General features: G+C 37.5%; 14 protein-coding genes, 1 long non-coding RNA gene and 1 other non-coding gene across 17 annotated transcripts in view; 7 read left to right on the top strand and 9 right to left on the bottom strand.

Moving 5' to 3' along the window:
* Positions 1–297, top strand: part of LOC135074994 (uncharacterized) — an 8,404-nt gene extending 8,107 nt beyond the window's left edge. Inside the window, exon 7 of the mRNA XM_063969366.1 lies at positions 208–297. Coding sequence (XP_063825436.1) covers positions 208–256 — 49 coding nt within the window. The 3' untranslated portion in view covers positions 257–297. The remainder of the gene's footprint in view (positions 1–207) is intronic.
* A 44,640-nt stretch (positions 298–44,937) lies between these two features.
* On the top strand, positions 44,938–109,029 carry LOC135074613 (sodium-independent sulfate anion transporter-like). The gene is made up of 13 exons (XM_063968970.1): positions 44,938–45,419; positions 77,404–77,614; positions 78,083–78,278; positions 82,148–82,287; positions 82,958–83,038; positions 83,233–83,396; positions 84,080–84,234; positions 84,496–84,657; positions 95,272–95,384; positions 96,940–97,113; positions 98,460–98,610; positions 98,752–98,925; positions 106,538–109,029. Exons 2-13 carry the CDS (start codon positions 77,414–77,416, stop codon positions 106,723–106,725), a joined length of 1,899 nt encoding a protein of 632 aa, XP_063825040.1. The 5' UTR covers positions 44,938–45,419; positions 77,404–77,413; the 3' UTR covers positions 106,726–109,029.
* Positions 60,776–285,594, bottom strand: LOC135074614 (uncharacterized). Of its 2 annotated transcripts, none has more exons than XR_010257864.1 (4): positions 285,435–285,594; positions 62,451–63,042; positions 62,046–62,273; positions 60,776–61,286 (listed from the first exon to the last, which is right to left on the bottom strand). It is a non-coding gene; the product is annotated as an uncharacterized LOC135074614 (long non-coding RNA). The 2 variants fall into 2 exon arrangements; XR_010257865.1 differs by lacking the exon at positions 285,435–285,594 and adding an exon at positions 63,223–63,456 and having other exon boundaries at positions 62,451–62,665.
* On the bottom strand, positions 109,149–117,372 carry LOC135074608 (nucleolin). The gene is made up of 8 exons (XM_063968958.1): positions 117,252–117,372; positions 116,930–117,140; positions 115,725–115,832; positions 115,255–115,641; positions 111,937–112,141; positions 111,039–111,489; positions 110,175–110,309; positions 109,149–109,779 (listed from the first exon to the last, which is right to left on the bottom strand). Exons 2-8 carry the CDS (start codon positions 117,132–117,134, stop codon positions 109,648–109,650), a joined length of 1,623 nt encoding a protein of 540 aa, XP_063825028.1. The 5' UTR covers positions 117,135–117,140; positions 117,252–117,372; the 3' UTR covers positions 109,149–109,647.
* On the top strand, positions 150,749–223,545 carry LOC135074612 (heme peroxidase 2). The gene is made up of 24 exons (XM_063968969.1): positions 150,749–150,931; positions 186,774–186,935; positions 187,298–187,455; positions 193,155–193,321; positions 202,125–202,194; positions 203,702–203,831; positions 205,572–205,764; positions 206,261–206,398; positions 206,936–207,165; positions 208,268–208,393; positions 208,679–208,831; positions 209,315–209,490; positions 210,642–210,780; positions 211,099–211,367; positions 211,910–212,083; positions 212,907–213,083; positions 213,448–213,651; positions 215,066–215,308; positions 218,124–218,308; positions 218,790–219,058; positions 219,440–219,589; positions 220,066–220,212; positions 221,017–221,173; positions 221,751–223,545. The coding sequence occupies exons 1-24, from the start codon at positions 150,915–150,917 to the stop codon at positions 221,940–221,942; spliced, it is 4,026 nt and encodes a 1,341-aa protein (XP_063825039.1). The 5' UTR covers positions 150,749–150,914; the 3' UTR covers positions 221,943–223,545.
* Positions 216,885–216,957, top strand: Trnar-ucg (transfer RNA arginine (anticodon UCG)). Its single transcript has one exon. It is a non-coding gene; the product is annotated as a tRNA-Arg (tRNA).
* Positions 223,655–231,897, bottom strand: LOC135074610 (serine-threonine kinase receptor-associated protein). The gene is made up of 8 exons (XM_063968967.1): positions 231,657–231,897; positions 230,611–230,745; positions 230,156–230,314; positions 229,079–229,200; positions 228,169–228,250; positions 227,280–227,447; positions 225,528–225,742; positions 223,655–223,961 (listed from the first exon to the last, which is right to left on the bottom strand). The coding sequence occupies exons 1-7, from the start codon at positions 231,769–231,771 to the stop codon at positions 225,549–225,551; spliced, it is 975 nt and encodes a 324-aa protein (XP_063825037.1). The 5' UTR covers positions 231,772–231,897; the 3' UTR covers positions 223,655–223,961; positions 225,528–225,548.
* Positions 233,129–233,567, top strand: LOC135074598 (signal peptidase complex subunit 1). The gene has a single exon (XM_063968942.1). It carries the CDS (start codon positions 233,214–233,216, stop codon positions 233,493–233,495), a length of 282 nt encoding a protein of 93 aa, XP_063825012.1. The 5' UTR covers positions 233,129–233,213; the 3' UTR covers positions 233,496–233,567.
* On the bottom strand, positions 233,660–241,648 carry LOC135074595 (GPI inositol-deacylase). Its single transcript, XM_063968939.1, has 17 exons — positions 241,132–241,648; positions 240,960–241,051; positions 240,688–240,821; positions 240,397–240,554; positions 240,015–240,293; positions 239,649–239,819; positions 239,405–239,526; positions 238,493–238,627; positions 238,239–238,395; positions 237,826–238,097; positions 237,617–237,742; positions 237,099–237,320; positions 236,383–236,571; positions 235,784–235,937; positions 235,157–235,602; positions 234,974–235,075; positions 233,660–234,899 (listed from the first exon to the last, which is right to left on the bottom strand). The coding sequence occupies exons 1-17, from the start codon at positions 241,282–241,284 to the stop codon at positions 234,488–234,490; spliced, it is 3,324 nt and encodes a 1,107-aa protein (XP_063825009.1). The 5' UTR covers positions 241,285–241,648; the 3' UTR covers positions 233,660–234,487.
* On the top strand, positions 244,699–245,694 carry LOC135074596 (UDP-N-acetylglucosamine transferase subunit ALG14 homolog). Its single transcript, XM_063968940.1, has 2 exons — positions 244,699–244,888; positions 245,019–245,694. Exon 2 carries the CDS (start codon positions 245,032–245,034, stop codon positions 245,668–245,670), a length of 639 nt encoding a protein of 212 aa, XP_063825010.1. The 5' UTR covers positions 244,699–244,888; positions 245,019–245,031; the 3' UTR covers positions 245,671–245,694.
* LOC135074597 (uncharacterized) lies at positions 245,684–248,695 on the bottom strand. The gene is made up of 2 exons (XM_063968941.1): positions 248,165–248,695; positions 245,684–248,011 (listed from the first exon to the last, which is right to left on the bottom strand). The coding sequence occupies exons 1-2, from the start codon at positions 248,501–248,503 to the stop codon at positions 247,739–247,741; spliced, it is 612 nt and encodes a 203-aa protein (XP_063825011.1). The 5' UTR covers positions 248,504–248,695; the 3' UTR covers positions 245,684–247,738.
* Positions 250,490–257,565, top strand: LOC135074594 (uncharacterized). The gene is made up of 7 exons (XM_063968938.1): positions 250,490–250,767; positions 250,853–251,001; positions 251,455–251,608; positions 251,866–252,462; positions 252,896–253,186; positions 253,509–253,614; positions 253,857–257,565. The coding sequence occupies exons 1-7, from the start codon at positions 250,716–250,718 to the stop codon at positions 254,014–254,016; spliced, it is 1,509 nt and encodes a 502-aa protein (XP_063825008.1). The 5' UTR covers positions 250,490–250,715; the 3' UTR covers positions 254,017–257,565.
* On the bottom strand, positions 266,525–267,830 carry LOC135074593 (cathepsin B). Its single transcript, XM_063968937.1, has one exon. The coding sequence runs from the start codon at positions 267,716–267,718 to the stop codon at positions 266,705–266,707; it is 1,014 nt and encodes a 337-aa protein (XP_063825007.1). The 5' UTR covers positions 267,719–267,830; the 3' UTR covers positions 266,525–266,704.
* LOC135074993 (cathepsin B-like) lies at positions 269,551–271,688 on the bottom strand. The gene has a single exon (XM_063969365.1). The coding sequence runs from the start codon at positions 271,602–271,604 to the stop codon at positions 270,609–270,611; it is 996 nt and encodes a 331-aa protein (XP_063825435.1). The 5' UTR covers positions 271,605–271,688; the 3' UTR covers positions 269,551–270,608.
* LOC135074992 (cathepsin B-like) lies at positions 273,036–274,596 on the bottom strand. The gene has a single exon (XM_063969364.1). It carries the CDS (start codon positions 274,554–274,556, stop codon positions 273,540–273,542), a length of 1,017 nt encoding a protein of 338 aa, XP_063825434.1. The 5' UTR covers positions 274,557–274,596; the 3' UTR covers positions 273,036–273,539.
* On the bottom strand, positions 275,508–276,623 carry LOC135074991 (cathepsin B-like). Its single transcript, XM_063969363.1, has one exon. It carries the CDS (start codon positions 276,583–276,585, stop codon positions 275,569–275,571), a length of 1,017 nt encoding a protein of 338 aa, XP_063825433.1. The 5' UTR covers positions 276,586–276,623; the 3' UTR covers positions 275,508–275,568.
* Positions 285,595–288,358: the final 2,764 nt, after the last annotated feature.

The raw sequence follows: 288,358 nt of genomic DNA, 5'->3' as shown, positions 1-288,358 counted from the left end.
ATGTCGGAAGAAAAAGTTAATCGGACTTCGACTCGATGGTTTGTCGAGACGAAAAGGGACCACACTTATCGTTGCGGAATCGTGGCATCTAGTCTAAACGATTTTGTTTTCGCCCTTATTGCATGGACTTAAAGACTTAAAGCGAGGATCGATGGAGTCCACATCGATAAGTGTGGTCACTCCCTAACTGCGCTTTCTTTGTTGCAGGGAACGGTTATTAAAAAATCCGGCGCCGGAGAGCAACGGGTCTGTTTGAGTAGGTTTTATGAATTTATCGACTTTTCAACTTAGTCAAACAACATCACTATTTTTCATTGTCTAGTAGAGCCAAAGGTTTCTTTTATTAGACACGTACATTATATGAGAGAATATGAGCCGTCAATAGCATCTGAAGTATATTTAATAGTGCCCACGCTATACTAGAAACAAAACTGTTAAGTATTTAGTAGAAGTCTAATCATTCATTTTCTTTTCATTAAGCAGAACTTAAGTTACTATTGCCGAATTTTCTTAAAAACTTTTAAGTTTGTCATCATTAGTTTTAATACCGTACCGCATAACAAGCAGAATAAAGAAATCCATTCCTAATAATAAGTATGTTTAATTAATACCCTGTTTTTTGCATCACCACGTTTCATTTAGTATCTTATCAATTATAATAATAAACTCATAAAATTACATCAGCCTGAAAACTTTGCATCAAGACACAATAACTTAATATAGGTATTATATCAATGTTGCTAAGAAGATTACGATGTAGATTATAGTCGTTATGGTAATGGAAGCAGCACCCATTAAGGTGGTCACCCACCGGTAGCACCCACTTGTAACAAAACAACGCAAGTTTCGAATTTGAGCTTTACGTCAAAGCATTACGCTCTTGAGCGGGCTATGCTCGGAGTTTCCCTGCGTGATCGAATCAGAAATGAGGAGATCCGCAGGAGAACCAAAGTGACCGACATAGCTCGCAGAATTGCTAAAATCAAGTGGCGTGGGCCCCACATAGCTTGTACAGACGATGGCCGTTGGGGCAGAAAATTTCTCGAGTGGCGACCACGGGCTGGAAGACGTAGTGTGGGCAGGCCTCCTACTAGGTGGACCGACGATCTGGTAAAGGACGCGGAAGAGCCTGGATGCGGGCAGCGCAGGACCGTTCACTGTGGAAAAACTTGGGGGAGGTCTTTGTCCAGCAGTGGACGTCATTTGGCTGAAACGAACGAACGATTATGCTCTTACGTAGTTCCATTACATGCAAATGCTGCCAGTGAGTGACAGCCTTTATAAACTCCTTCACTAATGGATCGCCCAAATGCAATAGGCAAAAGCGATCTCAAGCACACGCCTTAATTTGTGTTACTAAACATTAAACTCAATCAAAATCGGGGTAAATTCTATTGGATTAGTATCTAAACTAAACTAAATTATATGGTAACATCGTATAACTTGGTATAATATTGATTGAATATGTATCAAGAATATAGTAAGAAGGTACTAGCTAAAGCCGAGTTGCCAAAAATATTTATTTGTCAGTGCTGAAAAATGTCAGAGCTATTTATTTTTACATACAATGTCAACTAGAAACTATTATATCGTCCGTATTCACACGCATTACTATGAGGTTTCACAGTCAAGTGCGCGTGGACAAACAGGGTCACACACGAACCAATCACAGAGCTCTATTCAACACTGTGCATTAGATTTGCTGCTTCACTTAAGTAAGTATCGTTTGTGACTACGGGTGGTAGAGCTTGAAGCAAACTAAAGTTGGCAGTAGTTACAATTACAGGGTATTCTTTAAATTAAATTCATAAGGAATCCCATTATTATACTGTAAACAAAGTGCCTACAAACCAAAAATACGTCAAATAATTGTTTAAACAGTTGGCTATTCATAAAGCAACCTTATTAAAAAGTTAATTTTAATCAAAAGTTTCACACGGGTTGGTCATCTGAACCCGTAGTTACCCTTTAGTTCGGTGCCATAAGTGCATAAACATGTTTGTCGAAACTAACCACTTGGTTGATAGACATACGGACACCTTCGTCCTTGTTTATAAACAAGTGAGTACAGTCCGTTGGGTTAAACGTGAAAGTTGCTAACTTTATTATACATGCTTTATAATGCCGAATTTAGGACCGGCCATCCACGCAAACCTTGCTTTGAATCTGGATGCATCTTTAGTAGCTTTACATAGCATAAGACTTAGTTTAACCCGCAACTTTTTAGTATAAGCTAGGTTTGGATGTAAAATACTTTAACTTTGACAAACGTCAAAAATCTGTCAAACTCCATACTAAATACACCGGTTATCGTTATAATTACTGTCAAAGTTAGGTGGTGCAACTAAGCCTTAGTAAGTCAGTGAGAAATCACAATTTCAAACTTGTACAAATAAATAAATAAAGACATTTTAAGAATACATAGGTTGAAAAAAATATTTTTCTTTCCTTTATAAATAGATTCAAGAAGCTTTTTCATTATTTCAAATCCATATAACTTCGTAGTCCGTAGCATACTACGAATAACGTACGCCTCTTCGTAGCTGACTGTAAAAACTATAACTGTCACCTTTTTCATGCAAAATTAATACGGGACCCATGTCTGGGCAAGTCCACCGGAATCCGGCAGTGATTTGTGAGGCTTGTTCAAACAAGCCGCAAGTTGGTGTTATTTTAGGACTAATGACCCTCAGAGTTTTCGTCGCGATACCCAACAACTGATACGGCTTATTAAGGTAAAGCCCTTGATTATGTAATATCATGGACACCACCTTTTCGTATTGTTTTTAAAATAAGCATCCTGCGTCTCTGTTTAAAATGGTTAAACATTATAGGTAAATGGTCGCCACTCGTTGCGAGAAATGGAAAAGTTGATGCTTGGGATCTCATAAAATGATTAAATCCAGGGCGAAGTCATTCTGCAAAAGACCAAACTAATGGGCACAGTCCAAAACTGTAGCAAAGTTAAAATGGAAGAAGGTCATGGACGTGTTCTCGAGTGGAAAGCACGTCTCGGTAAAGTTGAGTCACTGAAATTAGCTCGATAAAAATAGTGAGGAATCGTGCTATGTTGAGTTCTGCACTGGTCTGTCACTGGCTGAAATGATAATTATGACATTAAGATTTATAAAAATATCATTATTAGTTCTTGCAACTCACGAAGGCGAGTGAGCTTTACTTGTGTGTCTAAGTAAGGTACAGTCGCGGAATGAAAAGGTTCGTCACCTTAGTGTCGGTTTTCGCTTGCACTAATAGATACTGTGAGAGTCAAACCTGCCAACATAACAGTGCAAGAAACAGTGCTGCTAACATTTAAATAAATATGACGTTTGCTAACGAATAAGGTTTTGCTTGTTTATTTTTCTATCCCATCAGTGCAATGCAATGATGACATTGACCAATTGACAATAGTTTTTTTTTATTTAAAAGAAATAATAATGGCAGTTTGAACCAACCAGAAGGTTTTAGTTTATCAATCATAATAATCTTCTTGACAAGATAAATCGTCAAACAACTTTGATCTGAATAATTTTGAACTTTACTGACGAACAGTTAAAGATTATTTTCTCTAACTCGAGATTATTCTGTAACATAGTTTCAAAAGGTAATAATGTGCTCGCGATTCGTTGAAGGAATCAATTTGAAAACTGACGAACCTTTTCATTCCGTGACTGTACATTCACATAACTATAGTGTTAATGTCTATCAAAACTTTTGAAAATCGAACAGTAGCGAACCACCACACATGTAAAGCTCACTCGCCTTCGTGAATTGCAACAACTATACTACATTCTACATTCATTGGACATTTTTCCATCTTTCCCTATGTTTTGGCTCTTACTGTTAGTAAATTCTAATATATTTTCAAACTATCACTATCACTTCGCTCCAAAATATGGCCTCTGCTAATCCTAGGCATACTTGTCTAAATGGTCACGCTACGCAATATTTCATGGGTAGCCTTAATTGATTATTATGAATTATGGTAAGTAGTGAGTCTGAGCATAAGCCACGCAGTAAACAATGTTGACGTAACTCTTTCAATACCAAACTTACACCTACCTTATTTACGTAACCCATAAATGATGTTAAAATAAAAGTTTTCTATCAAATAATGTTTGTTTTCCATCAAAATAAAAAAAAAACGTTAAGATATTAATAATATTGGTGTTTGTTCAAAAAAATAGTCTCTTAGGAAAATATTCCCTCAAAAGTTAGTTCCGATTTTTTAGAACTATTCAAATTTAAAGATTCTCAAGTACTCGTATATTATAATATTTTATGTATTATATTAGTATAAGTTTTTTTGTATTTGTACTATTTTGCACCGCCTACTTAAATTCTCTGTTTTGTCTAATTTTCTGGTTAGCTGGAAGAGAATGCCACATGGCATTAAGCTCGCCTGTTGTACCACTGTTTTTATGTGTGCAATAAAGATTTTAAATAAATAAATAAATAATAAGGGTTACTTCGCTACAAAAAATATAATGTGATATGCTTATTATAACAAAATGGTGATGTGTTCACTAAAATAAAAACATCGACAATTCTCGATGGTAACCCAACACAATACAATTTCGATGCCAACATCGTTTATGGCGACCCAACATTTGGCAAACCCTGGTCCAAATCAAATACTCCTTACAAACCCTTGTTTGAACTCTGACCGGCGATCGGCACCGAATCGTGGTATCATCGGATTGTGTCAATACCCAGTATTTGCGGACTAATAACCTGTGATTGAGAGCAGCTGAAACGACCAACTTGATTATGCCAATTCGATTTAGTTGAACCCTGTAATATGCCCGCAACGATGACGTACGGATGGTATACCTAAAGTTAAACACTGGCATCTTATCTAGTGGTCATAGGGGATATTTTGCAATAAAAAGTACAAGATGTATAATCAATTGAGTAATGATATGTGTTACTCTTTAAGGTTTGGTGTAGCGGTGTTCCCTAAGCCCAGTTTAACTCGGTTCGATTCATAATTACGCATGACTTTCCCCAATGAGTAACATAGCAAACTGCTTAAAGTAGTTTTTGATGTATGCCTGTATGTCACGACCTGTCTTTCGGTTTTTCAATGCTAAATTCCATAAAACAAGCAATCTATTGACTGCGTTTATACGTTTATACAGTGACTTTATCTTAGACAGAGAGGCTAAAACTTAAAAATCAAAAGTTACAATTAAAAATTTTTTGACATTATAATTAAAAGTAAGTCTTTGCCGAACTACAAAGGTAACAAGCAAACTTGTCAAAGGTTTTAATTTAAAGCTTTTTGACTTTGTGTAAAGTTGCGAAACTAGTTTATCAGACTTTAGATTTGAAAAATAATTAGAAAACTCCAATTTTCATCCATCACGAGAGAGATGAGAGCATGTCTCACTAGCTTACGAGTATATTAGCATTAAAATTGTATGCTTAACTATCTATGATTAACTTTTCTTTGAAATCAAAAGTATTAAACTAGGTATCAAATGTTTGAAGATGTTCGGAACAACTAAATGTTTTAATCAGAACCCTGCCTTGGACTGGTATAGGTGACAACTCTTAAGTAGAGCATTATGAAGCTATAAGTAGGCATCTGACGGGACTCTATGAAATCCTCGTTCGCATTTGAGTACAATACAATGAATCTCTTAAATGAGACATACTCGTACCTACATATTCTGGGTACTTAGATATACTTAAGATAGTTTCGAAGTTTCAATACTCAACTCAATAGGTAGGTGCGCTACACAGTAACTTTGTTTGAGTGTCTGACTCAGTAACTTAAAACACTGAACCAATTTAGAAGATATTTAAATATTGAGTCCTAGGCAAAAACTATCATAGTCAATATCTTGATTTTCGAAAGCGGTTCTGACGTTCTGTGACAGACGAAAATAATTTATGTGGACGGAACCGCAAATTAAAGCAAATAATGTATTTTTAAAGAATATTAGTGATTTGTTATTTGCACAAATTACTAATAGTCTCGTTAGTCCCTCGTTCTAAGCTAAATATTCTTGTGTCACGAGTGGGCTCACCACAATAGTCGAGCGTCAGCGCGGTTCGACAGCGGTATTTGAAAATTGCTAACATAATAATCAATAATCGCAACCAACTTGGGATACAAATGCTGTCATGGTTCAAACTTACTTATTGATCTTAACGTGTCTTTTGAAACCCATACATTTCTTATGGAACTTGAAGTAAAAAAATCTAGTAGGTACTAATCAAAGCACTTGTAGCCCTTTTCCGCAGCAATCCAGTTTGACAAAACCCTACATTACTGGATACCGCAAAATTGGACTTGTGCTCCCACGGCAGCATCCCGTTTTTACAGGTTACAGTTTGTTGCTGATGCTGTACAAAATAATTATGCAGGAAGCTGCTTGTGATTAAACTGGATTCTGTTTTTACTGGTCCAGTTTATTGCGGGACACTGCAAACGGGATATTCATGTGCATGTTTATTAAAACCCATATAGAAACAAACGGGGCCCTAAAAAAGCAGGTGCAAAAAAACATGATGTCCTAGTGGAAAAGAACCCTAAGTGGGCAAAGAACAAGAAAAACCATACTCAACCCAAAAATTGCAGCGATAAAATTAGACTATTACATTGATGGAAGGACCACCCTCTGCTCGCCATCGTTCCGACATCTTTAATGTGTGCCATTAATCTTTATCGTCTCGTTTTGATTATCACCCACATTCGGATTCCGTCCGCCCATTAGTAAATTCCTTTTAGCAAACCACGCAAATTACATGCAATTTGCGGGACTGCCGAACCAGGGATGTTGATGTTCGTATCCGAAGAAATATCCGCAATAGATAAATATCCGAATAAAGTCAAAGGGTTAAATGAAAATTCGCAATGTAAAAGGGGTTTTTTACTTAATAATACCATAATGCAATTGTATCCTACTCTAAATATTTACGAAGAAATAAAATAAAAACTAAACACCTTCACATAAAAGACACAAAAAAATCAGCCCGATAAATAGAATTGAATCGAATGAAAGAATATTGGTTGCCTCTGTTCACTTTATCCGTAGTACGGTACGAATTGAAAACCATATTGTGTGACAAAAGACATGAAGAGTAATAAGTAATTCTCAGCACATAAGTATTACCCAGTTTCAAGGCTTTGATTGACTTTTATATAACTTAAAAAATCAAATTGTTTATGGTGGAAATCAATCCTACAACCTTTTGCTTGCCGGGCGACTGCTCTCAACATCAGAGTTCCTTTGATTTACATATAAATACAACTCACCCAATGATCAAGAAGGAATGTTGATGATATTATTATGACAAGTCGTGCTTCAAATCAAATCCGCAATCAAATCCGCAATCAAATCTACAGCCCTAAAGTAAACCCTGCCGAAAGTTTCGTACATTTGATATTTCTGTACCTCGCATTTAATGTGCGCTCTAACGCCACGGCAAAGTTTAGCCCAGTAATTTAAATTGTAGTAAAATGTCGTTCATTACTCACAGAACTGTTGCCTAAACGAACTTTGAGAAATGCGACCGCTAAATTCACTGAGAATCTTATAATTGATGATAGCAGTCATCCTGGTCTTAGCGATGCTGTCTACGGATAAACACTTTTGGAATTTATGGACCCCTTCGGACTCCATGGGAATGTCGCTGAATGATTCGCCAAAAGACAATGTAAACTCGACTCAAGGACATGGTACTTTTATGTAAGGGGTTTAATGTTGATCAACTGTAATTCTCCTAAAATTAAAGCAACATTGTTAAACATTCTTAATAAATTAAAGGACTTTGGCTTGTCTACAGAAAATAAGTAAGATTACCTCTCTCATATCAAAGGTAGTCAAATCTGCATGCAACTAGGGACAATCTATAGAACTTTATCCATAACATGCTATTTAGGACGTGGTTATTAGAACATAGAAAATAAGCACTAGAATGTTGGTTGAACTAATTGTTTTAGTTAAGTTCATGAAAACTTTTATTGGTTACTAACTCGGCTGAACCATTTAAGAACCTAGTAAGGGACACTTTTTCAGATTTTCGTTTTTTGTCATAAATCACCTTAGAATTAAGGTCCCCACAGGATGTGAAGACAGAAATCGCTCTATTACACTTAACACCGGAGAAACGCGTTGCTAAAAACCTAGTAAGTCCAATTCAAATCTGCAAAAACCATTATCAAAACCTAGCAAGTTACAATGACCATTTAAAACCTAGTAAGTGCATGGACTTACTAGGTTTCAAAATGGTCAATGTGACTTACTAGAGGTAAAATGCTACTGTAATTTAAATATTATTTCGAGTTCTGTTGGCTGACACTCGATAACCATATCAAAATCTGGGGACTACATGAGTACTGATTCATATTCGATTTTGATTTTGATTTTTACGAGGCACTTTTGTCAAAAAAATAATTTTTAGTGTTAGTAAAGAGCATAAAACTTGCAATTTTGAACTAAATATATTCTTTTATTCCATAAAGTATACTTTAGTAACTAATCTTTAATATAAACATCGGAAGTTATCCAAATCTTTAAGCATCTTAGCAGGGCAAATGAAAATGCGTTTTTTCGCTCTCCTGTAAAATTTGCTCCGCTGCACTTACTAGGTTCTTAAATGGTTCAGCCGAACTAGTTTCTGCTACTTTGGAAATTTCCAGTTATAAATTGCCAAAAAAGAAACAAGAACTCAGAAACTGTTCAAGCTACAAACCACATTTGTTTTAACAACAAAAAAACTCAAACATGCTTGAATCTGAAGCGGAACAGAAATCCAATTAATATTTAGGGTGTAATTACACTTAGCTGCTTACTTTACTAGTTGTAAAATTAGGAAACTGGTGCAGCTGAGTTTGTAACGAACTTGCCATAGTAGAAGAGCGTACTTGCTTGTACATACTGTTAGGTTTTCTTTTAATTAAATGCGTTAGACATATACCTATTTGATAGTGTTCGACTCGAATCAAAGTCGAATAAAAATGTATTTTATTGGAAAATAGTATCCATTAATATTGCAAAAGATGCCACAGTCCTTAGTTAGATGTGCCGTCAAAAAACTATTAAAGTAATACATTAGAAGTGATTGTGACAAAAACCATCAGGCGCTTGGTCCTTCATATTGAAATGTAAAAAAACTTAAGAAATTGTAGGTTCTTAGTTTATTTTTTCAATTCAACGATAAATTAAGACCTACGTGACAGATCATGATCCAGATTTTTCAGACTGAAACTGTGAACAGTAAACCTTCCCATCGCAAACAATGTCGAGTTGAACGATTCGCGCCATGGATAAGAACAACCAATCCATTATTCGCCATATCGAAGATAGCCCCAATACTATTAAAGCCCCTTCCATTAGATACTGATTTTACTGTTCTTTTGTTTTATGATCGTATTTTTCCGATAATGTATTGAAAGTGGATGAATAAGAGTCGCTTTCGATCCATAGTGGTTTGTAAGCTTGTTTTCGATGCAAAACAGCGTTGATGGGAAACGTTGCACGGAGGTTTTGGTAGATTTCACGCTCGCGTCAATTGTTTATTACTTACTTATCCATAATGCCCCTTTTAATTATCTATTAGGATATTACCAGTGAAACTTACAAATGGTTAGTTGGTCAGTTAAAAAGGGGTGCTAAACTATAGTAGGAAAAACAACTATAAAATTGTTTTTATAGTTGTGAAGAGACAAAAAGAAATTCTTTGATCAATTAAAGAGCTAAGGTTCATGCATTTTTACATCTGTCCTACCTCCTACCGTGCTCCTACTATGTAAAGTTAGTTTTAAATAATTTATTCAATATTCTTCACTTTATTTCATCGTCCTCTCATTGGCTTATCTTGAACAGTCGGCGATTGTTTCGAGCCCAACAAGAATCCAAAGTTTAACTGGGTTTTGTTTACGGGAAAACACTTCGCTCCAAAGTGCCAATACCCACCGCACCCTCAGGGTATTGGGCTAAAACGACAAGTGTGATAACGGAGAGCCTGATTGGTGTCCGGGGGATACGATTAACGAATTTCGCACATGCCACCAGTTCGGCCTCCGGTCGGGAGCAAATATTTTTCCATTGCGAAAATTGAAAATCGATCGCCGCAATTTGTTGTGGATACTCTTTGCTGGCTGCGTTTTTGTGTTGGGTGTTGGCGTGCATCTGCGAGGCATTTTGAGAAGCAGTATCTATAGGTACCTAGGCTATTTTAACTATGATTAAATTACGAACCTTTGCCACAATGTGCGAATTAGATTCATACATTTCATAATCAAAAAGAACAAAATGTTTTTGTAGCGCTCTTTATGTTTGGGTATTTGATTTAAAAGTAGAGAGGACTTATATAGACTTGTGAAATCCACAAAATCTTATTTTTTTACAGAATCGATACTTTTATTTCGGCCAACATTAATTCGATAACAATTGCGTATAACTCGTACCGTACTAGACGTCATTCAAGGTAGATTGATCTGCTGTGTAATACATATTACAAAGCTAAAAAATATTGTTATTTCGTTTGCCCAGCTGTCTAATATACCTACATATAATGAAATAAAGCAGCATATTAATGCCTCAGGGCTTTAGATTCAATGTAAATAATTCGCACAAATAGGCCTTATGCATTTAAATGTTAACAGATCCTAGTCAACCGGTACTCGCTTCGCAGTCCAGCACACTTCTTTGTTTTCCGTAACAAACTGGCATCATTCAAAGTCTATCTGAATCCTGAAACTGGCTATTCAAAGGCAATTTATGTGCATATCCTACGAATAAAAATTGTTTGACGTTCGTCCATTTCTGTGAAGTTCAAAAACCCTAGTTCTATTAAAAAGTACTAGTATACATAATTACATATTATAAATCATACATCGTTCGTTCGTTTCAGCCGAAAGACGTCCACTGCTGGACAAAGGCCTCCCCCAAGGATTTCCACAAAGACCAGTCCTGCGCCGCTCGCATCCAGGCACCTCCCGCGACCTTCACCAGATCGTCGGTCCACCTAGTGGGAGGCCTGCCCACGCTACGTCTACGCCACTAGGAAATCATACATAAGTAGGTATCGTTATTTTTATGTAATTAATTTTATAAATTTTTTTGCTATGCGAGTGTTGGTTTTCATGTAGGAGGAGTACAAAACATGCTCGCATTTACGTAGCCTAGTAGAATGAACATTAAAAATGTAGGTTTAGCTTTTTGGTATTGATTATTTTCTACACATTTCATTCACACAATCTTTCGCTTACAAATATTCGACTTTTTGTAATGCTAGTTTCGTTTATATCGAGTAAAACTTCACATGACCCTTAAAGTAAAGTACATATCGTGCAAAATGAAATACAAAAGACTATCGGGAAAATACTAAAGCAAATGCTTTAACACAAAACAAAGGCATTAGCAGGTCTTCGATTGGAATCCTGAATGATTAACTGATCCACCATGAAGCGAGGAGAGACGGATCTTCGCGGTTGCAGACAATAGATTCACGAGGAGAATTATCTTAAAGTTTCTTTAATTCTGTATCGACATCGAGAGCTCATTCGATTAGAAAGAAAATGCTGTTTATTTTTGGTTGTCTTTTCTGTAATTGACAACCCCACAACCGGTAATTGTGCTGAAGATTATAAAGCTGGTACAATTTCTTTCTCAACCAAAAGACGTCAACTGCTGGACAAAGACCTCGCCTGAGGATTTCCACAACGATCGGACTTGCACTGCCCGCATCCAGGTTCTTTCCACGTCTTTCCCAGATAGTCGGTGCAATGAGTGTAGGGAGAGTGTAGGGCACAACGTCATCACTTAAGAACTTTTGAGTGTGAGTGACTATAGGCATGTATTATTATGAGTTGTTGGCTAATTTTTTTAAAGTTCACATAATATAATTCATCAATGTGTAGATAAGTTCGTAGAAACTGAAAAAAATAACAAATCAAATCGTAATCCCGACTGATAAATCTTTTCGTAAAGTGAAATTGAATTTGATTAAAACCATTATTTTCATCTAAATAAAACAATCTGTATAGACATAAGTGCACTTTAAAGATAAATGACGATCGGTAATTTGATGGATTTATTCATTTATTTCTAGACTTTACCTAATTGAAAACCTGACTTATAGAAAGCACTAAAGTTAATCTTTAACCAAGACATTAGCGGGACTTCGATTGGAGCCCAAATGATTAACAGAGGACGTGGAGTCAATAGACGAGGAGAATTATCTTAAAGTTTCTTCGATTCTATATCGACATCGCAAGCTTATTCGATTAGAATGAAAATTTAGTTTCGTTCATTTTAGTAGAAAGCACTAAAGTTAATGTTTTACGCAAACCCCAGACATTAGGACTTCGATTGGAGCCCAAATGATTAACGGAGGACGTGAGGCGAGGAGTGACGGATCCTCTGCGGCCGCGACGATAGATTTACGACGAGGATAATCTTACGATTGCTTTATTTCTGTATCGACACTTTGTTTCATCGATAAGTCGAAGATTATTTGAATCGAATAGTTTATCGTTATCACTGACTAAAACGACCAATAAAAATATGTGATAAGCTAGCTAGAGCATCAAAGTAGTAAGTTTCACTATTTTGCCTTTTTAATTTTAATTACACAATAAAAACTTGACGGATCAGTTTTGCTTTAGTCGATAATTGATGTAGTTGCATTTTACCTACTCATCTTTTGAAAAAATATAATAGAGACAGACAATTTTGATCATCTGGCAGTGTGGAAAGTCACTCTTCATTCAGTAAATCATCTCACAAGTACCGACCTTAAATTTCCTCTCAAGGTCGTACTCATAATCGAATCGAACCAACAGACTCATTCTACATTGATGTCTTCTGTAAGCCCTGAGGATACTCAATTAGATCGTATTTCAGTGTAATGGTATTGAGAAGTCGTTGGGCTTCGCTAACTGCAATTTTATAGTACTTCCCGACCACCCATCGTTCTGTGGCCGAACTTTACCAATTACAGATACCCATTGAATTACTGGAAATTTTATAAAATGACCGACGTTAAGTTCGGTGGGTCTCGTTAATACGTATTAATTAGTTAAATGAAAAATTTTGGCGGGGAAAATAGTGATGGATACCGTACCGATATGCTGTGTAATCATAATTAATCTTAATACTATTTGAAAGAACTATAATTTGAAGAAAATTAGAAAGATCTAAAGTTTTAAACAGGACTTGGTAGGAAATTGTTGGTATAAATAAAAGGGGAAGTACTTAGCGGGTAAATAAATCACATACAAAGGTCAAGGAATAAGGATTTCATGGGATGCATAAAGCTTTTTTAATAAAAGGACTTTTCAAAAAAGTGGCAAATTTTAATCAATTTTTAATTTAGTAGTTAAATATGTGAATATTTTTTAAAGAACAGTGTTGCATTATCGTTATTATACCTAATGATGAATAATGATGCAACACTTTATGTAAACACATCACAGCTATGAATATCTTACTGTATTTTATTTCTCGTCTGCACAAAGTAAATGGACTCTGAAAATTTAACCGACATAAAAATGAAAAACGTGGACGGACAGACGCAATAAAACTGCATCGATTCGCCCAAAGTGCTCTAAAAGTGTAATTCCCATCTGACGTAAGATGAAAATAACGGGAAACATTGTTTCGCTGGTTTTACTGCAAGAAAATGTTATCTTTATTTCGTAGATTAAAGAAAATATCAAGTTTTGAGTTGATATTTTGCTCGATCCCTTGCGAGCGAAGCGAAATCGTGGTGGGGCGGGCGACGTCGCCCCACCCTTTTTATGGGTCGGATGAATTATGACATAAAATATTTATCTCCTTTTGGGGATATGTAACGCGTCTGCTCCTTTTTAGATGATAATACAGTAAATCCCCATTTTATAACACTACAAAATAAATTGACAACTCCCGCGGCAATACGGGAAACAATGGAGTGATTCGGAGATTTTCCGATACTTTTCCCGTTTTTTGGGGGAATGTAAACAATGAAGAGAGATTCAGGGGATATGTCGCGGCTTATACGTTTCTGTGAAGTATGATGAAAGGGTGACAAAGCAGGTGACTTAAGGATTTCGCATTATCCTTCATACTTACTTTGACGTGAGATAATGTTTTTCAACGTACAACTTAAGTAGCTTTCTGGCGTTTCACGGTAGATTCCTAAGCAAATTGATGTTATGTAAAAAGCATACTCACATAGCTCGAAGAGCTGATGGCCGCTGGGACAGGAAAGTTCTTGAGTGGCGACCACGAGCCGGAAGACGTAGCGTGGGCAGGCCTCCCACTAGGTGGACCGACGATCTGGTGAAGGTTGCGGGAGGTGCCTGGATGCAAGCGGCGCAGGACCGGTCTTTGTGGACGTCTTTCGGCTGAAACGAACGAACGAACGAACGAAAAAACATACTTATACTTAAACAGTAACCATAATAGGTATACAATAGCTGTGGGCTGCAGGATCGGTCTTTGAACAATTCCTTGAGAGAGGCATTTATTGTCCAGCAGTGAAAGTATTTTGGCTGTAACGAACAATCAAACTCAATATTTATGACTACTCTATCACAAAATAGAATCTATTTTGTGCTTCTGTTGTGACTTCAGTACAATTTGTTCCACAAATTAATTACTTAAAAAATCTTCATTCACTTACACGTTTTCAGTACACTATGTTTAAGTTTTGTCATGTTCCTAACACCCTACACCCTATGCCAGTAATTATCGCCCATCCACTCAAAACCGCAGCGCTAGTTGCTTGACTTCGATAATCACCAATTCAGTGCCGAGTGCCGAAGCGCTGCCGCAACTAAGTTACGAGCACCTCAATACATTATAGATAAGGGTGCCAAGGATATTCTAATACTATTTGGTTCAGTAATATTAATTTAAAATAAATAAAAAATAGTTTTATCGTGTAATCTTAACGGCAGATTTCATAAAATAAGTTTTTATTTTCATTTTGCTGATACCGTTTGATAGCAATATCTAATAATTTTAATATTCTCATAGCAATATTTTATTAGTTATCTAATCATATGGAAATCCATAGGGCAGGCCTCTGTCTAGCAGTGGAAGATTTTTGGTTGAAACTAATTTAATTTTGTAGATGAAACATGGACTATTCGTTTCAGCCGAATGACGTCCACTGCTGTACAAAGGCCGCCCCCAAGGATTTCCACTATAATTAAAAGTATTAGTTGACCAGAAAATAGTGTAGTGATGGTAATTAGGCGCTCTGAAAATCGATTTCTCACAGGTTACAAGGCCAGGACCACCGCTATTTTAATTACTCTACTAAGACTAATTTTCATCAAATTGCCATAACATTTTTAGTAAAAAATTCCGCCTTACATTATTATGTCGTCACCTACACTCAATGTATCATTTGCGATATTATGTTGGGTTCCGGCATTAACTAGATTTAGCTGAGAGCCGAATAAATGGCGGGTCATCTACAGAGGCATTTGTCTCGGCTCAGTAATTTGTGGAATGCGTGGTTTTCTTCATATTCGCGCGGTAATCCCAAAGTGCAATTTGTCAAAATTTCAACATAACGCCAAGTCACAAGCTTCCTCCACCTTCCTAAGCCCGGTTGATAAACTCTATGCATTATTTTGTGTCACAGCGCAAAGGGGATGTTTTGCTACCATCCCACTTACAGGGGCCTTGTTACTCTCAAATTGTAAGCCTTTTTAGGGCTAATTCTGATGGAAATCAAGTACCGTGTTCGCGAAGTTTTCGGGTGTGTCGGGTTTTTTGGAGTCATTTGTCAAAGGCACTATAGTGTTTGGGCTGAAATGTTCGCGGGACCGTAACAATATTTTAGAGTTGTCGTATTTGAGCCCTATTAGGATTATTAATTTAAATTAGCGTGTCGTTTTCACGTGTACTATTGTATGTTTTATATCATAACATTAATTATAAAGAGCTGTGGTCTTCTGAATAAAGAAAAATGAAATAATATCATTAAAAAGAATTATAATTAGCATAGCGTATTCAAGTGTGATTTGATTTATATCATTAGAAAGAATTATGTCATAATTAATATGTTAGACAGAAAATGCGCGCTCATTTTTAAGACCTGAATGGTAATTAGTTTTATTCATTCCTCCATTCTTAGAATCCATAATCGGGACCTAAATACTAACATGTTTGTATTAAAAAATAAAAATACGCTTTTGTAAGGCGAAAACTCAATCGCACCCTTAATCCACAACCAAAATACCGTCAATCATCCCAACTTCTACGAAGGTCACAAATTGCTGACGCAGCGATATCGAGAAGTGTAACACCCAATGGTTTGTGAAAATCGTTAGCCCATTATCATAACAATGAAATTTATTCTCCCAAAATTCGGGGAAGTTATGAATGTTTAGTCCGCCATTTTTCGGCCCCATTAAAACCGCAGGCCGTAACGGAGTTTTTTATTCAATATTAGTTCGGATCACTGGACCAATCGAATTTCAATGTCAGAAATGTAGATTGATTTCGCTGTTAAACCACTTTTTTATCTGTTTAGCGTAAATATGATATACTTATAAAACAGTGAGTGACACATCAACTACATTCATCATAATTCGTATTATTCTACAACAGTATCTCAATTTAGAGACTGAATTAGCAGTGTAGGTAATAAAGAAGGGCAATTAATATCATAATAATAAAAGCAATTAGGTACTAATATCAAATGTATTATTCAAAATAAGTACAAACAAAATTGTATACCAGAATAATTGCAAGCTACACTGTGGTACTTATTTTTTGCATTCATAATTTTCCCAGTAGAATTCCACATATTTTAGCATTTCTGACAGTTGTTTCGGGACAGCGCTATCAAGCACCTTTTAAATTAAATAGTGCCTTCACCGCCTGAAATTAAAATGCATTCTAGCTTGTTATTTTTCAGTAACAAGCGGCATTATTTAATTAATTTCGTCTGTGTGAACGCTGCTTTATACTGCACAGGGTATTGCATGTTAATTTGATAGAGTATCCTCTAAACTCGAGACGAGTGAATGCAGTTCGCTTAAGTTCTTCAAACTATTTAGGTTCAATTTCGTAGATTACTGCTTTTATTAAAATGAAAAGACTCTCGACTTTCCTCCAACTGGGTGGAAAATATAATTGAGTAAGTTAATGGAAAAACTGTTTTTAAACTTTAAGGTTTTTTATTAGATATACGAATGTTGCATTTGGTTGGTCATGGTTTTAAAGCCAACCAAGTTGTGCAAGTTTTCAATTTAAAACAACTTTTCTAAAAAAAACTACCCATAATATTTCTTGCAAATTCAGAGCTTCCAAAAATACTGTCTTTCCCGAGCACTATAATCTTCGTCAAGGCGAGAGTGAATAGGCACTTACAGGGTAAAAAACGGGACTATTCCCACCTCTCGTTCCCACCACTGTAACTCCTGTGTAGCCAGGATCTACAGCTTGACCGCCACAAAAACCCAACCAATGAAGGTCAAGTTTGTCCCGGGTTTGAAGGTCAAGTTTGTTGTTAACTTACAGGGTAGGTAACATACCATCCAAGGCTGCATCTCACTTAACATTAGATATGATTGCAATTACTTGCTTTGTGCTGCATAAAAAAAAAGTAAAACTAATAGCGCCTAATCAAACCAACAGAAACAAAATACTCGAAGACTAAATACTATAAACTTCTAAAGTTACTTTGATTCACTTCACCATTCGCTATACGAAAGTGCAACAAGACATGTCAATTGGTATCGTGAATTTGGTATAACCCTTACAATAATTCCACAATATGAACCTGTATAAGACCAAATAAACGCTTACGTGCCCTACGTGACGAACTTTGTTTAGCATAAATTGTACATTATCTTTAATGAAAACATTGGGGGAATTTATCCAGCAATAAAAATAACAGATAACATAACCGCTTCACATAATATTATTATGGCATATAAACAGAAGTACCTGTGTTTAGAAATAAAATATTAAGCGAATATTCAACTGAACGACTAAGTTTTAATTATTAAATTATATTATTTACCGCGGTGATAAAAACAACACAACGATGAGTCATCAAACTAATGAAGAGAAAATAGAGTGGAAGAACATAAAATTACTTTTTGCACCAATAAGATGTAGTACACTATCTACTTACAAAAATAAAGGCTACTCAATCGAATAGGACACCTATTATTAATTTCACAAACAAAAAAAGCTAAGTATTAATTAATGAGCAACTAATATTGTTACGACTTTAGTATTGCGTGTGTAATAACCTAGTTCGTAATAATGATAATGTTATAATTAGTAGTAGGTATACATTTATCTAATTACGACAAAGTGATAATTATCGCGAAATTAATCAGGTTAACTAGCTATTACAGCCAAACCCTAGTAATAATTACAGCTTATGATAATTTGACTCACACATTATGAAAATTGCTACTAAAAATTCCTACGTGTAAAGTTCAACTAACACGAAATTAAAATTCAGACCATGTTTTCCTTTTTAATTAATACAAGCTTTTGCATTTCATTAGAGGAAAATTAAAAAACCGAGTCTGCCCAGAGAGGCATCCCAAGGTACCTCTTGAAATACAATTTTGCTTGCTTAATGACGTCAAATGCAGCGAAAAGTATGGGGAGAGGAACAAAAGTACACGTCATAATTAATACACGCTTTTAAATGGACCATTACCTGCAAAATAGCCTCAAAGGAGGCAACCGGCGCGCAAACTCGACTACATTACACGACAAAAATGTCATTTAAATCTCACTCTTACATCACTGACAATAAGAACTCATCGAGAAATGAAAAGTAGATGTGAAAATGTTATCATATCAGCAAAGTTTGCTCGCGCATCCCCCCAGGCATTCGCAAGTTGAATACAGTTGGATGTCATTTTGACACAGTTCTATTTTCTCGCGAACTGCTAGTAGATACTTAAAACGAGAGAACTTTTTTAAACTAACGACTACATTAAACAATATTGATGTAGCTCTCAGGGGTCTTAAATCAGACAAGCTTTAACTTTATTATCAGGCATCAAGTCAAAGTAAGCAAGACGTCTTTCATTAAACTTTTAACGATACATGTTTTCGTCTTCATAAATTCCACATCCAATAAAAAATAAACGAAGGATTTCGTTCCTCAGTTCACTTTTTATGATGAACCCGGCGTGAAACATATCCCGGCTTAATAAAGTACGTGTTTATATCCCCACCAAAGCCCGCCCTGATTATATACAAAATTTAGTTCAACAAAAACGTACTGACGCGAAATTGACCGACAAATCCTTTACAAAACCCGGATTCCTGACAAGAATACGTTTCTAGGGACACTCAGATCCCTTACCCCTTTTCTTTGTTATGTAAATATCCGTGTCTGGTGAAAGTTTGCCAACAAATATTCCCCCAGTGCCGATCCATTAGAAAATGAAAGAACGTTTGCACGGAGTGGAATAAGAGCCTTGCGCGACGCCCCTGATTGTATTAGTGGTGCGCCTCAACTCGTTCAAACAACACAGGTTAATATTAGCTTAGGCCTAATGATTCATTCCTTATCAAATTACTCCACTTAATAGACCACCTCGTTAACGAAATCGACTGTGAAAAGTCACATATTAAATTTTCCAGACTGATTGAATCCATGACGAAATCAATTTCAACCAAATAATTTCAAACAAAGATCCACTTCAATTGAAGATCGTCCACAAACACGACGATACATTTCACTATCCAAAATGAAACCTTTATTACGTTTCCGTACCCAGTATCAATTACATAAACTCCACTCACAGAAGGATTGATGTAATTGATAATAATGTTTATTGTTCGACGACTGCTTTTAATTAAACAAGATCTGTACGTATGTAAAGCGTGTTTCTCTAAATGCAAACAAGGACACCACGGGGGAGTAGACACAAGACACCCATTGTTTATGAGGCTGCCTTAAGAGGACGACGTCAGAGCTCAATCCACTACTCAAACAAACGTGTAGGTACAACGTCGTACTCGTATCTACAGCTCTAACGCGGTACACTCCTAATATGTTAATTTCAAATCCCGGATAATCAACGTTGGGACTGTACGCCTTCGGGAATTCAAGACGACGACGTTTGTAAACTTATCTCGTCTTGTAGTTAGCGGATAGGAGAGCCTCCTGAATACGTAAACGTGCCATTCATGATTAAGCAACCGCTCACGCGACGTGACTGTTGACAAAAACACTGTACAAAGACAATCCCGTTTTCGGCTGAAGGCAAAAATACACCAGATTAGACGCTCCGCCATCAAATATTTAGAGTATTAACGGGGAAGATTAACATTTACCCGGTCTCTACGCCGTGGAAAATGAATGGCTATATCAAGCAATTTGTAGGGATAACGCATGTGCCCTATATGTGTATAGTGGCCTCACGAGAAGTTTGAGAAGCGTATCATTGGCATCCCGGAGCGTGGTAAACGATCCCGAAAATTGCGAGCAATTTATTCGGTTCAAGGATGACCCGGAATAAAGAGGAACGAAACGTTTGTCACTCAGTATATTATTTACTCACGGACAGTGTGGGGCGAACCGCAAAAAATAGTCGTATCGTACGTTACACAGGGGTTTCCGAAACGAAGGCATTGGCTATTTTATTTGAGCAAAGGGCCATAACACGATTTCCAATAAGCGTTTGTGAAATAGTGTTCCTAAACAATCAGTCCTATTGAAAATCTGGACCATTTTTATATGCAAATAAAATATTTTTCTAGTGAATTTTGAAACTTGAAAGCTTTGTCTTTCATGTTTAATTTTCGGATGTTTTTTTAAAATTCCTACAGCAGTAATATAAATACCATATATCAGCGTATAACTACTACAAATGAGTGAACTGTACAGAATACAAGCTACAATGTAGCGACCACCCCAACCATCCGATTAGGTTAATATCGACTAAAGTTTTAACATTACATTGTCTCAGAAAATAAAATGAGTATCATTTTCATACAATGGCCGAACTACGAGTAGTACCGCTTACACATACACAAGTAACATCGCATGTCAACAAAAAATAACATTTTGACATAGTAAGTGGAATAGTTTACCCGTACATCGTTACTCGAAAAGAAAATAAGTTTTCTGACCTCCCCAAGTACCCGCATGGACCTTTATCCGTGTTATTTAGGGGTCCTCATGAACGTTGAAAATGAACCCGGCAATTTCTTTAGGAGGTTTCTGTTGTTGCTATTATCAGACTTCTAAAGTTCGGCACACAATTTTCGTCTTTTATTTAATAAGGTTACTCAAAGATTATGGGGTAAGACGTTTTGCAGTAATTCGGTCCTGACGGTTCTATTTTATAACGCTCCTCATCGGCAGTAAAATTTGAACGTAATTTTATCGCTTTATTTTCAAGCAGTGAAAATTTGGGTATTACGGTTGGTAACAGTTCCTATTGATCTGCGTTAACTCTTCATTTATCGTCAGCACATCCCAACTAATCCCAACTAATATTATAAATGCGAAAGTAACTCTGTCTGTCTGTCTGTCTGTCTGTCTGTCTGTCTGTTACGCTTTCCCGCTTAAACCTCGCAACCGATTTTGATGAAATTTGGCATAGAGATAGTTTGAGTCCCGGGAAAGAACATAGGATAGTTTTTATCCCGGTTTTTGAAACAGGGACGCGCGCGATAAAGTTTTTCTGTGACAGACAAAATTCCACGCGGGCGAAGCCGCGGGCGGAAAGCTAGTAAGTTAATAAGACGAAGCTAACACGGTCCTTTTAACGCTGACTTAACTGTACATTCCCGCCTATCACTATTATAACTGCAACTTATGTATAGCCAGGACTGTCCCTTCAGTAAAACCCAACAGTGGGGATTGATTTAGCCACGGATGAAAGTTAATCTGTTCGGACCCGCATCAAAATTAATGAGAAGAAAATGAAAACGCTGACTTTGCGGCCCTTTGTCTGGCTGTTGAACCTACATGTGTGTGCTATTCACGTCCTTTAAGACAATGAGCATCAACAATAAGATTACATCTAATTCAATTAAAAGCAGCTTATTGTCAACCAACGAGTCTTTTGTTTTTCATAAATAAACTGCATTGCATTAGATTAGAGAATTAATAGCCTTTGTCATAGTGCACACTCGTCTATCACAAAAATAAATTTTCAATTTTAAATTCAATTATTTATTGCATGTCAAATGGGTAAGGGTTGGTAGAACATAATATTCTTATTGTACATGTGACGCCCAGTGAAGGCGTTGCAAAATCTTAAAAACAATATCCAGCGCATGTCCTTTAAAAAACGGAAAGTTTATGGAAAGAAAGTAAAATAATGCTTTATTTCCCGGGCGGGGACTTCAACTTTCTCTCTAAATCTCCTATAGATTTATAACAATTTTATTAAAGGGACAGCAGACTTCCGAGACGCAAAGCTTGCGGCATAGCTGCACATATTTTTATTTTTGTGACGTAACAGTTTTTATCACTACACGGAACCCTGCAGCTTGATTGGCAGTTTTCTATCGCCGGATTATTTCTGCGGCCGAAGCGACGTGCTCGCTCTACTTGCAGTTCGTTTATTCTGTGAGCCCTCCACAGAGCACCCGATATGTAGAGCGTTGATCGTTTTTGCAGCTGCAAACCGCATTTTTTTGGGATCTTGGTACTAGGAGGACCTAGAATTGTACTATGTAAAATAAGTATTTTTGATTAAAAGATACCTAATCACTTTATTCGACATCATAGGTGGTACAAACTTGACATTTCAAAAGTATACATTAGCCAAAAATATTCCATGATGCGCATCGGATGGTATTCAAAATTATTTGATTGTTGATAAAATTATTATTTCTATTGACATTTGATGACCTTGTGTGTGAAGATCAACACACTCATTATCATCATAATACTTTTAATATTATTAGACAAACGCTGTAAAAACATGCATCAATAAATACTTATGACGACATCACTAAGTTGGCTTCCAAAGGTCAGAGCTTGTTTTTGCAATGTTTATTTGTGGGTGTGGTGAATAAATAAAAATATCGTCCTTAATATGATGATGATCGACTTAGTTGATGGAAAAATGTTCCTATACAGAGCTGTTTGTTTGAAGTGAGTAAACACTTATTTTCTTTATGAGTGGAAAAACTACATTTTCGAAGTCGTAATTTCTTACTCCTTCAAGGCATACAAAGAAACTATTTTACTACAACAACTTTGTACTTATTTGTATTTCAATATCGGAAATATAACATTCCCCAAGCCCTCCTAATGTGTTTCGTCAGAACTCAGGATCTGATAACTCTGACGCTAGCACAGAGAACTTAGCACTCTAGAATAGGTAATTAGGTACATGAGAAAACAATACAGGGTGTTAGGTAAATGGGTATATGAGCCGACACTAGCCCATGTTAACATGGCCATATAAATGGAATGGTGAAGTCAGAAATTTGATATCTTCATTTTAATTATTTTAATTTTCATACAAATCGGATTTTATATTATTTATTTTGTATGAAAATTTAAAAAATTTAAATTATGATATCAAATTTCTGACTTCACCATACCATTTATATGCCCATGTTAACATGGGCTAGAGTCGGCTCATATACCCATTTACCTAACACCCTGTATAGACGCCACAAAGAATACTCCAAATTTATGAGCTAATTGACATTGGCATATTTAATTTAAACGTAAACAATGTATCCGAATGTATAGACAAATTAGTTAATAGTCACCACAAGAACACCTCTGTTTTAGTTCAACTTTATACAGAGTCTACGATCTATGCAAGATCGTAAGTGTAAGCGTAAGCTGGGTTAAAGGATAAGCATGAAACCAGATAGTTGGCATATTATTCTAATATTCGTAAATAGATAAATAGGTAATCACAATGCCCTAAAATCTGATAATTCGAGTAGAGGTTTAAGGCACAAACGGCTTCTTAGTAATTATACTATGGCTGGATTCGACCAAACAAAAGTGAATATTAATCTCAGAATAAACTTGTCATTTTGACATATTTCCCTGAAACTGTCAATGTACCAGTTATACCAGGAGTTATTCTCGAATCGGGCCTAAGTTTATGCTAATCTTATACATTAGAACACTATATAACACGGCATCTATTGCACCACATGGTCTGTCCAAACAAGCCATTTATATGGCAGTGAACAAAGTTTTGCTTGACGCCGTAAAAGATATCGACCTACCTTTTAAGCCAATCTCAGGAGAGGCTAAACAATCGGACCAAGTTAAATGGTTTCACCGAGTACTATGTTCGTGATTGTGTTAGTGTGATGAAGTTGGACAAACCTCTTCGCTAGTTATTTATTAAGAGCCATTTTGGAATATCTGGGCTACTTATGTGCATAATTTTTAGTAATGCTTTGGACTTGAATTTTATGTTCTAACTTACACCATATCAAAAACCATTTTGATTATAAAAATTAACAACATAATTATTTTAAGTCCAAACATGCAAATCTCAAAAAAAATCTACTTTGCCACTTACTTGGTTAATTAGAAGCTTCCGAATCTTCTATGTCGGACGCATATAAAATTCGTTGTGTTTGAACAAACAACAAGCTGTAGTGTCGTGAAATTGTGAACTCCGTCAGTTTATAACATAACACGTGAGATTGTAAACTATCAGTGGGTTAGGTTACCTACTCCATAGTATTAGCAATTATTCTTAGTTATACAGTTCTTATTTAAGCTTATTGTACCTACATTTTTAACGGAAGTAAGTAATTAAAAAGTTACATTTTGTTTACTGCGTAACTAAAAAAATAAATAGGCACCCTTTCATAAAAGTTGGACTTATTTCTGTTGTTCCCCTACTTAATAAGTAACTGCGTAAAGTTTGCGACGAAAATACAAATTCAGAATTTAAACGATTGTGAAACCATAACAGAATGGAGCCTTACCTAACAGATAAAGGCTAACATAATTTTTACTTTGCGGCCGATGGGGCAGCAAGGTTCTGGAATGGAGGCCGCGTACCGGAAGGCGCAGCGTGGGACGTCCACCTACAAGGTGGACCGACGACATCGTAAAGGTAGCAGGGAAGCGCTGGATGCAGGCCGCTACCAATCGATCAACGTGGAAAGCATTAGGGGAGGCCTATGTTCAGCAGTGGACGTCTATGGCTGACATGATGATGATGATGAATTTTTACTTTAAATAAATTATACTAAACGCTAAAATCAAGTGGCCAGTGAGCGGAGCACATAGCTTGTAGAGCTGATGGCCGGTGGGGCAGAAAATTTCTCAAGTAGCGAGCGACCATGGGCCGGAAGACGTAGTGTGGGCAGGCTCTCAACTGGGTGGACCGACGATCTGGTAAAGTTTGTGGGAAGAACCTGGATGCGGGTATCGCAGAACCAGTCGTTATGGTATGGACGTTCTTGGGAGGCCTTTGTCAAGCAGAGGACGACATTTTGGCTCAAACGAACGAAAATTATTACTAGCAGTTCGTGCCGGCCGCGGCAGTAGGTAAACATTTTTAGATTTTAAAAGTATTTTCATCAATATTATGTATCACAAATTATTTTATTTTATCCTGAGAATATACATACTGGTAGAACCAGATCTTCAAGTTACTTTTATAAATAGAAACGCGGTTGCGTCCGCGCAAAGGTCGAGTAATTAAATAAAGATGATTTGAAGATAATTATTTCGAATATAAATGTAGGTACAGTCAACGGTAGTGTAATTATATCAATATTTCACATGCATTTTTGTAGCAAGAACGCACCTCTCAAAAATAAAAATGACGTGTTTATCTTGATACTATGCCATAGTCTTATGTATTATAAAAAAAAACAGTAGGTATCCTCAGTCACTAGTTTTTGACTTTGTTCACCCTGAAACAAGGTAATCCTTATTCTGCTCAATTGTCTCAAGCTACAAGGGCAAGTCTCTAATTTATTAGTCAACTTGAACAATACGGACGAACGCGCCACGCGATTACATAAAACTTTCACAACGTCAAGGGTCACGTTTGAATGTCTAAACATTTGAGCTTTAAGCCTCTAGAGGTCCCGATGGTTCTATCCTTTCGGTTGTTTTCATGACGGCTAAATACTTCTTGTGACCTAGAGATAGTACTGCATTGTGCCGCACAATGACCAGTTGATGCTAGAAAGAAACATTAATTTATTGCGATGAACATTACTTACAAAAGTTCAAAAAAGTTGCCATCCTGTCGTAACAGATGCCCATCGCAATCAGCATATGCCGAGGCCCACGGTGAGGAAGGCCACGACGCTAGTTTTCAGTGTGCCCCATGCCGAGTCGGAATCACGGACACTAACCGAAACTGCATTTAAAATATACATACACAAATATAATTACTACTGATGAGTTATAGCACGTCAATATACGAGTTTGGTGCCATCACTGCCATCCGGGTTTGTGCATATGTGATAGTCCTTCAACCGCTTCAGGGCTCACCACTGTATTAACCAGGGGCAACTGGCAGGACCATACTCTTCGTCTTCCTACCACTTCAGCGCTCACCAGTTGGCGGCACTGTCTTATCCATTAGGTTGTGACCTTACTCTACAGTAGCGCCAACTATGCATATACGGTAACTCTCAGTCACTCAACTCAGTTCACTGGACAAGGTGTGTTGACTCGCCAACAAATGGTAGAGTTCCTGAAAGAAGATCACGTGTCTGCAAACATAGCGTAAGATTTATCTGCTTGATGTACCCACGACCTCAAGAAGACGTGAAGATAGCAGGAATTGGTTGGATAAAAACTACTTCATATTCGTGTTAAACACACGGTGCTGCTCGCCACTCTCGCCAGTTCTGTTCTTTGAACTTGGCTGGACACGCTACCTCGTGTCTAGTCTAGATAGGTGAACTATAAAAAATTTAAATCTCATCTCTCTCATTTCCGGTACTTACCATTAGATACTCATTATATGCCAACGACTGCAGTCACAAGGAATAAATCATCATCAACAATTGTAAATGTACTCGTATAATACTCGTACTTCACACACAATCCCATCTTGTACGCATTTTTAAGTTAGATTGCGGTCTTGATAGCCTCAAAAAGTTATTACTTTCGTTGTATTATAAACTTTACGTTTTCGTATTTTACAACTTCATTCAAGATTGTGAGAATGAAAATGGAATAAACTGCTATGTTGCCAAGTAATTAGCTTCTATTGTCGGTACTTTACATGTAGTTATTTAATTTTTAGCGTTAAAAGTCGCATCTCAAACTAATAACTAACTTTACATGTAAATCCGACGTCATGAATTGGGAGTAGGTACAGGATAAATTATCTTAGCAACTTATTTATAATTTACTCTGCAAAATGCAAATGTTAAAACATGAATGCACTTACGTACAGGTAGATACGAAACATGAGTAGAAGCCTTATCTCGTTGTTTACAATCCTTAGGACCTACCTAAGCTACTTCGACATCGATTCTTGACTGTGACTGTCTTTTTTGCTCAACCTAAGATGGTAGTAAGAGTAAACGAGACAAGTAGAGTCAACGTAACGTTTTATTTTTCAGAGTAGACCCCTTGCTTTTTGTTTGGTGCAGGCTCTGTCCTACGCTAAGTCCGGTTCAAAGATAACTGAAGCGCGTATTTATAGTCGATCTTAGAATTAGGATTTATTTTTATGGACGCTTGAACAAAAAATGTGCTTAGATAGCAAGCAAAAAACGTTCAATATACCTACATAATGTGGTACTTTTCCTGAATTATTGTTTATTTGGCACGATAATAAGAAGAGCAACATAATTATATGAGCTAAAAAGACCCCCACTTAACTTGCTTCGTGATAGATTGCTTGCTAGATCAAATTAATTAGAAATAGTTTAGTTGCGTCTAGGGCACGTTAAACCGTCTGCCACTTAAAGCCATTTTAATCCAGATGTCTTCGTTTGTTTCACTCCTCACGATTGAAGAAAATGCCAGTATGATGAAACTAGCGTAAATTCTGGACCATTTTGTTAATACGTCCATGTAGCTAAGTTAGGTTTAACCTTCTTAACCTCAAGCGAACGTTTTCTTAGCCGTATCGTAAGCTTCCTCGGTTTATGTCCGCAAAATGTTTGGTCTAATACTGTGATATAGAGAAAAGAGCCAACGTATAAACGCGTCTAGTACCTACATATGGGATGGACCAAGCTATGGTATCTTTGTTTGCATTACTACTCAGGACCTAGTACCTATACGAATTTTTTAAGTGCATTATGAATAATTTACGTAGGTTCGTTTATCTTTTAACGGATTTACAAGCTCTGACTGACACGGGAATAAGTTGTATCAATATTCATCAGCATCATCAGATCATTTAATCTCCACAGGAGGACAGGAGCACGACTCTTTATAATTTACCAAATTGAGGATTTAGCCTACACTCCCAAGCTGGCTAGAGAGATTGAATCAATGTTAGTAGAAAGTAATACCTTTCCAATAAAACTTTGAACCCAAAATGCAAGAGTCAGTAAAACCTCGTTCTTCGATGAGTTGGCTATTTAATACTTTTATATATAGTTTACTTCAGATTCTACACACAAATACTTACTTAAGGCAAAAGCTCTCTTGGTGGACCGGCATTTTATCGCCACAGACCATAAATTATACCAGCAGGAGTTGTGGTACCGCTAGAAATAAATTTCAGCCTCGAGTTTATGACATCACTAGATCTGAGAAGCCAAGTCACGCCTCAGCAGATTAATTCGGAAGCTGCCTACAGCACCTTGTTGTAAGATAAATTGGAAAAACAATATTTTTCGTATTTCCAGCTGCTTTTACTGCAGCGTTTTGTTTCCGCTCCCATGTTTTATGTAAAACTGCAAAATTTTACAGCTACAGTCCACGCCGATAAACTACGATGTAAACTTTGTTAAATGTTACTTAATTTTCTAAGTAGCAGTAGTAACATTAATATGCTACTTAATCTCCGAAGGGATCCCGATCACATCCCCAAGCAGGCTCTGGATTGGAACCCCCAAGGAAAACGCAATCATGGTCGCCCCAAGGGGCAGACGAGGCGAAGAAAGGACGCCCTCTGCCCCATCTAGGGGACATAGAACCTTATGTCAAGTCAAGTCACTTAATTTTCGGACTAAATCGACTCAAACAGAGATTGAAGTTATTTTTTTTTTGTCTAATTTTGCTTGAAAACCTTAATTTCAGAAAAATACTCTTTACATACCTACCTATTAGCTTGTACGGAACCCTCGGTGAGCGAGTCGAGTCGAGTTTTCTCTCATCATAATTGCATCTTACCCAAAATTGATTAACACAAAATGGAAATTAGGTATTTTATATTTACCTTGTACAGAACCGGTATAACTGGTCATCTCAGTTTTATTTTATTCGTCAAAAATAGTTTGACTGATGATCCTAGGTAGGTATAAAGGTTGTAGGAAGACCTCCTTTACAAGCTGCTTCCTAATTTAGATTTTTTTTACTAAGCTGACTTCATCGGCAATAGTGTTAACTATCCATTGCCTGTCATGTCGTCTCGTTCTATCGCAAAGAATCACCATTTGATGAGAGCGAGAGCAAAAACGGAAATGGATAGTTAACAGTGTGGCCGTGTGTACCTATAGTACAGTACAATGATTAGGTACATTACAAATCTTATGACAAGCGAAACTAAAAGCAGGTGTTGTTAGTGAAATCATTAAAAGTTAGGGGCTTTGAGGTGGCTCAATATAAAACATTCTTCTCTTTAGTAGAGGAAGTTAAAAAACTTTGCTTAGTTATAAAGTGCTCACGAGTCACGACCATTCATGGCTATTTATTTAAATCTACTTAAAGTTGGATTTGAAGTAAGCTGACGTTAATTTAAATCGGATCTACGTTACCACAATTATCTTTCTTTCAAAAATGTCTGCGATAATGTTCAGCAAAGTTCATTTTAAATTTTAAATTTGCTATTATTATTGTTGCACCAGCCAACCAAGCGTTTGGTTACGATAAGAACGCGCCAAGTAGAGCGACCAAAGCTTACCATTGTCCTACTACAGTATTTATTCTGTGCTTTTGTGTGAAGTGGTAACCCATGTCGGCTTATCACTAGAATCGTAAAGCCTTACAGTGATAACGTGGCGCAAAAGCAAGAGCAAGAGGCACGGGACTATTCCCACCTCTCGTTCCCACCGCTGCAACTCCTGTAACCATCTACAGCTTGACCGCCAATAAAAACCTAACCAGTAGATCAAGTTTGTCCCGGGGGAAAGTTAAACTGTCATTGTACCCGTAACGAAATTAATCAGGAGAGTCAGGAGGAGTTCAAAGTCAAGGTTCGACTTCCCTAGCAAGAGGCAGCGCCAAAATATTTTTTCTCATCTATCACACTAATTAGGTGCATATCGAACAGAATAAAAAGGGAATGGAAGTGGTCCAAGAACCAATAGCGAAACTGTTGTGGTATTATTGTGGTATTTCGCGCTTTACTAAGTAACTTTACAAAAAAATACTAAGTAATTAATCTATGATAAATAGAGTCAAATTCAGCTGGATGTAATTTTTTAAGCTCTGTTAATTATTTGTCCTTATTTATTTAAAACTATCTATTGTGCAGAGGATTTGAATAATCATCTTTAGCCGAACATTTCTGAATAATAATAGATATTTTGACTTTGATACCTGCAAGGTCAAAATGTATAAGGTCATTCGCTTTATTTTCATCTCAAAAACGTGCATCAATAATAATTATATAATTTGTTATTAAATTATCTTGATTTTCAACAGTCTGGCATAATAAAAGATGTCAGAAAAATATTAGTAAAAACATGGTGAACTCACATCCTGATCATCATTTTGTTTTTTGCAGAATCTTGTTTTTTTACAAGCTAGTATTCGACGGCACATCAAAGTAGGTACTCATACATTTTTGTTCGTTCTTATTACCACTGTATAAAGCGCACGGTATTAACTTTTTTTGTAAAACCCTAAAAAAAATTACTTAATCATTTTGTATGGAGTTTGACAGATTTTTGACGTTTGTCGAAGTTAAAATAAAATGGTGCAACTCAGCCGTTAGGTACGTAATACTTGATTAGGTATAATTTACAATTCAACAGTACTTATTAATTATTATATTATTCTGTGGTTCAACGAACGATTCAACCAGAAGTGAGCATACAGAAATAATCCCACGGGTACTTACTTACGAATTTTTATTTAGGTGTTTTTTATGCATATTAACTTACGAAAAAAATACATAATAATGGATCACAGAACTTCCTTCTATACTATCGTTTTTACTATACATTAATGACCTGCCTAAGGTAACAAAACATACATGTTTCATGTTTGCAGACGATACCACTGTGTTGATAAAATGTAATGACCTAAACAAATTTAATGACGATATTAATGAAACCTTAAAGAGTCTGATAGAGTGGCTCCATTTAAACAACCTTAAAATAAACATTGAGAAGACAAATTTTGTTCAATTTTCTTCCTACAAGGCAAAACCATTAGATTTGTTGGTCCAATATGGTGGTGAAACTGTTGACATGAAAAACGATGTGAATTTTCTTGGCTTTACTATAGACAAAAATTGTAACTGGAAAGTACATATAGAAAAATTATGTAAAAAAATTAATAAATTTGTATACGCTTTACGACGTCTCAGTAATATTTCGTCTACCGAAACTGCTATTTCTGCGTATCATGGTTATGTGTCGTCCCTACTCAACTACGGTACTTTGTTATGGGGTAACTCAGTTGATATAAACAAAGTTTTCATAGCACAAAAAAAATGTATAAGGGCAATTTGCAGAGCACATTTTTTGGAGTCTTGTAAACCCTTATTCTTACAACTTAAAATTTTACCATTACCATGCTTGTACATAAAACAAATGTGTATATTTGTAAAACAAAACCCTCAATATTTTGTTACAAGAGGCCAATATAAAAATAAGCAAACGAGACACCAAAATAGAATAATGTTTCCTAGCATAAGACTGCAATTATTTAAACGAAGCCCCTATTGTATGGCTATTAAAATATATAATAAGTTGCCTGAATTTTTTAAACTGTTGCCACTAGAGTTGTTTAAAAAAAAGGTCCATATCTGGCTTTTGAATAAATGCTATTACTCAGTACAAGAATACTTTGACGACAAATTATTATGACTAACAGACTATTTAATTTTCTCGACTAGAATTATTTATTGTAAAGCATGTTAATATAATCCATTGTAATAATAATCCTGACATTCAAACGCTGTAATTTATTATTGTTATTTTGTACTTACATTTTTTTTCTCAATATTTGCATGACTAATTAAGTCAACATGTGGACATGCCAATTGTAATAATAATATCTTGTAAAACCATGTAAAAGCAAATAAATATTTCTGATTTCTGATTTCTGATTTCTTTTTCGAAGACAGAATCACAATATTTAATCAATTCAATTTGATATCAATTACTATTCAAATTAAGTCCTATTATGTAGTTAAATTCATAAATAATTATACCATAGATCCCCAAACTTTTTTGACTCGTATGTACCCCACTTGTTATATTTTTGGTTTTCAATGGAACCTGGGTTAATTTATTTAGGTGCTTCTAGGGTTAACTTATACAAGTCTAAAACTTTCTATCAATGTCTCAATGTATGATTTCATTTTCAGAAAACAACAATCGAAATCATCGTGGTCCTTCGATCCCATTTTCCCCTTAACCACTTTGTTTATCATTTGCTTAATTTATTTTAGCAATCGCAATAGCAATAGACCTTAAGAAATCGATAGACAACTTTGAGTATCACCTATTAGACCTTTTTTAAAAATTTAAATATAATAATTTGGATTCATTTATAGCGCTTCACCTTTAAAAACAACTTAATAAAAACGCCGTTTAAATCATATTTAACTACAAAAAAAACGTTATTTTGATTATAAACGAACACTCAAACAAGTTTATCCACGTTCCTTGTTTTGAAATAGACAACGTATGAATAATTACTTTTGATCAATTTATAGTAATAATTAACCAATCACATCAATTACCCAGTCCCAAAAAAGGCAAGCAGGTTCGACTATAGCGATAACAGATAGGTATAAAAAAGCATATTTTTAAAAATTAGGCTTTCAAAGGAACCAACATAACCCGCATAATTGCTAAACTCAAGTGGAAGTGGGTGGGGCACATAGCTCGTAGAGATGATGACCGTTTGAGCAGACAATTTTCTCGAGCGGCGACTACGGGCCAGAAGATGTAGTGTGGGCAGGCTTCCTACTAGGTGGACCGACGATCTGGTGAACGTTGCAGGAAGTACCTGAATCCGCATCCCGTACTTCCATAAAGACTGGTCCTGCGACCAAGTAGAAGCTGCTGCTAGTAAGAAGCCAGCTTCGAAATGAAATTTTTTTCCCAGATGGTCCAAAGGGGTCCTACGCTGCGCTGCCGATCATTGTGTGATTCCGGAGGACGCCTTTGTCCAGCAGTGGACTTTATTTGGCAAAAACGAGACTTTTAAAAATGAGCTTTCACATACTCGTAGGGTATGAACCTCACCAATGTTTTTAATTTATTTATTCGCCTAAATATGAATGATCTACACATTAATGCAAGGTCGTAAACGTCGTACGTGTCGATGGCGCCCTAAAAACTAAACTACTTTTCAACTTCCACAAGAAAATATTTTTCTTGTTCGCGAGCAAGTAAAAATTTGTGTACACAGACCACGCGCCAATGGAAACGGTTATGCTCGTCATTTACGCCATCGTAGACATTATTGCCTTTGCATAGAGACGGTAATGGCGTGCATATTCTGACATTTATGTTGTTCCTTGGCGCCGCATCAAAGCACCTTATGCATTAGAAATAAAGGTTACATTAGAGTGAGCAGCTACATCTGCTGTTCCCCCATAAAGTTCTCGTTGCTAACAACGTATGTCTCGATCATGCCGTATCGGTAGACGATCGAACGAGTAAAATTTCCTTCGGTACGTATGAATTCAAGCACATTCTTCGATAATGGAAGTGTCTGTTAAATTGTGAGCCTATTAGTCGACATTAAGATGCTTTTGACAGGACTACATGCGGAAATACATTTACGAGTGTTACACATGAGGGAGCTTTTCTATTGCGAAAAAGCTTAACATTCGTAGTTCTTTCTCTCTTTATACCAAATATTCCTCGATCTAAATATGTACTTAATAAAATTGTATTATTTCCAATTCAACAAAATATAAGAATTTTGTCACAAATTGATACTCGAGATTGGTCTTGCTTCAATAAACTCATCATGATGTTTAGGAAGTAATGAACAATAATGCGAAGGGCATTTGTCCTTGGAAAACTTTTTTCCTTATAAATAAATCGGATCAATACAGAAACAAATAGAATTACCAAATTTTTGTTTCAAAACTTTAGTGAGGCTGAAAGCCCTCAGAATGATTAGTCTGTTCATATCTTTCTATGTATAATAATTAACTCATTCTTAAGACTGGATTTTTAACTTACCTACAGTAGAAATTAGAAATTACTTATTAGGGAAAATCTGTACACTTAAAAATCTAACATGCTAAGAAGAAACATCAACTTTTACTATTGCTACGACAAATTCGCTAGAACGCTATAGTGCTCTTCAAGCGCACTCTATGAATTCTCCACATTGTGAAACGTTCGCTTAAGCTAGTTTCTGCTCCTTGGTAAAAGTCTTTACTTGTAAAACGAGGATCTAAGCGCCCACTCGGGCGATATTCCAAAGGTCTGCCAATGTTCTCATTCGGTTCACATGACAAGTCACAGTTCCTCGGATATTCGCTTATTTGTACCCCACGAAAAAACCAATTCTTTTGCGATGTAAGTAATTAAATGAAAATGAAAAAAATGAAAATGAAATATTTTATTCAGCGACACAAAACAGCATCAAAAATATTTAACAAAAGTAAAGTGAGTAGGTAATGTGCATGTCACCGAAACGGTATCCACTCAGCATCATGTCGAGGTGTCGTAAGGGACACCACGACGCTGGTCTTCCGTGGATACTCGGAGGGCAAGAGGCACTGCTATAACACAGCAATACTACTCCGGTTGCAGTCAAGTAAATGGTCAAATGATCATAGCCATGATCATAGTTAATGATTGATTGATTCCGTTGACCCATACGAAATGTAATTTTAGGATTTGCCACACACTGGATGCGTGTGATCTGCGGTCAGGTCAAAGTGAACGAAGCCAGCAACACGTATGAACAGCATGTAGAAAAACATTGGTAAAGTTTTCCTAAAGGTTTACGAAGTTTTCACCATTACAAATTGTAACTTAGTAAGCAATAAAGATTTTGAATTTGAATTTGAGATTATTTTTTAAAAACTTCCGTGGAAAACACTAACGATTTCTTGGTTTATCTATTATGTCTCTCTTTAATATATTTTTTTAATTTGTAGTTTTTTTATTAAATTCAGAGAGCAATGTTTAATTGATCAGATTAATCCCAATTGGAATTCGAAGCACGGGAAAATGGTGCCATTGCTACAAGTCCTCAAATACTGAAATTGTTCCACGGCGTTTAACTGGAGGTCTGGGGCATTAATAATCCCGGTTAAAGAATTTTGCATAGGGATATTTCGCCTCCACGGGGAAGGGTCGACACAAGCAGGCATAATGAATTAAATTAGGTCCCACTGATAACCTCTCGGCACAATCTCGGGCCGAGGCAAGGGACTTGACGCGGATCTAGCTTTACTAGATGATACGAACCTATAGACCCATCATAACTTGTCCTAGAGGATACACAATATTTTAGTGAACCATTTATTTGTGATTAAATATTAGTCAAACAATTTGGATAGATAGATAAACAGTCACACTAAATAAAAAGTATCCTTGGACATTATTACGGAAGGACTACATACTTAAGTGTTTTCTTTTTGTAATAATCAATATTAAACGTAGAAACACCCAGACCAATACCATATTATTTTTTTCTTTCTTTCTTTCTTCAATTGTTTTTTACTGTGCGGAAATGTAACCAGCAACCTCTAGCAAGGTTCGCGAAACTCTACACCAGGAGTGGCCAACCGGTCGATAGTGATCGACCGGTCGATCGCGACTATTAGTACAGTCGATCGTGGCAAGGCAAAAAATACTACATGATTGTGTACTAAACTATGCTGTTTCATTTATGATTTCAAGAAGTATGTAAGTGGTAGATCACCCAGGGTTTCGTTAGTAAACAGTAGATCTTATGTCTAATCAAATTGGCCACCCCTGCTCTACACCGACTGGTTGTCAATAATACAGAAACATCATCAGTTATGTAAAATGCACTAATGCAGACACCACAAATTAAAATTTTTTTGCTGACCTTTGAGATGCTATACAGGTTGTATATAGCTGAATGCTTTGTACCTATACCGTCGTTGGTATTGAATTTGTATTGCAAAAATTACTACGGTTTTAAGAGTTCATGGCAATAGTCCTTGACAAGGCGACGTTTATCGACTGTCCGACTAATTTGCATCTCTTTAACTTTAGCCTTAACTATTTATTTAACCGGTCTTTTATATGGGATTTGACAGACTTTTGACCTTTGTTATTTTAAAGCAAGTTGGTGAAATCAATGGTAATCTAATATTTTCTGATTTCAGACATGAAAATCCATACAGACTACAAAAATAGGAAAATATGTGGAGGTATTTCTGATGTCGAATCATGTTTTTTCTAGTTAACCTATATCCATGTATGGGGACAAGACCTTGCTAATGTCAAGTGGTCCGAAGCCCAAGAGTTATGTGCATAACGCCTGCTCTGTGATTTATCTCGTTGAGATCCTACCCACATACATATGTATGGTCACATACATTTTAACACACTTTTTGACCGCTATGGGGAGGGCCCGGTTCATTTCGGAAATTTATGTTCCACAGAAGCTAGCACATCAGACTGTAACTTTTTGTTGCAAAATCGCACTTATACAACGGAATTAAACAACAGAGTGTATGGCTTAATGTGCTAGCTAAGTACTTTTTGTATCGGTCCAAAGCTGTATGAGAAGGGCTCGGCATCAGTTGCGCTACGAACGACACGACACTTCTTGTGCTGCTTCTTCTCAGCACCATAGTCCAGCAGTGGACTTTATAGTATTGTTGATGATGGTGATGTGTATTTTTCTTATATTTAAATAAGCAAACTTGCTTGTCATAACTGCGCCAGAATATCAACGGTGTTAGGTAATCTCTGACACAAATTATCATATTTGTCTCATTTATTTTTATTTTCTAATATTAACAAAGATGTTGAACATCGACTTTAATTCACACTTTATTCTCAATTCCGGACGTCCTGTATCAGCAAAATTTTTTACGTCTGCCCAGACAACAGTGATGATGTAAGCCAAAGCTTCGAAGGCTGCTCACGGCTCAATCGTAAATTCGTTCGTGCAAAATGAAGACGTATGTAGTGATATTTTTAATTTTAACATTTACAAGTTTTATGTGTTCAGTGATTTGTGAAACTTTCCCGCAAGAAGAAAATGTTCAACCTCACGATGACAAGCCAAAACCAGTACAGATATATGATTTGAATAAAGCTCCAGAACTGTTTGATAAATTCATAAAAGATTATGACAAACATTATAAAGACGAAGAAGAACATACAAAACGCTACTATATTTTTGTGGACAATTTGCAACATATTAATGAAGTAAACTCAAAGAATCCTTCATACACTAATGACATCAACTCTAATGCTGATAGAACAGTTCAGGAAATACTGGGGAGTGGAGTTCTTTCGGCGTAAGTACTTAATCAGAATAAGAATAACACATTTATTTATAATAATACTAGCTTTCCACCCGAGGCTTCGCCCGCGTGGAATTTTGTCTGTTACAGAAAATTTTTATCGCGCCCGTCCCTGTTTCAAAAACCGGGATAAAAACTATCCTATGTTCTTTCCCGGGACTCAAAATATCTCTATGCGAAATTTCATCAAAATCGGTTTAGTGGTTTAGGTGTGAAAGCAAGACAGACAGACAGACAGAGTTACACCTATATTGACATGAATCTATGCTAAGTATAATATAATTAGTTCATGTCAATAAGGTTCTTTGTTATTAATTGCAGAATCGATAATAAATAAATACAAATCATGTCCAACAATAAATTCTTAATTCAGATTTTTTAATGCACATAGATACTTAGAAATTTGTATGTGTGGAATTTATTTATTTTTAATTAGTAGCGGCCGCCCGCGACTTCGTACGCGTGGATCCCGTTTTACCCCCTTCATCTATCTTACGCGGTTTAGATTTTTTCATACAAATGTTTTTTTCCCGGTAACTCCCGTTCCCGTGGGAATTTTGCAATATCCTGTTGTAACTAAGCTTAAAGTTTACTAAGGTACCTGCATGCCAAATAACGAGCGTCTAACTTAAGCGGTTTAGATTTTTCATACAAGAGGATTTTCCCGCTAATTCCCGTTCCCGTGGGTATTTCGGGAATTCTTTGTTGTAACTAAGCTTTAAGTTTACTAAGGTATCTACATGCCAAATTTCAAGCGTCTAACTTAAGCGGTTTAGATTTTTCATCCAAAAGATTTTCCCGCTAATTCCTGTTCCCGTGGGAATTCCTAAGTAAATTATAACCTGCCCAGGAGTATTAAGAATAATTGTACCAAGTTTCGTTAAAATCCGTCGAGTAGTTTTTTTTTCTATAAGGAACATACGGACGGATAGACAGACAGACAAAAATTTTACTGATTGCATTTTTGGCATCTGTATAGATCACTCCCTGATAGTTATTTTGAAAATATATTTCATGTACAGAATTGACCTCTCTACAGATTTGTTATAAGTATTCATGTACAGAATTGACCTCTACAGATTTATTATAAGTATAGATAAAACTTTTAGGAAATGCTTGAGGAATAGGAAGATGAGCACGAGATTTAGGCCCGTTTTCACCATCAATCCCTAATTTTTAAGTGATTCCTCTGATAACAGTTAACAGGCATTTTGGTTACCTACTTAAAAATTAGGGATTGATGGTGAAAGCGGGCAAAAAAATCTAGAATGCTCTCTAAACTCATTTGTTTTACGAATATTCATCGAAAACAAGGGAATGTAGAAAAAAAATTAGACGCTCTGTTTTTGTTGATTATTTCATAAATTGTGAAAAGTAGAGTCCCACTGGGGGACAAGTTTTGTCCCTAAAATAATAACGTAAATTCGTCACTAAACTCAGTTTTTAATTATTTTTATGAATATTTTTGTTTTTATGAGTAATAGTTAAGCCAAACTTTTGTTACTACATACCTACTTACTTAATTAAAAAATATTGTTGTAACTACATACTTAGTTACAGAAAAAAAAAATTTAAGCATGAGTCTTCAATATTTTATAGAAAATCCTTTACTTTTTTAAACCACTACACTGAATAAAAAACATAACCCTCCTTCTGGCGCAGTCGGTCAAAAATAAGTAATGTCTGGGGGCCTTGGAACTTAACCTATTCATTATTATTATGCTTCATGCATGCTGCCAACCTAGCGGAATTAAACATAATAATATTTTAATCGAGTGTGTGCCCTTCGACCTCACTAAACTGTAGTGGCCCTTGTCCTTTAGTGCCTCGAGCACGAATAACTCTCGTAATAGGGATGATGACTGGGTAATTAAATCGAAATTCTATTTAGTCCGTCAGACAGATAATTATAAAATATTAGACTCGTATATTTTATTATTTTCCATAATCCAATAATTACAGTATTATACTGAGTTGAAATGTCGCGTGACGTCACTTTTGAGTAAAAATTCTACTCAAGCATGACGTATCGCGCCATTTCAACTCGATGTAGCACTGTTATTATTTAATTATGAAAGAAAATAAATAATATGAGTCTAATATTTTCTAATTATCTGACGGACAAATAATTGAAATTTTGTCATCTAGCCTATCGTATAGTAATCGTGTTCCCTAAACCATAGTTTCCACCCTGTTAAAGTGTTCTTTGATTTTCGTAAAAAATAATACAATACGATTACCATACCTTAACAAGACGACATTTATTCATACCTACTCGGGGTACAGTAGTAGGTAATTAATAACCTTATTGTTTCAACGTACTTACCTACTTAATTGTTTTGTTTCAGGCTTATAGGAGGAGGAGGATTTGACTGAATCAACTTAGCTATAAGTATACGCAATATCTCCGCCGATTATGAACCAATTTTTTTTGGTCTCAGTGTACTGCCTACCTTCAGTGGTAACATCAAGGTAATAATTAGTTAACTAAAAAGCAAGAAATAAGTAAAATTTTATAAAAAAAAATAAAACCGACTCCAAAAAACCTACACTAAAACGTAGAAAAATAATTACTAATTACCTACTTATTTATTAGGACGAATTATTAATATTTATGTAGGTATACCATGATTGATACTTCTGGAGTCGGTGCCAAGATTATGAAACATGTAAAGTTTGCCTGCACCGACTCCAAAAGTATCAATCATGGTATACCTACATAAATATTAATAATTCGTCCTAATAAATAAGTAGGTAATTAGTAATTATTTTTCTACGTTTTAGTGTAGGTTTTTTGGAGTCGGTTTTATTTTTTTTTATAAAATTTTACTTATTTCTTGCTTTTTAGTTAACTAATTATTACCTTGATGTTACCACTGAAGGTAGGCAGTACACTGAGACCAAAAAAAATTGGTTCATAATCGGCGGAGATATTGCGTATAAAAAAGTTCATCCCCAATTTTCCACCCTTGGGGGTGAAATATTTTCTTCAAATTCGCATGAAACCACCCTTTTGATAATACCTATTCAACAAAAAAATAATCGTTCAAATTGGTTTATAATCGGCGGAGATATTGCGTATAAAAAAGTTCATCCCCAATTTTCCACCCTTGGGGGTTGTTTTTTTTATTATTAAATTTAAATGGGACCACCCTTGAGGTATTACCTATACGCCGAAAAAAGATTTGTTCAAATCGGTTCATAATTGGCGGAGTTATCGCGTAACAAACATAGAAAAAAAAAAAAAAAAAAAAAAACATACGGGTCGAATTGAGAACCTCCTCCTTTTTTGAAGTCGGTTGAAAAGTAGACTTTTATTTAAGTATAACGTTTATGTTCTTTATGATTATTTCTTTAAAACATTCGGATTGCCCCGCTGTAGAACCAACCTGGGTAAGGGCGCCCACTTGTATCGATGTATGGGTACATTTATCCTCTCAAGCGATCTTCGGCGGGAGCCGACGTACGTCACGAAGCTCTAAAGTGATCTGCGGCGGCTCCCGCCGCAAATCACTTGTCCAAGTTCGGGACCCTGTCATTTAAAAAATATAGTTCTGTTTCTTTCGCAACGCGACGTCAACGACCATGGCATCGCCATCTTCCTGGATTCAGACCGTTCATTCAAGAAAAATGCATGAGCTACCTGAAGTTGTGTGATAGCTAATGGCTAAATAAGGAACTGTAGCCAAATTTTATTTTTAATTAGTTATTATTTGACTATGTATTTGGATTGTTTTGTTAAAAATTGTTTTTTTCTTCTATGTGTAACTACCTAGATTAATTGGTTAAAATTTGTTCTTTTTTTTCTGTCGGCAAGCTTATTTTCTTTGAATGCTGTATTTACCTGTAAAGGCATATCTTTTAGATTCTAGATTTCTAATAATGTAACGATGCATGTAAATTGATATGTTGTTGGTAAATCTTTAACAATAAATAAAGAATTATCTAAAATTTTATTACGAAACATTTCATATTGATTACAATTTACTCTCGTTCTTTAATGGTTGTCCAAAAGACCAAAAGTTGGTATAGTTATACAGTATTTATGTACAATACCAGATAAGCAGCCGGCAATGTGTGTAATAAACGATAGAAAAGGGAGACGTGCAGCAAGGCTGTAGGTACGTTTGGGTTACCTATAGTCTGGTCCGTGAGCACGTAGAATTTTGTCCAATGACCCCAAGCTACCCATCCTTATCGCTCGCGCGTGATTATGTTGCTATCGCGCTCGCACACTCACTGCGGGCGCCCGTCGCACAGTCGCGACAGCAATATAATTACGCGCGAGCGATAAGGATGGGTAGCTAGGGGTCATTGGACAAAATTCTACGTGCTCACGGACCGGTCTTTAGAAGAATGTTCGTATATCTAATTTAATTGTGATTTTACTTATAAATAGGTACATTTATCTATGTATATTATGTGTATTAAATAATATCAATTCCTTAACAGGATTTTTTTCGTGATACAAAGCTTTGCTAACAATCTGTCCTACTATAGGTACTTACCTATGTAGGCAAAATGTAACATGAAGAGTGAGTATGTCATACATTACCTCAATGATTCAGGTATTTTAGACATTGCCTAGGTATTGGATAGAATGCCGAAATTATACGATGGATTTAGCGACGATAGCCGATAAACGTGTCGGACTGGCCTCACTCGTACCTACTTAGTCCACGGAACGCGGGTTCGATTCCCGCCGCGGCTTGATTAATGTGGCAGGCGCGGATCCACCGTTGTGGGCACTGTGGGCATGCCCACAACCCAAATTTGCTTGTTTTAATTATGATCTATTGATAGGCATGTATGTATGTCCGGGCATGTACCTAGTGATCCAACTCTCACTTTGCTAATTTTTGGTGGCTGTGCCCACAACCTTTTTTGAGGGCTGGATCCGCTCCTGTAATGTGGTAACCCACACGTAACATAAGCATATTTAGTTTACCGTGAAGGGTTAACGGGATTATTAGCAATATTCTTTAAAAACCAGATTGCCGGTAACATCATACACCTATACTTACGAGTTGGTATATTAAGTATATCGAATAAGATATAATATTTATGGCAAATGTAGTCACACTGGGCGGGGCACAATATCTCGTTGCTGATGGCCGCTGGGGCAGAAAAGTTCGAGTGGCGACCACGGGCCGGAAGACGTAGTGTGCCCACTAGCTAGGTGGACCGACGACCTGGTGAAGGTCGCGGGAAGTACTTGGATGGATGCGGGCTGATAGGGTTGCCAGGCGTCCGACTTTAGCCGGACATGTTTGGCTTTTTAGGGGCTTGTCCGGCCAAATATTGTCTTGTCCGGCCTGTCCGGCTTTTGTTAGGCTTTTTATGTGGCTGCCGCGCCAGTCGAAACTCGAGCCACAGAATAATGTTCATTCAAAGATGATAGTACCCACTCATGAGCTATGACGCTTATTGCACCTATGGCTACACAAGAGTTGCAGTGGTGGAAACGAGAGGTGTTTTTTTTTAATTATTAATATTATGTACAAATACTAAGCTGTCATGGTACTAGCGTTCATGGTAAGTACATAATTATACATACAAGTTGGGTCTCTATTACTTTATGACGTAAACACGCCTGATTTAAGTTTGCTTCATTCAATTTTACTATTAGGTACATACCTATTATTAATATTCAAGCGATAATAACCCAAAGGTGAATGACTTGTATTGGCCGACTCGAGATCCGAGGAACTTAGCCAATGGGCTAAGTAGGTATTGGGTGAACCCACTCATAACCAAGTAATAAAGCTTAGCACGATAATTTGTGCAACATCTACTATTTTTTTTAAATTCAAATTCAATTATCTCAGCACCTACTTATCTAAATTACTAGCCTCAGGACTGGAATGAAGGCCAAAACCTACTATTTGCCACTGGTTTTAAAGTTGAGACTAAAATTATGACCATGATGATGTTGATGATGTATTTCTAGTTGTAAGTAAGTACCTACCTAAGTACCATGGTGTTATTAGTACTTAGTAACTAGTAGCATCCCCGTACTTAGTTAACACATAAAGAGTAAGACTCCAGTGGTTCTAGGTTCGATTCCCAGGACGTGTACCTACCTATACTACATCACATTGTGTACACCTCTTACGAGTAGGTACTCCTAGTTTGAAACTTTGAATCAAGATTGTCCGAAAACATAAAGTACTTATTACGTCCCAAGCGACGGAGGGCACGTTAAGCCGTTGAACTGATTGAAGCATGTCAGTCGCCAATGGCGTAGGTAAGTAAGTAGGCCTTTTCCATTGAAAGCTTGCGCAGACGACAGACTCAATTTTTTCCGCGGTGGACATTTGGTCCGTCATTAGAATAGATCCCATAGAAACTGTACCTATCGATTAAATAACGCACACAGAGCGGTAAAAATACTCCCCTATTCGCGGACAAAATTCCGTCGTCTGTCTCCGCAGACCCTAAGACTGACACCAGAGGATTTTAAAAAAATATTATGACATTAAGTAGTTGTTACAATCCACACGATAATAGAAAAATAATATTCGAAGCAAGGCATAAATAACCGTTTATTTGGAAATGCATCATCACATCATCATTAAAACAGCCCTTTACAGTAATGAGCCTCCTCCACTATAGTGGAGTGTTTTTCCATAATCCCCAGGCTTGGCAGGCGGGTTGGAGATCGCAGTTTAAAATATTGATGTTTTTCAGAGGGCGCTGCTGCTGCCCGTTCTCTGTTTAATGTGTAGTCCCTAAGTCGCCTCTTACGACACCCGTGGGAAGAGTAGAGTGCCGTTACCACACGGCTTTCATTCACATTTGGAAATAATTAGATTTCATTAAAAATCCATCCATCCAATAAACAACTAAAAAGACAGGCATACTTAACGCCTTAAGGAATTTAAATAACACCAAACTTCATAATCGGTAAGTTACTTCGACAGATAGGTACATAAGGCACCCCTGATTCCTGATGAAAATAAGATTGGTATACCTAGGTAGGTACTGTAAGCTACTATCTACATGAGAATAAACGAGTACTTATGAAGGAGTCCTAGCTGACTGATGCTGGACGTGTGGGACGCCTTCGTAAGTTTTAGAAGGTCGCTGGCAGATGCTGCAGCAGTGGCATGCTGGAGCACAAGGTTTTTATACAAGCAAACATAGTCTCACTCACAGAAATCTGTGGTCTCATCAGGTCTCACTAATCAAATCACACTGTCAGTGCTAAGGGTATCTCATCTATGCCGTGTCCTTCTTCATAGTCATTTGCTCCAAGACAAGGCAAGAATTGGGGGCGTTTTGCCAAAAATAGAATTATTAGCGCTAATAAGAAAAATGGCGTTCGTTAAGCGGTAAGTGCTATCACTGCTAAAATTGTATGGAAAAACGTCATTAATGAAGTTAGCAAACATCTCCTCACCAAAAACATGTTAGTTTCCGGAGGTTGCTATGGCGATCGCCATTTTGCTTACAATTTGCAATAAATTTTATTTTCTGCCAAACGCGCCCAATGACAGCTGTCAATTAGTGTCAAACTTCTATCTGTCAAAGTTGTCAAATTCATCAACAACAAATAAAAAAAAAAGATTGCGTGTGGTAGTGGACGTGTTAGTGTTTAAAATTATTAAAATAGCAGATTTCTCTTATAAAATCACATAAAGTGAAGGGAAATATGCTTCGTAAATAAAAGTTTAAGTGCTAGGCGATTGTGTACGTTATTAAATTAACGGTAAGTGTGTGTTTACTCTTACGATCCATTTCGTAAATAAAACAAGTGTACCAAATTATTAGTTCGATTACGTACTACTACGCTAATTTTAACCAGTTGAGTACTAGTTTTTTTAACCTCGAGATCTTCATCGGTAATAAATATAACTAATATCGTAGTTAAACTGATTTCTTCTTGTTATAATAAAAGGTTTGACACACAAAATATGTCTGTAATAATGCACACTCCTTGCATCTTTCTAAGACAAAATTAAGAGGTTTTGCTAGATATATTGTTTAATTTAATAGGCTGAACATTACTGATGTGTAGGAAGGATTTTTTATATTTTTTTAAATCAAGGACATAACAATATTCTAAAGTGTAGAAACACTTTATTACAGTCAGTTAAACTTTGTGCCTAGATCTTTTTTGATGCATGAAAATTATTGAATCATATTTCCTATTATGCATGCTGTGGTTACATTGTTGTTTGGTGCAGTTAGCTTAATGCCCTTTAGTTCCTTTTCTGCATACCTACATGAAATAAATAAATAAGATTGCAATAATCAGTGACTAATTATTGTTTAAGCATTTTACAGACATACTGTGTTAATAAATTAATAACAATGTAATATGTTGTTGCATATCTTGTCTCTTTATCATGATTACTTTCAAAAATTTTAGTGCACCATGCTCACTGTGTTAGTAAAATAATTGCCATTTAAAAAATGCACCAAAGCATTGATGTCAACATAAAATATGTCACAAATGGTTGCGAGCAATTACTTATCTCAGTAGTGAGGAAACAAGATTGAAAAGTAACTAATTGTAGGTAAAAAATAATTCAATGGCTACTGTTAAAAGCTCAGATGCAAAAAGGTTCACTGCCAAATGATTTTTTCTGTTAATAGCCCAAAGGTTAACTGGCAGAGAATGCATTGGGCATACTTAAGTTCGCCAAGTGCCAACTTAGTGAAATTAAAGTATTTATAAAATAAAAACTACCTTACGCCAAATCCACTTAGATCATTGCTAAGTCCTGAGCTAAAAAAGTTAAAGCTCAACTGTACATTGGCTGTTGTACCAGTTGTACTAAGAATGGTTATGTAAATTAGGAATAGAAATGTTTTAACTAGAGATGAAACGGATAGTTGTTTGTAGTGATACCGGATATCCGGCCAGGTGCTAGGCCGGATAGCCGGATATCCGGCGGCCGGATAGTTGGCCCATTGTCTCGTTGCATGTCGTGACGAGTTTAGCGCCGCAAAGGTGCTTCAAACACGATCAGTGGGTCTATTTGTAGACTCGACTAGTCACACTTTTCGAAAATCGAATCCATCCGAATAGAATGTCAGATTTTGCCACTTGTCTAGGGGGTAGATCAATTCGGGCGATTTCGGTTGCTATCGTGAGTGTGTGATTGAATAGCGAAAATTAAATTAGTTTAATTTACTTGCTGCGTAATCTGACTAAACTGCATGCATCATATTGTCATCAGACCATCAGCGAAATAAAGATCGCCTTTTTATTTGGCAATATTTCGACATTAACAGATATTTACTATTTATGTATTCGTCATTAGAGTGAATAGCCCCGAATAAGAAATAAGTTTTTTGAAAGGCCTTAATATGGCTTTTTTGTAACTTTTTGGACTTTAAATAAAAGCCGTCATTATTATAAGCCATTTTATTGATATTTACCTCAAAGATTAATGTATTTCATTTTATTAATAGGAAATTGTCGTAGTTTTTTAATATCCGGTATCCGGCCGGATAGTGAGTTACTATCCGGTATCCGGCCGGATAGTAAATTTAGGACGGATATCCGGCCTACCGGATAGTTACCGGATATCCGTTTCATCTCTAGTTTTAACTATCTCCAACAATATTCAGTTATCATTATTGTAGTGTCATTCACTTACAATTGGTAGATAAAATTGGGAACAAGAAAATTTTATTTGATTGTTTGTATTGAATATGCTCCAAACTACTAGACCTTAAATCATTAGAATTCTACATTATCCCTGATTAACATAGGCTTTACTTGTAGATAGAATATGGATGAATAAAGACATTCTGTGGCAGACCGAAAATAACGCTGGCAAAAACTAGTTCACAATGTTTTTTATATCATAATTTTTTCAGGCTATAATTTTCTAGGATTGTTTGCAAGTCTGTTGTTTGCATAATGAATTGAATACAATATTGGTACAGTTGCTAGTGAAGAAAATGGTTAGTAAAAATAACTATTAGTATTTTAAAAAATTGCACTTGCAACATGATATTTATTAAAACTGACATAACAGTAATTTATGCTCTAATAACCCCCACAAATCTGCTAAACTGAAAACGCAAATCAATTGTTGCCCAGCTCGTGATGCAATGAGTTAAGAGTAGGCTAACAATAGAAGTTGAACATTATTTTAATTTCATCTTTATTGCCTGAAGTATAAGGAACAGTATTAGCTCACTGTGCTGCTAACTGTAAGTCGATCAGATGTTCATTACCGACCGCGTAGAACGAACTAACGATACGATACGCTGTGGATACGCATACGTTGTTCATTCGGGCCGGCTACGGTAGCGCTCATAAGGCGCAGTGCGCGTGCGTGCGTTTTAAAATATTGTTTTTATCGTATCGTAATAAAAAAAAACTTTAATTAGCAAATTGCTTTTAGTGACTTTTATTTTTTGGTAAGTTGTTTCAAATAATCTTATCATTAAATGAGTAGCATAATTATAATTGGATTGTGTTTTACATGTTCTGCGTGTTATAATATATTTTAACCTTGGCTCATTGAATAGTTGATCGCTTTGGATATTGGGTACCTATTTCTGTGTAAATATTATTTTAGAACTAAACCAACTTTTAAAGAAATTCACTGCTATTTAGTCCTGCTGCTTTAAATAATTGTTAGAACATAACTATTAGTTATGTTATTGAGTATAGAATAGGGAAAGTAAATGCTAAAATTAGATTTAAATGGAATGGAAATGGAACAAATGTAATGACTGTATAAAATAATCTATGACTAATTTTAAATCATCCAATCTTATAAAGTAGCTCTAGCTTCAGTAAACTAATTAACTTTTTAAAAAAATAAAACCGACTTCAAATGCGTGAACACAAAAAAACAATAAAAATTGAAAATATTGCGTATAAAAAAGTTCATCCCCAATTTTCCACCCTTGGGGGTGAAATATTTTCTTCAAATTCGCATGAAACCACCCTTTTGATAATACCTATTCAAAAAAATAATAATCGTTCAAATTGATTTATAATCGGCGGAGATATTGCGTATAAAAAAGTTCATCCCCAATTTTCCACCCGTGGGGGTTGTTTTTTCTATTATTAAATTTAAATGGGACCACCCTTGAGGTATTACCTATACGCAGAAAAAAGATTTGTTCAAATCGGTTCATAATTGGCGGAGTTATCGCGTAACAAACATAGAAAAGAAAAAAAAACATACGGGTCGAATTGAGAACCTCCTCCTTTTTTTGAAGTCGGTTGAAAAGTATTAACATACATAATGTTTTATTAGAAATTACAAATAGCATTTAGAAGAATAGAATAGAATATTGTTTATTTTCATTCTAGACTTAACTTTGCTTTCCTAAGCCTAGGTGCAGATTACCAACTTTTTGTCGGCCGATAGTATATTCGGGCAGTTAATCAGTATGGGCATGTATGGATTTGATTTTCATACAAATTAAAATCGTTCCCAACTATCGGCCGACTAAAAATCGGTAGTCTGCGCTTAGGCTTAATCATATTTTGATCAATGAGGATCAGTACTGTTGTAGAAAATTCAATAAAACTAGTATCTACGTTAATCTTTAAGACATAAGAAAGATATATCTTTTTGAATTATCCAAATCGGACCATTACTTACGAAGATATTAAGTAATAAACATAGGCCGTTTTTGCCGCTAAAAGTCAACGTACGCAGGGCCGCGTGACGTCATTATATCCGAATCGAGCGCAGCCGGCGTACTATTGGGATGGAAAATATTTTTTTCCAGCTAAACTATCAGTTTTAGAAAAAAACTTTTTATAACATTTATTCATCAAAATAAAGTAACCTATCGACCAGTAATTTTTAAAAATAAAAATTGTGAAAAATAAGTATCGCTATGTCCAAAAACCACATTTTCATAGGATTCGATGCAATGCGGAGACGCGGTTGGGGTGAGAGTGTAACTTAATGATTGTTTGTATTGAACATAATAATACATAATATGATGCTAATACCCAGTTTCTGGCCTGGGGGGGGGTCAAGTCATACCCAGTTTCTGGCCTGGGGGGGGGGGGGGGTATGTAATACCCAGCTTCTGGCCGAGGGGGAGTCATACCCAGCTTATGCTTATGGGCTGGGGGGAGGGGCTAGCCTTACCCAGCTTCTGGCCTGGGGGGAGGGGGGGGGGGGGTGGCATACCCAGCTTCTGGCCGAAGGGGAGTCATATCCAGCTTATGGCCAGGCCATAAGGCCTGGGGGGAGGAGGAGGGGTCAAGTCATACCCAGTTTCGGGCCTGGGGGGAGGGGGGGGGTAAATCATACCCAACTTCTGGCCGAGGGGGAAGGCATGATGCCCAGCTTATGACCTGGGGAGAGGAGGGGGGCGGGGGAGTCATACCCAGCATCTAGGCTAAGATTAAATAGATTTCCAGGAGGGAGCAGCTGTCCTTTTCTGCAGCAGCTGGCCCGCCCATGGGAACGGCGAATAGATAGGTAGGTACGTAGGTTTAACTCAGAAAAACTAAATAACAGGTAGGTATTGCGTGTACATCGAAATGATCTTCATAGCAATGTCTTGTAGCCTAGGGAGAGTGAATCTGCCTCAGCTATACCTTATTGTTAGAAGTAAATAAATTAATACTTATACATTTTTATATTTTACTTGGAAGAAGATATGACTCTAACAACACTTATGAACACTTTATTTGAATAAATCGCCAAATATACCACCGCGGAGACCCCAATCGCGTCTCTGCGTTCCATTGAATCGTATGAGCGTATGAATTTTTTGCGTTATTTTTCACAATTTCTATTTTTAAAAATTACCTATCGATAGCTTACTTTATTCTGATGAATAAATGTCATTACAAGTTTTTCTCTAAAACTGATAGTTTGGCTAGAAAAAAATATTTTCTATCCACGCAGTACGCCGGCAGCGTTCGGATCGGATATAATGACGTCATCGTCCCCGCGCCGGGCGGTCAGTGAACTTTTTTAGTAATTTGGCCATAACTTCGTCAATTTTTGTCGTAGAACAAAAATTTTTGGACTGTGTATTAAGGATTTCTTAGCCCTATAAATCTGCATTCACAGCTAAAAATCGAAATGATCCTCATTGCCCCCCGATTGAATTCAAACTGGCAGCCGCTCCGGCGTTGTAACTTGTATTACTTGTAACCGGCTAACAATCCGGCGAGCCACTAGGCCAGACGGCTGAAGTTATAAGTAGTTGTATAAATAGTAGGACTAATGCTGAAATTAAACACAAATTAACTCAAGTTCAAAATGTTCAAAGTCACAGGGCAAACTATAGATACAAAATAATTTATCTTTAGCCGACGTTTTATCTATCGGCTATATTATACTATAACTTTTAGGCACTAAGGTAGGGTATGTATGTATACTATAAAAAAGGGAGCCCCTTATTCTTCAGATTTTAGGGTACATTATGAGTATAAATGGATTAAAAAAATGCTTTTATAAACCTTCGTTGTTATTAATTTTTCACTCTATCACTTACAAAGTGGGTGGTTCCTTTAATAATCAAAAGTAATTATTATTACAGCTATACTTGTGTCAATCCACCCCTTATCAGTAATTGAAAACGGTTACACACTTATAAAGTTCTTTATAAATGGTATTTTTTATAGAGATCCCGTTATATCTATTAAAAATTAACTAGGTATTTATATACTTTCATGCATGCCAATGTAAATTATGTATCACGCGGGTATACCATGCTAAGTTCGTCGCACCCGTATAGCAAAAAACCTGTTTGTGGAATGTATTTTTGATTAGGGCACTTACAACCGTTATTTGCTCCAGTAATAAAAGGGAAACTGACAATTTTTTCATACAAATCTTAAAATGTTCAAAGTGATCGTGAAAACCGTATCAAAATCCATTGCGTGTTTTTTAGGGTTAGCAGATAGAAAGAGAATGTTTTTTTTTACTATGTAGAGAAGAAATTCACACTAAAGTGCGTTTGCAAATATTACAAGTCAGGCACAGATTGAGGTTTTTGATTTGGTTTATTACACTATGTTCCTCTGGGTGCCTTGGAACCATATCACAAGGTGTATAATAAGAACCTACTTGTCTGTCCAATACTTATTTTTAAAAAAAACTCGTTGGAGTCTGATATTTGTGGCAAATCATGGGCGACCCCATGCATAAGTAAATAAAGTTAACGAAACCATTTTGAAAAACAAAAAAGGTCAAAGGGTCTAAGTTTTGCCCTAGCACGGTCACGTCTTGAATGTCCGCTTCTCAAGAATATTCCGCCGTTCCCTTCGCTTGCCACGTGATACGTGGCTTCAATATCGCCTTACTATTCGGTTCCACCTCCAATAACTTTCATTGTCTCGCCCGAAAAGGACTCGTAACTTCATGCCATACAGACTAATGTTCCACAATCGTATTTCAAATAGCAATCTCAAGTATTCGGGCCCTCGGACTCTTTCTATTACTGTATATAGTCTAAGATCCCGCTATACAACGACCTTCACCGAGATGCTTATTTGATGAAACATATTTTATATTCAATTTAACATATCAATAATTATATTGCTTAAGGGTTGCCTAATAAATTTCAGTCCAGGATATGATTAATTAATCATTAAAAATAGATATTTTTTTTAATATTTCATCGGTTTGACTATTAAACAAACTCCATACCAATCGAAAGTATGAAGCCCATAGAATATGCAAACGTTAGGTTGCCTATTCTTTTCCAGTCATAACTCTCGGGTTGCCAGGTATAAACAGGTAAATTGATAGAGCATTTTGCACCGGTCTGATAATTTAATCAAATTTAAATGAAAATAAAGATTATTTCATTATGAACACGGTGGTATAGGGTTGCCTGCGAAAAATCAGTCCTGAATGACGGTTGTCGAATTTTGTAAAGTGAAATTAAAACTGAAAGGTGACATTTTTCGAGTAGTTGGCAACATTTGGGAAAGACGAGTTGTATGAGGCGTTTGTGTGTCTTGTCAAGAGGTATCGCTTGGGTTAAGAAATTTCTCCAGTGTTGCCATGCTTTGGGAGATTTGGTCCAAAAATGTCGAAAGTGGAAATAACGACTTCCGGTCAAAAATTTGGATGACGCCTCCTGCAAAAGGGTCGTGCAAATGATATTTGACCATTTTCATCTCGATCACCTGGCAACATTGGCAGCTACGGGGAAAAGTATTTTTTTCGACATGGGTGTCTTTAAAGTTAAGGACGGACAGAAGGAGATATGGCAGAAAAAATCCAAAAATGGGGTTTGGTCGGTTATACGACCCAAATTATGGGAAAAATCCGAAAATTCAGAAAATCTAGATAGCGACTGAGTGAGCGGCCATTTTGTAAAAAGTTTCAGATTTCTGATTTTTCAAATGCATTTTTTTGGCAGTTGGCAACATTTGGGAAAGTCGAGTTGTACAGAGCGATTACGTAGTTTGCTGAGGAGTATCGTTTTGAAAAACAACATTTTCCAGTGTTGCCATACTTTGAAAGATTTGGTCAAAACATGTAAAAAATGGAAATAACGACTTTTGGTCCAAAATTTGGATGACGCCTCCTGCAAATAGGTCAAACTAATGACATTTGACTATTTTTATCTCGATTACCTGGCAACACTGGCAGTTACGGGGCCACAAAATTTTGGGACTTGGGTGGTTTTAAGGAATTGTTTCACGGGATTGGTTTAAGTTAGAAAAAAAGTAAAAATGGGTTTCGGCGCGAAAATGGTCTAGATTAAGCGAAAAATGCAATAAGTATGGCAACACTGGAAAATGTTGTTTTTCCAAACGATACTCCTCAGCAAACTACGTAATCGCTCTGTACAACTCGACTTTCCCAAATGTTGCCAACTGCCAAAAAAATGCATTTGAAAAATCAGAAATCTGAAACTTTTTACAAAATGGCCGCTCACTCGGTCGCTATCTAGATTTTCTGAATTTTCGGATTTTTCCCATAATTTGGGTCGTATAACCGACCAAACCCCATTTTTGGATTTTTTCTGCCATATCTCCTTCTGTCCGTCCTTAACTTTAAAGACACCCATGTCGAAAAAAAATACTTTTCCCCGTAGCTGCCAATGTTGCCAGGTGATCGAGATGAAAATGGTCAAATATCATTTTCACGACCCTTTTGCAGGAGGCGTCATCCAAATTTTTGACCGGAAGTCGTTATTTCCACTTTCGACATTTTTGGACCAAATTTCCCAAAGCATGGCAACACTGGAGAAATTTCTTCACCCAAGCGATACCTCTTGACAAGACACACAAACGCCTCATACAACTCGTCTTTCCCAAATGTTGCCAACTACTCGAAAAATGTCACCTTTCAGTTTTAATTTCACTTTACAAAATTCGACAACCGTCACTCAGGACTGATTTTTCGCAGGCAACCCTATACCACCGTGTTCATAATTAAATATTTTTTATTTTCATTTAAATTTGATTAAATTATCAGACCGGTGCAAAATGCTCTATCAATTTACCTGTTTATACCTGGCAACCCGAGAGTTATGACTGGAAAAGAATAGGCAACCTAACGTTTGCATATTCTATGGGCTTCATACTTTCGATTGGTATGGAGTTTGTTTAATAGTCAAACCGATGAAATATTAAAAAAAATATCTATTTTTAATTATTAATTAATCATATCCTGGACTGAAATTTATTAGGCAACCCTTAAGCAATATAATTATTGACATGTTAAATTGAATATAAAATATGTTTCATCAAATAAGCATCTCGGTGAAGGTCGTTGTATAGCGGGATCTTATACTAATAGGATAGCTCTTGAACTGCATGCTTCGATGGCTTACACAATATTCCAATTTCGCTTGGATATTATTTGATGTTTACGTATTCAAACATTTCAGATAGGAGTATTAGGTAATGTGTTGTATCTGAAGTAACAGAGTTTAAGATCTCGACCTGATGTGTGTACCTACTCGTATACGTGCATTATTTAGTTCAGTATACCTGCTACAACCGCATGAGATGGCCTCAACTAGCAGTCAGTTGTTCAGTTTACGGCTTCCAACTAAAGTTATTTCGTAAAAATACACACAAACAGATCTAACAATCCAAATACGCCAGGGAGTGTTTGATGCAAGCACTGCGAGTTCACGAGAAACTATTCTAGATTTATAACCTCCTTCGCATCGTATAGCTTTTCGATTGCCTTATTTATTGTCTGTTTTAGCCCCATCACGGAACTTGAGTCTATTTCAAGTTTGGCTCTACATTTTTAATGGTCTATAAATACCAATATAAAACCTCATCAATTTTAAATTGAAATCTGTTTTATAAAGTTGTATTTGATTATTTCCTCATTTTTTCGACTAGCAAAAAGCTTGCTTATTGTTGTCGTTGAAAAAATGGGTCCGTTTAATCACCATTCGGAGACCGTTTGGTCCTAAGGTGGAATTAATTTTGTTGTTCGAAGGGCACTCCTGTTCTGCAGGTCCGATAGCATTGACGGATCGCGTTTCAGCGGGCTCAAATAGATGGGAGGAGTACGTGCTGTACCGTCAGCGCCGGGTGATGAATCGGCGACTTGTAATCGCTGAACTAACATGGATCCCGTAATTTGTTACGAGGAAGTTCGTGAGGTCCTCGCGGACCCTCGCAGATGTGCACTGTCATCGTTTGATAAAACTAATCCATTTCAACGCACCCTTTCGCCGAGGACTCTAATGCATGGTAAAATGTCACCGGCATGACGAGAATAGTTATTTGCCTCGTCACAGCTGGAAGTGGGGAAGTGGAGGCGCGTTGATTTTGTCTTGTCTTGGAAATCACCTCAATTTAAAGGATTCCCAATATTTTTAGTTGCATTATTAAGAAAGCATACTTATCTATTTCACTAAAATAAATAAATTCAAATCATTTAACACAGCCATAAAATGATTTCTTAACTTTCATGAAATATGTAAATGTAATACTTAATTCTAAACAAACACGAATGTTTTATTACCAAAAGTAGCACAAGTTGGGAAACGCATTCTAAGATAAGATGTCTTTTTCCGTTTCGTTTTCAATGGAATTACAGTCAGTGTTAAAATTAACGTTTGAATGAAAGAAAAGTCTTAAGACTTTTCTGAAAATAGAGATACAATTAGAGATCCAATAAATATTTTCTCTCTTACTTTAATTTACACTCTTTTACTTTCAATTGTGAATGTTGTTCACTCATAGCATTCTGTTGTAAAAACAATGTATACACAGTAGCCCCAAACGGTATTCCAGGAAACAGAACCGTGTTTTGTAGAAACGTCAAGGAGGGACTCCTTGTATCACTCCTCTATGTATCAAATAAATCTATGCCTCAAGTAAGTATGGGGAAACGCCTTACAAAAAGTTTTAACTATGCCTTATTTCTCTTCTCGTGTCAGATAAATTATGTGCTTCCGTTGCTGAAAATTAGAAATAAAATAATTAATTATTAGGTAAAATATAAAATTTACAATGATATAAAAAGGACTAAACTTTATAGTAAGCGGAAACAGTCTCAGTAAAGTTACAACGAGAAAGCTCTTTTAGTTATTTCCTGCAGTCAAAAAGCTTTTATAAAATTCAAAAGATATGATAAATCTGTGACATATCAAGTTAAAATTGTATTTCAAGGAAATGTAGCGATTGCCGTATGGTTTCCGGAAAGTGTAGGGAAGTGAAGTGACAAATTAATTGAAAAGTGTTGGTACATTGGCGCTGACCTGATTGAAACTGGTTTGATTTTATTGAACAATAAAAAAAGGTTTATTTATAACCATTGCCTAATCGAGTAGGTGTTTAAGAGACCTAATTTGGGATCAAGTGTAAATTATACGCACGAGGTTTTATTTATTTATACAATTTATAAATAGCCACCATTCACAAGCAACCAAGTCCTATGTAAGTCGAACTCTTTCTGACCCTAAACCACGGCAATATTATAAACTGTAATCACACTCTTACATTTATTAAACAGCTATCTATAACTACAATATTAGCTATTGTCATCTATAAAATTAATTGAATTTTATTTTACAGTCCTGTAGCGCAGGTTACTAATAAGTTAAAGTGTAAGACGGGACTAACTTTATGAGTATAGAGACAATATTAATTTTTGTAAATTTTACGTACTTTGTATAGAAAATGTAATAGTTGTAACACAATAAAGTAAAATGAAAGTACACCTTACAAATGCAACGTAATAGAAACTAGAAAACAATGTAATAATCATGTGAGTTCGCACACTTTTCGTAGCACTCGCCTTTCAATTTACGAGTCTTATACCCGTTTTCACCATCAATCCCTAATTTTTAAAGGGACCTCTATGAAAACAAAACTCCTGTTATGTGTTACTATAGGGGTCACTTAAAAATTAGGGATTGATGGTGAAAACGGGCATTAGAATGCGAGTAGCGATTCGAATTCTTCAAAAATACATACACACTGACCTATGTTAATGTTTCCTGAAAAAGTAGAGCGTGTGACGATATAGAATGTGTTATTCTTATTTAGTTTACTACACACGTCTCAACCGGGATTTCCAATATGTGGTCGTTTCCGCAGAACTAGCCTACTCAGGAGCTGCAGCGAATAAATAAATATAAGATTACCTACTTCCCCGCAATCGTTGAAAATATTTACCATGCAGAGAGAAATAGGTACACTCGTAAGACTATAATATGGAGATTATGCATGAAGACAATGTTAGATTTAATTGCTTGCTATCAAACGATTAGCATTTATAACAGAGAGAGTATATTAATTACATGGCTTATTTATACAGCTTGGGATTACCTAGAATCTAGATGATTAACATAAACAATTCCTTTAAAGCTACCGTATTAGCCATTTTGTGGCTTATTTGTAAAAGCGATGTGTCCCGTTCATGACCACGCCAAAGTCAGCGGTAGTAAAAAAGCCAAGTTGTGTATTAACTTAGGTCTTATTTTACAGCTTGGGATTAGATGATAAACATAAACACTGATAACAGTTCCTTAAACCTACCGCATCGAAAACAGACATATGTTCATGACCACGCCAAAGTCCGCTGTAGTGAAACAGCCAAGCTGTGTATTAAGACTTAGGTCTTATTTCTACAGCTTAAGATTAGAATTATGATAAACACAAACACTAAATTTCTACAGCTTAAGATTAGATGATAAACACAAACACTAATAAACAGTTTCTTAAACCTACCGCATCGAAAACAGACATATTTTCTGGCTTATTTGTAAAAGCGTCGTGTCTCGTTCATGTCCACACTCCACGCCAAAGTCCGCTGTAGTGAAACAGCCAAGTTGTGAATTAATACTTAGGTCTTATTTCCACAGCTTAAGATTAGATGATAAACACAAACACTAGTAAACAGTTCCTTAAACCTACCGCATCGAAAACAGACATATTTTCCGGCTTATTTGTAAAAGCGGCGTGTCCCGTTCATGACCACGCCAAAGTCCGCTGTAGTAAAACAGCCAAGTTGTGTATTAATGACGAGTTCGTGCCGCGCCTACGACGATCGCGACAAATCGTTCCCGCGTAATCGACGCGCCTGCTTCCAGGGCAATTTGTTCCTATAAAAATAACGCTGTTTGTACAAGCCCTCGTTTGTTGTCTGTCGCTTGATCTCGTAATCTATAACGTGGGACTTGCGCTTTTTCATGTTATGGAAAAAGATAACTTTACATTTTCTGCGTCGGTTAGTTGGGAGAAAATAGTTTTTTTAGATTCATTTTATTATGGTCGTCCTTTTTGCCGTGTGTTTGCAGATTGTGCAACATCACAACAAGTATAATTTAGACCTTGCACAATTTCACTTCGACATGAAAGTATTGACTGAAACACTTTGGAAAAAAAGTGATTGTATTTTTTATTAAACTTGGCCTAAGTTTTCTCGAACTTTTTATATGATTAATATTATAAACATCAGGAATATATTTTCATTCATATTCATTACGAGATATAATTATAATATACATACCGCTATTTTTCTTTCTTTTCCGCATTCAAGGAAACTTAACGTAGCATCATGTATGTGCCACGTGCCAAAATTACGATATTAATTACATATTATATTTTTAGGATCCAGTGGGCTAATTCAAATGCATTTGTCGAGAGTAGAAATCGTCTGTCAAATAATTTTCTAGTAATCAATTTTGAACTGATTGTCAAGGTAATACAGTTGAAAATTGAATATCAAAGCCAGACTACGCCTAATGTCAGATCAGCCGATGGTAGATGCCAAATTTCCAATATCGCGTACGAAGACGGAGAACTTTGTCAATATAGTGGTACATAAGGGTCATAATTAGTGGATGCCGACGATTTTCGCGCTGTCATCTCAACGACTGCCCACCCTTGTCGTTAGAGCAGTCGACTGGATAGAAAGCATGGAATTAACATGGTGATTGATAAACTAGGTGCAAATAAGCATAGGTATTTAATAACTACAGAATGCTTTTTGCTTAAATTTGAAAATAAAGGATATTGTTCTGCGTCCATACATCGTTCGCCCCAAGACCCCCAAGCAATGAAATAATGATTTTTATATGTGAAATTACTTAACGATTGTCACCTTATACTCCACTAGCTTTTCGCTCGCGGCTTCGCGCGCGTGGCCTACATTAGGTACCTACATATTTTACGGAACCCTATTATTTTCCAAAATAAAATTTAGCCTGTTACTCGTGGATAATGTAGCTTTCGAATGGTGAAAGAATTTAATAAAAACGGTCCAATAGTTTTTGAGTCTATTCATTACAACCAAACAAACAAAGTTTTCCTCTTTATAATATTAGTGTAGATACTTAAAGCACGGATAAGCGGGAGATTCGTTACAATAGGAAAAATGCTTCAGATTTTGAGGTTATTAGCATAACAGAAGTACATTTCCATTTTCTATCTTCTATAGGTACTTATAATAAATCTGTAGAGAGGTCAACTCTGTACATGAAATATATTTTCAAAATAACTATCAGGGGGCGATACTGATGCCAAAAATGCAATCAGTAAAATTTTTGTCTGTCTGTCTGTCTGTATGTTCCTTATAGAAACAAAAACTACTCGACGGATTTTAACGAAACTTGGTACAATTATTCTTCATACTCCTGGGCAGGTTATAGTATACTTAGAAATTCCCACGGGAACAGGAATTAGCGGGAAAATCCTTTTGTATGAAAAATCTAAACCGCTTAAGTTAGACGCTTTAAATTTCGCACGTAGGTACTTTAGTAAACTAATTCCCACGGGAACTGGAATTCGTGGGAAAATCCCTTTGTATGAAAAATCTAAACCGCTTTAGTTAGACGCTTGAAATTTGACATGTAGGTATCTTAATAAACTTAAAGCTTAGTTACAACAGGATATTGCAAAATTCCCACGTGAACGGGAAAAAACATTTGAACGAAAAAATCTAAACCGCGTAAGATAGATGAAGGGGGTAAAACGGGATCCACGCGTACGAAGTCGCGGGCGGCCGCTAGTTGCTAATAAAACTATTTATTGTCAAGAATTATATGTATAATAATGCGAATTCCCGTTCCCGTGGGAATTAGTTTACTAAAGTACCTACGTGCGAAATTTAAAGCGTCTAACTTAAGCGGTTTAGATTTTTCATACAAAAGGATTTTCCCGCTAATTCCTGTTCCCGTGAGAATTCCTAAGTATACTATAACCTGCCCAGGAGTATGAAGAATAATTGTACCAAGTTTCGTTAAAATCCGTCGAGTAGTTTTTGTTTCTATAAGGAACATACAGACGGACAGACAGACAGACAAAAATTTTACTGATTGCATTTTTGGCATCAGTATCACCCCCTGATAGTTATTTTGAAAATTATATTTCATGTACAGAATTGACCTCTCTACAGATTTATTATAAGTAGGTATAGATATGTAGGAGAGACGTCTTAATTACACTTTAAATCGTAGATCGATAAAGAACCCCTTTGTCAAACCGTATGAATAGCAGCAAATAGAACTTTGCGTATTGGAAAAATAGGAATGCCTACGGAAAAGCCAAACATTTTTTAAAAAGAAGTTAATATATTTTACTTACATTTAAATCCAAAAATATCTTTATTCCGACCCAAGGGTAAGTAGGCAGTTATGTAGGTATAAATGAAAATACGTATGTAGGTACTTATTATTTATTAATGGTCATGTTCTACATTTTCTATTAAATATGGGCCCAATACATCAATGATGTCGCCATCACAACAAAGTACCATAAATGGTTTAACGAGATTCCGATATTTGTATAGGGAATAAGTTTTTTTTTTGGTATGCATAATTGCTACTTTTTTGCACATAAATGTATGTATGTACCATCCATGATGACAATAGCCTTTCTTTGTGGTAAATCGTTTCCTGGCTTCCCGAAAAGAGACTGGAACATAAAGGTTTCTTTGGGCTACTTCCTCTCTACTAATATGTTGTAACCCTATCAAAAAACCGGGCCTTAATGTGCTGGTACGAAATGTTCCTCCATCATACTGCGTGCTTTCATTACATATTTTGTAAGAGTACTCCTTGAAATGCCAAGTAATGTAGCTATTCTGTCATCTGAATCACCGGTCCTCAGCTTCATTAAATAAGCACCAACTGTAGTAATTCGTGCTCTCTGATAGTATCTATGGCAAAGAAGATCTGAAGGACGAATCTGAAAATAAAATAAAACATCAGATTCACAGTTCAACAATAAGAAGAGCAATATTTATATAGGATTAACGACTTTTGTGTGTAACGGAATAGTAAGATGAGTGATGAAAGATAATTTATGATTTGAACGCTGAATGATGAGGAATGATTGGTCTATGGAGGAAACGAAAGGGATGAATGAGGAACGAGGATTGAGAGTGAGAATAGTGGTAGTTTAAAAGAGTAGTCTGTTGTTATGCAGGAAGTATAAATAAAACTTTACTGAGTTTATTTGGCTCAGGGAATTTTTAACTGGCTTTATAATAGTAAAAATTATGTTTAATATTATGTAAGTAATAATATTGCAATATTTTAATAATATAAGTCTATTTGTATTATACAGGGTGGAAACGATAAGTGATCTATAACACTTTTAATATTGTGTGGCTGGCATACATTTACTATGGAGGCTGAAAACATTGAATTTTCGGATAGATCCAGTTAATTCTGTAACTATTTACTGATACCGTTAGAAAGAGCTCGTGAAGCACTTTCAGGATGAGTAACCAGTTTTTCGATATCTTGTGTAGTTTAGAAATAATCGAGTGAGATCACTTATCGTTTCCACCCTGTATAACCTGTATGGATGAGAGTAGTGGCAGATTGAAAGCAATGGAAGGAGTTGAAGGATGGGAAGGCTGATTCGGAAAAAACCTTTTTTATTATTATAATAAACCGGCATAATTATTTTTATGTATTATAAAACTGGCAGGGCTCTTACCTCTCTGGGTTGAATCCAATTTCGAACAATGTTTAATATATCTTGATTATTCTCTGTATCCAAACAATGACTTCAAGTTCGCAATAATGAACAACCACATCCAACACAAACTTGTTGGTGACCTACCGGGGCACCGGTTGGCATATCTGGAGAGTCTTGTGAAGTAGGTGTGGTATCTCTTTGCAATAATGAGTGACAAGCCCCACAGATATAGTCATTTGCAGTAACCTGTTTAAAAATAATAATAATTAGAAATAAGTTTAAAAAAATTATCAGTTTTTTAATGTCCCGCACTTAAATTATTTTATTTTAGTATTAATTTACAGAAACCAATAACTTTACAAGAATTAGACTGATTGTATAGCCAATAACATTTTATTAAATAAGGACTTTAGCGTGCATTACCTCTAATGGAGTTAGTCGTTCCACAATTATGTTCCTGATGTTAATATGATGTTGAGTGTTAGTTCTCAGGGACATGAGCTGATGTGAACGTGTTCTAGGCTCTAGTGTTCTACTGCAAAGCACACATTTTCTGCTAAGATTTGAAGTAGATGCATTTGTGTTGTATTTTGGGCTTGGGTCCAACATGTTGTGCATATAAGATCATGAGCTGTAACCTGTAAAAATAAATAGATTCATTGCATGCCATGCCACACATACTCCTGTGCGTTGAATAAATTGAGCCGCAAACCATAAAAAAAATGATAATTCAATATTATGTGCTGTTAGTAGAATTTTGGGTCAGAGGGTAGGGTTAAACAGCTTTAGTAAATAAGCATTGTTGTTATAATAATTAATTATGACGTGTTACAAACTTAGTTACAAAAAATAATAATCTAGTAGTCTTAGTTCCAAAAAACAAAACAAAACAAGCTTTCATTGAGAGCAGGGAGATAGTGTCAAAGTAAATAATTCCTTAGATTTACACCAAAACCAGCTGGATTGTCAACTTAATTGTTGTTTCGCTCATGCCTCCATTGCGCTGTACCATCGACTAGTTTCTTACAATCGAATCGGGCCTGGCTGTCCACAGTAGTCCACACTGTCCAGGGTTGAACCACAGATAATAGCGGAACATTCATTTCAAGACAACCCGCCATGAGAATGGCAATTCAGAAGTTTGGCAAGGCTAGTACTTATTCATAAGATTGCAGAGCAAAATGTAGGTACTTACCGATCGAGGTGCTGCCCATTGTTGTGTATAATTAAGTTGCTCATTTTCTAACACCATAGAACCACCAGCCGAGCCTTGGCCGAGCCACACAAAAACAGTAAATCCCAGGCTGAGTATGTCGTTATTGCAATCAATCAGAGTCCGTTTGAATAGCCAAGTTTGTAGTTAATAAAGTTCCGAAAATAAAAGCTAAAACACAAACGAATCACAAAGAAGGATCAAGCAAGACAGCAACACAGCAAGAGTGAGTGAGAGAGAAAAGGTGATGCGAGTGAATGACAATTTGACTAACAAATAGGGATGTCCATTTAGAATAGACATAATCGATTAAATTGATCGTTTTTGAAAAATTTTATTTTTAAACATTGTGTTGCTATAAATATTTATTTTATTTATTTAATAGGACAACCAACAAGACATACACTGGAAGACAATCAATATTTACAACGTATTTAACTTAATCTAAGTGCTGCCTTAATTATAGGTTGCCACGGCATGCAATAGTGGACTTATACATAAACAGTGTCTACACTTAAAGAAAAGAGTAAATATGTAAATGTAGGTAAATAAATGTGATTAAATATACATAAAAAAATGCAATAATCCACTGAAGCGCTGCGGGCGCGGCGGATCTGCGCCCGTCTAAAGGTCTAATGATTAGACTCTAGTCTAATCGATCATACCATTATTTACTTAAATCGAATTAAAAAAGCGCATCTCTGTCTCTGCTCTGTCAATATGTCGGTGACTTTGATTTCGTTTAAATACTTTTAAAATATTTTTTCGAACTGCAACTTGTCCGATAGGTTTGGACACTTGCAAGTAAATAAATAAAATATACATAAAATTATGGTACATACTAAGTCTTTGAAAATCTTAGGGCGATTTTTATCAATGTCCTTTGTCTGCTCGATTGCATTGATGGTAAGGAGCAATGGTATTATCTATAATATCATTGGTAAGGAGGGACTGTTCTAAATACATATTATGATAGTTGAGATGGTTGAGAATATTTCCGGGTCGATCGCTTCCACCTTCTCGGCCTAGATAGTACCTACCTACCATAAAGTTAATAACTTTATGCTACCTACCTACTTATACGCCAAACTATCTTATGATTGTTATGCATTGTTAAGAGGGTTATAAATAATACCTAATTATGATTGTTATGCATTGTAAGTAGGGTTATAAATAATTATAATTTACATAAGCAGCAGGTCGGTTATTTTTATTTAGGCAAATGTAATATTTTAAAAGACAATACGTACGATCAGATATTAAGATCAAAGATAAAGATTTCTGCTGTGAAAAAAAATATAAAACAGCTAACTTCTATATCAAGTTCCAACGTCGCTATACGTACCTACCTACTTAATGCTACTGGATTATACGTTCATAGCTCAGAAGTTTAGTCCTTTTTCAGCAGTGTTTAGTAAGAATATTATTACAAATGGGCTTTTAGGGATTTTGTTCACATGGAATAAACGACAAAGTTCTTAGTTACTTATCCAATAGGTAGTAGTAACATATATGTAGAAAACAGGAACTTAGATGCCAACGAAAGAAAATAGGCTATCAAATGTTGTTTTGGGGACTTACCTTTATAAAAATATCACATTTAAAAATTCATACCATTTGTTGTTATTTAAAAAACAATGTCAATTTTGACGATTAACTGAAAGTCTATTATCTATGAATATAGTAGCGATATATGGTATCCAGCGGCAATGGCAGTGCAAAATTTTGACAATGACTGTAGTTATCATACTTCGAGTTTGTCCATGGAGACGGCAAAAGTCCTTTAGTTGGCCATAAAGTAAACTTAACGGAAAATGTTACTTAATTGATACCGAGGCGCAACCTGGAAGCATTGCTAAGTGTGCTCCTCGTTACTGGTTCATCGTTCGTCATCGTCATTGTTCGTAAAAACCGGGTCGCGGCAGGCAAATAATAAAATTAGTCTTATGTCTTCTCCCTTATTAACTTCGATGGATAAATAGCTAAACCTCCTTGCGCGTAACTGACGTTTGTTGGAAAACCGATTTTTTCAGGCCATCGGATTTTAATTTCAAAAGTCATTGACCAATCCCAGTTCATATAATAACTATTATGACGTTTTCTATTGGCCAAAAGATTTAACTCTCTAAAAATCCGCGTGCAACCATATCCTGCTTAAATATTGTGCACTTTATTCAGCACAGATTAAACAAGCTAAATGACAAATAGAATAGATTGAAATGACAGATTGCACTTGAATTACCCTACAGAAGCGGGTAGCATTAAAAAAAACAACAAATAACAAACTAAAATAACATTTACTCAAAATAATGATTTTACAAAGAAATTGGAATCAAATCAAACAGCCACTAATTTACACAAAAATAATCACCACCAAAAATAATGAAAAGATACGACTTACTGCAAATCGGGCCGATCACCAATCCAACAACCTCACCGCTCGGAGTCGCTCGGGCAAATGAGTGTCCCATGCGCCGAGTGCCTCTTTTATAGGCGTTGGCGGTGATACCACTCGATTTGAAATAAATCGTAACGGACTATCCTAATACGGCCTCTCCTGAACGTGCGCCGTCCCCGGCCGCATCTTCAAGAAGAGTTCCTCGAAGAGCTGGTGAAAGTCGGTGACACAGCCTCAGCCGGGTCATCGTCATCACTCAGCGCGAGATCCGCCCGAAGTATGTCCTCAGGCGTGTCTTGCGTGGAGTCTCCTGAAGAGCCGGTGAAAGTTGGTGACACGGCTGCAGCCGGGTCATCGTCATCACTCAGCGCGAGATCTGCCCGAAGTATCTCCTCAGGCGTATCTTGTGTACCCTCGGAGTCAGCATGGGATGCCGAAGGGCCAGCCTCAACATCGTCATCATCACCCTCATAGCCTGTAGATGTAAAATAAATTATGACTTACAAAGCAGTCTCACAACATGTGCCTATTCATTCATTCCTCACACATACAAGGCCCTCTTTCAGTAATACACACAAGCTTAGCTATTTCGTCAACTGCACTAACGCTTCATACTTCCAAAGAATTCCATACACACGTGTCACTCATTCTCATACTCCTATCTGTACGTACAGACCCCATAATAACCACAAAGACTGCAAGGCAGTCTACGTACTGAAAAGTACGTCTGCAAGGCCGAAGCCCCTACGCACTGAAAAGTACGTCTGCAAGGCCGAAGCCCCTACGCACTAAAAAGTACGTCTGCAAGGCCGAAGCCCCTACGCACTAAAAAGTACGTCTGCAAGGCCGAAGCCCCTACGCACTGAAAAGTACGTCTGCAAGGCCGAAGCCCCTACGCACTAAAAAGTACGTCTGCAAGGCCGAAGCCCCAACGCACTAAAAAGTACGTCTGCAAGGCAGCATCTCTGATGCATGCCCCATGGCACTGGCTGATGAACCCTCTCAGCCCGGTGCGCAAAGCGTGATCATTCGGCTCACACACGCTCACACTCGGCCATACAAAGCAAGCTGAAACATAGGAGTGTTAGACAGTCTCACAACTTACTTTCGAAAAGGCAGCGCAACTCTCAGGGCACCACTCTCCTTTCCAAGGCACCATATATTGGGCCGCTGCTTGGGTGGTCTTGCCACGCGCGCCGCTTTAAAGCTTTAACTCGTATCGCCCGCTTGGTAAGACCTTGACCACGCGGTAAGGGCCTCGCATGCCCGAGTCAAGCTTTCCAACTGATTGGGAGTATTTAATTACAAAGACCTGATCGTCCAGTCTGAATACTCTTGGAGGGTTCCGATGACGATTAACACGAGAGTCCTGCTGATCTTTGTTTTTCTTAAGCAGGTCCTTGGCTCGGCTCCTACTGATCTCCCTCATTGCCTGAAGATTGGGGCTGTTGTTTTCAACAGCAACATCACGGATCAGCGCACGAATGACAGGAGTGGTAGTATCAGTTCCGATTAACAAAAACAATGCTGAAACTTGAGTGGTTTTCTGTTTAGTTATGTTAAGAACTAACTGAATTTTTCGCAAAGCCTCGGACCAGGCTGAGTCTTTGTTATAACTTTCAACACGAATCAGGTTGAGGACGGTCCGTACATAACGCTCAGCTTGACCATTTGCATGGTGCATCTCTGGCGTTATGTAGTGGATGTCACATCCTAATTCGGATATCCAGTTAGTAAAGCTAGACGCTTCAAACATACGCCCTCGGTCACAAACTAACAATTTCGGTGTACCAAACAATGAGATTGCATCATTTAGGACGCGTTTCAGTTCATTTGTATCTTGTCGATACATTGGGAAAAGCATACAAAACTTTGTGAATGCGTCAACTAGTATTAGGACAAACTTGTAGCCATTCGATTCCGGCAACGGCCCTAGCGCATCAACATGAACAGTATTGAAGGGGACATCTGACTTTTCCCACGAAGTAATGGGTTGATGAGGAGCTCGTGGGACTCGTTTCTTTGAAATGCAGATAAGACAATGTGAGGTATACTTTTGAACAAAGGGCCTAAGGCCCGGAAACCAAGTGTTTCAGTATGAGATCCAAAGTCTTGTCGGCTCCAATATGTTCATGTTCATCATGAAAAATGCGTAACAAGCTCAGGCGATGTCCTTTAGGGACGAAACATAATAAGCGCGACTCCTCACCTACAGGTGAATAACGGTAGTACAAAAGATCGTTTTGACACACATATCGGCGTGAGTCAAGGAGCCCATCTCTAAGCTTTTGAATTAAATCCTGGGTCTCATTGTCGGCGTTTTGGGCCATTTGTGCCCAATTTAAAGGTCGATCAATATGATTGACTTGCATCGCTGGTGGATTTCTGCTCAAATAATCTGCATGGCCCATCATGGAGCCTTTTCTATATTCAATGGTGAAGTTAAAATCTTGCAGATAAATCCACCAGCGAGCAACCCGCGGAAGCAGATCCTTCTTACGCTCGGTGGCTTTCAGGGCATTGCAGTCGGTTACGATTTTGAAAGTTACGCCTATCAGATAATGCCGAAAATGCTGCAATGCTCTGACAACCGCCAACGTCTCGAGCTCGTACGAGTGGTATCTGCTTTCTGCGCCTTGGGTAACTTTGCTAAAATAAGCTACCACGCGTTTGTTACCATCAGAGTGTACCTGCATTAGTACAGCCCCATATCCAGCACTACTTGCGTCTGTGTGCAGCTCGACCGGTAAGTTAGGATCAAAAATTGCAAGTATTGGCTCACTCGTCAACTGCGTTATAAGATATTGGCGGACTTCCTCCTGCTCAGGTCCCCAAGTGAATTTGACGTCTTTTTTCGTAAGACGTGAGATACTTGCAGTTTTTGTCGCATAGTCTTTGATGTAGCGCCGAAAATACCCAGCCAGACCCAAAAATTGACGCACTTGTTTAACATTCGTCGGAGTAGGTGCATTTACTAGCGCTTCAATTTTTCGGGGGCTCGGCCTAACCTGACCATGGCTAATGACGCGACCTAGGTACTCTACTTCGCTACTCAGAAAGGAACACTTTTGAAGATTGATCGAAAATCCAGCATCGGTAAGGGTAGTTAACACTTCCCGCAACAAAGCTATGCCGTCACTAACTGTCATGCTTGGAATGAGTACATCATCAATGTATACTAAGACGTGCCCTGATTCGATCAACTTTCGAAGCGTGTTGTTGATAATTCGTTGGTAAACTGTTGGTGAATTACATAGTCCGAATGGCATTTTGACGTACTCATAATGTGACTCCGGAGTAACAAACCCAGTCTTGTGTATTGAGTCTTCATCTATTGGTATCTGATGAAAACCTGACGCCATGTCCAGGCTGGTGAAGAATTTCGAGCATCCAAGGCGGTCAATGTGATCCTCGATCAATGGAAGTGGATATCTGTCCTTTATAGTAATGCGATTGAGTGCTCGAAAGTCCACACACATCCTGTCCGTGCCATCCCTCCCTTTAACCAGAATGATTGGGCTTGCATACTCGGAGTCAGATTCCCTGATCATGTTCCTATCCAATAAATCCCTCACAATATCGCGAACCTTAAGTTTCTCCTGATATGACAAACGGTAGGGGTGACAGGCTACTGGAACCTCACTCGTTAAGTCCATTTTCATTTTGCCTGCCTTTACCGTAGTAGTAGCCGTGCCAGTTACCAAAAACGAAGAGAAATCGTTTATTACGGTCATCAAAGTATCCAGTTCCTCGCCTTGAAGAGGCGTGCCGACCCTATTAGGCTCTTTGATATTAACAGAGTTAACGTTTAAGATCGTATTGGATGAATGCGTCAAGCACCGCTGATCTTTCGTCCTCACAAAAGTTACACCATCCCTATTTAGGACGTCGGTTCCGATAATGATTGGCGTATTCATGCAAGAGGCAGGCACCACCACAAAATCTATATCCAGAGCGATATTGCTGAACTCAACTGTGAGTGTGACATATTCGTGAGCAATAATCTCATTATCACTTATTCCCTTAAGAACGCAGTGAATTTGTTTCTTTGAACAAGAAAAGTGTTTAAGAACCGCCGAAGATATTAACGAAACGTTCAAAGCCCCGCTATCTATCAAAACGTCTACCGGTATACACTGTATCACTGCTGTACATACGTCATTATTTTTAGTTGACTTAGAAAGTTCTTTGCATAAGTTGACTTTGCGTTGATTATTATTTTGGCCTTCAGATCGAGCTTTGGCGAAACAATCACTCTCCCTATGTCCTAGCTTCTTGCAGAAACTACACGTTATTTTTGGCTGAGTTTCAGGAATCTTACGCTTTTTAGGGCAGTTTGAGTTTATATGTCCAGTCTGGCCGCAGTTAAAACATTTATTTTCACTACGGTTGGTATTTCGTTTTCTAAAAACATTATGAGAAGGTCGATTGTCTTTGCTACAGCCAGGCTTGACATAAATAGCTAAAAACGAGACTAAGTTTTCTGTCGTGAGGTTGGCGTTCGCAGCCGCAGCCCTCACTTGCGCATCGTTAATACCGCGTATCACTATTTGAACCATAAGTTCCTCACTAATACCTTTAACTATGCGCAGGCGCAATAGTGATCGTCGTGCGTATTCAGCGTAAGTAGAAAACTTGTCAGAAGAAGTATTCATGACATCGAAAAGTGTTTGAGCGTAGTCTATTTTGGGAGGACAAAGCGACTTAAATTCTTTCACAAAATTAGACCAAGAGCGATCACTATTAGCCCATTCGTTTAGCCATAATTTGGCATCCCCTTTTAAACAATTAGCAACGCGCGACAGACACTCTGAATCTTCCCAGTGGTTAGCTAACCTAGCTCGCTCCACCTTATCGCACCACACCTCAAAATCATTAACGGCAGGATCAAAATTTGACACATAGTAATTTTGTGATTTTACTCGATTTATTGCAATAAGTGCGTCTGCCAGGGCTTGTGTGGCACTGGCTGACGAAGTGTCGTTATTATGTTGAGGTGTGCTGGCATGAGCAATTGGAAACTGGGTTTGAGACATGCTCGCGTTACTCTCCTCGATCTCATTCAATCGCGCAATTATCGAACCTAACGCCAGTTTCACCGAGTTATCGGGGGTACGCGATCGAGATCTAACATGACGGGACGCAGGACGACGCGACCGCGAGCGGTGTTTATGTCTATGGCCTCGGCGCGATTTGCTACGAGTGCGCCTGGCCTTACGACGCGACGTTTCACTGGAGTCCGATCTCTCACGCGAACGGGATGATCGTGGCATTATAACAAAAACAAATTAGTGGCTGTTCAAATTCCGCATAATTGACAAAGAAATCAAATGTACTTGTGGGCACAGGCCTATCCCACTTCTGATTTTAGGATCCAGAAGCGGGTAGCATTAAAAAAACAACAAATAACAAACTAAAATAACATTTACTCAAAATAATGATTTTACAAAGAAATTGGAATCAAATCAAACAGCCACTAATTTACACAAAAATAATCACCACCAAAAATAATGAAAAGATACGACTTACTGCAAATCGGGCCGATCACCAATCCAACAACCTCACCGCTCGGAGTCGCTCGGGCAAATGAGTGTCCCATGCGCCGAGTGCCTCTTTTATAGGCGTTGGCTGTGATACCACTCGATTTGAAATAAATCGTAACGGACTATCCTAATAATATCTATTACGCTGTCCGCCTGTCTCAATGGGAAAGGAAAAATATCCACGGGCGAAGATAATTCATTTATTATTTGGAACAAATCCGTAAAGTGGGAAGTTGGGATAAATCCGTAAGAGTTTTATTAATTCAGCGGGATTACCTCATTGGAAGAATATAAGCGGGAAAGAAAAATATTATTTTGGTATTCAACTATTAATTATGATTTCACCTCGAAAATATTTTTTTCATTATTTTTGGCAGTGATTTGAGCCCTTATAAGTCAGTGGGAATATAGTTCCCACCATATTTTATACCTTATTCGGTTGTCTTAAAGTCCAGAAACAATGAAAAATATGATTATTTTATGACTGGTAAAGTTCTAATCTAAATTCTGTTATATGAAGTATATTTTTATATCTTCTCTTCCACCTTCGGCCTGATCATCACTTACCATCAGGTGAGATACAGGCCAAGAGCTTCCTAGTTGTGGATAAAAAAAATACAGGTAGCTTTTTTTATTGAATCCTACACGTGACGTCACAAACTTTTCGAGGTTCTTCCACAATACCACATCATTGTCCAACTATCAAGGCTGGGAGACAGCTACTTATAAACAACAGATGGATTACTCGGCTAACATAGTTACGGAAAAAGGGACATTATTTTCTTTGTTCTTAGATCTCCTTAGTGACAATGTTCGAAAAAGTTCTACTTTCCCTATGGTTTCAATTTCTCTTTGGTCTATAGTTGCTCCAGTGGTGTGTTACACAATCTTGATTGTTTGCTTGCATAATTCACTCGATTCTTGTTAGAATTAATAACAAAAGCTGCCAAATCGATGAACGTATTGAGTCGTTACAAACGTTTGAGTTCCATCCGCATCAGCGTCCGACGTTGACGGATCGCGAGACGGATTGATAGACGAATTACTTGGCTAACATGATTTATAGCCGTCGCTGGAAGGTAGTGATGTCAGTTGAATCTATAGATAAACTTGATCCGTCGATAGTTTATCGATACTACTGGATAACTCCCCTAAAAGAGTAGGAAGAGCGGATTTTCTTACAGTACAGTACATACTGAGCACAAGGCATCAGAAGTGAATAATACAGACCAATTTTCTTTTAGATTCTTATATTCGTGCTTATTATTTACACTTACGTCACCGAAGAAAAAAAGATTAGTTGCTAGTTTATTTATTCGACTGTTCATAATAATTAAGTACCTACTACTGTAATATAAAAAAAGCTAAAAACGTTGAAAAAATAACACCTTTGCCATAATAAAGTGTGTAGAATTATAAATCTTGTTAAATTAATAAGTAATAAATACTGATTAAAAACGAATATCACTGTTCAGTTGCCGATTACAGCAGCATTTAGTTCCAGTTCTAGACAATACAAATAAAAACTAAACAAAGTATGCGAGCCGAACAAAAAATTGCATGAATGTGCTAAACTACAATCTCATGTTTGCCTTGAGGCGTTATTTTCTGAACAACGCAGCTTTATTGATTTTATCATTATCATTTTTTTTATGATTTTGACTTTTCATATGCCTGCCTATGAATGCGATAAAAACATAATATTTAGAATTATTTTAAATATTATGATAAAAATATACTAAACTCTGTCCTCTGTAATCTCAATATTATGATTTCCTATAATAATGTAGGTACCTAGGTAATTTCAATACAAAATTTTCGACGCATTTTTAAGAAATTTCAATCGATATCCTTTACTACATCGATATTTTCAATCGATAGATGGACATCACTGAAAAAGGGGCTGGTGGACACGAGCTACCCACTAAGGCTCAGCAGATAGTTGAATCTGATGACGTGTCTCCCCGGGGAATGCTCAAGTGGAGGTCGGAAAAGATATTTCCATGCATTTGCAAATAATCTTGTGGAGCATATGACTTTTATTGGTTTCGACAATATTTCTACAAGTAAGCACAAAAATGGTTGAACTTTTTGAACATCATAGTTACATACTCGCACCTACTTAGTGTGGAGGACCCTTTGAGGCTTGAACTTTGATAAAATCGGCAAGATTGTTTTTCTTTTGTTTTGATCGTAACGAAGGGTACCTATTGTTAAAGACAGGCAACTAAGACCTGATGGCGGATTTACTTGGCTAATTTCAGCGCAGTGTAAAAGCTCCTTGATGTTTTAAAAATTCGAATTTCTATAAACGGTACTTATACCTATGTTAAAGTTCGACCTCAGTTCGACCGACCATAAATACTTTAGTAGCAAATAATTTAATCTAATTTGCACTACTTGTTCAACATGATCTGATCTGGATACTGATTCGAAAGCGGTTGAACGGGTCGCGCATTTGGCATAATTGCAAATTACATAACTGTCAACACCATAAACATAGCGTAACTTTTAACGCGGCGTGTTCCCACGGTTATCTATCTCGGTCTCCGATAAAAGTAAGTAAGAGCTAGATTTATTAGAAAGCTAAACGGTTGTCATTGGGTATTTTACCCTTGAAGTATCTGCTAAAATGTTTCAAAAACTCTTACATATTGTTTTTTTATTGTAATTATTTCAATCCTTAACCAGTGCCAAAGATGTAATGATAATTACTTTATTGTTTTAACATTGAATTCCAAATTTTGACATAGGTCGAACATGCGAATAGAAATTAGCTGTGTTGAAGACGCATCACATAACATTGACACCAATTTTTATATCCTTTGTGAGGTTAGCCGTTAACTTGGAAATATAAATAATCTATTTGGATGCAAAAAATATTATTTTTTTGAAACCCGACTCATATCTATGTCTGTTTCAGTATAGACGCAATCTCAGTCTGACTATATCATAATATTTTAAACTATTATGTGCAACCGAGCCGAAACGTCGGGAGGGTAAATATTTTATTTACCGTTAAAATAGATATTGTTGCAATAAATCCCGTGAAGTGATAATTTGACTATATCATATCATTAGCGTGGCTAAATCAAATATCAAGAATAATTCCAACCTCATCTTATAGCAGACCGTAATTAGAAGAGCCTAAGTTCGATTCCAGCATTATGACGCTTAGTTAAAACCACATTGTGTATTTATCCCCCCCGTTTGCTTATAATACACTACAGGCTTGAGTCAACCTGATTGCATGAAAAGAACTACGATTCCATACTGGGCACATTAAGCCCTTGGTCTGATTAAGTCGTAAATCTGACAGGAGGGTTGAACCCTTACGGAAGAAGTAGGCATAGGAAATATCCACATAAGATGGTCCACAGAGAAATCTGTATACTGCGTTGTAATCGTATAAGTGCCCCATCAGGAAATGGCATTTCAAGGCAAACTTCAGATATTAAGTCGTCTAGCACGTGTCATTTTCTTGAAAAACTAGCTTATTTGTATTGAGTAAAACTGCGATCATACGAGTATCATTCGGCTTGGTTAAGATTTCTTTAATTAAACCCCGGTCTTGTAGATAAAGTAATTAGTAAAGGTTACTCATTCACTCTCTGAACACGCAATCTCGAAAATACGAGTAACTTAACCTATTGAGCCGAAATTTGAATATGAAGCTTTATGCGACAGGGCCGTAACAAATGTATTTATGTATGAAATATTCAAAAGGCTATCGTATGAAGTATGAACTGCAATATTCGCATACAAAAAACGGTCTACCTCAAACGTCAATACAGGGTGTAAGGCTGGTTTTACAGTCACGGTAATCGTGGACCAAAGTCAATATTTTAGGAATGGAACTGCTTTAAAGTGTGTTTTAAGCTTAACACTGTGTCATATTATAATGTGTTTTAATAGATGCTATTTTCCAATATAAACGTACCTATAGCAGTCTGAGGTGCTGAACTATCGACTGCACTTCTTCACCGTGCTAGAGTGAAGTGTTTGTTATTATGTTTCATCGAAGATTCGTCGTGCTTTTTTTAAGATACATTTGATTATCTTATTCATTTCCGTAAATATTGCATACATTGAAATGCAACGACTCTTTTAAAATTACTGGTTGAGTAGGATTTGGAACACAGAGGTTATATCATATAATTTCTGCTTTGTTACATCCAAAAAATATTTTCCTATTGTAACATAGTAAATAAAAATCCGCTATGTGACATGCATGCATTTAAAACCATACAATTTGACCGTTACCTATGGTTTACGCTAAAGCAACTGTTAGGTAATTTGAAAACTTGTGGACTTAACTATCTAGCGGAATAAATTGTCTGAAGGCCAATCATGGATGAAGATGATATAGCAAATGACAAATTGCCAGTGGAAGCAGTTGTCACGCACGACTAGAAATACACACAAATGTAGAAACCTTAGTGTGAAACACAGGTGGTGTTTCAACAAAACACTGAAAGATCCCAAGGTTAGAAAATTAACAATTCGAAACAATTTATAGATTACCAATATTGTTAATTATATCGATGCAAACGATACAACTAACAGCATCCAAGCTGTACAAACACAAACAAGAGGATAATGGAAATCCTCAACCCAATTTTGGCAAATAATTGGTTAGACCCACCTGATTTAGGCAACAAAGCCCTCCCCCCGACATTGTTCACCAAGGTTTTATTAGACCGATGTAACATCTCATCGCAAATTAACACAACCGACCACAATATTATCTGGAACATGACCAACACCCCTGTCCCAGTCTCCCCACACCCTAATGGGTAATTTTCCCCCCCAATAGTTATCTTGTAAGAGGTGAATTGACAGTAATTGATTTGTTCCCCCCATCCCTAAGCCGAAACACTGACCGCGCAATTGTGTTACCACCAAATTTTCATTTTCACGCACGTTCTCATAAATCTAATAATATCTTCGACGGCACATCAAGCTAAAAACATGTAACTCGTGTAGTTATAGTAAATGCTTTTTTCAACAAAAAATATCCTTTTTTGAGACTTACCGGCCATTTTTGAGACTTATTAATGTTGAACTTTGGTCTTTGGTTTGGAACTGAACAGAGATTGTTCTTTGTGTCCTTGATCAGTATTGAATAAAGACATGCCAATTTAAGCCGGTCCAGTGTGGTAGACAACGATCTAAAATTACATCGGCAGCGGAGTATTTTCATTTATTTACACAAAAGCTTATAGAGGACTTTAATATTTGTAATTTGGAACAATAAAACAAAGAGACATCGATTATTGTGACCCTTTCCTCTGCGCTCCGCCTCGGCCTTTGTTTTTCGCCGGTCGTATTTAGCACTGGGCGTTTATTAGGAAATTGGAAGTACGCGACACAAAGGGTCTTAAATTAAATCTGCTGTCTAAATGTTCTCCTGAAATTACTTGGTTAGTGGATTTGGTGATTAACTTTTTTATCTATCTAGTTTATAGTTTTTCTTAGTTTAAGAGTACTGATTTGTTTACCAAACCTATAAGTATTAGTATGTATAAGTAAGTAATGTATTCGTGTTGTTAAGTGTTGACAAACAAAGAAAGAAACGTAACAACACATCTTTATGTGACTATGTTAAGCAGTTAGTATTTTCATAAGAATATTGTTTAGTAATCCAATTTGGTATAATAATAGGTAGGCTAGACAGTTATGAAAATTAACTAAGAAACTTGATTCAAACCGGCTACCTATTTCATTTCTTTCAGAACAAAAGTTCGCTTACAAGTCTCATAACACAGAAAATAGGAAATGAACAATGTTAAGAAGTTTTGTCCCGCAATTTATTATTATATCATGCCCGTACAACTTGTGTGTTGTTTCTTTTTGTCTACTTTTGTATTGTTTATCGGGAACAAGGAATTTCAAAGGTTTCCTGTGACGTGTACTGTTAATATCTTTATTTTTGTCAAGAGCAATCCCATTCAGAACTAGAACAATGTATATCGGGGACAATGAGTTCGCAGTGGAACTATCGATATGATAGTTTCAATTTTGTAAAATCAAAGTGTTTCTTTGCAGATATTTGTTTTTCTCTTTGTATTGATACTCGTACAGTTTTGTTTACTCTTGGAAAAGTTCCTTAGTATTTACGGCTGAGTTGCAACATCTTCATCAACTTTATCTTTAACAAACGTCAACAATCTGTCAATCCTGCAGTTCAGCCTGATTAATGGTATTTTCTTTTGTCTGCAGGTCCAACATAATGTCTTCCCCGTCGAAGCAACGTCTGAAAAGGCAGACATGGTGCAAAAGACTGATGTACAAACGAGTCCCGATAGCGAGCTGGCTTCCACTGTACAACTCCGAGAAGGGAGTGGCGGATTTCATAGCTGGAGTCACAGTCGGTCTGACAGTCATTCCACAAGCGTTAGCTTATGCAACACTGGCTGGCTTGGACCCTCAGGTAATAACTATAGCTGGAAACATTGAATTTTCAGATAGATCCAGTTTATCCTGTAACCTATTATTGGTATGTACCGTTTGAAAGAGCTCGTAAAGCACTTTCAAGATCAGTAACCAGTTTTTCGATATCATGTATAGCTTAGGAATAATCGAGTGAGATCACTTTTCGTTTCCACCCTGTATAGTGGTTTGTAAACGTAACAACTATCATAGTATCGGACTACTTACGGAATAGGGGCTAACCCATATCTAAACAGGGGTCAACGAAACCTTCGTGAAATCGTATTATTTTCAGACAATTAGGGAGTCATACCAGGTATATATATTTGGTATTTAGAAGCACACGAGTCGATCTATTATAATGAAACTACACAAACTACTAGTACTTAAGCGTCGATAGCTACTTGCCTACGGACCGTACAAAGCAGGCATGCAGCTGAAAACCTTAATTTTATCTTTTTTTTTCTAGGATGGCCTGTACTCTTCCTTCATGGGATGCTTCATCTACACAATATTCGGGTCATGCAAGGACATCACTCTAGGCCCCACAGCCCTGATGGCGCTTATGACGTACCAACAGATCCAGAATAGAAACGCAGACTATGCTGTACTCCTGTGTTTCTTGACTGGCGTAGTGCAGTTTATTATGGGCATATTACATTTAGGTATGTTTCACTCCATTTTAATTAACTTAAAAAAAAATTACACTAGTTTATTACAACCCGATCAAGCTAACTGCGCACCTCGCTGGAATGCGACTCTCCCTCCCACTTAACCGCACTGCTCCCCGCGTTCGCCCCGTCCCTACCAGAGCGTCGATGTGACGTCACGGCCGTCAGGTGCGCAGTTAACCCGACCGGGTTGTAGCTCATGGGAGTTTTAGTCTGTCACGTAAAGACTGTAGGTACCTATCGCTTTGTTCAAAATCCCGGTTATATGTTTTTCCCTGGGTTTCAAACTTTCCTAGATACATTTTAATCTAAATCGATTTAGAAGTGTGAGCGAGAAAATGTCACAGTAGAACAGACAGGTTTACGCTACGTATTTATAATTAATATGGATATTGAATAAGTATGGATTTTGTACTAGAGTTAACAAAGAACCTTTAGTTTCGCGAAATCTCTACCTTCGTTTCACTTGACAATAGGGTTTCTGCTCGAGCTTTCTCGAACTCGAGAAAACTCGAGAAATTTGGCTTCATTCGAGACGAGAAAAAAATTACCGGAGCTCGAGAATTCTCGAGTTTCGATTTTGAAGCTTTAATATTCTTGAAAGCCTATTTTCTTAGACAAAAGTAAGTTTTTAATTATTTAATAGGTTAACGTTGCGTTTAGACTGGCCTAGTCTTTCCTTTTTTTAACTAATTTGATTTGCAAGTAATGATCTTAACCGAAACTAATAATGTTCACCTACGAGTATGCTATATTTCATTATGTTTGTATAACTGACTGATTTAAAGACTGATTTTTTTTTGTTAACTATCTGTTAGTTTAGGTACTCGTAAATACGTTTATTCAAGTCGTTATCATTAAGTTTAAAAATTTATTTAAAAGTTTTTTTGTTTGTAAATGTAGGTTTATTATCGTAATTTTTCAATTAATTTGGACTTGTGTTCTTTGGAAAACAAGTGATTCAATTGGAGCTCCAGATATTTATGGTTATTAATCCTTAAAGTACACGCGACTTTATGACTTTTGTTCCTTTAGTTAATTACTAAGTTATAATTATCCTACTAATATTATAAATGCGAAAGTTTGTGTGGATGTCTGGATGTTTGTTACTCTTTCACGCAAAAACTACTGAACGAATTTTGTTGAAACTTTACAGTACTATTGATTATAACCCAGACACATTATAACATTAATAAAAACCCGTGTTTTTATTACATTTCAACCGATTTCAACAGTTTTAACTAAAAGACTCGAGACCCGAGAAAACTCGAGACTTTGGCCTCGAGAATTCCCGAAACTCGAGAAAAAAAATAAGTCGAGAAATCAGAAACCCTACTTGACAAGCTGTATTACGATAGAGTCACCCAAAACAGCCGCCCTATCGGTACTTATTTTTGATAATTTCCAAGTTTGCTTTGTTGGTCCGCACAGTCCTTGTGAGTTTATGAACGTGACCTAGTCATACCATTATCTTTCACTCCTAAAATAACTCAATAATAAAAAAACAGCTTAGCAGAGTTACTCTCGTGTTGCGAGGGCTCCGTACATTTTTGATCTTATCACGTATAATACATGCATTCCTGTTTATAACTTGGTAAAAATAAGTTAATACAAAACCAAACTACCGCTACCCCTCTACTTGTCGAACAATTCCTGTAGGCCTAAAATGCGCGCCGTGATAACTTTTATCGACGTCAAAATGTATGGGCAAAATCGATAAAATGGCGTGATAACCGCTTTTCGCGGCGCGCATCTTAGGCCTACTGAAAAGGCAATCTTTGGCATTATAGTCAGGTGCGGTTTTTTGAACGTGTACGGAACCTAAAACCATTGCGATATCGATACTCGTTTTAACTGCTTTTAAAGCTACTAATCGTACGAATATAACACGTTCACGCAAACTGATAGTGACAATATTGCGGTATCGGTAACCATTCCGCGAAACACGTGATATTTTTATCAACCTTCGTTTTTGGGACTGTTAGTCCATATTTCAAAAAAGAGTTAATCTTTCTTTTAGCTTAAAATATGGAATGTATCATCATTATCAATTCATCTGGTCATTTAGTCCACTGCAGGAGCAGAACCCTCTAATTTACCTACACTGACCAGACGGGTTGAAGTTAGGGAAGGCCTAATGTTCCTCTAACGCCTTCAAGCCGTGTGTCGTTTTTATTTAAATCACACGATAATTTTGACCATTTTATTTTTATAAAAGTGAATACATATTTAATTCAATGTGACTGACTGATGATTAGAAATAGGTTTATTTAGACTTTCAAATGAGCTAATTTACACTTTTTAATAACTATTAGCAAACAAAAAAGATAAAATAAAAATCAGAAAAAAACCTTATTTTAAATTAGGCATTTTGTAGGCTTAAAATAGCCGCCTGATTTATAAATAACTATTTTATATCATTAATAGTGGTAACATTTACGGTTACTAACAAAGCAAAGCATTCCCAATGTGTTTTTATTTATGCAGACCAAGGCAGGTATTTGACCGCAGTCGCACCTACCTGATGTTAAGTGAGATGCAATCTAGGATGGTACATATCTGCCCTGTAAGTGCTTATTCACTCTCTTTCTACTTAGTCAAACCTCTTTTACACATACGGAGATTGAGGTCATGGGGATGTATAATAAGTACTGAACTTAAATTATGTCTTAGCATTATCTTTTTCCTAATTGAATCACGGGCAGATAAGGGATGAAGAGATGTGATAACCTTTATAGCAGGCAAACTTTGCACTGACGATAGCACATCAAGCTCCACACATAGGCATCTTATGTAGTTGTAATAGGGGTGATATTGTAACAAAAATGTACGGTTTTATGTGCTGTCGTTGTATCGATGTCGTGAGAGAATTCACGCTAGTTAATCTTCTTATCTTTACTACGCTGCGGTAATTTAACCTTGACCATTTTTGTATTGTTAATTGATAAGTATGGGAGAATTTTGTCGTCATAGCTTAACATAAAGCTGCGTTTTCACCAGAGATGTGCTAGGATTCGTACCGAGGGATATGTTTATAAAGAACCAATAAAATCGCTTCACTTACTTCGCCACAGCTTTGGTGGAAACGCAGCCTTATGGTGTACATTGTGAAACTTTTTTTCACATGTGATAAAAATGCAGTACTTACTGAAGCAAATCCGCTCATGAATAGGGAAAAGTTTTGTTTACATGAATTTAAAGCTGGTTGCTCTACACATTCATTTCTATGGAAAGCCGATTTTAGGGAATTCAAGAGTAATTTTTGTTTACATGGAAAAAGTTGCACATATTAGAATCAAAAATAATATATTCCTATGGTATGATATTTTCAATTTTAGTTCCACTCCAGAATTACCATAACTTGATTTTCTATCTTACGAAAGATTAGGTACTTTAGTATTGCAAAACATACAGTTAAAGTCAGTTGTTCTTAGTCATTTAGTATAATACCGGAAGACGCTAAACGGATTGATTGTTACTAACAGTGGAGGAAACCTATAATTGGACTGGGTTTCTTATTATGAATTGTACTCTTCGCGAAGAATCCATAGTTCCATACTAATAATTATAAATGCGCAAGTAACTGCCTGTCCTCTGTTCTCTTTTCACTCTTAAACCACGATTAATTTAGACGATAGCGTAGAGTTTGAAACCCAGGGCAAACATAGGATAGTTGTTATTCCCGTTCAAAATAAGGGGTCAAGCACCCGATAAAGTCTATCTGTGCTGTGACAGACCAAAATTCACGCGGTCAAAAGCTTGTAAAAAATAAATGCCGTGCCGCTTTTTTGCTCGACTCGGGGGGTACAGCACTGCACTAATAATAAACCAAAAGTTGACTAACATTATATTTTTCCATCCAGGCGTACTGATAGACTTTATATCGGTGCCGGTCACCGTGGGCTTCACATCGGCCACCTCTGTCATCATAGCTGTGTCACAGATCAAAAGCCTTCTAGGCTTGCAGTTTAAGTCGGGAGGATTTTTGGACACTGTAAAGCAGGTGAGTTGAATTGCTTTAACCGAGGAACGCGGGTTCGAACCCCGCTGCCGCTCGATTATCGTGGTGAACCTACTTGTAAAACAAGCATAGGTATTTAGCTTACCACGAGGGGATAAAAGGATTATTAGTAATTTGTTAAATACAAATTAAGTTTTGACCTTCTTTAATTCGCGTCACAAAATAGCGGATCTATTCACCAATGAAGCTTCACACTTTTCGAGTCTTTCCAACACCAAAATCAACTCTCATACCAAGATGATAGCTGACTACAGCAACAGATAGCCCTAATTGGAAATCGCTTTAGAAAACATGACAATATAAATAAAGGTGTTCGTTCGTTCGTTTCAGCCAAATGACGGCCACTGCTGGACAAAGGCCTCCCCAGGAATTTCCATAACGACCGGTCCTCTGCTGTTCGTATCCAGGCTTTTCCTGCGACCTTCAATAGATCGTCGGTCCACCTAGTGGACGAGCTATGTGCCCCGCCCGCTGCCACTTGATTTTAGCAATTCTGTGCGCTATATTGGTCACTTTGGTTTTCCTGCGGATCTCTTCATTTCTGATTCTATCACGCAGAGAAACTCCCAGCAAAGCCCATAATATTTTATGTATTTATTTCTAATAAAAAGAGTGACATACCTGCATTTTAACATTCAGCACCCGATTTCAGGTGGTAATAAATCTACCAAACGCGCGGTTGGCTGACAGTGCACTAGGAATATCGTGCATTGTAATTCTTTTATTAATGCGTGTAAGTATTATTTCGTAACTTTTTTTGTTTAAATCACGATTACTAGCGCAAATGATATAGTTAGACCCGGTATCCTCAAATGTCGATAATGAAATATGATTGGTTTATTCAAACAGAAATCTCTTCTCTCCGCTTTGGTGGAAACCGGGCCTTACTTACTATGTAACCTCAACTTAAAAGTTATTTTGTTCCAGAAATTGAAAGATCTAAACCTTCCCTCCGGCCGCAAAGGGTTAAAAAAGACCCTTTGGTTGCTTTCAACGTCAAGAAACGCCATAGTAGTGGTCCTATGCTCAGTGGCAGCCTTTGTGATGGAACAGAATTCTGGGTCTTCGTTCAAACTAACTGGAACTGTAAGGTAAATTGAACCATATCATAATAACTTTAAAGTTTAGTTTAATTCCGTTTATTTTTACGTGACATACTGTAAGTTAGCCTATTGCAACGCTAGATAAACTATCGTGTACAATGCCATTATAACAGTGACCTTGAATATAATTAATGGAGTTTTTGCTGTGATATTACTTTGCATTCTCGACGGTGCGTATAAATGTATAGGTGACAGACTTGTAACATCACAAAAAACTGTTCATTACTTTCATATCTATACTTGCAAGAGATTGATCTTTTATTTGTTTGTAGATAATAATGCATAAAAATGTAATTAATGAGATAGATATTTTTAAATTTCATATTTGCGTTGCAAAATATTAGTCGACGAAGAAAGTATAAAGATTCGTTATCTCTAAATGAAAACAAATTCAAAATTGGAAATTTTTAATTACCTACACACTGGCACATTTTAACGGAACAGAAAAAAGTATGAATATTAACATAATCATAGATTAGATAGAACTGGCTGGTTAAAAGTTAGCCAAGCGGCATTTCTTTATTCATTTGTTTTAGTTTCCCCGCCAATAGTTTTGTTGACTGAATGAAGCTGTTGTATTTTTTTTTTCTTTAATGTAAAACTTGACATGCCATCATCCTTTCATGTGAGCAAATAAACAAAATCAAATGACCTTATTCCCTTTGTCATAGGGAAGGTCTTCCGTCATGGTCGGTCCCGCCTTTCGAGACGTCATTTGGAGGCAGGAACGTCACGTTCATAGAGATGTGCTCAGACCTCGGCTCCTCGATAGTTTTGGTCCCTGTCATCGGTGTGCTGGGAAATGTAGCTATTGCTAAAGCTTTTGGTAAGTTATTAGTTATTTTAATTAGTATTTGTGTAAAATCTATGGCTCTACGTTCTACATCTTTAACCGCTAAAAGACGTCGTAAGACTCCACACTTACGCTGCTAGCGTCTTTAGATTGTCGGTCATTCGAAATTTTGAACTGCCCTTCTACGTTTGGCAGATCTTATTTTCATAAAGCTTATCTGGGATGAAATGTAATGTTCTAATGAGAGTAGGTATTATAATGATAAAAGTGAGCAATATCTCTTTTCTCTTTCAGCAAGTGGATCAACAGTGGACGCGACGCAAGAGTTGCTAACGCTGTCTCTCTCCAACGTCCTCGGCTCGTTTGTTGGCGCGATGCCCATCACTGGATCTTTCTCCAGAAGTGCTGTGAACCACGCCAGTGGTGTGGCTACGCAAATGGGCAGTGTCTACACAGGTAAGTTTTAATGTAGATTAGGCGTTTTTGTTGCAAAATAGGAATCTTCCAGTGAATTGGTACTCCCAACACAAGTATCTTACGATTACTTTCTGGGAGACACCGGTAACTTTATTGTAAATGATTCACAGAAATAAATAATTTTTATTTTATTATTATTTTAATTGGCCCACTTTTAGCTTGGTGCACGGGCCAAGTCGGTGGTTTGAATTTTTAAAGTCAAAGTCAAAATTTCTTTATTTGTTTAGACTAATAAATAGTTCTTACAAATCGTCATTTTGCTCTTAAGGAGCCTCTACATGTCTCATAATCTTTTTACCCTACCAGCGCTTCGAGACCAACATTTGGCAAGTGCTGAGAAGAAGCGCCGCAACAAACTCAGTCACCACTGTCTGCCGGTTAATATAAATAAATATAAATAGTAGTAGTAGGTACATTCGATTCAGGAGCAGTTCACTGAATTTACCATGCATTCTTGTATGGTGTTATCTTATAAGAATGGGTATACAAGATTGCGTGGTATATTAAACAAGGTAGTGACGTGCTAATATCTAGACTTACATATTAAGATACTAGTAGAAATGACTCGCATACATAAATTTGAATAACTTGGATTGACCAGTCCCCGAAAGCAGCGCCTGTTCACAGACATGACGAGTGAACCAGCCATCGCTTCACTCGACCATATTAGAGGGAATGTAACGACCCGCCTCACTACGCCACCACCCCAGAGACATTTTAGTGAGAATGACAATTCCAAGTTATCTCTTTAAAAAAAAAATTAATAATAAAGCTAAGTAACAGTCCAGATTGAGAAGCATGACACTATAACATTTGAGAAATTATTATTATTAGTTATATTTATACATTACTTTCCATTTTAATTATTTTTAGTGCGAACATGAGAGGACCATAATCCTACTCCCAGGATGACTTATCATTAAGAAAATCTCGAGTTGTATAATAGGCTTTTTTAAGCATGTGATCTTTAACTATACCTTTAAATTTATTATACGGTAGCTCTTTATATTTATCAGGGACTTTGTTATAAAAATGGATACCTTGTCCCATAAAAGTGGCAAACACTTTATTAAGTCTAAAAGCGGGTATAGCCAATTTATTTTTATTTCTAGTGTTAATTTGGTGAATATCACTTTTCTTTTTGAATTCATTAATATTTTGTTGAATAAATAGAATACAGTTTAAGATGTATTGTGAAGCGGCCGTGAGAATGCCAATTTCTTTAAACAATTCTCTAAGGGACGCTCTTGCTTTCATTTTATACAAGTATCTTATCGCACGTTTTTACAAAATAAATATTGTTTCAAAATCTGCAGCTTTGCCCCATAGCATGATTCCATATGACATTAAGCTATGAAAGTAGCTAAAGTAAACTAAGCGAGCTGTTGAAACATCGGTTAATGACCGTATCCTTTTTATTGCAAAAGCCGCTGAGCTGAGCTTTCCCGCCAGAGTTTCTATATGGGGGCCCCACTGGAGTTTTGAATCCAGGGTAATTCCCAGAAAAACAGTAGAGTCTACCAGATCGATGGCATTATTATAAAGTTATATTTGGGTACTAACTGTTTTTACGTTAGGCAAAGAGAATTTTATACATTTTGTTTTCTTTGCATTAAGTTGTAAATTATTTGTAGTGAACCAACTTAAAACTCTTGTTAGTGCATTATTTACATCGTCAAAGTTATTTTTACTTCTATCAATATTAAAAATCAAAGATGTGTCATCAGCAAATAACACGATTTCGCAAGAGTCCTTAACAAAATATGGTAGATCATTAATGTATATAAGAAACAAGAATGGACCCAGAATTGACCCCTGCGGAACTCACATTTTCACAGGTGACCCAGAAGACAAAACACCATTTATGTCAACTTTTTGAACTCTAAAGTTTAAATAGGATTGTATTAAATCCAAAGCCGAGTCCTTCACCCCATAAAAGTGCAGTTTGCGAATTAGCGTTTGATGTTCTACGCAGTCAAAAGCTTTTGAGAGATCACAGAAGACCCCTAGTGCATTTTGAGAATTCTCCCAAGCCTCGAAGATAATATGTTTAAGTAATTTTTATTGATCCAGTAACTGGGCCCACCTTCAATGTTTTATTAATAAATTAAACACCACATCAACAAAAACTGCTCTAGAATCTTAGAGGTGTTAATTAAAACATTGAAAGTGGGCCCAGTCACTGGAAGAAAAACTATTAAAAAATTCAAACCAGTGACTTGGCCCGTGGACCAAGCTAAAAGTGAACCAAGTCACTGAAAGACTAAAATAGTACCTATGTTTTTTTATTAGAACTAATATAATATGCGACAGTAGAAACGTAGCGTCTTTAGCAGTGGCCGCGACGCAAGAGTTGTTATGGACTATGTATGTATGTATTTAAAATGTTAAATGAGTAACATCAAAAATCGACTTACTCAGTTCCCGCTAAACGAATTCCTATTAAGATATGTTACGCAAGTGCAACTGTACCTTATAATGCTAGTGCGCATGTGTTTTGATGACTAGTTTGATCCCTTCATCTCTTTAATCTTATTTGTTGAAACTTCATTACTTAATATTACCTGATATGTTATGCAATATGTATAGTACCAAGTCAACAACTTTATTACTATACGACTACACATATACCCCCTATATGCGGTCTCGTTTATAGTGGATTACTATTATCTTTATTTCGATTATATTATTTACAGATTGTGTATCTTATCGCCAATTTATGATTATTACCAAAATATCGCGTCATTCATACGTCACTTCCGTATTACAAAATGACTGTTTTAACAATAACTATGACCAATTGAGCGGCAAATTAATTTTCGCACAAACAAGTATTTTCAAAGGAAAGCTTGTTAAACATGTATTGTTTATAGATTACGCTTCAATTAATATTAACACCGTAAATAATTATTTTTTTATTTGTTGGATATGGTCTTTTTTGGCATGTCATGCTGGCTCGAATGTTAGGTTAGGTTTAGCACTTCATTACAATAAATTATACAGTGTGAGTCACGTTTGAAAGGGATCTTGCTGGAATGAGACTCCTTGTAGTTTCACACACTTTATTACACTTTTACAGAGTTCTTTACACTTTGACTTCTCGTCGCACACTGACGAACGCTCGTGCTACCCGGCCCTTTTATCATGTCCGTTAGAGTGGGGCGAGTGGAGTGGGTGTTCCCCACCAATCGCATAGTCGGAAGCACGTGCGTTAGTCAGTATAATTACTTATAATTTAAAAACAAATTAGAAAAAATATTAAGAAATAGTAATAATTGAAATAAATTCATGTGAATTAATCATACATTTACTGATTTTCTAACAGTCGGCCTTTCCTGACATATTTCCCGTCTCGGGAAATTATACGTACATACATTGTACAGTATTAAATAATCTTCATCGTATAACTACACTTATAAATAAATTTGTTGAAATCTCTACACAATATAAACAGTATGAAATCATCTAGGTACATAATATTATTTTAATATTATTGATTTTATTGTTGAGGCCTCTACATATCCACAACAAAATATATACAATTTTAAATCATCTGCGTCATAATAATATTATAGATTAATTATTGTTGAGGTCTCTACATATCCACAACAAAATATAAACAATATTAAATCATCTGCATCATAGTAATATTATAGCTTAATTATTGTTGAGGCCTCTACATATCCACAACAATAAGATAATTACAATTTGCTATTAACTATTCTTTATTGAAGCCCCTTCATGTCTTCAATACTATTTAACTGAGACCCCTTCATGTTCTCAGTCAAACAACACATAATCATAGGTTTACTGAAACCCCTTCATGTTTTCAGTCAAACCCTCATCACTTTTATGATAAAGATAAAAATCACTTATTAGAATACTTATATAAGAATATCATCATTCGTGTATTGTATGTAGATATTCAATATGATAATTATATAAAACAAAATAATGTATCTAAGCTTTAATCATTTTCATAGAGTCGTAAATAATAGATCACTATTAATAATATGCTAAAATATTTGTTACATGTTTTGCAGCAGATCAAACGGTGAGACTTATTCACTGTCATCATTATTAGACGATTCAGATTGTGAATCTGCCCTATTAAATACCATCCATGGATGAATTTTGTCAACAGAGAATATGCCACTAAATTTTCTATTTCCTTTACGGGACAATGGTGTGTCTTCTACGACATACCTGTCGTTGTCTAAAATTTTAGTGATACGATACGGCCCTCTGATTTTTGGAAGTAGCTTCCTACTTTTTCCTACCGATGGGACTTCTCTCTCTACCCTAACGAGTTCTCCTAATTTGAAAGTAACGTTTTTCCTGGACTTATCGAATCGTTCCTTTTGTTTTTCTTGATTAACTATTATTGTATCTGTTATTTCTTTTCTAGTTTCTTCTAAGGGTGGTGTAAAATTGACAGATTCATCTACGACATTAAGTTGAAGCAGTGAATCTGGAGTGCCAACCAAATTTATGCCAAAAAGAGCCTGAGCTGGACTCTTCCCTGTCCCTTTGTTTAATGTATTATTAAGACCCCATTGGATTTCAGAGACACACTCATCCCAAGTGTTATCGGGCTTACTGTGGTTCATTGCCGTTAATGCGGATAAAACGGTTCTATTATAGCGCTCCACTTGGCCATTGGCACGTGGAGTAGCCACCGCATTCATAATGTGTTTGATGCCAAGGGAGCTAACATAATTTTGAAAAGTTTTAGACGTGAAAGAGGTTCCTCTATCGGAAATCAGGCGCTTGGGTACACTAAATGTATGAAAATAGTGTTTTATGGCTTTAATGGAATGACTGGACTTGGTACTCTTAACTGGGACAAGAACAATGAATTTGGTGAATGCATCGATAATTAATAAAAGATACGAATTATTCTTTTTGCTGCGGACAAATGGCCCTAAGTGGTCTATATGTAAGGTGTGAAATGGTTGGTCGACCTTTTCAATTGGGTGTAATAATCCTGCCTTTTTACCAGCCGGAATCTTAGCATGTGCGCATTCCAAACACGATTGAACATATTTTTTTATAAAACGTCTCATTTTAGGAAACCAATAATTACTCTTTATCTTTTCATATGTCTTGTCAAACCCAAAATGCCCTATTTCATCATGATTAGATTTCATTACTTGCCACCTTACTCCTTTTGGTACAACCCAGCGATCTCCATTTTCAGTTTTTCGGTATAATAATCCCCTTTTAACGATAAACCCATTTTTAATTTCAGTTATGTTGTCGCTTTCTTTATCATTTAAAATATGAACTATTCTTTGCAGTTCGGGATCGCTTTGTTGTACTGTAGCTACCCAATCTGTATCAATTTGTCGAACTTGGAATTCATCAATCGTGTTTGAAATTGGATTCCGGCTGAGTGCATCTACGTGGGTCATAGATGTCCCCGGCTTATAAACGATATTTATATCAAACTCCTGTATTATGTTCCACCACCTCGCGACCCTAGGCAATGTATCTCTTTTTTCAAAGGTGGATCGTAATGAGTTACAGTCAGTAACCACGGTGAAGGGAATACCTAATAAGTATACCCTAAATCTTTTCAGGGAGTCTACAACAGCTAAGGTCTCTAAATCGTAAGATGTAAATTTAGCCTCCTCAGGAGATGTTTGACGACTATAGTATGCTACCGCATTAAAAGGTGAATCTTTATCACGTCTCTGCATTAAAATTCCAGCTATACCTACTTTCGAAGCATCAGTATGTAATTGCGTCTCATAATCTGGATTGTAAAACGATAATATAGGGCGTTCAACAAGCTTACTCTTTAGAGTATTAAAAGCATTTTCCTCCACTTTGTCCCATTTCCATTTTGTGTCCTTCTTTAGAAGCTGTGTTAAGGGCCTTGCAATGATGGAAAAGTCTTTTATAAAACGACGGAAGAAACTAGCTAAGCCAATAAATTGACGGACCTTATGTTGGTCTGTAGGTCTAGGAAAATTATCTACCGCTTCTATCTTCTTTTTCCCGGGCTTTATCCCATTTTCATTAACCTCAAACCCCAGATAATCAATGGATTGTTTAAGGAAATTGCATTTGGATAAATTTAAAGTTAAACCAGAGGTTCGAAATAGGTCCAAGATGTTTTTAAGAATTTGGAGACCCTCTTCCACGGTTTTTGACGGTATGATGACGTCATCCATATACGCAAACGCATCCTTGAATCTTGCGTTTCCCAGTATATTATTGATGGTTTTTTGAAAAACAGACGGCGCATTAACGAGTCCAAACGGCATCCGATTGAACTCGTAATGACCGTCCGGAGTTATGAAAGCTGTTAAATGCTTAGATGCATTTTCCATGGGGATCTGATAATAACCAGACGCAAGATCCAAGGATGTGTAGTATCTATGACCAGATAGATTGTCTAGTTGATCGTCTATTCGTGGAAGGGGGTAATGTTCCTTAATAGTTTTTTTATTCAATGCTCTAAAATCCACGCAAAGCCGATAGTCACCAGTTTTCTTACGAATAAGAATAATTGGTGACGCATAGTTCGATGAAGATTGTTGTATAATACCGGAATCTTCCATCTCTTGGACCATATTTCGCACCACTTCGCGTTCGGTATTAGATAAACGATAGGGCCTATAGACAACGGGAGAGGTGTCGTTGAGATTGATTTCCATTTCAGCACCACTGACGCATCCTAATTCCCTAACCGAACATGCAAAACAGTCTCTGTATTCATTAAGCATATTTATAAGTTGTTCCTTGTACTCTGGCTCAATACTATCATCAATATGCATCATAGTAGAATCAATACGCGAAATCTCAGGTTTATTTTGAATATTATGTTCGACTCTGTTTACATCTAATATCTCTAGCTCATTTAAAGGCAATGCTCGAACTATCAAAGTATCTTTAACTAATTCAAACTCTGAAGGTGCAAGGCCTTTAATTATGATTTTGCCTTGTCCTTTGTTCAGTCTTATTACACTTTGAATTGATTGATATTGCCTTTGATGATGTTGACATAAGCCAGGTTCAATAAATAAATCTCCAGTGTATTCAGGTTTAGAGTAAACATCAACTTCTGTATATTTATTAATATAAACAGGATTTGATACGTACAGTTCAATCGTTTTTAATGAATCTGACGTAATTTTAAGTTTGTTTTTAGTTTTGTAAACAACTACATGATCTTGCTCTGTAAACGTTTGTCCGAGAAGAATTGGTACGCGCAGCAACTTATCGGGTACGATAAGTGCTTCCACTGTGGCTTTAGCTGAATCAACTTCAATCTCAACCTCACATCTCCCCAAACAATTTACAACACTATCACCAAACCCTCTTAAAATGGGCAAATCAGATACTGACCAAGAATCAACTAAGGTTTTAGCAATGGACTCCTGTATCATGGTACATTGACTTCCAAAATCTATAAAAGAGTTTAGATTCTGACCATTTACCGAGGCTAATTTAAAATATTTAGAATCATTATCTTGCTCTTTAGATATGCGTAAAACCGTGTTACTTTTTTGTGTTCCACTTTTATTTGGGCAGTCGTTAGTTAAATGACCAACTTTGTGACATGTGTCACACCGCTTGATTGGCTGCTCACATCTATAGTAAGGGTGTCCTTCTACACCACAATTATAGCATTTGGTAGGCTTAGAGTTACTAACATTTTTAACAAATTTCTGACGTTTTGGTTCAGAGTTGCTTGGTTGTAAAGGTGTGATTGACTTATCTGTTCTTTTAAGTACTCTAACATTTCTAAGATAAACAAGTAATTTATCTGGTTCCGTGAATTGAGCTGCTTCAGCGCTAGTTCTCACGGATCTGTCATCTATACCGAACAGTATACAATCAGTTGCATTCTTTCCAGAGATTTTACAGCGATTTAATAGAACCATCTTTTCATAAAAATATTCTTCTAATGATTCGCCAAACCTGGCTTTACAAGCAAGCATCTCTGTCAACAATTGAGCATAATTCTCGTCACTTGGAAAGGCCAATTTTAATTTATTTTGCCATTCAGACCAGGAAAACAATAAACTAGGCAAGCCTTGATACCATTTCTGCGCTAAACCAGTTAATTTAGGTAACGCGTAATGAATGGTTTGTCTTTCTGTCCAATTATAAATTTGGGCACATTCGTTAACCTTACTGATCCACATATCAACTGTTTGGTTTCGTTTTGAAGGATCGAATTCTGGAATTACATTTAGTGATGGATATCTTTCACTACCGCTATCTGTTTTCATAGTTTGTATCAGGTCTTTGAATGCATTAACTAAAACGTTAGAATCAGAAGTACTAGGACAAGGTGCACTCACTGTGGTAGGCTGTGGAGCAGCTGCGCCTGGTTCTTGTTCGCGGTTGTCCTTCGGCTCCGGGGCGCCCGGCTGGTCCACCTCGCTGGTGCTGTCGCGGCGACTTCTCCGTGAAGAACCTTTCGAGCGATGTCTGCGTCGGTGTCGTTTTCTATGATGACGCCCTCTGGAGTCATCACGCCGATGGACGCGACGTGATTTGCGCACAGGAGACTCGAACTCGCTATCAGGCGAGTCATTGCTGCTTACTGGGCTGCGGTGACGCTGCTGTGACCGTGAATCCCGTACAGAAGATTCAGGTTCATTCGTCAAAGGGCTGCCCGATTTTCTTTTGCGTCTTCGTTTGTCCATGATTCCCTTTTTGGGCGTTATGTTCTTACATTGAGTGTGATAATAACACGATCTCAATGTTATCCCACTTCTGAACTGAAAGGGATCTTGCTGGAATGAGACTCCTTGTAGTTTCACACACTTTATTACACTTTTACAGAGTTCTTTACACTTTGACTTCTCGTCGCACACTGACGAACGCTCGTGCTACCCGGCCCTTTTATCATGTCCGTTAGAGTGGGGCGAGTGGAGTGGGTGTTCCCCACCAATCGCATAGTCGGAAGCACGTGCGTTAGTCAGTATAATTACTTATAATTTAAAAACAAATTAGAAAAAATATTAAGAAATAGTAATAATTGAAATAAATTCATGTGAATTAATCATACATTTACTGATTTTCTAACACGTTAAAGTGTACATATGAAAATAGATGAAACTAGACCTATTTTTATCGACAAAAAAGAGGTCAAACATTTTTTGAGATTTTTTTAAAAATTTTTACACAATTTTTTTTCTTCCAATTACTTATTGTAAAGAAAACGTAATAACTTTTAAACTAAGCTGTATATTCTGATAAAATAAAAACAGTAATAATGCTAATTAACAGGCAATACTAAAAAAATACATAAAATACACAAAAAATGCTAACAAATAATAAAAAATGATACTTTTTGAAAAAAATCTGCTTTTAAATTCGTGTTTTTTTTTGGTTATTTGATAAATTTCTCTAAAAAATGCCCCTATAACAGGTGGTTTTTATTACTTTGTATTATTCTCAATCGTATTATCTTTGTAAAACCAAAAATCGCATGTCTCTATCCCTATCACAACATTTGCTATGACCGTTTGAACTAAGCCTCTCCGGGCGCGCCATTCAACGCTTCGTTAACAACGAAAGTGAAAATGGCTCTACATTTGTAATTTTGATAAAAACAAGTTAGATTTCAAATAAAACAAAAGATTTCGAAGTAAAATAAGCATTTTAGTTAAAATTAAAATTGTCTCTACCTGTAGCGGAGAATAATGTTGTGGCAGGCCTTTGTTCAAACGATCATAGCAAATGTTGTGATAGGGATAGAGACATGCGATTTTTGGTTTTACAAAGATAATACGATAGAGAATAATACAAAGTAATAAAAACCACCTGTTATAGGGGCATTTTTTGGAGAAATTTATCAAATAACCAAAAAAACACGAATTTAAAAGCAATTTTTTTTCAAAAAGTATCATTTTTTATTATTTGTTGGCATTTTTTGTGTATTTTATGTATTTTTTTAGTATCGCATGTTATTTAGCATTATTACTGTTTTTATTTTATCAGGATATACCGCTTAGTTTAAAAGTTATTACGTTTTCTTTACAATAAGTAATTGGAAGAAAAAAAATTCTATAAAAAATTTAAAAAAAAATCTCAAAAAATTTTTGACCTCTTTTATGTCGATAAAAATAGGTCTAGTTTCATCTATTTTCATATGTACACTTTAACGTGACTCACACTGTATAATGAAATGAAGGTAAAAAACACCAACTATTATCATATAAATAGTATGCGACCCAGCAACAATATTTTCATGAACAACACATGCTCCGTAAACGTCACCTGCGGTTCGGTGTATGGATTAGCAGTAGCGTGCCACACAGTTGAACATCTTCTATAATATAAAAATGAATCTCAAAATGTGTTGGTAAGCACATAGCTCAACAACGCCTGGACTAATTTTACCAAATATTTTTTTTAAATGTTCGTTGCATTTCCGGGAAAACCAAGCCCTTTTTTCACGCGGGCGGGAAGCTAGTTTTTAATAAAATCATGATACTATTTAATTTCCCAAGCATTTTATTACAAAAAGAAATGATTGACAATGACCCTAAATTGAACCCTAGCCTAGTTCTGGGACTATAAGTACTAAAACCTAAAGCTTTTAGCATAAAACCACTTTTGTTTCAGGGGTGCTAGTGCTTCTGGCCCTGAGTCTACTCACTCCATACTTTTATTACATTCCGAAGGCGTCGCTTGCCGCCGTCGTAATATGCGCTGTGATATTTATGATAGAATACGAGGTAAGTCTATGTAGATGATGTTTTTTTATACTTATGATAAATGTAGACAATCAAACCGGTCGTAGAATAGAGCTAGCTAAGCGGTGGTTAAGAGTTTTCGACTAAAGGCGCGCGCGCACGGCTCACTTGTCACAGTGACAGATGTCTCTCCATATTTGAGATTATACACCACGATATCTCTACGTTTCTCTTTATAAAAATGTAAAAGAGAAAGATATTATGTCACAGTGACAAAAAGTCATCCGTGAGGGCATAGCCCTAAGCCGCCAGACTATAAACTGCAATGTAACAGTATTGTTAAGTTGTTTTTAACAGTATTAATGATTCCTATGGATTCGCGTAAAACGACTGTCTGAGGCAGCACTTTACCATATTTTCTAATTTGGCGTAGATTGCCATCACGGTTTAGACACACAGACTACAGACTAAGTCGGCCGATAGTTTGGTAGCTTCAATTTGTATAAGGAAACCATCGATACCAAATCGGTGTAATGTGCGCACTTCCATACGTGTTCCTACTGATTAACAGCCCGACTAAACTATCGGCCGACTAAAAGTTTAAAGACTGCGGTGTGTCTTACGAATACCTACTTTCGCAATATTAAAGAACAAAACACTATCTAAAATGAGAACTACAAAATAGATTGAATTATCAAGATCCTCTTTTGTTTCAATGTGATAAATTCTAACGCGATATTTTCTTCTTGCAAACTACACGCTTGGATGTTTTCATTATTTTAAAATAATAAATGAACAATATGAACATGTAACACAGCTAATAATATCCGCTGCGAACAGTTGAATAAATTTAACACTGCAGCCATACGCTACATTCTTTCACTTGTCATAATGACATGAAACATTATTGATAGCATAGTTTCAGTTCATTGTACTCTCATTATGAATTTATCCTCATGTATTATGACTTAATATTAAAAATTTAGTTTGCCTGAGTCATTTTTAATAATTAACATAATGAGAAAAATAATAAACAAGATAAAATTATACCTAAGCGGATACATATATTGCTAAGAGCAAAAAAATAATTTACCTAACCATAAAGTGATAACGTTGCACACACAAAACACAAATTAAGTAGCACCAGTGATATCAGAATGTCTTTGGCTCATCTATATACTTGACAATTTTGACCGTGGTCTTAGAACTTAAGCGACGGTTATTTTACCCTGTCGTCGTTCGTCGGTTCAGCCAAAATGACGTCCACTGCTGGACAAAGGCCTTCCCCAAGGTTGCCCGCATCCAGGTTCTTCCCGCGACCTTTACCAGATCGTCGGTCCACCTAGTAGGATGCCTACCCACGCTACGTCTTCCAGCCCGTGGTCGCCACTCAAAAACTTTTCTGCCCCAACGGCCATCGTCTCTGCGAGCTATGTGCCTCGCCCACTGCCACTTGATGTTAGTAATACTGCGAGCTATGTCGGTCACTTTGAATCTCCTGCGGATCTCCTCATATCTGATTCGATCACGATCACGCTCCATTTTACGATATATTTTCTGTATATTTGATACTAATAAATACATTAATTATTTTCAGGTAGTGAAACCTATGTGGCGGTCTAGGCGGGCTGACCTCGTACCGGCGTTCGCTACGTTCGCCATTTGCCTGGCGGTGGGAGTAGAGTTGGGTATACTGGCTGGGGTAGCTGTCAACGTCATACTGCTGTTGTACCCCAGTGCAAGGCCGCAGCTTGACGCGGAGATTGTCACGGTAATTATATTTAAGTTCCTGATAAAGTCCCTGATAAGACTATCAGATAGACATCAAGAACCTATCTATCAGATAAAAGACAACTTTGGTTTTCTAGCTACCTACCGATGGATAAGGTACAATTATTAACCTATGTTCTAATTCGAAAGCAAATAAACACAATTTCTTAGGAGGCTTGTGTAGGCACAGCTTGTGCCTTACAATAAAGAAACTACTGTTGACAATATTTCCAATGTAAGCATCGTTGCCGCTACTTAGCATACTTAAATTGAAAATTTTAATAGTACACGACCGAGTGCGATAACTGGATATTTTATAGTGGTTCTTATCAGTAACCACAAAAACACGTTGTGTCCTTGAGTGTGGTATATTGGCCATAGTTTTGAGTCCAGTTAGAAGTTAACCATGTTTGTATGATAGGCAAGAGCATTGCCACTTAAAAATAACTACTACGGCAGGTTTAGCGCTTGATTCAGTCAGTGCCTGAGGTATGGAAACGGCACGGGTGTTTTTGAGACGTCATAATATGTCAGGGAAACTTCAGATATGCTTTTCAGATTTGTATGCTCTGTCACCTTATAATATGGCAATGTCACCCCTCCTGTGCCGCTTCCATACCTTAAGGCGGGTCCAGACATGTATCATTTGCTGATCCAATCACCATATCCGTATCGTCGACGCGTATAATAATCGCATATGTGGACGGGTAATGATATACGTATCGTGATAAGGGATATCGATACGCCGTTATGATACGGCCCGTCCCATGTCGTGTCGGTTTTTGTCCGATCATCATTAAGGTGATACAGATAATAGAAGATAAGAGAATATACGGTTACGGAGCAAATCGGAGGCGTCCACAACTTGAGACGGGGCTTGATACAATACGCAGATTCGGATACGGTGATCGGATACGGTGATAGGATCGGTCAAATGATCATTTCTGGACCCGGCTTTAGTCACTGACTGAATTAAGCACAAGTGACATTGGCGAAATCATGGTTCTCTAAACCAAGTTGTTGCCAAAATAAAAGAAGAATAAGAAGAGTTAAGCACTAGATCTAAAGATATTATACAACTAAGGGTACATTCGACCAAACAAGAGTAATATTAATCGCAGAATAAATCGTCAGTTTTGGCATATTTCCCATACTGAAACTGACAATGTGCCTGTTATACCAGGAGTTATTCTCGGATAAAAGTTTGGTTGAATAGGACCTAAATAGCTAAAGTTGTTGACTGTGTTTTTGTACAAACAATATTAGTGTCAGTCTGTGCCTAAAACTTTTAAACAAAACTCTTCTGTTAACAAATAAATCTTAATTTCTGCCTTTAATTGTCCACAGAATTCGTCAGGGTTCAGTTACGTGTTGGTGACTGTAGGCAACAGTTTATACTTCCCCGGCGTGGAGTATATTCGGCAGTACGTAGAGCGAGCCGCTAAGAAGCAGGGCGGTTGCAGCATGCCGATCGTCATTGACTGCAGATATGTGCTAGGTAAATAATGTAAATATTAGCTAAACATGACGTCATGTAACTTTGACGTATTAGGTGACGTCACTAGGATTACAATAACAGACTTTCAAGCATCAATGAAGCATCAGCATCATCCAAGTAACCCCATTCTCCACTTTCTAGGCGCCGACTTCACCGCCGCCAAGGGAATCTGCGCCTTATCCAGTTCTTTATCAGCGCGCGGGCAGCCGCTGGTGCTGCTGTCGCCGCGCGCCAGCGTGGCCGCGGTGCTCAGCGGCGCGGGCTCCGACGCGCTCGTCGTGCTCACCGCGGCCGAGCTGGACGCCGCGCTGCAAGGTAGGGAGGAGATAGACCACGCCCACTCTTCATTACATTAACCTGACAACGACCTGAGTACATCCTAAGAGAGCTATAAACACACTACATAACATCACAGCACTTTACTCACACATTACACGCACAACACACACACACACACACACACACACACACACACATTACACACACTACCTCAGTTAGTTAGTTAGTTAGTTTGTTTAGTTTTGTTTAGTCTAAGTAAAAAATATTCTAATTATCTTAAGAGTTTAATAACTGTTAATAATAATTGCCATGTACCGTGTGTCCTCACTATATTTTATCAAAATTGTTAACCTGTGTTACTTAAGGCTGCCGCGACACAAGCACAGCTTAGTGTAGCAGCCGCTAGATAAACAGACTGTAAATTTTTTGCTGGCAAATAAAATACTTTACTTTACTTTACTATAAGCCAGTCAAGTGCTACTCTCATACGTTGCCAAGGGAGTCTGCGCCTTATCCAGCTCACTATTAGCGCGCCCACGCGGCCACGTAGATTAGACCACGCCCAGTTTAGGGGGAGTCGTCCTGCAGTGGAGACCGAATGACCTGATGATGACGTAGGTAAGAGGGTTCAATAACCAGTCATGTGCGAGTCTCATACATTGCCAAGGGAATCTGCGCCCTATCCAGTTCTTTATCAGCGCGCGGGCAGCCGCTGGTGCTGCTGTCGCCGCGCGCCAGCGTGGCCGCGGTGCTCAGCGGCGCGGGCTCCGACGCGCTCGTCGTGCTCACCGCGGCCGAGCTGGACGCCGCGCTGCAAGGTAGGGAGGAGATAGACCACGCCCACTTTTCATTACATTAATCTTACAACGACCTGAGTACATCCTAAGAGAGCTATAAGCCAGTCAAGTGCTACTCTCATACGCTGCCAAGGGAATCTGCGCCTTATCCAGTTCACTATCAGCGCGCCCACGCGGCCACGTAGATTAGACCACGCCCACTTTAGGGGGAGTCGTCCTGCAGTGGAGACTGAAAGACCTGATGATGACGTAGGTAAGAGGGTTCAATAACCAGCCAAGTGCTACTCTCATACGTTGCCAAGGAAATCTGCGCGCTATCCAGTTCTTTATCAGCGCGCGGGCAGCCGCTGGTGCTGCTGTCGCCGCGCGCCAGCGTGGCCGCGGTGCTCAGCGGCGCGGGCTCCGACGCGCTCGTCGTGCTCACCGCGGCCGAGCTGGACGCCGCGCTGCAAGGTAGGGAGGAGATAGACCACGCCCACTCTTTACTACATTGACCTGAATACATCCTAAGAGAGTTCAATAGCCAGTCAAGTGCGACTCTTATACATTGCCAAAGGAATCTGTGCCTTATCCAGCTCGCTATTAACGCGCGGGCAGCCGCCGTTGAGATGGACGCCGCGCTGCAGGGTTAAGGGTAGATAGACCACGCCCACTTTTCACTATAGTGACCTGACAACGACTTCACTAAATCCTAAGAGGGTTTAGAAGCCAGCCAAGTGCGATTCTCATACCTTGCCATAGGAATCTGCGTCTTATTTAGCGCGCGGACAGCCGCCACCGAGCTGGATGCCACGCTGCAATGTAAGAAGTAAATTAGACCACGCCCAGTTTAGGGGGAGTCGTCCTCCTACAGTGGAGACTGGATGACCTGATGATGACGTAAATAAGAGGGTTCAATAACCAGCCATGCGCGACTCTCATGCGCTGCTAAGGGAATCTGCGCCTTATCTAGCTAACTATCGGCGCGCGAACAGCCGAAAGGTAAGGGAAAGATTAGACCACGCCCACTTTTCTCTACGTCGACCTCACAATGACCTGACTACATTCTAAGAGGGCTGTTAGCCAGTCAAGTGCGACTCTCATACGCTGCCAAGAGAATCTGCGCCCTATCCAGTTCTTTATCAGTGCGCGGGCAGCCGCTGGTGCTGCTGTCGCCGCGCGCCAGCGTGGCCGCGGTGCTCAGCGGCGCGGGCTCCGACGCGCTCGTCGTGCTCACCGCGGCCGAGCTGGACGCCGCGCTGCAAGGTAAGGAGGAGATAGACCACGCCCACTCTTCACTATAGTGACTTGACAATAATCTGACTACATTCTAAGAAGGCTATTAGCCAGCCAAGAGCGACTCTCATACGTTGCCAAGGGTGTCTGTGCCTTATCCAGCTCGCGGACAGCCGCCGCTGTGCTGGATGCCACTCTGCAAGGTAAGAAGTAGATTAGACCCCGCCCACTTTTCTTAGCCACACTCATTCTTCACTACATTGACCTGATAACAATCTTAGAATGTAGTCAACATTCTAAGAGGGTTTAATAGTCAGCCAAGTGCGAGTCATACGCTGTCAGCTTTGCAAGCAGCCACTGATGCTGCGCTATCCAGTGTGCTCGTGATTCTGAACGCCAACAAGCTACATGCAACATTGAACCACCAGTCAGCTAGATGCGAAGGTAAGGAGCTACATAGCCACCTAAGAGCGAGTCGAACTATAAACACAAAGGATTCTATACGTCGGTGCCAAAGGAATCTGCGCCTTATCCAGTTCTTTATCAGCGCGCGGGCAGCCGCTGGTGCTGCTGTCGCCGCGCGCCAGCGTGGTCGCGGTGCTCAGCGGCGCGGGCTCCGACGCGCTCGTTGTGCTCACCGCCGCCGAGCTGGACGCCGCGCTGCAAGGTAAGGGGTAGATAGACCACGCCCACTTTACCTGGGACGTCGTAAAAGGCGAACCTCGCTGGAATGCGACTCCTTCGTCCTCACCAGCACACCTCCCCGCGTTCGCCTTAGAGCGTCGATGTGACGTCACGGCAGCCGGGTTCGCAGTTAACTCGACTGGGTTGTAACAGAGAAATATGCGAATATGAGGCCACGCACACTCTGCCCGTGAAGGTTATATGAAGCGACCAAGAGCAAATGCGAACATTCGGCCTCCGCAAACCAACATGAGGAATGTCAGGTTTTTGCCCCTGGTAAATTAGAAGTAGTCGTCCTCCTACAGTTGTGCCTAAATGACCTGATGGAAATAAAGGTAAGAGGATTCAATGACCGGCAAAGTACGAATCGGACTCTCACACTGGGGGTTCTTTACTTCACTGCCAAGGGAATCTGCGCCCTATCCAGCTCTTTATCAGCGCGCGGGCAGCCGCTGGTGCTGCTGTCGCCGCGCGCCAGCGTGGCCGCGGTGCTCAGCGGCGCGGGCTCCGACGCGCTCGTCGTGCTCACCGCGGCCGAGCTGGACGCCGCGCTGCAAGGTAGGGAGGAGATAGACCACGCCCTCTCTTCACTATAGTGACTTAACAACCACCTGGCTACATTCTAAGAGGGCTATTAGCGAGTCAAGTGCGACTCTCTTACGTTGCCAAAAGAATCCAGCGCGCGGACAGCCGCCGCCGAGCTGGACGCCCGCCGGGCTGCAAGGTAAGAAGGATATAGACCACGCCCGCTTTAACCTCGTAAAAGGCGACTAACGTTAGACGTCCACTGCTGAACAGCCTTCAAGATGCATCCAGGCGCATTGCGGTACAAAAGACCACGCCCACTCTTCTTAGCCACACACATTCTGCATTACGTTGACCTGACAAAGACACGACTACATTCTAAGAGGGTTCAGTAGCCAGCCAAGTGCGACTCTCATACCTTGCCAAAAGAATCTGCGCCTTATTTAGCGCGCGGACAGCCGCTGCCGAGCTGGATGCCACGCTGCAAGGTAAGAAGTAGATTAGACCACGCCCAGTTTAGGGGGAGTCGTCCTCTTGCAGTGGAGACTGAATGATCTGATGATGACGTAGGGAGCGACTCTCATGCGCTGCCAAGGGAATCTGCGCCTTATCTAGCTAACTATCAGCGCGCGAACAGCCGAAAGGTAAGGGGAAGATTAGACCACGCCCACTTTTCTCTATGTCGACCTCACAATGACCTGACTACATTCTAAGAGGGCTGTTAGCCAGTCAAGTGCGACTCTCATACGCTGCCAAGGGAATCTGCGCCCTATCCAGTTCTTTATCAGCGCGCGGGCAGCCGCTGGTGCTGCTGTCGCCGCGCGCCAGCGTGGCCGCGGTGCTCAGCGGCGCGGGCTCCGACGCGCTCGTCGTGCTCACCGCGGCCGAGCTGGACGCCGCGCTGCAAGGTAGGGAGGAGATAGACCACGCTCATTCTTCACTATAGTGACCTGACTACATTCTAAGAGGGTTTAACACCCAGCCAAATGTGACTCCCATACGTTGCCAAAGGAATCTGCGCCTTATCCAGCTCGCTATCAGCGCGCGGGCAGCCGCCGCCGAGTTGGATGTCACTCTGCAAGGTCAAAAGTAGATGAGACCACGCCCAATTTAGGGGGAGTCGTCCTCCTGCAGTGGAGACTGAATGATCTGATGATGACGTAGGGAGCGACTCTCATGCGCTGCCAAGGGAATCTGCGCCTTATCTAGCTAACTATCAGCGCGCGAACAGCCGAAAGGTAAGGGGAAGATTAGACCACACCCACTTTTCTCTACGTCGACCTCACAATGACCTGACTACATTCTAAGAGGGCTTTAGCCAGTCAAGTGCTACTCTCATACGTTGCCAAGGGAATCTGCGCGCTATCCAGTTCTTTATCAGCGCGCGGGCAGCCGCTGGTGCTGCTGTCGCCGCGCGCCAGCGTGGCCGCGGTGCTCAGCGGCGCGGGCTCCGACGCGCTCGTCGTGCTCACCGCGGCCGAGCTGGACGCCGCGCTGCAAGGTAGGGGTGGATAGACCGCGCTCACTCTTTACTATAGAGACCTGACAACGACCTGAGTACACCCTAAGAGGATTTAATTACCAGCCAAGTGCGATTCTCATACGTTGCCAAAAGAATCCAGCGCGCGGACAGCCACCGCCGAGCTGGACGCTCGCCGGGCTGCAAGGTAAGAAGGATATAGACCACGCCCGCTTTACCCTCGTAAAAGGCGACTAACGTTAGACGTCCACTGCTGAACAGCCTTCAAGACGCATCCAGACGCATTGCGGAACAAAAGACCACGCCCACTCTTCTTAGCCACACGCACTCTTCACTACGTTGACCTGACAAAGACATGACTATATTCTAAGAGGGTTTATTAGCCAGTCAAGTGTGACTCTTATACATTGCCAAAAGAATCTGTGCCTTATCCAGCTCGCTATCAGCGCGCGGGCAGCCGCCGTCGAGCTGGTCGCCGCGCTGCAAGGTAAAGGGTAGATAGACCACGCCCATTTTTCACTATAGTGACTTGACAACCACCTTACTACATTCTAAGAAGGCTATTAGCTATTGCTCACCGCGGCCGAGCTGGACGCCGCGCTGCAAGGTAGGGAGGAGATAGACCACGCCCACTCTTCATTACATTAACCTGACAACGACCTGAGTACATCCTAAGAGAGCTATAAACACACTACATAACATCACAGCACTTTACTCACACATTACACGCACAACACACACACACACACACACACACACACACACACACACACACACACACACACACACACACACACACACACACACACACACACACACACACACACACACACACACATTACACACACTACCTCAGTTAGTTAGTTAGTTAGTTTGTTTAGTTTTGTTTAGTCTAAGTAAAAAATATTCTAATTATCTTAAGAGTTTAATAACTGTTAATAATAATTGCCATGTACCGTGTGTCCTCACTATATTTTATCAAAATTGTTAACCTGTGTTACTTAAGGCTGCCGCGACACAAGCACAGCTTAGTGTAGCAGCCGCTAGATAAACAGACTGTAAATTTTTTGCTGGCAAATAAAATACTTTACTTTACTTTACTATAAGCCAGTCAAGTGCTACTCTCATACGTTGCCAAGGGAGTCTGCGCCTTATCCAGCTCACTATTAGCGCGCCCACGCGGCCACGTAGATTAGACCACGCCCAGTTTAGGGGGAGTCGTCCTGCAGTGGAGACCGAATGACCTGATGATGACGTAGGTAAGAGGGTTCAATAACCAGTCATGTGCGAGTCTCATACATTGCCAAGGGAATCTGCGCCCTATCCAGTTCTTTATCAGCGCGCGGGCAGCCGCTGGTGCTGCTGTCGCCGCGCGCCAGCGTGGCCGCGGTGCTCAGCGGCGCGGGCTCCGACGCGCTCGTCGTGCTCACCGCGGCCGAGCTGGACGCCGCGCTGCAAGGTAGGGAGGAGATACACCACGCCCACTTTTCACTATAGTAACCTGACAACCACTTCACTAAATCCTAAGAGGGTTTAGAAGCCAGCCAAGTGCGACTCTCATACCTTGCCATAGGAATCTGCGTCTTATTTAGCGCGCGGACAGCCGCCGCCGAGCTGGATGCCACGCTGCAATGTAAGAAGTAAATTAGACCACGCCCAGTTTAGAGGGAGTCGTCCTCCTGCAGTGGAGACTGAATGACTTGATGATGACGTAGGTAAGAGGATTCAATAACCAGCCATGTGCGACTCTTATGGGCTGCCAAGGAAATCTGCGCCTTATCTAGCTACCGAACAGCCGAAAGGTAAGGGAAAGATTAGACCACGCCCACTTTTCTCTACGTCGACCTCACAATGATCTGACTACATTCTAAGAGGGCTTTTGCCAGTCAAGTGCGACTCTCATGCGTTGGCAAGGGAATCTGCGCCCTATCCAGTTCTTTATCAGCGCGCGGGCAGCCGCTGGTGCTGCTGTCGCCGCGCGCCAGCGTGGCCGCGGTGCTCAGCGGCGCGGGCTCCGACGCGCTCGTCGTGCTCACCGCGGCCGAGCTGGACGCCGCGCTGCAAGGTAGGGAGGAGATAGACCATGCCCACTCATCACTATAGTGACCTGACAACGACCTGAGTACACCCTAAGAGGATTTAATTACCAGCCAAGTGCGACTCTCATACGTTGCCAAAAGAATCCAGCGCGCGGACAGCCACCGCCGAGCTGGACGCTCGCCGGGCTGCAAGGTAAGAAGGATATAGACCACGCCCGCTTTACCCTCGTAAAAGGCGACGAACGTTAGACGTCCACTGCTGAACAGCCTTCAAGACGCATCCAGACGCATTGCGGAACAAAAGACCACGCCCACTCTTCTTAGCCACACGCACTCTTCACTACGTTGACCTGACAAAGACATGACTATATTCTAAGAGGGTTTATTAGCCAGTCAAGTGTGACTCTCATACGTTGCCAAGGGAATCTGTGCCTTATCCAGCTCGCTATCAGCGCGCGGGTAGCCGCCGAGCTGGACGCCGCGCTGCAAGGTGAGGAGTAGATAGACCACGCCCACTTTACCTGTGGACGTCGTAAAAGGTGACTAGCGTTAGACGTACACTGCTGAACAGCCTTCAAGACGCATCAAGGCGCATTGCGGTACAAACGACCACGCCCACTCTTCTTAGCCACACCCACTTTTCACTACGTTGACCTGACAAGGATCTGACTACAGTCTAAGAAGGCTCAATAGCCAGCCAAGTGCGACTCATACGCTGTCAGTTCGCAGGCTGATGCTGCGTTATACAATGTGCTCGTGATTCTGAACGCCAACGAGCCATTAGAGGCAGTCGTCCTCGTGCAGTGCAGACTAAATGACCTGATGAATATGATGATAGAGTCTAAGTCACGGGAGCTGTTGTAATTATAAGGTAACTTTAATATTAAACAAACTATTTTTGTTTTCAGACCTAACCGGCAACATTGCATTGCCGCTGATAAAAGAAACGCGAAACACCACCCCACCACCAAACTACGATTCGATCCGGCAGCCAGATGATGACGTCACAGAAGTAGTTATCGCCGAATCCAGAAACACTACGCCCTTATTGAACGGCAATCGCGATGCCCACGCGCACAAAATCAATGGCACGTGACCGGAGACTGAAGTTGGATCGAATAGATTCAACGAATCGAATAGGAAAAGCCTAGCCTGGACGGGACAGTGGAGTTCTTCTGTATAAGTGATGCCTAAATATTAAAATGCATTCGAATTATTCATCAATGAATTTATACAAGCGATGTCGTCGTTTTTGACGTCATTCAGTGTGCTATAATTAAATTTATTAATAATTCCAGCTATAATGACCAACTATCCTGTTTCTGTCGAGTCTACCATTATTTTATCGTAAGAGTGATCTACGCGCGTTTATTTAATTTAACGCCATGTTTTACGAAACAACACTTCTATTAATCAAGTATTCACAAAATGGTAAAATCTATGCTCTGAAACCAAAATCTCAATAATTTTTTAATTGAATAATGCACACAATGCAAGCACACTTATAAAACCTTAATATTTTCTTTTTCATATTGTTTTCGTGTGGAAAGTTAAAATAAATAATCGCCCAATTTTCCGATCACTTCATAAGTATAAGTAAATACAATTTTGTAAGTAGTTAGATACTTAATTAATCTATTAGAAAATATCACATTATTGTGATTCTTTTTTACTTTTAGTATCGAATCTATACAAGACTTTAGTGGTGAGTGACAAAATATAGTTTTAAGATAAAGTACTAATGGCAATTGGAATGTTAGTTACCAAAGATGCGTGTTCAGCCAAGATACAGTCAAGTTTTATGTACGAATATGACCCCTTTGTCCTAGCAGTATCCTCAAGAATAACATTGTTTTGGCAAAATAATATGTCCCTTACAATCTTTTTCATAAGACACATTTATTCCATGAGGATAAGTAAGAATAGGGGTAAACTATCCAATACTTATTATTTATTTTCTTATAGAAATAACTACAAGATACCTTATATCATTCACGCCATTTTTTCTAATGCAGGCTAATGTAAAACAAAATAAATATTTGTATATTTAGTGAGCGATTTCCTATTTTATTGTGTTCATTTTACAACCGTGTCTTTGAATGTGTATTCGTATGGCCAGTGCAGAGTGCAGACTTAAGTTAGTACTTACTTTGGTTATGTTAACTATTATTGAAGTAAATCATTATGTAATTTATGCAAGCAAGCCTTATTCATTTTATGTGATATTTTTAACAGTCCCGTGCAATGTAAACACACCAATGCAGTAAAAAGCAATGCACTTGAATACATTAAAATGATTCTTCTTTGTTAAACCAGTGTTCAATATATTTTAGTAGCCATTGTGAGGCGTTACTTTCATGCAGTAGTGTGAGCATAGGCGCTCAACTATACTCGTATGTAAAATAAATATTTATTACGTTAATTACAACTCAACAAAACATTTTTTTAATATTTTTACTTTACCACCATAAGTGTGACATTATAATCATCGTTGCCGGTAAAAACCAACCTTTGTCTCATAGTAGATGGGGCTATACACCAGATAATTTTTAATTTTAATCGTTATCTATCCCAGAGACCGGTAAGCTTATAAGATAGACCGCTTACCAGTTACATTTTATTGATTTTTAATCTTCCCTTTTTTGTCAGATGTTGTTTTGTTTTTTCGATTTTCAATTGTTTTAGCATGATTTATTACTAAAGTACGGCCAACTAGCAGCGATACGAAAGGTCGATTCGACTGTCGAGTGGACAATCTATTCTGTCTCTTCCCATCTTATGTATTTGTCGTAATGTCTCGTTCTCCCGCCAAAATATGTCAAAGTCAGACGGGTTCGTCAACAGTCAGACATAAATTTTAGAATACATAGTTGTTGTAATTCACGAGGGCGAATCTGTTACTTGTCGGTTCTTATTTTATTATTCCGATATATTCATGTCTCTAAAAAAAGGGGTAGGCCTGTTGTCATACACCGGGCACATTGTGAGGCAGAAATGTTATTATTATTCTCGTTATTTAATTTAAATCTACATTGTACAATAATTCAAATTATAACAAAAACAAAATTCAATAAAACATCTATTTTTATGGTTTGCCAGATATTTTTTAAAACTATATTGCCTACAAAAATATGTAATCTGACTATTAAAAAGTTATGCACCTCTGCTATTCCTAATGACCATGACATTGGGTTTGTTTACATTTGGTATCGCTTCTCGTTGGCCGTACTTTACATGATATCTCTCAACTAATGGTTACACTTGTGGTGAATATGCAGATTATTTTATAATTTTTCAGTGCAATAAATAGGATGCTAACATTCTTGTACTTATTATATCTTATTGTTAAATATTTTTTACTTACTTCGATAAGAAATAAATTCGTATGATTTCATTCAAATTTTAGTGTATTTTATTACATATCCACTTTGTCACGTTTAGTATATCTTATTTAGTAGGTACAAAGGTAATATACGTAGCAATTTAAAATATCGCCAACATTTTTTTAAAACAAAACACTTAAAAGTTTTAAAATTTTTATTTTGTAAAAAATACTCGTATGTTACAATACAAATTATTTATTATCTATGTATAAATATTAAATAATTGTTCACTGGGACCTAAGTCTTAGCACCATTAGTTACGAAATAATAAATGCATTTCTGACTATTAATAATGAGTATCATAACACCTATGCAGTATAAAATTCAACTTAAACCTAAGCTAAAATTATTTAAATGCAATATTCTGTTCCACCATTTCACCTTCTGTTAGCGACTTATCTTCAATCAGTCAATTTGTTTTCAAAATTAATTTCATTCAATTTAAAGTTCACTACCAAAGCCTTCAAAATCCAAAACTCAACCAAAATTTAATCTAGACCTGATTGTAATAAGAACTAAAATCATTCCACCAATTTCCTACCACCTCAAAACATGTTCAGTCGTACATCTAAAGTATACATTTGTTCCTACTGTCATGTATTGTAAAATAGTCTTTAAGGTTTACAGGCTAAAGTCTACTGATGGACGACGGTTTGGAACATAGGTCTGGAGGCAGCGAAGAGTTTTTCGGAGACCACGTGAGCGATCCTCGCGCTTCGCTTCCATACGAGCTCGCGGGTCCTTTCATGGTTGCTGTCTACGCGGACCTGAGGAGTTAAAGTTTACGGATTAGTATGTTTAAATGTAATGAACTATAGAATTATTGCTCTCTAGGATTTCGATTTTTTTTCAACTGGCAACTTTGTGTGAAGAACATTTGGGAGATTTAACCTTAACGTAAAGATTTTTTTTTAAATTTCATTTAGTCAAAGAGTTCTTATCTTGTGAATATTTATCTAACATCCTCAAAACTCCTTTTTACTACTCTATTTATTAATCTCTCTTACAAATTGCAGGAATACAAAATGATGAAGAGAAGGATGGGCAAATTTTTGGAAGTCAACAAATACAGTATGAAGTAACCAACTTTCGGAAAACATTGGGTAAGTCACAGTCAAAACTTTAAATGGTAACTCACATCAGTAAAAAATGTTTTTCTCACCTGTTTTGGCTGAAGAACCTTGATAGAGTGCAGGGTAGCGACGCCCTGGTTATTAACCATCAGGCTAATTTTGCCAGTCATCTCCGCTGTAGTGGCAGTCGCGGACTTCAGCTCTTTCTTAGCGCCGCGGCCAACCTACAAACAAAAGTAAAAACAAACGTTTATAAAAAAAAAGTATTCAAGACCAGCATAGAGCAGCACTGCTAGCTACAAAAAGCAATTTGACGACATTTCTCATGTTCTCTATAGTCTGTGTATGGGTTAAATTAACGACCTTTCTCACGGCATCACTTTAAGTCTATGACAATTGGTTACTGATTTCCTTTCTTGTACTATTAACTAATTATGAAAGATTCTTGAATGAATTATTCTGAACGTACGGTTCGAAATGGATACAGTAATTTACTTAGACTAAGATTGCTATCGAGATTATATTCAGAGTAATTATAGATAAGATGGTGTTGTAGCTTTTCATGCTATGCTTAGCGTGAAATCGGCTTAATGTCACTTGCAGCATTTACTTACATATTTATTATTATCACGATATTTTACTGTAGATAAATCTATTGAATTATTATTTTTTTGCATAAATATGAACTTTCGTCCCCTATTTTGGTGGTAGGGCAAGCTATACATATTTGGGACGTGTATAAGTGCCCTGGAAAGGGCCTATCTGAATGAACTATTTGAATTTGAATCAACCTCTTGACGTATTTCTATTAGATACCAAAATTCATCTAAATTAGTTCAGCGATTTATGACTGAAAACTTAACAAACGAACTTTCGTATTACTCGTAGTACCGACGTAGCATTTTAGATGTAGGAAGATTAGAAAAGAATATAAGAACTTTTCTGTTTCTTACCTCCTTCTCGACTCTCAGAATGAGTGGTCCCACGGCGAACTTGCTCTTCACCATGGTCCTGTTCGACATGATGTTCACAGCAACGTCTCCAACTCTTCTTAGCGACGACAGACCGTACAAAGTTCCTTTGGCACGAGGCTTGTTCTTGCTTTCGTTCGTCTTAATCTTATTACTGTTCACTGGCTTCTTGTTCTTCGTCGGGGGTTTTGGTTTCGGCTTAGTAGCCTTAGTCGGTTTCGTTCGAATAGTCGTTGGCTTAGCTTTAGTGCTTTCAGCCTTTTCTTTCTTGGCTCTTGATTCGGATGCGTTTTCGATCAGTTTCTCGGTAACGTTGTTCTCTTCGATTTTAGGTTTCTCTTCGAATTTTTCTTTTTCGGCTTGTGCGATTTCGGGTGCTTTATCTTTTTTGCTGTCTCCGGTGCGAGGGGTGTTCTTCTTCTTGTGAGATTTCCTACAGAAAAATATTTTGAATCAAACATACAAATAGATAATAACACTTATCGTTATTTGAAACTCGTCACAATGAAAATATAGCTAGGATTTACCGTTACTATACTTTTGTATAAACATGACGAGCAGGCAGGAAATAAATATATCTTATGGCAACTCTTTCTGTATTCCTGAGTAACGGTGGCGATATATGATTCGCGACCCATATTTTACTTCTCCAAGTTTAACTAAGTAGAAACAAAGCTACTTATGACTTGTGGTCATAAGTAACTTACTGACTAGACTTGTAATGTACTTTCATAAGAATTCGTCCAAACTTTGGAAGAATTAGGATAGTTAATTAGTCATGTTTGTCTATTATTTTGCTAATTCGGTTAATCAAAATTATGGTCGATTTATTCGAATCGAAACGAAATGATGTTCCCACTAATGAGTTATATTAACTTACTTTTTGTTGTTCTTAGTGCTGCTTTTCTTGGGCTTGGTGCTCTTCTTGCTAGCATCGATCGGCTGCAACTTCACACTGACGGGATCATACGACTTCCTCAGGATTTCGTTCATCTTCTCTAGAATGTTGTCCACGAAGCGGTTGTACTTCACTATGTAGATGGCTGGCACAGGCGGCTTCTTAGTGGTCGCCTCGCTCAACGCGCCTGTTTTGAGTTGTTTTTGTGTCAGTATTGGGTACCCTTATCTATTGACTTTAAAATTATTATTTACTGATCGTAGCTGAACAAGTCGGACTCATTTTGGATTTTCGTGAATAAATCCTTTTGTATCTGAATGTAAAAGAATAGAAAAAGCTCTGAAGCTTACCTAGGTACCATCTAAATTCTAAATGTTTGCAAATCTTAGTCGCACATAACACAAATTAATTTCGAGAGTACCTATAAAGTTCCGTCAATAGCAGTGGCCAGTTTTTGAAAGGATTTCCAGTTCTAAATTATTTTTAATCGAAGCAACTAAAGAAAGTATTCATAAGACGATTTCTTTGAGACTTTTTGACCTATCCTCTCATTTTTTTAGTGTCTGATCGACATTACTTGTACTAGTCCCCTAAAATCATGATACTTGCTAAAACTATTGTTCGCACACAATGTTCGTGTCATTTTTGCTGACTGTATGAGTTACCTTCATCAGAAACTGGTCATTATTTAGTAATGTTACGATTTTACACCACTGAATGCACCTGCATAATTAGCATATTAGATGTTAATGTAGACCCATCATACCAAAATTTCAACCTCACGACATTTTAAATAGAAATTGATAATTTTAGACATGTACTACGTTAGTTCGTTCACCATAAAGACCTACTCTTGCTGTTAAACGATAGAAAATTCTCAGTGCATCCTTCCAATGTTGATATGTACAATTACCTAGTGAACGATAAGTGTGCCGTTATATTAATGTAATACTTTAACCATTTAATTAACATCCAGCTTATTTACGTCATGCTCTGATAAGTATGACGGAGCAAATAGCCACAGAATGCTAATAAAATAATGCTCTAAATAGTAATGTGTTCGAACAATTAAGTGTACATTTACCTATCGCTAATTATTAGGTATCACTTATATTTTTAAAGTTCACCTACTTTTCTGTATCTTGTTATCATATCGTTTTGTGTAACGTGAGAACTTTCACTCATACATAAACAATTTTAAATTACAATGATGTTTTGGCGTCTAAGATAGCCTTGTTTGCTGCAAGGAAGTTCGTTTTGATGCAAATTCTTCGTAAGTGTGCCTGTGACACTATTCCGCAGTAATATGTGGACTAGTAAACCAACTTGAAAGTAGAGCGACGCTTCATTTTAGACAAGCCTACATGCCTGCCTCCATTAAAAACTGGACACACTCGATTCCCGGCCTTACAAAGTAGACTTCATAACAGCTTTTGAAACCGTCCGGCAGGCCTCATTAAGGACAAGTTTCTCTTTCAAAGACCATAAATTATTGTCACCTAATTCGTCAATTACGGCGTTCATGATATTATCATGCAAGAGTCCATAACGTACAGAACCAATTATTCAGCTGAATGTCTACCTAATTCAAATCACGTTGCCGAGGCACGCGAACTAACTGTATCGGTCTCTGAGAGCTCCACTTGAATTCTAATACACGGCTACAATTAATACGTCCAGTCAACGGTGAATTTTCTATTTTCCACACGTAAAAGAAACCGCGTGCCTAGCCGCGAACATTCGAAGAAATCTATGACGATACACGTACTGTGTGATACTTTGTTTTCAAAAGCTAACATCATTACCCTCAGTCAAAGTGAGCTATGTCGTTAAATTAAATAATAACCTTTACATTATGCAATGGCTCTTAAATCATCATGGTCCATCATGTAAGAGATGTTTACGCATCCCTATTCGTGTATCGTTAGTTTTCTTCAAATACCTCGGCCTGTGAAAGGAAGCACCGCCCTGAGTGGCAGGTGCGGCGCACATACGCGTGGCTACCGGAAACAAACGAGTTCTATTTAGGTCGAATATGACTCCTCACGACTCTCCCAACATTTCTCGACGGCAAACATTTAAAATTTCTCTTTTCGCATCTCATTATCTCGTTTTCACTGAGCCGGACGTACGACACGCAAATTTCGCAGTAAATTCGTCATTAAGTGAGAGTAAACATTTGGTGCGATTTACTTTCTATCGGGTTGTGTCGAAATGTTTGTGAGATTCGTCAAGGTCGGCCCTGGGCGCGGCCGGAGCAAGGTCAGAGAAAGTGTCAAGGCTGTAGAAGAAATCGGGCGGGTTCATCGCTCGGGCCGGCCGGGAAAGTGGGCAGACGGCGACCCCTTGACACACATAGCCGACCTGTTCTCGGTTCCTGTTCCTGCGCCTGGCCACCACTCGGGCTTCCAGATCGCTATCGAACCCGCCCGCTTCTTCCAATCACTTAATCGAATCTCAGTCGTGACTTCGTACCTCGTTCGGACAGGATGATAGGAAAGGAAAAGATTGGTTGTGCGTTAGATTACATAAATATATCGGTCAAAAGGCTAGTTATTATAACTACTTTAATTTCTACATATACAATACTGTTATATCTTACTATGGAAATAGGGAATTTAGTATAGATATATGCATAATAATATTTTATCATATATCCAAGAATATACGTAATACTTATGGGTACGGGTAAGAGGAATATTTATAAAAGCTGACTAGTATACATTTTATTGTTACAATCAAAATTAAATTAATAATACTAGATAATGTCACTCGATTAACTAACAAAGTGCATTCTAAATGAGGCAACTAGAATTCTGACCGATGCATTTGTTGTGTATTGAATTGCTCAGAAACGTAACTCTACACGCACAAGTCATCTTCAAGGTTAGACAAAAAATTTCACACAGTAATTTAGAACAACAGATTTATTTCTCAAATATATTGCCACGAGACCAGTGTGACATGATCTAGACATTAATTTAACTTTAACTCTCTCGGTTCCATACTTACACTTTCACACATCAAGCACACGCACTTAATAAATAAAATAAATTAAATGGAATAAATAAATAGTCAATAAATAGCTAAGCTAAAGGAGGGGACCGTGAGGGTCACTCAGGTGGATTAGGTGGCGCGTCTGCCAGGCTCCGCCTACTCACTATCTGAACTTTTTGTGTTCTGGGGCCGACGCCGCGGCGGATGTCGCTTTGGTTTTCTTTACTTTGCCGATGTAGTTCGCTTTTTTCCCCGTCTTTTTCGCATGCGCCGCGACGATCGCCTTCAACTTTTTGGACTCACGTGCGTGCTTGTGGGAGTTGTTCCTGCCGAGCACGTCGGTCACGTCGTCTTCGTCGTCGTCGTCCTCCTCCTCCTCGTCCTCCTCGTCGTCGTCCTCGTCGAGCGCGTCGGTGATGTCCTCGTCGTCGTCGTCGTCGTCGTCGGCCTCGTTGTCGGCGGCTGCCACATCGGCGGCGGCGGCGGCGGCCTCGGTCTCGGCGCTCACGGGCTCCTTTTGTACGGGCTCGGCTTCTTCGCCTTCTGCGGCAGCCTCGGGTTCAGCGGCTTCGGCTTCTTCTCCTGCGGCGGCGACTTCTTCGACCGCGGGCGCAGCAGCAACAGTATCAGCTGGCGCGACGACCGGCTGGACGGCAGCGGGCTCATCGTCATCGTCATCATCGTCTTCCCCTGCAGAAAAAACAAACACGTTAGTGACCTATTTAAGTATTTTTCACTTATATCGATTTCCATTTGATCAAACATATTCTTACCTCCTAAGATGTCATCAAAGAACCTCTCCAAGTAGTCCTCGTCATCATCATCATCAGACTCCTCTTCGTCTTCATCGTCGTCGTCGTCGTCGTCGTCGTCGTCATCTGCTGCAATAGAAAACAATGTTGAGCTAACGTAATTTTTAACAGAACCATATAAGGTGTTAAACACGTATTGTGAAGTGACTGTTATGTTCTCAGCGCGAGCGCGTCCTCATTGCGAGCTGCGAGCGCATTTTATTAGCACCATTAGCAACACCTGAAGCAAATGAACTGTTAAACAAACAGTTAATCAGCGTACGCGCAGCGGCCGCGCGTCTCGGTGCGTGACGTCCAGGCGAGGCTTTCGTCTAGAAAGCAGGGGAGCGTCAATTTCTCTGATTGAGTCTTTCTGTTTGAATTAATTAGCTATTGAGAGCGGCCATCGCGCCGCACATTCCGCGGTGCCCCGCCGCGTCCTGGTTCTTCGGAATTTTTATCGAGCAAACGTAACACTTTTTAAAGCTGATAGACTTTTAATTGCCTCAACTACAGACCTGATTTCCGGCCACGAAAGTGTTCAATTAAAATTGCAAATTTAATTTCCCGTTATCATTAAGTTAACATTTCATGTGTAAAATTGCAACGTTATTGCTTTTTATTTACATCGTAAAAGTACATGAATGTAGAAATTGTGGGTATAATTCTCACTTTAAATGATATTACATTTATAGCATTTATTGCTTCGTTTTGAAAATATATGTGTATGGATGAATGCACTATGTAATTGAGTTATAAATCATACAAGACTCGAACCCATAAATAACTATAGACGCGAAACCATTAATCTTACTATCAGCTATTGTGATCTAAGGTTGATAATATCTATAAACGTTCTAATATTCAAAGTGAGGTACTAGCAAGAAAATATGCAGCTCTACAAGATGTTTATATTCGTATACCGTTAGGAGTCACTTAGTATGAACAGTAATAACAACCGGTAACACTGGTCACTCTAGCTCAAGTCTAGGTATACTTAATTACTAATACATAGTACATAGACACCGCTACTTTCAAATTAACTCCAACTTAAGCGAGTTCAAATTAAAATATAACTAAAGCTAATAAAGTTTCAAGATTGATGTTCCAAAAAGTTTTGTTAACTGTCTTAAAATTTGTTTCAAAATAATATTGATGAAGATCGTTAAGCTCAAAATTCCACGTACCTGATAAAGCGTCTTCGATGTCTACGTCATCATCCTCGTCATCATCGTCGTCGTCGTCGTCATCATCCGCGGAGGCAGCAGGCGCGGCGGGCGCTGCTGCCTGCCTGCCCACCTCCTTATTATCCTCCTCCTGTCGGACGATAGGGCTCGCGTACGCCGACAAAACTAAGCAGCACAGAGCCGCTAACAAGAATAACGACCTCATCTCGATCTGAAACAATAATCACCTTTAATTCACTCGCTCGAGATCGCGACAGCAGTCCTGTCACTTCAGTTATCAGTTCATCACACACTGTCACAAGCACGTGCACTGTCACTTCACCTTGTGTTTTACTGTCACTAGGTCCGGCGGAAGAGGGTCCGCCCGCGTCCTTCAGAGCGGTGTACGGGACGCTATGGCCGGGGTAGGCGAACGGAAACGTTATAGCGGCGGCGTCTTCACCGCGCACTCTTTTATAGAGTTACGTCACACACGTAGGGAAGGAAAGTAGTGATGGCAGCGCGGCCACAGAGCAGCGACGCCGCAGACGCGCGGACTTTCTTCGGAAAGCTCGGGCTGGCCGCTTAGTTGGATCACATCCTTTCTTACTAATGTTGTTTCAGGAAAAACCCTATTCTGCATGCCTGTTTTTCTCTTTTCAATGTCACAGTTTGGTGCCGTAATTGGAAAAATTTTAGAGCCTTAATTAGTCCTTACACCTTCGTCATATTTTATTATCGAGGATGTCACATATTTCATCATCATTTTTTTTTTCAGGAATGTATTTTAGACACAGTTAATCATTGATTTAATTTCTAAAACGAATAATTTATAAAACTAATGCCCGTTTTCACCATCAATCTCTTATTTTTAAAGGAACCCTATGAAAACAAAATTCATATTATGTGTTACCATAGGGGTCACTTAAAAATTAGGGATTGTGGTGAAAACGGGCATAATTCTATTTTATTACGTAAAATCGTCTTTTACTTTAATATTTTAATATAATAAGTAAAGAAATAATAATAATATATGAGTATTATGGAATACCTCTCAAAAATCATTATCAAAAAATACACAACTGAAATCTGGTTCAATGATTTTAAAGCTTCATACTTAGTAGAATTACTTTTATTTTTAGGCAAACCATCATTTGTTTATCTCTTCACATCTTAAGAGATGCTAATCTGAAATTCTTACATTCAATTTCAAAAACTTCATCATTTGAAATCATTCATTCTTGCATCATAAAAAAAATATCATAGATTGTTTCGGTGTAAAATTCAAAATGATGGCTCTACATTTCGCAGTCATCGTTACTCTATGACCGAAGAGGGGTTGGTTGGGTTCGATGCATTAATTTATTCAGCTTATTTACTGAGTCGACATGTCTCGCTGGAGAAAAGTGTGGCCACCTCGAGTGTGGAGTCAGAATCTTAACACATTTCGAGCATTAGTATGGGGACCGGTCCCATACTTTCACTTGAGGTTATGTGTGTAAACGCGCCTCAAGTAATTGATAACGTGACGTAAAGGATCAACGAGTGGGGACAATTGCTTAACTTAGAAACTGCCAGTTACGCTTTTGCGGAATGTAAAAAGCTATTTATGATATAGACGAAATTCGTGACTGAGAAAACATTAACAACTAAGTGGGCACTTTCTTTAACAGTAAATTAACGATTGACATTCATTTGATACTTACATGTTAATTACAATAAAATAAGTTGTTATTGTGGCGGAATAAATGATAGAATATCACCTGCCAATTTATTCGCGTACTTACCTATTATATTTATTGATGTTAAACACTTAATTAGTTCATACATTTGAACAGTTTACAATAATGATTTCTTTCTTTATATAAATCTATACAAAATGTGATTTATTTCTAATATGTTCAGATTTTTTTAACTTTAAATATGAGTATTTGAATTTATGAATATGATTCTTTTAACTGTGACACAATAACATGATGGACTAGTTTTATTCGAATTTATAATGTGATTAATGTATGTTTGGTGTGAAAACAATTCACATAACGATGACTTATTCATAGCCCAAGTCGAACGCTTCGTTTTATTTAGCGTAGTTTATTGAATAGCCAAGTTCAATGTCATCTATGAAACGCTACACGGACTAATAAGAACTGTTATAATGACACGTTAACTTTCGCGTTGCATGATTATTACATTTAAAACGAGAATCAACACGATCATGCCGAGAACTTTTAAAATTCACGTACAGAGACACGTTGCGAATATCCAGTTTCATGTATAAAGATTATTGAGATTAATTTTTGATATAAAATAATTACAAAGACGTACGTATGTACTTGTATCTTCTATTCAAACTTACTTAAAACCTAGTCTTAGACAAAATTAAATTTAGGTTTCAGTCAGCCACCAAAAAACGTCTTGAATATACGAAAGAGCAGGCCACAACAAAAACCTATCTTAACTAACATTAAATGCAAATCACCAGTTGCAATTAAAGCTTGTCAATTGAACATCAAACGTCAAACTCAGCTCTTAAGGTGACTGCTCTTAAAATATCTTGATCCTATAAATAACCACGGGGTAAATAAAACCTCACTAGAGTGTGCAAAAACGCCTCTATTATGGTTAATTGCAAACCCACGAACCGATAAACGATCTTTAAAAATATCTCCACCATCTAGATATTTTTATCACACATTTGTTTTTGTTCTCTATCGCAAGATCTGCCGTTCCGTTGGTTGAGTACAAACCGGCTGATATTTTTGTTTTACAGAATTGACTAGATAACCGATCTACTAGTATAGATCTAGCGATTAAATGAGTCAGAGCCTGAGGTAGGTTATGGGAGACCATATGAGGGGTCAGGGGTGACATTGACATATTATGACGTGACGAGCATATAAATCTGAAAGAGATCTGAAGTTTCACTGACATTGGACGTTACAAAAACACCCTCCCAGGCCGCTTCCACACCTCAATGAAATTGAGGCTTTTTATTATGTACATTGGTTTTTAATGGATGAGCGCTTTAGAATAATGGTTGTAAAACCAGGTGCAAATCACACAATCGGTATCATCTTGTATTCCTGCTGCTTGGCCATTATAAGGTTGCTAGAAGGGGACATCCTATTTAAGCTGAAATGATAAGTACCTATAACTGCTGAAAACAATTGGGATAGTTTCAGAAGATTGCTTAATACTCTATCTCTTATATCGTTGTAATAAAATGAGATGTTGCAACATAAATGTAGAGTCTGATGTGCTATCAACTGTTAATTAACGTTAAACGTTTCAATTCCTCCACTTGACATAATTTAGCTGGGTATTTAATTAAATTTTATTAAACTAGCTGAAAAGTGTTTCAACTGTCACTAGGCTCAACTTCCTAGACCGTGAGGAGTACCTACACTCCGGCATCAAACTAAATTAACCGTACTAGTCGGCACATTAAAGAGCCGCTTTACTTTAAAACTTACGTAAAACTCGATGAGTCAGGTGACGAAAGGCTTGCGTGCCCGTAATTTCACTGGCATCCTCATTCTTCAAATTAGAATGCAATAAATGCTTCATACGAAAATGTGATAACGCGATACTTTGCACACCAATTCGAATAACTGTACGTTATTTAACTAATTGTATTAATAATAATGGCTGAATTTTTTTACTTGATAAGTTACTTAGTAGTTGTAGTTTATCTATGGTGACCATGAATTGTGAAATTCATAAGAAAATAAGTAATCGTTGAAAACATTCAGTTTTCCTCGTAAAATCGTCATAATTTACGTTTTCTTTTATAAAAGGAGGAAAAAATTGATAGTGATAAAGCTGACATCCAATATATTATTATGTATAATTCTTGCCCTTACACGATCCATAAGCTTTTTTATTAATATACCGATATCTTTAGTGTATAAATCGATAAATAACTGTTATAAAATATACGAGTATAAATGAAGTATTCTGAATGAACTTTGGTGTAATCTCCGCTTAATCGCGCCCTTAACTTAATAACTGTCAAAACTGTATGTAAACAAATAATTCAGACAATCTTAAAAATGTCCATATCGCGACAAAACCGAACTTAGAAATGTGTAAGTAAACCCGTTTTCGGTATTGTAGGCGTTTAAATATTTGTATGCGTCTTGTGAATGGGGCGGTGGACTTTCTCTCGCTCAACCGAGTCTCTAATGCACGCGCGGCGTGGACACACATTGTGTGTGTTGCAGTCAAATATGAAATTGGTGGGTTGGTGAAAAGGCCTAAATAAGTAGGTACATTTACAATTGGTTCAAAAATGTAAAATCTAATGTAGAGCGTATAAATCGTGAGGAACATATTATTACAAAAACTGTTTTTAGATATTTATAACATTATTGTTTAAGTTCTCCAAAATCTTATTTGACCTAGCTAATACAATAGTTAAAGATACGTATAAATGGCAATCGGAGTAATTAAACTTTATAATTTGTAATAAATCTAAATATTATTTTTGTAGTATATCATTACAAATAGTAAACTTTTAATGCGATAAAATTTTATGACATCGTAAATTACGATTAGAGGCGTCTACTTCCTTCTCTTTAGCTATTTTAAGGCTCAATCAAGCTGATATTTTAATGAAAGTGAAATTTTTGTTCGCTTTTTGTAAACCGATTATAATCAATTGATTCATTAGCGACTTTCTTTACTCAATGATCAAGGTTAGAGGTTCCGTTACTTAACGTAATTATGAAAAGTATTACACGATTTCACTAAACTTTGTGGACTGTGAATGGACGCGATCATGGCCGATTAGTTCAAACTCTAAAAAGGTCACAAATGTCACGACTATTGTCACGTTGATACCATTTATAATCGTATCAGTTCTGTAATTTTCTTTAAAAAAAACCTTCCAGACGGTTGCAAACCTTTGGTATAGCTGCTGGCATAAAATAATTTAGTTTAGCGTTTGCCCTAAAACGTTGTGTAATTTTCAATAATTATTAAATTCTTTTTACTACAGGTTAAAACATAAGTAAATATTTCAAAGTAATTATTATTTTTATAAGATGTACCTAATTTGTGTTTTCGTACAACAATGTGGGTTAATTGTTGCATACAACAAATTGCACTTATATGTATAAAAAATACACTGATCACTATTAATGACTTAACATCTACTATAGTATAACACATTTATCTTTTTAATTGACCAATCTATCTGGCCAGAATATAAAGTGTGGGCTAAATTGTCAAATTACCTCTGACAAGCCAGAACGTACTCCTGCAATAGAGATTAAATGACTTGCTTTACTCAATTAATTTCAGACATTTACTGTCAAAGTCTAACTTTTCTCTCCACCAGCAACATCGCTACGCTAACAATGGACAAACCATACAACCAGCCGAATCACTGGGGTGAGGTCAACGTATTCGCACGCGACACAGTTACGCCAAATATTCGTGTTACGACCTACGACGTTACACCTGTGTATGGCTAATGCTTAGTGCTCTTTAGTTCGGGTTTGACATGGCTGACGAAAGCAGGTTACACGTTGTATGTAAATGCATTTAACGTCTGTGACGGTTAATAAAGCTTGCTCGCCATATAACTCGCTGCATTAATTACAATACTTCTCTTCTTTTGAAATAGTGATTACAATATTACCAACTGTTAAACTTTCGGTTTATACGAGAATTTCTTCAGTGATATGAAGATTTTACTGCTCTATATTTAATGTAACAAAGTAACAAGTCTGAAGGCACTTAAGGTTTTAGCACCTTGGTGTACCTAATTCAATAATGATTGAAAAACACAGTAAGTATTGTGAAATAAAGTACTAGTAAAATTAATTTACATTCTTCGGTACTTTTGATGCTAACTATACCGTCTTGCCAACATTTCTGAAACTATTAATTACTTGCTACATTATACTTTTTCAATTACTACACTCGTATGATCGGTAATTGATTTTGCAACATTAGGCCACATCCTTCGAGTTCCTGATAAATAGAAGCAAGTGGTGCAAGCTCCGGTCACGAATCCTTCAGCGAACGAAGCGTTGCGACACAGTACTCGACTGCAGCTGTCATCCATCATGCCCATTATAACCTACAATGCTTGAAACTAAAGTTAAGACTATTCAAAAGACATTATGGACAGTCTGGTCACAGTTGAACTTGATGCAGTAGCTCACGCTATGGATTTGACAGTTATTTTTTAACTTGCCTCTTGTGATGGTCTTTCGTAGCGTTAAGGCTAATCTTCGTAGCGTAAGACATGAAAATCGTTCCTGAAAATAACATTCGCAGATACTTTACAATTTATAAGTATAATTTTTGATAAAATAAATGCTCATTTTAAAATGTAAGTAAATCGCAAAACAAAAAATGTCTTGGAAAAAAAATTGAATACCTAAGGGACGAACAAATTTTTTAAATTTTTTGTGAACCATTCAAACCTACTGTAATTTTATCTTTTGTGGCATACTCATCGAATACCTAATTTGTGGCCTTGTTGACGGCTCGTTGCAGTGCCGTATAACAATGCATAGTAAACAAGCACAAGTTTCATAACTCTGCATATTTTACGTCTTACCATCCTTTTTAAACTCTACCATCACTGTTATTTTGTAACTGCTTCTGAACCTTCTCATCTCACATAGTTCGATGCCCTCGTTGAAGTAAAGAACTAACAATAAGTTCGACGCCATTTCCCAGCACATTAGCGGTACAGGTAGCGTGAGGAACTGCGGTAAGTCATAAAATCTTCTTAATGGACACACTACAACACTAATTGCAACTTGTGAACTACGTTCCTGTCTGATAGCATCTGTGAAAGATTTGAGACTGAACTCAACTATGTATGTTGTAATGGTAGTCTGAATTATTTTGCATAATTGATGTAATTCGGTTCAATTCAAATTCTTTGTTAGTAGGCGATCCGTCTGCACGTTTGCCTCCTGTCACATAAAAATGGTAGGTCCTTTTTAAGGCTCTTATACACACATCCCACTAATATAGCTTGTACCACCATTTCGGGACAACATATAGACTGGTGCTGAAAGTGGGGGAAGAAAATTCAGTAGCTTTGTAAATTAAAACAGGCCTTCTAGATGTTATCTTAAATGAAATGAACACCTAGTTTATACTCTATAACAACTTTTTCCTCTGACTAATGGACGTCGATAGACCTGTTTGTAGAAAATCAGAAGAAAATCATAGCGAATCTAATAGCAGAGATATTGGATGGCATGGTTGAAACGGATGTTATTTCCGCACACATGGATTGCAGCGTTTTGTAGTCTTATTGCAATATCAATACAAGGTAAAGCCTACTTTTTTAAAGGTAAATAACCTAATGCAAAAAAAACACATTTGTAGGCAGGTACACTGTACTACTTATAACTAACAATAAAAAGCGCGACTCTTTTTTCGAATTCACTCAGAGAACAATTAAAAGGGTCTACTACTTCTGATATTTCATTAAAACGTCTACATATCTAGATCAAGTACCTAGTAATTTTGCAGATTCCAAAAAATTAAGCATAATACCTACTGTAAAAATTATAGGGTCACTCATGAGTTTGTTAAGTTTATAGGGAGGTAGCGTCCCTTGAATGAGATGTTGAAAATCAGACTAAAAGTGAAATGGAACCCTAATAATGTTTTCCTGTATGCAAATGAGTGTAGATTAGAGATGAAACGGATAGTTGTTTGGCCGGATACCGGATACCGGATATCCGGCCAGCTGCTAGGCCGGATAGCCGGATATCCGGCGGCCGGATAGTTGGCCCATTGTCTCGTTGCATGTCGTGATGAGTTTAGCGCCGCACAGGTGCTTTAAACGCGAAACGCGTCACACTTTTCGAAAATCGAATCAGTCCGAATAGAATGTCAGATTTTGCCACTTGTCTAGGGGGCAGATCAATTCGGGCGATTTCGGTTGCCATCGTGAGTGTGTGATTGAATAACGAAAGTTAGATTAGTTTACTTGCTGCGTAATCTGACTGAACTGCATCATGACATCAGACCATCAGTAAAAAAAGATCGCCTATTTTATTTCTCAATATTTCGATATATTTACTATTTATGTATTCGTCATTAGAGTGAATAGCCCAGAAAAAGAAAATAGTTTTTTAAAGGCCTTAATATGGCTTTTAGTAACTTTTTGGATTTTAAATAAAAGCCGTCATTATTATTAGCCATTTTATTTATGTTTACCTCAAAGATTAATGTATTTCATTTTATTAATAGGAAATTGTCGTAGATTTTTAATATCCGGTATCCGGCCGGATAGTGAGTTACTATCCGGTATCCGGCCGAATAGTAAATTTAGGCCGGATATCCGGCCAACCGGATAGTTACCGGATATCCGTTTCATCTCTAGTGTAGATTTACCAATTTCACTTTCGTAGCGCCCACGCCTTTTCTCGGGCCAAAAGTTTGCGTCAATTTTTTATAATGTTAGGTAACGCTTTAGGATACAGACATTTAAACGCTTTCAAAGAACGTAAATACTACATCCCATTGCAGCTTACATAAGCTAGGTAACTTGGAACAAAGAATGCTGGATAATGGATAACTTAACCACTAGAGCTTTCTCTCGTTTGTGGTCTTCAGTTACATAAAAGTCCCGTCATCAGGAATCGTAAAAAGAATGAATCGGACGAAACTTGAGAATGAGATCACGGATATAGTAAAAAGGAATGTAAGAGGCAGCTTTACAACACAAATATGAAATTACTTAACGTTCGAATGGAAAGTTTTGAAACCTGATTGTTATTATCTCCATAAGAATCATCATAAATAAGATGTAGGACACGCTATTACAATTGAGTTAAATAAGTTATTAATTCACTTATTCCAGATAATAGTATTTTATTTTAAAATGTAAGTTTTCTTATCACTTGTCAATTATTGAAATTAATTGAATCATACAAAATTTCATTACAAATGTAAAGCCAAACAAAATTCCGATTTTATCAATTTTAATATTATTTTTAAACTAATTAACTTTTAACTGGATCAAAGAAAGGACTTAAGAGTAATTGACCCTATCTAGAGCATGTTCTTATTTAAACCTATTGCTTAGTGAAGACACAATAATTCTTAACTTACAACATACCTACATTACTTAGGTTGAGTTTCACCATCTTACTTTAACTTTAACAAACGTCAAAAATCTGTCAAACTACATACAAAAAGCACCGGTTGCTATTGTTACGGTTAAAATAAGGTGGTGCAACTCAGCCTTATCTACACTAATATTATAAAAAGGAAAACTTTGTTTGTTTGTTTGGTTGTAATGAATAGGCTCAAAAAGTGCTGGACCGTTTTTAAAAATTCTTTCACCATTCGAAAGCTACATTATCCACGAGTAACATAGGCTAAATTTTATTTTGGAAAAAAATAGGGTTCCGTAAAATATGTAGATAATGTAGTCCGGAAAACGCAGCGTGGGACGTCCACCTACAAGGTGGACCGACGACATCGTAAAGGTAGCAGGGGAGCGCTGGATGCAGGCCGCTACCAATCGATCAATGTGGAAAGCATTAGGGGAGGCCTATGTTCAGCAGTGGACGTCCTATGGCTGAAACGATGATGATGATGATGTAGTCCACGCGCGCGAAGCCGCGGGCGGAAAGCTAGTTCTTTATAAAGAAGCAAAGTACATGATAATGATGGTTATTCCAAGGAGTTTCCTTCGATCAGGCGGCGGAGCGGCGCGGGCTGGCCCACAAACCCGACCGGTTGCCAAGTACTTTCTTCTCGCCTTCTCACTTCCGCCTGGTCTAGGGCTGCCACAAATATAACCAAAGCCAATTTCTCAAAAAATCTAAAACAAAAACGTTTTAATTTGTTATTTGTGTGGGTTAATTAAATTAGTAGTCACAAATCGCCAAATTTTGCTCTTAAGGAGCCTATACGTGTCTTAAGTTTTTTAAATCTGATCAGAACTCAAATGCTCAGTTTCAAATATTATGGAACGAGAAAGTTTAAAATCATATAGGTAAGTCTTACTGTAAATTACTACGCTTCAACGACCGCAATGTCGGCGGCTGCAAATGATTTATTGTCTTTTGTTTGTCTGTGTTTGTTAATTATTAGGTATAATATAGGTCAGTATTGCTGTTAGTAATACAGGATATAATATTACAAATATTTTGATTAGGATATTGCATCGTAATTTATATGGTATTCAATGTAATGATTAAGCAAAATCTGAATAAAGAAATATAACAACAATGACCCAACTATTGCTAAAGGTACCAATAAAGTCTATATTTTATTTTACCCTAAATAAATTATGGTGTAATGTAACTCTAAACAACACAAACCTATCGGTTTATTTATTTATTTATAGGTACAACAACAGAATACAATCTCAAACATTTTTATAGAATAACATTAGTTTTTTTTTGCATTCAAATTGAATTCCTATAAATGTTGCAATAGGTTTGTTTATACACAACAGTATTGTTGATGCTTTAATAAAATTAAACTTGATAAAAATACATTGTTTTAAATTTAATCAAAATACTTTTTACTTATTCACCTTCTTTATGATTTTTAATATTTCTCAGGCGTCACCATTGCTTGAACTCACGTAGTCAACAACAGTTTGTTAACCTTTAATGTTAAAAAATACGCCTCTGTGAAATTCGTGTGGTTTCGTGACTTTTATGCTAAGTGACGTGAATCTTAAGTACTGTTTATTTATCTGAAATTTTAGAAAAAAAAATAATTGGTAAAATTTTAACTAATACAGTGTGAGTCACGTTAAAGTGTACATATGAAAATAGATGAAACTAGACCTATTTTTATCGATAAAAAAGAGGTAAAAAAATTTTTGAGATTTTTTTTAATTTTTTATAGAATTTTTTTTCTTCCAATTACTTGTTGTAAAGAAAACGTAATAACTTTTAAACTAAGCGGTATAAAAAAATACATAAAATATACAAAAAAGGCCAACAAATAATAAAAAATGATACTTTTTGAAAAAAATCTGCTTTAAAATTCGTGTTTTTTTGGTTATTTGATAAATTTCTCCAAAAAATGCCCCTATAACCGGTAGTTTTTATTACTTTGTATTATTTTCTATCGTATTACCTTCGTAAAACCAAAAATCGCATGTCTCTATCCCTATATTAACGTTTGCAATGATCGTTTGAACTAAGCCTCTCCGGGCGCGCCATTCAACGCTTCGTTAACAACAAAACTGAAAATGGCTCTAGATTTGTAATTTTGATAAAGACAAGTTAGATTTCAAATAAAAACAAAAGATTTCGAAGTAAAATAAGCATTTTAGTTAAAATTAAAATTGTCTCTACCTGTAGCGGAGAATAATGTTGTGGCAGGCCTTTGTTCAAACGATCATAGCAAATGTTGTGATAGGGATAGAGACATGCGATTTTTGGTTTTAAATTTATCAAATAACCAAAAAAACACGAAGTTTAATGCAGTTTTTTTTTTTCAAAAAGTATCATTTTTTATTATTTGTTGGCCTTTTTTGTATATTTTATGTATTTTTTTAGTATCGCCTGTTATTTAGCATTATTACTGTTTTTATTTTATCAGGATATACCGCTTAGTTTAAAAGTTATTACGTTTTCTTTACAACAAGTAATTGGAAGAAAAAAAATTCTATAAAAAATTAAAAAAAATCTCAAAAATTTTTTGACCTCTTTTTTGTCGATAAAAATAGGTCTAGTTTCATCTATTTTCATATGTACACTTTAACGTGACTCACACTGTACAATAAGACACAAAAGTTTTGCCGGGCTCATCATAATTAGTTAATGTAACATTGCCAAATATTTCAATAATTAAAACTTAAATTAATTAAAACAATAAAAATACTTACGATTCTTTTGTGGTAACCCTAAATGCGCGCGCCTCCACGCAACCGGCACAAGGACAAGGCTCGTACGGTACTAAGGATGTGTCGGCCCCAACTAGAAATGTTGGCTAAATGCGATCAGCTGGAATTCGAAGCCTACGCAAATGAATCGCTTGGAACTCATTAGAAAGATGTCGTCTAACATGAGTGTTAAAGAGCGTGAGTGATAAAGCCTTCGAGGCTTTATAAATACTTTTATGGTATTTATGCCAATGGAGTAAGGTCTACTTACTACAGCACCTTTGGAAATTATATTAGGCTTTTATTGCAAACTAGCGGCCGCCCGCGACTTCGTACGCATGGATCTCGTTTTACCACCTTAGGGGTGGAGTTTCGTAAAATCCTTTCTTAGCGGATGCATACGTCATAACATCTACCTGAATGCCAAATTTCAGCCCGATCCGTCCAGTGGTTTGGGCTGTGCGTTGATAGATCACTATGTCAGTCAGTCACCTTTGATTTATTATATTTAGAAGATTTTATGGTATTTATGCCAATGGAGTAAGATCTACTTACTAGAGCACTGCTTTGGAAATTACCTTAGGCATTTATTGCAAATAAACACTTCAATATCTAAGTTGTATTTTAATAGATTAACAAATCCTGATTCATATGAGCAATACTCAAAACTAAACCATAAAAATAAAACACAAACTACTCAAACAATTGTTGCGGGGTCTCCACTCCAGGGTCTTTCTGGCCCAGCGATCCTGGTTCATCCGTGCAATGTGTCCTGCCCATCTCCATTTACGGCTCGCTATCTCTTCCACCACGTCGCTGATCCTCGTCTTTTCTCTGATCCACTCGTTCGTTCCCCACAGGGGAAGACCGCCTAAACGATGGACAGACGATATCCGGCAGCAGGCTGGAGTGAACTGGATGCGTGTGGCCAGGGACAGAAAACGGTGGAGGGTTGAAGAGGAGGCCTACGTTCGAAGGCGAACCCAAAGGCTGACATAGATAGATAGATAGACTCAAAGAATTAATCAAAGTTACAGACAACAACAAAAGGTGAATGAACTTTGAATCAGAGTTCAGGCTTATATCAGTTCAAAGATCTGAACAACGATCATCAATTGCTCAGCGATAGCACGGTTCCTTTACTTTTATTTTGCTCAGTCATTTAGCTCGACCGATTTCTAATTGGTAAAAGTTTGGTAAAACGGTTAAATTGATTCCTATTTAATTAACAGAGACTCAAAAAGTCTCTGTCTTTTTAAAGAATACCTACACAGTGCCTACGGGCTCATAGTCTACTGACAATGTAGCGTTGATAAATTTTTCATGCGCTGCCTCAATCAGATTTTTAGTAAAGTTTAGTATTCGAAGAAGCGATCACAAACTCGAAATCCTACATACGTGGGATTTCTTAGAATTTGAAGTAGATACTGATTAATAATTCGAATTATACGAAAGCTCTACATATGAATAAAAAAATATCAACATACTATCTGTCACATAAAATACTAAATAAAAGAAACGCGTAAATCCTCATTTCACTTATATTTTTGTATTTAATGTAGAGCTACGGTTTCGTAGTCACTCTACATTTTTAGCCCAAAGCAAAAGACATCAACGCGTCGATAACAAGACAATCCTACATTTAGTAATATTTTATGGATGTTTGTTACTGTTTCATGCAAAAAGTACTGAACAGATATTGATGAATCTCTACAATATTATTGTTTATACATCAGACAAAATATATAGACCATAATTTATAATGATAGTATTCAAATCCATGCGTACGAAGCTACGAGAAAAAGCTTTAATAAGAAAAATATTGTGTGCAATGGCAATTTTATAATTTTTTCATGCTTCGTTTATTTTTTTTTATTATGATTATTATTGTTATAATAAAAACAAATAAATCTTCATAATAATAATGCCGACATCTGGTGTCGCTCTGTGGAACTCGAATCATAAGCGAGTCTCCGTTTGCCGATCGAGGCTACGAGCAAATCGGTAGGAAATGGTTTGTTGTGCCGTGAAGGATACAGATGGCGCTTACAGTCACAATAGTTGAAAGCTTTAAAAACAAGTAGGCATTGTTATTATTTGTGTGTACTAGTAGCAGATCGTAATACTTCGTATCATAATATAATTATAGTTAAAAAAAAATATTCACTTAACTGAAATAAAATAATATACAAACAGTTCTTATTGATAAGCTTTTAATGTATTATTTACATTTTGTTATTATTATTTTCTAGCTTGGATTTGAATGGATCGCTAAAAAGCTTAAATAATTTTTCATTCTGATCGTCTCGCTAACTGTCACTGTTCAAAAGCACACTATGCACTAAAAGTTTGTATTCCTGATGGCCCTACTCTTACAGGAGTGCTAAATTTACCTTCAGAATATTGTGCTTTTATGAGGTCAAAAGTTTCATTTAGATTTTCCTCCATGGTTCAGAAAGCTAAGGCTGATTAAGTCAAGTCACACCCCTATGGAAGCTCAATGTCTAGCACTGGTCAGACTCCTCCAGGATCCTGGAGACTGTGGTCTGACATGCCGCTGACATAAAAGAACATATTAAAAATCGATTTGCTATTCTGATTATGCTCAAATCTAGCTATACAGGGTGGAATTTTGTAATGCCACCTGGAGGGAAACTGCATTCATAGATTTTCGAATTTTTTTCGAAAATAATATCACACAAATTTCTGTTAGTACATAATTAAAATAATTTAAGATTTTATGGATTTACTTTCATTTGATTTATCAAGTTTGTTAGAGAGATTTCATCCTTATACTTGACCCTAACGATCAATGCAATAAAAATACAGGGTGTAATTTTTAACAGATTTTAGTTGGTTCGTATCCCGGGTGTGGCAAGAAAATTTTTGGAAATCTTTGAATGCAGTTCTATTTCTTTTCAAAAATAAAGGAATGTTTCTTTGAGAATTTTTTTCATCTACAATATTAAGAGTACTTTCCCTATAAGTGGCATTACAAAATTCTACCCTGTATATTCCATCTATGTAAACATATCCAAAATAGAACGAGGATGCGGCCTGCCTGTGAACAGGCGCTGGAATGCGGTGGCCCAAACAACAGCGTCATGTGACCCGCGTCATATGACGGCCAGGGCAGCCTTGACATTTTGTGAGAGGACGCAACGGCCGCGGAGACGACTCCGTTGTACTGCGATAACAATAAATGCTGGAAAACCTTTGACATACAATGCAAAATTAAATAAAGTTGATCACTTGCAACTTGCAGTTTGTTAGGTCACAATTTAGCCCAAATGCCCTATGATAAGCAAATTGGAAAATCATAATTGTAATCTTTCAATCTTTTGCATCTCGAAAATATAAAATATGGGTGGTTTTGTGATCATAAGGAACGCAGGCAACCCCAATTGAATGAAAAGTTTTTCTTTCAGGGTTTCTTAAACGCTTAGGGGGCGTCCATAAATTACGTGAGACAATTTTGACTATTTTTTTTTCATCTTCTACACCATCGTGTAGGATATCGTTGGATGACTTGGGGGTTTCAAAGACTATTTTTCGATTTAGGGATCCGTTTGCAAAATATTAAAGTTTAAAGTGCCAATTTTTGTTCGAGCAGGGCGACCGGGGGGGACGCCAGCAGTCTAAAAACTAGACTGTTAACGACGGACAACTACGGAACCCTACACTGCGCGTGGCACGACACGCACTTGGCCAATTTTTTTACTTAAGATTTAAACCCAGTTTTCTGGCAAACTCTATTTCTCTATTTCTTGCGGAAAAAATTACGTGATATTTCCTGACACCCCCCCTCTCCCCCACGTGAGATTTAGTGAGGTTTTTGTTGACCCCCTCCTCCCCCTAAAAGTCTCACGTAATTTATGGACGCCCCCTTACGTAAAGGGAGACCCACAGCGAGTACCTATAAATGGATTCTTCTTATTGGAAGTAAGGTGAAGAAGAATATAGGAATCATTATTTAAGTATTTTTCAAACAATTGATGAATGAATGCATAAAATATCCATGATGCAACATTTGCACATTGTTGCAGAAGTTACCATAATATATATTTTGATCTACTTTAATAGCCCCATATAAAACACTCCTTGAATTCTTAGCCCTTTACCGGTTACATAATTAATTCAATAAGACGACTATCTGCATAATGTTCTAATTTTGTTAGTACCAAAGTACTAAGTTACTTCAACCGCATACTAAGTAAGATTGTGTCTCAACCTAGTAATGGCTGCTTGGCTTTAGCACGTGACATGAAAGGACGACGGCAAATCCGTATAATAAAGCGACTAAAGATGTTTATTTAATAATAATCTGGTATGTAAATTATGGGTAAGTACCCACTGATGGGTATCGACACAATTTCAAACGTATTTCGGATAAAATAGCTGACAGTACCTACTGTTCAAGATACCTGTAACTTTTATTTTTAGATTTCAATTGATATTTTGGTTAAAATTCAAACATGCGAAAGTCAACGAAACTAGACATGCTTGCGAGTTGACCAATTTTTGGAACTTTTAAAGCTTTAAAGAAACATAAGTATGCGTGCCATAATTAGCAATCCACATAATTTTATTTTTAATAATATATTAATATAATTAGATAAGAGACTATTAACCCGTTACCCCTGTACTATGCAGGGTGTTAGGTAAATGGGTATATGAGCCGACACTAGCCCATGTTAACATAGGCATATAAATGGTATGGTGAAGTCATAAAATTGATATCTTCATTTTAGGTATTTTAATTTTCATGCAAATCGGATTTTATAAAATTTATTTTGTATGAAAATTAAAAAAAATAAAATGATGATATTAAATTTCTGACTTCACCATACCATTTATATGCCCATGTTAACATGGGCTAGTGTCGGCTCATATACCCATTTACCTAACACCCTGTAGAGGAAAGAAATACATCACTGTACTAAAGGCACAGATTTTGCAATGCATGCTAATGGAACTACCAATAAATGCAAACGCAACAGTGCTACCACTCGTAATATTTTATGCCCCATCGAAATGTATCATTTGAGAGAGATATGCGTGTTTTTGCAATCCCTTGCGTTGCTTTATCATTACTGGTACTAAAGCATTATTTTTTACGACTTCTCCGACTCAGTTCTTATCATCTATGTGAAATATGATTTAATTGATAATAAAATTCTTATTCAATACTAGTGGTATCAATTGTAATTTCCGCTATTTCTGTAAGTTTTTAGAATATCAGTCACTAACTGCTGAGATATACCATAGAGTCGTCGAAGATTGTAATTTTAAGCCATGTCCAAATTTTGCAAAATAATCAAGATACAAGATAATAAAGCTGTTATACACAGGAGTTGCAGCGGTTTGAACGAGAGGTGGGAATAGTCCCGTATACAAGATAAGCAGAAGAAAAAATTATACATTTGAAAAATTCATATTTTTTTTTATCTATCGAGGTGTTACACGCTCGTGCATCGTGACCACCACATCCTCAGGGTTCCGGCTCCAAATGTTCACAAATTGCCCACGAGCGGACGCCTCGTAATCGTCGTGCCTCATCATCGTACATCCTCCTCACAACAATCGTGTACTGGCAGCAAACAATGCAACGAATTTTATTTAAAGGTCTATTACAATGCTCTAATAGAGTAAAGTCTCCTTGTGAATACGAGTACTTACTTACATACGATTGAAAAAATACGATGAAATAATAAGCTTAATACATAACACGTGATAGATAATTTTTCAAGATTGCTAATTTCTAAGAACTATAAAATACTCTACCAGTATGACCATTTATCATTAAAAAAATAAAAATATTTTGTACATCTAAAAAAATTACAAATCTTATTAACAAAGATCTTATACCACTCATTTATTTTTCGACTTTGATCTAATAAGTGAGTATTACCACAGATAATTATAATATGTATTACAAATATATTTTTTCTAGGCATAAGGTCACAGGAGCTACATCCGTTTAGTGTAATCCACAGGTGTGCATTGAAAAAACAGATAAATGCAACTTATTTTTTGTGATAACAGGTTTTATTTTTATTAGTAGAAGCTCAGATTACATAAGTTATGGTAGAAGTTTGTACATGGATATAAAATTATAAAGAAATTTTGCAGTCAACGGTACCGCATTCGTTGGTTTTTATACATTTTAATGTGCGATTTGAGAATGTAATTGGTTCCAAATAACTTTACATCTTTTTTATGCATCACGTGATTTTCCTCATGACACGTCATCCATTGATGACTCAAGCGCATAGAGATCAAATTTCATAATTAGTTGTAAGCTTACGGTTTGCTGTGTGACAAACACCAATAATCCTAAGGTGAGGGTCAAAGCTCAAAAAACACTTCAATGTTACCAAACACTAAAAATGTTTGTGGCCCACTTTTAAAGTTTACAAGACCATCTCTACTAGCGTGCAAAAAAATCTATTTCATGGGGAGAAAAACGTATTAAGAAGCACGCGAATTTAACGTCCACTGCTGGACAAAGGCCTCCCCCAAAGATTTCCACAAAGACCGATCCTGCGCCGGCCTCATCCAGCAGTGGACGTCATTCGACTGAAACGATCGAACCCTTAACACACAGCTCTCCTCTTTTTGAATTCCTCAACACAGCTTTAACAATACCTACCATTTGTTAGTGCACCTGTCACTCGTGTTAACGACTGAAGCTAAACAACGTCTTCCGTAATTGCAATAGGTGCTATTTTGCAAATAATATAGCTTAGTATGCTGTCGACTGTACCTCTAAATGTCTAGTAGGCATAAAGTATTCTGTGGTAACATCTTCGCTGTGATTTACCACCATTTACCCAGCCAACAATAAGGCGGTCAAGTTTGCATCTGTCACGCTCACGCATCCAATTAATGTGTCGATATATTGGAGAACTACAATAATAGGCACTGAACGATGTGGGAAAACCATTATGTAATACCAAAGCTTTTAAATAAGAAGTTAATTTAATTAGTTGATGATCGTGAGAAATTACCATTGACCTAATTTTGAGATGCACAATTAAGGCTTGGAATTAATATAATAAATGTTTTACCCACGACTCAAAACGTACCGTTTGTTGTCATGTAAACTCAGCACATCCCTAGTGAGCAAGGCTTGCTGTGCATATAGGCATTTAGGAAGTGCCTTCCAGAGAAACGATATTTCATGAATGAAAACAAATTGTTTAAACAATTGGAACGACAGCTCATCAAGCTTCTTCTTCTTATCGTGTCAACAACAAACCTACACAGCTGCACAGCCCAAAACTCCGCTAACAAGAGTGGCATGTAATCTGTATGTCGTTATAGAGGGTGGTATTTTGCAACAAAAATAATAAGTCTAATTTGCTATCGACTGCATCGAAACAAAACTAATGCTCAGTGCTCACCTTACAAAGTAACACACCATTCAGGCGATAACCACGAACTAACTATCAATGAACACAATCAAATTACCTAATATCTTCAGATTAATAATACAAACTAATCTTTTGTTTTGCAAGTCCAAAACTGCCAGTATCACGTGAATTTAATTGAAGTTACGCAGACGAAACTGATGCTCTATGTCAATAAGAACACATGTTATTACGAAACTCTACGTAACGACTCTACCGTAGCCCAGTTTACGTGATTTTCGCAACGCATTGTGAATTCCGCTGAGGAATGTTGGACTACTAGCTCGGTATATTAATAAGGCTTAGATTTAGTTGTGTTAGTATAAACAACACTAGTCTAGCTATATTTAATTAGCAATATCCCCCTTTTCTAGCCAGAGAGTGATAGCATATCATTGGAAGAGCTTAATTAATAGTAAGTATGATGAGCCTCATTTCAAGGGTTAGTTTTTTTTGTCGCTCATAACACTACATAATCTTGAACTACCCTTTATATAAAAAAAATGATCTTATGTGGATAACAATTGGGATAGGTATTTTATTTTGGTAAGAAATCAAGTGACCCCAAATTTTGCAAAGGCAAAGCTGCTACTGTAGGTACCTATACAATTTTAGATTTTAATTTCTTTTTATATGTAGGTACTACCGATATATGCGATACTTATAATAAATTAATGTTGATAAATTCCTTTGTTGAATATGATATTACATAATAATCAAAATTGTATGCAAATTCATTCTTTACGTTGGTAAATAATTTATCAAGTTTTTAAGGAAGCTAAATCTTGATTTTTGTGTGATATATTAGCATGAAATTATAGATGAGACTTTAATTGTGTCGTTTAAGTTTTATCAATCCTATTTATTTTTGAACATAAAAATGTTAATTTAAAACGCATACTTATTTTGTCAAAGTATTGAAATATCTCAAATACCAGCTTGCCACGCCTATATTTTAATACTTAATCATAGTGTAATTTTAATAATTTTCTTCTTACTTTTCTCATGACCAAAAACTTAATCTAAAAATAAGTTTTTGTAGAAATATTCGTATGAAGCTTTCGAGTTCTCTGTCAATTCGTAAAGTATTTAATTAAAATTTAAATAAAGTTGAGCGTATTTTTTTTTGTAATCCGAAATTACTATAACTTATTGTAACTTTCAGAATAGATTTGATATAATATCAATTAGCATACAAAGGACCACCGTTTATCTGTCCACCTACACCTACACAACATCCTTGCAGCTTACGCAATGATACTAAACTGAGTATAAAGGATACAATCCTTAACGATTATATATATTATATTTATTTATACTCGTACAAATTACAATAATTGAGATGACATAAGGCCAAAGGTATCTAACTGCCAGGATTGCTCCTTTGTTCCCTGAGTCATCATCATCATCATTTCAGCCTCGGGACGTCCACTGCTGAACATAGGCCTCCCCCAATGACTTCCACATCGCACGGTTGGTAGCGGCCTGCATCAAGCGCCTTCCTGCTACCTTTACCTTACCGACGACCTGCGTCGGTCCACCTTGTGGGTGGACGTCCCACGCTGCGTTTTCCGATACATGGCCTCCATTCCAGAACCTTGCTGCCCCATCGGCCGTCAGTTCTGCGTACTATGTGCCCTGCCTGCCCACTGCCACTTCAGCTTGCTGATCCGTCGGGCTATGTCAGCGACTTTAGTTCGTTTACGGATCTCCTCATATGTTCCCTGAGTGATGTGGTGAAAATATTTGAAGAAAAATCAGGCATAATTTGGTTTGATACTGAAATAAAGGAGAATGAGACAAAGAAACAACTTAAGAGCCATTTCACAAAAATATTCCGCGCGAATTTAGGTAAAAGCTGTCAACGCAACGTCAAAAGAGTAAAAAGAACGCTGAAATGGACAAAAAAATCTTGAGCCGTGACCGTATTAAGATTTGATTTAAGTTATTAATTTTAAGGTAGAATGAGGTATTCAAACTTGATAAATTAATTTAACTTTTTAATAGAGTTTATTAAGTCTTTTATATTTCGATTCATAATGAAACACGAATAGGCACAAGCCCAAACTCCATAGGGTTCTATTGTTTTGTTACGGAGGTGGCCATTGCATCTCCTCCAGATCCATTATCAGATAGAGCTAAGAAATAAATAAATAAATATTATTATAAGTAAACAAATAACTAAAATAATTCATCTTACTATCTTACTTCTTACTAGTCTTACTAATATTATAAATACGAAAGTTTGTGTGGATGTCTGGATGTTTGTTACACTTTCACGCAAAAACTACTGAACAGATTTTGATGAAACTTTACAGTAAAGTACAGCAGTACTAGGCAGTCTGTGTTCAACTATCACTCGGGTCGGACGTTCCTATCGCAAGAACTTTGGTTCACTCAGTTCCGATACGACTCTAGTGCTGTGTGTGATTTTCGTGAATACAATGAGTTTATTAATTTCTACGAGTGGATTTCATTTTGCCTGAGACCTACGCCATGAACCCTAAACCAGAAGACCCTGTCGCCAACTACAGCGACGCTCATCCATCCCTGGCGTCGACCAGAATAACAATGATAGGCTATAATTTATGACGATCTGTGACAAACTAAATTTCAAGCGGGTGAAGCCGCGGGCAATACTACATATTTCATACTAGCTTTTTGCCCGCGACTTCTTCTGCGATGAAGTGGAAAATGGTTCTAATAGAATTAAAATATTCTAAGAAAATTAATTTTGTTAAATGATTATAATAATATTTTTTGATATAAAATCTACAAACTATTATGTTTAAATATTTGAATACTTACAAAATTATGAATCTTTCTAAAACAAAATTAAAACACTACACCTGCCGCAGATTTCTTTTTTGTTTTTCTTTCAGATGCTAAAATCACCAGGCTATTGTGTGCGCATACTTTGGAGTATTCCACATACAACTGGTCGTCGGAGAAGCATAGATTTCCATTAAGTCTACTCCCGCTACCTTATGGCACTCCGCTAAAACTCGTGAGGGCGCCAACACTTGCTTTTGTATCGAAAATTAGTATGAGCAGCTGTGCACGCGGTTGCCCGTTGCAGGCTCTATGCAACCACACTATTTTAAACCGTGGTCCCTAAGCATGAGATGTGAAACTGCACTCTCTTGAATTCTCTTGAATTTGATGGTGTTAGGGGAATCCTAGGAATGAATACATACTTTCCAATGGAATCTCCTCATCAATATTGCGAAATTGCGAGTTGCAATGCAATGTTACGTTTTCACTTGTTATTTTATTGTAATCTGACCTTGATTTTTCAAACACGTGTCAAAATAAAAAAAAAATTTAAATCAAAAGTACTAAGGAATATTTCATTGATATCAACTTAGAAACAAGCACAGATCACAGAAACTAAAGGGAAATGTGACAAGGGACAAATTGGAACATATTGCTTGTGAAAGCAATGATGACAGTAGCGACGTCATTATGTAAACAGTTTATATTGCTTGAATAGTACTAAAGATTATTCGGACGTTGAATACTGATACTGCAGTGGATAATGAGCACATAATTTGATTTCTTTGTGTGTGTGAATTTCTAATACGACACTGAGTTTCGAACTCAGCGCATTCTTAGCATCTCTCTATATTTCTATGGAACCAAGTTATCTCCCAAATAACATTCCACACCTTTTTAACCTAGTCAGGTAATAATAATTTTAATAAAATACGAAGCACGTCATCTGTCAATAGGATATTATGTATATTTTAGAAGTTAATAAATTATGCATAAAATATAAACACTTTAGAAGTTTAGTTAAATCGTAGAATTTCTGAAAAACAAGTACTAAAACCGTACTGAAAAAAAAAAGTATTAATAATATGTTATCTAATTTATTTATTAAACGTCGAATTTTATCAAAGATTTTGGACTAAAGTTTTTGAAAATATTTTATAGCCTACATAGAAAAAAATTAGGATTCTAAATCGTGAAAGAATTTTTTTTCGGAGCCTATTGCCTCCAAACAAACAATTAAATCTTTCCTCTTTTATTAGTATAGATTTAACAACAAAGCTTCCCTCTCGAAACAAAACGCTTCTTTTTCTTCTTCACGAAACAAAACTCAAAGCGGATAAATAAATAAACAAATCTTTGGACAATTTCACAGCGCCATCTAGTCCAAAAGTAGGCAACCAATAATATGCTTGTGTTAAGGGTGCTAGCATAATGGATATACTTTTTTATAATTTATTTATTAAATTAAATACATGGTACCTACATATTATACATAGTTACACCCAGATCCGTCAAAGAAATTAAAATTCATCATTTCAATTTCTGCTCGACCGGCCGACTCGAAACAGCCTCTCGGCATAGTATCAAATGTATTTGGTCGCCGTACAAATCACCGCTTCACGACACGAACGCACGTAAACGTCACGGCGGGAAAAATGACACAGGTCCTGCCTTGACGGGCGCTCGCGCCATACTAATCGATGTCGGCTTGCGCATTGTAATTTATACTGATATTCACATCAATATTTTGACAAAGTGGTTACTAATATTTAAACAATAACTGTAGAAATCAATTCTACAATGAATATTCTTTATTTTGGGATACTTTTATTGCAGTTATTGCTGTGTTTTTAAACCAAAAACCACGATCAAAATGTGACGTTAATCTTCAAATTTGCCAAATTATTTTTAGATTTTACTCAATAATGGTAATGAAATTCAAGAATCTATTTCATTAATGGACTACAAGAATATATGTCCGATGATTACTATATATTTTTAAGCTTATTATACGAGCATAAATAATAGATACAGGACTTTGAAAATGAGTCTGCGGCAATTTTTCCGTAAAATGGTTGTGGGAGATGGGGCACTGTGAATTAAGCAAAAGAGTTTTAGTAAATCCGTTTCATTAATGGTCAACGCCAAGGATTGACCTATCTTTCGCAGTTATTAAATAATCTCTGGGTGTTGCTTAAGATAGTAATTCATGCTTCCAAAATCTTATAAATTCGCACGAAAATGTAAAATGGCTCTTAAAAGTTGGATGGTTGCAAAAATATCTTGCGGGGAATCCCTGCTATCTTATTCTGAACTATAAACGGCAACTATTTATGGAATGCTAAAGAAAATAAAGCTCCCACCGGTTTTTCATAACATATTCATAAGATGTATAAGTGAATATAGGTCAATAACCTAGTTCAGGCACAGAGCTAAATAATAATAATAATTTAATTTACTTCTTTATGTTTAATGTAAACTCCTAAACTAATTTAATAATAGAGATCTCTGACAGATATAGTCACAGATAACCTAAAGAAAAATCTGAAAAAATCGCAACTGACGTTTTTGCTTTTCTTTGACGCGTTTATCACGAGTTCTCTGTATTTGCCAACCTATTTTTCACACCCTGTATACTCCTTTTACTATTTTACAGCCGTAGCCAATGGAGTACCGCACTATATCACCCACACACCGTGTTTACGTGACCGCACGTGTGTGCGCAGTCATATGACTCGAGTCGCACGGCGGTTGCAGTGCGGAAGAATGCGGACTTTCTCCAACTTTAGCGGCGTTGCAACAGGGATGCTTAGGGCTCGATCCATTCACTTAGGTTTGAACGGCTTTTAACGATATCGATGAGTGAGAAGTGAGTATAAGACTGCAGAAGTGAAGTTTGCAGGTTAGCAACTCGTTTTAAATAATATTAGCATTGCAATATCCACATCCTTTTTAATTCATAAAATGACTGCAAAAACGGCTAACAATATTTTTTGTTAATAATATTTTACCATTTAAAATAGGTATTACTCAACTTTGGCCTTCAGCTATAACCAAAGAATGAACTAGACTGCTGCAAAATATAGAAAAAAAATACATTAATGAAACTTTCAGGAAAATGACCTACTTAGGAAAAAAGGTCTCTAGAGTCAAACATAGTTACCCCTCAATCTATCGCGGTTGTTTACAAAATAGCAGGCTTATAAAGAGAAGCTTTATTTGTTTTTTTTTTTAATTTGTTCTTGCTGTTTAAACCTTTTCCTAAAACTATCACATCCATTAGGACAGTGTAGTTTACTGCCTCTTTCTGAAAGGTAAACAAGAAACCATTTTCAAAAATTTCTTATTTCTTCGTTGCTTAGAAACAAAATTTTAATTAACGTATGCAATGAAAAGAAAACATCTAGCAGACGCCAATCCAATGAATAATTCAGCGAATTTTATTGATCCCAGTTATTTGGCGAAACACTGCAGATTGGTCTAAAAGCAGTTGTTGGTCCATTACGTAAGGCAAAGACATTTTTATCGGTGTCGCAAACCGGTTGGCTCGCTTTACGTGTCATAATGCGAATCACATGACCCGCAGAAGCTGCCCAAGTCACAGCACAAATAGAAAAGCCAATCGAATCCACAACTCTACGAAGCTAAGACGAAATACAGAATTGACTCTTTAATTAAGCGTTAACAAATTTAGCTTTAAGCTTAAAGCTTTGTTCTTTAACATAATAATAAGATACACATGGATACATATGAATGACCCCAATATTTAATCTAAGCGGCCGGCGTAAAATCCATTCTTAGTGAGCACCTACGTTCTAAAAGGAACCCCTTCTGAGATTTCGTTATGCACTCATAACGAAATCAGTGAGTCAGTCAGTCAGTCAATCAGTGACCTTTTATAGATATAGATGGAGACAAATAAACAATTTTCAAGTGTCATTTTATCAGTTTTTCCCGTCACATAAGAGGCTGCTCCCTCTTATTTCAATCAGTCTAACTCCCTTTATGCTCTCCCAAAGTCAAGTTAACTTAAACACATTTTATGACACAGTCCAACCTAAGTGCAGGCTACACGGTAATTACTTTTAGACAATTATTTTGAGCTATGTCAGCCCACAGAACCTTTGATTAAGAGGAGACTTTACAGATAATTACTAGACAATAGCCGTTGAAATTAACCAATTACTTAGGCTCCTATTGATTTGTCGAGGTAAAAAATATTTCCTAACGGCAAATCGTGGTGACAGACGCAGTACAGAAAAATACATAGGACTGTGTTTGCGTGTTATATCAGTATGACAGTATTTTTGCATGTCTTTATTCACATTTGCATCTGCCTACCTAAGCTTTTAATTAATAAAAAGTTATTATGTATATTGATTAATTAAAGTCATTTATTATACTATATGGGGTGCAACAAGTCCTAAGGTTTGCACTTTACTGCCTTTACTGATAATCTTTGACGATATCTTGACTTTGATGTTTTATCTCCATTCGTTTTAAGAGTATTCGAACAAGAAATGCCTAGTTACCAACTAGTAACTTTTTGAGTCTTTCCGCCTAGAAAAACGTGCCAAAACCCTTCAGTGACCTTGAATGCAAACTTTTTGCAATCACGGGATCTTCAGTAATGTATTCTTATTTTTAATTAATTTTTAATAGCACTCGATCAGCCGACGTATAAACTTTGTTTTTTACTCCACTAGACTTGAGATGGTCTTGTGATGTGAGGGTCAAAACACTTTAGAATCCGGTTTAATGAACCCGGACGGCGAAAAAAAATATAACTTTATTAATCTCGCTCATCTCCAGATTCTCTTGAAAAGTATGACAAATATGAAAATTCCGCGCATCCTCATGGATTTTTAACGAGTCACATGCTTTTGCAAAAGCCATGAGGATATTACTACTAATAACAATATTCTGAGAGAATTGATTAAGGTATTTTAAGAATTAATTGAATAGGTAAGTTTATCGGGTGTTGTGATTATAATACCTAAAACCCAATTCACCGAAATAATAATTGATATTGGATCATTCGTCGATTTCGAATCTCATATGAGCACAAATCTGGCGAACTGGATATTTTTTTATATTCGTTAAAGTTTTATGAATAAGCTTTAATCAAGACAAAAATAAAATCGGGTAATTAATCGAATGCACAAAGAAGTCTTGCACAGAAGCTTTTACCATACAAATAGCTCCTTTTCACGTCTAATAAATTAATAGTCAAAATTAGATTCAAGTCGGAGGAATTCAGTAATTTAACTAATTTATGTAAATAGATTTAAGAGTTTCAAAATACAGCGAGCCTTAAGTGTTGAAGATGGCCTTAGGCCATAAGGCCCTTAAGAAAATCTTCGAAAAACATTTTCATACATTAATCCCATTCTATTTCAGATTTGTAATTTAAAAAAAAATTGTTTAATTTAATTGCGTTACAGCGGTGAAGTACTTAACTTTAACGTAAACTCGGTGGTTACTCCACTAGTGTTGTACTTGTGCTAGTATTGGAAATAAATGACTCCCAACGCGATAAGTTGCATTACCGCAGCGGAGCGATTTACTTAGATTACCCAACGGTTAGCTACCACAACTATCCACGTATTGAATACTAGTATTTTCAAGTGGCTTTACTTGTAGAGACACTGTGATCTACATCGACATTGTATGTATATGTGGTGGTGTTGTTTTTCTAACGAAGGCTCTAAGATAAAAAACCCTATTTTCAGACTTCATCAGTGAAATAAAATTCATATTCATCTTTTGCCCTGAAAAGGACCTACAAATACAGTGGGCCCTTTCAGGGCACTTATACAAGTCCCAGACTGTAAGAGATATGTAGATAGATTGCGGGAGATCCTACGGAGTGTTGTATGCACTTCTTCGTGCACACCTCAAAATAACTACAACCGCTCTGCCAAGATCGAAACGGCGGAGAGGGATAAGATAATTAGATTGTTTTTTTTTTCAAGCAACAGGCTGATAAAAGTGACTAATGCCCGTACCATCAATCCCTAATTTTTAAGTGACCCCTGTGGTAACAAATAACAAGAATTTTGTTGTCATAGGGGTCACTTAAAAATTAGGGATTGATGTTGAAAACGGGCATAAGTTTCTTCCGCCACTTCTCAGCACCACCTGATAAGTTTTCCCGAAGTGGTAGTAGGGCAAGCCATTGGGACGTTTAATCTAATAAAGAATTGGAATTTGAACAGACACAACCCCCAACTCGTCATATATCGGCGAGCCTCTAACAATACCCGCGCGAGTCACGAGCGCCGCGCACGCGCATCCTTGGCGATGTCCCTTCTCCGCGGGTCACCGACCCTGACTACAATCAGATGGATCCTAAACAAATCTTGTTTAATTTAATAATATTCGCAATTGTTTCCGCATTGGCCAAATTATTTTGATGCACGATTTTGTTAAAGCGATTACCTGGAATCGATGTTGATAGACCTTCAGCAGAAAATTACGTCTGTTGGAAAACAACACAAATTCACAAAATATTGAAATTTTAATTAAAAGTTCATATTTACACAATGTAACATTACGAGACTTACAATTATTTTAAAATACTTATTAGTAAGTAGGTGGTCGTAAAATAATCACAGCATATCACACTAAATTTTGCAGTTAAACTTTTAATTATGTTATAAAACATATTAATTAAGGATAGTTATGAACTTTGTGTACGTATCTATAATATTGTATTTAGGTCAGTGACGCTGACGGCTCTAAATGCACTAATATATGCTAAAAACTAGCCAAACTTGTAAACAAACATCATAAATGCAATACCTGTCACGTAAAAAATACAAAATAATGAAGGTTTATTTGGTTAACGTGATATTGTATTCATGATTACTTAATACGACTCATACCTACAGCAAAAGGAGCTTATGGAAATACTAGCGGCCGCCCGCGACTTCGTACGCGTGGATCCCGTTTTACCCCCTTAGGGGTGGAGTTTCATAAAATCCTTTCTTAGTGGATGCCTACGTCATAACATCTACCTGCATGCCAAATTTCAGCCCGATCCGTCCAGTGGTTTGGGCTGTGCGTTGAAAGATCACTATGTCAGTCAGTCAGTCAGTCACCTTTGAGTTATTTAAATTGGAATTTGTACACTACAAATTACTAATACTCATTAAAAAAGATCCAGAAACATACTCTTAGGCGACCCTTAAACCAACTTAAACTAATATGCAGCATTGAAATCACGTCTTTAAAAATAAACTAACGCTGGCTTTCCAATATGACTTTAATATTTAAAACACACGGATGCAAACCTCATCCTCAAACATGCCCACAAAGGCCGAAAGTGACCCTCTTTGTCCTGCGGAAAGCTTGACGAATGCGTACGCGCAGCTGTCACGTGGTCAAGTGAAAATCGACAATATTGCTTTAACATAACGAATGTTTTCGTAATTACATAATTAGGTACGTCATTATTTTTACGTATAAAGAAATACACAATTTATGTTAAACTCGAAATGGTAGTAAAATAATTATTTTTAAAAGGTACTCGTATGTAAAATGCATGGCCCTTGTACACAAAATAACTTTGCATATTGAAGTTGGTTTGATATTTTATATTGTAATATTTATTAGTCTGTAACTAGCTAGCAGTTAAGACCAAATGATGAAAATGGATAGCAATGCAAATCTTTAAGTCAGTACTTGATACTTGTGTATTTTTGAGTTAATGTTTTTGGTTAATTTGAAAAACGGATGTAACAAGTAAACAGTGTGAATATACATAAATCTGTTTAACCTTTCCAATGTCAAAACTTAACTACATGACGACACAAATAGGTAAATTTCAGGTACAAAAAGCGTATTATTTTGAGAAAAAAATGACCAGATGTCCTGTGCATCAGTATTTAGTATCAAGTCACGTAATTTGAGTTAAATTGATTTTTAATTCGACTTCAAAATGCACCTACTTCCAATATTTTTGTTTTAGCCTGTTGTAAGGATTCTGTAGGTATACACACACAGTACACACCCACTTGTGAGATGATGTCATAGTAAGATCAACTTCGGCTGCTCTTTAGCCGCTTTCTCTTAATAATGTCAGATTGACACTATAGTTACGGTGTGTTAACATTGGTCATGTTTGTGAAGCGAAATCGAGTGCATTGTTTGTAAACAACTGACTAATGTGCCATCATGTCAGTCTAAAATAGAATCACGTTTTTTATTTCATAACAGATCATAACCCCATAATTCATAAGGGTTAATGAGGGGATAGGTAATGATATCGCTCGTTCGTTCGTTCCAGCCAAATGACGTCCAGTGCTGGACAAGCGCCTCCCCCAAAGTATGATAGAAATTATGTAATTAATTAAAGAGCATTGAGCTTTGGTTTTTGACATTCTATGAAGTCTTTTTGTCGTTGCTCATTATTATTAGTAGTAGTAAAACTTTACCTACGTAAATTATTATTAAAGCCAACTATCATACTTCTACATTATTTAAGAGCACTTCAAGCTGCTTTGAATAAAAGCTGCATACTTTAAAAATTAGGTCACTTCACATGTCTTATCTTATCTCAAGTAACGCTACAATTCTTGCAACTTTGCATTCGGCCAATTAGACCTGCCTCGACGAATTTAAAATAAAATAATTGATCTTAAACAAAACAGTCAAAGAATTAATCTCCTTGACCTTCTGCGTTTAAAACAATCGGCAATTTTGAACAATCTCAGTTATAATCTAGCTCTTGTTCTTTAGCAATCGGCCCAAATAGACGGAAAATTCACACAGCCCCTCTATCGCATCACATGACTTTTCTTACGGCCGCAAAAGTGAAAGTATGGGCCGCACACAATCGAATAAATATTAAGCTGGGGTTATGCAATAACGATCTATAGGTTCTGAGGTCGCTCGATAATTTTCTTAAAGACGCTCGGGCATTTTTAATTATTATGTGTTAAGCGTTATGACCCTATATCGCTTGCAGCATGTTACTGGATACATTTAACTTTTGAATATGCATAGGGATATAAGTTTTGCTTTGAAACTTCATATTTTACTCTCAAAGCTTTATTTCTACATACAGCATATATTTTAACTTTTTTGCAAATTCATCATCGCTATTCACAATTTACTTTACACTACTGTCATTACTTAGTACTCTACTTAAATGGATATGGTAGAGCGATTTAGAGCATCTCAAAAGAAAGAAAACAAAGAGGTTGTGCATTACGTTGACGAGTGAGTAGGTATGTAAGCTTGAAATTAAATTCTTAAATTATATTGGCTAGCCACCACCAAACGTTATCCATCATATTTAGAAGTTTGTTGTGTCAAGGCACATAACAACAGGCGACGACATCATAAAGGTAGCAGGAAGGCGCTGGACGCAGGCCGCCACCAACCGGGTAGCTTGGAAAGCATTGGGGGAGGCCTATGTTCAGCAGTGGACGTCCTATGGCTGAGATAATGATGATGACATAACAACAGGGCCAAATGTATTGATTTCTTAAATGAATAAACCATTCTTAGTAAAAAATAAATAACTTATTTATAACTTACTAATAATGTGAACTAATACGATATTAGCAACAATCTAAGGTATTTTATTCCAGCTATAAAATGCTATTGCATGCAGCAACATTTTTTCTTTAAGCCCGTAATAACAATAAATCTTGCAATGTTTGTTATGATTATTGAGCATCGATTTGTGCTTGCGTGAAGCCGACCAAACAAAAGCCGTTCTAAACAATAATCGTTACAACAACCTCTACAATACAAGTTGCACGCAAAACGCACAGATCCGGCTGTCAAACCTAGTTTATAATTTATGTACAGTCATCGCAAAGATATTTTAGTAATCTAAGACTACCTACTTACTTAAACTATTTTAGTAAGTAAGTAGACAGGCAAATATAGCACTAAACTTAGGGAAAACAACAACATTTCGTTATAGTCTACTTCAATTAAAGTTATGCGTCAGAGGACAAAGGTTTAAAACTTGAATTACCTTGAATTACTCAGGGATGTCAACAGTATTTCACTTTGCAGTCGACGATAGGTTCGTTCACATGAAAATTGAAGTTATGTAACTAGTCAAAGGTCATCTTTTTAGACATATAGGACAACTGAATCGATTTAAACCATAATACCAAAATAACCTTTACCATAGAACTTTGGAACTGATGAGCTGTCAAGTCTAAAGTAAACTAGTGCCAATAGTTTCCAAGCAAAACCTCGGACAGACAGACAGACAGACATATCGAAACTATAAGGGTTCCTTGTCAGGACCTCGGAACCCTAAAAACTGCGTATTGAACTATACGCCGAAAAAAGATTTGTTCAAATCGGTTCATAATTGGCGGAGTTATCGCGTAACAAACATAGAAAAAAAAAAACATACGGGTCGAATTGAGAACCTCCTCCTTTTTTGAAGTCGGTTGAAAACATAAAGTAGGACGTCCTTAAGCAAAATAAAGCGACACTATTAACAAAATTATAGTCAGATCATATGAAAACTGATTGCTCTAAGGGGCTGACAAACTCTAGACAGCTGCTTCTTGCAAGATAGAGCTTATTATTAGCAAAATAATGGTTGCGGTCTTGTAAAAATACTTAGCTGGAAATTAGGTTAAAAGCGGTATGATGATGATGTGATGATAATATAAAAATGTTATTGATATTAATGTCAATCCTTATTTTTTTTGCAACATTGTCAGTCAACAGCATGCACCGTGAACACTAACGCGATATCTTATGAAAATCAAAAATAATAACTGTCGGCAAGAATAAAGAATAATTAGCAGCGTAATAACTAAGCAACGGTCATACATTCATCTTTTAATAATGGGTAGTTGATGTTATGAAGCGACTTACTCTTAACAATAGGTACTGGCAGCGGATATAACACAAAAATAGAATACTAATGCCCGTTTTTACCATCAATCCCTAATTTTTTAGTAACGCCTATGGTATTGGTAAGTAATACACATAACAGTACTTAAAAATGAGGGATTAATGGTGAAAGTGGGCATAAGTGCATTTATTCGGAATTCGGATCCTTATTCAATAAATTCATTCTTAGAACTAGAGTTCACAAATTAATAATGCATATAATCGTAATACATAAAAATATACGACGTAAGAAATGAAATAAACGGAACAAAATATATAGAGCACTCAATTTTGCTAAATTGAATGAAATATTCAATAAATTACAGGTTTTAATAAGTCTTGCATTACCTAGCAACAGTGTTAAATCAAGTGGGTTGTGAAAAACGTTTCATCGAATTCTAAATGTGTACTGTATCTTTATTTGAACCCTGAAAATAGTTTAACAATGGTATTTTGATATTTATACCGTGGTTTGACCTTTTTCAGGGTGCAGGAAACTTTCAGCTATATTCCCTTGCCCTTATCGATATTTAATGATTATAATGATGTCAACTTCTTAAAAAGATTATTGGTATAATATTTTAGTATTGTTAAAGTATAAAAAAATGTACCAAGAAAAATATATAGGACTTCTCAAACCACTCGCGACAATCTTAATAGCCGGTAAGAGTAATTAAAATACATTAGCATAATCCGGCGGACCTGAAACGCGTAATCGACACCAGATACAAAGCTATCCTCCGGCTAGTCAACAAAACAACTTTCGGTCTGAAAAGTAGGCCTGCGCAAACTGGCGACCGTGTCAGTAGCGCACAACCGACGAAAATTAAATTTTGTCATCGAATACGCAATACCGCGAGGAAGCGTCATCGCAGAACGTAACCGCGAGTTTGATAATCTGCAACTTTCTCTCTCGGCGGGAAGCCGCGGCGCGCGGCAGCCTCACTCAGACGCTTGAGATCACTCGCGGCGAACGGCGCGCGCGCAATTCGGCAACGCACCCGAACGCGTCCCGAAATCGGCCGATATACTAGTCGTGTTACGTTGTTTATGAAATAAATGTTATTCTAAGTGATTATCCTTGCCACATTGTGCCATCATGGGAACCTTTGGAATGTGAGTTTGTGTTTTTTAATTAACTGTAAGATCTGAATTTCTCACAGCTATAGCCACTTAAAAAGTTTTTGTGCTGAAGTTAAGTTTAAGTAGACTTTTTTCTGGATACTGGCCATTGAAAATGTTATTGTGCTCTTTAAGTAAACTATTAAAGGTTCTAAACTTTGTCCTCGTGTCAGTACAGTGTTAAATTCCTCTCGTCTACCAAATGTAGGACAATGCCAGCCGAGGTTGCAAGTTCAGCCAAGACTTGCAGCCTCCGCCTGCACATGCCTAATGAAATCACACGGGCCAAGTTTTAACAAGTACCGAGTAGGTACTCGTGTGTAGTTGTGTAAGAGAACGTAACTATTTTACATTTTCACTTAAGTTACACACATTACATACCTCGTGAATATTTAGAAACTCCTCAATTGGTAAATGGAAGGAATGGAATGGCTTTACAAGAAATTATCTTAACATTTATTAAACAATCTGAAGTAAGTGCATTTTTTTCCAAAAAAAACAATGGCAATTCCATCTCTCCCAGCTTTTATTATGTTAGTGCGGTACAAATTAATCGCTTATGCATATAAATAAAATTAAATCATTGTGGAATCATATTACACTTTTGAATTAATCCAAACGATGTTGTATCAACAAGCTCTAAACTTTAAACTATCGCTTAAATTAAAAGGCCATAGTGTCAAAAGGTTACATAAGATAAGAAACCACGCTTGCCTTTCCTAAAACATCTTCAACATCGCACAATCATTAGCATAATATTGTAGAGTCAGTCGTATGAAGTGATTTTTCTATACTTGTTTTTTATTTTTGACTTAATAATATTCCTTTTACCAATGCTTATTTTATTACCGTTTTTATAACATAGAGATCAGATCATCATCAACACTAAGGCAAGGTTGTACCATCTTACTTAAACTTTAAAAAATGTCAAAAATCTGTCAAATTCCATAGAAAAACGCCTGTCATCGTTATAGTCACGGTCAAAGTTAGGTGGCGCAACCCAGCCTAAGTTTTACAAACTTACAAGCTCCTAGCCTAGCCTAGGTGGTTCGTGCACCGGAACCAAACGTCAAAAGATAGTGGGTTCGCATCCCAAAGGGAGCAAACCTAGTGTGATAGATAAGCATGAACATATCCAAAGTCATGGTCCACTGTATTATACATAATTTATCTATTTATATCCGTTATCTAGTAGCTATTTTAAGCTCTACTTAGGTGGAGACTCGCCTAACCTTTCTGGGATTGTCTTTATTTATTTATTTAAATGTCAGCACCGTGTAGTAATAATACTAAGAATGTTACGTGAACAACTTTGTTGCTTATTTTAATTATACATTTCATGTCAAATTTCAATGCCACCAATCTCTACATACCAACTGTGTAACAGGTTTATTCTGAAACCTACTTCAAGTAATGCAGCATTTATGTTATTAATATCTCTCCAAAATGCTATTTTCTTATTATACTAGTAGATATTTGCTTTTTCAAATATGCTTTGTTTCATATAGGTATTTTTAATATATTGAAGATTTTCTAACCGACCCTTTATCTTTGCGGTCCAGTGTATTTTGGGACAGAAGGTTTCCTAGTAAAGAGTGTAGTTTTCTAATAATTACTACTTATTTGTGAAGAGAAAAAATTAACGATGCTACTACTTTAAGTTACCACTTAGCTCATTTTTAGAATGCTAATTATTATCATCCACTTATGAATGAATCGCATTCAGTCGTTTTGTATGGAATAATACATTCACATGACGGAAGTTCCCAGAGTTTACTGGAATAATAGCTTTGCTAGACTGTTATATCACAAGCTTTAATTTGAAAAGGATTTTACTAGAAGACTATTAAGAAACTAAGAAAACCATTAACATCAATTAAATTGATACAAAATGCACCATCTATATTTTATGTAATCTAATAGGTTTACAATTTCAAAGATTCGATTAATAGTAATTTTATCTTATTTTGCAATGATATAAGAGGTTGGGGATAACTCTGATACCAAGAGTACAAATAAAATAAAGAATTGTTAAAGGATAACCACAACACTCATTAAAATACTCTCATTTATGTTATCTTTTTAAACATGATCACTATAAAACAAATAAACACTCGGTTATTACCAAAATAGGGGGTTTACCTTGCTCGAAATGATTAGGTAAAATATGTTTAGTGTTTCACATCGTTGTTCTCTCGATCCATTAAAGTACTAGGTATAGTTCTTGCATAGGGTTTCTGATTTCTCGACCTATTTTTTTTCTCGAGTTTCGAGAATTCTCGAGGCCAAAGTCTCGAGTTTTCTCGGGTCTCGAGTCTTTTAATGAAAACTGCTAAAATCGGTTGAAATTTTATAAAAACACAGGTTTTTTTAATCTCATATACCTACTTTTATGCACAACAATCAATATTATAATTTTGTACCACTTATTTTGGTAAGGAAATAAACAAAAATAAAATCTTTCATAATTAATTACTAATAATCATAACAAAAGTCATAAAGTCGCGTGTACTTTAAGGATAAATAACAATAAAAATCTGAAGCTGCAATTGAATCACTGGTTTTCTAAAGAACACAAGTCCAAATAGCAAAATTACGATAAATAGTTTTTTTATGAACAAAAAAAACTTTTTACAAATTTTTTAAATTTCTTACAGATAACGACTTGAATAAACTTTACGAGGAGGCACGAGTACCTAACCTAACGTCTGTTAGGTAAGGTAACTGTCTAGTTAACACATTTTTCAGTCTTTAAATCAGTCAGATTAAACATACATAATAAATATAGCATACTCGTTGGTGAACATTATTACTTAGTTTCGATTGAGATCATTATTTGCAAATCAAATCAGTTAAAAAAAGAAAGACTAGGCCAGTCTAAAAGCAATGTTGACCTATTAAATAATTAAAAACTTACTTTTGTCTAAAAAAATAGGCTTTCAAGAATATTAAAGCATCAAAATCGAAACTCGAGAATTCTCGAGCTCCGGTAATTTTTTTCTCGTTTCGAATGAAGCCAAATTTCTCGAGTTTTCTCGAGTTCGAGAAACCCTATTCTTGCAACTCACGAAGGCGAGTGAGCTTTACTTGTGTGTGTACGTGTACATGCACATAACGATAGTATAATGTGTATCAAAACTTTTGAAAATCGAACAGCAGCGAGCCATCACACATGTTCACACACACAAAGCTCACTCGCCTTTGTGAATGAGGGCTATCGTTTTAGCGCTCACCAGTTGGCGCCACTGTAGAGTAAGGTCCTGTCACTTGCTAGTAGCGAAGACAGTGGCGCCAACTGGTGAGCGCTAAAGTGGTAGGAGGACTATCGCATTTGCCCTCATCAAGATGGCGCCACTGTAGAGTAAGGTCCTGTCAATCGCCAGGGGTGCCAACTGTTAAGTATAAAAACGATAGCCCTCATTGCAACAACTAATACTTGTAGCCCTGTAATCTTCACTAATAAAAATGTTGGGTAATGCTATATTATCTATATTTTATGTTCAATTCAGTTTTGTCACACCCTATAACTAAGTTAGTGCTCATATTCTTATGAAACATTTTTCAGCAAACGTCAGGTCAAATTAAATTTCGTGACAATATGGCGACCGAGCTTTCTTTTTTTCACGGTCGTTATTTTAGTTGTTCGTTTGATTGCGGTCAAATATCTCTGTGTGCCGACTTATTAGCACTGCCAAGGCAATAGGTCGCGTTAAAAACTAGGCAAATATTAATAAAACTATATTTGTGTCAAGGTTGTGTCGTTTTTTTCACGTAATGGAGTTATTGTCTGAATTCATACTTAATAATCGTCTTCGTTTGTTTTTTTAATGAATTCTATAGTGAATTCGAATTGTTAATAACCTCAGCAAAGGTTACGGCCATAAAGTTTTAAGTGTTTTATGAAGGATTGAATTTGAATAATATTGACTCTTTGTTCAACAACAACAATCATACGATTATTTTTATGACAGTTTATGACATTCATTCTATCTATCTATATTTATTGCAATTATAAAGAAGTTTATTTAACAAACCAAAAAAACGAATATTCTTTAAGCTCTGTTGACAATAACAAGCACCCATTAAGTTAACAAGGATTTGATTCAAAGCTAGATTAAACAATCAATTTGCCAACTTAGAACAAAATACTTCATTTAGAACATGTCATTCAAATGTGCTCATCTGTCTCTACATTTAGAAAATTAGCATAAAAAAGCACTTGTTTATTAGCAATGTACGATCAGATACATACAAGTACGAGTAATGTCATCACATACGGATAGCATCTTGCCTACATGCATTTGAATAATGGGTGCATTTTATTCATGCTAGATGCAGATAAAGGTAATTAAATGAAGAGATCTTCCTTATTGCAATCATTGATATAATTAACCGACTTTAAGGGTCTAATAACACAATAAATTACAGACTATTAGTTAATATATCGAGAAAGAAATTCTAATAAAAATAATTATGAAATGTTTACACAATTAATAAACAAATCAAAAAACAGAATGGAACATAAATCAATGTGTAATATAAAATTCCTGTTTATAATGATGTTAACTAATTTTTCAAACATCTAATTAATCACTGGTACTTAGATAACATAAGAAAGCATTTATTACTGGCTTCTTAATTAAAAAATAACTCCTGTAATATGTATATTATTTTGTATAAATAAGTACGTTTATACGTAATTATTCGCAGAAATAATTTATTGTTTTACTTCTTCTCATTACACATACATTTTCTAAGGAAAACTAAACTCATCATTAAGTGTTTAATACTTGCATCAGGTATTTATAATACCAGGAAAATATGTTGTATTTAATGCAATACTTAATACTTAGTTGCGTATCAGACTGCAAATCAAAATTAGTTTTTTTTTAAGAGAAAAATTACGTAAAGAGATTTCCGATCCCCAAATAAAAGTATGTTTCGCTACCTGAGTTTCAAATTAGCATTTTAATTCTTATAAACTAAGGTAGTACTGTTCTAAATAAATACCTACATAAAATTTTGTGTAAGCTCTCAGCTTTTACAAAGTCCAATGAATATCAATGAATTTAATTTAACAGATACATCATCCAGATAATAATCCTATACAAAAAGAGCGACAATTTCGTGGATACTGACTCACCGCCGCCAGACTGACATGCTAAAAAATATAATTAGAAGATACTTTAGTGTACGTACCTTTTTTTTTTTTTTTTTTTTTGCGCAGGAAAATACTTTGCGTATACCCGCCGCCTCGGGGGAAGCGACGGGTTATGTGGGACTCTCTTGTCGGGTGGCAGCAATAGCGGCTGTCACCCGACAAGTATACCCACTAAAAACCTGCGGTGCACCCTCTGCGTTTTACTGGCACGACGTGGGGTCCTACAGATTCAGACCACGCCGTGCCGACGCATGGCCCAGCCTTTGCCGGGCCTCCCGCGCTAAAGAGGGGGTCTGCCGGTACACTGGCAGACCCCCCAGACAGGGTGGGACCGTGCAATGTGGGTGATGGGCCCCCCGGCCTAACACCCACTGGTCTCACCTAGGGAGGCGGAAGGAGGCGAGCGAATCTCCTCCTTCTTCCCCCCGGCCGTCTGCGCCGGAGCGCGTGGGCTTCGGGATCTACTTCCCTAGCCCGTTCCGCGGTCTCCTTCTGCAGCATCACCTCTTCGCAGAAGGAGACCATGGCGTCCCACGCGCTCTCGCCCAGGAGCATCGCAACCACGACGCTGGGGAGCGCGAGGTCCGGACCAGTCACCGCAGTCAGAGCCCGGCGCTGCTGGACCCATGCTGGGCACACCTCAAGGGTGTGCTGAGCCGTATCTTCCGCAGCGCCGCACTCGTGACATTCAGGGCTCGGCTCTCTACCGATCAGATGCAGGTACCAACCGAAGCATCCGTGTCCAGTTAGCACCTGCACCAGACGATAGGTGAGGAAGCCGTGCCTCCGATGCACCCACTGGTCCAGGACCGGGCGGATCGCTTCTATGGTTCTCACGCCATAGCGGCAGTCTACCAACTCCCGCTCCCAGCGCCGCAGAAGCTCCTCTCGGGCAAGCTCGCGGACGCGCTCCACCTCCTCGTATGCCGGGCGCTCCCCTGCCTCGCGCCTCGACGTTCTGAATTGGTAGACCACGTCGAGGACCTCTGCTTCGAGTTCCCATGGGGGGAGCCCGGCCAAAACGCACGCCGCACCGTGTGATACGGTACGGTACCCTCTTATCGCCCGCAAAGCGATGGTGCGCTGCGGGCGCCGCAGAGCGGCACGGTTCTCTCTGTCGAGAGAACCCACCCATATGGGAGCCCCGTATAGGGCCATGCTCTTTATAACCCCAGCGTAGAGTTTGCGACAGCTCACGCTGGGGCCCCGCGTGTTAGGCAGCAGTCTGCCCAATGCAGCTGCCGCCCCTGTAAGTTTGGGGGCCAGGCCCTCGAAATGGGCGTGGAAGTTCCACCGCCCGTCCAACACTAGGCCCAGATACTTCATCTGGCCCCCTATCCGCACACGGACACCCTCTATATTGAGGTGGGCACCTGGTGGCGGTCCCTTCCGAGGCCCGTGAAACATTAGGGCCTCGGTCTTATGGGGGGCCACTTCCAGGCCCGCCGCCCTGATACGGGCTACAACCATTTCGGTGGCCGCCTCTATCCGCAGGCAGAGTTCCGGCAGGGCCCTTCCTGTGGCCACGACAAGTGTGTCGTCGGCGTAACAAAGCAGGCTCGTCCCTCTAAGGAGCCTGCACCGCAACACACTGTCGTAGGCAATGTTCCAAAGAGTCGGCCCTAAGGCCGAGCCCTGGGGGACCCCGCGGAAAATCCGCTGCTGGACCAGCTCCCCATCCGCGCCAACAAGACTGACCTGTCGGTCCCGCAGGTAGTCCGCCACTATCCTGATGAGATAGGCCGGCACTCCGTGATAATGAAGCGCCGACACTATCGTGTCAAAGGGCAGACTATTGAAGGCGTTGGCGATGTCCAGCGACACCGCCAGTGCCCTTTCGCCGCGGGATACAGCCTCCTCTGTTTTTGACTTCAGGGCGGACAAGGCGTCAAGTGTAGAGCGCCCCGCCCTGAAGCCGAACTGCCGCTCCGACAGGTTGGGGCCCACGTCATTCAGGTGCTTGGTGAGGCGGGAAACGATGATCCTTTCGAGGACCTTCCCCGCCTCATCGAGCAGCACGATGGGCCTGTACGCAGAGGGGGAGTCGGGCGGCCGACCCTCCTTTCTCAGCAGGCATAGCCGGCCATCCTTCCAGATCTTCGGGAACTGACTGGTTCTGAACACCAGGTCAAAGAGTTCCCGAAGACGGTCCTCATTTTCTTCCACCTGCATGAACAGGCGGAGGATCTTCCCTGGGACCCCATCTGGGCCTGGGGCCTTCCTGCTGCCGTGGAGTCGGTCGAGGGCGACACCAACCTCTACCATTGACACCGGGGGGGTTGGAGGCTCCGGTGATTGGGCTCTACGGCTGCGGACAGGAGCCGGGGCACGGAAGTCCCCTTGTTGGGGAAACAGGGACCCCAGCACCCGCCGCAGGAGGTCTGGCTCTATGGTCTCCGCGACTGGCGCCGACTGTCCGCGCAGCTTATTCCGCGCTGCGCGATATGGCCGCCCCCACGGATCACCGTCGAGCTCCTCCAGCATTTCGTTGTGGGCTGCCGCCTTAGCCTCCATGATGGCCACCTGGAGCGTCCTCTTGGCCTCCTTGTAGGCCACGCGCAGGCGCTCCTCCTCCACCGGGTCCCGTGTTGCGCGACGACGGTGGCGCAAATAGGCCCTCCTTGCCGCGTTACTGGTGGCCCGGAGGTCCGCTATTTCCTGAGACCACCAGTAAACCTGCCGTCTGTTGCCAGTGCGTTGGGCTCTCGGCATTGCCGCATCGCACGTCTGAGTCAATGCCGCTCGGAGACAGGCGGCACCGGCGTCGGCATCGGAGGGATGAGGACTCCCCTTGCTGCACCAGGCCTGGACAATGGCCGCCTCTTCGGCCTTTTCTTTGTCCAGCTTGGTTGTGGCCCACCTAGGAAAGGCCGAGTGGCCAGTACGACGAGGCGCTCGGGGAGTGGTGGAGGGAGAGACCTCGAACCGGATGTAGAGATGGTCCGAGAGAGTCTCCTCCTCCATCACCCGCCAGTTGACGACGCGTTGGGCGACCGCAGGGGTGGCGAAAGACACATCCACCCTTGAGCCACCCTGTGCCCTGACGCAGGTATGGGCTGTCCCGGTGTTCAGAACGGACAGCCCTAGTTCGGCCACCCAGTCCTCGAGGGCCCTACCTCTCACATCGGTGAAGTTCCCGCCCCACATACGCGATTTCGCATTCAGGTCGCCCATGAGGATGACCTGGAGCGGCGCCAGCCGACGAATCGCGGGACCCAAGACGCCGAGAAAAGTCTCGAAGGCCGACAGGGGCTTGTTGGGGGAGAAATAAACGCCGACAATCGCGTATCTCCCCCATTGGGCCGTCACAAAACCAGGGCCGCGGTCTCTCAGATTAAGAGGAGTAGTGGCGGGCCCATTCCGGCATATGATTGCCACATCCCCTGCGGCGTCGCCTACCCAATGCGGTTGCGGGGGAACCCAGTACGGCTCCGAGGCCACCGCCACGTCAATGTTCCACGCTGCCAGGGATTGTAGAAAGAGATCCTGCGCCCCAGCAGCGTGGTTGAGGTTCGCCTGGAGGAGGCAGATTTGACGACTACTCATCGGTCATGTCTGCCTCCTCGCACCGCTCGTGGTGCTCCTCTATCAAGGGGGTTGAGACCCTCGGAACTGCTTTCCCTCTTTTCTGGGGGGGTTTGCAATTTCTTCCCCCCATGTGGTGGCTGATGTCGCAACCGGCCTCGGCACAGACAGCGCAGTGCGCCTGACCGTCACAATCCGCAGCCTTATGTCCCGGATTGCCGCACCGGAAGCATAGGCCGCTTCGGTCCACTGTAGAGGGGCACAGCTGCCGGGTGTGTCCAAGGCCCATGCACTTGAAGCACCGCATCGGGCGAGGATCCAGAACCTGTACACGGGCCGAGGACCAGCCCACAAGAAGGCGACCGGCCTCCGACAGGGCTTTGGCCGCTACGACTGGGCAGCTAATCGTGGTAGTTCCCTCACCACGGGTGCTGCGCCGAATCTCCCCCACTCTCACTGCCTCCTGAGAGCAGCCCGTCCTGCTGGCCACCGCTTCGGCAACCTCCTCTCTGGTGACTGATTCGTCCAGGCCGATAATGCGCATGTCTGCGCGCTTTTCAGGCCTGGTGACGATTACGTCGCCACCGAGAGCCGCCCTCAGCTGAATGGCCAGCTTGTCTGCCTTGTCCTTGGACTCGGCGCCTGGAACCTCAATTAGGCGAGCTCCGGTCGCCGAGTCAGTGACCTTAATGTTCGGGATTCCCAGCTCAGCTAGGTCCACTGCAGCCTTGGCCTTGGTGAGCACCTTCTTATAAGTTGCCCCTCTCTTCTCCGCCTCAGGTTGCAGCGTCACAACAATGGCTGCGCTGCGGGGAGGGGTTAACTTCACCTTCGGCTTAGGTTTGGGTGCCGTCGGGGCCGTCTTGGGCGCAGGGGCCGGCTGGGAAGCTGCCGCAGACCGGGGTTTTCCCTTTTTCCCCCGCCGCGTCACGGTGGCCCATGTCTCCGCTGGTGGGGCAGTCGAGGTCGTCGCCCTGACCTCCTGGCTGGAAGCCACCGGCTCCGGCTGGGATGGGGGCGGCGGCCTAGCCGCCGTGCGCTTCCGCTTCGGTCCAGGGGTTGGCCCTGCTGCAGGGGCTGAGCTTGCCGTAGGGGCCGAGGCAGTTCTTGAGTCAGACGCTAGTGGGGGGCGGAGGGTCCTCTGGGGCGGCAAACGGCTCTCCAGATCTCCGAGTCTGGCGTCTATGAGCTTGGCCGCCGAGTCTATAGCTCTTTGGCAGGCCATCTGCAGGAGCTCCTCTATAGATTGGGCGCATAATGCGCCCTGGGGGAGAGGGTCTCTCGCGGGAGCCTGGGCCTCCATCTCGTCCTCGTGGGTCTGGGCCTCCATGTCGTCCTCGTGAGTTGACGGGACCGCCGGCGGGGGCATCACATTCCTTTTGCCGACATTGGCAGTCAGCTCCGCCATCTCGCGCTTAAGGGCGCGGATCTCCACATGGAGACTTTCCATTTCTCGCCTCAAGTTGGCGTTGTCGATCCTCAGCCGGCGGTTTTCCTCCGTCTCGGAGCGGGCTGCCAGCTGGTCGAGGATGCCGGCGAGGTTATCCGCTGACCTGTTGAGGGCTCCTTTCAGAGGACCCTGTAAACGTCCGGATGCCTGAGAGACGCGGGCGATCTCGGAGACAAACAGTCCCCCGCGAGCCCTCAGCTGCTCCAGGTCCAGCCTCTCATAGTCCACCTTGGACTTGGGATCTTCAAGGTTCGGCGAGATTGAACCCGCCTGACTCCTTTCTCGGCGGACCAGACTGGCTTTGGCCCTCCTATCGAGGTCGGCATTAAAGTCGAGCTCCTCCAGCTCCTCCACTCTCCTATAATAGTCCGCCCGCTGGCCACTGCCGACCTTCTTACCGCGGCGGGCAGTGCTGAATTTAGGCGCTGGGGCCACTTCCTCCTCCGAAAGAGAAGAGTTCTCATGCAGAGAGGCAATCTCTTTCCGGCGCTTGCGTGTTGGTTTGGGTCGAACCTTCTTATCCGGCAACGCAGAGGTTGCAGAAGCCTCCGACCCCAGTTCAGAGTCCGTCATTTTCTTGCTGTGGTCGCTGGTTTCGGCGTGTACCTTCGGGGCACAGGCCTCCACCTCCTGTTCGTCATGTTCCGTATCGTAGAGCGAATTCGAGTCCGTTGTGGGTTTGCATTTGTCGTCGTGGCGCGGTCGAGACCGCGGAATAGTGTTGGCCCCCCCGTATACACAGGGCCGACCGCCTTGTGAGCGGCCACGGGATTCCCCAGCATGGCTGGGACCCGCCCGGGTAGTTTTATCCGTTTTGACACTATTCATTTTTCAAACTGCTTGCGGGCGCAGCTGCCCCCCCTCACTCCCGGGAGGGGTAACGGCCGGTGATACTCCACCGACCGTGTCGAGCTAATAATACCCGACACTGCTCCTCGGCCCCCCCCCAGACCTTGGCATTTGAGGGTTTTAAAGACTTTTCCTTGTCTTGGCCCCGACTTCCGTAGCCGGGGCCCCCGGCCCCCCTCCGTTGGGGGGTTACGGGTTGCCCGACAGGCCCGCCGAGTTGACGCAACCTGCCGCGCCGGTGAGAAGTCAGCCGCCCGCGTGACAGAACACGCGGCCGTTGCCCGGGGTGCACCACGGGGAGGTCCCTCACCACCGCACCCCTTAGTGTACGTACCTAAGAGGAAAAAGGTTATCTAAGGGGAAATAAAAAATTAAATGACTATAGAATGTGCTAAAACATACTATACCTACTAATATACGTCTGACGTTACTTCACCCAGATATTTACTGACACGCCTCCTGGCTGACATTATGCCAAAAGAAATATTAAAGTTACAAGATTACTTAGTACTTACCTAAAAGGAAAAATGCTATCAGTATCTAAGGGGGGAAGACTATAGACTGTGCTAAAACATACTAATGCACACCAGCCGCGCTAGGATGCGCGCCGTGATAAAATTCTATCGATGATTTCAAACGGCAAATGTATGGGCATATGGCGTGGAATCGATCAAACTCTTTGATAAAAGTTTATGTAGGCCTACTGGCGCCCAAAGCTACCGTGAGCTATAAAAACAATCGCATACGCGCCTGACCCAATGGCACTATGTTTTAAGGGTGACGTAACATCACCCTGAAGAATGCAGGTCGCGATCTGCAGCCGGCGCACGCGCGGATGCGTCAAGTCTTGCGCAACCCACGCGGATCGATACCTTATGCTCTGCGTACACTTTTAGTTTCAATTAATTTGATTAAAATACCAAAAAGCTAGTCAATAATTATAGAAGCTTTTGAACATTCTAGAGCTAGACCAAGTTCCCTCAATATGAGGGCACAATGCACAATGTCAATTGCACAAATAGCAATACTTAGCTGTTATTTTTCTATTGCATGCTTCTTCTATTGGATTCGGTTATCGATATTGCAAGTTAAAGTGAGCTACTTCACCCAATGACACAAAAGAATATGCAACGGGGACTACTCATGCTTCACTTCATGGAACAAAAATATTGCCATGTCGTAAAATTTAATGTGTGATAATAACTTAAACATCTTATAGTGATAGCTATTTCCGTATAAATCTGGGCCTATTAGTCTCCGAGGTCCGCAAAAGTCATTTGTTGCGCAACACGTATGACAATGTTCCCGAAGTAGACGCCTTTGCGCAAGTGGGGACCTCCACCTTCCACTTTCCGATTGCATAAGCTCAAGTTTTCGATTTCATCCAGCTGCCGGCGGCAAATTCACTTTCGTTAATGTGTTGTGTGAACATGCTTAAGGGCCTGAGAAGGTTGAAAGGTGCTATATGTCTGAAATGTGTGCTATAATAAAGTACATACAGTTTTCTCGGGCAGTTAGGTACGGAAAAATGGGTACAGGCAACTTGCATTTTTATCATTTTACCTATTTCAGTCAGCATTGTCTACATAGTTCGTGACACCCAAAGTTGCCAAAAAATTCGTAGCACGTGTTTGTTACGATTGGAATAAGGTTGTGTAGTAAACTTTTTAGCCACTTCGGGTGTCACGAACTATTTAACGCTTGACTGTATAAAAATGTCAAACCCAAATTATTTTTGGCAAAGTAAAGCAAACAGTTCGGGCCGATAAAAAATTCTAAGTACAATTTATGTTAATTTCCACATAAGTACTTGAAAATTTTCAAAAATTATAGATAGAGTCCTTTTAAGAGCGTTTACGCCGTTTGGCGCAAAAACAGTACTTTTTCAACTCGTTACAATCATTAACCAGTAATACTACAAATATGTTATAGGCATAAATAGTTAGGCAATTTCGTCGTCTAAATAGTTAATTGAGAAAATATTGCGATTAGTTTAGCATTTAAGAATTCTATCAAGATAAGTCCACACAGGTTTTGTAAATTTCCACTTTAGCGTCAGTTTACAAGCTGAAAATTTTATAAAAATACTGTGAAAACGATTTAACAAACATTTATATCCTATAGCATAGATCCTTGGGCAAATAGTTATCTGAGAAAATTTTTAGATTTAGGCATTTTACAATAAGAAATCACAAATTAAAAGAACGTGAAATACCCAAAAATCAAAGTGATTTTTTCACCAATATTCTTCCTTTATTCAACACATAAATAGAATAATATAATAGAAGAATATCTTATCTAAAATATTTACTTTGAAATTTAAAATAATTCATTGTAATTTTTTTTCTTTGAGTATTTGAAAACTACTATAAATCGCCGCGCACGAATCGTTCAAATTCAGTCCGCCTCGAGGCGTTCCAGAGTGAGGTCACGTCGCTCGGTGCTCTGCTGACATGTGTCACGCGTACGTTGATCTTTGACAGGTAGCTGGATTTTTATAGTGTATCCGCAAAATCTTGGTGGTAGATTTTGCGATCACGTGGTAATTAAAATATTTTATTGTTATTTTTCATTACAGTCTATTTTTACTACAAATTCTATTTCAGACGTAATGAAAAATAAAATTAAGTTATTTTTAGCGATGAAACGAAAACGAATGACGAAAATTTGGAACAGCAAGTTATGTATGTATACCTACTAATATTATAAAGAGAAATAATACTAATAATTTATTTGCCATAAATAGGTGGTTACAGAATAGTTAATAGGAATGCTCTGCCAGCAGGGTCCCACCTAGTTGTAGGGGGAACATACACAACATATTACAGTCGGAAAATCTTTGCGGTAGGTACCTCGGATTGTAGTTAGTTGGACAGTGGTCATTTGACCGCCACTTGAATCGTCTCACCCCTAAGCTTTTGGCTACCGCCGGCGCACTAAGCCGGTTGATGCTTAATCTCGGAGGCCCGGCTGCACTGAGTCGCTGACTATACTTTTGCGTCGCGCGTTATATGGTCCTATATGGGGCTCGAGTATGGCACAGTGCTGTGTAGTCGTAGAGCATCCTACTGTTCAAAAAAGCGCAACGCATGATATCACTGACAGGCTGAGGTAATTCGTGGATACCGCATAGTATCCACAGTCCGTCTTTTCCCGGTTGTGGACACTGACTATAGTGACTATGTCCCTACTGAGGATAAATGGGAAAAAAATATTGTCATTAGTGGCGACGTATAACAATCCTACTAATATAATAAATGCGAAAGTTTGGATGTCTGGATGTTTGTTACTCTTTCACTCAAAAACTACTGAACGGATTTTGTTGAAACTTTACAGTATTATTGTTTATAAACCAGATTAACATAATTATCTACTATATAAAAATAAGTCGGGTTTCCTCCCTGACGCTATAACTCCAGAACGCACGAACCGATTTCCACGGTTTTGCATTCGTTGGAAAGGTCTCGGGTTCCGTGAGGTTCATAGCAAAGAAAATTCGGGAAAAGGGGGTAAAACGGGATCCACGCGTACGAAGTCGCGGGCGGCCGCTAGTAGGCTATAATTTATGACGATATGTGACAAATACATTTCAATAAATAAATAAGACGTGTCTAAAAAGCGCAATCTATCGTCATTGGTTAAAATATACAGCGCTGGACAAACTACTGTTTTTGACGTTCGTAAATATTCATGCGGGGGAAGTGCCGTGAAACGCCATCTATCAACATGATATCAAACAACAGATTTTACGAACTAAGAAGTAAAACGAGGTCCACGCGTACGAATTATTTATAAAATTAATAATATTTGTATTCATCTGGTCTTACTTGACTTTTACTTTACGTATGTCATGCACGATGACATTTGTGTCAATATTTGTGTACGTCCCCACTAGGCATAATTGGGATGTATTTTTCTAATTTGTCATAAGTTGTGAGAAAGCCTGTAGCTACAACTGGGAAAGTATGTGTCACCACTGGTGACAATCGATATTATTTATGCCATTTATCCTCAGTGGTGACAAAGCTAGTGTCGACAACCGAGAATAGACGCCAGTTGCGAGGTGACCATAGATCCCAAGGGGAAATGTACGTGTCTGTACCACGAGAGGTGGAAACCAAAAGGTAGAGGCTTGAGGATCTAGGCCTAGAGTGCCGAAGAGTACGCCTGGCCGTCAGCCAAATTTTACGTCGCACCATAGAGGCAGTTCTGCCTTTATTAGAATAGTGGGTGCGACGGCATGATCGCCTCACACAAAGGGCGACCCAGGTTCTACCGAGCCATGGGTGCTTCGGGCCATTCCTCCACCGTATAGGCCGAGAGCCTGTAGATGGTTGTCAGTTAACACTGCAGTCTTGGCACGTGAGTCACCGCAGCAGACTGACACGCTCCAACAGTGCCCAGCCTAAGCGAACGAGCGGCGGTTGGAAATGACCTCTCCCTACCAATCGGGAAGAGGCGTGAGATAGATAGATAAATTGTTTATTTGTTGTAACACACTTTTTTTAATGCTTTTAACACACACATAATGTGTGTGTTAAAAGTATAGTTGCTATTGAAATTCAATTCAATATCGAAATAAAGTTAGTCAAGAAACACACTAGGTGACACCACTGGTATTTTGTTACACAGGTTAGTAATAATTTCAACAGTTGCAACATAACAAAAGTGACAAATCAACATAAGATAAAGATGACTATCGTTTCAAATAGTTCCCTGCGTCAGAGTGATGTGTGCCGCAGCGATGCAAAAAGCAAAGAGCTCAGTATAAACACTACCCTCAAAAGGGCAGAACACTGATTTTCAGCTTTTGCTAGAGAACGCATGAAGCGTACAGGTACGGAATGAACCCGCTCGCTTTCGGAAACAATATCTATATTAGTATAAAATATATGATGAGACAAATAATCTTATGGTATAGTGTGCTTACTTTCTGTGAAAGTGTTATTTCACAGAAAGAAGCAGTGGAAGCGAGCGAGAGGCCTCAGTCGACACTCCGGTTATCCGCCGCCGACACCCTGGGCGCAAGAGGACAGCTTATGGTCTCCAACTGTCCCTTCCTAACAGGCCTCGGTCGCTAGACATGGAGGTGTCTGGTGGCGGCTAAGGACGAATGCTACAGGCAACAGCCAATGGCGATGTCCCGCGTTCCCTCATATCACTCATATGGATCATGGCAGAAACAGTCAGGTTTTTAGTGGGTATAGGGGCTACCCACCTTCGGGTAGGAAGAACCCCACATAACCCACTAGCTGCCCCCGCTGCTGGTGGGTATGAAATGTTATGCATTTTCTGGATAAAAGAAGAATAGTAAACAGGAAAAGTTTGTTTTGAATAGAACCGATTTGAAAAAATCTCTCACCATTAAAATTCAAATTTTTTTCTGCTGTACATAGGCTGTATAAAATATTCTCAAAATAGTAAAAAACCATTGATAATTTACTATTTGATAAAGAATTTACGTATTTATTATTGATTAGGACTAATGTATACCATTATTTATAATTATGGAGTCGGTGTTGGAAGATTTTATAGTTTCCTTGAGCTGTCACTTGACAGCCTGGCACACTTTTACGATGGTGGATCAAAGTATTTTGGTTTGACTATAGAGCGTGAGAACACGCACACAGTCATAATTATTTTAGTGTGAATAAAACTAGCATCGAAATTACCTAAACTTGACATGCCACGCTAGACGTAAACGCTCTTAAAAACCTTTGTCTGTAAAATACCTGAAGCTTTTTCAATGGCATCCAAACAGAGGTATTGCTCGTAATTTAACATTCACCTTCTGATTTTCTTGATATTCCTTTAAAAGTGTCTAGTTATCTATGAAATTTTAGTTACCTAACTCTGAATATCTAAATATCTGAATAATTTAATGTAATCAATATAATTTATTTCCATTAAAATACGATAATAACTGTCTGCGAGTCTAACCGGTCCGTACATTAGGCTAAGCCTGTCCTGTAGAGTGTAGAGAAATAAACAGAAATAATTTACGAGAAAATTGAAGAAACACATTTTTTTATAAATTCGTAACAGTTCAATGACCTGTAATGAATTTGATATCACCAAACGCTACTTTAATAAATTAGTGAATGAGTAACTTAAGCTACCTTTAAAACCACAAGTCTTGACGTGAAGTCATTCGTAAAAAATCGGAGGCTCTACAATTTCAAATAATCATTTATCTCCCTCACTCGCCCTGTGATCCTGTTATGAGTAAGAGAGACTTACGATTACGTAGGAGACTCGTTGTTGACTTCTGTTGGCGGTGATTAATAAATTATAAATCATAATTTGTCATGTTTCTTTCAATCCTTTGAATGTCTGACTAATAAGGACAAGTAAATCAAGTAAGTGATGACATGTCCTGTGAACAACAGTCTCTATCCATTGTTAGTTATTATTTATCCTCATTAACTTACCCAGTCTAACTACCTAAGTTATTTGAACTTGAACCAGTCTTTGTCCTATAAGAATGCCTACCAGAAGTCGTTAACATACTTTGACATTATTAATGGTAAACGAAAATCGACTATTTATACACCATATCGGATTATACAAAATTGCCAGTCCATAAGATAGAGAAGGCGTGGTCTTAAGTTAACGGCCGAAAGTAACAAGTTTCTATTTTATAAAAACTACATAAACAAACAGATAATTTTATTGTTTCTATGTCTTTTTTATTATACTGTAAAATAGTTCTGTAGACACTTGCATTACTTGTATAGAAGTAAAAATGTTATCTATTAAAGATGTAATCAAATAATTACTGGGCCGATTCGACTCAACAGTGCAGTCTGATTGCTCTGTATTAAAAAACTATCCTCCTTTCCAAAGGAACAAATAATTCCTGCACAAAATACGAGTAAATGTGGTCGCTAAACGACAGTTAAAAATAGTACAGACAGTTCTAGTTTATTCGTAGAAACATTGCGATCAATTAATATGCATGACGTGCGGTAATATTGTGCAATATTGGAGGAAGGAAGGAATCTTATTGCACAGTTAGTGCCGTAATGATGCGCTTACTCAACGCGTGTAAGTGCCGTAGCGATGCGGTCCTTCGATCGCTACTGACATACTGAGCTAAACAAAAATAATAGCTATAATTTATGGGAAAAAATTTCAATTGTCAAATAACTTTTAATGAGGGTTTTCGCGATTGAAAAATCCGCCAGGTGGCAATACGTAGACGCGAGGTCCAAATGCTGCATGATTGGTTATTTTTGACATGACATTGACAGATATGTGAAAATCCACCAATCACGCAGTATTTGGACCTCGCGTCTATGTATTGCCATCTGGCGGGTTTTTCAATCGCGAAAATTCATTGTAGAGAAAAATTCATAAAGTTGAGTAAAATTTTTAATTATGAGTATTAACTACACCATTTCCATGTAATGTAACGTTATTACGAATGATAAAATACAGGTAAAACGATGTTTGGTTCGTGAAAGAGTACTCAGAACATATCATAGAGCGGCTCATTATTCCGTTACAAGTAAATGCTCTACCTAGCTAGTTTGTAGTCACCATAAATCAACAATTTTGTTATTTTCACTTATTTTATAAACTTAAACTTAACGTTTTAAGTTATCATCTGGCCATAGTTATGGGGCACGTGATAAGCCATTGGTTGTGCATGGCATGTGTGCGACTCTTGTTTGCATATTGCTTTCCGCTATGTGAGAAGTACCTAACACCATATTATTATTTTACGTCAGATCATTACAGAAACTTCCATTGTAGTTGTTTAGGCGCAAGCTTTGTAACTAATATTTGGTAGTAGGTACAAATTCACACCTTAATCTGTTTGTTGTTTTGCCAGAACAAAATTCGCTATAAAATGCGATAAATCGCACCTGTAATCAAAATTTCAAATACAAAACACTTAATTTTCTGTTTATCTCTTCCATGACCAATCAGTCTTCCTTGTCAACACCCAACTTTTCAAAGATGGCTGCTTACCCAACGCGACTAAGTGACCGTGTCGAATGCACTTGGTCACTGGCCTGTTGCAGACTGACACAGTAATCTCAAATAAATTGTCTATCAAATTGCTCGATATAATGTTTACAAAGAATCAGGCAACCGTCATAACAACTGTCTGACGAGTCCTACAGACTACAGACAGACTTTTAACCGGCAGATAGTTTGGTCGACTTTTTTTACTAATTTTGACTAATTTGTATAAAGAATCGGCCGATACCGTGCGTACTTTCATACTTGTTCATACTGATTAACTGCCTGATTAAACTTAAAAAAAAAGCCAACAAAATGTCTGTAGACTGCGGGGCATCTAAGGCTGGGTTGCACCATCTTACTGTGACTTACAAACGTCAAAAATCTGCCCAACTCCATACAAAATACACCGGTTATCGATAGTATGTACTATATAGTTACGGTTAAAGTTAGGTGGTGCAACTCAGCCTAAATCTCCACCTGTCCCTAGCTTTTTTTTAACATTGTAACTTACAAATAATATTGCATACGGCCAGCTACATTAACTGATACTTAAATAACACTTAAATAAACTCTACATGGATTTATAATTCATAGTTAAACTCTTTATAAACACTTCTAGTGTTGTTTACCGACAGTAAATCCATTTGCATATGCTTATTAAATGACCAGGAAGAACACGTTAGTACACAGTCGTAAATATTGAGTTCAGTTTAATCTTCAGTAATTAAACATTGGTAAAGCTTTATAACTTTTAAATATACAGTGGAAATATACATAGAAAACGAAGTCACTATAACTAAGTGACTTAACTTTGGTCACTTCAGACCACTTCAGATTGTACTCGAACCTCTGTTTTGTAAAATGTTTTTCGAGACAACATACTCGTATAATATTTGGATTCGTACTGCGCTTAATATTGAGAGCTATTTAAATAAGTTGCTTCATTGTCCTACACTATAGCGTGTAATTTATAAAGTGAACTTAACATCTTTGCGCTGAATATCACCACTAATTTATTATAAATATTTACATACACGAGCGCATAATGACGTCACATGTGTTTAACGGACATTAACTAAGTCGTGGCCTGCAGCCAAAGGTTACATGTTAGGAAGTAATTAAAGGCCAATCAACCTCTGTAACTATTATCGACACGTTGATTGCAGGCAATAACAGCCCTACTTCATAAAAACTGAGAACAAAAGACGGAACTGGTTGTAGGTAAGGACACACTTTCTGCAGATTCAATGGCTGAATAGATTGCAAATGGCCTAATATTTTATGGAAATCACATCCTTTACTCCTGAATTCCTGATCCAGTGGAACCATAGAGATATAAGAGAGATGCCAACTAATGCGCTGAGTTCGAAACTCAGTAACGCATTAGATATTCACACACACAAAGTAATTAAAATATGTGCTCATTTTCCATTGCGGTATCAGAACTCAACGATCGAATAATCTTTAGTACTACGCAAGCAATGTAAACTGTTTACCTACATTATGACGTCGCTGCTGTCATCATTGCTGTCACGAGCAATGTGTTCTGTTTTAGGGCATATTGCTGCGACACCGGCCCCGCCCCCTTGTCACATATCCCTTTGGTTTCTGTGATCTATGAGTGGAACCTAAAGCCTAGAGAACTTAAGACCTAAACTCTAGTAGAACCTAAACGTAAGAGGTCGCATGAAACCGCGGTAACAAATTGATTTCTATTGCGTCTCGATTCGCTGGTACAAACAGTGTCAATGTTTGTGACACTCAAAGAGGCCAAAAAGTTGACAACACAACCTTATTTCATTTGTAACAAAAATGTGTAGCGAATTTTTTGGCTAATTTGAGTTCACGAACTATTTGACGCTGACTGTACTTGAAGTGCTGCTAAATAAATATTAATTGTGCCGTCTATTTTATTTCTTTTCTTGTCTTGTCTTATATGGTGGTGTACATAAAATGTGTTCTATCTTTCTATCTACTACTCCTACTTATGGTCGGAACACAGAATAGTAAAAGGAGAATTTAATTCAAATGGATTATACATACACTCGATTCAAGAAAGTATGTATCAGCTTTATCTACGATTTTATTGACCCACATTAGAACCCGAAAGTTCTAATTGATTGAAATACATCTAAAAGGCCTTGCTAATAAACTAATTTAGATGGTGTAAAGCAATGTAACTTTCAAAGCAACTTTCTTATCTGTAACAAATTAATTTTAACCTGTTTGCATAAACTTTGATATAAACGACTACTTTTAACATACATTTATAAATATCTAATACTGAGTGCAGATTTTGGAACTCGAAAACGAAAATCATCATAAAGCTGCTGTCTATGGGCTTAGATTTTTTAAACTAAGTAGGTACGGAACGGATTTTAATACAGTTTTCAGCAATATCACTTTGCATCAGGTGAGATACAGGCCAAGAGCTTTCTCGTTATGGATTCAAGAGGAATGTTCGTTCATATACAATACCTAAGCAGGTCGCTAGTTAGCCTTGGGTTACACCATCTCACTTTAACTATAACAAACGTCAAAAGTCTGTCAAACTCCATAGAAAAATACCGATGGTGCAACTGAGGATAATTCTTCTAAAATCAAAAGCAGCCATATGAGTTTCCTAAATGTTGTGATAAGTTTTTATAGCGCCAATGATCGGTCAGAGCTCAGAGGCCATGGCGATTAACAATAAAAAAGAAACACCTAATCATTAACATAGTAACCGAGACATCCGAGTCGTGATTGAGACATCATAGTTCTGATCGCTCATAAAAAGTTTAAAGTTATCGCGCCGGGTTAATATTATACAAATTGTTATATTTAAATGGGCCTCTTCCTAAGTCTATTGTGGCCGGAAGTCATTTGTAGAGATCGAATTTGAACTTTTATTTAAATAGAAAAGGTGGACTTAAAACTCAGTAAAAACTCAGTAAAACTCATTTATTTCTGTAAGTAGGCTTTAAAAAAGCACTTTTACACGTCCCAGTATTAACCCTACCACTGCTTCAGGACAATAAGTGGGCCAGTGCTGAGAAGAAGCAGCGCAAGAAACTCAGACACTATTGTCAGCCAAAATAATTAATGCTAAAAGCATTCTTCGGCAGTCAACCTTTGGGTCATGCAGAAAGATGTCAGTGCGGTACAGGTAAAATGTCTCAAAACAACACAAACTGAATACCTAATTATAATTAAAAGCCAAATAAAGAAGTACTTTATAAAATAATTAGTTAAGTATACAGATAGGTACCTAAGTGCGATTTAAGGTAAGATTCGCGAAAACAACAATGTAAACATATGTATAAGCATTCTCATTAGCTCTCATCGTTAATAAGCTTTTAAAGCATTTGAAGTTTTTTGTACTCTTTGCAATACTTCAATAATAGCCAGTTTCGCTTACTTAATTAGTGTTAAATTAACATGAAATTAGCACCTTTTAGCCCTTATCGTCTGAGAGCACGAGACGACAATTAGAATTAGCAAACGTTCTATTCTAACCTTTGATTTGTTTTTACAGTAATTGCTATTGACACTTCTATTAAGACTCTCCGGAATAACGAGTAGATAGGTAATTGTGTTTCACTTAAGTGCCTACCAAGTATTTATTATTGTGAACGTGAGAAAGTATTATCCCACGAGGTTTGTAAAAACTACTCGATTAAGGCTCACGGTTGAGGAAGACCGTTCTTACATTCGATACACGCACTACTGAAAAACTTTGTTGCCACATTTTTGTCATTTACATTTATTAGAGGAAGTTTGTCAATTATGTAGTTAAGGTTTTTTTGTTAACTTTGAATTATAATTATAAATAAACATGGGTAAGCCGTAATATTTTTAGGTAGAGATTTGCTAAGCAAATGTTGCATAAACACACAGTATTTTGTGGCATACGAGTACACGAATTCTAGGAACTGTTTACATATTTTGTGACTTGGTACATAATTGAGTGCGTGTATCGAGTTATTCTAATTATTATCTTCTCTTTCTGCTCTGGTTACAAACTTTTTTTTTTTTTTTTTATGCTAGACAAGGCAGGTATTTGACCGCAATCGCACCTGGTGTTAAGTGAGATGCAGTCTAGGATGGTACATATCTGCCCTGTAAGTGCCTATTCACTCTCGCCTTGAAAACGCCCGGATTATAGTGTTCAGGAAATACAGCAGCAGGCAGCGAATTCCAGTCCCTAGCTGTTCGCATTATAAAGGAGTCGTCGAAACGCTTAGTGCGAGCTGGTGGAATGTCGACAATGTAGGGATGGTACGCTAGCCTGCGTCTGGTTCCCCGGTGATGGAAAGGGGCTGGTGGAATTAAGTTATATAATTCCTTCGCACATTCTCCGAAGTGTAGCCTGTAGAAAACCGTTAGAGAAGCAACTTTACGGCGGTGGTCAAGTTCCTGGAGCGACGCTTCAACAAGGGTCGGGCTGTCGATTAGTCTCCTGGCACGCCTTTCCACCGAATCCAGAGCAGCCAAATATTTCTTGGCAGAGCCGTCCCAGAGGTGGCAGCAGTATTCCATGCAAGGTCGGATCTGTGCTTTATATAACTGCAGCCTTTGCTTATTGGAGAAGTACTGCCTTGCCCTCGAGAGGATACCAAGTTTTTTGGCAGCAGTTTTCGCTATGGATTCGATGTACTCGCCAAAGTTCAACTTGCTGGACATTTCGATACCCAAAAGTTGGAGTCGCTCGGTGATTTATTCTATTCTAACAATTTATTCTATTCTAACAATCATCATGATGGTCTATGCTACCGACTTCTAGCATTTTCAAATATTGTAAAAGGAAAATACCTATGTAGTTAGGTATTACGTTGAGGAAATCATGGGATTATGTAAGCCTGTAAGGAATGTACTATGTTTAGCGCTCTTCAGCAATTAAAAGGTCGTAAACATCACAACTCGTCGCTTCACTGGAAATCACGTTTTCTGTATAATATTAGAATATTAATATTTGTAGGTAATTTATTAAACGTATTTTCTTACGATATTTTTTAAAAGATCAAATAAAATAATTATGCAATCACATAACGATTCCACCCACGTCTTTATTTAAATCGATTTTTTACATAACTAATTTGTTTCATATGCAATTAACAATAGTCACAAGTTTCGATGTGCTTAGTGACAAGCTATCTATGAAAATAGACAGTTTAAATTATTCCATCAGAATAGAAAAGCACTAATTAGGTAAAAATACTTTGTCAAAGAATTGTCAAAACAACAGCAAAGTAAAGAACTCTAATACCATCCTAGACTGCATCCACTGACGTCATGTGTGATTGTGGTCAAATACCTGCCTAGTTCTGCATGAAAAAAACTATAATAGTTATGTCTCTGGCATAGAGTTCGGCTCAGACAAATTGATTACGAGAAACGCATCCATTAATTAACGTGCAAGGTATTCGACCTGCCTCCAGACCCTATCATGTGGCCGAGACTTAATGCGGTACTAACGGAGTATATTGACTTTAGTGCAAAAACCTCAAGGTCAAGTCTACACGAGTGGAGCGACAGTTGAATACATACCAAACCTTGATCAAAAATACTTGACTTGTCTCTTTCGTTTGCAACTGGTTTTTCTATGAACTTTGTCGCAAAATCCACCCATTATGATCTTTGTGTCGACTTCAATACCAAGCTATACAATGTGGCATCTTATTATTGATGTAAAAGATGCTATTTTGCAGCAAAAATAGTCTGATGCTCTGACGATTCTTTCAGTGACTTGGCCCACTTTTGGCTTGGTTCACGGGCCAAGTCGCTGGTTTGAATTTTTCAACAGTTTTTCTTCCATTGACTGGCTCCACCTCTAAGATTCTAGAGTAGAGGTTTGTTGATTTGGTGTTTAATTTATTAATAAAACATTGAAGGTGGGCCCAGTCACTGGAAGAAAAACTATTTAAAAATTAAAATCAGCGACTTGGCCCGTGGACCAAGCTAAAAGTGGGCCAAGTCGCGGAAGACTCGTTCTAACGACTGTATTTTAAGCAAGTAAATAATCTCACCAATTGTCACGGTCTGAAAGCAATGATTTATTTTAACTTCGAGGTACAGAGAACGGTGTATTTGCCGGGGGCTTCTCCCAGCCTTCGTTGTACCGAAACACGACACAATTTAGAAACCATTTACTTCACCACTAGCAATTATTTTCATTATTATTCATGTGCTTTTGAATTAGCATCTATGTGGAAACTCGGCGCCTTTCCATAGATTAGTCAGAATATTTCCAAGATACTTATAATAAAGTGCAGCCTGTCCAGTGCCTCACGGCCAGCGGATTTCTGGGGCGCCTTTAAAGACTCTAGAAGTAATTAAAATAACTTCATTCAATTGGTCGGTAGTTCCTCCAGCCATAGTTGGTTGTATGACGACATAAAGCAGACTGATTAGGGTCTAAAAGTTTACCTTATTAATGTGTCGATTACGTTTCACAGTTTCACTATTATGTAGCGTCATAGAGCGAGCTTTGTTTAGATCGGGTGTAGGTAATTGAGCGTAATTATGAGGCATTGGACGACTTGAAGGACCATAATAACTACTTTGTTTTAATAATTGATAGTTGGTAATTGGTGGATTACCTTCAAATTTGGGCTTTGGAATTTTGAACCTTTTCTTAAATATAAAGGCAATCATAAAAGCCCGTTGCCAACCAGGAACTAGGTACGTATAATCTAGCCAGTCTCATTATTTGCAACTGCAACAAATTTTCTGGTAGAACAGCTATTCAAAATAGGAAAAGTTGGTTGCGTGTAAGATTTTTTTTTTAATTTAAGAAGCTGAAATTACTTTTAATACTCGTTGTGGCTCGTGAAACTTATTTAATATTTAATCCGATAATAAACTGACTCAATAAAAAATTAGTAAATATTTTTCATTTTCATTATTAGGGGGCTGTACTTACTTGAGTGATTTGTGTTGTCGTTGTGATGGACACTCAAATATGACAAGTAAATACAACCCATAGCCACCCGTGTCGATATATCACACGTCGGACTAAACAAGCACAGACGGCATTGTAGGCGATTAAGTAATCGTTTTTCCCCAGCTCTGGTGCGTTTTGCAAGAGGTTGCCACACCAAGAGTCACAGACTTAATTGCTGTAAGCTATACAGCCGCAGATGAAAACAATCCAAAAGGAGCCCTAAAACTGGAGAATAAAGAGCATATTCAAATCTCTGATGCTGTCTTACAGGGCTGATAGATACCGAATTGAATCTAGTCAAGCAACGTGCAACTAATCGAGTATTTCGACGGTTGGTCATACTCTGGGTGCCGATCGAGCGTGGCCGATCAATGATCGTGGTTGTTTCCGCCTTATAATTAAGTAAACATGCATTCACATGCGCTGTAATTATGGATTAAAGACTATACAAAAGATGAGGCATATTAATTACATCAATTTCAAATACAGTATGCTGTGTAAGTAGGTATATGGCAATTGGATGAAGCTTATCATCAAACGATCGGTAGGTAAATCAGCAGAGTTAAAGTACGAGTTTAGAGTAACAATGTACATAGTGTTTGGGTAATTTATTAGATAGAGGAAAATCCTTTAATTTTCGTACAAAATATTGACGAATGATGAGATTCTCAAATCAAAGATCAACACTTACAATCATCTTTAAGGAAATTACTCAACTTTATATAAAATCCCCATCAACAAACACTTCATGGAAAACCAATGGTAAATCTTTTCGCCGTATCCGATGGGCTCATATTTATTGGATAAAAAAACAAACATCCTCAAAATCCGATCTCACGTGATACAAAAGGAAAACCTCGTGCTTAGCAACAGCAAAAACCTAAAACAAGACTCGCTTAATGATAACAAGTTTGATCAGACGTTTTTTACTGCAGCCTTTGTTGAGCACAATTTATTTGCATGGAGTTAATATGCCGTGAATGTAAAACATAATAATTGTTTGGAGGTGTGCAAAATTTACGCTTCACGTTTTTGGATAATTTATTTCAGACTATTACACATTATTTTAAAAAAGGACCTATTACAAATACCTACGAAACCGCAGTGTTGCTTGATGTGTTGTCGTCTGTTTATTTGATGCATTTATTTATAATGCGGGTTATTGGAATTACATAAAACATTTAAAGTATTTGAAAGATAAACCTACAATAATGCTATATTTTAATAGAAATAAAATAAACGAAGAGACCGTTTTTCGGGATACATCAGCTGTCACTAAGTCAGACCCTATTCTAAAAAACTATGTCATATAAGGCTTTATACGCCCCAATATAAATAAACAAAACCATATTTTTGCAAGATACATCCTCTGCCACGACTCTGTCCTGAAAAACGATGCCCGATGCAGCTCTATTGGCCCCCTTTTCCCATACTATAATGACAAACAAAGACAGAATATACACTTGACATAGTTAACTAAATAATGCCGTGATAAAATCTTATAGATGATTTTAGACGACAAAAATAATGGCTTATCGCGTCAAATCTATAAAATGGTGCGATAACCGCTTACATCCTAGGCCTACAGCCCCCCATTTTGGAATTTGGATACACCTCGTAGGCTCACGTGACGTTGCCCAAGACCCGCATGAACGTAAACACAATTACATCAGCGCCCGCGCATACGGAAACCGTTGCCGTGCGAAAAACTAACTCTATGCAAATTCTAACGACTGTTTCATCTAACTGAATAATTTTCCTACTATGACAGTTACTTAGGACATACAGATTGTTATCATGAAGATGATATTTTGAACGTAAGCCTCCGAAGAGTGCTGAAGGAAAAGCACGATCTCCCGCTTTTTTTCATCCCAAAATCATACACATGGTTTGCTGAAATGTGATCTCTACACGTTTACTCCAACTTTTCAGTTCTACGACAGAAATGACTATAGGCTGCTACTGCCACTTCATCTTCTCATAAGCAGCGCCTACTGGAGTCATAATAATAAAGAATTCAATCAGACCAGACTTGATAAATTATGCGTTTTCTGCTTCATTGTAATTTGATAATGTACAATAAGCTCAGAAGCAAACACTTTTGTATATAATTTATTACATATTATCACGATGATCAATGTGGTATTCAACCATACAATTTCCTCCTTTCCTTATTTGGTGAAAATGAGGATGGAAACGGTGCAGATGCCCTCTGCTAAAGGTGACATACGGTCATGCGACGACTTTTATAAATATTTATAATAGTTCAGGTATTATTCCCACGTATCCGTTTATAGTTTTTTGATAAGGGCGTGACCACAAACACTCGTACGTTCATTCATATGTCTTGCGGTCAAAAAAGTCGTTTTAAAATTTGTGAATAGGTATTTTTTTATTATGTGTCAGTCGTGGGCTTCAAGGTAAATTTATTATTTAAAAATACGTCAACATTGTCACAATATTCGTGAAATAAATTATGTAAACGTATTTATGTGCATCATCAGATCATAACTCAAATTTTTGCCTGAAGTGATATTTATGATATTTGACATCTTCCATAGAATTCGCTTACACAGAAAAATATGGCGGAAAAACCTTCTTCTGGAGTTCTTTCTGCCTTACAACAGGTATTGCTTCCAAAAGGGTAATTTAGCGTTTGTACCCCAAAAAACCCCTAACATTTACCCCCAGTTAAAATTCCTGCCGCTGGTTTGGAAGATATAATATACTACAATATGTTTCATTAAGACAGGCAGTTATTCTGCGGTTAGCCCATTCGAATTTTACGCCACAACAACCACCGTTTTGCGGTTGCGCCGGCGACGTCGAGATCAGCGGACTCAAGATGATTTAGTAAGTCGGAACTGTGTAATAATACAGTGGAAGAATAAATCAGTCCGACTTTTACTATGAGCATGTACCAGTTTGCTCTATTTTTTTTGTGGGTTACAAACCAACTTAGTATCTCCAGATTAATGTAGGTAACATTAGTTATCGGCAATTTGATTTATTCGCTACGACCTTATGTTAGATACAAACTAGTAAATATGGCAGGTGCTGTAGACCATAAATAATTTAGGAACATAGCAAAGCGCTAACAAAACAAAACTTTTCAATGTTACAGGTCAGAACAAAACTCTATAAACACAAGGAGAGAACTAACCTATACGTTACGATTATTTAATTCATGAGACTGCAGACTCTCCAAAGTTACAGATTCTTTACATAAACATGATTGTTAATTTTCGAAATGAGAATGGAAAAAATCGCTTGGAATAATAATAATATCTATGTCCAGTTACTAATCGAATCTAATTCTAACGGTAGTTTATTTAGTCGTTAACGCTTTAATTTTTAAATTATATTAGCAACAACCAATCAAACACTTGTCAAGATAATAATATATTCGCCACGAAGAAATTCTAAAGTATAAATGCAAAATTAAAAACATAAGTTTTAACTTTAAAAGCTGCTATAAACCGATGTGTATCAGATGACAACTCCTTATTACGATTTCAGCAAAATACCAAATTGAGGTAATTTCAGGCAATCAGATTGAATAAAACCTGCACAGCAAAGACACACATTGAATTATTGAATTTGTGTCTCACACTTGACAATTTCTACCCACTGTACTACGACGTTACTATAACATTATTAAGCTCTTACAATTAGCACCAGTTTGCACAAAGCTTAACGTGGCATACTCGAGCTTACGATCGCAGAAGCGTACAGGATGTCTGCAAAGGTCGCCAGGTGGCGCGTGCGTGAGGTCACCGCGTTGCGACGGAGCTTTTGTTGTTCCGAACACATAAATCAGTTTGATGTTTACAGAATCTAGGAAACTAAAGCTCTACTAAGCGACTTATAAAAGACCTCATCATCGTCACCTTTATTAGGTCTTTTAGTCTTTACTGGAAGACGACTCTCTCTAAGTCTCAAAGTAAACAGATTATGTACTTTACCTGCTAATTAAAGTATGGAAAGCAAGAGTTAACCACTCGATAGTTACAAATGCGTAGTGAATTAAAAAATATGGATTCAGTCAGTAGTGGCTAATAAGGTGATTCAAGATTGGAAAGCAACAAAAGCTTATAAATACTTGTCCGAACTACCATCTAGAACAATTTGCTTACAGATAAATAAAAAAGGTATTCATTATAGAATTATACTGACGTAATAAATACAGTAGTAACAATATTTGAGTAGGTATTAAACATGGTTCATTCATGCACCGCTTAACGCATACAGAAATTACTCATTCAAAGCCTATTTCATATCGTTATCGTTATATAGAGTGACACGTGTAAACACATAACTTTCCTTCTTCATGGTTGAGTAAACTGCTTCGTGACATAACCGTGTCGGTTCCAACGGACCATGCGATACAAAAACATATTATTATATGCATAGCTGGGCATTAACTCGTTAATCCGTTAATCGTTAATTAACGAAGTTAACATTTCTATTAACGGATTAACTTTTAAGTTAACTTTAAAAAATGTTAACGGACTCGTTAACTTCCGTTAAATGATCCTAAGTCCGTTAATCGTTAATCCAGTACCTACTATTTACCAAAAAGATACAGCAGGCACGCTGAAAAACACTAGAAAAACGCGTTCTGACAAGTACGTTCGGCCTTCCAGAACTTCCAGAACCCAAAACAACAGTTTTTGTAACCAGAAAGAAACGATATAAAAATGCAATTTTTTTATTTATTTACAAGCTTTATATTGACTTCACTTGTTAGTAAGTAAGTGTGGGACAAATCGTGCAAACCGAATTTATGACCAGTTCTCCTCAACTGATTGAGCTGCAATTTGGTATACTTATGTAAGTACGATGAAAATGCAATGTTCTGGTACCATTGAGCTGGTCTGATGATGGAGTCAGGAGGTGGCCATAGGAACTCCTAAATGAAACGGCGGAATCGCATCGAATTTGGGTTCGTTGGATTTGTCTTTTCGAGCACTTTAGTACCAGATGATGTCCAGGGTCCTGATGATGGAGTCAGGAGGTGGCCATAGAAATTCCTAAACGAAACGGTGGAAACTTATCGAGTTTGGGTTTGTTGGATTTGTCTTGTCGAGCACAATGGTGCTAATTGAACCAAGGCTCTGAGATTGAGATACTATAGACTAAGAGCTGGTGAACGCCAGATATAAAATGACGTTGCATTTTATATGTGGCGACGCCAATACAAACTAGTGACCAACAGATGGCGCTGTTACTACTTCACTATGGCACACTCCGCCGCACACCTTAGCTTCCTTATTGTGGTTGAGCATCCTATCCCACATAATATAAAAGCTGAAAGTTTGTCAGCGTATGCTCCCAAATACTCCCAATATAGGATATAATGTTGGTGAATTATGAAGTTTGGGTCATCGTGGCTTTGGCAGCTATCCTAAAAAAACTGTCTGGCAAGGAGTTGGAACTGTCAAAACTGTCTGGCTAAAAAGAGGAATAAATTTCATGCGCAATACAAGCTTTCGAAATTATTTGAACCTTGCATACAATTTTTTTTTTTCGTTTATTATAATGTGTTAACGGATTAACGATTAACGTTAACTTGCGTTAAATTTTGCTAAATGTAACGTTTTAACGTTTAACGAAGTTAATTTTTTTATTAACGGTTTAACGATTAACGAAGTTAACTATTTGATTAACGGTGCCCAGCTATGATTATATGTTAATCGATTCTAATTTTGTCAACACAAATACCTCCCAAGATGATTTAAAAATATTTGAACGATAAAAACGACATACCTACATAATAATGTCAAGTTAAATGCCGTATATTATGTTCCTTCCATCCAAAAAGCAATGTATTTCATTGTCATCAATTAATTATTTGAACACATAATTTAAATTAAATTGATGATCGCTACAATTTTTTTTCCGAATAATAAAACTAAAGGCTCTAATTCCGAAAATGGTTTGTGTTATCAGATGCAGTTTATTTCTTGCTACTAAAGTGGGTTCAATGATTTAGATAAGGTGAATTCGAAGAAGCATTTTAAGGTAGCGTTGATGTCTTTTATTTCGCGCTTACAAAACGAGCGTTCGCGTGACTAAATGCTGCCAAAATACGACCAAATCCTAAATTGCCAGTCCAGTTGGCGTCCTTTTTAATTGTCCAAAAAGAAAATGAGAGGACCCTCGACCCGTTTAACAACGTATGTTTTGGGACAATAAATAACTACCTGCTCTCAAAATTTAAATGAGTGAATATTTTAAGAGATTTAATAAACCAAGAAAATGAACTTTATAAACGTACTATAAAGATTTTTGCACAAGTCTTCACAGTAGTTAATATTAGTTTCATACCAGTTAAATATTTTACCTGTTTGTGTGCGTTCGTTAGTTAAGCCTCATTCTGAGCAAATCACATGATCTCTGTCGCAACCTTCCCAAAAGAACAATAGCTTTTCGGAATAAATATCTACCTTAACGAAATAGATTTAAGTTAAATGGAAGTGTTAAAATAATGACTACATAAGCAGTATGAAATATACGGTAATTAATAATAATAATTGCTATTATTAATGGATTACTTGCAGATTGCTGATACCCTATCCTGCATTTCTGCCGCAAAAGGGCATCAGCTTTAGAAATCACCAACCGAGCTGGAAGTCGTGTCAACGACCCCTATCCTTATTCTAATCTGAAGCGAAATAATAATGGTCAACGTTTTTTATAAAACTCCGCCAGTGATGATATTCCGTCTGAGACAGGAGTGTTATTATGTTTTTGCCGAAACCTGTTTCATATACGGTCCGATGGGGCACATGTTACGCCACGCTACTTCCAGAGTCAGGCATCATTACAGCCACGTAAGGCCTAAACGACTAACTCAAAAGGCAAACGTTGCATGTCCCATCCAGTAAAACCGTTTCGTTTGCGTTTCGCCACTTGACCTTGCCCAATGCTGGTAGCGGGCTATTTGGGTGTTCAAACCGCGGTCACGTACAGCTCACCGAACGCACTTTCGCTTGACTAATGTCAAAATTATCGAGGCTATTTACAGTTCACACTTTATTTGAGTGTGACATTACTGACATTGATACTGTAGGGACTTATTTTTATCGCTATGGGTTTCGAATTCGCATGCGACAACGCACTAATCTTTTCTATTCAATATGTCCTCGTCGGGCATGGACTGGAATTCTTATGCTTCAAATATAGGCCTCCTGTAAATCAATGCATCAAAAATGTAAAAAAATACAGGAGATCATTAACCTCACTGATCTTAAATTAAGTAATCTTATTTATATGACTCCTTATTTAAATAATTGGCGATAACTCTTACACTTTAAGCTTAACACGCTTTGAAGCAAACTAGCTGGACAGATACATGTTAATTCAATACAAATTAAAAGTTATACACAAACACATGAGTGTGCAACATAGAAAAAAACTTTAAAATTCGAAAACAAAACATTTTGAAAACTTGATGACACTTCGTCAAGTTCTTTGTTACCCACGAGTAACATTAAACACAGGATCCAAAATGTGAAAGTTCGACATGACATTTCGTGATCATGCACGCGCTATTTACGGATCTGCAGACTCCCTTTCAAGGTGACTTGCGAGAAATAACTTCATTCAACGGTGAACGTTTATGAACCTTTGTTAATACATTTTAAGTAACTATGTTTGGCTAGAACCTAGTTGTAAACTTTATAAATTACACAAAGAGTTACAGTCTCGATAAGAAAATTTGCGATTTATTAACAATGAAAGAACTTAGCCTGTTTACTTCGTAAATAATTGCATCAGTCAGAAAATACATAGGCAAGACTCTAAAAGCTAGAACAATTTACCAACAAATAAGAACAGTGAAACTGCGCCACAGTTTCTTAAAAACGCAGAGAATTGTTGTGCAAATTAGATATTTTCTCATGTAAGATATTTTTACTTTCTTTCATATACCTACTGTTAGCTGTGATATCTTCATTCATCTAAAGAGCTGACCATGACTGAGATTTGTTTTTTATACACTCACTTATTACTTAGAAAGTATTTTTGATGTAAATGGATTACAAAGAGATGAAATTGAAAACTTTCATGAAAAGAAGAAAACTCGTTTATTTAAATTCCCTAAAAAACGATTTAGTCATTTGCACCTAACAAGGCTATGACAACAGTTTAAAGAAACTTAAATGCTTCAAAGGTTGCATAAGTAATTAACACAATACTCATATTTGTTATTGTACAAATGGTTACTTATTCGATACTGATGATAGTAATTACCTAGACACCTTCAAAAACCACGATGATCCATAATTACAACCTTGTGAATTTTTCCCAGGAATTCATCGTTAAACGGCGATTTAAAGGTCAAAGTTATAGTCATAGATCATGAGCAGACGTGTATTATCTTTGGTCTATACAATGTCAATGACATAAGGCTAGAAAGCCGATCGCTATAGGCGTATGAGATCCAGATAAAAACGAAAGCATTTGTTGCGGTGTCCGGTATACATGTGGTCTGGCCACACTTCCTATATGTCTCGTATAAACCCATTCTCGATATAGATGCAGCAATGGAAGTATAGTGCATCGCTGAATACTCATTTAGTTCCAATTGATTGCACATTCAAGATAAATGGCTTCTTTATACGTCGGGAAATGACGGAAATGCATAGCAGTGTTTGTGGTCTCAATATAGATGTTTTTGCAAGGCTTGCAGGTAGTATACAGTCAACAGCAAATTAGATTATTTTGTTTGCAAAATAACAGATAACACACAGAAGCTGTAACATATACAAACTTTAAAAGCCTCTATTCAGTGAAGTGGATCGGAATGTCTCTTCCGAAAACAAGTTTTAAGATTTATGTACACTTGCAAAGTTTTTAGTCTTATCTGGACTGAATATTAATGTGTGACCAAAAGTGTTCTCTATTGTGTCCTGTTTTTTGAACTTGGCTAAGCTAAAGGTCATGCACCTTTAAATCATCTGCTAGCCAAAAAACTAGAAAAGAAAATAAGTTTCGTCGAAACCCGGCGCTACCTTTAGACTGTTTTCGATGCCATGTGGCATTTGAATACTAGCTGACTTTTTCATACGAGTTCCTCTTAAATGATATGGTTTTTTGATGCAGATCATATCTCTCACTCACGTTTTTACCATTAGATTATAAAATTATTGTAATCCGGTGGACATCACAGAGTATTATTGTGTACAAAAACAGACTTTAGTTTCGTGAATATTTTCACGGATCTATAAATAATACTTATTATTATTCTGTGATAAAAGTGACAAATTAAAATTAAAATATAAGCTCCCACTAATTTTGCAAATAATAATCATGCAGAAGCTGAATGAACTTTTATAGAATACATATGTAAAATAATCCATTTTATCAAACCATTTAGGTACCTACTAAATGTGTAGTGCGAATCCTGAAACAAAAAAGCTCGACCGAATGAAACCTCAAAATCTACTCACTTCTAATTTTTAAACAGGCCACTGAAGCTTGCCTGATGAAGATGTTAAAACCACTTAACCTGACAGCATGTCCATTAAAATATAAAATCCCCATCTACCTAATGAATTCATCTGTCACCTATTTTAATAGAGTCGCTCCAAACGACCTTTGTTGGACGTTATCATCAGCTCTCAATCAACTGTGTCGACATCCACCGCATTCCTTGGTCGTCTATAATTTAAAAGATATTCGAAAACCTCAGTAAATTGCCTGCCTGAACGACTTGTCGATCCAAATTGAACCTTGTAAGGTAAATTAGGGATAGATGAGAGGCCCAAGTATTCATGTTTTGAACGATTATTTAATGCTGTCTCTAAATTAAGCTGATAGGCTAAAATTAGGTTTAAGGTTAATTAAGTCTGTCGTATTTTTCTTGAATGAGTAGTTTCGTCATTTAAATATGCCAAAATTATGCATCAAAATTGTTGATATTAACCAGTTTTTCTTCTTGTTGCAGGTTTAGACTAAGTCTAGCGCTTTTGGCAGTGGTGTCGGCAGCACAAACCCACGCGCAGAAAAGCAAGGACGACAGCATCCAAACGGTGCCCAGCGACCTCCGGCGGGCGGTCAGCGAAGCGCTAGCCTTAGAGAGGAGGTTCCTCGCTGGGGCTAATGATGCGTAAGTTAAATGTTAATTGAATTTAGCTGTTTTAGGAATATAAAATTTCGCAAGACATATTTTTATGTACAATGATCATGACCAACTTTTTTTTTAAATTGGGTGTTACAATCAGCCAAAAGTCACTTAAGTTAAGAGATTATAAAGTTCGATTTACATCCAAACCAGTTGGTTTTAAAGGACAAAGATAACAAAACAATATCAAACTGATCACTTGACTGACCTCAATATCTTCTTGTAAAAATATCTTCCAAGTACAATCTTAGACCTCAAAGACTATAAAAGACAAATAAACCTAAAAAGATACATCATGGAGGAATTTTCCTCGCTGTTCAGGAACTGATGCAGGTCCTCTTTTGCAGACAAAACTGCACATCAGATGCCGACGAGGGCAGCAGTGTGCCATGTCCACCGAGCAAGTATCGCAGCCCTAGTGGGGAGTGCAACAACGTGCGCCACCGGCCCTGGGGCAGGCGAGGCGACGTGTTCCTGCGACTTATGCCGCCCAACTACGCCGACGGTGAGTAGACCCCTCCTCTATAGAGACAACACTTGATGCTGATGAGAGGTACGTCAGCGAACATGTACCGCAGCCCCAGTGGGGATAAACAACGTGCGCCACCGGCTTTGGGGCAGGCAGGGCGACGTGTTCCTGCGACTCATGCCGCCCAACTACTCTGATGGTGAGTTGACTTCAATAGAGACAATAACATTTGATGCTGATGAGAGATACGTCACTGAGAAAGTACCGCAGCCCCAGTGGGAGTGCAACAACGTGCAGCACCGGCCCTGCGGCGCTGATGGTGAGTAGGTACACCTGGGCAGAGATGATAATACTTGATGCTCATGACAGCTACGTCAGCGAGAAAGTAACGCAGTCTCAGTGGGGAGTGCAACAACGTGCGGCACCGGCCCTGGGGCAGGCGGGGCGACGTGTTCCTGCGACTCATGCCGCCCAACTACGCTGACGGTGAGTACCCCTCTATAGAGAATTAGAGACTCACTAGATGTCTATTTGCTCAGCTGCTAAAAGCGCGCCAAAAAGTATAAGTCAACTGAATCCTTGGGTACTGCCCGTACCCAATAGCATTGTACCGCGTATGAAGGCAGTATACCTCTATAAAGACAATAAGACTTGTTGCTGATGAGAGCTAATATGTTAGCGATCAAGTACTACAGTCCTAGAGAGTGCAACAATGTGCGCCACCGGCCCTGGGGCAGGCGGGGCGACGTGTTCCTGCGACTCATGCCGCCCAACTACGCCGACGGTGAGTAGCCTCTATAGAGACACCCTTGATACCCATGCAAGCAGTATGCCTCTATAGAGATAACACTTGATATTGATAAGGGCTACGTCAGCAAGCAAGTATCACAGCCCCAGTGGGGAGTGCAGCAACGTGCGGCACCGGCCCTGGGGCAGGCGGGGCGACGTGTTCCTGCGACTCATGCCGCCCAACTACGCCGACGGTGAGTAGCCTCAATAGAGACACCCTTAATGTCCATGAAGGCAGTACGCCTCCATAGAGATAACACTTGATATTGATGAGGGCTACGTCACCGAGAAAGTACCGCAGCCCCAGTGGGGAGTGCAACAACGTGCGGCACCGGCCCTGGGGCAGGCGGGGTGACGTGTTCCTACGAGTCATGCCGCCCAACTACGCCGACGGTGAGTACACCTCCATAGAAACAATAACACTTGATGCTAATGAGAGCTACGTCAGCGAGCAACTGCCGCAAGTACTGCAGCCCTAGAGAGTGCAACAACGTGCGCCACCGACGGTGTGTAGGTACCTCCATAGAGACAACCTCCATAGAGAAAAATAATATGGGTAATGAAGCATAGAAAAAACTGTACTTTAATGACAGTCTCATAGGGAGCTTTAACAAAACTCAGATGTTGACAGACTGATGAATTGAGCAAGGTTATTATATGTGAAACATTTGTTTATATTATATGTTTACACCTACCAGAAAGGGTTAAACCCAAAGTGCAACTTAAGGGACTTTAAAAACTAATACGCCTTCCATAACTTTCTAAATTATTGCACAACTGCAAATATCATTACCTAATATGCCCTTAGAAACCTCATGGCTGTACTAAACAGGTACGAATCTTATTTAGCATTTAAGCTACCAACCGACCTCCATCCATTGAACAAACACATCTGATGTACGATAACAATCATCATGGAATTACCTAACAGTTGAGCTGTCAATCTTTTCAATTGCTCACGATTTTCACGAATTGTTGGCGGAATCGTGAACTTGACATGTTTTGAGTGTGTGTATTGTACACGCCTCAAATCATGATTTTGTTTTTATGCACAGGTAACAATGATTTAGCTGAAGATATTTTGTCAGTTATTGTTAACGTTTGTCACGGTTAAAGTTAGGTGTTGCAACTCAGCCTAAGTATACGAATACTTAATAAGATGTAACTAATTCTATTCTCTTGATAAGAGATATCTAAAGAATTAAAAATTACTTATTAATTGCTGCAATGCAGTAGTTTGTTTTTAGAAAAACACAAAGTAGGTAAATTAGATGTTACAGTGATTAGCTCTATTAAATTAAGTAATATTTTAACCTCAACTTGTTGAGAAATTAATATCTACAATGCGTGGGAGTAGGCATATAAAATATTATAATTCGTAATTAAAAATGTTATGAAAACTTAAGGGCATATCGTTACAAAATATTAAGTTTCTACGTATTTCTCTCGAACGTATTTACGCATTTTTGGGCTTAATTGGTTTTGTACATAGGTATGCGCACCAGTACTTTGTTTCAATGCTTTTTATAGCAACAAGTAGGTAGGTAGGTGTAATAACATGTCAGACTTGCCAAGTAATTTAAAAATTCAAGGATTTAGAATGTCAGCGATGCTTTATGAGGAATTTATATTCACTTCCTATGTTAAAGAAAAGGCCCTCAATTTTAATAATAAACATTCTGCATTCTTTTTGTTTTTTTTTAAGAATTAATTTGTAAATTCAAATATCTAATAGTCCCGTTAACCCCTCGTGGTACCTAAGCTAAATGTGCGTATTTTTAAAGTATTTATACATAGAAAGTAATCGTTAATCATAGATTTCTTACTTACATAACTCGTTTATTTTGGCGACCATCAATAACTCTACATGATAGATGTCAAGCCTTAAGTATGGCTGATTAAACAAAAAGCTATGGCCTTTGTTTGACCAAGCCAGAGCCGTTCTCTGATTTATGAGGTGCCACTTTCTTCGGCCGTGTGACAAGTGACAACTGATGATAAGACCGTTGGAGTGGTTGGAGACTTGTATTGTACAGTCAGACTCATTCTTATATTCCCTCCATAACTAATGGTGACTTGCAACTAAGGAAATTAATTACGCAGTTATTTAAAACAAGATACTCTTAAGATTTGTTAGTCTTATAATTATTAAAAGACTAAAAAATCGTAGGAATATCAAATCCGAAGGTTTGAATGTAACATTTTCATGTTTAGCTCGTTTCTTTGGTTTCAAAACGTCACATAAATACATCTTCAAAGTGAAAATATTTATAAAGTCTAAAATGAATTACAGCTTATAGGTAACTGATATAAATTGTCAAAAGTGTTTAATGTATGTTTACACTCATTTCTCTACCTAATGAGCTCCTCAAATCCTGTTCTTTTAAAAGCTGTAACAAGGCTTCATGTGCCAAAAACCGGTCTTCCGGAAGTGGACTTTTACATAACATCGCGTAATACAATCTAGAGAAAAGTATGGAACAAAGTTTCTGCAAAGTATGCCAAGTTCCAAATAAAACAAATAAAAGTGAAAGGAATAAGCCTATACACGTTCTGTAGAGGAACAGGCTTAAGCCTAAAGGGTGTGGTGATTTGAACACCCCACTCTCGAATTTATAGAGTTGTGTGTAAACAAATCATACATAAGCAAAACTGTTAGGTAAAAGTTGATTTTAGAAAATGTACCTACTTACTTATGACTTACGATATACATGTTTCTGTTCACATGGGTAAATGCGTATATTCCCATTTTTTAATACTTACATAATATTTACTTTCATTTGCTTCAAATCAAGCTAACTTGCTTGCAATTCTTTCCATCTAAACTATAAATCCTTGGGCTGAGTTGCATCAACTTACTTTAACCGTAACTATAACAAAAACCGGTGTTATTTGTATGGAATTTGACAGATTTTTTATCTTTGTTAAAGTTAAATTAAGATGGTGCAACTCAGCCTTAGATTCGCTAATAACCTTTCACATTTTACACACATCGTCATTGTCAAACCGTTGGCGTCCATCGTTCCCACTCCCACTCCTCGCTGAGTTCCGCGTGTGCATTGATGTAGTATGTACAAAAAACCCCTCTGCATTCATTCATTCATCATCATGACTAATTTGTCACGCGTCTGTGTTCCATCCGAGAAAATATCCCAACACTTTGAGTTAATAATTATACCTATCGATAACCACCTGACCATTAGATATCGTTTACACGGATCATTTGTGTTTAAAATTTCGAAATCTATTACCCTACGAAGATGAGAGACTTGTTGCGTCACTACACGTAAGACTAATGTGCTTACACTTGAAAGAAATGTACACACAAAAGGCGGTGACACAAGCAATTTGTTAATATGCATAGGTAAGTTATGACAAGATAAAAATAGGCTTGAATCTTTACTAAAGGTTCAGCCAAACCAACGCGATCAGCCGGCGTGCATTGATCGCCATCGCTATACGCCGGCTGATCGCGTTGGTTTGGCTGAACCTTTAAAAAAAAAATTTAATATTGATACGTATGACACGTATAACAATGAAGGTAGGTAGTATGAGTAATAACTCATACATTGATATGTACATTATTCGCAAATATAGCCATAGGTACACAAATAGATAGAGTAACCTTCAAAACTGTTAATAATTTATAAAAAAAAATGTTACCAGGCTTTTCAAATTATTACTTCAAATATGTATTAAGATCCTGTTTGCTTGAACACTTCATAGAACCAGTACCATTGATGCATCATCAAAATTATTAACCAAACATCCTTCTGCAAATCCGGATTCGAATATACGCGATTTAAAGATAATCGATACTTCAATAATAATAATCTATTAAGATTGCTGTCCAAAAACGGATCACTTGTAACACGTCGATCTTTATCACAGCACATAATGAAGCGCTTAAAGCTGTTAATTCGAGAGATAAATCGACCGAATGGATTCAAATAACATCATTAAATGCACATGATGGTTATTGCCTTGGGCGATGTACGAGTATTAAATCGTTAGTTTCGTAATAAAACTTTAGTTAGATATGTTGTTATTTAGGTAGACACTTCAGTGATTTCCTCTAGGAAATGAATGCACGGAATCCCACTTAGATATTTTTGATGCAAATGTCAAAAGTAACATCCAACAAATTGATCCAATTAAAAATAATACGTAACTACTTACTTCCTAGACAACATTAACACAAACACACAGCAAAAAGTGAGCAGGTGTGAATATTATAATTTTTATTTGGTTGAGTTATAACAGGCAATCATTCATGTAGTTGTATAGTATAAGGTAAAGGTAGTTTAGATGACTCACTAGAGGTGAAAAAGTCGAACGACGAAATCTGTCACCATTGATTGGCGCACTTTTATTCATTTTGCTTTCAGTTTTCCAAATGAAATATTCTGAATAAAAGTGAAACTAATCGCCTGGTTTTACTATAAGAAGAAAATTGATACTTTTTCTCTCTCATCTGAGCGGTTGTTGTGGAAATTCTTGGTTGAGGCTTTTGTCCAGGAGTGGACATCATTTGGCTAAAACGAACGAACGAACTCTATAACCTCTATCGCTTGCATATAATACGTTATAACTCCTCGCATAACCTGGTTTTTAGATTAACAGCTTAGTGACTAACGCCCTTATCCACAAACGATGCCTGCTTAAGTGAAGCAGCAAATCGAACGCACAGCGTTGAATAGAGCTCTGTGATTGGTTCGTGTGTCACCCCGTGCGTCCACGCGCACTGTGAGACCTCATAGTAGGTAATGTTTGTGAATACGCGCGTCAGTTTCTTGCGCTGCTTCTTCTTAGTACTGGCCCATTTATTGTCCCGAAGCAGTGGTAGGGCTGAAGACTAAGTAATACTGAAACTAGCAAAAGAGCTTTTTATGAGCCTACTTGCAAATTAATTTGAACTTAAACAATTAATTTTCTTTTTTCTCCAGGTGTTGCGGAGCCAATGTCACCACCGCACTTACCAAACCCCTTCATGGCGGTTCGGGCGGCGTCCCAGCTGTCCGGAAGTGCAGACCACGACTACGTCACCAGCCTGATTGCGGCCTGGGGACAGATGCTGATGCACGACCTTGTCGCCACTGCCAATGGGAATAAGGTACTTAATCCTTTAGACTTGCTCGCGACTTCAGTCCTGTAGGATTCAATGTATTGTAATGTAACGTAAATCGAAATTTTCAGGATTTTCTTTCAACCTATCCAATACCTATGCACAATGAACAAGCTCCATAGCGATAAGACCGCCTAGTTGTACCTGTCCGTGTGTTTCTTTTTTTCTGTTCTGTTCTTTGGTGTTCAATAAAGAGTATTTATTATTATTATAATGAACATACCTATATCAAAACAAAGAAATCTCGAATTACCTACAAACTTTCTGATTTACGAAATTAAAGTGCCTACCTAATACTTACTTATGATCTAAATAGTTTCGCTTACATTAAATTCTTACTATTAAATTAACTCTTAACGATTACTAAGAAGTACGTACCTTCAGATTCTAAGCTATTCATTAAAGTATTAAGTTTGTCTAAGTGCCTGAGTCGGTACAACCTATCGCTTATAATAATCTTAATTTCATACAAACCTGAATGAAACATTATGTAAGTACAGACACTCCCCCTATTATTATCTCATCGACCTCGTGGCACTAGTTGTACTAGTTACTATGCTGCGTATAACCACAGAATAATAATAAGTACTGTATAACGGAGACTTGTTTTTGTAGTGATAGCACATCAAGCTCTACATTTTTGTTCTAAAATAGCCCCAATTACAACTGCATAAGATGCTACAATTTTAAACTTGATGTGCCGTTCTCTGTACCTACAGACTTTGGCTATAATAACAATCATTGTTCTACACAAAGAACATCGTGTTCTTGATTTCAAATCAACGCTGTAAATTCTAAATCGATCATCAATCTTAGCATTACATCTCTATTAAGGATTTGTATCCTTAATATTCAAGCTGTTAGTCATTATTTTAATTATACACCCACAGCATTCTTAAACTTTAGATAACATATTTTGATAGTCAAATTACAAATAATGTTATAGCTTAAGCATAAAAAGTGGTCTAAGCTCGCTTCACAAAATGAGCCCATCCTACTTAATATTATGCGAAAGTATGAATGATGGTTGTTACTCTTTGATGCAAAAACTACTGAACGGATTTTTGATGAAACTTTGTAAATTAAATTATTATTGCTTACATCAGAGTAACATATAGGTGATTTGTGATAAGCGAAATTTCATGCGCGAAGCCGTCTGCAAAAGCTAGTATCATAATATACTTACCTACATTATCAACTCAAGAGTTACTCCGGGAAGTTTAGACTAAATTATAATTAATTAACATCATGTGTCAAAAAAGACACATACATCTCAATGCGGATAAATATCTTAACTTAAAAATCTTAAACATAGGAAATAAACAAGAACACCTTGATGTATCTAATTTGATAATTTTCATCTAGGCACCTCCAAACGCGGCGGAACAAATTAGCCATGCCCATTTCCTCATTAATTATCTACAAATACGTGTATGTTACGTGTAACCTACGACCAATCGGTCGTGACGTCGAAAACCGGTGTTTAGAGGTAGAGTCGACGCCAATATAATCCTGCATTCTTAAAAAATAATATGAAAAATGTAGTAAAATAGGAATTGTAATGTTACACTAAAATACCTAAATTAAATTAAAGACACCCTGTAAAGTATGTAACACATTGCAAGAGCACGTAAACAATTCAGAGGCAATGTCAGTCGTATTTATTTGTTAGATTTTATTGACGTTGACAGTACCTACTGATGTATCAGTGTTGCAACGTTCCGTAGCCATAGCTCTAATGATGCCTTCCACTTGATTTTTTCACGACTTCCAACTTGAACTTGACCAACACTAGACCAATTACGGGCTATTATACAGTTAATAGACTGACAGCTGCTTCAAAGCTATTAAATCTACACCGTGAGATCGAAACGCATGAAAGGTTACATGTAAAAGGTTCCTCATTGGTCAGATTACCGTAAAAATAGCATCTTCTTAATAAAAAAGTTAACTGCTGCACTTTACACACTACAATTTATTTAATGACTAATTAGGAGCATTTCTGTGTAAAAAACAATGACTAAGGTAGTAACATGGCTTAGTAAGTGCACAACAAGGGGATAAAGCCACAGATTAGAGATTTGTGTTAGAGAGGATAAAGCAACAACATTCGTTCGCGCGTCTTTTTTTTTTCAAATTGGTAATGGCCAGTCCCATTTTCAAATTATTTTTGTTCTATTTTTTTTTGGTACATTTCTAAATAATAACTTTGGAGTTCTAAGTTCAAATAAGATCAAATGGTTGATTTTTCAATTTAATCCGTGATCTATTAAAAAAGTGGCTAGGCTTATGGGTTGTTAACTGATTTGCTGGTTCTTAACATTAATGCTAACTCCTATAATATCATAACGATACCAGCAGAATCAGGTCAAGGCAGCAATGCACCTTGAATGAGGAATGAAAGAAATTGATGATCGAATACTTGACATAACGTTTCGTAACGTTCGTGATAGTTCGCGGGTCGCAGAGAAAGGTTATGTCACGTGAAAGCAGTTGAGTAATAGAGAATAGACGATCTCTCGTTCTAAAGAGTATAGGTTTGCCGCTCTATCGAAGTAGTTAACTTTAATAAACCACTTTACCAAAATAATGGCGTTAGTTACTCTAATAACAACATATTGTCTTGATACGGATGTAGTTGATATAGGTCTTAAATCATATCACTGGCAATTCATAGAGGTTGTAATTGAATTTCACTTGTTAAGATCTATAATAATAATTGTGCAAGAAAGCCTTTATTATTTATTTCGCCAATTGTTTGCGGTTTAACTCCAACACTCTTGGTGCAAAAATACAACTTTTAAAAAATTTGCAACAAAACAAAAGACGGAAATGTAAATATAAATATTACATACTGGCACTCAATAATAAACAATACCACGAACCAACTCTTTCGTTTTAAAAATGTTTTTTTTATCTGTGATGTTTTTTTGTTTTGGCGGGAATTATTTTTTCATGTTTATCACAATATGATAATAAGTTTATTATGTACTCGAATGAAAAGACAACTGCATTTTGATTAATTAATTAAAGAAAAATAACGTTTTATTTGTGCTACATACCTGCTTGAAGAAATTAACGATGAAGAGAATTACCTTGTAAGTGAAACTTTATTTGTCTGTGACACGGCCAATTATATACGCTCTCCCTACATAAACAAATAACTCCGTATCCTATTCAAATTCAAGAACATTAATATGTTTACAGTTGACAAAGCCGGGCTAAAGAATATTACACAATGTTGATTTAAAAATACGGCCATACAAATTACGTATTCTGCAGGCGTGTAGAGAAAGCTATGCGAGTAGTTTAGGCATTGTTTGTGGTTGATAATAAAGATAATTCATTTGACAAGACCCCTATGAGGTCAAAAAGTATTTTAAACAAGTTTTTAATAAGTAATTTGTTCATATCTAGCCTTTTTAACTTATTAAATGAATGGTGTGTTCGCATCTGACTTTTCATACACGCGTATTACAATTATTTGTAAAAAGATTTAAATAAATATTAAAATGTAGATTCTTTTTAAGGAAATATTTAGTGTCGTCTGTTAGTGAACCCTAACCTTAGTAATTTTATGAATTAATGGTCAAAATTAAGTTTTATAGCACCTTTTAACCTTTAGCCGAGACACCACACCTTGTTGTTTTGGGTTCGTCACAAAATATTATGCACATGAACACAGCGTGCACAGATTTTAAGTGCCTAGCTAGTTACATAATTTTTATAATGAACCTTTAATGTTTATCTTATTTACTCTGTTTTCAGCGCTCTTGCAATTCGGGAATGACTAGTTTAGACGTAGTTTTTTTCATTCCATTCCATTTTATTATGTTAACGTAAAATAGTTATTTCAGTGACAAGAACTAAAATTGATTTTCTATCTTTACTAAAGTAACTAAGTCGCAAAGTTAAATTGTGTGAGCAACGCGTGCAATACGCTTGCCTAGTTGCTTCATTAGTAGAGCCATAAATCAAAGTTAATAGACATGAAATTAAAGAAATGTTATTATTCACGATATAACAATTTAATACGATATGAACTAATAAAATGTTGGTTGCCTGAACTTTTGGCTTACCTATTTCAATTACGTGCTGTATTTAAACGAAAGTTTTAAAGCTAATGGTAGGTATATCATAATTAGGCTTAGATATTGCTACTAATAAATTATTGCTACTGAATTTATTTGCAACATTTGTAGTTGTAAATTTGATATTTTAATCTCATCAGTTATTTAACTACGACACTAAAATGTCAACTTCAATTAGCTTCATTACTAAACATAGTAATAAAACTTGATTATTATTGTAGTGACCCAGTAAGATCTTACCGTTGTAGATAATAAAACGGATGCTTAAAATAGTAGTTTATATACCTAGATGAAGAAATAGATTAGATTATTACCTAAATTACAATGATTTGCATTAAGAACCGTCAAAGCTGATGCACATAATATACTTATCTGATAATAAGCTTTTGGTTGTAATCGTGTAATTATGGTTTTCAGCAGAGTATTATGTTAAATAAGTTAAGAGCGTTTACGTCTAGCGTGGCATGTCAAGTTTAGGTAATTTCGATGCTAGTTTTATTCACACTAAAATAATTATGACTGTGTGCGTGTTCTCACGCTCTATAGTCAAACCAAAATACTTTGATCCACCATCGTAAAAGTGTGCCAGGCTGTCAAGTGACAGCTCAAGGAAACTATAAAATCTTAAAATCTTCCAACACCGACTCCATAATTATAAATAATGGTATACATTAGTCCTAATCAATAATAAATACGTAAATTCTTTATCAAATAGTAAATTATCAATGGTTTTTTACTATTTTGAGAATATTTTATACAGCCTATGTACAGCAGAAAAAAATTTGAATTTTAATGGTGAGAGATTTTTTCAAATCGGTTCTATTCAAAACAAACTTTTCCTGTTTACTATTCTTCTTTTATCCAGAAAATGCATAACATTTCATACCCACCAGCAGCGGGGGCAGCTAGTGGGTTATGTGGGGTTCTTCCTACCCGAAGGTGGGTAGCCCCTATACCCACTAAAAACCTGACTGTTTCTGCCATGATCCATATGAGTGATATGAGGGAACGCGGGACATCGCCATTGGCTGTTGCCTGTAGCATTCGTCCTTAGCCGCCACCAGACACCTCCATGTCTAGCGACCGAGGCCTGTTAGGAAGGGACAGTTGGAGACCATAAGCTGTCCTCTTGCGCCCAGGGTGTCGGCGGCGGATAACCGGAGTGTCAACTGAGGCCTCTCGCTCGCTTCCACTGCTTCTTTCTGTGAAATAACACTTTCACAGAAAGTAAGCACACTATACCATAAGATTATTTGTCTCATCATATATTTTATACTAATATAGATATTGTTTCCGAAAGCGAGCGGGTTCATTCCGTACCTGTACGCTTCATGCGTTCTCTAGCAAAAGCTGAAAATCAGTGTTCTGCCCTTTTGAGGGTAGTGTTTATACTGAGCTCTTTGCTTTTTGCATCGCTGCGGCACACATCACTCTGACGCAGGGAACTATTTGAAACGATAGTCATCTTTATCTTATGTTGATTTGTCACTTTTGTTATGTTGCAACTGTTGAAATTATTACTAACCTGTGTAACAAAATACCAGTGGTGTCACCTAGTGTGTTTCTTGACTAACTTTATTTCGATATTGAATTGAATTTCAATAGCAACTATACTTTTAACACACACATTATGTGTGTGTTAAAAGCATTAAAAAAAGTGTGTTACAACAAATAAACAATTTATCTATCTATCTCACGCCTCTTCCCGATTGGTAGGGAGAGGTCATTTCCAACCGCCGCTCGTTCGCTTAGGCTGGGCACTGTTGGAGCGTGTCAGTCTGCTGCGGTGACTCACGTGCCAAGACTGCAGTGTTAACTGACAACCATCTACAGGCTCTCGGCCTATACGGTGGAGGAATGGCCCGAAGCACCCATGGCTCGGTAGAACCTGGGTCGCCCTTTGTGTGAGGCGATCATGCCGTCGCACCCACTATTCTAATAAAGGCAGAACTGCCTCTATGGTGCGACGTAAAATTTGGCTGACGGCCAGGCGTACTCTTCGGCACTCTAGGCCTAGATCCTCAAGCCTCTACCTTTTGGTTTCCACCTCTCGTGGTACAGACACGTACATTTCCCCTTGGGATCTATGGTCACCTCGCAACTGGCGTCTATTCTCGGTTGTCGACACTAGCTTTGTCACCACTGAGGATAAATGGCATAAATAATATCGATTGTCACCAGTGGTGACACATACTTTCCCAGTTGTAGCTACAGGCTTTCTCACAACTTATGACAAATTAGAAAAATACATCCCAATTATGCCTAGTGGGGACGTACACAAATATTGACACAAATGTCATCGTGCATGACATACGTAAAGTAAAAGTCAAGTAAGACCAGATGAATACAAATATTATTAATTTTATAAATAATTCGTACGCGTGGACCTCGTTTTACTTCTTAGTTCGTAAAATCTGTTGTTTGATATCATGTTGATAGATGGCGTTTCACGGCACTTCCCCCGCATGAATATTTACGAACGTCAAAAACAGTAGTTTGTCCAGCGCTGTATATTTTAACCAATGACGATAGATTGCGCTTTTTAGACACGTCTTATTTATTTATTGAAATGTATTTGTCACATATCGTCATAAATTATAGCCTACTAGCGGCCGCCCGCGACTTCGTACGCGTGGATCCCGTTTTACCCCCTTTTCCCGAATTTTCTTTGCTATGAACCTCACGGAACCCGAGACCTTTCCAACGAATGCAAAACCGTGGAAATCGGTTCGTGCGTTCTGGAGTTATAGCGTCAGGGAGGAAACCCGACTTATTTTTATATAGTAGATAATTATGTTAATCTGGTTTATAAACAATAATACTGTAAAGTTTCAACAAAATCCGTTCAGTAGTTTTTGAGTGAAAGAGTAACAAACATCCAGACATCCAAACTTTCGCATTTATTATATTAGTAGGATTGTTATACGTCGCCACTAATGACAATATTTTTTTCCCATTTATCCTCAGTAGGGACATAGTCACTATAGTCAGTGTCCACAACCGGGAAAAGACGGACTGTGGATACTATGCGGTATCCACGAATTACCTCAGCCTGTCATGCGTTGCGCTTTTTTGAACAGTAGGATGCTCTACGACTACACAGCACTGTGCCATACTCGAGCCCCATATAGGACCATATAACGCGCGACGCAAAAGTATAGTCAGCGACTCAGTGCAGCCGGGCCTCCGAGATTAAGCATCAACCGGCTTAGTGCGCCGGCGGTAGCCAAAAGCTTAGGGGTGAGACGATTCAAGTGGCGGTCAAATGACCACTGTCCAACTAACTACAATCCGAGGTACCTACCGCAAAGATTTTCCGACTGTAATATGTTGTGTATGTTCCCCCTACAACTAGGTGGGACCCTGCTGGCAGAGCATTCCTATTAACTATTCTGTAACCACCTATTTATGGCAAATAAATTATTAGTATTATTTCTCTTTATAATATTAGTAGGTATACATACATAACTTGCTGTTCCAAATTTTCGTCATTCGTTTTCGTTTCATCGCTAAAAATAACTTAATTTTATTTTTCATTACGTCTGAAATAGAATTTGTAGTAAAAATAGACTGTAATGAAAAATAACAATAAAATATTTTAATTACCACGTGATCGCAAAATCTACCACCAAGATTTTGCGGATACACTATAAAAATCCAGCTACCTGTCAAAGATCAACGTACGCGTGACACATGTCAGCAGAGCACCGAGCGACGTGACCTCACTCTGGAACGCCTCGAGGCGGACTGAATTTGAACGATTCGTGCGCGGCGATTTATAGTAGTTTTCAAATACTCAAAGAAAAAAAATTACAATGAATTATTTTAAATTTCAAAGTAAATATTTTAGATAAGATATTCTTCTATTATATTATTCTATTTATGTGTTGAATAAAGGAAGAATATTGGTGAAAAAATCACTTTGATTTTTGGGTATTTCACGTTCTTTTAATTTGTGATTTCTTATTGTAAAATGCCTAAATCTAAAAATTTTCTCAGATAACTATTTGCCCAAGGATCTATGCTATAGGATATAAATGTTTGTTAAATCGTTTTCACAGTATTTTTATAAAATTTTCAGCTTGTAAACTGACGCTAAAGTGGAAATTTACAAAACCTGTGTGGACTTATCTTGATAGAATTCTTAAATGCTAAACTAATCGCAATATTTTCTCAATTAACTATTTAGACGACGAAATTGCCTAACTATTTATGCCTATAACATATTTGTAGTATTACTGGTTAATGATTGTAACGAGTTGAAAAAGTAATGTTTTTGCGCCAAACGGCGTAAACGCTCTTAAACTATCAAATTGTGACTAAGTCGATTAAATCATAATGTAATGACGTCTAGTCTAAAATTAAGTCAAAGCAAAGCATTTTTGTATTGGGATTTTTAAATTAGATAAATCAGCTCTGATAACGGGCTCCAACGTGTAGACGTGATCTATGATTAGAGGTGAAAATTCGTTTAATTATTACAGACAGTTAGGCACTTTCGAGTCTCCAACCAGTGCAGCAGTGATTACCATAAAATCATTATTTGAAAGAAAGAAAAATATTTGCCTGTTTTACAAGACTGTTAGGATAGAGCAAGCTTCCCCAAAAAAAAACTTTAAACTTGAAGCCTTTTAGATTCTATTAATTCTAATATGTATTTTTATACTTTATTTCACAAATTGCTTTATTTTCTTTGACAGGAGTGCCAAGGTTCAGGCTGTGAGTACACCAGGTCAGCACCCGCCAGAAACTATGACTCATGTGGCTTTGGTAAGTGCTATACTTTAAACTAACCAATTATCGAAAATGTAACCTGTTTATTACAAAGATAGAGTTTAATATACTTAGTTAAATAATACTGCAAGTAGATTAATAAGCTTCTAAGCACGAAAACACCCATTATGTTTAAATAATAACAAGTCTGATCAATTTTACGGTGACTGCCTACGAGTTGTTTGAAATAAACTCACCTGTCTCAAATAATTACAAAAATGTATCCTAAGTACTTGTTTTAAGGTTTAATATCCAATCAAATATAACCGAAAAAGATTGAACTAGGAAATGTCCGTCGTAAACTGGTTTCAGGCGTTCACAAAATTTTGTAACATTGACATAATCGTTAATTAACATATTAGGGGAGACCGAGGTGAGTTGTAACAGAAGAGAGTTGTGATATTGTCGCTTTTTTTTAACTTATTAACTACTATCGAACTCGTAACATTAGCCAGCTGAAGTGGCAATGGGCAGGGCACATAGTACGCAGAACTGACGGCCGATGGGGCAGCAAGATTCTGGAGTGGAGGCCACGTATCGGAAAGCGCAGCGAAGGACGTCTACCGTCATAAAGGTAGCAGAAAGGCGCTGGATGCAGGCTCTACCAACCGGCCTTTGTGGAAATTATTGCCTATGTTCAGCAGTGGACGTCCTATGGCTGAAATGATGATGGTAATGAGCTCGTAACAGTGAATTTAGTTCAAGTCTCGAGCTAACAAATACACGCTGTTGCGAGTTCACTGATAGTTTCCAAAAATCAACAATGTCACAACTCTCCTCTATTACAACTCCCCTCGGGCTCCCCCTATCGGCGCGAGTATCGGAATGGGTTTTGTTATGAATGTTATGTGTATCGGTCTGGTTTACTTTCTCTTCTGCTATCAAATTGTTGATAAGCTAAACTAATTAAGTCATCATACGTGTTAAAGCGAGTTGATCGTCTAATTTAATTACGGCCATATTTTTTAATTCTCTGTCTGACCTGTCTGCTCTGATGTTTCTAATTAAAAATAACAATTAAGAAATGGAACAGCGTGCCAGATTTGGAGTTGCTAATTGAAATCTAAACTTTAACAGTTTTTATTAGGTTTTAAAATTATTTTTATGTAATAAATGTCATGATAGCAATTTCGCCATAATCGTACTAGAAGAGGTATTCCAGATAGTTCGTTATGAAATAACTAGCTTAGCCTGGTTAGCGTTAAGTATCAATATAGAAACGATATCCAATATGCTCTACAATAACTCGTATTCGAATCTCGTCCTTAATTTATTTATTCTAACACTAACCCTGAGTTGCAATTACTTTTGAAGTTAAAAAAAATGGTGCCCAGTCTTAGCTTTAGTTGCAGCACTTGCAGCACCTTAACTTAAACCGTAATTATAACCATAACCAGTGTTTTGTACGGCGCTTGACAGACTTTTGAAGTAGTTAATATAACAACCCAGGGCTAAATATTCTCACCGACTGTCCAATTTACCTGCATACTACCACCTTCCCCAGAACACCGTGATCAGATGAACTTGGCTACGTCATTCCTGGACGGATCGGCACTTTACGGCAGCTCCGAGAAAGAATTGAGATCGCTTCGACTCTACGACGCTGGGAAACTGGACCTGGACTCGTGTAGGAAGTAAGTACTAAGTAGTTTCAACTAGTTATTTACTAGTTTCAAATAGCTAGATAGACTAGTTAGACTAGACAACAATAAAGAAGCAATACTTGAAAGGCATAATAAGACATAATCTCACTAATATTAGGAATCATAAAGAGGAAAAGTTGCTTGTTGTCTTATTGAATAGATTTCGAAACTACTCTCCCGATTTAAAGAAATCTTTCACCACTAATCCTACTCTAGATGATTTCTGGTGAACATAAGTGGTATAAAGTAGAGATACTTTTGTAAAGATTCCAAAAGTCTATAAAATATTCGAGCACGTGAGAATAATAACTCGTCGAAGGCAAGTTCACTCCACCGTACCTACTTATTTCCTTCAAATAAAATTGTGCAAAAGCAAGCCCATTCATCATAAAGGTACGAAATACTTCATTTTTTACAACATAGTTATAGTAGTGTAAATTAGGTAGATAGATACTTATTAATTATAAATTAAACATTCTTAACATCACATGTTACCCAATAGAAAATCTGTTCGTGCGGAACATTATTTAACATTGACTTCGTTTCCTATGATTGTATGTAATACAGCATATAAAACAATGTAATACCAATGTAATCTAGCATAGCAGTAACATTATGCTTTCATAATTCTATTTCGATGACATTCCATGAAGTTAGTGTATAACATCTGTCCGTTAAATTGTAGCCAATTCTAATATTATGAATCCCCCTTTGAATCGCATTAAGAATATTGTTTAATGCGTATTAATTACCCCTGTGAGTTGTTTTTTTGAACTGATACACTGTACATATTATGTTTTTGCGCACGTTAAAACCAAGACGCAACAAAAACCGGAAAACGATAACAATGATTAGGCCCACTATGTTTTCTTGCGAGCCTACAATTATCCATGTTTTTGTACGTCCTTTGTTAACCCCTACCATAAAGTGCAGGTTTCTTGCACCCACTAACAGAGGTGTTAAATTAATGTTACTCAGACCCCATTGTTTCAAGTCAACTTATATCATTTCCCACGTCGTATTGTTCCTCTGTGCAGTAGCTACTAGCTACTGATTAGTTTATGTATCTAATGTCCATCCATGAAACTCAATGGCGTCGGTACCTACTTACTTTTCGACTATCCATTGTTCTTGAACATATTTATCATCTGTGTACCCTATTCTTTGCTTATAATAGGTAAAACGTACCAACGGTTAAAAGCAATACGATGTTGGAATTTCTAGTGTCGTCACAGAAATGGATTGTATGCAAATACGTTTACGATCCAACCTTGAGATGATTTGTACACCGCTAATGATATTAATCTTCTCCGTATTAGCATAGGCATTTCATTGAGGTTAACAATCCGGTCTAAGAAGCAAAATCCGTTTCAATTAAAACAAGGAGGAATACCTATTACTCAAGTGTTTTCCTGATGACTATAAATACTATGACAAAACTCTGAAATGCATGTGTACATTCATTCATCAGCATGTGCTAAAGATGCAACATATGAAATGAATTTTTAATTAGGTTCTTCGAATCACAACATGCCATTACCACATCTATTTTTATGTAGTTATTTACTTACTTAGTTAAAACCTGTTTACTATTCTTACTGAGCCACTTGCAAATGCTCAACAGGAAACAAGCATGGGCTTAACTAAGACTTATCTATTGGATTCATAGTAAGCAGTAATGGAAAGAGAAATATTCAAGAAACCATGTTAACAAACCTTAAACTCTTTCAGGTGCAACGATGGCAAACCAACCGCACCTCTCTACAAGGCGTTGGTGTCTGAGCACAATCGTATCGCAGGAGAGCTGTACTCCCTGAATCCCTTCTGGGATGACACCACTTTATTCCTGGAGGCACGACGAGCGGTGGCTGCTGTCATCCAGCACATCACTTACAACGAGTTCCTGCCCGTGCTTCTGGGTGAGGTAAGGAAATTTAGGAAGAACTAGTACCTTAAAAAAACAATTTAGAAATCTTAATCCTTAACCCATGATAAAACTTAGAGATAATTAACTCCTCGTCCAGCTTAGAGTCCCCGCAGACTACCTACAGTAATTTTACATTCGATATTTTTTTTACATTCGATATTTTTTTTACATTCGATCTATCATTTGGTAGACTTCTGATTTATGCGTACTTATTATTAGGTACCTATTCTGTGTTTATACGAAGAATCGGCCGATACCAAATACTGAATACCGAAATCAAGGCAATGTGCACACTTTCACACATGTTATTCATACGTATTATCAGCCCGTCTAAAGGATCTGCCGACAAAAATATGTAGTCTGCAGGGAAGCTTAACAGCAGGCTATAAATAAGTCAATTATTTATCACAAAACTATAGTTAGTTTGCCTTTTGTCTCTTTTGTTCCCTTTTGAGTCTTCTCTTGGTTGTTCTAATCTTCGTTCCCTTTTCAGGTTGGAATGGCCAAAGCGGAGCTGAAGTTGCAAAGCCTCGGATTCTGGCGAGGATACTCGAGTGCAAACAGAGCGGGTGCTTACACTGAACTGGTAGCCGTCGCTCCCATATTCAAGGCTATGATGAACGAGAAATTGGTAAGTCTTCCTAAATTGGTCATCTTATTCCCGTATGATTCCTCTGAGTAAAATAGGACCAGCTCCATTCGTCCCTTGGATATCCAGGCGACTAACGTAGAATATGCAAACGTCAGGCCTCACCAACCCATCTGATATAACGTGGGAAGGGAAAGCCAAATCCTCACTTTACCTCTGGTAAATTAAATAGGGTTTTCCTTCTGCTGTGGAGACTAATGCCCGTTTTCACCATCAATCCCTAATTTTTAAGTGACCCCTTTGAAAACAAAACTCCTGTTATGTGTTACCATAGGGGTCACTTAAAAATTAGGGGTTGATGGTGAAAACGGGCATAAATTACCTGGTGATAATACTTAACACTTAAGTCCATCATCATCATTTTAGCCACAGGATGTCTACTGCTGAACGTAGGCGTCCCCCAATGTTTTCCAGATTAACCGGCTAGTTACTAGAGGCCTGCATCCAGCGCCTTGATACCTATATGTGTTCATCTGTCCACCTTGTGGACTAATTTAGTTCATTTTGTTTTATTTCCAGATAAACACGACTGTCACCCTGAGTCAACTAGTCCGAACGAGCGCACAACACGTGTCTCATTTCCCCCCTTCTGCCGAATGGGACGTCAACAGAGCACGAGACCACGGCGTGTCCCCTTACTTGAGAGCTCTCAGGATGTGCGAGCCGACATCATCTATCAAGACCTTCGGGGACTTCGAGAAAATGGGCTTTGACAGGACGCAGATGGAGGTCATGGCTGATATGTACAGGTTAGATCATAAGGTCAAGCTACTTAACTCCTTGAGGGTGGATTCGACCAAACAAGAGTAAATATTTCTCAGAATAAATCACCCGACATTTTGACATTATTATTTCCCATACTGAAAGTCAATGTGCCAAATATACCAGGAGTTATTCTCGGATAAAAGTTTGTTTGAATCGGGCCTTAGTCGTGCAGTGTGCCTTAGTAAATTAAATTCCTCTGAAAAAGTAAAGAATTTCCTGAAAAACTTTTCCCTTGGCATGAGGTTAACTCAAATTACTTGGTCCATCTACTAATTAATATTACATATCAATGTTTTTGCGATAATACCAAAGATTCTTGGCGTGGTCTATGCTTTGTGTTCCGACTTGATTTGCAAACTTCTGCATTCAAACTAACATTCTGAAACCTTAGACCAATGATATTATATAAAAACAAAAGCAGATATGTTATAAGCGCTCGCGCTGTGAATACTCAAATACGTCCCAATTGGGACGTCTTGTGTTTAGTCTTCGTGTGGCCTGCGTCGTGCGCAATCGCGTGCGTACCACACCGTAAGTTCCTGTTCTTACCAAAATAAATAAAAAATGCCATCGTGTGTGTTTCGAAAGTGTACCAATTATGACTCTAAAGTAAACAAAATACAAGGGATCTCTTACCACATGTGATTATGCAAAATTATTTAGTATTTATATTTTCAATTATTTATGCAAACAATCAAGACGCCATGCGCCATGTTCAAGTTAAGAAAGAGAAAGCGATCTTGTTTTGACGTTAGAGCGATAAGGATGCGTGCGCTGCGGACATAGATTAGTTAGTGCAGAATCGTTAAAACTATAGCTATCTCTTTCATTTGCGTGCTATTTCGTATCTTTTGTTTCACTTATCAGTTACATTTGTCAATGTGTGCAATTTGGAATAGCTCGGCACGGATTCAAATCGTAATTTCTATGAACGTAACATATCTATAGTTCTTTAATATCATTGCCTTAGACCAAATTGCTCTGCCATAGATCGCATCTCCGTTAAGATTTTTATATCGACGTAAGCATATTATATTGTTTGTGACCTGGTTAAGTAATTAAAACATAGGTATTTTGTATTTCCAGGAACGCAGAAGACGTCGAGCTGCTGTTCGGTGGTGCTATGGAGAAACCCGCCACAGGTGCGGTAGTCGGCCACACCTTAGCCTGCGTCTTGGCTTTGCAGTTCGCCAATTTGAAGAAAAGCGACCGGTAACTATTTCAAATTTCCTTATCATTTAATCTTCTTACTATTTTGGGCAACTTTTGGATTATAGTCAATTTCCTACAAAGTCGATTGCTGAATTCTTCATTATCGTGAATAATTACGTGACAATTTTTCTCGACAAATAATATGCGAAATTTGACACATCGTGTTTTTTTCTTGTGACGAATCGACACTGTAATCAAAAACAACTCCAAAGTTATTGTATCTCCATAACTGCCGATTAATTCTTCCATAGCCTTATTTTCTCTTAAAGCATTTTATTTTTGCAGATTTTGGTACGAAAACGACATCCCCCCATCGTCATTCTTGCCTGAACAGCTGGCAGCGATCAGGAAGGTTTCCCTTGCGGGACTTCTGTGTACTTCCGACGACTCGCTATCCAAAATCCAGCCTAAAGCCTTCGTCAAGGAAGACCCTTACTTGTAAGTATTTTATACCTACTTCTCTACTTCTATTGAAAACTCTTAACACTTACATTTACTCTATCATCTATCATAAACCACGTCCATAGACGGAACTAACTTCTGTTTTACTCAGGAATAAACTGTCCTCGAGAAAAGTGTAACTACTTAATGCCCATTTTCACCATCAATCTCTAATTTTTAAGTGACCCCTATGGTAACACTTAACAAGCATTTTGTTTTCATAAGGGTCACTTAAAAATTAGGGATTGATAGTAAAAACGGGCCCAAGTGTATTAAATTCGAATTTAAGGTTTTAGTAACTTATTTAAAATTTAGTTTTAGTACCTACCTTTTTTGTGAATTTTTTTGACAATTTTTTTTTTTGACCAGGTAACTAATATGATATTCAATTTTATTCACTAAAGGATTAGGTACTTTGTGACACTTAGGGATAACTCTTTCAACACAGAAATAACATCCTATTATACAATTTAATTCCAGAAACGCAGCCCAACACTGCTCCCAGCACAGCCGTCTTGAACTTTCCGCTTGGCGCGACGAAAGCGGCGCGAAGGCAGCTGAGAGGCTGTCCCAAGACATGCTCTCCGCCGCATTAGAGAAGGCCAAGCAGGAGATGGCTGACAGGAAGAAGCTGGAATACATGCTGTGGGAGACAAGTAAGTCTTTGTACACTAGCTTATACTCCCGGGTTCACACTATCAGCAAAGCTGACAGGTGTTCTGACGCCAAGAGAGTTGTTCCAAGGCAGCCGAGAGGCTATCTCAAGACATGCTCTCCGCCGCCCTGGAGAAGGCCAAGCAAGAGATGGCTGACAGGAAGAAGCTGGAATACATGCTGTGGGAGACAAGTAAGTCTTTGTATACTAGCTTATACTCCCGAGTTCACACTATCAGCAAAGCTGACAGGTGTTCTGACGCCAAGAGATTCGTTCCAAGGCAGCCGAGAGGCTGTCCCAAGATATGCTCTCCGCCGCCTTAGAGAAGGCCAAGCAGGAGATGGCTGACAGGAAGAAGCTGTAATACATGCTGTGGGAGACAAGTAAGTATTTGTAGATACTATATTCTATCTGAGGGTTCCCACTACTAGACGACTAAGGATCTGGTGTGACGAGATCGGTACCAAAGCAGCCAAGCAAGCAGGAGATGGCTGACAGGAAGAAGCTGGAATACATGAGCTGCTGTGGGAGACAAGTAAGTCTTTGTAGACTAGCTTCTGTCTGAAAGTTCCCACTAATAGACAACTAAGGATCTGGTGTGACAAGAGCGCCGCCAAGGCAGCTGAACAAACAGAAGATGGCTGAACGGATGAAGCTGGAATACATGCTGTGGGAGACAAGTAAGTCTTTAGAGGTAGCACTACTGGCTTACAAGAGAGTGATCCAAGACAGTTGAGAAGTTGTCCCAAGACATGCTATCCACCGCCCTAGAGAAGGCTAAACAGGAGATGGGTGACAGGAAGAAGCCGGAATACATGTTGTGAGAGACAAGTAAGTCTTTGTAAGAGTACCTTAAACTCCCGGTTTCACACTACCAGCAAAACTGACTGGAGTTTTGGCGCCAAAAGAGTAGTTCCAAGGAAGCTGACTGAAAGTCTTCTCAAAACACATGGGTGAATTGAACAATTGACTCAACACTAAAGCACTGATAGCGAACACTTTCAGTTCATTATTTCAGACCAATTTTCAAACTACAGTTACATTGACGGAACTGTTCCTTCATGGGTATATTGTGTGAATAGACCTATTACTGACTGATTTTGACGTTCTAACAAAATATAACACTATTTTCATTCGGAAATTTATTTTCAGGTGGAGGAGCTGATCCTAAATCTCCAGTGGGCACTGCTGCTTCGTTCTCAAAGGCAAACAAATATGCGCTGAAACTGGCCAACACCTCCCTCTTCTTTGAATTCGCTACCAATGAGCTTCTGAACACTATTCACGGCAGGTAAGTTCTTTGTAAGCCTTTATTGTTTGATGATTTTGATGTTATTTGACCAAATGGTCATTAGCCATTTGCCTGAAAATTTCTGTAGGTTCCAGATTAGATTCTGGCACACTCGATCCGATTAAAACGGGATCGAAGTTTTCAGCACATTAAACTAAATACTAGCTGGTGCCATTTTATAAAAAAAATGCTACATTCTACAATTAAACTTTAATATTATGCTGTTTTATTTAGTAGATAGGTAGGTAGACGTAGACTCGTATGTATTTCTTTAAAAACTTGTTACTCAAAATTCTCGTTCATTTCGTTCATTCACAGCCACCGCCGCCGCAGACGTCAGATCTTCGATGACTCTCTAGGCTTCGGCACCAACGACTTCGTAGACTCCCTCCAATCGGTCGACGTCACAGGATTCCTCGGCCAAGACCTTGGACCCACTATCGAACCCCAATGTGACGAGAACGGAAGCTGCGACCCTGATACACCCTTCAGGAGTTATACTGGATATTGCAACAATCTTAGGAACCCTAACTTGGGAAAAAGTTTGACGACTTTCGCTAGACTGCTGCCTCCAGTGTATGAAGATGGTGAGTACCTGATACATAAAATATACAAATTAGACCAGCCATTATTCTAAGACCTTTGACCTACCATCGAGCCCCAGTTTAACGAAAACGGAAGCTGCGACCCTGATACACCTTTCAGGAGTTATAGGGATACTGCAACAATCTTAGGAACCCCAACTTATGGAAAACTGCTGCCTCCAGTAGGATATGAGGACGGTGAGTAAAGTGACATGGAGGAGTAACAATCTGTTACCATAACTTTTTAGTTAATAGATTTTTTCTCATTTTACTCCGAAACAAAATAGCAGATAGATTTGATATTTTACCTACTCGTCAAAATAAGTCACAAAGTAGGTACAACCCCTACCTAAGTTTTGCGACGTTTTTGGACGTGATCAAAACTCGTGCGTAAAAAAGAGTATTAAAATTATTGTACTCAAACTTCACTGGTTGGATTTCATTGAAGGCCAAGCTGTAGATCCTTTTACAGTAGTTGCAGTTGTGGGAAATAAAGGCGGGATTAGTCCCGTCTACTTTTCTAAAATCTACCCATCAAATTCCAGGCGTGTCCCGTCCACGCATCAACTCCGTGACCGGCACACCTTTGCCGTCACCTCGCATCATCTCCACCGTGATCCATCCCGATATCTCCAATTTACACACGCGGTATACGTTGATGGTGATGCAGTTCGCCCAGTTTGTGGACCACGAGCTTACTATGACGCCCATTCACAAAGGTTAGTTGGATTCATTTCTGAAGCTTAGTAGGTACTTGTACTGGACAGGCTGTGCTATATTGAACGTGAAATTGTTGATAAGTAGCGAGCGCGAGCAATTTATAGTAATCGTAGCTAGCAGTTTTCTGTCATTTATTGTCTACAATAAGTTTGATTTCAATTTATTTAGGTCCATCACCATTCGAAAAAAAAAATTAAGCCTAGGCACAGTACCACCGATTTTAGTCGGCCGATAGTTGAGCCCGATTCTAATTATGGGCATACTGATTAACTGCCCGACTAAACTATCGGCCAACGAAAAATCAGTGGTCTGCGCCTAGGCTAGGCGTTTTTTTTTATCCACAACAAGAAAGCTCTTGACCTGTATGTCACCTGATGGTAAGTGATGATCAGGCCGAAGGTGGAAGCGAGCTTCACCTGGAATCCTCAACCACGGAGGAACTGGCTATCTTACCTATAACTGCCGGAACACAATAATGCTGTTAACATTGTTGTTATGGCGACAGACTTAGGTAAGATGGTGGTAACTAGCCAGGCGGACTTGGAACAAGCCCTACCACCAACCAAACCGAACAGAAAAATCTGCCCCCACTGGGAATCGAACCCGGGACCTCTGCGTCTGAAGCAGGTGGTCTTACCACTAGACCACAGAGGCGGTTTACATGGCCTATTTATTTAAATTAAATGTCATGCCAACAACATAATATTTCAACTAATGAAACCCTGAATAAGATCTTTCAATAAGTTAGCCATAAATGAATATTCCCTTAATAAGTACCTACCATAGATTTTGTGAATTTTAACATTTTCATTCTTCTTCCAGGTTTCCACGAGTCCATCCCTGATTGTCGGTCGTGCGAGTCTCCCCGCACTGTGCATCCCGAATGCAACCCGTTCCCGGTTCCCCGGGGAGACCACTACTATCCCGAAGTGAATGTGACGTCAGGGGAAAGGCTTTGCTTCCCATTCATGAGGAGTTTGCCTGGACAACAGCAGCTGGGTAAGAAAATATCCTATCTATGTGGTACTACGAATTACTTTTGTCGTAGTAAGTAAAAACACATCTCATCATCACAATCTGGCGTTCAATACAATGGGTAGAGGTCTTGAACAGTTGTTCTAGATTTTTTTAGGACAAGACTTCTTTTTTACTTACCTACTTACCAAATACCAAAAGCTTTTTTCGTTACCTCCCCATCTATAGTTCTATACCCATAAAATCCGTAATAAAACCAGGTCATAAATATTCATGCTAGAATGTAACTCCATGAAATCTGAAATCAGTTTGAATAAGCAAAGACGACTGCATTCACCTCACTGCATCAGCACAACAGCTAAACAGTCTCTCCCTTTATTCATCTCAGGACCTCGTGAACAAGTGAACCAGAACACAGCTTTCATCGACGGCTCAGTAGTATACGGAGAGAACCCTTGCATCGTCCGCAAGTTACGAGGGTTCAACGGGCGCCTGAACGCGACCACCAACCCTCTGGGAGGAAAGGACCTGCTGCCGCGCTCCGACAGCCACCCGGAGTGCAAGGCGCCCAGTGGATACTGCTTCATTGCTGGTAAGGAACAAGAACAATATGACAAAGTCCTATAGAGTAAGGGAACCAAAACAGTGGTTTATGGTAAGACCCCTGCATAGTCTGCAAGCTACGAGGGTTCAACGGGCGCCTGAACGCGACCACCAACCCTCTGGGAGGGAAGGATCTGCTGCCGCGCTCCGACAGCCACCCGGAGTGCAAGGCGCCCAGTGGATACTGCTTCATTGCTGGTAAGGAACAAGAACAATACGACCAGGTCCTATAGAGTAAGGGAACCAGAACACCCTGGTTTATGGAACCCTTGCATAGTCCGCAAGCTGCGAGGGTTCAATGGGCACCTAAACGCGACCACCAACCCTCTGGGAGGGAATGATCTGCTGCCGCGCTCCGACAGCCACCCGGAGTGCAAAGCGCCCAGTGGATACTGCTTCATTGCTGGTAAGGAGCAAGAACAGTATGACCAGGTCCTATAGAGTAAGGGAACCAGAACACAGTGGTTCCTGGAGAGACCCCTGCATAGTCCGCAAGCGGCGAGGGTTCAACGGGCGCCTGAACGCGACCACCAACCCTCTGGGAGGGAAGGATCTGCTGCCGCGCTCCGACAGCCACCCGGAGTGCAAGGCGCCCAGTGGATACTGCTTCATTGCTGGTAAGGAACAAGAATAATACGACCAGGTCCTATAGAGTAAGGGAACCAGAACACAGTGGTTTATAGTGAGACCCCTGCTTCATTCGCAAGCGACGAGGGTTCAACGGGCGCCTGAACGCGACCACCAACCCTCTGGGAGGGAAGGACTTGCTGCCGCGCTCCGACAGCCACCCGGAGTGCAAGGCGCCCAGTGGATACTGCTTCATCGCTGGTAAGGAACAAGAACAGTATGACCAGGTCCTTTAGAGTAAGGGAACCAGAAGACTGGTTTATGGTGAGACCCCTGCATCGTCCGCAAGCTACGAAGGTTCAACTGAAAATTTTCAGGCCATAAATACACAATACATGCAAGTAACTGCACTATAGACAATGTACCTAAAATTTTCTTTTTATTCTCGATCTAATAAGTAATTTGAAGACACGTAGCGAAAAGACGAAATTGAATCTGTGATTGCAGAATAATATGACGTCCATCTTTACATAAAATTACGATACATTACTTGTTTTGTTATCAAATAAGACTAAGGCCCAGAACAGACGGTGAAACGCAACTGCAATGAAACTGCGACTGCTAGTTATTTTTGAGTTGCATCTAAGTTTCTGCCATATCGTCCGTTGAGAGACCACACATGACGCGACCAGTTTGAAACTTTCAGTTTCATTCATAAGAATCATCAGAAAGTTGCAGTATCGTTGCAGTTGCGTTTCACCGTCTGTTCTGGGCCTAAGTATTAGGTATGTATTTTTATACTATTTCATATTAACCACTTGTAAACCTATTCACAGGTGACGGCCGAGCATCCGAACAACCAGGGTTGACTGCCATCCACACGATCTTCGTCCGCGAACACAACCGTCTAGTCGAAGGCCTCCGAGGAGTCAACCCTCACTGGGACGCGGAACTCCTGTTCGAACATGCCAGAAGAATCCTCGCTGCATCCTTCACACATATCATTTACAACGAGTTCCTGCCGAGGCTACTGTCGTGGAACGCTGTCAACTTGTACGGACTGAAACTGCTGCCTTCTGGTGAGTTTTGCTGCTCTCCTAATCTATTTTATTTAGCTTAAGTCCTGTTCGAACATGCCAGAAGAATCCTCGCTGCATCCTTCACACATATCATTTACAACGAGTTCCTGCCGAGGCTACTGTCGTGGAACGCTGTCAACTTGTACGGACTGAAACTGCTGCCTTCTGGTGAGTTTTGCTGCTCTCCTAATCTATTTTATTTAGCTTAAGTCCTGTTCGAACATGCCAGAAGAATCCTCGCTGCATCCTTCACACACATCATTTACAACGAGTTCCTGCCGAGGCTACTGTCGTGGAACGCTGTCAACTTGTACGGACTGAAACTGCTGCCTTCTGGTGAGTTATAAATATGCTCTTCTAAGTACGTACTTAGGTTCTATCTATTGTGTAAAGACGACGGCACATCAAGCTAAGGCTCATAATATTATATCGCATAAAATAGGGGTGATTTTGCAATAAATGAAATCTTTAGTCTGATTTGATGTTGACAAAACAATGCGAGAATTCATGAAGTTAGGTAACTTGTGTAACATGTTAAAGATAAGTAATTGTTCTTACGGGTTATTTACATGATACAATTTATAAACTTTCCGAAGTTTTAATCCCAAAAAAACACATCTTTTGTTTGATCAACATCTAGGTAAGTTTAATTGAATTTTCACCATCAATCCCTAATTTTTAAGTGACCCCCAAGGACCCCATGGTAACACATAGCAGGTTTTTTTTTGTTTTTATAGATGTCACTTAAAATTAGGGATTGATGGTGAAAATGGGCATTACTCTCTTCGTTCGTTCGTTCGTTTCAGCCAAATGACGTCCACTGCTGGACAAAGGCCTCCCCCAAGGTTTTCCACAATGAACGGTCCTGCGCTGCCCGCATCCAGGCTCTTCCCGCGACCTTTACCAGATCGTCGGTCCACCTAGTAGGAGGCCTGCCCACGCTACGTCTTCCAGCCCGTGGTCGCCACTCGAGAACTTTCCTGCCCCAACGGCCATCGTCTCTACGAGCTATGTGCCCCGCCCACTGCCACTTGATTTTAGCAATTCTGCGAGCTATGTCGGTTACTTTGGTTCTCCTGCGGATCTCCTCATTTCTGATTCGATCACGCAGGGAGACTCCGAGCATAGCCCGCTCCATCACCCTTTGGGTGACCTTGAGCCTTCTTATGAGGCCCATAGTAAGCGACCACGTCTCAGATCCGTATACCATCACTGGCAACACGCATTGGTCAAATACTTTCGACTTGAGACACTGCGGTATTTCGGACGTGAGTATATGGCGAAGCTTCCCGAACGCTGCCCATCCGCCCATTACTCTCTTACTTAAGCTATGTATTTCAAATAAGTACCCCAAACAAAATAATGACCCATTTATCGAAACTTTTAGCATCTGTAATTTAATAAACAAAGTAAATAAGTTACAGAACAAAGCCTTCGTCATTGATGGGTTGATCTAAATTAATAAAATTAGATTCAAAGTAAAAATTAACACAATTTGCTTGTGTTAATTTAACACATCCAATATCATTTCTATAGCCAACGAAAGGGTTGTACTATTTGGGCGGCTTCATCATAGGACCGTGTGGCCTAATGGATAAGGCGTCGGACTTCGGATCCGAAGATTGCAGGTTCGAGTCCTGTCACGGTCGATTATAACTTTTTGTATTTTACACTAAAGCGAATGCCCTTTTATTTTATCAAAATAAATTACATCGTATTTCCATTGTTTTATTTTTCAAGATTAAATCTTGATAAATATTTAGGAACTGGTAGGTATATGATTTATTATCGTTTTTACTTTAATTTTAATTTTAAATTCGTTACATAATAAATGTGCGCTAATATTAATTGTTTAATGCTTTAAGTAGGTAAGTACTTTCTAATTTATTTACCTTTTACCTGAAATCTAAATTCGCGCGAAACTTTTCTACTGTCTTGTTATGATTTTAGATTTTCTAATACTAAGTAAGTATAAGAATAATTTTCATTTTCAATAGTTTCAAATACGCAATGTATTATTTACAAAGGCTGAACGTACTGAAGAATGAAAAGCTTAATTAGTAAGAATTATCTTTACTTATGTTCTTGAAATTAGAGAGTTGAACTTTAGAAGTAGTCTATTCAACATATTAGGCTTTTTGTTTTGAAAATGTTTATTGAGGGCATCTAGATGTCGGTCTAAACGACAAACGCCTGACCCTGTTAGCACAACTTCGCTGCGAAAACCATAAACCACCTACATAATACATCTCTGCGTTTATTCCACCACGATGCCAATGTGAGGACCAAACACGGAGATGTATCAATTTCTTTGTTTCGTTTAAAATATCTTGGTAAGTAGAAGTGTGCTACGGCTACCCCTTTCAAACCAAATCAAATTTATTTATTGTGTAATTCCAGGTACATAATAATTTACCTACTAGTAGATATGATGACTGGTCACTATTTATTTGACCAACTCGAAGGATGTGTTAGACAGTTTGCCACCATAGCATACCCCAATAATTCGAAACCACAACTTTTTTAAAAAGACCCTTAATTTTGGTCTTAAAAACTTAATTAATTTTAAATTACCTGTAAATTGCGATTTTTGTTCGCATTGTAATTGAAAAAAGTAGTTTGATTGAGTTGACAAAATAGTGACGTCACTTGCTTGTGGTGCCATACAAAATCTATGGGAGAGTTTCGTTTTGACAGTTTTAAAAAGTGACCTACATAGCTTGCGCTTTGGAAATGTTGGTAAATTGTCTAATACCATTGCATTGGTTTGAATTCACGAAAGTTTAATTACTTAACATTATTTATCAAATTTCAGGCTACTACAAAGAATACTCGCCTACCTGCAACCCGGCCATCGTAACTGAGTTCGCGACCGCCGCGTTCAGAATCGGCCACTCGCTGTTGAGACCGCACCTGCCGAGGCTGTCGCACACCTACCAGCCAGTAGAGCCTCCAATTCTTCTCCGAGATGGTTTCTTCAAGCCCGACATGTTCATGAACGTGAGTTAATAATGCTTGCCTACCTACAATCCAGCCATCGTGACATAGTTCAGGGGGCGTAGTGTGAGTTTACGTCAAATGTATTCGATGTCGACTGCGTAAAAAAGTGTCAATAAAGTATGACTACTTAATTCTAGAACTAAAATCTTCATTTTTTTTTAACGCGCTCGCTATACTTAGTGGATGTAAACTCGCACTAAGCCCTCAGAATCAACCTCTCGCTGTTGAGACCGCACCAGCCGCGGTCACTCGAGGACTTTTAAACCCCAAAGGCTACCAGTTCTACAAGCTATGTGCCATTCTGTGTGATGACCTCTCATTTCTATTCTATCGCATAAGGGAAACTCCAGGCATATACCCTTTGTGGTATTGTGGTGACCTTGACCTTTCTTAGAAGGCATCACAACTTTACAACACAATACAATGATGCCAAAAAGGTTTTCCTTCAAAAAATATGTTACGAATCCTTGTCTCCCCACAGCATGCCTCAATGGTTGACGAGCTCATGCGCGGTCTCTCCTCGACCCCCATGGAGACCCTCGACCAGTTCATCACTGGAGAAGTCACCAACCACCTCTTCGAAGACAGGAGGATCCCCTTCTCTGGAATAGATCTGATCGCGCTGAACATCCAGCGAGGAAGGGATCATGGAATGCCGAGCTATAACAACTATAGGGCGCTTTGCAACTTGAAGAGGGCGGCTACTTTTGAAGATCTGTCCAGGGAGATACCTGATGAAGTTATTGCTAGGTATGTAGACGACCTAACCAAATAATAACAATTACTATTATTTTACTAGAAGACAAATTCTCAGTCTCAAATATCAATTAGGTACCTACATAAGATAATAGTTTAGTAATATATCAAAATGTATCTTCCTATTTTTGGAGATCCTAGAAGATTTTTTCAAAACTTGACTAAGTACGACAACACTTTGCTAAATAATGGTATGATCAAATTAAACATTCTTTCAGTATTGTTACACAGAAATATTTATGCTTTGAAGTTATTTAGTTTGATTTTCAGTTTCTTAGAAGCCCTTCTGTTATCTTTTTATCCTTGCAGATAAAATAGCCTTTTAAAAAATAACTTATTTTTACCCAAATCTAAACTATTTTTTATTTTTCACAGGTTGAAGAGGATATACCCCACTGTTGACGATATCGATCTGTTCCCGGGAGGTATGAGCGAGAGGCCTCTGCAGGGAGGTCTTGTGGGACCCACCTTCGCTTGCATCATCGCCATCCAGTTCAGGCAGCTTAGGAAGTGTGATAGATATTGGTAAGTAGAATTTTAACACCCCTTGTATACATGTTTAGAATTTAGCAAAATAAGGGTGGATTCGACCAAACAAGAGTAAATATAATCTCAGAATAAATTATCAGTTGTGCTTGTGACATATTTTCCATACTGAAACTGTCAATGTACCAGTTATAGTATAACTGGTACATTGTTATACCATGAGTTATTCTCGGATAAATTCATCGCAAACTTCCCCGTTTGTGAATGCTAGATTTAAAAGATTTCAAAATTAATAGCATTCGTATTCTTGTAAAGATACGATTCTTTAGTTACGCAAAACAGAAACTAACTTAACGCAAATTTCCGCAAAGGAAAATTCAATTTTTAGTCTTTCGGTTAAGTAGGTACTTAACTTAATACGTCATGTTCTAGGTGCTTTAACCAGTTTGTGATCAGGTACTGGTTGGCATTTTGTAAAAAAAGTATTTTTACTCATCTCAACAATCAATTCTCAGGTATGAGAACGACAACACAGCTGCCCGTTTCACTGAGCACCAACTGGCTGAGATCAGAAAGTCGACGCTGTCCAAGGTCCTGTGTGAGAACTTCGACGTGCCCGGCGACATCCAAAGGGCTGCCTTCGATCTGCCAAGCAACTTCTTGTAAGTGTAGTATACTCTCTCTGATTTTAATCAAATAAGTAGGTAAATAAGTAAGGTTTTTCTTGGATGTCTAGGGATGTTAAGGATATCCGTAACCGTAACCGAAACTTTCGGGTATCCGAAATAAAAAAATATCCGATACCGTAACCGTAACCGATTCAAAAGTTTCGGATAGTTTCAGATTTAGGCAGTTTAAATTGTTTTTTACAAAAAAATGCTATACATAGCATTATATGTAAAGACACGACAGACAGCCTGATTAATTACTTTTTATTCGATTTAAAGTGTGCGGCCATGAATGAACCGTGTTGGACAACTATTGCAAATTGCAAATTCTAAAGCACAAATATCCGTAACCGTAACCGAAACTTTCGGATATCCGAAATAAAAAAACATCCATAACCGTAACCGAAACCGGTATAATATTATTCCTATATCCGCAACCGTATCCATAACCGAAACTACATATCCATAACATCCCTAATAAGAAGCATCCATTACTTATGGATGCTTCTTTAAAGAGACCAAAGCTCGACAATGGTAAGCGCTCTGTAAAAAAAATTTGATTGGGTAGATACCTACTTATCATCATTATCATAGGCCCAAGTACAATACCAACCGATACAACATGATGCGGGCTGCTTCCAATCAGCAATCTGGAAAGCTTTGGGTATGCTGTTCATTAGTGGACATCCTGTGGTTGAAATTTTCAGCAATGATGATGATGCTGGTAACTAAACTTCGCTTAGTTTAAGATGAGGTAGTGTAAAAATACTTACCAAGGATATTATGATTTCTTTACAGAAATCCACGTGTTCCCTGCTCGTCGTTGCCCAAGATCGACTTGTCCGCGTGGCGGGAAAGTTCTGCGCAGGGCTGCCTCATAGCAGGCCGGTCGGTGTCCGTCGGAGAGTCAGCCTTCCCTTCGCCTTGTACCTCCTGTATATGCACCGTGGAGGGGGTGAGTGTACCATATTTCTTCCTTGTGGAATACATTCCTTTTAGTTATACTTAAGTAGGTAGGTACTCGTGGACGTCGATTATTTTATTCCTATCTAGAGGATTTTTCGTTTTCTTGGTAATGCATGTTCAGACAATAGACATAATTCACAATTATCTACTTAAGTCCATTCTCTGGATACATTTAATTACATTAAAGGAATATTATAGGAAAAAGAAGACAAGTGTATTTAAACATGGAAGGATACATTATTATTTTAAAATCAAATAAAAGATACCGACTTGCAACAGGCTGTAATGCTCTGACTCCGATGTATCCGACTAAGAGCTTGATTCAGTGTGAACACATAAAGACGACTGTAACCATTTTTCTCTTAGATCCCTTTCTCTTTATTAACAACCCAGTGGCGGATTTACAGTTTTGCCGCCCGTAGGCTAGGGTGGGGTTAGATCTTTATTTAACTTTTATCTTCTGAAATCGAGTAAACGTCATCTGAAATCTGCCGCCCCTAGGCCGCGGCCTATACGGCCTATTGACAGATCCAGGACTGTAACAACCAATCTTCTCCATCTTCCAGGCTCAATGCGCATCCCTCCGCATCACGGACTGCGCACAGCTTCTCCGCGAGTGGCCTCGCGAGGCAGTAGCCCGGGACGACGTGTGCGCAGCGCAGTGCGGCGCCGCGGCTCCCTCGCAACCGTCCCGCGCGCCGCGCCGGCCCCCGCTAAACTTCAAGTTCCCAGACCTCTCGCCGTTTATAGCCAAGTGAGGGATACTTTATTCGAGATAGTAATTTGTTTTAGTGTGCCTGCTCTTTACACAGCTAAAGGTGGATTCGACCAAAAGAGTAAATATCAGAATAAACTTGTCATTTTGACATATTTCCCGTACTGAAACTGTCAATACCAGTTATACCAGGAGTTATTCTCGGATACAAGTTTGGTCGAATCGGGCCTAAGTGAGCTAGGCACTTTATTCGAGGTAGTATTTTGTTTTTTTTTTTTTTTTAGGAACAATGTACCTATTTACTTTTGACAGGAAATATTGTAAAAAAATAACATTGATTTTCGACTTCATGATAAATTCACATCCAATAAGTATAGATAAACATTAAAAATGCTAATGGAATACATTACATCTATTTTTCGTTCAATTAACCTTTTTTTTTCTCCCAAACTCACCCACTGCACTGGGACGAAAACTAGCGAAGTTACCCTAATTAGGTGGTAGGTACACATTGTTCCCGTGTAAAGATTATCAAATTACTAGCTCGAATTAAAGATGCGTTTGTAAATATATTGCCTGTAGTCTCCCAAGAGTGACTAGTGAGCAAGGTTAGGCATAAACCTTAAAACTTCTGGCGCACTAAGTGACCATAATTTAATTTTTAACGATACTACACTCTTACATCTATGAACACATAGGAAAAGTAAATGTTGCTCACAAATTTTGGTCACTTCTAAAGCTAAGACAGATGTGTAGCCATAACAAAATAAATAGCTAACTAAACTATGTAATGTAGCCACCGTTGTATCGTAAATGCATTAATTTGTATTTACATGTCTGCATATTATATCTCAGAACAAATAATTACCTATTTAATTGTAAATATTTCGAACAAGAATTTTGCCGTGATAGGCAAAACATTTTCAAGCTCAAATAAAATTCATCAATTTATCTAACTTACTGATATATCTATTACTTTATTTATCTAAATGGCGAATTGGGAAATACGTTATTTATACAAATAAAAATCTCTGGTTACCAAAAATGAAGTCCACATAATGCCTGCATAGAGGACGTAAAATAATAATTTAAGCTAAAATAGACATTAATATTTAAGTCATAGATTTAAGAAACTCATCGTTGTGTACTAGCGTAAAAGTATTTGGTGCAATGTTTTACTTAGTGTGTTGTTCAAAACGAACAAATCATTAAATTAAAACTTACTGTTACTTAGGCTTTTTATAAGAGAGGTTGTGTAATATAAGAAATTAAATATACTCTGAATTTATTTGTGTAACAATTTTTATAAGCATTTATGGCCATCTTTAGCTTTAATTGATTAGAAGACGATATGCATGTAACAATACCCAGTATATTTTTACCATAATACCAGTGTTACCAGTTTATACCTACTCAATGTTACCATTACGTCGTACAAATAACTCCAATGTCACTCGTGATTTCGTGAACCACTCATGTCTTCTGTAGTTTGTTTTCACTGCCTAGTTATTATATCTAGGATTAAGATTTTGTAAATTATTATTTGTAAAATATTGGCATAATTACATAGGTCTAGTTTTATTTTTCTAGATAATAAATACAAATCTCACCTAGTGACAAAATTTAATAAAATATTTTCTATTTAATTGCCTGTTTTATTTTTATGACGGTATTTTTGTATGTTGAATAAATTAATATCAAAGAAATGTATGTTCACCTGGAAGTGTTCTGTGATTAAAAAAATAATACAAAAAATGCTGTGTTGTACTGATGATTATTAATAAATAGAAAATATTACTTCAATATTTACAAATCACTTTATTTGTTGCATATCAAGTCTATTAAGTTCCTTTTTTACAATAAATACATTGTTTTTGAGTATAAAAAACTAGTGTTGCAAAAAAAATAACACAAACACAGTTGACGTTTTTGAATACTTAAGTCTTGATTTTTCAGGCTACCCCCTCATAAGTCCAAATACACAATGTGATGTCCAGTGTCGACGGCCGCAGACGTTAATCGCAACGGATCAATTTGGCTTGCACCCGCTCTGATCAGTGTCCTAGAACAATACATCAATAGGTGAAATTTGGTCCATATAATTATTTTTTTAACCTTTAACTATGGACGTCGGGTCTCAGAGGCCCACCCCCCTTTTCAATTTCTCGGTTTAAATACCTTCCCACCACGTGCTGCTCTCGACCATCTCAGTAGCTTCAGTTTTAACTGTGTTAGGACCGAGGAGGCATAAAATCGCGTCTTTCGGCACTTATTACGTGAGTAATAACCATCCAAACTTTTATCGGGGTCTGGGAGACCCGATGACTATAATTTCCATACAAACATACTTGTATGGATGTGACTTGTCAACTATAATTTTTTAAAGTATATCATTAAAATATGTTGTAAATTGTTTTAGTTTAAGAATACATAATGGTAGAAAGTATCTGAGTACATCAGCTATATTATTAGCCCAACTATCTAAGTAAGATTCCAGAAGTAAGGTTTTACTTGTAGACGATCCTTCTTTTGAGTTTAGATGTCTTAGAAGGTACCATTGCTGCAGATTCCGATTCTAAATGGTGTATATTTTGCCTATCAAAGCTCTCAAAGAAAGATGACACATGCCTGTAGAGATAATTTGTCTTTAGTGTTCTAGGCCACTGCTTATAATTTTTGTAAGTTTAACCCTTGTCAAAATCTTTATTTTATGTCTTTCAGAAATTCTGTTTATGTTTTTATGTTACACGGTTATTAATTAGCAAGGAAAAAAATATTAGTTTGATTTATTATTAATCGACTGTAATTAAGGAGCCTATATGTGATGCTAAGTCAATTAACACTAAAAATGTCTATGTTTTTTAAAATTTGCCAAAAAATAATTAAATAATGATTAAAAATTGATTACATTTACTACTAGATCCTTTATTAATAGTTATTAGATATATATCAACTCTTTGATAAATTCAAATTGGTTCAGATATGAAATTATGAAGAATTTTAGATAGGGGTCTGTGAGACCCGACGTCCATGGGAGTGTGATTATTTTTTCACGACTATAGTTAAAGGTTAAAGGACTTATTGCGATAAGGACGCGGGTTAGAAAGCGACACCTTCCTTAAACCCGTAGGCCATAACCTGGACCCTTTGCGAGCTCACATACATGGGATTGAGATCTGTCGCGAATGGGACACGGGTCATTTGACGGCGACCTCCATAAACTACTTGCGAATAGTTAAAGCCCGTACGCTGTAATATGTCAATAGGACAATGACCTCTCACGATTGAGACGCGGATTAGTTGGACTACGCCCCGTACATTTATTCAAGTGTAAACCTAGGCACAGACCATCGATTTTTCGTCGGCCGATAGTTTAGTCGGGCAGTTGATCAGTATGGGCATGTATAGAAGTGCGCACATTACACCGATTTGATTTGGCCGATTCTTCATACAATTTAAAATCGGGCACAACTATCGGCCAACTAAAAATCGATGGTCTGCGCCTAGTCTAACACTAACCTGTCGCGAGTGGGATGCGGGTCAGTTGGCCTTGGCGGCGACCTTTTTGAACCCGTTGGCCATGAGCTGAACCCATCCGTACACTGCAGTATGTAAATGGGACACTGACCTGTCGCGAGTGGGACGCGTGTCAGTTGGCGGCGACCTCCTTGAACCCGTTGGCCATGGGTTGGTGCTCGTTGCTCCGCCGCCAGAGCCCGTACACACGACCGGGAGTCCCCTGCCAGAGGCGCACGGTCCCGTCTTCGGACCCCGTGGCATACAGCTCTCCGTCGGGCGACCATCGCACGCAGTGGACTGGCCCGAAGTGGCCTTTGTTTGACTCTGTAATTAATAAAATAAACTTTTTAAAAACAATCTTTTTCAGATCAGACCCTAGATATTATCTAAAACCAGACTAGTTGTCAAACTTGACAGGGATTTCATTATTTCATCCCCTATCACCAGATCAGAGGTGGAATTGTGTAAAGCAATCGTTATCATTTGACAGTTCATAACGTACGATTATTCTGTCAAACGCTTTGTTTAACTGACTTTATCGTACGTTATGAACTGTCAAATGATGACGATTGCTTTACACAATTCCACCTCAGAGGGCTTAGTATGAGTTTACATCAAACGTCGTCACTAGAGCGCGTTAAAAAAAATGAAGATTTTAGTTCTTGAAAGTTTCCGCTAGGGGCACTGTGCAATTCGTCATACATTTAATGTCACTTTTTTACGCAATCGACATCGAATGCGTTTGGCGTAAACTCACACTAGGCCCTCAGAGGATTAGGATGCGCACCATGATAAAATCTTATTGAAAATTTAAGGCGAAAAATGCAAGGATTTATTGTGCCTAACATACTTTGTCATTCGAATTACAGTCACCTTAATCGTTGTCAGAATGTGGCTCTAATTCAACTAGAAGGATTTGACCCTAAATTATTATACAGACATTGCAAGTTAAATAAAAGCTTGTAAAACTACTAAGGTCAATAACAGGGGTAATTTATGCACAAAATATGAACTTGCACACAGGTAGGTTGACAAGTAATAACCTTCTTGCTAGTACGGATTTGTGTTGTAACAAAAACCGGTTATTGACATCTGTTTCCTCGACCCTAAAGGGCTTACAGAATGGCAATAATTATGAAAGAGGAAATAGCTTATTAATAGGTGCGTGTTATTAATCCTTTTAACCCTTAGGCTAAACTAATTATGCAGTAAAAGTTCTACTGACCTTCTACATTAATAAAATAGTCAAAACCCCTTCGATCAACAATACCAACTAGATATCGGGTCAGCGCAAAAATTACGGCTCTGGAAATAAAAACGCACTTCTTTTATTGTATTTAATATCTTTTATCGTTAATCAAATAAGAACTCATTGTGCTGTTATTCCCCGTGACGTAATTTGCGCTGACCCGATATTTCGTTCGTTCGTTCGTTTTAGCCGAAAGACGTCCACTGCTGGACAAAGGCCTCGCCCAAGGATTTCCACAAAGACCGGTCCTGCGCCGCTCGCATCCAGGCACCTCCCGCGACCTTCACCAGATCGTCGGTCCACCTAGTGGTCGCCACTCAAGAACTTTCCTGCCCCAGCGGCCATCAGCTCTTCGAGCTATGTGCCACTTGATTTTAGCGATTGTGCGGGCTACGTCAGTCACTCTGGTTCTGCTGGACGGTCCAGGCTGGACCCAATATTTAGTTGGTATTGATCGGAGATTTACCCATAAACTAATTTTTTTACATAAAATAATTTTTAAATGTTTTTTCTCTTTTCATCATAATGAAATTGTCATTCGTCATGGACAGTGACAAAGCATTTATTAGCTAAATGTTGTTAAAGTTTTTAATGATAACATTAATCACTCACCTAATTCAGCGCCAGTGTTATAGTCAAACTTATACACTTTCAAGTCCTCGCCTCCGCAGACAAACGTCGCCCTGTTGGGCGCGAGCGACGCCGAGAAACACTTGGTAGGGACCTGGCAGTCGCGTATTTTGCGCATCGTGTCCGTTGAGTAGAATGACACATTTGTACCTGAAAAAAAAAACAGCATTTAAATTAAATTAATTAAAACTAGAGAACTTGTCATGGCCGCACTGAATGAGGGCTATCGTTTTTATACTTAACAGTTGGCACCCCTGGGCATTGACAGGACCTTACTCTACAGTGGCGCCATCTTGATGAGTGCAAATGCGATAGTCCTCCTACCACTTTAGCGCTTACCAGTTGGTGCCACTGTCTTCGCTACTAGCAAGTGACAGGACCTTACTCTACAGTGGCGCTAACTGGTGAGCGCTAAAACGATAGCCCTCATTGAGAAAGGTATGAAGCGAAATTGCACCGTCATAAACAAAGAAATGAGCTACTATTATAACAAAGAACAAACAGTGTTATTATGAACTAAAAATAGCATATCCATGTTTGGAATATGTAATGTTTTACAATGTTATTGTTATCACTATAAACAGTAATTCCTATCATAAAAGTGATTATGAGTTATTCTATTATTGAAGAAGGGTTTCAATGCTGGAAATAATTATCTTTGAGTTACAAGTTTGTTGCTCAATTTGTATTTTTTGTAAAAAAAACTCTTTGTTGACATAAAATAATTACAGCTTTTGACTCCAAACATTAAAGTAAAAGGTCAACCCTGCCCTGAATAAAAATGCACTTCTCAATCTGAAATGTCAAGGGTCTCGAGAAGGAAAACAACGCGATAATTGTAAATAACCAATTAATTTATGTTTACACTTACCATGAGCTACGGTTAAAATTGTCCCATCTCTGGACAGTTCTAAGCTATTTGGAATGGTTGGAAATTCAATTTTATGCACCTCCTGAAACAAAGACGGTTATTTGTTAACTTTATACCTAAATAATACAACCCAATCCAATAAAATTAAACACATATCCCAATTCAGAAAGATACAAGCAAACAATACAAGTGATAGTACGGGCGATATATGATGTACAAATGCTACTAGTTGTCAACTAGTAACACTCGGCGTCAAATAAATCGCACCTCCCGCGACAAGCACTTATCAAACGTATGCATCCCCACTTCCCACCAACGTTGGTACCATTTGAAAGCCTAGTTCTAAACTTCATTTCATTAAAGGAAAGGTTTTTACCCCAAAAATGTGTCTTTACAAGGATCCAGAGTCACTTCTACAAAAAATAGGTAGTTACGCTATAGTAGCCATTTTTTATGACTTTAAAACTGTAACGTTGGGATTAATCGCCATCCATCTGTTAAAGAGGACACGTGAGATCTTTATTTGGTTTTATAACCATAAAAATTGGTCTAATTGATCCCAGAGGTGAGCCCAAAGTGAGGTCTATTTTCAAGTCACATTTATGGTATATGTTAATCATTTATTTAGAAATGAAATGTATTTTTCTTTAAGGATATTTATTGGGCTTTCAAATAACACCAATATTGTTGGGGTACCATGATTGTGTCAGTAGAAAACCTTTAAAGTTCGCGTCGCGGAAGGAGCGGTTTATTTGATGTTAAGTGTAGTTCATTAAAATTGACTAGTTTATTGGTAAAGTTTTAAAACGACACAAGTGATAGTATAAGCAATATGTTATGTTCAAGTGCAACTAGTAACTAGTTGATTAAAATGGACAAGTTTACTGGTAAAATGTATAGAAGTGCGCACCTGCCCACTAGTGCGGTCCCAAACGCGCATAGTTAGGTCGTCGCTCACGCTAACGATGCGAGAGTTGTGGAGAAACACCGCATGCCTGATGCTGTTTGTGTGCGCGGGTATTTTCTCCAGGGCTGCAAGGAACATGAGGTTAGGGTTACCAGGTGGAAAATAAAAGTTATGTATCTAACATTACTTAAATCTTTACCCCCTTACTAATAAAACTTACACGCTCGTTGAACAGTGTTTTAAAGTTACGTTTAGTATGGAAATGTCAATTTAAAACAGTGTTCAACAACTGTGTAACTTTTTATTAGTAAGGGGGTTAGAAAAAAGAACTGTAAATTATTGAATCTTTGGAAAAACTGCATTTAGTTACTTAATTTCGCAAATAATTGTTTCAACTCAATTTCCTTTGAGTGCAGAACCACAATTGATGACGGCTTTATTAGTTATTGATCAAGTCAACTTTTGCACCGTAACAAATTTTCACGATTATTACAAAAGTCGATTACATACTTTTTATGTTTTATCTTTTATCATGGTAACCCTATTCTTTATGACAAATGGAACTGCACTACTTCACCCAGTCATGCAAAGAAGTATATTTCCCAGTAGAAAAGATGAAGTAGCCACAAAGCAAGCAAGTCTGAATTGCTGTTGTAACAGGAAAACTAGGTGTCAGATGAAGTAACCATCATTATTTACATTCAACATTTCCTATGTTGCTTAGGAAATGCTAGAACAAAGGATGAACAACATACACAACAAGCTTTATTTGAAAGGTGTTTACAGAAGTACTATAATACACTTCCCATTGCTTATTTATGTAAAGAAACATCAAATTCAAAACACAATCATTTATATTCAAAAAATTCATGTAAAAATTGTAGTTGAAATATGATCAAAGAAGTAAAGTATTATAGCATAAGTAGCTATCTCACATTTCCATATCTTTATTCCCAAAATACTATTTTTTACCTCTCTAATATCATATTGTGAGTAGTCAGTCAACACAAAAAATTCTACAAATGTTCACATTGCAAATCACTCAGATTTATCACAAATACATAATAAAAGGTAACATACCTCCAGCTTCAGGTTTATTGAGATCAAACACTCGTATGAGTTTTTCGTTGCTAGCTGTGAGCAGCAGGGTGTCATCGGAATTGAAGTTGACGCTCTTCACTATGTGCTCGTGATCAAATGTGTGAAGCACTTCACCGTATTGCGCATCCCAAAGCTTGGCTGTAAATAATAACGATTTTTATTAACATCTCTAATGCATTAAATACCCATAATATTGATCCCTTCTATGTATTATACTATGAAAAAATAGGATCATTCATTCTCTACCAGTAAACTTAAATTAAAGCAGACAAGTTACCAGGGCATTGGGCAGAGTTTTGGGTAAATTGTTAATTTAGAGAAGCAGTAAAATAGAATATTCATGATTACTTAATTAAAAACACTCATCAAATTAAACACTTGTGCTATTTTTACAACCAAATATAGTATGAAGTACAACTGAATGTTATACAAACCTGAAAAATCAGCAGCTCCGCTGGCGGCTAAGTTAGCATTCTGTGTTAATGCTACTCCCCACACAGCCCCCTTATGCCCCTCAAATGTCCCGATCCAATCGCCTGTTTCACCTTGCCGCAACATAGGCTTGCCATCTATGAATGAACATGAAAGCAAATTGTATTCAAGTAATCATTGATTAAATGTTCTTAATATGGCTAGGCAAGACAAAAACAGAACTCATTCATATGCATAAGATTTAACATGAATGAAACAATGATTGGCTACCATTATGCATTTTTAAAATCATTCATCGTTATTTTTTGATAATATTACAAAAGTGGGTATACAAAGAAAGTTATTGGTCTCAATAAAAAATTGTCTAAACCAAAACTATAGTATCTATTTATGTTGAAATCAAGATATACACTAGAAATAATTCAAATGCTAGTTTTATTAGATTTAATTAGACTCCAAGATCAAGGAAAGAATAAAAACAATAAAACAGGTATCAACACCAAGTAGTGTACAAGTTTTCCTCATGAAAAACAATGATAAAAAATTTAATACCAACACTGTCACACATGATTCAAGAGTTGTAAACAATTAGTATCAAGAATATCAAGTACACAAAACCTTGAGCGGGTACAAGGTGACCCAGAATAGGTGAAATGTCAACATACAATACAGGAACTATGTTTCGAGCCTAGTATAATTCTGTACACACACAAAAGTACGCAACTCGACTATCATGTTGAGACAACGTGAACAAAAAGCACGATAAGTTTACCAAGGCAAGCAGCCGCCGCGAGGAAACTTACGAGCGGATACTCAAGGTACTTCCTGCATGTCCGGAAAGAGAAGGTCACAACATGCATAGAGTGCACGTAGCCGGCAGAATGGACCATTCTACACAAATAAAAAAGTGAAGGCCTCACTTCACGATGCCCAACATCTGTCACACGAAACTCGAACGAATACACCCAAACACACTTGCAGGTCTTCCACTTATATCTAGGCCAAGGCAAAAGGGCACCCTAAGTATGAAATTGACATCAAAACTCACCTTTGCAGGCTGAAATCGAGTAATATCCGTCTTTTGTAACGTCACTAAAATCCAAATGAACGACTGGTCTAGTATGGCCACCACATGTGAGAGGAACTTGCTTGAAAGTTGTCATTTTGTTGATAAAATTTTGTATATTGTACTTTTTTGGAAAATAAAACTAATATCTTTGTAACTAAAATTAACCTAATGAGTCTGATCGTACTGAATGTTGACAATCGACTGACGGAAAATAAAATAGTGAGGCGGTGTTGCTTTGCCACAAATTGAAAAAAAAAAGCTTTGAAAAATAGGGCAAAATAATACAATAAAAATTAATTAAATCCTATTAACCTTTCATAAATTAAGATCAACTAAATTTAACTAAATAATACTAATGGTTGCAATTAAATAACTAAAGATATAAATACTGAAAAGTTATGTTAAAATCAAATAAGGGGAAAATAATTCCCACTTGGCCGATCGTTGTGTTGCCGCGCTTGGGTAAAAAATACAAAAGAACACAGATATGGATTAGAGTAGATACAGCAAGTTGATCGTCAAAGCGTGCCATTCCGATATGTCCAAATGGACATACATGGTCGAGTGATGTTCATGTAATCCGATTACAACAATCGGTTACGATGATTTTACGAGAACAGTAGTACGAACACGGTAAAAAGAAGATATTATTTACGGATTGAGAATTATAATTAACAGCACAAGTAGCAAATAATTAATTAGAATAAAGTAGCAGTAGAAGAAGTATAAAGTAGCATTGTTTTTAATACATATCCTGCGATGTACTCTTAAGAGTTAAAACCATGGTCCCTGTATGTGGTGCACTCATACTGATCCCAAGGAACCGTACTTACCTATAACAATAAGACACACACTGATCCATTTAATCATGCACTTGACAAATTTATGTCTTGAAACGCTGGTAGGGTAAAAAAAATAACGAGATTTGAGGAATTGTAAGAATTACTTTATTTTAAAAAGGTAAATAAATATGTTTTTGGTTTTGTATTTAACAAATTATCAGTTTTATCGGAATTAATTAATTTTCGAATCGAGTCACACGATATCTTTCGATGACTTTGCGAATGCAGTACGATGATACGATTACTTTTACGTTGCGGCAATCACTAAAATTCGCTAAAATGACACTAATGACGTTTAAAAAGTGGCACGCTCGGCTTCATACAATTTTTGACACATGCTGCATCTATCCATATCTGTGCAAAAGAAGCATGATGCCGGCGCCGCGCTGTTATCAAAATTTTATGAAGCTATTCTTCGTTTCCCGAATAACCAAAGAAATTGTTTTCTAAAAATCGGGGCCCTGAACAATGGGTAATGATTTCCCACTTTAATGAAATTTGGCATGATTAAGGGTTAAATTCAATAGTGATAAAAATCGACAATATAGCCGTAGCATTTTTTCATAGACCACTCCACAGACAACTCAGCATTACTTTTTCACTGACGTGTCTTGTTGACGTTGTATCACTGTCAAAAAACTTAAAAATCGAATTGTGCACAAATTCAGCGAAACATTACTGAAATACTGCAAATATGGATTTTTTCACTTCAATACCAACTCATATTGACTACGTTGGTCAAGCCAAAGCCGAAAAGTTATATAAGGCTATAATTACACTGTTCAGTATCGTAGGTTTCGTTTGGGGATACATCGTTCAGCAATTTTCGCAATCGGTCTACATTTTGGGAGCAGGATTTATATTGGCTGCTGTTTTGACTGTCCCGCCTTGGCCCATGTATAGAAGAAACCCACTAAACTGGCAGAACCCTAAGAATAATGATGAGAAACCAACTGGCAAAAAAGGAAAAAAGTGATCTAGAAACTGCATTTAGATTATTGTAATATGGTATGCTTGTATCTGAAATAAAATAGTTATTAAGATCAAAGATTTTTATTGCATTTAAAAGAATTATATACTACCTACCTACTTTTACAAAATTTTTGTGTTAGAAACAAAGAATATATTTACTCTGACGAGGTTAGAAATCAACAAAAAAACTATAACAACAGTCCAAATGTTGCGGATATTCTAATTAATAACTTAACCAACATCTCGTTTATATACAATTTTAATTAATACCTTAATGACAACAAGTTAGTCCATTCCTTTTTGTAGTGAAGAGTATGATCCTTCCACTACTTTTCTTACACACCCTTTCCTATTTCCTATTTTCCATAACAGTTGTTATGTCAATGATTAAATTGACCATGCATTGCCTGTGGTCCTACTGCTTAGTCCTACTAGTAGTATCATGGGTAATTTAGTTTTTCAGAGGTAAAATTACCCATAGGCCTCCCCAATGACTTCTCTAATAACTGGTTGGCAGCGGCCTGCATCCAGAGCCTTCCTGCTACTGTTATGCTACATAATTAAAACAATTTATCCATAGACTATTTTTTGCCACAGTTCTATCAGGTAGGACTATGCAGTAGAATCACAAGCAATGCACGAAATTGACTATATTATTTATGGTATCATAACATTTTTATAACATAAACAACAATATTCAATCCAACGGTCATTTGATATGTATTTCAGTACAGGCAAGATTACGTTTAAGTTTACATTCACACTTCTGTATAATATGGCAATATTACGTAAAAACAGTTGTGTCTAAAATAGATAAAATAGTGAGTTTCAAAGCCTAGGTACTTATTACTTTAATTAAAGTTGGTGATGAATACTGAATTAGAATCTCAAAATACAATAATTAAATTTTTGGTAAAAAGATGAACCTACCTGCCACCAAAACCATATGAGCAGATAAAAAAATCTCAATCATATGAGTATGAAAATAAATATGTGTTAAGTTCCCTCTGACACTCCTGTAAATTTGTCTCTGAAACCCTTAAACATTGTGTAAATTCGACTTTCATCACATACGTTACAATCCTCACTGGGTGTTTCTGGTTGTTTTGTTTCATTTTCACAATCATCTTTATTGTCTTTGGTATCTTCCTTATCTTTGGTTTTTTCCTTGTCATCAGAAATATTTTCAGTTTTACTTTCGTGATCTTCCTTTTCCTTTTCTTCTGAATGTTCACTGAGACATGTCCGAATTTCAGCACCGACTTCTTCATCCAACCATTGTTGTAGTGTAATTATAGCGATCATTAAAGTAACACCATAATTGATAATTATTAATGACAAAGGTCCTAGTGATAATATTAATACTGCCATCGTAAATAATAATGCAGCAACATTGTCATAATACCGCCTGGAAGAAAATAAAATTTTAGTTATATTGCAGTCAACTTTAAAAATGTTAAAAATCTATAAAATGAAGCTTACAATTTTCTTCGGGGAAGATCCATTTGCCATAGAATACCTGAACATATGACTATCGCAAAACCTGTGTATTTGGACGTATCAGGCCTTAATACCATGCTGTACCTAAAATAGAGTACAATAATTAGTATGTTAGATTAGAAGACTTGCTTTATCTCTAGTATGTTCCATATCTTTTAAACTTACTTGAAGTTTCTTGCCCAAGTAAGCAAAGTTGGCACATTAACCATTGCTACACAGATCCATAAGAAGAACATCATCACATGGAAATTCAAATAGTTCAATTCATCTTCTTTACTCATTAACTCACAAGTACATTCAGGAATACTACATTTCTGTTTCCTTTTTACAAATTTTGTAACTTTTTTATGTGTCTTTGATTTCTTTCCAGCTTCTTCTTTGACTTTTTCTATTTTATTGTCCTCATTAGTTATTTGAGTATCTTTTTTATCTTCTATACTTTTAGGTTCTTCGGAAACCGACTCCTTGCTTGAAGAGCTTACTGGAACAAGACTGGTTTCCGACTCGCTCTTAGAAGCTTTTGACTTAAACATATAACACATTTTAGAAGCTAATTTCGCCATGAGTTTATATACGTAATCTTCGAGGTATTCTTCATACATTTTAGAAATCTGTAACAAAATGGCCAATCAGATAACACTATCATAATAAATTATGTCACGCTCACGGTAGATGTATATCTTGAGTGCCATAATTAATATTGATTACAAATTGAGACCATTTGTAAAAGTACTTCGACATTATATCATTTGAAACTCAACTCTGTTATGATAAAGTTAGTCTAATTCGTACCATAAATGCGTAATACGCCGCTCCGGCAACTATGGCAGCGGCGCCGCAAGAGAGCGGGATAGCACAGCCGAGTGAGATGGTCACGATAAACGGCACCTTTTGCAGACTGCTCGCCAGTCGCTCGGCCAAGTCGGGCCCTCCGCGCCAAATTATTCTGAAATTATCAATGTTTAACATTAAATCTCGTAGAATTTGAACACAAAAGTGGAGTCTGCACAGTTAAAGCTCAAATCTCTGCATTTACAGAAGTTTCTCTTCGTCCATCGCTTTTAACAGATGTATCGTGGTTTGATTCTGATAAAACGTTTTACTAGAAGCAGGAAAATATCCCCTCCCTTTCGATAACTATTTGCGCTAAAAACCTTGCTTTAAATGTCCTTCCATTCTATTATGGTCAATTACTTTCTGCTCGTGGATTAACCTGTGTTAATTTTGGCTGGTCACAGAAAGTCTTCATTAAAACTGATACTGGTTTATTTATGTAGGTAGGCGTAAAATCACAAACACAGGCGACAGGTTACTTTCACATTTCCCAGATGGAAGAAGCGCAAGCTCACGATTACTATAGAATGAAATTCTCAATAACCATAGGAACATACCTGAAAAGCAGTCTATGTGCCAGTTGCGAGGAGAACACCATAACAGCCACTGCAGCGGCGGCGACTATCTGCACGATCCCAAGCGCGGTCATGTATGCTGGTAACACCACCAGAGATCGCGTGAAGTATTGTATCTCCAAGTTGTCCCAGTTAGCGCTCTCGAGAAGGTACGATAGTGCGGGCACTGACCTGGAATTTGCGTTCTGGACTCATAATAACTTACAAACATTTATCTTACAAATTAGTTTTAAAACGGTGATGAATATTGGATCTAGAGTGTAAACTACAAGTAGGTACTACAATCCGGTCAAGTTAGCTGCGCACCTGGTTGCCGTGACGTCACATCGACCCTCGTACGGACGGGGCGAACGTGGGGAGGTGTGCGTGTAAGTGGGAGGGAGAGTCGCATTGCAGTGGGGTGTGCAGTTAGCTCGATCGGGTTGTATCATACAAGTGGTATTACGACTACTCCACATTGTGTTTTTAAAAATTCGAATCTGGCGTAATTATGACATTACTAAGCTACCGACAAGGTAGGACTTTACTGTAGGCGGTGAGGAGCTTCAACTACAGTTAAACAGGCACAAATGTATAGCAATTAATGAAAACCTAAAAAATACCATCATCAATCCATCAATGCGTACCTACTTTGCTAGACGTGAGCGAAATTGCCCCTTGTCGTGTTGATGTGACCATAATGTATTTAAAAAACTTACATGAAAACTGTAGTGGCCAATCTAGCGAATACCAATGCATAGTGAGGTTTGACGCCTTCGCTCATCAGTGCTCCGTGTATAGACAAACACGTTCCGTGGTCTCGTAAGTGCAGGATCATACTACGGGCCGCTAGCAAGATAATGGCGGCTGTATACGGGAGCAATACTGGGGTGTAGTTACGGGCCAATTGAGCGAGCCGGTTGTACCATGAGTTGGATATACTGAAATAGCATTTAAATAATTTAATCTTGAGTTGAAAGCACTGACTTTTATATTGAAAACTCAAAAAATGATGAAACCGATTTTTCCAAATAAAATTACTTCAAGGATTATCCATCGATTACACTCACTGTGATTCTCTGACGTTAGTGAGCACAGATAGAATAGAAAGAAAAAGTTTTGTGTAGCACACCTACAATTTAGCAATACTAAAAGGAGGGTGGACTTCTAGAAATCTAATAATTATAGTAACTACTACTTTACAACTGCGACAAACTCGTGTTAATCTAATAATTACCTTATAGTGTATGTGCACTGAGGATCTAGTAGTAAAGTAATTTTTACATGTTCTGAAGGATCCCCACGTGTTGCGTTCGGGTTACTTGTGAATATACGGAGTTTCATCGGCGATTGTTTCAAATGACTAGAAAAGTAAAAGACAACGTGTACAGGTTAATATGGTTACACCAAATACATGGTCCTTCGAGCCGGATCGTCAAAACTTACGTAAAGTAATGGAAGTATTCATTATTCTCCGCCCAGGGCACATGCAATTCCGCTGAGATATGGTACTGACTTGCCTTGCAGCTCGCTGTAGGTTCTACGTATAGGAGGTAAGTTTGGTGTACTGCATAAAAGCCAGGCAAAACTAGTTCGTAATACAAACTGTTCGCTTCAGTCTCTTGGATTATTACTTTCTTTTCAAAGCTCAATTCCGAAGGCATGGACACAGTTATTACGCGAGACGCATGGTCATTTATGTCTACATTTAAAACTACCTGAAAGAAATATTTTTATGAAATATAATGATTACAAGTTTTCCAACTGGTCAAATACAGTCACTTTTCACTCAACAATAAGAAATTCTCAAGCTATTGACAGGCAAGCAGTTAATAAAATAAGTATAACAATAAACCTACCGGTTTTCTGGTTGGTGAGACTTTGACTATAACATGCGTCCAGTCCGGGTACGTATCTTTGAGTCGGTGCAGATTGATGGTGGCTAGTTTTCTTCTGCCAAAATTCGTGGCTGCCCCCGTCCATCGCGTGAGTTCTGACAATGATGTTGCTTGTTTGCTAAATAAACACAATAATAATTTATCATTCTTAAAATTTTTACCTTACCAAATGGGCAAAAAGTATCGTATAAAGTGTGTTAAGTAAAATACATTACCAATATCTGTAAGTGCCATAGGTGTACATAGCGTTACAACCGAAAACCCATTCGCGATCATCCAGATTGGTAGCTTCTATGGCCACAAATCGATTCTGTGGGAATGTTACTAGTCTTATCATCAGGTACGTCATTCTGTAACAATCCCAACTAATAATTATTATTATTATATTATTATTATTATTATTATAATATTATAAATGCGAAAGTAACTCTGTCTGTCTGTCTGTCTGTCTGTTACGCTTTCCCGCTTAAACCTCGCAACCGATTTTGATGAAATTTGGCATAGAGATAGTTTGAGTCCCGGGAAAGAACATAGGATAGTTTTTATCCCGGTTTTTGAAACAGGGACGCGCGCGATAAAGTTTTTCTGTGACAGACAAAATTCCACGCGGGCGAAGCCGCGGGCGGAAAGCTAGTTAAGAATATTGCTTTACTACTTAAATACTATAAGCTTATGTATTAGCCTTGTCCTCATGTAATAAGATGCATGTGGAAATACCTATATATTTTTCCGAAGATTCTATAATAGTCGAATATTTATAAGTACCCTGACAAGGACATAATAGCGCTAAATGAAACATGTCATTCATAACGTTTTACAGAATTTCGTAATTTTACAACTGACGCTACAAATGTGACGCGCTATCCTAAAATATTCATTTTCTCAATCTCTGGAAAAATGCCAACTCCAATCATAGTCGAGGAGTACATGTATCCATAAATTTAATCTGACTAATGTTCAAAACAAGTACCTACACAATACTACACATATAGAGATATTGAAGGTATAATAAATTTAGAATTTTAGAGGTAATTTCTAGGTGAAATTAGTAAACAGTACATTCCTGTTACAAAAAAGATGCAAGTTGAATATTACACTACAAACTACATACAAGTATCAAGACTTACTTCGTAATCTCTGGCCGTGATATCTGATAGACCCTTCTGCTGTCTTCATACCAAAACGCATCAGCTACCATAGGCAGGTTTGCACGAGGTATATTCGGGCTAAGTATCATTGATCGATTTGCCTGCAAAAAACATAGTTTGTGCAAACTGCATTACTAATGACGGAAAACGTAAAAAACACACAAACAGTGCTCGTTAAAAATATTGTAAACAAAACAATAGCAATTAATTTAATAATGATTACCTGAAAGTATGTATTGCTCATTGACATCCATATCTGCTTGTTCCCTGATAACTGTTGCGTCAATGGATCAACTATAGCAAACAAAAACCTGTTGATAGCCAACACCAGTTGTTTACACCACACTATACTAACATGGTCAGGGGAGACCCAAACTCCTGGTATTGCTGTGGTCTGAAATGTACATTTTAATAAAATGTGACTTAGATCTGAAACACATCCATCCTGTTACCCTAGTCTATTATGACGTTTTATCTAGGCATTTTATCAATAGGTCATCTAAAACAGTTGATTATATCATGGCGCGCATCCTAGGCCAGCTTGGTAAGTCTACTATTTTATATGACAATATTGAATATGTACACTTACCAATGCATTGATGTGACTTTCATTCAACCTGGTCAGACCTGAAGGCATCAGAGTATCTCTTGGTCCATTCCCAAAACTAATTAACATCTTCTTATCGTTTACTTGCTTATCATTTTTTACGTATAGTTCCCATTCATACTCCATGATTTTGTAGTAATAATTCATGTACAAATCTGTGTTTATCACTGGAGCTTGCAATGGTGCAGCCAAAGCTATTGCTATTGTAGTTGTGTCGATCGTACTTGGGTATGCCAGTAAGCGCTTGGCTATAATTCCTCCCTGGATGATAATGCAAAACTTAGTGCACATTTTAAAAGTATGGACAGTGGACACCTGTTTTTATTTACTATACTAAAAATATATTAAATTAAAAATTACAAACCATTGAATGACCGATCAGTATTACTGACGTTGGAATATGCTTCGTATAGTTATTGTCTTTGTACAGACTCAATATTTTAGAGATGCATGATGCAGCAAACTCAGTTTGGCTTTGAAGCACCCCTCCATACAGTGCTGATAACTCTTCATTGTAGCTTACTGGTGAAAGAAAATATAATAATGAAATCATTATGTAGTCATTAAATATCTTTAACTTATGTTAGCTAGAACATTTGATATTTTGCATGCACTCATTCCTATTAAATAAAAAGTGATGTAGTGTTTTCAGTACCTGTGAAATAGTCAAAGTGATATTCATATTTGTCTTTTTGAAGTGCCTTTCTCAGCGCGACTGAAGCAATAGAGCGCGCTTGCATGTGGCTGCCGGAGTTCCCCGGAATAAACAAAACAGGGATTCCAGTGAACCTAAAATTATGAATAAGTTTTTCTCAGAAATTTCTGATATAGATTATCCCCTATATTTCATGGTAATGTTATGGTAAATTTTAAAGAAAAACAGTAACTTATTATGAATTTAAATGACCAAAATGTATAAAAACATACCACATTTTCCTAGCTCTTTCTGTAAATCTTCCTTCGCTGTATGCATATAGTCCATATTGAGGATATAAAGCATTTTCTGGCACAGATATAGGCTACAACAATTTCAAAAAGGTTATTAAAATGGTAAATAACACGGTAGGTATAATGTTGTAAATTTATAACAGAAACTTACCACAAATTTAGGATATTCAAACATATAGGTCATAACACAATAATTATTTTTATCATTGAAATGTAAATTTAAAATTCCAAGTAAATATCCTAGGACAAATAAAAAAGATAAAATTTGGAAAATAGTTGAGCGAATAAATTTTAGGAAAAACATTGTGAATTAAGCCTTGTTTAACCTAGTTCCATAAAATAACGTAATGCAAAACTCATTTGGTTTTCAAATTACAAAATTTCACACATTAAAATTGAATATTTCTCTGTCTTAAACCGTGTCGTGTGTGCAGTGGGAAAAACGAAAAAACTGATAACATTTTGATTTATGGACTGTCAACTGTCAATGTCATGGCTGTCAGCTGTTTTTTTTTCTTTTGTAGAAATAGGCACATGAGTTGAAGGAGTTGAGGCGATCAACTTAATCCTTAATCAAATACATACGGGGAAAAATATTCCCACTTGGCTAAATATTTTCTTCATACGTAATTCAAGTAAGGCCGGGTCTATAATTCGCATGTTTTGCCCTACACCGGCTACACGGCAAACCTACACAATCAACAAAATCTAAATTGCCTACAAAAATGTTGAATGTTGACATTTGTTTATTAAATTGCTGATTTTGTAGGGCAAAACACGCGAAGAGACCCGACTGATTTACTTATACCAAAATAGTTATGTTTTCGATATTCGGAGAGCTTAAAAATTGAATCTTGTTAATAATAATATAGCTCCCATAAATAAAAGTTACAAAACGTGAGAAATCACTTTGCTCCGGCATTTTTTCTAAAGAGTTATAATACAAAATCAGCCTCACTAGGTCTAGGGGGCGCGGGCCATCTGTGTACTTAAGTATAAAAAATCTACGACCGCTTCTTTCTCTTCTTAAGAGAATGCATTCTGCAGAATACAGACTTTTGTGGAATTTTGTGTATGGTCGAAAGGGCACGCGTCTTAAATAAGTTTGGGAACCAATGGTCTAGGGGGTAAGGGGGCAGGAACGGAAGTAATTTAGAAGTCCCAAAAGGTTTAGGTATGGTATAAAAAAATTACAGCCCCCCTAGACAAAATGCACTTTTTGTCAGGCCAGTCATTTGAGTACCTGAATGTCTCCAACTTCCTCATTGGCCCTAGAGCAATTCCAAGTATACCATCAATAAAAGCCTAATTAGAGTCATCAAACCTCTCAGTCATTCAATTAGAGCCATTAGAACTTCATAACTATGAGTTGTTTTCTGTGTGTAAGCTGAGGACACGTGTCCCCAGCTGACACATCTGTATCTTCGTAAATATTTATGCTACGATAATGTATTATACCTCAAAAATTACAGTCGAATCCAAATAGTAGGCTTTCCAATTTTCAAGACTTTAGCTCAAATACTGTTAAAACCACGATCAAAAAACTATGTGCGAGCTGGAGTACCGTGTCTCCAGCTTACACATCTGTATCTTTGTAAATATTTAAGCTACATCAATGTTTTATATCTCATAAATTAAAGTCGAATAAAAAAACCCGACTTCAAATCTTTCAAAGCTTTATCTCGAACCGTTTTCGAACTACGAACCGATATGTATGTGTAAGCTGGTGACACGTAACACACGGTGGATTATTAAAACCGTATAAGTTAGAGTTGCGTTTTAAAGATCAAATAATTCGTTATAATTAAAGTACACACAAGACATAATTTCAAATCTCTAGGCCTCTTAGTTTCAGAATTAAAAGCCAAAAACCATTTTCCCGCCAAATAATTTAAATAATGTGGGTCGACTGCGACGTTGCCGTTCCGTGCGTCCACTAGAGCAGTCGAATTTGAACCTAAAAACTAGTAACGTTTGAATCATTTTTATTTGTAGTTTAAATCATTTAATTTCGATTATAAGAATTTTAGACTAGGAGCCGGCTGATTTATGTATTGAGTACCTAATAACCTATATTTTATTAATAAGAAAAAGCTAGGTAAAACAAAATTATATTTTAATATACAAGTAACGAACTTGTTTCCAAAGGCTCAAATATTTGTGGCGTTTCTAAACGCAACCACTTTAATTTTTATTTAAATACCGTGAAGTCCCACGATTCTGCTACGTCAAGTGGCAAAAATGGGCAACAACTATATTTTGCTCTATGGTTACAAACAGATTTTGCTCTATGACAAACACAGTTGACAATGAGGGTTTTCGCGATTGAAAAATCCGCCAGATGGCAATAAGTAGACGCGAGGTCCAAATGCTGCGTTATTGGTGGATTTTGACATATCTGTCAATGTCATGTCAAAAATAACCAATCATGCAGCATTTGGACCTCGCGTCTACGTATTGCCATCTGGCGGATTTTCCAATCGCGAAAACCCTCATTGAATTCTTCTTCTTTTGTTGAAGAATCAAATAAAAAAAAAATTAACTACAAGAATAAGCGAACATAACGACATATACAAGGTTTCCCAAAAAGTACTGTCAAGCCGAAGCCCAGAGGTAGAGTATCACTAGGGCTACCCGAATACTCAATTTTTTCAAGTTATTTATAATTTTCAGATGATTTATGATGATGATGAAAATCTTTATCATATTTCAAAAACCGGGATAAAATCTATCCTACGTCCTTTCCCGGGACTCAACCATTATTTATTATTATTTATTTATAAAATATAGGTTATTAGGTACTCAATACACAAATCAGCCGGCTCCTAGTCTAAAATTCTTATAATCGAAATTAAATGATTTAAACTACAAATAAAAATGATTCAAACGTTACTAGTTTTTAGGTTCAAATTCGACTGCTCTAGTGGACGTACGGAACGGCAACGTCGCAGTCGACCCACATTATTTGAATTATTTGGCGGGAAAATGGTTTTTGGCTTTTAATTCTGAAACTAAGAGGCCTAGAGATTTGAAATTATGTCTTGTGTGTACTTTAATTATAACGAATTATTTGATCTTTAAAACGCAACTCTAACTTATACGGTTTTAATAATCCACCGTGTGTTACGTGTCACCAGCTTACACATACATATCGGTTCGTAGTTCGAAAACGGTTCGAGATAAAGCTTTGAAAGATTTGAAGTCGGGTTTTTTTATTCGACTTTAATTTATGAGATATAAAACATTGATGTAGCTTAAATATTTACAAAGATACAGATGTGTAAGCTGGAGACACGGTACTCCAGCTCGCACATAGTTTTTTGATCGTGGTTTTAACAGTATTTGAGCTAAAGTCTTGAAAATTGGAAAGCCTACTATTTGGATTCGACTGTAATTTTTGAGGTATAATACATTAACGTAGCATAAATATTTACGAAGATACAGATGTGTCAGCTGGGGACACGTGTCCTCAGCTTACACACAGAAAACAACTCATAGTTATGAAGTTCTAATGGCTCTAATTGAATGACTGAGAGGTTTGATGACTCTAATTAGGCTTTTATTGATGGTATACTTGGAATTGCTCTAGGGCCAATGAGGAAGTTGGAGACATTCAGGTCATTTGAGTCACTAGTCGAAGAAATTACGATTGATATTTGCCCCTTGATTATATAGTGCGAACAAGGCTTAACAACAAATTACTTTTCTGTGTCACAATCTATCACTGTCAATAGTGTCAATCTGTCATGCTTGGAGAATTTGAAGAAATGTTTACAAAACAATTTTAAAATATTGAAACAAATGGCTATAATCTAATATTAATCGTGTTTGAGAACTCAGAATCTTTATCAATTTCAAGAATCTTTTTATTTCTCTCAACAATAACATATAAATAGCTTACACCACCGGTGGGTTATAAGAACTTTGGCACCTGTTTTATGTTTTAAATAATTGCATTTCACGGTTAAAATCACTTGTTTTAGACAGAAATAATAAATATGTAAATATATGGAAATAATATCTTTGTTTTAATTTCAGGAAAGCTGCTAGAATGGAATTCTGGATTCTTTGTCTACTCTTCTTTGCTCCCTTGTTAGCTCTCATTCTTAGAGCCATCTATTTAATTTGCCTAATATTTACAACCGAGTCCAGATTAGAGAGTGAATCTGCACTTCGAACTGTGCTATGTATTGGCTCTGGTGGACATACAACTGAATTACTGAGAATTGTTAAAAACTTAGATCATGAGAAATATCAGCCACGAATGTACATTTTGGCTGAAAACGACGTCAGCAGTGAGGTCAAAATACACAAGTCTGAACACGGAACAACACAGTATGCATTAACAAGGATTCCTCGGAGCAGAAATGTGAACCAATCTTATTTGTCATCAGTTGGCACCACACTTTATTCAACTTTACAATCAATACCAATTGTGTACAATTTTAAACCTGATATTATATTCTGTAATGGTCCTGGTACTTGTGTGCCAATTTGTATTGTTGCTTTCATGTTGAGATGCTTGTTCCTCATCAATTGCAGAATTGTTTTCATTGAAAGTATTTGTAGAGTAAGAACTTTATCACTAACTGGAAAGATTCTTCAATACTTTGCAGATATTATTGTGGTGCAGTGGCCACAGCTAAGGGATTCATGTTTTAGAGCTAAATACTTTGGTAGGCTGACATAAATAATACAGGATAGCAACACAGAACTGTTTTTTATTTATACCAGGGAGATCGGTTATAATAACATTTTAAGAAAAAATTAGAGAAAAACATACATCATAAATGAAGTGCAAGTGACGTAACTGCACTGGGACTGTATGCTACATACATCCATTAAACAGAGCTAAATGTATGTTTGTTTCTAAATCACATTTGATCTGGATACATACACAATAGATTCATAGCTTTATGCTTTTCTTTGTAATTCTTATTAAAAAAAAACAACTATAACGCAAACAATGTATTAGAAAGATGCAACAGATATTTTGCAGTGTTAGAAAAATATTTAACTCATTCTGGAAGTGTTAGTAAAATTAGCTAAAAAAATTAAATGCATTTTTCATCAAAATACATAAGCACATATGAAAGAAAGTTTATTTACAATAAAAACAAAGGTTTTCGCAAACAATAACTAACAAAATTAAGTTGAGGAACATTTAAATACTTTGCAAAATAAGTCATAAAAGAAGTTACAACACAGGTTCAAATTGATTTCAAAAGAATTGTAATAATTTCATTCAACATGATCTTAAGAAAAAATAATTTTCAATTATTATCAGTATGTAATTTTTTTGATCATTAATTAAATAATATAACAGGTTTGTCAAAATTACATGAGAATTTTTTTTATAAAGGCACAATATTTTTAAGTCTTATAGAGCTTTACTATTACAATGTTTAATTAAAATGCACTTGATTGGATTTATATTAAGTACACTTTAGCGCAATTAAAGTACATTAAACTCCTATGAGATAAGCAAAATAATTATAGTAAGTAGGTAATTAATATTATTACTTTGTCAAACATATTATTTTATTTTTTATGTAAAATGAGAATTTACAATGTCATTGTAAAACCTTATCTCAATAGGGAACTTCAATGATCAATAGGTTGACTAATAAACAGTAAAATCAATAATCAGGGAAAATTATGAAAAAGGACCATCAGTTAAAATTAAAATGCCTCTGGCTTAACTCCCAGTTTAAAATTAATGGGAGCTAAAGGAAAATCCTTTTTATAATATGTGTAATGAAATTGTTGATGTTGGGTGAGACAAAAGTGTCAATTCGAAATTTTAGTTCATGCAACCCTTGTAATGTAAATGGCTGTATACATAGCTTTGTTAATGACTAACATTTCATATTTAATCATACATTCACGGTAAATGCATCAGTCTTTCCAACATTTAACAATTTTGGAGAGGCATCTCATGAAAAATCTATGTAATGAGACTTCATTAGTATCCTTAATAATAAAAAACTTAAAGCAAATAGTGGAGTAACACCTATCTCAAATAAATAGTATTCTCCCTAGTTTTCTAGATCATAATCCATTATATTCATAACACTGGTTTCTGTTAACACCCAGCAGAAGTAATTTAGCACTACTATGAACAAGATTGCATTTTGCATTCCATATAAGGACACAACCATAAGCTTCATTCAACATTACAGGCACAGATGTTTTACTATAATAAATTCACAATGATAATTCACATAGAAAAATACAGCATATAAAATTTCGCAATATCTTGGTTCTATAAAAAGATATACTTACATCATGAATATAAACTTCAATGTTTAAATAATACAACTTGTTAGTAGTAAATATAGGTTTTCCTTGTGAAACATACATATTCATGTTTTAACAAAGCTTTCACATTTGTTGGTATATTTTCCTTAATTAGAATTAAGTTCAGACTTCCTTCAAGCATCCACCAAGAACCAATAACATTTTATTCTTAATTACAAGGAAAATACTACTTCAAGGTATACATTTTCAAGAATTTTTCATTGTTTTATTTTTGAATTAGGCCTAAGTAGCATTCTTCCTTGTAAATTGCTCTTGGTGGAATGGAATTTTACTCACATAATTCACATAAAATATAACAACAACATTGCTAATTCAAATTTTAGGCACATTAGAGAATACAATATGTATAGTGACTATGAATAAAATTATAAGTACAAACAGGAAGAATTAAGTTTACTCTTAAATATCTAGTAATAAACATGTAAGGTTTATCGGTCCTAAGGTTTGCTGCTATCAGCACTGTCTACTGACTGGTTGCTGGACTCCTGTTTGGCACTGTCATCATTTTTAGAAACCTGAAACTTGTCATCACCGATAAGGTACATGGCTTCATCGTAAGTGGGCGGAGGCGGTTCAGAGCTTGACGGCTGAGGCTTGCTGGTAGCCGCGTTGGCTAATAAGGCATCATAAGAGGGAGGTAGAGTTGCATTGGATGCTGTCCGAGGCACTTGTCCACTGTATGCTTGCTCAGCCTGCACTATTGCCATGTCCTGTGAAATAATAATAGATGTTTCAAAAGGAGGGACACAACAAAATAATTACCATGCTCTAGTATAAACTATCTACTAGATGTTTTAATTCAAATACTACGAAACCACAGTTTCTGTCGCAATAAAAACATGTTTTAAAACTATGTTACTCACACGAATCAATTCGCGTCGATGAAGGAGCATTTGGATTACACTTTTCCTTCGCAAATATAGCATGCTTTTCACAGCAACCATCATTCCAGAGCATATAAATATTGGTCCAACGAGCCACATGTGTCCCAAATTGTGTAATATGTAACCATCGGCATCGCCCAAGGCGAGCACGGTAATGACAGTTCCTACAGAAAATAGTACCATGGATAGCACAAAGTAGGAATAACTTGTGCAGTCACATCGACCAAATCTTTGATCCTCATCGAGGTCGAAATCAGTCCGCCGCAAGCGATGCAATTGTTGTCGAATGAAGGGACTATCAAACAAGGTGGTAGCCATCTTCAAATTAATTTAGCACAAATCTAACACTTCAAAACATCATACGACTAGGTGGTGTTCCTAGGAATTTAAAACTTGAAATTGACGATTTATAGATTTGGAAAGTATAATAGCAAACACAACACAACAGAAAAACAAGTTTACTGAAAAAAAAATACCAGATTGGCAAGTTTGCTGTTTGCTTCTCAAAAAATTGACAGCTTGACATTTTTTGTGACAGTTGACATAAAATGCACAGACATCAAATTGACTTATAATTAACAAGTCAATGAGCAATGACGCAGTGAGCATGGACCTCTACAATGAGCTACTACTTATGGTTAGGCCATAGAGTTATTAACCCAGGAGTGGAACTGACAGGCAATCCCCTCTAGCAATGTAAGTAAACCAGTGGTTCACTCAGTTTATAAAAACTAGTTGCAGCGCCACCAATGACATATTCCAAATGTCACTATTGAAGAGTAACGTGCTGAGATAAAAATGGTGAATTGCAGTGTATTTAATTGTAAGAAGAGATTTGATACATCAAATCTTGAAAAGGACAATATTACCTTCCATCAATAAATATTATTTTATTTATTTTACATTAATTAATACACTAAATTTGCAAAAAACTAAATTTCAAGAAGTGTTGCCACTGGAAAGCACAAATTCCTAATTTTGTAATATTTTTAAGAATAGTGTACATACACTATTCAATAATAGTGTACCTACATACACTAAGGCAGAGCGGAGCAGAAATGTTTTTGAATAACCAATCAGATTCCCTTATTTGCTTATCGCCACTCCGCCCCGCTTCGATGGAAATTGACGATCAAGCGAAGAAGTGTCAGATGCACTTGATTGTCTATAGAATTTGACGCCGCTTTGCGGTGCGGAGAAGAGCGGAGCCATGACGTGGAGATGTGCGGAGCGGTGCAGTATTTCATAGATAGCAATAGACTGACAGCTGACAGGTACGCACAGCTCACAGGCTCCCCTCTATCTGGCAGAATCTCGTTACGCAGAAACTCATTTGGCATAACTCACTTGGCATAATCTTCTTTAACCGAATATCTATAAGGCATAAACATTGTTAAAAATATTCATCGTTTGGTAGAATGTTTATATACCCGAATTTACAATGGCATACTTTTAATTTAATCAATGAAAACTATGAACACAAATAAACCTCACGACATGTTGACTTAAAAATCGTCTTTATCTCCTACGAAATAAAAGCGCATATTGCATTGGGACGGTTACACTTACTGTACTGTGGTCTGTACTAGTGTAATTATTTAAACGTCGCAATTATAAAAACCAGTCATAGCGGTGACAGTTTAAGAACTAAAAATGATGAAATCTTCGAAAATATGCATTTTGGGACACATGATTCTTGGACATTATAAATTATTTTTATGTACAGAATAAACCCTTAAAGTAATGGGATATCAAAAGGTTACACGTTGTATAAATATTAGGTACCTATTTCATGGGTAGTAGGGTAATGGTGGTAGGGTTAATACTGGGACGTTTTAAATTGCTTTTTAAAAGCCCTACTTGCATAAATAAATGGCTTTTTAGTTTTTTTTTTCATGTAACTCAAACTTCACAATTCGTATTGGTGCTAAGGAAGAAATGCCAAACTTCTACGTATTTTCCTATAAATAGAGATCTGAAACATTGAATCTTCCTTATGATAGTAAATTAATTCATATTATTTAAAACAAAAACCATAGACTATGAACCATAGAGCAATGATTCTCATCGACAAAAATATCGATAGTGTCCCAGCGCCATCAGCTGTTACACAAATGTCATTACCTCGTCCCCCTCAGGAAATGGCGAAATTTTTTGTATAGAAATAAACGCGCGCTGCTACTCCTGGTTGGTTAACAACTCTATGGGTTAGGCAGTAATGCAGTATGTTCCCTGTCCGACCTTAGCCGATTGATTGAAGGAATGAATGGAAAAAATATAAAGTCAAGTGTCAATGGTGTCAATTGGTGTCAATTTGTGTCATGCAAATGTCAACAATAAAATTAAAAGCAGAGGAAAAAAAGCCTTTTCTAAAGCACCATTGAATAAGTGACGACGCAAAAACTATACAAATTACGTTACAAATAACGAAAGAACGCATCTAATATCTTTTTCCCATAAACATTTATATACAAGAGTTGAAATTTTCTTGTAACAGTGAAATACATTTTCGAATTCTTCGCACGCTACTATGGCCCATTATTTTAGAATCGTGTTATTTGTTTTGGCATTTCTGGCAAATGGTAAGTATTTTTATTGCCTTATTACATACATAATTAAGTACCCAATGTTTTCCATTGGAAGATAATATCGTATTTTATTTTCTAGGAGTGTATCCATTGCAACTGTTTTTGACCAACAATGGCCCAGCTGTACGTGGTTCCAAAATAACATTTACTGCGACAGTTCCAGATTTCACTGATGAAAATATAAAATTTGTTTTTACTGATAATGCACAGCCGCAACACATAAAAACGGTGAGGTTTTATAGTATTTTTGACATTAAACTAAAACTAATTTTACTCAAAAATAAATGCGTGTTCGCGAGGCAAAGAGGGGAGGATGCTGGCTGCATTTCTTTGCAGCACAGCAATACTTACTACATAATGCTTATACTTAGCTTATACTCTATAATCCTTTTCTTTTCTTATTACATTAGCATAAAGAGTACACAATGTAAGTGCCAGAAGTTTTCTGAGCAGATTCTGACTTGACAAAATGTTTTGAAGTTCTACTTTGGTGTGAATGTTGTGTTTCTAGAAATGCATGGTATTTTTGTGTCAATAAATGAAATGCTGCATCATACACACTATTGTTTCACATTATTTTACTAATGACCTAGATTTTTTAATTATGTTACTAATGACCTAATTAATTACTTGAAAATCCTGTACAATAGTGCTTACAGATTTCATACATATTTATTTCAGTTTGAGAATTCAACGGACAAAATAAACTGGACTGTGGAGTACCCACGGAGTTTGTATGAGGCTGGAGAATACACTGCCACTGTGGAGTTGATGAGAAGCTACTTCGGGTTTTGGATACGGGATAATGTAGCATCTTCTACGTTTAAATTAACAGGTAATTTTTTTTACCAGGGTTCGAAATGATCGAAATTCTTGATAGTTATCATTGATAATTATTATTATCCTTTCGAACTCTGGTTTTTACTAATGAATCTAGAAAGATATTGGTAGCATCTTCTTGAACATGACATGTTTATTTGGGTTTTCCACTGATACATGGATATTGCATGCTAATTTTTATGTTAATTTTCCAAATGCTATACATATTTTAAAGCTATCTTAATAATGTAATGTTTAATTACGTTGTTACAGATGCACTGAATGGAAATTTGATACTGAATCAAAATAATTCAACTCTTCAGAGCCATTTTGTGTCCGTAAACCAGACAGTGACTCATTATGTTGTCTTGCCTGATAATGAGCTGGAGTTTCTGAAAGAAAATGCATCGAGAGTGGTCACGTACTGGTTTAAAGATTGTATGTACGTAGACCAGACTACGGACTTTAAATTGAACCTGACATACAACGATGCAATGTCCGATCATTACATAGAAGCGTTGGTTGTTGCTGATAACGAGCCACTGCCGCCGATAACGACAACGACTACGACAACGACTACTACAACAACTACTACTACTACTACTACCACTACGACTACTACAACTCCTAAACCACCAAAGTCAACAGAAGCACCTAAAATATCAACATCAACGATACAGCTTCCAACATCTACTGAGAAGCAAATATTAAATGACACTCTAGCTGTCCAAAGATCAAAGCGTAGTGTATCAAATCACACTGCAAAGCAGAAAAGTGCCCCCCTAGATTTCATTTGCTACAACACTAGTTTTGTGCCCATAAGCGAAAAAAATGTTTACGGACATTATCAGGAAACGTTGAGTGTTAGAGGTGAGCAAACTTTTAAATAATTGCTTAAGGTAAAGAATTGTGATGTATACCTAGTTGATTAAAATACTAAATGGTTTTTTTTGTTGTTTTTAATCGGTACAGTGTGGGTTGGGAGTACCTATAATTTAATCTATGGGTGAATCACGAGTCACCTACCTGATAACAAAAAGTGAACTAATGATTTATGAACTTTTAATTGTAGTTAAATGTTGATAATTATTTATTGTTATGTTATAATGTAAAAACCATAAAATTGAAATGGTCAAAGGAAGGGCATGGGAAATCTAATGTTCTAGAATTTACCATGGCATATTGCTGTAATAATTTTGGACTCCCCTTATTAATTTGTAAAACAGTTTTTTTTTGTTAAATAAACAAAATTAATCAACAAAAACTGACTTGAGTTTGAAAAAGATGCACATTTCCATTCCAGCTCCAGTTTCCACGATCAACATTACCGGACTGAATTGGCTGCAGCGTGGCGAGCTATTGCACCTTCAGATAAAGTACACAGGCAGTCCGCCCTTCGACTACTGTGTACAGTACAAGCAGGGCCAGTACAATATCACTGGGAACGAGACCTGTACAGCCAAAGCCAGGACGATAGCGAACAACTTCTCCATCATCCATTACTTCTCGGGCAGTGACCAGCATACAGTTGTGGTGATCATAGAGAACGAAGTCACTAAAGCTGTCCAGAGAGCTACTATAAATATTTACAAAGGTTTGTTAAGCATTTTGATTGTTGTTACTTATTTAATTCATAGACCTTCATCATCATCACCATCATTTCAGCCATAGGACGTCCACTGCTGAACATAGGCCTCCCCTAATGCTTTCCACGTTGATCGATTGGTAGCGGCCTGCATCCAGCGCTTCCCTGCTACCTTTACGATGTCGTCGATCCACCTTGTAGGTCATAAGTATTCTCCATTTAAGGTTACTTTCTAAGAAAAATAAATGAGAGACCTGTGAATTTCTACCTCTATTTCCCATACCTCTATTTCTTGTACCTCTATTTACCTTTTATTTCTACTATTTTACAGCGAAGGTGCACGCTCAGTTATCCGTGATCGTGGTGCCTGTGGTGTTCTGCCTACTCGCTGTTATCCTGGTGGTGTTTGGAATGGCGTATTATCAGCACCGTTCGAGGTATGTAAATAAAAAATATCTCTGTTAATATACATTTTTGCAAGAAGTAATTTGCAACAATGAAGTACGAATATGCAGTAACAAATCAGCGTGCTTGTAAAAAATTAAGCAATTCCGGATCAATGGCCGCTTACATAATAAGAATTGATTTATTATAAATTAGGTACTCGACACTGGCTGAATGTGCAAAGTGCATGAAGCCATAAAAAAAAAGCTACAAAATAACTTTTACTTTTTTACAGGTACACGATTGAGGTCGCCGACTTCGATTTCGGCCAGGCGCATTTAGACTACAAGACGTTCTCGGAACGGCTCAGAGACAGCTTCAGAAATGCCTTGAACTTCAGGCAAGACGACACAGATCCCATCGTCACAAATACAAGGTACGACTCCATGACATAAACTGGGAGTGAGCTGATAGCCTCAATGACTGGAGAGCCGTCATGTCATATTAAGTGACCTTTGGGTGGAGTGCAGGCCAAAAAAACTGTCTTAAGTTAACTTAGGCACGTATCATAGAACGTCACTCAAAAACTGCAGCTACTTAATCATTAAAATCCAACACATGTGAATCCATGTTGGAATTTAAATTGTTTTTTGAGTGCTGTTCCAAAATACGGGCCTACTAGTTGTTGTTTTTTTATTATTATTATTATGCAATTCTGTAAAATGCTTTGGGGTGTATTATAAGCTTTTTGGAATTATGCATACAGTCCGATCCAACTTATTAGATAGGTCTTTACAGGGTGTTAGGTAAATGGGTATATGAGCCGACACTAGCCCATGTTAACATGGTCATATAAATGGTATGGTGAAGTCAGAAAATTTATATCTTAATTTTAATTATTTTATTTTTCTTACAAATCGGATTTTATAAAAAATTTTTGTATGAAAATTAAAAAAAATAAAATGATATCAAATTTCTGACTTCACCATACCATTTATATGCCCATGTTAACATGGGCTAGTGTCGGCTCATATACCCATTTACCTAACACCCTGTATATTGCTGTAATAAAAATCAATTTGTATAAATCATATTTACTAATTATATTATATGTATTATAATTTATTGTATAATGACGTCTATATTTTGTCGTTATTAATTTTTCAAGCGACAAAACAAAAACTAGTCTTACAAAAATGTACTTTTCAATGCATGCATTGCCATTGTGTTTTGACATAAATATTAGTTTAACGAATAAAATATTATCTGAAATAGACGTAGAATATTGGTATTCGTCCAACGTTACCACGTCGATCTGTCTTATTTCGTTTCTTTACAATTGCATGGTTTTTTTCGGCGAATCGTTCAATATTGTTATTTATTTTGGTTTGTTTTGTATTTCAAATGGCACAACTTTAAATAGCTCTTATCAACTAATAAGATGAAATTCGATTTGAATTTTATTTTGTTATCAGAATTTGTTAGATCTTCAGAGCACTTGATAACTGTTACTGCAGTTTTTAAATTTATTTTAATTGTTTTTAGTGTATAAACAGTTTTCAAATCGTGTATGGTTTCCAAAATATCCTAACTCGAATCATTGTGCATAAAACTTTATATCATCCTAATAAACTTGAAAATATTGTAGCATTTAAACCACCAGAATATTCTGATAGATTCGTTAAACCATTTGAGTTCCATTTAAGCTCCATTTGATGAAATATGATGGTCCGCTTATTTAGAAACTTCAAATGTCAGACAAAGGATAGTAAAGCATTTAATTAACATATTGTTTTCATGAACATTGCTGGAAAACCGTACCGTAACTTATTTGTTGAACACATCTAATTATCTTCTCGGTAAACTAATTAATGATTATCTAATTATAAACCAACTGTTAGTATCTGTTACGAAACAATTAAACATCGTTTGGTTCATATTTCTCAAACTATCGGACATTAACTGAATAATTATACTTACTAATTGTATTGTGTTGTTAAGTTTAGCTAGTGATTGTGGTTGAAATAGGATATTTTTTGACAAACACTATTTAATTATAATAATCATAAAGGGCAAATTTATTATGATTTCTGTTTAAGTGCGAAGTAATAATTAATAATTCATTCCGTTATTTAATATTATTTTAAGTAATTGGAAATAATGCATTTTGCTTATTGTTATTATTACTAGGTTTGTTGAGATGTAGTTTAAAATGTAGTTTCATTTTTAACTACTGAAAAGACAAAATTCACGATCTATGGAAGTTTTTATTAAGATCTCAAGTATATATTATTATTTTATCTTTATAAAATTCTGGCAGCGTATAAATAAAATGTGATCACCAGAAAAAGAAAAAAAATATTAATTAAGCATAGCAATCTGCCAGTCAATTACTAAATCGTTTCCACCGGATTGTGTTTCTTTTAAGAATTATAACTTCGAAATAAAAAAGGAACTTTAAATTAACCTATTACAGTATTTATTTATACCTAATTATTTATTTTATAAATAACTAGCGGCCGCCCGCGACTTCGTACGCGTGGATCCTGTTTTACCCCCTTTTCCCGAATTTTCTTTGCTATAAACCTCACGGAGCCCGAGACCTTTCCAACGAATGCAAAACCGTGGAAATCGGTTCGTGCGTTCTGGAGTTATAGCGTCAGGGAGGAAAACCCGACTTATTTTTATATAGTAGATAATTTGTGATTGACATGTCATAAAATCGCTGGCGTAATTACGAGTATTATTTCTTTATTTGAATGAATGAAGTCTCAAGTTTCAATAATCCTTTTTTCCATAATAAACCATTATTGTTGTAATTTTTACTGTCATTACTGTGCCAAAAAAGCCTTATTTTTATTTGTGGAAAGTGTGCCGCGCTCATAATTAATTTTATTTTTGTTTTTAGGTGCTATACCGTATATTACAAATAAATTCTACTATGTATTCATAAATCGTGATATTAATTTGTATGTAATTGATCATCATATTTCTTTAACCCTTAATCGGATAAAAAACTTTAAAAAAATTCATTGTTTTTGGACCTTAATACAATAAAATTTAATATACTCTCTTGACTGGTTGAGGGAAAATACTTAAAAATAGGTTCATTTTTTACATTTGAATAACAATATAAATGTCCTCGCAGATAGTCCTCCTAATTTAGAAAATATAACATTGCTCGCTTTAAAAAAATATGTTTTTATTTATTCATAGTTATGTGTAATGTGATAGTCTGATAGATATAGTTTAGAGATGTTCATATCATTTAATATATTATGCCATCTAATGTTAATGGATTTGTTTCGGTAATTAAATACAGAACATGTTATACTTTAAGTTTTAGTGCTTGCTATTATATTATCATTATCACACTAAGCAAATTATAGTAAGTTTCAGTAAATTCATATTAATAGAGTGTAGCATTTAAATGAAATCACAGTTTTATTGCTATGTAATTTTCTTTAAGTTTTCAGTTAAAATTAATAGAATATGAACCTTAATCAATTGTCACATGGAGGATACTGACCGAAACTGTTATTTTGCGAAAATTCGTTGCGTGAGCATGTTCGTACGCAAGAGGTAGGTATTTCGTTAACTGATTAGTTTAGTAAGCACACGAATCCAAACCTTATGCAGATAGGCTATAGGATCGGGATTTACAGGTTAACTGTCTGGTAGTATCCTCCTATAAGTATCATTTAAGAACATTCATTCACATTTAATTTATGACATATTTTTAACGGACAATCGACAATCGAAACAATTTAGATTAATAAACAATGAAAAAACTGTCAAACCCTCAAAATGTATAAAATCAAAAGTGGTAAGTCATGTTTTGTGATATCTTAGAATTATAATACATATTAGTTTGTATATGATTTGTAAGTATTATTTCGTATTGCTGTACTTCAAAAGAGGGATTATAATTGAAGGCTACACACTTGTGAAGTACAGTTGAAAATTTAATTATAGTTACAGTAAAATGTTATACACCAGTCAAATTATCTTTTATTTTCAAACTGTTGGTATTTTTCCTAACACAGGTGAACCTTTTACGAGAGTTTCACATATTTTTATATTTATATTTTAATTTTCTTTTTCTTTTTATGTACCTAATCTACTCTTAAAAGACTGGATTGTGAAGTATTTTGCTGGGTAATGAGCAACACAAGGGTAACTTAAAACAACAATGATAGCATTTACTGCGTATTTTTTCCCAGTATTACGTGACACATACTTCTAAAGACTTTGTAAACACGATTAAAAAGACCTGAGGTGGAATTGTGTAAAGCAATCGTAATCATTTGACAGTTCATAACGTACGATAAAGCACAAGATAAAGTCCGTTAAACAAAGCGTTTGACAGAATAATCGTACGTTATGAACTGTCAAATGATTACAATTGCTTTAAGTACATAATTCCACACCTGGTTAAAGTTTATTGTCTCAACTAGGTACGTAATCTTATACAAAACCTATTACTTCTGAAGTAATTTACAGCTACGTTTTAAGATTGATCTTTAAGTAGGTAATTACACTGGTTAATTTACTTACCTGTAAATTGATCAACACTGGAAATAGACAAAACTTTAAAAAAAAATTGAATCCTAATAATTAATATCTTTCTAAATTTTGTTTTATTCATCAATGATTATTTAATAAATAATATTTTTCAGCAAATCGTTACACAAAAGCATGTATACCTACAGTTGATAAAAAGTACCATTAGAAACATTTCTTTAGGGCTCATCAAAACGGGAAAAGTTACGCCGCTTATTTAACCCCTGCAAAGCCAACTCTGACATTAAAAGTATTCGTTTTTCGCATTTCATTAAAATTTTAACTCGTTAAGCGCGGTCTAGGCATTTTAAGTGCCCGCCGAGTTAAGTCGCTTTAATGTGTAGCGAATGCATGAGTACTGTTTTAAATGGCTCCCTTTCGATCTTTAATGAAGCTTTTGCGGGCTTTACTGGGTAATGCGTCTCTCGGGAAAAGTATGCAATATTTATAGGACACTTTAGTGCAGTTGCGCTCATTGTAAGTACAGTTGACAGCAAATCGGGCTGCACGTTTTGGTTAACGTTCTTTGGTGCTTCAATTTATAGCTCAAAATAATCTGAAACTATTTGACGTTGTTTGTTTATGTACAAAGCTCTTCATAAGATCAAAATATTTTTTTATCCATAACGTGGAAACTCTTGGCCGTATCTCTCACCTGATGAAAAGTGATGATGCCGATAATGTGAAAACTGAAGAAATCTACTCTATGTGACAAGGAGTTCGTAGATAAAATCAATTTTATGAAGATAATAGACCTAAGTAAAAGACGGATAAAAAGATGAAACCTTTAGCAAAGAAACTGGCGATTCAAGTAATAGCGATTCAAATAATAAAAGTAAGTGTTCTAAATGAGTAGGTACGAGTATATGACGTGTTAACCAATCATAAGCTGAACCGATTTGGGCTGTAAGAAAGGAATTTAATCTTATATCACCGGACTCAATACACGGCTTTCAAACTCCACACAATGGTTCATTTGAGGCCAAAATGCTACTTCTTTTCACCACTTGCCATTGTTGGGAACTAATAGGAACGGTTATTGTGGGTAATTTTCTGTATTGTCACAACTTTTTCTTCATTTTTCTTGACATTTGAGTGGAAACTATAATGGTAACATCGTTATTGGCTTTCTTACAAGCAGATTAGGAATTTTTTGAAGCTAAGAATACTTAGTTGTCGACTGTGACATAATTTTCTATATACTAAATACTAATATTATAAAGCTGAGGAGTTTGTTAGGTTGAATGCGCTAATTACTGGAACTACAGGTCCGATTTGATTCTTTTTATGTTAGATAGGTACTTAGCTCGTTTAACAAAGAAGGCAAAAAGGCTATTTACTATCACGCCAATAGAAGCAGAGCATCAATGAAAATGTTGCGAAAACGGGAAAAACCATTCAAACGACTTTTTTTTTCACAATAATTTCGGTATTTAAGTAAATACATATTCAAAATACAGTCGAATGAGTGCCCGAGGTGGCTCGATAGCGAGACAGTAGAATTGTTATTTTTTGCGTGATAGGTCATGAGTTTGTGATAACAGTTCATTGACTATGTCGGCATTGATAGGTAACATTACAAAGTATATCGATATTAAGACCTACGACAGTCTAGTTCCTGCATAATTCACGAATCACGAACAAAAGGTTATTTATACCTTATGGTAGGTACATACGCTAAACTGCATCAACTGCATGAAGGACTTACGTTTATTAATTGAGAAACAGTTCCCGACATAATCAACGAGTAATTTAAAAATAAACATGATAATGAAAGAAGATAATAACTTAGCTCTAAAGAGTTAACACAAATGTAGGCAACCTATTTGAGAATATTTTGGACTAGGTATTCCTATTTTTTTACTGTATTACAATACATTGCTCGCTGTTATGCAATATTTAGTTTAGCTTAAAGTCAACATTAAAATTATTTCATTATACAGGATGTAGGTAGGTTTGCGACAGTTAAATAGCCTAGTAGGTATCGGACTTTCGACTAGGTTGACTAGAAGTCGAATCTTAAATGTGGTAAGTTACTTCGATAGTAGATAATAATTTGGATTATGGTTAGCTTTAGTCGAGTAACCAATCGAAGTATCTACCTATTTGACTTTTGCTTGGTATAGTTTCCAAGCAAGTACCTATCTAATCTATCTGGAAGCTTCAGTCTTCAGACAAATGAACTTCTATGACTTCAGTAGATCGAGGTTAATAAAATAAAGATAAAGATAATAACAGTTAAGTGATCATTATTTATTATTTTGTCATACTCACATGTTGTTGTATCACTTCGCGTTGGCGGGATGTTTTCATCAAAATACTGTGAATAATAAGATAACACATTGGATGTAAAACAAAGACTACTGATGGACATTCCAGCTAATAATTTGTTTATTTACTGATTATTAATTAGGCACTAACTCAAACCGTTTAACGGTGATTTCTGAGGGCTTTTAAATACATTTTAGAATTAGTAGTTACACCTACATCTACATAGCAACTCGTATCATGTATAAATTATTGTTAATAAGTTAAATAATTGTGGTAATTGATGGGTTTAATAAATGTTATCAGACTTCCCAGCGGATCACAATCAAGCAAGATACATGTAATGCACGCTGTTGAGACATTTTATTTTTATTTTATTTAATTTGTTTTATTAAAAAAATAAATAAAATAGTTTATTGGGTACACATAAAAATGTAGGTAATTAGTTATTTATTAGACTCGCGATTGTATTGAGACAGTAATTTGTTTCATAGCTGTTTTAGGTGATATACCTACCTATTTAAAAGAGAACTTAAATTCATATAGTAGGTACATACCTACATAATATTCTCAAATACCTGTGTAAAGCATATTCAATTGAAGACCACACTTGAAAAACGAGTGTCAAAAAAGTACAAATTTTAAGAGAAAAACAGTTTTATATAGTTAGGTAGTTTGAAAGTCTATATTTCTTTCATTTTAGACTCTTTTATTTATTTATTTAAACTTTAGCACACATAGAAACAATGCACTGTGGCGGACTTAATGCCGGATGGCATTCTCTGCCAGTCAACGCAGAAAAAGTAAGGCGGTGCAAAAAATTTTATGTGAAATATTGAAACAACTTATTACTATGTTAACATAATTATGCTTTGCCTGTAGGTACCTACTTCTAAAACTCGATTTGTTTAAATAAGTTTTAAGTTATGGTCCATAACATAACCGTTTCTTGCCATGGACAAACAAACACAAATTGAACTACACTCGACGTCAAATAAATCGCACCTCCCGCGACAAGCATTTTCAAACGTATGCATCGCCACTTCCCACCAATATTGGTACCATTTAAAAGCCTAGTTCTAACCTTCATTTCATTAAAGGAAAGGTTTTTACCCCAAAAATGTGTCTTTAGAAGGATCCAGAGTCACTTCTTCAAAAAATAGGTAGTTACGCTAGAGCCAACTTTTATGACTATAAAACTGTTAAGTTGGGATTAATCGCTATCCATCTGTTAAAGAGGACACGTGAAATCATTATTTGGTTTTATAACCATAAAAATTGGTCTAATTGATCCCATAGGTGGGCCCAAAGTGAGGTATTTTTTCAGGTCACATTTATGGTAAATGTTAATCATTTATTAAGAAATTAAATGTGTTTTTCTTTAAGGATATTTATTGGGCTTTCAAATAACACCAATATTGTTGGGGCACCATGATTGTGTCAGAAGAAAATCGTTAAAGTTCGCGTCGCGGAAGGTGCGGTTTATTTGATGTTGAGTATATTAAGTACAGTTGACTACGATGATTTTACCCAATTCTGATTTTTGTAATAGAATGTTTCCCTATAAAGCTAACATTCATTGTTTTTCCCGTGTGGTCTTCAATTAAGTCTCTCGATTGTTCTAAAACAGTAGTTTGATGTATAACCGTTACACGAGCCAACTAAAGAGCAATTATTCATAATGTGGCTTGAATTACTCAGAGTTACTTCCATTTACTACAGAATGTAATACATATAATATGGTCTTAGGCCCGGTTTTCACTAAGGCGGAGCGGAGCAGTTAAGAGCCATTTCACAAAAATATTTCGCGCGAATTTAGGTAAAAGCTGTCAACGCAACGTCAAAAGAGTAAAAAGAACGCTGAAATGGACAAAAAAATCTTGAGCCGTGACCGTATTAAGACTTGATTTAAGTTATTAATTTTAAGGTAGAATGAGGTATTCAAACTTGATTAATTAATTTAAATTTTTAATAGAGTTTATTAAGTCTTTTATATTTCGATTCATAATGAAACACGAATAGGTATAATATTATGTAAAATATATATTAAGTACAAAATAAAGACAGTCACATAGTGAAAAATAAATCTGCCCCCTTACAGCTCCATCATCGGACCCTGGATACGAATAATGAAACACGAATAGGTATAATATGTAAAATATATTAAGTACAAAATAAAGACAGTCACATAGTGAAAAAAAAAATCTGCCCCCTTACAGCTCCATCATCGGACCCTGGATACGAAATATTCGTCAAGGCGAATCACACAAGCCCAAACTCCATAATGGTTCTATTGTTTTGTTACGGAGGTGACCATTGCATCTCCTCCAGATCCATTATCAGACAGAGCTAAGAAATAAATAAATAAATATTATTATAAGTAAACAAATAACTAAAACAATTCATCTTACTATCTTACTTTTTACTAGTCTTACTAATATTATAAATACGAAAGTTTGTGTGGATGTCTGGATGTTTGTTACACTTTCACGCAAAAACTACTGAACAGATTTTGATGAAACTTTACAGTACAGTACAGCAGTACTAGGCAGTCTGTGTTCAACTATCACTCGGGTCGGACGTTCCTATCGCAAGACCTTTGGTTCACTCAGTTCCGATACGACTCTAGTGCTGTGTGTAATTATTTTCGTTAATACACTGAGTTTATTAATTTCTACGAGTGGATTTCATTTTGCCTGAGACCTACGCCATGAACCCTGAACCAGAAGACCCTGTCGCCAGCGACAGCGACGCTCATCCAACTCTGGCGTCGACCAGAATAACAATGTATAGGCTATAATTTATGACGATCTGTGACAAACTAAATTTCAAGCGGGTGAAGCCGCGGGCAATACTGCATATTTCATACTAGCTTTTTGCCCGCGACTTCTTCTGCGATGAAGTGGAAAATGGTTCTAATAGAATTAAAATATTCTAAGAAAATTAATTTTGTTAAATGATTATATTTTTTGATATAAAATCTACACATCATTATGTTTAAATATTTGAATACTTACAAAATTATGAGATCTTTCTAAAACAAAATTAAAACACTACACCTGCCGCAGATTTCTTTGTAAACAATGTTTTTTTGTTTTTCCTTCAGGTGCTAAAATCACCAGGCTATTGTGTGCGCATACTCTGGAGTATTCCACATACAACTGGTCGTCGGAGAAGCATAGATTTCAATTAAGTCTACTCCCGCTACCATATGGAACTCCGCTAAAACTCGTGAGGGCGCCAACACTTGCTTTTGTATCGAAAATTAGTATGAGCAGCTGCGCACGCGGTTGCCCGTTGCAGGCTCTATGCAACCACACTATTTTAAACCGTGGTCCCTAAGCATGAGATGGGAAACTGCACTCTCTTGAATTCTCTTGAATTTGATGGTGTTAGGGAAATCCTAGGAATGAATACAGACTTTCCAATGGAATCTCCTTATCAATATTGCGAAATTGCGAGTTGCAATGCAATGTTACGTTTTCACTTATTATTTTATTGTAATCTGACCTTGATTTTTCAAACACGTGTCAAAATAAAAATAAAAAATTTAAATCAAAAGTACTAAGGAATATTTCATTGATATCAACTTAGAAACAAGCACAGATCACAGAAACTAAAGAGAAATGTGACAAGGGACAAATTGGAACATAAATTGCTTGTGAAAGCAATGATGACAGTAGCGACGACATTATGTAAACAGTTTATATTGCTTGCATAGTACTAAAGATTATTCGAACGTTGAATACTGATACCGCAATGGATAATGAGCACATAATTTGATTTCTTTGTGTGTGTGAATTTCTAATACGACACTGAGTTTCGAACTCAGCGCATTACTTAGCATCTCTCTATATTTCTATGGAACCAAGTTATCTCCAAAATAACATTCCACACCTTTTTAACCTAGTCAGGTAATAATTTTAATAAAATACGAAGCACGTCATCTATCAATAGGATATATGTATATTTTAGAAGTTAATAAATTATGCATAAAATATAAACACTTTAGAAGTTTAGTTAAATCGTAGAATTTCTGAAAAACAAGTACTAAAATCGTACTGAAAAAAAAAGTATTAACATGTTATCTAATTTATTTATTAAACGTCGAATTTTATCAAAGATTTTGGACTAAAGTTTTTGAAAATATTTTATAGCCTACATAGAAAAAAATTAGGATTCTAAATCGTGAAAGAAATTTTTTTCGGAGCCTATTGCCTCCAAACAAACAAACAAACAATTAAATCTTTCCTCTTTTATTAGTATAGATTTAACAACAAAACAAAACGCTTCTTTTTCTTCTTCACGAAACAAAACTCAAAGCGGATAAATAAATAAACAAATCTTTGGACAATTTCACAGCGCCATCTAGTCCAAAAGTAGGCAACCAATATGCTTGTGTTAAGGGTGCTATCATAATGGATATACTTTTTTATAATTTATTTATTAAATTAAATACATGGTACCTACATATTATACATAGTTACACCCAGATCCGTCAAAGAAATTAAAATTCATCATTTCAATTTCTGCTCGGCCGGCCGACTCGAAACAGCCTCTCGGCATAGTATCAAATGTATTTGGTCGCCGTACAAATCACCGCTTTACGACACGAACGCACGTAAACGTCACGGCGGGAAAAATGACACAGGTCCTGCCTTGACGGGCGCTCGCGCCATACTAATCGATGTCGGCTTGCGCATTGTAATTTATACTGATATTCACATTAATATTTTGACAAAGTGGTTACTAATATTTAAACAATAACTGTAGAAATTAATTCTACAATGAATATTCTTTATTTTGGGATACTTTTATTGCAGTTTATGCTGTGTTTTTAAACCAAAAACCACGATCAAAATGTGACGTTAATCTTCAAATTTGCCAAATTATTTTTAGATTTTACTCAATAAAGGTAATGAAATTCAAGAATCTATTTCATTAATGGACTACAAGAATATATGTCCGATGATTACTATATATTTTTAAGCTTATTATATGAGCATAAATAATAGATACAGGACTTTGAAAATGAGTCTGCGGCAATTTTTTCGTAAAATGGTTGTGGGAGATGGGGCACTGTGAATTAAGCAAAAGAGTTTTAGTAAATCCGTTTCATTAATGGTCAACAACAAGGATTGACCTATTTTTCGCAGTTATTAAATAATCTCTGGGTGTTGCTTAAGATAGTAATTCATGCTTCCAAAATCTTAGAAATTCGCACGAAAATGTAAAATGGCTCTTAATGTTTTGGTACGCAAGGAATGTAAACTGTTTATTTACATTATGACGTCTGCAGCAATGTGTTCTATTTTTGGGCATATTGCTGCGACACCGGCCCCGAACCCCGAACCCTTGTCACATCTTCCTTTAGTTTCTGTGATCTGTTTGAAGAACCAATGAGGGTTTTCGCGATTGAAAAATCCGCCAGATGGCAATACGTAGACGGGAGGTCCAAATGCTGCGTGATTGGTGGATATTGACATAATCTGTCAAATGTCATGTCAAAAATAACCAATCATGCAGCATTTGGACCTCGCGTCTACGTATTGCCATCTGGCGGATTTTTAAATCGCGAAAACCCTCATTAAAATCTTATTGGTTATTCAAAATACTTCTCCTCTCCGCTCTGCACAGCTCCGCTTCGCTGGCAAATCCTATAGAAAAAAATGTCCGCCCGACTTATTATCCTCTCTTCTCCGCTCTTGTCAATTTCATTTAATCTTAAATGAAATCGTTTGGTTATTCAAAACATTTCTCTGCTCCGCTCCGCTTTGGTGGAAATAGCCTTATACTCGTATACCTAAAGGTGCCTAAAGTGTGAATCAGTCCTGGCAGTGAACAATATGAATGATGCATAGTTTGCTTGTTAGTGCTCGTTAAATTAATAATACGGTATCATCATTATGCGCCTTTGTTCCATCCTACTTATTTATTGTCAACTTTCAGTAAATAAACTAGAATCATTTGACATCTAAAATCAATAATCAATTAAAGTGCCTGATATTAAAACAATTTTATTAAAATTCTGGATATTATTTAATAATATTTAGTTTGGTTGTGCTTGGGATATTTGGGATTATTGGCAGATGATTGAACTAAATTTGTGACTAAACAAAGAGAAACAGAAACTGCGTTATTTTTATCTTTTAATAAGAAAATAACAGGGAGTTATTATACACTAATTTGATAGTCTTTTTTAATATTTGGCATGTTATTACTTGACTTATTATGTACAAAAACAATAGCTTCAATAAATGAAAGACAGTTTAAAATAAGATCTATTCCTAAATAAGGCTTAAATGAAAGTGTTTAAACTAGCAAAGGCTCGCCTGCGACGATTGAGCTCTCGATGCCACAATGATCTTCCCCGCGCAGGATCTTGAAGAAGCCGTTGTCGCCCCAGTCCGTATTCCAGGAGTTCGCGATCAGCCAGTACTTCATGCCGTTCTCTTCACCCCAGCCCATAATTTTAATGGCGTGCCCACCTAGAGCGTCGCCTTGTGTGTGTTTGTAAACACCGCTCTTGTAAGACAACAAATCCGCATACACCGTAAACGCACCTTCAACGGGGCCGAATTTGAAGAGCTCCGCTTTCATGTGGTCCTCACCTCCTCTTACTGTGTACACGTGCTTGCCATAACGCTTATCCTTCTTGAAGTCTACATTGTAATTTTTCTCGCAAGTTCTCACGCATTTGGGTGTTTTTGAGTCATCACCAGTGCATGGCAGTCGGTTGCCGGGTACGTGGTGCTCGCAAGGAGGAATTTCGTACGGCTTGCATCCTTGGCTCGAGTTGTAGTTACCTCCAGACACTAATCCGCCGTGTTTCCAGTATTCCCAGGCCAGGGACGGCATGCCACCGTTGCACCCGAGACCGCAAATTGGGCAGCAACTAAGAAGATCCTCGGCGGAGAAGTGGAAGTGTTTAGTGCCGTTCGAGTAAGTGCAATAACGGTCGGACATTGCCTCAACTGCGCCGAAGGCCCAGCAACTGCCACAGGATCCTTGGTCCCTGATCTCGTTCAGAGTGGGACAGTCCGGCCATTTTTCTCTGGGGTCAAAACTTTCAGGGAGACTCGCGATGAGATCGTCGTCATGGACCCTCGTCGGCAAATTCATCAAGTTTTGGTCGGGTAATACGCCCATCAGCTTCCTGATGTGTTTCATTGAAGTTTCTAACGGGAAGTTGCGGCCGGCCTGCCAGGTGTTTTGCTTCGTGTTGATGAGCGAGATGAATTCGTCGGAGAGTGGATGCGGGAGTACATCGGCGGTCGCGGTCCCCGCGCATAGGAGCGCGAGGATGATCGCGCACGATGGAGTCATTTCTGACTCTTTGTGTCGGCTTGGTGGAGACGGGTAGTTCGGGCGAGCGTGTCGTGGCGACTGAGCTGTGAGCAGCCTAGCGTACGGGGCCGTGCTCGCGCGGCGTGTAATTGCGTCGGATCTAGCCCGCAGTCGGGCGGCGGCGGCGCGATACGTGGCCGGGCAGCGCCTGACTGGTGTCGAAGGTTACCCGTAATCTATTGTCCCTAATAAAGTAAAGCAAACAGAGATTATTCTCGGACGCTTAAACAACGATTAGCTAAATATTTGTTTTGTACCCTTCGGTTATAATTACTTGGGGCAGCGGTCTTATGTTTGTTTGTTATGACGTCGAGTTTACTTATTGAATGAACTCGAACAAAGAAACTAATCGCGTGAAAATAATGTAGTTCACTTTCTATAACAATAGCTGAGTAGTAACGAATAATAATGGAATACCGATACAATTTCGACTCACCTATTTCATATTAATAAGTTTTAAAATTACCTACGGTGACTCAGAACAATCTACTTCACTACATACCCAGTTATTAATTGCCGTTAAGTTATTGATTTTTCTTATGTCGGTAACCGGATTAGGTCCTGGGGTTTGTTTAATCAGCTTTAATGTAAAATGATCACATAGTTCTACATGTCTACGATCCCACAGAAATAATTGAAATATTCAAAGAGGTTTGTAAGAAGTCTTCTAGTTTAATTGTAAGTTGTAATTATTATTTACCTATAGGTAAATATTGTTTTTTAGGAAAAGATGCAGACGACCAAGTGTACAATGGTAGTACCTACATATAAATAATCTCTAGGTTGACTAGTAGAGAATGCTGTAGGTTTGCTTTGTGCAATTCACGCCTTACTAGAAACCAGCAGCATGAATTTTACAATCTACGTGTTTGCAGTGGGCGGGGCACATAAGTTCTCGGAGAGCTGATAGCCATGATGGCAGAAAATTTCTCGAGTGGCGACCACGGGTTGAAAAACGTAGTGTGGGGTTCCCCATTAGGTGGATCGACGATCTGGTGAAGGTCGCGGGAAGAACCTGGATGCGGGCAACGTAGGACCGGTCGTTATGGCAATCCTTGGGGGAGGCATTTGTCCAGCAGTGGACGTGAGCTCCCCTAGATTAGAATAATTATAATTATAATAATAATTAGCTGGAAGTCTTTAAATAGGCTTCGGACGCAGGTCGGCCGTATTCAGGACAATGTGTTCAGGTGGGGATTCTTAGATGGCTCAAACTTGGAGTGCAAGTTTGGTTTTGTTCCCCAGTCAATGAAGCATATTATGATGTCGTGCCCTGCGTGCCCAATCAACTGTACGCAGGAATTAATGCAACTGACAACGCCACTCTTGTAGCGGAGTTTTGGGCTGACACTGTACCTATAGGTTGTTGTCGACACGATAAGAAGAAGTAGGAGTGTATGCACAGTTTTGATAATAAATGACTAGGTAAGTATCTATCTATCTAGTGGACGTCGTTTGGCTGAAACGAACGTAGGTATTCGCATTTTCCCCGTTATTCTGTCGCAGGTGACTGACAAGTGGTGTTAGACACTTCAAACATCATAGGCTTCTGATATGGGACTGAAAGTGGACTTTTGTAATAGGGGCGAGAGTATAGTTTTGCTGTCGACTTTTTTTTTAATTTGGTCATATTGAAGTTCAGAGAGAGTGCGGCGCTAATGGTTTACGCTTTGCCCTTGCCTACATGATTATTTTATTTGTTGAAAAATTTTAGGCCATTTATTGCAACAACGCGCTATTTTCAAATCTACTAATTTAGAGTAGACGATGAAATTGAACAGCCCTATACAGGTAGGTAATAATACCACAGATACCTATACAAAATACAAAAATCTTTATTGTGAATCATAGGTGAAATGTGGTGAAATGGTGACAAGTTACAGTAGTATCACTATGTTCCGCTCAAAGAAAGAAAAAAAATACTAACTTAATTATAATAACTAGTTTAATACCAATTGTAATATTAAGCATCACATCTTACAAGGAAGTAAACTTATATTATGTATATGTCACCGTGAAATTGTGAATTCCGTCAGATAATAATCTGACGTAGTTAAATTACAATCTAACCTAACCTAACCCACTGTTAGTTTACAATCTAACGCGTTATATTATAAACTGACAGAGTTCACAATTTCACGTTGACATATACACTTTTAATAAGTAATAAATAACTTTGAATAAACTTATATGAGTAAAGGCACATTTATATTCAATAAGATTAATCATTAATTGCTATAAATTCCGAGACATACTTAGTTGACGTCAAATTGCAGGAAAATACTTATAAGGCAGTGGTTAATCCCAATCTTTTTATCCCGCGGCGCACTAACAAAAGTATTGCCCTACCCTTTGAAAAAGATACGACTTTACCCTACCTTTCCCACGTCTTTACTTTATTTCCCACCTTGTTTTTTTATTCTTAGACATTTAATAGACCGCTTTCACATTCGGGCCGTCGGGCGTCAGAAGTGCAGCAGCGGACGCCTGCCTTCATATTCTAAAAACGCGCTGCTAAAGTCGCCTAATGTGAAAGCACTCTTAAAGACCACGGGCTTGAGTAGATTTAAGTAGATTTATTGTTCAACCGTTGTTAAACCTTAATGCGTCACAGCACGAACTACATTAGGTATCACTGAAAGCTTTGTTGTCAAAAACTGTATCACAAATTCACAATACATATTATGGTTCGGTCAGTTAATCTATCCGTTTTGACAATATGTATTTAAATAGAATCAATATTTTTATCAGAACACTGAGGTAAGTAAGTATTGATAAGTTAGATAAACGACATTTTCACGCAATTATGCTCCAATTTCTAACTTTTACATGAAATACCTACAAGTATTACAGAAAAAAAACAGTCATGTTAGACACCAGCGACTGCTACTTCCTCTATACCGCAATCGTTCTTTCCTCGACGAATCTTGAAGAAACCGTTCTCTCCCCAGTCAGTATTCCAGGAGTTCGCCACTAGCCAGTATTTGATGCCGTTGTCCACGCCCCAACCAAGCAATTTCACTGAGTGTCTTCCTACTTTGTCTCCTGCCACGTGATAATAGATGCCATCTTTGTAACTAAGAAAATCTGAATACACATCAAAAGTAGCAGTGACGGGCCCATTCTTAAAAATATCCTTCTTAATCGCTGTATTAGATTTCAAATTGTAAATAGACTTGAATATCTTCTTGTCTTTTTTGTAAGTAATTTTGTATTTTGGCTGACAATTTTTTTGACATTTAGGGGTATTTACATACATTCCACATTCGGGTCTTGGTCCGGGAATATCATGATCACAGGGTTCGATCTGGTAAGGAAGGCATCCCTGTTGTGAGCCGTACCCTCCACCGGACACTACACCTTGGCGTTTGGAATACATCCATGCTTTCCACAACACTCCGCCGCCGCAGCCGGGTCCGCAGTTGTGGCAGCAGCTGAGGACGTCTTCGACAGAGAAGTAAAAGTTCCTCGTTCCGTTGGACCTGATGCACGTGCGGTCTGTCATGGCCGAGACAGCTGATACCGCCCAGCAGCTGCCGCAGGAGCCTTGGTCTCGAATGTCGTATAGGGTCGGGCATCTATTCCACTTAAGTCTAGCGTCGAACTGTTCTGGAAGTCGATCAAAATCCATTCCATAGGTCCTTTGAGGAAGTCGATTCCAACCGTAGTCTCTCCTGGATCCCATGAGCCGTTTGATATATGACATCGGAATTTTTTCGTGGAAATTGCGGCCAGCTCTCCATAAGTTCTGTTTGGAGTTGATGTGTTGAATGAATTCATCTGAGAGAGGATGCATGTGTTTTGTGGCACCAATAGGACTGTTTATAATAAACATCACTGTTATGATCACAAAAAACGTTGACATTTTATTTTTTAGCAGCAGCACCGCACCGTTAACCAGGACAATTGCAAACAAACTACTGAGATGAGATGTTACTTTGTTTATGAATTAATATGTAGGTATTAATAGGACACAAGGAAAATATTTATAAAACAAGCCTCAATGTAAATGTAAATGTAACTATAGATTTTATACTCATTTGGTCATCATAAAATTATATAATATTATATTATCTGTGATAATTACTGTATTAATAGTGTGAATTAGGAATACACATAGCCGACGAGTAAGCCGATATTATATTGTGGTTATACAATAATAATAATAATTCCACGGAAGTGGGGAGGTCGAGGCTTTCTAAATGCCAAGAACCTCCACAACCGTGAAGTGTGCAGCCTCAGGGATTATTTCCTTACAAATGAGTGCGGAATGCATCGCGATGTTGTGGCAGTTGACAAAGGCCTCACGCCGCTCTCCTTGGCGAACGAGAACTGGCGCAAGCCAAAGGTACTGAGCGTCGCGGATCGGAAGGACGTATGGAAGAGCAAGGAGCTGCACGGGAGGTTCTATCGGGCCCTAACAGGTCCCGATGTGGACCTCCTCGCCTCGGTGAACTGGCTACGCTTCGGTGACCTCTTCGGGGAAACCGAGGGTTTTGCTTGTTCAATTGCTGACGAGGTAATGATGACGAACAACTACCGAAAATATATCTTGAAGGACGGTACGGTCGACATTTGTCGAGCATGCCACCGTCCCGGAGAGTCACTCAGGCATATAATTTCTGGTTGTTCGCATCTTGCTAGCAGTGAGTATGTGCACAGGCATAACCTAGTAGCCAGAATCATCCATCAGCAACTTGCTCTTCAGTACGGCCTTCTTGAATCTGAGTCGCCATATTACCAGTACCAGCCGGTGCCAGTTCTTGAAAATGGTCATGCATTGCTCTATTGGGATCGGTCTATCATCACAGACAGGACTATTGTCTGTAATAAACCTGATATTGTGGTGGTTGACCGATCCCAACGTCGGGCTGTGCTCGTTGACATCACCATCCCGCATGACGAAAACCTCGTGAAGGCCGAGAAGGAAAAACAAAGCAAATACCTTGACTTGGCCCACGAGGTGACCGCCATGTGGGATGTTGACTCCACGATCATTGTCCCGATAGTTGTCTCGGCAAACGGGCTAATAGCGAAGAGCTTCGACCAACATCTAAAGAAGCTCTCGCTAGATGGTTGGCTCAAGGGTCAGATTCAAAAGGCGGTGATCCTCAGCACGGCACGCATTGTCCGGAGGTTCCTCAGCCTGTGACCCTGACCACCGGTAGCTTGGGCCCTGCTCCGCTGCCAGCGGGTTAACTATTTTTAAGATTTTTGTTTTTATAATGTATTTTTATTTTTTGATAATTACATTGTAAAAAGAAAAAATTAAAAATAAGAAAGAAAATTGAATAAAGAAATAATAATAATAAATACACTTTATTGCACACTAAAGTTGTGCCAAAGTAAAGAACAGAAAGAAAAGGAACACACAAGGTACAACTAGGCGGTCTTATCGCTATGAAGCGATCTCTTCCAGACAACCTATGGTGAGGACAGGTATTTAAAAAAAATATGAAAGGGAAGGCGGTGAAGGTGAAGGTTGAAGGTGGTACAATGTAATTTTCAGCGCAATAATATAATTTCTGCTAAATTAATTTATTAATTTAAACTTTTATCCGAGAATAACTCCTGGTATATGGTACAACAAGCACATTGACAGTTTTAATATAAATAATAATAAATAATAATAAATAAATCCACCCATAAGGAAAATTAAAAACGTACTAAATTTTTCATGGCTCTACTAGCCCTAGTTGGAATGATAAGATAATAATGACCATTATATATAATACTAACCGTATGACAATATCTCTAGATTAAGAATACTACCACAGAATAATAATAATAAGTACTATACTCATATTCTAATCAGGCCAGCGTAAGCTCTTCGTTCTATGCCCAGATGATTTATTCCGCGTATTATTTTGAAAAATCCACTGTCCCCCCAGTCACTATTCCAGGAGTTCGCAGCCAGCCAGTACTTTGTTTTATTTTCTTTGCCCCATCCGAGTAGCTTGACAGAGTGTATTCCAACCCAACTTCCATGATTGTAACGGTATACACCTTCTTTGTACATATAAAAATCTTGGAAAACATTAAACGAAGTTGACACAGGTCCATTATTCTGTATGTCTAACATGATTTCTACCATGTTGCTTAAGGCATAATGATTTTTTATTTTCACTTTATCATTATCATATTTTATTTTATATGATTTCTGACAGGACGACTTACATTCTACGTCAAATGTTTCATGGCCACACGGTACTTTATTACTGTTGTAACCCTTTGTGTGATTGCATGGTGGAATTTCGTAAGGTTTGCATCCCATTGATGAATCGTAATTTCCACCTGACACTATTCCTTTATTTACTGCAAATCTCCATGCAGCGCCTTCATAACCACCGACCTTACAGGGATTGCCGCAATTATTAAAACAGCAGGTCATGACGTCCATTGCTGAGAAATAATGATTTTTCGTACCATTTGATTGAATGCAGAGTCGGTCAGTCATTGCGGACACCGCAGCCACTGCCCAACAGCTCCCACACGATCCTTGGTCCCGAATATTCCATAATGTCGGACAGTCTTTCCAATTAAGACGTGCATCGAAACTTTCTGCTAAATCTTTTTTTTTATAGTTGGGTGGTTTGCCGCCAATGTTTTCGGGATTTGTTACATGCTCCTTTAATGTTCCCGCAAGCCTCTTCAAGTATTTCATGGGGGTATTTCTGGGGAAGTTTCTGCCGGCTCTCCACGAATTTTGTTTGGAGTTGATGAAGTCAATAAATTCGTCGGAGAGAGGATGCATATGATGCGATGTGTGAACGCCGCCCACTACAAATAAGATCACTAATGCAGGTATAATCTTCATGGTTCGCCGACGCACTGTCTGCCGCGTCCGAACAAAACGATACTAGCAGCCCAATTTGATAACTATTGAGGTAAAGGATATTTATATGCCTCTTAAATAGTATAGGTTAGTTTTTACCTTAAAATTGTGTAACCACGAGGAAAATATTTGACAGTTTTAATTAAATTATCTTAAATATTATTATTATTGTGGTATAATAGCCACTATCACCTTTTCATATCATCAGAAATTATATAATACTAGCGGCCGCCCGCGACTTCGTACGCGTGGATCCCGTTTTACCCCCTTCATTTATCTTATTTAGATTTTTTCATACAAATGTTTTTTCCCGCTAACTCCCGTTCCCGTGAGAGTTTTGCAATATCCTGTTGTAACTAAGCTTTAAGTTTACTAAGGTACCTGCATGCCTTCAAGCATCTAACTTAAGCGGTTTAAATTTTCATACAAAAGGATTTTTCCGCTAATTCCCGTTCCCGTGGGAATTTTGGGAATTCCTTTCTTTGTGCACCTCTACGCTACCTAAGCTACGTCCCTTCCAAATTTCAAGTGCCTACGTTTAGCCGTTTAGGCTGTGCGTTGATATATTATGTCATTTAGATACCTAGGTATTGGTAGGAATAATATTGGACCTCCACTGGATCATGGAGCTCGTAAAAAAATGCAAGATTTTAAAATAGATTAATGTACTCGTAGATATTTTTGGCACTTCTTTTTCAAAAGGTTGTCGACCTGATCTAGTATGTCAACAACTGCATTTATTACAAGGAATACCTATCAGTCGCCAGGTCAATATCAGCGGTCACAAGTGTTGGAACACAGCGATTGGTGGTTGCGGCCACAATATCCTTTTGGGAATAGGTATAATAATTTTGTTTCAAATTACCTAGTGAAATTGTAACTAACTATTATTTGTCTGTTCCGCTACATGGGGATTGAATAGTTAAAACGTAATTAAAAAAATATTTTTTATTTAGAACACATCATGTACCTAGGCTACTTTTACTTTAACACATTAAATTCCAGCAATAATAGTGTTCTCTATTCCGCAATGATTTTGGTCGCGTAAAATTTTGAAGAATCCTTTGTTGCCCCAGTCGTCGTTCCATGAGTTTGCTGCCAACCAATACTTGACGCCATTTTCCACGCCCCAGCCCATGAGCTTCACAGAATGACGACCCAAGAACTTGCCAGCCACATACCGGTAAACACCACTTTTGTAATTGAGAAAGTCAGCGTACACGTCGAATGTAGCCGTGACAGGACCGCGCGTGTATATTATATCTTTTAACACAAAATTATTTTTTATATAATACACAGATTTACATTTCTTTTTATCTGCGCCATAGCTTTGCTTATAGTGTTCCTGGCAGGTGGATTCACATAGAGGCGTTTTAACGTTGTGGCCACAGGGTTCCAATGTGTTAGGCGCGAAATGATGATCACATGGTGGAACTCGGTAGGGTTGACATCCATCCTGCGAATCATACTCCCCCCCTGATACGATGCCGACTCTTTTGTAGTACAGCCATGCATTTTTCAGCACTCCACCAGCGCACCCTGATCCGCAGTTGAGGCAACAGCTGAGGACGTCCGCTGCTGCGAAGTAGAAGTTATCTTTTCCTTGCGAGCTGATGCAGAAGCGGTCAGACATAGCACCGACGGCGGCGACGGCCCAGCAGCTCCCGCAGGATCCTTGGTCCCGGACGTTATTCAACACGGAACAATCAGGCCAACGCTGTCTAATATCGAAGTTTTCAGGCAGAACAGCGTCAGTGATTTCAATGTCGTACGGCGGTGGGTCATCCAAAACTTCGTCTTCTCTTGTAGAGTTGTCATTTATTGTCCCTGCTAGCAGATTGATATAGGATATAGGAATGCCCTGGCGAAAGTTTCGACCAGCTCTCCACAAAGTTTGATTCGCATTGATGAAGTTGATGAACTCATCAGATAAAGGGTCGAGATTCTCATCTGTTGCAGCAATATTCTTCAAAACGTACATAGCAGCTGTGAATATCAAAAACTTGGTCATTTTATTTTATTTTATTAATTAAGTAAGTATACCTAGTATTGTTTAGTGTCCGACCGAATGTTCGGTTTCGGTTTCGTTTTCGGTTGAATTTCGGTAAAAAAACGAGTTTCGGTTTAGTTTCGTTTTCGGCGGCAAACTTGCCGAAACTATAACCGAAACCGAATGTGCATTCGGGAGTTTCCGTGCTGTTATCGGTCATGTTCGGCGCGTTGAATGAGTGAATGAATCCGATCAGAGCCAATTTTATTTATTTAAACTTTAATGCCAAAATAAAAGACAATGCCGGAAATTGGCGTCTGTTTTTTTTCGCGCGGCCATCGACCAAACCTTGTTTTTTGATTACAAAATAGTGTAATAAACCAAACTTACTATGACATGTATACCTCTAAACTCAGTCTGAACTGAGTTACGAGCATTAGAAGTTTGATGATTTTACATAATAGATTTGCTTTTTGCGCGCAAGTTTTGTATAAAATTACAATTCATAAAGATAAAATCATTTGGAGGAAGTGGTTATGGACAGATTTTTTAAAAGAAAACTTACTCGACGCTTGCCTGGTCTCTTCAGGCAGAGAGTTCCATAGCCTTTTGGCCTGGAGACGGAAGGAGTCGGAGAGAAAACCAGTTCGGTGAAGAGGAGTGGAAAGAACGGACTTGTTGGAGGAGCGGAGCTGACGTGAGTGCGTAGAGCTGAGAAGGTTAAACTGAGACTTAAGGTATGAAGGAGAGTTGGGATCATTTAGAATTGAAAAAAGGGTAGAGAGAATTCTGACTTTGCGTCGAAGCGGGAGAGGCAGCCATTGAAGCTGGGAACGGTAAGCGGAGATATGGTCATATTTACGCAGACAAAAAAAAATGCAGCTGGCATTGTTGACAAGGCGATCCAACCATCTGATTTATCTAAAGCTAAGTGAAAACAGTGCAATAAATTATATTCACTAGGAAGTTCCGAGCCTAGAAGGCAAACTATTACTGGTTTGAAACTACACTTGTCTTACCATGAAAATCTATGTGATTTAAAGAGAAAACAATAAAGACTGACTGATTATTATAACGTTTTCTTTATTTTTCCCTCAAAATATGAGCCTTGTAAGGAAGTTTCGGTTTCGGTTTCGGTTTCGGCCGAAATAGACACCGTTGCCGAAATTCGTTTTCGGTTTCGGTTTCGGTCGATAAACTCGTTTCGGTCGGACACTAGTATTGTTTGTTGGAACGCGTCCTATTCGCCTTACATCACGATGCAACTGCACTTGCGTCTTTACTCTCATAAATGTAATGTTATCGCTAATACTGATAAACTAAAATAGCGTGAACTTATTGTTTATAGTTACCTATCTGTCACTAGGTAATGGTAATTTTACAATAAGTACAAAATAATAAATTACAATTAAATGTTTAATTGAACAAATACGCAAAAGCAGACCGCGACATCGATCTACATCAAACTTAATAAATCTATTAATCAATCTCTATCCGTAGAATACTTACTTTTAAAAGCTTTTTAAGGCAAGATCAATAAAGAATTAATTAATTAATAGCTACCAACTTATGGTTTTACGTAATACCGTAGCGATATCCATTTATGTAATGCAGTTATAGTTAATTAATTGAGGGAAAATAATATTATGTTTAAATATACTCAGTTTGGAATTTACAGTCTATTTTTCCTTTAATTTGGCATATATTTGCGTAAAAGTTATTATTGTAATGAATATATTTATGTGCCTAAACCTATTAAATTAATCGTAAGTACATACATGGATAACACATAATTATTTATGTATTTTATCCTATGTTTGGGTTGATTACATATAAAGATTAAAACTTATATTAGAATATTTGAATTACATATAAAGATTAAAACTAATATTAGAATGTTAAAGTTTGTGGATATTTGTTACTTTTTCAGGCAAAAATTACAGAAAGTTAGACTGCCGATGGCCTTTTAGTGATGATGAATCCAGCACTGCAACCCTAGCGCCTCATTATTCAAGGCTTTGTATAGTTTTTGGGAGTATTCGCCCTAGGTAGGAGTGCACAAGAAACCACCCCTGTAGTAAGTGTCACTATTTTTTTTTTTTTTTTTTTTCTTTATTAGGAAAACATACATTATTTGGAATTTCCACAAAGGTCCTTTTCATAAAAGAGAAGCCGGATGCAGGCCGCTGCACTGCCGATCGGCTAATCTGGAAATCATCCAGGAAGACATGAGGAAGACCTATAAACGTCCGGTGGCTGAAATGATGTTATTGATAAATTAGAATTTAGTAATTTTTCACAACTTTAAAGATTTAAGCCTCAAACCAGTGTAATAAGATCTTTAAGGTAATCAAGAGAAGTGGTTATGTTTGTAGATAAATAATGCTTAGCTCTCGGCCAGACGGTGTTAACACTGTACTAGGAACTATTCGTATTATGTACCTACGTGCTTAAACGATACGCACCATTCTCGTTAAGGCATGAGAATTTGATACACACTCGAGAGGTAAGTACCTATGTAATCGTTGAATGAAAGTTTTCTTAAGTTATTTTGAGCTAGGTACATTTTAATTTCTTAAATTAGGCATGCAGTATCGCTCGAAAAACATCGATATTTTCGATAGAGAATTTAACATCTTATTTTAAAAACATCGAAGGTTAAAAACGATACATCGATTTACAAGTGGCTTACTAGGTATGGTATGTGAGTATTTCTCAAAAAAAATGTACGTAACGAAACAGTAGTAACGAAATAGTAAGGCCATAAGGCTTGTTATACATTGGCGAAATATTGTAAATGCTCTTCATTTATTCAATTCGAAATATTTGTAAGTATGCACCCAAATACGGGGTGATATTAAGGGGTTAGAAATAAAATAAGGGAGTAATCATTCATACTATTTTAATAAAATTATTTTTGTTCCATCATGTTTATCCATTTTGAGTCGTTCTCTGTAAGCTTTTTGCCTTTCGGCATTGGTTTTTGGCGGCATTCCTAAAAAAACAAAAGAAGTAATCACATAAAAACGTAATCTAAATGATTTGATAATTTTTTGCTGGTGGCACTTCTGTAAAGCAGATAGTATCCAATCCTTTTGTTATTAACGCTCTATATTTTTTGAAATAAATTAAGTAGTGACTATTACTATGCTTAGTCAGGTAATAACAGTATACACTCAGCATTATGTTGTACTTTTTCGTAACGTAACGAAATTCGTAAAAAACGTAACGAAATATTAGACAAAATGAAATCAGAAACATGTATTTTTTTGATAAAATTTGTTACAGCAAATATAAAAGCTTACTAAATGTTCGTACCACACGTATTACAAAAAATGGTTAATGAAGACTTACCGTTCTATATAAAATCGCTGATTTTACTGCCTGTTACGAAAAAGTAATCCCACAAAACACACACGTTTTCACTAATTTTCGCGATAGATGTTATGGCGGAGACGTCAGGCCAACAGCCATTCAGAGTGCAGCTATTGTTGTCCGTGTAAAATAAATACGGGATTGTTCAGAAACCATGGGAAAGTAGAAATAAATCGTAACTAAAGAGTAAATAACGAAATAGTAAATGAGAGCGACTCATTTTGTTTTTTTGCTTTAAATTGCCAATTCATTAAGACACCCCATAGAAAATCAATTTGATACAGAAACTGCGATTACTGTAGAACGATAATACAAAGAAATTTACAATAATTTAGTTACGTATCGCATTTTATGAAACAAAAATACATGAAAAAGCTAGGGTGGCAAACAGGTTTTTGTATGAAAGGTAAAAAAGGACTATTTTTAAAATATCTAAATATTTGGTAATAAGTAGGATTATAGCTATAATTCTTCGTTATCTTAAAGATTAATATTCATCCTTCAAAATTGTGTGTGTGTTTTTTTTGTGTGATGATTTATAAATATAAAACTTTTGAACTGTTTCAAAGCACACTTTTTTTTTTCAAAATGTACATTTTTTTTGAGAAATACTCATGTAACTATTTCCTTTATGTTATTTTAGGATATAACAAATGGTTTGAATGTTTGAGTCGCAGGCGGAGTACCGAGCTTATGAGAAACATCGTGTTTCATTCCGTTAATAGAGCGAAATATTGGATGATTTATTATGACAAGTGTTGTTACGCTTGTTTCTTGATTAAATAGCGATTGCTTTTATCTTTATTATTTCGTTTTATTATAAGATAAATAAGCCTGACTCGTATTATGAGTGGCGTTTCTTATGTTAACATTTCCTTAATAAAAGTAACAATCTAATTACTTAGGTTCCAAAATACGAAGTTATTTTTCTTTACTTAGGCCTGGGTAAACTAAGACGTTTTTTGCAACTTTTGAACCTTTATTTTCAACACCTTACTCGTAGGTAGGTACTTAATATTACTTACCTACATGTCTTCAGGCGAGTCAGTCATTCTAAAATTCTTCATTTGCATTTTCTTTTCTTTTTGTGGTTCCGGCAGAGTAGAATATTACCCCCATTGTTCCCGTGGTTGTCATAAAAGGCGATCAAGGTCAAAACAAAGGCAATCTCGATAAGGCGAAGTAGAACTAAAGATTAAGTCTTGAAACTGTCAAAATTCTGCGGCCAAAAGGCCATAAGCTGATTGACGTAAAGTAGGTATGTACAAAGTAAGTGGCAGATTGGGGTTCTAAAGTGTGGTTGGGTAAGTAGTGCCAAAGTGCCAATACAGCGCCGTTTCGTCTCCTCTCGTTGACATCGATCTGCGCCGACCCTAGCGACATGCTGACGGCACGAAATAACAATTGCATAAGGAAGGGGAACGCCCTAGGCCTGCGGCTAGTCTCCAAAGATAATACGTAGAAAGTAAATGACTAACGAGGAAGTGAAGTGAAAAACACTATGGATTTTAATTATAAAGTTCAGTCCTGAACAATATACAAACTGTGGCCAGACAGTTTTGGGTAATTTAACACTTGAACCATTGCATTATGTTCAGAGAAATTATTAAAAATATAATCAAAATTAAGTAACCGATTTAATCCATTTATAATTTTGGATGAAAAAAACTAGCACTCGAAGACTAGATCAGAATTTACTTAAAAATATGGATTTATACCTACGAATAAGCTCCGACATGGTTCATATTATTTCATACTGACTAAACCAGTATTAACTATAAAATATGAACTGTTAGTTATAGACAGTAGTCATGTGAATTCGTTGCATCCGAGCCCTTGGCTTACAACACCCTAATTTCCTTGACCGGGGGTAAATTGAAGAATGCACTGCTTGTCTTGTTATCGATGAAAGAAAATTTAGCAGGATGTTTTCCTTCCTCACATTTTTGTTTAGCAGCTAATGGAGGAAACAGGGTGTAATAAAAATAAGGCCGAAAAAACGAGTAAGAGGCATTAAAAAAGAAATAATGGTTGCCATAGAAACACCCTCGGAGCTCCCAAATTTTCTACTTATTTAATTAAATTAGTTGGAAATTAAAAATTAGGATTCACCGTTGGTTTAATTTGAGTAGGTTAGGGGAAAGGTTTTGCTAAAGAGATCTTGACAATAGGCCAGATGACACTTGTCCAAGTAGTGACGTCACGCGACCTTTGGAATCTATTTACTACTGTAATTATAGAGGGTGTCCCATTTGCACGTCACACTGACATTGGAAGTAGCTGGGCTTAGCAGGAGGTCTTTTGGAGATAACAAGTAAAGCACTAAAACAACTCCCTCCCGTGTCGCTCCCATACCTTTGGCACTGACTTCACTAGAAGTGCTAGACCTCTAGATCGAAACAACGTGCCCCTTTACATTTATTCCGAGCCGCAGCGTGTGTGTGCGCTTTTGCGGTGGAAGGCGCCGTTGCCTTTTGTCAAATGGCATAATGTGGAATGCGTAATAAACCAAGGTAGGTAATGCTTTTATTAAAATTAAAGTAAATTAAATCTTGGTATCTACTTAAAAATATTATATAAGGTGTTATTTTTTATACTGATCATACTTTACCAACGCATCTAATAAAATCATACAAATACAACCCAAGTGTTTTTTAAAAAAAATTCAGGCTAGTTTTCGAGTAAAACGACAAAGAATGTTTCGAAAAAAATAAAAAATAAATCATCCTTTGAGCGCGGTGAGTATATTACTATGGAAAGCTCGAGATAAATATCGTCATACTTTTTTTCAGACGTGGATAAGTAAGTGGATACTGGAAACTGGATTTGAATCCCACCTGTGCATGGCAGTTGATTTTTTTCAATAAAAAAAATTGTTACGGTATAAGTTGATATATTTTTTTTATATCAGAGCCTTATTAATCCTTGACCGTGTAAGCTATTAACTTTTATTTTTTACTTACTCGCTTGTAATAAAAGTGAGTAGGTAATGTCGCCGAACAAAATTTTATTGAATAGTTTGTTTGTACGCTAAAGATGTTGTATCACAATGAAAAGTCCGAAGAAGCAGCACAAAAGATAAACTCCAGTCCATATATTTGTAGTTTTACTTAAGATCCTCCCCCACAATCACTGTACAGTACGAATATGCCAGAACAGATACTTGCTCGAATAAAAACAACCAAGTTGAGATAGCAATCTTATTTTGTACTGAAAATGGACTAAAATCACAGCGAAAATGTTCCAGGTAGGGTACTAGTTCAGATGCAGCGTTGCAATGAAACTCAATCTTACTTAACGTTTCATATGGATACATTTTAAAACAATGTTATCAAAAGTAACAATAAATAAAATGTGACCATTATAAAAAAAAATGCTGGGGTGTATAAGGGCTTGTTCCCACGGAGACAATGTTTTTTGAAGGAACTGTTTTCTGCAGGATTCCGTTTAGTAGTAAAACGTGTTTTAATATTAACTTTCATGAACAGTGTAACACTGCAAACGGGATGTTCGTGTGAATGTAAATATTAAAACGTAAAAACCTATCTGTAATTCAAAGGGTGAGACACAACAAATACCTGTGCAAAAATTTGAATTCGTCAGTTACATAGTTTTGGAGAAAAAAAAACAGTTTTAGGTATAGTTGGGTGGTGTGGCTCCCTGGGGAGTATGGCCACAGTTTCGAACGTCAGGGTTTGGGGGCTTTTTCTAAGACTATCCTGCTACACCCTTTCAAACACACATAGGTAGGTATCTGTGTTTACATGACAGTCCATTTTTGCGGGACCCTGCATTGCCAGATCCCGCAAAACTTGTCATAGGAACGAGCCCTGTACAGTGCCGTAACTAGGGCGGTGCCAGCGGTGCCCAGGCACAGGGCGCAGACCCTGGAGGGGCGCAGAAATGACCAGACCAGTATCTAGTTTTGTTTCATGCATGGTAGTTAGTAGGTACATTTTGTTTTATTAAATCTATATTATCTATATGGCATTTTTCAAGCGATCTTGAAACAACAACACTTGTAAAGGTGGTTTTATATTTATCTGATGTGTCGTGACGTGACGCGTCAGAACGGTATCGGTTTCATACATTTAGTACTAGCTGGTGCCCGCGACTTCGTCTGCGCAGGATTAGTATTTCGAACAATATGTTTATAAATTGTAGCCTATGTGTTATTCTGATGTATAAGCTAGATTATTGTAAAGTTTCATTAAAATCCATTCAGTAGTTTTTGCGTGAAAGAGTAACAAACATCCATCCATCATCCATACAAACTTTCGCGTTTATAATATTAGTAGGATGGTAACGTTCACACTAGTGCGTAACGTGTTGTGTTGTGATGGCTTATGTATGGAACCGATACAGTAATTCTGACGCGTCACGTCACGACACATCAGACAAATATAAATCCACCTTGTCTTGCTCGCAATATTACATACACAAACAAAAGTACCTATACCGTAACTATGAGACAATTTCTGTCTATATTCATTTGGAGGGCGCCACTTCTAACTTAGAAGTTCTAAGCAAATCTATCAATCTAGCTGAGGAGATGTACATATAGTTCACGTTACGCTGTCATTGCTGTCAGCCACATTCATTGGTCCTCCCTTTATCTTTGATTTTATTCATTAACTACGTGCGGCGTTACTGACGCACTAGCGTGCAAGAGATAGATAGAAAATTCATCGTTCGACAAGAGTGAAAAGGATGACTTACAAAACTAAACGATTCACAAACGTTCCATTCTGCCGCGCCGTCCCACCCAATGTTCGGGGATTCCCCGATACATCGAGAATCACGCATTCAGATAGCCGCAGTGTTGCCAGAAGGTTACTTTTGAACTGCATTGGTTACTTTTAGGTGATTTTTCAGAAATTGTAGAATTAACTTTTACAGGTTATTCAGTAAAAAATATTAATAGTGACAATTTAAAAATTATGTCATAAACTGCATTTAAACATGAATTTGATTTATTATTTGTTATAAAAAATGAGTTTTAGCCAATGTTTTTCGATAGTGAAACGCAAATCCATGAAACGTTTTTATACGACCGGTCACTTTTCGGTCTTCATGGAATGGTCAAAAATTCGAATTTAGGTAAATGATTGATGATCAGTTGTATTCATTTTCCATCCATGAACAACCTTACACAATCGCCCCCCCCCCCCCCCCCCCCGTAGAAGGTTACTTTTTATTCAAAAAGGTTAATTTTTTTTACATTTCTCGCACCGGGCGCATAAAAGGCTAGTTACGGCACTGGCCCTGTATGCTACTGCAGAGTTAATAATGCAGGGGCGCCAGTGTGCAACCTCTTTGTAATTGGAATAGCCACGTGCGCATAATATGATTTCCCTCCAACATTATTATCTGTATTCATCGCTCGCATGGATCCCGGCTGCGGTCTCGATTTCCTTCGAAACAGGAAATTTACCGACCTCCCGCCATTGAGGCAGCGTATTAAGTCAATGCTTTACCCTCAATATTTGAAATACCTATAGTCCGATTTTTAATTCGACGGAATTCTGACAGCTGTCATTTTTTGACAATTCAGATGTAATAAGCCTTTTTTGCTTTGAATTATTAATAAATAATATGAAATGAAATTTCATCAAGTACAATTTACAAGAATGAACTATTTTTTGTTTTGTAAATTCAATGAACACTAATTATTATGTACATTTTAGAGATTAAATAGAAAAAAACGTGTTTTTAACGTAGTAAAACAACATATTATCTTAAACGAAAATATGTATTGATCATCAATCATCATTATCGTCATCATAATCAACTTGGATTATAAAATTGGCATCTTGTTAAGTTGATTATTTTATGAAGCTAAGATTTTATTAACAAAAGGATTTTCATAAAAAAGGTTTGTAACCCATGGATTATTGGCCAGGGAGACCAGTAATAGAAAAATAATTTCCCAATTTTTTTTGTAACTTCAAAAGTATGATAATAAAAATTCAATTAACCATTTTGAAATGATCGGTACATTTTTAAGCCTTAGTTTTTCAAGTGAAACCTTAAATTCAAGAAAGGATTATTTTTTAATTCATGAAAATGCTCTCCATTCTTAGTGGGAATGTTTCAGTGTTGACAACACTTCTGAAATGTCAAAATTCCGTCGAATTAAAAATCAGAGTTTAGCCAAAGGCTGCGCTTTGGGGCTTTATTCTTGTAACAATATTGAGGGAATTTAAATATTTCATTTTACGGACGAATATTTTTCCGTGTTTATCTTGTTAGATCAGTAGTAGAAGTAAATAATAACAGTAAAAAGTCTTTTGATCTTGATAACAATTTCTCAACTAGGTAATTAAGTTTTTGTGAGTATTAATAACTATTAGCACAGATTAATATTATGTTAAATAGTATCATGGGGTTTTAACGGCAAAACTTTCACAGGGTATACAAAGATACTGGCTGAGTGGCATCACCTAACTTTGACCGTAACTATAACGATAACCGACGTTTTTTGTATGGAGTTTGACAGATCTTTGACGTTTGTCAATATTGTCAAAGTTAAAGTAAGATGGTGCAACCCAGCCTTAGTAATTGAATACTAAAATCTACTTAATGCTGGAAAAATGCTTTCCATAAGAAAAGTATTTTTCCAGCTAGGTCAAGTACTTAGTACAGTTGCAGTTTTAAAACCTAAACTGAAAAAACTTAGTAAAAGTATACATTTGTTTTGGAGTTGTATTCCAGGATCAAAGAATTTGATAACGAAATCACTACTTCGGTTTACGTTTCCCTTTGAATGTTGCTTTATAAGGCAAGCAGAATTCTGACGCGAAGATTGGTTTATTCCAATTCAAACGCCGTAGGTAGCGCGGTGTTGTTGGAAATTTCATAAATGCCAATTTCTGTTAGTAAAAAAACGATATCAAAGTGTTAGGTTTCATTAAAATTATCTATTTCCGAACGAATATTTATATTTTTATTACTGGCAACACCGTGCTTAATTTTAAAAACTACGGTCGATGGAATAAAGCCTTGTTTTCACCAGTGCGCACAAAGTGCCCCCTAGTGGAAACAAGGCTAAAACTTAAATATTTTTATTGGCAACACCGGCTGCTAAATTGAGGAGGGATAAAAACATGGCGAATCGAATCACTTTTGCTGGAGCCGTTGTCGTGGACAGACGTGCCTAGAACCTGTAACGAGTATCTGAAGAAAATAGAAGTCTACTTGGAAAATAATGTGAGTTTTATTACATTTCAGAAGTGGCATGTACCCACTTACAGTATTTCTTATTTATTTCTTATTTTTGCACTTTAATTACTTACGTAGGTAGCTGAAAACATTTCTTTTTGCATTTTATAACACTTTAAAACTAAATATTGGTATTTATTACAGTTTTAATTTTTAGAAAACTTGAAAGGTCATTCGAAGGTCATTTTTGTTAACTTGTATAATGAGACCTGTGCTCAGTATGGGGTCTACGGGGGCCAAAATTTTGTTATTTTTGCGCTAGGACGCACCGTTTTCGAGATAACAGGATATCAAGTATTTAATAAAGGACAAATACATAGCTTACGTTTTCGAGTTTCAGAATAATGCCGCACGATGATGAATTACCACCGCTGCGCCGTTTGAAGACGCCTGAAAAACAAACAGCTGGTGGTAGCCGAGAATCGATGCGACGCAGTCGAAGCCATACTCGCCGAGGAAGCCGGGGCTACCGTAGCCGAAGCCACCGCAGCCGAAGCCGACTGAGAAGTACGGAACGTGACAGAAGTTTACTTAAGAAGGATGTAGACCTAGAACGTGAACGTCAACGCATACGGGACCTGGAGGACCAATTACGGAGAGAACGGAGCCAGCTGCACCGGATGGCATCGGAAAGGGAGAGCCGCGGCCGCAACTATCATCGTGAGCAGCAACGTCGGGGAGAACGAGAAAGTGAGGAGCGACGCGCACGCAGGGGTACCCGCCGGTCGCGCAGCTCGGAGTTTCGCCGGGCACGCATCGGAGAATTCATCGAGGATGGCGCCCCAGCTCAGAAGTCTAAAAGGTCAGAAAGCCCAACTTTTTCTGCTAGGGACGTGATTAATATGATAAATTCACTTAGTAACGTTAAGAATCAGTCTCAGCCGTCCACCCTACCCACTCAGATGCATAGTAACAATATACACTCTAAAAATATTCTGCCAGACTTTGACCCTTCTTCAAAGAGTCAACGCATAGATATTTGGCTTAAGAAGGTGAATGAGTGTGCTACGGTGTACGGCTGGGATGAAAAAACAGTAATTCATTTCGCGATGCAAAAACTCCAAGGATTGGCTAAAACGTGGTACGAAAGTTTAAATTCCATATTATTTAGTTGGACTGAGTGGCAACAAAAACTTTTGAATGCTTTTCCTTTCGAACAGAATTATGGCCAATCCTTGGAGGATATGCTGAAAAGAAA

Source organism: Ostrinia nubilalis, chromosome 9, assembly GCF_963855985.1.
Source record: "Ostrinia nubilalis chromosome 9, ilOstNubi1.1, whole genome shotgun sequence".
NCBI classification, from domain to species: Eukaryota; Metazoa; Arthropoda; class Insecta; order Lepidoptera; family Crambidae; genus Ostrinia; species Ostrinia nubilalis.
The sequence above is the reverse complement of the archived record's forward strand: the minus strand, read 5'-3'. Positions and strand labels throughout refer to the sequence as shown.

Excerpts from the sequence above, each read along its gene's own strand:
- LOC135074598 (XM_063968942.1), top strand. The coding sequence starts at position 233,214 with ATGGATTTTTTCACTTCAATACCAACTCATATTGACTACGTTGGTCAA.
- LOC135074608 (XM_063968958.1), bottom strand. The coding sequence starts at position 117,134 with ATGAGGTCGTTATTCTTGTTAGCGGCTCTGTGCTGCTTAGTTTTGTCG. Across the intron at positions 115,833-116,929 it reads CATCGAAGACGCTTTATCAG|CAGATGACGACGACGACGAC; the intron begins GTACGTGGAATT and ends TTTCTATTGCAG. Across the intron at positions 115,642-115,724 it reads CTTTGATGACATCTTAGGAG|GGGAAGACGATGATGACGAT; the intron begins GTAAGAATATGT and ends TTTTTTCTGCAG.
- LOC135074596 (XM_063968940.1), top strand. The coding sequence starts at position 245,032 with ATGGAATTCTGGATTCTTTGTCTACTCTTCTTTGCTCCCTTGTTAGCT.
- LOC135074610 (XM_063968967.1), bottom strand. The coding sequence starts at position 231,771 with ATGACAACTTTCAAGCAAGTTCCTCTCACATGTGGTGGCCATACTAGA. Across the intron at positions 230,746-231,656 it reads CTCGATTTCAGCCTGCAAAG|ATGGCAAGCCTATGTTGCGG; the intron begins GTGAGTTTTGAT and ends GTTCATTCATAG. Across the intron at positions 225,743-227,279 it reads TAACACTGGCGCTGAATTAG|AGTCAAACAAAGGCCACTTC; the intron begins GTGAGTGATTAA and ends TATTAATTACAG.
- LOC135074992 (XM_063969364.1), bottom strand. The coding sequence starts at position 274,556 with ATGAAGATTATACCTGCATTAGTGATCTTATTTGTAGTGGGCGGCGTT.
- LOC135074993 (XM_063969365.1), bottom strand. The coding sequence starts at position 271,604 with ATGTCAACGTTTTTTGTGATCATAACAGTGATGTTTATTATAAACAGT.
- LOC135074593 (XM_063968937.1), bottom strand. The coding sequence starts at position 267,718 with ATGACTCCATCGTGCGCGATCATCCTCGCGCTCCTATGCGCGGGGACC.
- LOC135074991 (XM_063969363.1), bottom strand. The coding sequence starts at position 276,585 with ATGACCAAGTTTTTGATATTCACAGCTGCTATGTACGTTTTGAAGAAT.
- LOC135074595 (XM_063968939.1), bottom strand. The coding sequence starts at position 241,284 with ATGTTTTTCCTAAAATTTATTCGCTCAACTATTTTCCAAATTTTATCT. Across the intron at positions 240,822-240,959 it reads GAAAGAGCTAGGAAAATGTG|GTTCACTGGAATCCCTGTTT; the intron begins GTATGTTTTTAT and ends TCATAATTTTAG. Across the intron at positions 235,076-235,156 it reads ACTTGGGCAAGAAACTTCAA|GTACAGCATGGTATTAAGGC; the intron begins GTAAGTTTAAAA and ends ACTCTATTTTAG.
- LOC135074612 (XM_063968969.1), top strand. Across the intron at positions 205,765-206,260 it reads TGCCCGTGCTTCTGGGTGAG|GTTGGAATGGCCAAAGCGGA; the intron begins GTAAGGAAATTT and ends TTCCCTTTTCAG. Across the intron at positions 209,491-210,641 it reads ATACATGCTGTGGGAGACAA|GTGGAGGAGCTGATCCTAAA; the intron begins GTAAGTCTTTGT and ends ATTTATTTTCAG.
- LOC135074597 (XM_063968941.1), bottom strand. The coding sequence starts at position 248,503 with ATGGCTACCACCTTGTTTGATAGTCCCTTCATTCGACAACAATTGCAT. Across the intron at positions 248,012-248,164 it reads ATCGACGCGAATTGATTCGT|GACATGGCAATAGTGCAGGC; the intron begins GTGAGTAACATA and ends ATTATTTCACAG.
- LOC135074613 (XM_063968970.1), top strand. The coding sequence starts at position 77,414 with ATGTCTTCCCCGTCGAAGCAACGTCTGAAAAGGCAGACATGGTGCAAA. Across the intron at positions 83,397-84,079 it reads AAACTAACTGGAACTGTAAG|GGAAGGTCTTCCGTCATGGT; the intron begins GTAAATTGAACC and ends CCTTTGTCATAG. Across the intron at positions 84,658-95,271 it reads AATGGGCAGTGTCTACACAG|GGGTGCTAGTGCTTCTGGCC; the intron begins GTAAGTTTTAAT and ends CTTTTGTTTCAG.
- LOC135074594 (XM_063968938.1), top strand. The coding sequence starts at position 250,716 with ATGGCCCATTATTTTAGAATCGTGTTATTTGTTTTGGCATTTCTGGCA. Across the intron at positions 250,768-250,852 it reads TTTGGCATTTCTGGCAAATG|GAGTGTATCCATTGCAACTG; the intron begins GTAAGTATTTTT and ends TTTATTTTCTAG. Across the intron at positions 252,463-252,895 it reads GGAAACGTTGAGTGTTAGAG|CTCCAGTTTCCACGATCAAC; the intron begins GTGAGCAAACTT and ends TTTCCATTCCAG.